Source organism: Ambystoma mexicanum, chromosome 3p (assembly GCF_040938575.1).
Source record: "Ambystoma mexicanum isolate Mex_15411 chromosome 3p, UKY_AmexF1_1, whole genome shotgun sequence".
In the NCBI taxonomy this organism is placed as follows: Eukaryota; Metazoa; Chordata; class Amphibia; order Caudata; family Ambystomatidae; genus Ambystoma; species Ambystoma mexicanum.
Genome location: NC_090925.1, coordinates 455,272,902 through 455,561,259, shown reverse-complemented (window position 1 = coordinate 455,561,259; position 288,358 = coordinate 455,272,902).

Sequence of the window (288,358 nt, the reverse complement as noted above, 5' to 3'; positions counted from 1 at the left end):
GGTCTCGTGCAGAAGGGATGTGACCTAGCAGTTCGGGCTGGACTGCCCCTTTTGGGGTAGGACCAAGCCTGATTTGCATTTGGTTTTTCCCCTTCTGTAATGGCTTGGCAGACTGAAAAACGATGGTCTGGAAGGTTGCCCAGAGCTTTGCCTGTGGTTATGATTAATTCAAAACCTTCCAGCCATCACCTTTCTGTTTTGCTATAGTCACCCCGAGTGGGACGGGTATGCCCAGACGTGGGTCCCGAGTCTGCCAGGCCTAGAGACCCAAGCTACTCCTCACTGATGACGCCCAACAAGGCTGAAACATGTCTGGGGATGCTTGTGGTCTCGTGCAGAAGGGATGTGACCTTGCAGTTCGGACTGGAAGGCCCCTTTTGGGGTAGGACCAAGCCTGATTTGCATATGGTTTTTCCCCTTCTGTAATAGCTTGGCAGGCTGAAAAACGATGGTCTGGAAGGTTGCCCAGAGCTTTGCCTGTGGTTATGATTAATTCAAAACCTTCCAGCCATCACCTTTCTGTTTTGCTAAAGTCACCCCGAGTGGGACGGATATGCCCAGACGTGGGTCCAGAGTCTGCCGGGCCTAGAGTCCCAAGCTATTCCTCACTGATGACGCCCAACAAGGCTGAAACATGTCTGGGGATGCTTGTGGTCTCGTGCAGAAGGGATGTGACCTAGCAGTTTAGGCTGGACTTCCCCTTTTGGGGTAGGACCGAGCCTCATTTGCATATGGTTTTTCCCCTTCTGTAATGGCTTGGCAGACTGAAAAACGATGGTCTGGAAGGTTGCCCAGAGCTTTGCCTGTGGTTATGATTAATTCAAAACCTTCCAGCCATCACCTTTCTGTTTTGCTAAAGTCACCCCGAGTGGGACGGTTATGCCCAGACGTGGGTCCCGAGTCTGCCGGGCCTAGAGACCCAAGCTACTCCTCACTGATGACGCCCAACAAGGCTAAAACATGTCTGGGGATGCTTGTGGTCTCGTGCAGAAGGGATGTGACCCAGCAGTTCGGGATGGACTGCCCCTTTTGGGGTAGGACCAAGCCTGATTTGCACATGCTTTTTCCCCTTCTGTAATGGCTCGACAGGCTGAAAAATGATGGTCTGGAAGGTTGCCCAGAGCTCTGCCTGTGGTTATGATTAATTCAAAACCTACCAGCCATCACCTTTCTGTCTTGCTAAAGTCACTCCGAGTGGGACGGGTATGCCCAGACGTGGGTCCCGAGTCATCCGGGCCGAGAGACCCACGCTACTCCTCACTGATGACACCCAACAAGGCTGAAACATGTCTGGGGATGCTTGTGGACTGGTGCAGAAGGGATGTCACCTAGCAGTTCGGGCTGGACTGCCCCTTTTGGGGTAGGACCAAGCCTCATTTGCATATGGTTTTTCCCCTTCTGTAACAGCTTGGCAGGCTGAAAAACAATGGTCTGGAAGGTTGCCCAGAGCTTTGCCTGTGGTTATGATTAATTCAAAACCTTCCAGCCATCACCTTTCTGTTTTGCTAAAGTCACCCCGAGTGGGACGGGTATGCCCAGACGTGGGTCCCGAGTCTGCCGGGCCTAGAGACCCAAGCTACTCCTCACTGATGACGCCCAACAAGGCTGAAACATGTCTGGGGATGCTTGTGGTCTCGTGCAGAAGGGATGTGACCTAGCAGTTCGGGCTGGACTGCCCCTTTTGGGGTAGGACCAAGCCTGATTTGCATATGGTTTTTCCCCTTCTGTAATGGCTTGGCAGGCTGAAAAACGATGGTCTGGAAGGTTGCCCAGAGCTTTGCCTGTGGTTATGATTAATTCAAAACCTTCCAGCCATCACCTTTCTGTTTTTCTAAAGTCACCCCGAGTGAAACGGGTATGCCCAGACGTGGGTCCCGAGTCTGCCGGGCCTAGAGACCCAAGCTACTCCTCACTGATGACGCCCAACAAGGCTGAAACATGTCTGGGGATGATTGTGGTCTCATGCAGAAGGGATGTGACCTAGCAGTTCGGGCTGGACTGCCCCTTTTGGGGTAGGACCAAGCCTGATTTGCATATGGTTTTTCCCCTTCTGTAATGGCTTGGCAGGCTGAAAAACGATGGTCTGGAAGGTTGCCCAGAGCTTTGCCTGTGGTTATGATTAATTCAAAACCTTCCAGCCATCACCTTTCTGTTTTGCTAAAGTCACCCCGAGTGGGACGGGTATGCCCAGACATGGGTCCAGAGTCTGCCGGGCCAAGAGACCTAAGCTACTCCTCACTGATGATGCCCAACAAGGCTGAAACATGTCTGGGGATTCTTGTGGTCTCGTGCAGAAAGTATGTGATCTAGCAGTTCGGGCTGGACAGCCCCTTATGGGGTAGGACCAAGCCTGATTTGCATATGGTTTTTCCCATTCTGTTATGGCTTGGCAGGCTGAAAAACGATGGTCTGGAGAGTTGCCCAGAGCTTTGCATGTGGTTATGATTAATTCAAAACCTACCATCCATCACCTTTCTGTCTTGCTAAAGTCACCCCGAGTGGGACCGGTATGCCCAGACGTGGGTCCCGAGTCTCCCGGGCCGAGAGACCCAAGCTATTCCTCACTGATGACGCCCAACAAGGCTGAAACATGTCTGGGGATGCTTGTGGTCTCGTGCAGAAGGGATGTGACCTAGCAGTTTAGGCTGGACTTCCCCTTTTGGGGTAGGACCGAGCCTCATTTGCATATGGTTTTTCCCCTTCTGTAATGGCTTGGCAGACTGAAAAACGATTGTCTGGAAGGTTGCCCAGAGCTTTGCCTGTGGTTATGATTAATTCAAAACCTTCCAGCCATCACCTTTCTGTTTTGCTAAAGTCACCCCGAGCGGGACGGTTATGCCCAGACGTGGGTCCCGAGTCTGCCAGGCCTAGAGACCCAAGCTACTCCTCACTGATGACGCCCAACAAGGCTGAAAAATGTCTGGGGATGCTTGTGGTCACGTGCAGAAGGGACGTGACCTAGCAGTTCGGCCTGGACTGCCCCTTTTGGGGTAGGACCAAGCCTGAATTGCATATGGTTGTTCCCCTTCTGGAATGGCTTGGCAGGCTGAAAAACGATGGTCTGGAAGGTTGCCCAGAGCTTTGCCTGTGGTTATGATTAATTCAAAACCTTCCAGCCATCACCTTTCTGTTTTGCTAAAGTCACCCCGAGTGGGACGGTTATGCCCAGACGTGGGTCCCGAGTCTGCCGGGCCTAGAGACCCAAGCTACTCCTCACTGATGACGCCCAACAAGGCTAAAACATGTCTGGGGATGCTTGTGGTCTCGTGCAGAAGGGATGTGACCCAGCAGTTCGGGATGGACTGCCCCTTTTGGGGTAGGACCAAGCCTGATTTGCATATGCTTTTTCCCCTTCTGTAATGGCTCGACAGGCTGAAAAACGATGGTCTGGAAGGTTGCCCAGAGCTCTGCCTGTGGTTATGATTAATTCAAAACCTACCAGCCATCACCTTTCTGTCTTGCTAAAGTCACTCCGAGTAGGACGGGTATGCCCAGACGTGGGTCCCGAGTCATCCGGGCCGAGAGACCCACGCTACTCCTCACTGATGACACCCAACAAGGCTGAAACATGTCTGGGGATGCTTGTGGACTGGTGCAGAAGGGATGTGACCTAGCAGTTCGGGCTGGACTGCCCCTTTTGGGGTAGGACTAAGCCTCATTTGCATATGGTTTTTCCCCTTCTGTAACGGCTTGGCAGGCTGAAAAACGATGGTCTGGAAGGTTGCCCAGAGCTTTGCCTGTGGTTATGATTAATTCAAAACCTTCCAGCCATCACCTTTCTGTTTTGCTAAAGTCACCCCGAGTGGGACGGGTATGCCCAGACGTGGGTCCCGAGTCTGCCGGGCCTAGAGACCCAAGCTACTCCTCACTGATGACGCCCAACAAGGCTGAAACATGTCTGGGGATGCTTGTGGTCTCGTGCAGAAGGGATGTGACCTAGCAGTTCGGGCTGGACTGCCCCTTTTGGGGTAGGACCAAGCCTGATTTGCATATGGTTTTTCCCCTTCTGTAACGGCTTGGCAGGCTGAAAAACGATGGTCTAGAAGGTTGCCCAGAGCTCTGCCTGTGGTTATGATTAATTCAAAACCTACCAGCCATCACCTTTCTGTTTTGCTAAAGTCACCCCGAGTGGGACGGTTATGCCCAGACGTGGGTCTCGAGTCTGCCGGGCCTAGAGACCCAAGCTACTCCTCACTGATGACGCCCAACAAGGCTAAAACATGTCTGGGGATGCTTATGGTCTCGTGCAGAAGGGATGTGACCCAGCAGTTCAGGATGGACTGCCCCTTTTGGGGTAGGACCAAGCCTGATTTGCATATGCTTTTTCCCCTTCTGTAATGGCTCGACAGGCTGAAAAACGATGGTCTGGAAGGTTGCCCAGAGCTCTGCCTGTGGTTATGATTAATTCAAAACCTACCAGCCATCACCTTTCTGTCTTGCTAAAGTCACTCCGAGTAGGACGGGTATGCCCAGACGTGGGTCCCGAGTCATCCGGGCCGAGAGACCCACGCTACTCCTCACTGATGACACCCAACAAGGCTGAAACATGTCTGGGGATGCTTGTGGACTGGTGCAGAAGGGATGTGACCTAGCAGTTCGGGCTGGACTGCCCCTTTTGGGGTAGGACCAAGCCTCATTTGCATATGGTTTTTCCCCTTCTGTAACGGCTTGGCAGGCTGAAAAACGATGGTCTGGAAGGTTGCCCAGAGCTTTGCCTGTGGTTATGATTAATTCAAAACCTTCCAGCCATCACCTTTCTGTTTTGCTAAAGTCACCCCGAGTGGGACGGGTATGCCCAGACGTGGGTCCCGAGTCTTCCGGGCCTAGAGACCCAAGCTACTCCTCACTGATGACGCCCAACAAGGCTGAAACATGTCTGGGGATGCTTGTGGTCTCGTGCAGAAGGGATGTGACCTAGCAGTTCGGGCTGGACTGCCCCTTTTGGGGTAGGACCAAGCCTGATTTGCATATGGTTTTTCCCCTTCTGTAACGGCTTGGCAGGCTGAAAAACGATGGTCTAGAAGGTTGCCCAGAGCTCTGCCTGTGGTTATGATTAATTCAAAACCTACCAGCCATCACCTTTCTGTCTTGCTAAAGTCACTCCGAGTGGGACGGGTATGCCCAGACGTGGGTCCCGAGTCATCCGGGCCGAGAGACCCACGCTACTCCTCACTGATGACACCCAACAAGGCTGAAACTTGTCTGGGGATGCTTGTGGTCTCGTGCAGAAGGGATGTGACCTAGCAGTTCGGGCTGGACTGCCCCTTATGGGGTAGGACCAAGCCTGATTTGCATATGGTTTTTCCCATTCTGTAATGGCTTGGCAGGCTGAAAAACAATGGTCTGGAGAGTTGCCCAGAGCTTTGCATGTGGTTATGATTAATTCAAAACCTACCATCCATCACCTTTCTGTCTTGCTAAAGTCACCCCGAGTGGGACCGGTATGCCCAGACGTGGGTCCCGAGTCTCCCGGGCCGAGAGACCCAAGCTATTCCTCACTGATGACGCCCAACAAGGCTGAAACATGTCTGGGGATGCTTGTGGTCTCGTGCAGAAGGGATGTGACCTAGCAGTTTAGGCTGGACTTCCCCTTTTGGGGTAGGACCGAGCCTCATTTGCATATGGTTTTTCCCCTTCTGTAATGGCTTGGCAGACTGAAAAACGATTGTCTGGAAGGTTGCCCAGAGCTTTGCCTGTGGTTATGATTAATTCAAAACCTTCCAGCCATCACCTTTCTGTTTTGCTAAAGTCACCCCGAGTGGGACGGTTATGCCCAGACGTGGGTCTCGAGTCTGCCGGGCCTAGAGACCCAAGCTACTCCTCACTGATGACGCCCAACAAGGCTAAAACATGTCTGGGGATGCTTATGGTCTCGTGCAGAAGGGATGTGACCCAGCAGTTCAGGATGGACTGCCCCTTTTGGGGTAGGACCAAGCCTGATTTGCATATGCTTTTTCCCCTTCTGTAATGGCTCGACAGGCTGAAAAACGATGGTCTGGAAGGTTGCCCAGAGCTCTGCCTGTGGTTATGATTAATTCAAAACCTACCAGCCATCACCTTTCTGTCTTGCTAAAGTCACTCCGAGTAGGACGGGTATGCCCAGACGTGGGTCCCGAGTCATCCGGGCCGAGAGACCCACGCTACTCCTCACTGATGACACCCAACAAGGCTGAAACATGTCTGGGGATGCTTGTGGACTGGTGCAGAAGGGATGTGACCTAGCAGTTCGGGCTGGACTGCCCCTTTTGGGGTAGGACCAAGCCTCATTTGCATATGGTTTTTCCCCTTCTGTAACGGCTTGGCAGGCTGAAAAACGATGGTCTGGAAGGTTGCCCAGAGCTTTGCCTGTGGTTATGATTAATTCAAAACCTTCCAGCCATCACCTTTCTGTTTTGCTAAAGTCACCCCGAGTGGGACGGGTATGCCCAGACGTGGGTCCCGAGTCTTCCGGGCCTAGAGACCCAAGCTACTCCTCACTGATGACGCCCAACAAGGCTGAAACATGTCTGGGGATGCTTGTGGTCTCGTGCAGAAGGGATGTGACCTAGCAGTTCGGGCTGGACTGCCCCTTTTGGGGTAGGACCAAGCCTGATTTGCATATGGTTTTTCCCCTTCTGTAACGGCTTGGCAGGCTGAAAAACGATGGTCTAGAAGGTTGCCCAGAGCTCTGCCTGTGGTTATGATTAATTCAAAACCTACCAGCCATCACCTTTCTGTCTTGCTAAAGTCACTCCGAGTGGGACGGGTATGCCCAGACGTGGGTCCCGAGTCATCCGGGCCGAGAGACCCACGCTACTCCTCACTGATGACACCCAACAAGGCTGAAACTTGTCTGGGGATGCTTGTGGTCTCGTGCAGAAGGGATGTGACCTAGCAGTTCGGGCTGGACTGCCCCTTATGGGGTAGGACCAAGCCTGATTTGCATATGGTTTTTCCCATTCTGTAATGGCTTGGCAGGCTGAAAAACAATGGTCTGGAGAGTTGCCCAGAGCTTTGCATGTGGTTATGATTAATTCAAAACCTACCATCCATCACCTTTCTGTCTTGCTAAAGTCACCCCGAGTGGGACCGGTATGCCCAGACGTGGGTCCCGAGTCTCCCGGGCCGAGAGACCCAAGCTATTCCTCACTGATGACGCCCAACAAGGCTGAAACATGTCTGGGGATGCTTGTGGTCTCGTGCAGAAGGGATGTGACCTAGCAGTTTAGGCTGGACTTCCCCTTTTGGGGTAGGACCGAGCCTCATTTGCATATGGTTTTTCCCCTTCTGTAATGGCTTGGCAGACTGAAAAACGATTGTCTGGAAGGTTGCCCAGAGCTTTGCCTGTGGTTATGATTAATTCAAAACCTTCCAGCCATCACCTTTCTGTTTTGCTAAAGTCACCCCGAGTGGGACGGTTATGCCCAGACGTGGGTCCCGAGTCTGCCAGGCCTAGAGACCCAAGCTACTCCTCACTGATGACGCCCAACAAGGCTGAAAAATGTCTGTGGATGCTTCTGGTCACGTGCAGAAGGGACGTGACCTAGCAGTTCGGGCTGGATTGCCCCTGTTGGGGTAGGACCAAGCCTGAATTGCATATGGTTGTTCCCCTTCTGGAATGGCTTGGCAGGCTGAAAAACGATGGTCTGGAAGGTTGCCCAGAGCTTTGCCTGTGGTTATGATTAATTCAAAACCTTCCAGCCATCACCTTTCTGTTTTGCTAAAGTCACCCCGAGTGGGACGGGTATGCCCAGACGTGGGTCCCGAGTCTGCCGGGCCTAGAGACCCAAGCTACTCCTCACTGATGACGCCCAACAAGGCTGAAACATGTCTGGGGATGCTTGTGGACTGGTGCAGAAGGGATGTGACCTAGCAGTTCGGGCTGGACTGCCCCTTTTGGGGTAGGACCAAGCCTCATTTGCATATGGTTTTTCCCCTTCTGTAACGGCTTGGCAGGCTGAAAAACGATGGTCTGGAAGGTTGCCCAGAGCTTTGCCTGTGGTTATGATTAATTCAAAACCTTCCAGCCATCACCTTTCTGTTTTGCTAAAGTCACCCCGAGTGGGACGGGTATGCCCAGACGTGGGTCCCGAGTCTGCCGGGCCTAGAGACCCAAGCTACTCCTCACTGATGACGCCCAACAAGGCTGAAACATGTCTGGGGATGCTTGTGGTCTCGTGCAGAAGGGATGTGACCTAGCAGTTCAGGCTGGACTGCCCCTTTTGGGGTAGGACCAAGCCTGATTTGCATATGGTTTTTCCCCTTCTGTAATGGCTTGGCAGGCTGAAAAACGATGGTCTGGAAGGTTGCCCAGAGCTTTGCCTGTGGTTATGATTAATTCAAAACCTTCCAGCCATCACCTTTCTGTTTTGCTAAAGTCACCCCGAGTGGGACGGGTATGCCGGGCCAAGAGACCTAAGCTACTCCTCACTGATGATGCCCAACAAGGCTGAAACATGTCTGGGGATTCTTGTAGTCTCGTGCAGAAAGTATGTGATCTAGCAGTTCGGGCTGGACAGCCCCTTTTGGGGTAGGACCAAGCCTGATTTGCATATGGTTTTTCCCCTTCTGTAATGGCTTGGCAGGCTGAAAAACAATGGTCTGGAAGGTTGCCCAGAGCTTTGCCTGTGGTTATGATTAATTTAAAATCTTCCAGCCATCACCTTTCTGTTTTGCTAAAGTCACCCCGAGTGGGAGGGTTATGCCCAGATGTGGGTCCCGAGTCTGCCGGGCCTAAAGACCCAAACTACTCCTCACTGATGACGCCCAACAAGGCTGAAACATGTCTGGGGATGCTTGTGGTCTCGTGCAGAAGGGATGTGACCTAGCAGTTCGGGCTGGACTGCCCCTTATGGGGTAGGACCAAGCCTGATTTGCATATGGTTTTTCCCCTTCTGTAATGGCTTGGCAGGCTGAAAAACAATGGTCTGGAGAGTTGCCCAGAGCTTTGCATGTGGTTATGATTAATTCAAAACCTACCATCCATCACCTTTCTGTCTTGCTAAAGTCACCCCGAGTGGGACCGGTATGCCCAGACGTGGGTCCCGAGTCTGCCGGGCCTAGAGACCCAAGCTACTCCTCACTGATGACGCCCAACAAGGCTGAAACATGTCTGGGGATGCTTGTGGTCTCATGCAGAAGGGATGTGACCTAGCAGTTCGGGCTGGACTGCCCCTTTTGGGGTAGGACCAAGCCTGATTTGCATATGGTTTTTCCCCTTCTGTAATGGCTTGGCAGGCTGAAAAACGATGGTCTGGAAGGTTGCCCAGAGCTTTGCCTGTGGTTATGATTAATTCAAAACCTTCCAGCCATCACCTTTCTGTTTTGCTAAAGTCACCCCGAGTGGGACGGGTATGCCCAGACATGGGTCCAGAGTCTGCCGGGCCAAGAGACCTAAGCTACTCCTCACTGATGATGCCCAACAAGGCTGAAACATGTCTGGGGATTCTTGTGGTCTCGTGCAGAAAGTATGTGATCTAGCAGTTCGGGCTGGACAGCCCCTTTTGGGGTAGGACCAAGCCTGATTTGCATATGGTTTTTCCCCTTCTGTAATGGCTTGGCAGGCTGAAAAACAATGGTCTGGAAGGTTGCCCAGAGCTTTGCCTGTGGTTATGATTAATTTAAAATCTTCCAGCCATCACCTTTCTGTTTTGCTAAAGTCACCCCGAGTGGGACGGTTATGCCCAGATGTGGGTCCCGAGTCTGCCGGGCCTAAAGACCCAAACTACTCCTCACTGATGATGCCCAACAAGGCTGAAACATGTCTGGGGATGCTTGTGGTCTCGTGCAGAAGGGATGTGACCTAGCAGTTCGGGCTGGACTGCCCCTTATGGGGTAGGACCAAGCCTGATTTGCATATGGTTTTTCCCCTTCTGTAATGGCTTGGCAGGCTGAAAAACAATGGTCTGGAGAGTTGCCCAGAGCTTTGCATGTGGTTATGATTAATTCAAAACCTACCATCCATCACCTTTCTGTCTTGCTAAAGTCACCCCGAGTGGGACCGGCATGCCCAGACGTGGGTCCCGAGTCTCCCGGGCCGAGAGACCCAAGCTATTCCTCACTGATGACGCCCAACAAGGCTGAAAAATGTCTGGGGATGCTTGTGGTCACGTGCAGAAGGGACTTGACCTAGCAGTTCGGGCTGGACTCCCCCTTTTGGGGTAGGACCAAGCCTCATTTGCATATGGTTTTTCCCCTTCTGTAATGGCTTGGCAGACTGAAAAACGATTGTCTGGAAGGTTGCCCAGAGCTTTGCCTGTGGTTATGATTAATTCAAAACCTTCCAGCCATCACCTTTCTGTTTTGCTAAAGTCACCCCGAGTGGGACGGTTATGCCCAGACGTGGGTCCCGAGTCTGCCAGGCCTAGAGACCCAAGCTACTCCTCACTGATGACGCCCAACAAGGCTGAAAAATGTCTGGGGATGCTTGTGGTCACGTACAGAAGGGACGTGACCTAGCAGTTCGGGCTGGACTGCCCCTTTTGGGGTAGGACCAAGCCTGAATTGCATATGGTTCTTCCCCTTCTGGAATGGCTTGGCAGGCTGAAAAACGATGGTCTGGAAGGTTGCCCAGAGCTTTGCCTGTGGTTATGATTAATTCAAAACCTTCCAGCCATCACCTTTCTGTTTTGCTAAAGTCACCCCGAGGGGGACGGGTATGCCCAGACGTGGGTCCCGAGTCTGCCGGGCCTAGAGACCCAAGCTACTCCTCACTGATGACGCCCAACAAGGCTGAAACATGTCTGGGGATGCTTGTGGTCTCGTGCAGAAGGGATGTGACCTAGCAGTTCGTGCTGGACTGCCCCTTTTGGGGTAGGACCAAGCCTGATTTGCATATGGTTTTTCCCCTTCTGTAACGGCTTGGCAGGCTGAAAAACGATGGTCTAGAAGGTTGCCCAGAGCTCTGCCTGTGGTTATGATTAATTCAAAACCTACCAGCCATCACCTTTCTGTCTTGCTAAAGTCACTCCGAGTGGGACGGGTATGCCCAGACGTGGGTCCCGAGTCATCCGGGCCGAGAGACCCAAGCTACTCCTCACTGATGACACCCAACAAGGCTGAAACTTGTCTGGGGATGCTTGTGGTCTCGTGCAGAAGGGATGTGACCTAGCAGTTCGGGCTGGACTGCCCCTTATGGGGTAGGACCAAGCCTGATTTGCATATGGTTTTTCCCATTCTGTAATGGCTTGGCAGGCTGAAAAACAATGGTCTGGAGAGTTGCCCAGAGCTTTGCATGTGGTTATGATTAATTCAAAACCTACCATCCATCAACTTTCTGTCTTGCTAAAGTCACCCCGAGTGGGACCGGTATGCCCAGACGTGGGTCCCGAGTCTCCCGGGCCGAGAGACCCAAGCTATTCCTCACTGATGACGCCCAACAAGGCTGAAACATGTCTGGGGATGCTTGTGGTCTCGTGCAGAAGGGATGTGACCTAGCAGTTTAGGCTGGACTTCCCCTTTTGGGGTAGGACCGAGCCTCATTTGCATATGGTTTTTCCCCTTCTGTAATGGCTTGGCAGACTGAAAAACGATTGTCTGGAAGGTTGCCCAGAGCTTTGCCTGTGGTTATGATTAATTCAAAACCTTCCAGCCATCACCTTTCTGTTTTGCTAAAGTCACCCCGAGTGGGACGGTTATGCCCAGACGTGGGTCCCGAGTCTGCCAGGCCTAGAGACCCAAGCTACTCCTCACTGATGACGCCCAACAAGGCTGAAAAATGTCTGGGGATGCTTCTGGTCACGTGCAGAAGGGACGTGACCTAGCAGTTCGGGCTGGACTGCCCCTTTTGGGGTAGGACCAAGCCTGAATTGCATATGGTTGTTCCCCTTCAGGAATGGCTTGGCAGGCTGAAAAACGATGGTCTGGAAGGTTGCCCAGAGCTTTGCCTGTGGTTATGATTAATTCAAAACCTTCCAGCCATCACCTTTCTGTTTTGCTAAAGTCACCCCGAGTGGGACGGTTATGCCCAGACGTGGGTCCCGAGTCTGCCGGGCCTAGAGACCCAAGCTACTCCTCACTGATGACGCCCAACAAGGCTAAAACATGTCTGGGGATGCTTGTGGTCTCGTGCAGAAGGGATGTGACCCAGCAGTTCGGGATGGACTGCCCCTTTTGGGGTAGGACCAAGCCTGATTTGCATATGCTTTTTCCCCTTCTGTAATGGCTCGACAGGCTGAAAAACGATGGTCTGGAAGGTTGCCCAGAGCTCTGCCTGTGGTTATGATTAATTCAAAACCTACCAGCCATCACCTTTCTGTCTTGCTAAAGTCACTCCGAGTAGGACGGGTATGCCCAGACGTGGGTCCCGAGTCATCCGGGCCGAGAGACCCACGCTACTCCTCACTGATGACACCCAACAAGGCTGAAACATGTCTGGGGATGCTTGTGGACTGGTGCAGAAGGGATGTGACCTAGCAGTTCGGGCTGGACTGCCCCTTTTGGGGTAGGACCAAGCCTCATTTGCATATGGTTTTTCCCCTTCTGTAACGGCTTGGCAGGCTGAAAAACGATGGTCTGGAAGGTTGCCCAGAGCTTTGCCTGTGGTTATGATTAATTCAAAACCTTCCAGCCATCACCTTTCTGTTTTGCTAAAGTCACCCCGAGTGGGACGGGTATGCCCAGACGTGGGTCCCGAGTCTGCCGGGCCTAGAGACCCAAGCTACTCCTCACTGATGACGCCCAACAAGGCTGAAACATGTCTGGGGATGCTTGTGGTCTCGTGCAGAAGGGATGTGACCTAGCAGTTCAGGCTGGACTGCCCCTTTTGGGGTAGGACCAAGCCTGATTTGCATATGGTTTTTCCCCTTCTGTAATGGCTTGGCAGGCTGAAAAACGATGGTCTGGAAGGTTGCCCAGAGCTTTGCCTGTGGTTATGATTAATTCAAAACCTTCCAGCCATCACCTTTCTGTTTTGCTAAAGTCACCCCGAGTGGGACGGGTATGCCCAGACATGGGTCCAGAGTCTGCCGGGCCAAGAGACCTAAGCTACTCCTCACTGATGATGCCCAACAAGGCTGAAACATGTCTGGGGATTCTTGTGGTCTCGTGCAGAAAGTATGTGATCTAGCAGTTCGGGCTGGACAGCCCCTTTTGGGGTAGGACCAAGCCTGATTTGCATATGGTTTTTCCCCTTCTGTAATGGCTTGGCAGGCTGAAAAACAATGGTCTGGAAGGTTGCCCAGAGCTTTGCCTGTGGTTATGATTAATTTAAAATCTTCCAGCCATCACCTTTCTGTTTTGCTAAAGTCACCCCGAGTGGGACGGTTATGCCCAGATGTGGGTCCCGAGTCTGCCGGGCCTAAAGACCCAAACTACTCCTCACTGATGACGCCCAACAAGGCTGAAACATGTCTGGGGATGCTTGTGGTCTCGTGCAGAAGGGATGTGACCTAGCAGTTCGGGCTGGACTGCCCCTTATGGGGTAGGACCAAGCCTGATTTGCATATGGTTTTTCCCCTTCTGTAATGGCTTGGCAGGCTGAAAAACAATGGTCTGGAGAGTTGCCCAGAGCTTTGCATGTGGTTATGATTAATTCAAAACCTACCATCCATCACCTTTCTGTCTTGCTAAAGTCACCCCGAGTGGGACCGGTATGCCCAGACGTGGGTCCCGAGTCTGCCGGGCCTAGAGACCCAAGCTACTCCTCACTGATGACGCCCAACAAGGCTGAAACATGTCTGGGGATGCTTGTGGTCTCATGCAGAAGGGATGTGACCTAGCAGTTCGGGCTGGACTGCCCCTTTTGGGGTAGGACCAAGCCTGATTTGCATATGGTTTTTCCCCTTCTGTAATGGCTTGGCAGGCTGAAAAACGATGGTCTGGAAGGTTGCCCAGAGCTTTGCCTGTGGTTATGATTAATTCAAAACCTTCCAGCCATCACCTTTCTGTTTTGCTAAAGTCACCCCGAGTGGGACGGGTATGCCCAGACATGGGTCCAGAGTCTGCCGGGCCAAGAGACCTAAGCTACTCCTCACTGATGATGCCCAACAAGGCTGAAACATGTCTGGGGATTCTTGTGGTCTCGTGCAGAAAGTATGTGATCTAGCAGTTCGGGCTGGACAGCCCCTTTTGGGGTAGGACCAAGCCTGATTTGCATATGGTTTTTCCCCTTCTGTAATGGCTTGGCAGGCTGAAAAACAATGGTCTGGAAGGTTGCCCAGAGCTTTGCCTGTGGTTATGATTAATTTAAAATCTTCCAGCCATCACCTTTCTGTTTTGCTAAAGTCACCCCGAGTGGGACGGTTATGCCCAGATGTGGGTCCCGAGTCTGCCGGGCCTAAAGACCCAAACTACTCCTCACTGATGACGCCCAACAAGGCTGAAACATGTCTGGGGATGCTTGTGGTCTCGTGCAGAAGGGATGTGACCTAGCAGTTCGGGCTGGACTGCCCCTTATGGGGTAGGACCAAGCCTGATTTGCATATGGTTTTTCCCCTTCTGTAATGGCTTGGCAGGCTGAAAAACAATGGTCTGGAGAGTTGCCCAGAGCTTTGCATGTGGTTATGATTAATTCAAAACCTACCATCCATCACCTTTATGTCTTGCTAAAGTCACCCCGAGTGGGACCGGCATGCCCAGACGTGGGTCCCGAGTCTCCCGGGCCGAGAGACCCAAGCTATTCCTCACTGATGACGCCCAACAAGGCTGAAACATGTCTGGGGATGCTTGTGGTCTCATGCAGAAGGGATGTGACCTAGCAGTTTAGGCTGGACTTCCCCTTTTGGGGTAGGACCGAGCCTCATTTGCATATGGTTTTTCCCCTTCTGTAATGGCTTGGCAGACTGAAAAACGATTGTCTGGAAGGTTGCCCAGAGCTTTGCCTGTGGTTATGATTAATTCAAAACCTTCCAGCCATCACCTTTCTGTTTTGCTAAAGTCACCCCGAGTGGGACGGTTATGCCCAGACGTGGGTCCCGAGTCTGCCAGGCCTAGAGACCCAAGCTACTCCTCACTGATGACGCCCAACAAGGCTGAAAAATGTCTGGGGATGCTTGTGGTCACGTGCAGAAGGGACGTGACCTAGCAGTTCGGGCTGGACTGCCCCTTTTGGGGTAGGACCAAGCCTGAATTGCATATGGTTCTTCCCCTTCTGGAATGGGTTGGCAGGCTGAAAAACGATGGTCTGGAAGGTTGCCCAGAGCTTTGCCAGTGGTTATGATTAATTCAAAACCTTCCAGCCATCACCATCTGTTTTGCTAAAGTCACCCCGAGTGGGACTGGTATGCCCAGACGTGGGTCCCGAGTCTGCCAGGCCTAGAGACCCAAGCTACTCCTCACTGATGACGCCCAACAAGGCTGAAACATGACTGGGGATGCTTGTGGTCTCGTGCAGAAGGGATGTGACCTTGCAGTTCGGACTGGAAGGCCCCTTTTGAGGTAGGACCAAGCCTGATTTGCATATGGTTTTTCCCCTTCTGTAATAGCTTGGCAGGCTGAAAAACGATGGTCTGGAGAGTTGCCCAGAGCTTTGCATGTGGTTATGATTAATTCAAAACCTACCAGCCATCACCTTTCTGTCTTGCTAAAGTCACTCCGAGTGGGACGGGTATGCCCAGACGTGGGTCCCGAGTCATCCGGGCCGAGAGACCCAAGCTACTCCTCACTGATGACACCCAACAAGGCTGAAACTTGTCTGGGGATGCTTGTGGTCTCGTGCAGAAGGGATGTGACCTAGCAGTTCGGGCTGGACTGCCCCTTATGGGGTAGGACCAAGCCTGATTTGCATATGGTTTTTCCCATTCTGTAATGGCTTGGCAGGATGAAAAACAATGGTCTGGAGAGTTGCCCAGAGCTTTGCATGTGGTTATGATTAATTCAAAACCTACCATCCATCAACTTTCTGTCTTGCTAAAGTCACCCCGAGTGGGACCGGTATGCCCAGACGTGGGTCCCGAGTCTCCCGGGCCGAGAGACCCAAGCTATTCCTCACTGATGACGCCCAACAAGGCTGAAACATGTCTGGGGATGCTTGTGGTCTCGTGCAGAAGGGATGTTACCTAGCAGTTTAGGCTGGACTTCCCCTTTTGGGGTAGGACCGAGCCTCATTTGCATATGGTTTTTCCCCTTCTGTAATGGCTTGGCAGACTGAAAAACGATTGTCTGGAAGGTTGCCCAGAGCTTTGCCTGTGGTTATGATTAATTCAAAACCTTCCAGCCATCACCTTTCTGTTTTGCTAAAGTCACCCCGAGTGGAACGGTTATGCCCAGACGTGGGTCCCGAGTCTGCCAGGCCTAGAGACCCAAGCTACTCCTCACTGATGACGCCCAACAAGGCTGAAAAATGTCTGGGGATGCTTCTGGTCACGTGCAGAAGGGACGTGACCTAGCAGTTCGGGCTGGACTGCCCCTTTTGGGGTAGGACCAAGCCTGAATTGCATATGGTTGTTCCCCTTCAGGAATGGCTTGGCAGGCTGAAAAACGATGGTCTGGAAGGTTGCCCAGAGCTTTGCCTGTGGTTATGATTAATTCAAAACCTTCCAGCCATCACCTTTCTGTTTTGCTAAAGTCACCCCGAGTGGGACGGTTATGCCCAGACGTGGGTCCCGAGTCTGCCGGGCCTAGAGACCCAAGCTACTCCTCACTGATGACGCCCAACAAGGCTAAAACATGTCTGGGGATGCTTGTGGTCTCGTGCAGAAGGGATGTGACCCAGCAGTTCGGGATGGACTGCCCCTTTTGGGGTAGGACCAAGCCTGATTTGCATATGCTTTTTCCCCTTCTGTAATGGCTCGACAGGCTGAAAAACGATGGTCTGGAAGGTTGCCCAGAGCTCTGCCTGTGGTTATGATTAATTCAAAACCTACCAGCCATCACCTTTCTGTCTTGCTAAAGTCACTCCGAGTAGGACGGGTATGCCCAGACGTGGGTCCCGAGTCATCCGGGCCGAGAGACCCACGCTACTCCTCACTGATGACACCCAACAAGGCTGAAACATGTCTGGGGATGCTTGTGGACTGGTGCAGAAGGGATGTGACCTAGCAGTTCGGGCTGGACTGCCCCTTTTGGGGTAGGACCAAGCCTCATTTGCATATGGTTTTTCCCCTTCTGTAACGGCTTGGCAGGCTGAAAAACGATGGTCTGGAAGGTTGCCCAGAGCTTTGCCTGTGGTTATGATTAATTCAAAACCTTCCAGCCATCACCTTTCTGTTTTGCTAAAGTCACCCCGAGTGGGACGGGTATGCCCAGACGTGGGTCCCGAGTCTGCCGGGCCTAGAGACCCAAGCTACTCCTCACTGATGATGCCCAACAAGGCTGAAACATGTCTGGGGATGCTTGTGGTCTCGTGCAGAAGGGATGTGACCTAGCAGTTCAGGCTGGACTGCCCCTTTTGGGGTAGGACCAAGCCTGATTTGCATATGGTTTTTCCCCTTCTGTAATGGCTTGGCAGGCTGAAAAACGATGGTCTGGAAGGTTGCCCAGAGCTTTGCCTGTGGTTATGATTAATTCAAAACCTTCCAGCCATCACCTTTCTGTTTTGCTAAAGTCACCCCGAGTGGGACGGGTATGCCCAGACATGGGTCCAGAGTCTGCCGGGCCAAGAGACCTAAGCTACTCCTCACTGATGATGCCCAACAAGGCTGAAACATGTCTGGGGATTCTTGTGGTCTCGTGCAGAAAGTATGTGATCTAGCAGTTCGGGCTGGACAGCCCCTTTTGGGGTAGGACCAAGCCTGATTTGCATATGGTTTTTCCCCTTCTGTAATGGCTTGGCAGGCTGAAAAACAATGGTCTGGAAGGTTGCCCAGAGCTTTGCCTGTGGTTATGATTAATTTAAAATCTTCCAGCCATCACCTTTCTGTTTTGCTAAAGTCACCCCGAGTGGGACGGTTATGCCCAGATGTGGGTCCCGAGTCTGCCGGGCCTAAAGACCCAAACTACTCCTCACTGATGACGCCCAACAAGGCTGAAACATGTCTGGGGATGCTTGTGGTCTTGTGCAGAAGGGATGTGACCTAGCAGTTCGGGCTGGACTGCCCCTTATGGGGTAGGACCAAGCCTGATTTGCATATGGTTTTTCCCCTTCTGTAATGGCTTGGCAGGCTGAAAAACAATGGTCTGGAGAGTTGCCCAGAGCTTTGCACGTGGTTATGATTAATTCAAAACCTACCATCCATCACCTTTCTGTCTTGCTAAAGTCACCCCGAGTGGGACCGGTATGCCCAGACGTGGGTCCCGAGTCTGCCGGGCCTAGAGACCCAAGCTACTCCTCACTGATGACGCCCAACAAGGCTGAAACATGTCTGGGGATGCTTGTGGTCTCATGCAGAAGGGATGTGACCTAGCAGTTCGGGCTGGACTGCCCCTTTTGGGGTAGGACCAAGCCTGATTTGCATATGGTTTTTCCCCTTCTGTAATGGCTTGGCAGGCTGAAAAACGATGGTCTGGAAGGTTGCCCAGAGCTTTGCCTGTGGTTATGATTAATTCAAAACCTTCCAGCCATCACCTTTCTGTTTTGCTAAAGTCACCCCGAGTGGGACGGGTATGCCCAGACATGGGTCCAGAGTCTGCCGGGCCAAGAGACCTAAGCTACTCCTCACTGATGATGCCCAACAAGGCTGAAACATGTCTGGGGATTCTTGTGGTCTCGTGCAGAAAGTATGTGATCTAGCAGTTCGGGCTGGACAGCCCCTTTTGGGGTAGGACCAAGCCTGATTTGCATATGGTTTTTCCCCTTCTGTAATGGCTTGGCAGGCTGAAAAACAATGGTCTGGAAGGTTGCCCAGAGCTTTGCCTGTGGTTATGATTAATTTAAAATCTTCCAGCCATCACCTTTCTGTTTTGCTAAAGTCACCCCGAGTGGGACGGTTATGCCCAGATGTGGGTCCCGAGTCTGCCGGGCCTAAAGACCCAAACTACTCCTCACTGATGATGCCCAACAAGGCTGAAACATGTCTGGGGATGCTTGTGGTCTCGTGCAGAAGGGATGTGACCTAGCAGTTCGGGCTGGACTGCCCCTTATGGGGTAGGACCAAGCCTGATTTGCATATGGTTTTTCCCCTTCTGTAATGGCTTGGCAGGCTGAAAAACAATGGTCTGGAGAGTTGCCCAGAGCTTTGCATGTGGTTATGATTAATTCAAAACCTACCATCCATCACCTTTATGTCTTGCTAAAGTCACCCCGAGTGGGACCGGCATGCCCAGACGTGGGTCCCGAGTCTCCCGGGCCGAGAGACCCAAGCTATTCCTCACTGATGACGCCCAACAAGGCTGAAACATGTCTGGGGATGCTTGTGGTCTCGTGCAGAAGGGATGTGACCTAGCAGTTTAGGCTGGACTTCCCCTTTTGGGGTAGGACCGAGCCTCATTTGCATATGGTTTTTCCCCTTCTGTAATGGCTTGGCAGACTGAAAAACGATTGTCTGGAAGGTTGCCCAGAGCTTTGCCTGTGGTTATGATTAATTCAAAACCTTCCAGCCATCACCTTTCTGTTTTGCTAAAGTCACCCCGAGTGGGACGGTTATGCCCAGACGTGGGTCCCGAGTCTGCCAGGCCTAGAGACCCAAGCTACTCCTCACTGATGACGCCCAACAAGGCTGAAAAATGTCTGGGGATGCTTGTGGTCACGTGCAGAAGGGACGTGACCTAGCAGTTCGGGCTGGACTGCCCCTTTTGGGGTAGGACCAAGCCTGAATTGCATATGGTTCTTCCCCTTCTGGAATGGGTTGGCAGGCTGAAAAACGATGGTCTGGAAGGTTGCCCAGAGCTTTGCCAGTGGTTATGATTAATTCAAAACCTTCCAGCCATCACCATCTGTTTTGCTAAAGTCACCCCGAGTGGGACTGGTATGCCCAGACGTGGGTCCCGAGTCTGCCAGGCCTAGAGACCCAAGCTACTCCTCACTGATGACGCCCAACAAGGCTGAAACATGACTGGGGATGCTTGTGGTCTCGTGCAGAAGGGATGTGACCTTGCAGTTCGGACTGGAAGGCCCCTTTTGGGGTAGGACCAAGCCTGATTTGCATATGGTTTTTCCCCTTCTGTAATAGCTTGGCAGGCTGAAAAACGATGGTCTGGAAGGTTGCCCAGAGCTTTGCCTGTGGTTATGATTAATTCAAAACCTTCCAGCCATCACCTTTCTGTTTTGCTAAAGTCACCCCGAGTGGGACGGGTATGCCCAGACGTGGGTCCCGAGTCTGCCGGGCCTAGAGACCCAAGCTATTCCTCACTGATGACGCCCAACAAGGCTGAAACATGTCTGGGGATGCTTGTGGTCTCGTGCAGAAGGGATGTGACCTAGCAGTTTGGGCTGGACTGCCCCTTTTGGGGTAGGACCAAGCCTGATTTGCATATGGTTTTTCCCCTTCTTTAATGGCTTGGCAGGCTGAAAAACAATGGTCTGGAAGGTTGCCCAGAGCTTTGCCTGTGGTTATGATTAATTTAAAACCTTCCAGCCATCACCTTTCTGTTTTGCTAAAGTTACCCCGAGTGGGACGGGTATGCCCAGATGTGGGTCCCGAGTGTGCCGGGCCTAGAGACCTAAGGTACTCCTGACTGATGACATCCAACAAGGCTGAAACATGTCTGGGGATGCTTGTGGTCTCGTGCAGAAGGGATGTGACCTAGCAGTTCGGGCTGGACTGCCCTTTTTGGGGTAGCACCAAGCCTGATTTGCATTGGTTTTTCCCCTTCTGTAATGGCTTGGCAGACTGAAAAACGATGGTCTGGAAGGTTGCCCAGAGCTTTGCCTGTGGTTATGATTAATTCAAAACCTTCCAGCCATCACCTTTCTGTTTTGCTAAAGTCACCCCGAGTGGGACGGGTATGCCCAGAAGTGGGTCCCGAGTCTGCCAGGCCTAGAGACCCAAGCTACTCCTCACTGATGACGCCCAACAAGGCTGAAACATGTCTGGGGATGCTTGTGGTCTCGTGCAGAAGGGATGTGACCTTGCAGTTCGGACTGGAAGGCCCCTTTTGGGGTAGGACCAATCCTGATTTGCATATGGTTTTTCCCATTCTGTAATAGCTTGGCAGGCTGAAAAACGATGGTCTGGAAGGTTGCCCAGAGCTTTGCCTGTGGTTATGATTAATTCAAAACCTTCCAGCCATCACCTTTCTGTTTTGCTAAAGTCACCCTGAGTGGGACGGGTATGCCCAGACGTGGGTCCCGAGTCTGCCAGGCCTAGAGACCCAAGCTACTCCTCACTGATGACACCCAACAAGGCTGAAACATGTCTGGGGATGCTTGTGGACTCGTGCAGAAGGGATGTGACCTAGCAGTTCGGGCTGGACTGCACCTTTTGGGGTAGGACCAAGCCTCATTTGCATATGGTTTTTCCCCTTCTGTAATGGCTTGGCAGACTGAAAAACGATGGTCTGGAAGGTTGCCCAGAGCTGTGCCTGTGGTTATGATTAATTCAAAACCTTCCAGCCATCACCTTTCTGTTTTGCTAAAGTCACCCCGAATGGGACAGGTATGCCCAGACGTGGGTCCCGAGTCTGCCAGGCCTAGAGACCCAAGCTACTCCTCACTGATGACGCCCAACAAGGCTGAAAAATGTCTGGGGATGCTTGTGGTCTCGTGCAGAAGGGACGTGACCTAGCAGTTTGGGCTGGACTGCCCATTTTGGGGTAGGACCAAGCCTGATTTGCATATGTTTTTTCCCCTTCTGTAATGGCTCGGCAGGCTGAAAAACGATGGTCTGGAAGGTTGCCCAGAGCTTTGCCTGTGGTTATGATTAATTCAAAACCTTCCAGCCATCACCTTTCTGTTTTGCTAAAGTCACCCCGAGTGGGACGGGTATGCCCAGACGTGGGTCCCGAGTCTTCTGGGCCTAGAGACCCAAGCTACTCCTGACTGATGACGCCCAACAAGGCTGAAACATGTCTGGTGATGCTTGTGGTCTCGTACAGAAGGGATGTGACCTAGCAGTTCGGGCCGGGCTGCCCCTTTTGGGGTAGGACCAAGCCTGATTTGCATATGGTATTTCCCCTTCTGTAATGGGTTGGCAGGCTGAAAAACAATGGTCTGGAAGGTTGCCCAGAGCTTTGCCTGTGGTTATGATTATTTCAAAACCTTCCAGCCATCACCTTTCTGTTTTGCTAAAGTTACCCCGAGTGGGACGGGTATGACCAGACGTGGGTCCCAAGTCTGCCGGGCCTGGAGACCCAAGATACTCCTCAGTGATGATGCCCAACAAGGCTGAAACATGTCTGGGGATGCTTGTGGTCTCGTGCAGAAGGGATGTGACCTAGCAGTTCGGGCTGGACTGCCCCTTTTGGGGTAGGACCAAGCCTGATTTGCATATGGTTTTTCCCCTTCTGTAATGGCTCGACAGGCTGAAAAACGATGGTCTGGAAGGTTGCCCAGAGCTCTGCCTGTGGTTATGATTAATTCAAAACCTTCCAGCCATCACCTTTCTGTTTTGCTAAAGTTACCCCGAGTGGGACGGGTATGCCCAGACGTGGGTCCCGAGTCTTCTGGGCCTAGAGACCCAAGCTAATCCTCACTGATGACGCCCAACAAGGCTGAAACATGTCAGGGGATGCTTATGGTCTCGTGCAGAAGGGATGTTACCTAGCATTTCGGGCTGGACTGCCCCTTTTGGGGTAGGACCAAGCCTGATTTGCATATGGTTTTTCCCCTTCTTTAATGGCTTTGCAGGCTGAAAAACAATGGTCTGGAAGGTTGCCCAGAGCTTTGCCTGTGGTTATGATTAATTCAAAACCTTCCAGCCATCACCTTTCTGTTTTGCTAAAGTTACCCCGAGTGGGACGGGTATGCCCAGACGTGGGTCCCGAGTCTGCCGGGCCTAGAGACCCAAGCTACTCCTCACTGATGACGCCCAACAAGGCTGAAACATGTCTGGGGATGCTTGTGGTCTCGTGCAGAAGGGATGTGACCTAGCAGTTCGGGCTGGACTGCCCCTTTTGGGGAAGGACCAAGCCTGATTTGCATATGGTTTTTCCCCTTCTGTAATGGCTCGACAGGCTGAAAAACGATGGTCTGGAAGGTTGCCCAGAGCTCTGCCTGTGGTTATGATTAATTCAAATCCTACCATCCATCACCTTTCTGTCTTGCTAAAGTCACCCGAGTGGGACGGGTATGCCCAGACGTGGGTCCCGAGTCTCCCGGGCCGAGAGCCCCAAGCTACTCCTGACTGATGACACCCAACAAGGCTGAAACATGTCTGGGGATGCTTGTGGTCTCGTGCAGAAGGGATGTGACCTAGCAGTTCGGGCTGGACTGCCCCTTTTGGGGCAGGACCAAGCCTGATTTGCATTTGGTTTTTCCCCTTCTGTAATGGCTTGGCAGACTGAAAAACGATGGTCTGGAAGGTTGCCCAGAGCTTTCCCTGTGGTTATGATTAATTCAAAACCTTCCAGCCATCACCTTTCTGTTTTGCAAAAGTCACCCGAGTGGGACGGGTATGCCCAGACGTGGGTCCCGAGTCTGCCGGGCCTAGAGACCCAAGCTATTCCTCACTGATGACGCCCAACAAGGCTGAAACATGTCCGGGGATGCTTATGGTCTCGTGCAGAAGGGATGTTACCTAGCAGTTCGGGCTGGACTGCCCCTTTTGGGGTAGGACCAAGCCTGATTTGCATATGGTTTTTCCCCTTCTTTAATGACTTGGCAGGCTGAAAAACAATGGTCTGGAAGGTTGCCCAGAGCTTTGCCTGTGGTTATGATTAATTCAAAACCTTCCAGCCATCACCTTTCTGTTTTGCTAAAGTCACCACGAGTGGGACGGTTATGCCCAGATGTGGGTCCCGAGTCTGCCGGGCCTAGAGACCCAAGCTACTCCTCCCTGATGACGCCCAACAAGGCTGAAACATGCCTGGGGATGCTTGTGGTCTCCTGCAGAAGGGATGTGACCTAGCAGTTCGGGCTGGACTGCCCCTTTTGGGGTAGGACCAAGCCTGATTTGCATATGGTTTTTCCCCTTCTGTAATGGCTTGGCAGGCTGAAAAACAATGGTCTGGAGAGTTGCCCAGAGCTTTGCCTGTGGTTATGATTAATTCAAAACCTTCCAGCCATCACCTTTCTGTTTTGCTAAAGTCACCAGGAGTGGGATGGGTATGCCCAGACATGGGTCCCGAGTCTGCCGGGCCTAGAGACCCAAGCTACTCCTCACTGATGACGCCCAACAAGGCTGAAACATGTCTGGGGATGCTTGTGGTCTCGTGCAGAAGGGATGTGACCTAGCAGTTCGGGCTGGACTGCCCCTTTTGGGGTAGGACCAAGCCTGATTTGCATATGGTTTTTCCCCTTCTGTAATGGCTTGGCAGGCTGAAAAACAATGGTCTGGAGAGTTGCCCAGAGCTTTGCATGTGGTTATGATTAATTCAAAACCTACCATCCATCACCTTTATGTCTTGCTAAAGTCACCCCGAGTGGGACCGGCATGCCCAGACGTGGGTCCCGAGTCTCCCGGGCCGAGAGACCCAAGCTATTCCTCACTGATGACGCCCAACAAGGCTGAAACATGTCTGGGGATGCTTGTGGTCTCGTGCAGAAGGGATGTGACCTAGCAGTTTAGGCTGGACTTCCCCTTTTGGGGTAGGACCGAGCCTCATTTGCATATGGTTTTTCCCCTTCTGTAATGGCTTGGCAGACTGAAAAACGATTGTCTGGAAGGTTGCCCAGAGCTTTGCCTGTGGTTATGATTAATTCAAAACCTTCCAGCCATCACCTTTCTGTTTTGCTAAAGTCACCCCGAGTGGGACGGTTATGCCCAGACGTGGGTCCCGAGTCTGCCAGGCCTAGAGACCCAAGCTACTCCTCACTGATGACGCCCAACAAGGCTGAAAAATGTCTGGGGATGCTTGTGGTCACGTGCAGAAGGGACGTGACCTAGCAGTTCGGGCTGGACTGCCCCTTTTGGGGTAGGACCAAGCCTGAATTGCATATGGTTCTTCCCCTTCTGGAATGGGTTGGCAGGCTGAAAAACGATGGTCTGGAAGGTTGCCCAGAGCTTTGCCAGTGGTTATGATTAATTCAAAACCTTCCAGCCATCACCATCTGTTTTGCTAAAGTCACCCCGAGTGGGACTGGTATGCCCAGACGTGGGTCCCGAGTCTGCCAGGCCTAGAGACCCAAGCTACTCCTCACTGATGACGCCCAACAAGGCTGAAACATGACTGGGGATGCTTGTGGTCTCGTGCAGAAGGGATGTGACCTTGCAGTTCGGACTGGAAGGCCCCTTTTGGGGTAGGACCAAGCCTGATTTGCATATGGTTTTTCCCCTTCTGTAATAGCTTGGCAGGCTGAAAAACGATGGTCTGGAAGGTTGCCCAGAGCTTTGCCTGTGGTTATGATTAATTCAAAACCTTCCAGCCATCACCTTTCTGTTTTGCTAAAGTCACCCCGAGTGGGACGGGTATGCCCAGACGTGGGTCCCGAGTCTGCCGGGCCTAGAGACCCAAGCTATTCCTCACTGATGACGCCCAACAAGGCTGAAACATGTCTGGGGATGCTTGTGGTCTCGTGCAGAAGGGATGTGACCTAGCAGTTTGGGCTGGACTGCCCCTTTTGGGGTAGGACCAAGCCTGATTTGCATATGGTTTTTCCCCTTCTTTAATGGCTTGGCAGGCTGAAAAACAATGGTCTGGAAGGTTGCCCAGAGCTTTGCCTGTGGTTATGATTAATTTAAAACCTTCCAGCCATCACCTTTCTGTTTTGCTAAAGTTACCCCGAGTGGGACGGGTATGCCCAGATGTGGGTCCCGAGTGTGCCGGGCCTAGAGACCTAAGGTACTCCTGACTGATGACATCCAACAAGGCTGAAACATGTCTGGGGATGCTTGTGGTCTCGTGCAGAAGGGATGTGACCTAGCAGTTCGGGCTGGACTGCCCTTTTTGGGGTAGCACCAAGCCTGATTTGCATTGGTTTTTCCCCTTCTGTAATGGCTTGGCAGACTGAAAAACGATGGTCTGGAAGGTTGCCCAGAGCTTTGCCTGTGGTTATGATTAATTCAAAACCTTCCAGCCATCACCTTTCTGTTTTGCTAAAGTCACCCCGAGTGGGACGGGTATGCCCAGACGTGGGTCCCGAGTCTGCCAGGCCTAGAGACCCAAGCTACTCCTCACTGATGACGCCCAACAAGGCTGAAACATGTCTGGGGATGCTTGTGGTCTCGTGCAGAAGGGATGTGACCTTGCAGTTCGGACTGGAAGGCCCCTTTTGGGGTAGGACCAATCCTGATTTGCATCTGGTTTTTCCCATTCTGTAATAGCTTGGCAGGCTGAAAAACGATGGTCTGGAAGGTTGCCCAGAGCTTTGCCTGTGGTTATGATTAATTCAAAACCTTCCAGCCATCACCTTTCTGTTTTGCTAAAGTCACCCTGAGTGGGACGGGTATGCCCAGACGTGGGTCCCGAGTCTGCCAGGCCTAGAGACCCAAGCTACTCCTCACTGATGACACCCAACAAGGCTGAAACATGTCTGGGGATGCTTGTGGACTCGTGCAGAAGGGATGTGACCTAGCAGTTCGGGCTGGACTGCACCTTTTGGGGTAGGACCAAGCCTCATTTGCATATGGTTTTTCCCCTTCTGTAATGGCTTGGCAGACTGAAAAACGATGGTCTGGAAGGTTGCCCAGAGCTGTGCCTGTGGTTATGATTAATTCAAAACCTTCCAGCCATCACCTTTCTGTTTTGCTAAAGTCACCCCGAATGGGACAGGTATGCCCAGACGTGGGTCCCGAGTCTGCCAGGCCTAGAGACCCAAGCTACTCCTCACTGATGACGCCCAACAAGGCTGAAAAATGTCTGGGGATGCTTGTGGTCTCGTGCAGAAGGGACGTGACCTAGCAGTTTGGGCTGGACTGCCCATTTTGGGGTAGGACCAAGCCTGATTTGCATATGTTTTTTCCCCTTCTGTAATGGCTCGGCAGGCTGAAAAACGATGGTCTGGAAGGTTGCCCAGAGCTTTGCCTGTGGTTATGATTAATTCAAAACCTTCCAGCCATCACCTTTCTGTTTTGCTAAAGTCACCCCGAGTGGGACGGGTATGCCCAGACGTGGGTCCCGAGTCTTCTGGGCCTAGAGACCCAAGCTACTCCTGACTGATGACGCCCAACAAGGCTGAAACATGTCTGGTGATGCTTGTGGTCTCGTACAGAAGGGATGTGACCTAGCAGTTCGGGCCGGGCTGCCCCTTTTGGGGTAGGACCAAGCCTGATTTGCATATGGTATTTCCCCTTCTGTAATGGGTTGGCAGGCTGAAAAACAATGGTCTGGAAGGTTGCCCAGAGCTTTGCCTGTGGTTATGATTATTTCAAAAGCTTCCAGCCATCACCTTTCTGTTTTGCTAAAGTTACCCCGAGTGGGACGGGTATGACCAGACGTGGGTCCCAAGTCTGCCGGGCCTGGAGACCCAAGATACTCCTCAGTGATGATGCCCAACAAGGCTGAAACATGTCTGGGGATGCTTGTGGTCTCGTGCAGAAGGGATGTGACCTAGCAGTTCGGGCTGGACTGCCCCTTTTGGGGTAGGACCAAGCCTGATTTGCATATGGTTTTTCCCCTTCTGTAATGGCTCGACAGGCTGAAAAACGATGGTCTGGAAGGTTGCCCAGAGCTCTGCCTGTGGTTATGATTAATTCAAAACCTTCCAGCCATCACCTTTCTGTTTTGCTAAAGTTACCCCGAGTGGGACGGGTATGCCCAGACGTGGGTCCCGAGTCTTCTGGGCCTAGAGACCCAAGCTAATCCTCACTGATGACGCCCAACAAGGCTGAAACATGTCAGGGGATGCTTATGGTCTCGTGCAGAAGGGATGTTACCTAGCATTTCGGGCTGGACTGCCCCTTTTGGGGTAGGACCAAGCCTGATTTGCATATGGTTTTTCCCCTTCTTTAATGGCTTTGCAGGCTGAAAAACAATGGTCTGGAAGGTTGCCCAGAGCTTTGCCTGTGGTTATGATTAATTCAAAACCTTCCAGCCATCACCTTTCTGTTTTGCTAAAGTTACCCCGAGTGGGACGGGTATGCCCAGACGTGGGTCCCGAGTCTGCCGGGCCTAGAGACCCAAGCTACTCCTCACTGATGACGCCCAACAAGGCTGAAACATGTCTGGGGATGCTTGTGGTCTCGTGCAGAAGGGATGTGACCTAGCAGTTCGGGCTGGACTGCCCCTTTTGGGGAAGGACCAAGCCTGATTTGCATATGGTTTTTCCCCTTCTGTAATGGCTCGACAGGCTGAAAAACGATGGTCTGGAAGGTTGCCCAGAGCTCTGCCTGTGGTTATGATTAATTCAAATCCTACCATCCATCACCTTTCTGTCTTGCTAAAGTCACCCGAGTGGGACGGGTATGCCCAGACGTGGGTCCCGAGTCTCCCGGGCCGAGAGCCCCAAGCTACTCCTGACTGATGACACCCAACAAGGCTGAAACATGTCTGGGGATGCTTGTGGTCTCGTGCAGAAGGGATGTGACCTAGCAGTTCGGGCTGGACTGCCCCTTTTGGGGCAGGACCAAGCCTGATTTGCATTTGGTTTTTCCCCTTCTGTAATGGCTTGGCAGACTGAAAAACGATGGTCTGGAAGGTTGCCCAGAGCTTTCCCTGTGGTTATGATTAATTCAAAACCTTCCAGCCATCACCTTTCTGTTTTGCAAAAGTCACCCGAGTGGGACGGGTATGCCCAGACGTGGGTCCCGTTCTGCCGGGCCTAGAGACCCAAGCTATTCCTCACTGATGACGCCCAACAAGGCTGAAACATGTCCGGGGATGCTTATGGTCTCGTGCAGAAGGGATGTTACCTAGCAGTTCGGGCTGGACTGCCCCTTTTGGGGTAGGACCAAGCCTGATTTGCATATGGTTTTTCCCCTTCTTTAATGACTTGGCAGGCTGAAAAACAATGGTCTGGAAGGTTGCCCAGAGCTTTGCCTGTGGTTATGATTAATTCAAAACCTTCCAGCCATCACCTTTCTGTTTTGCTAAAGTCACCACGAGTGGGACGGTTATGCCCAGATGTGGGTCCCGAGTCTGCCGGGCCTAGAGACCCAAGCTACTCCTCCCTGATGACGCCCAACAAGGCTGAAACATGCCTGGGGATGCTTGTGGTCTCCTGCAGAAGGGATGTGACCTAGCAGTTCGGGCTGGACTGCCCCTTTTGGGGTAGGACCAAGCCTGATTTGCATATGGTTTTTCCCCTTCTGTAATGGCTTGGCAGGCTGAAAAACAATGGTCTGGAGAGTTGCCCAGAGCTTTGCCTGTGGTTATGATTAATTCAAAACCTTCCAGCCATCACCTTTCTGTTTTGCTAAAGTCACCAGGAGTGGGATGGGTATGCCCAGACATGGGTCCCGAGTCTGCCGGGCCTAGAGACCCAAGCTACTCCTCACTGATGACGCCCAACAAGGCTGAAACATGTCTGGGGATGCTTGTGGTCTCGTGCAGAAGGGATGTGACCTAGCAGTTCGGGCTGGACTGCCCCTTTTGGGGTAGGACCAAGCCTGATTTGCATATGGTTTTTCCCCTTCTGTAATGGCTTGGCAGGCTGAAAAACGATGGTCTGGAAGGTTGCCCAGAGCTTTGCCTGTGGTTATGATTAATTCAAAACCTTCCAGCCATCACCTGTCTGTTTTGCTAAAGTCACCCCGAGTGGGACGGGTATGCCTAGACGTGGGTCCCGAGTCTGCCTGGCCTAGAGACCCAAGCTACTCCTCACTGATGACGCCCAACAAGGCTGAAACATGTCTGGGGATGCTTGTGTTCTTGTGCAGAAGGGTTGTGACCTAGCAGTTCGGGCTGGACTGCCCCTTTTGGGGTAGGACCAAGCCTGATTTGCATATGGTTTTTCCCCTTCTGTAATGGCTCGACAGGCTGAAAAACGATGGTCTGGAAGGTTGCCCAGAGCTCTGCCTGTGGTTATGATTAATTCAAAACCTACCATCCATCACCTTTCTGTCTTGCTAAAGTCACCCCGAGTGGGACGGGTATGCCCAGACGTGGGTCCCGAGTCTCCCGGGCCGAGAGACCCAAGCTACTCCTGACTAATGACACCCAACAAGGCTGAAACATGTCTGGGGATGCTTGTGGTTTCGTGCAGAAGGGATGTGACCTAACAGTTTGGGCTGGACTGCCCCTTTTGGGGTAGGACCAAGCCTGATTTGCATTTGGTTTTTCCCCTTCTGTAATGGCTTGGCAGACTGAAAAACGATGGTCTGGAAGGTTGCCCAGAGCTTTGCCTGTGGTTATGATTAATTCAAAACCTTCCAGCCATCACCTTTCTGTTTTGCTAAAGTCACCCCGAGTGGGACGGGTATGCCCAGACGTGGGTCCCGAGTCTGCCGGGCCGAGAGACCCAAGCTTCTACTCACTGATGACACCTAACAAGGCTGAAACATGTCTGGGGATGCTTGTGGTCTCGTGCAGAAGGGATGTGACCTTGCAGTTCAGACTGGACTGCCCCTTTTGGGGTAGGACCAAGCCTGATTTGCATATGGTTTTTCCCCTTCTTTAATGGCTTGGCAGGCTGAAAAACAATGGTCTGGAAGGTTGCCCAGAGCTTTGCCTGTGGTTATGATTAATTCAAAACCTTCCAGCCATCACCTTTCTGTTTTGCTAAAGTTACCCCGAGTGGGACGGGTATGTCCAGACGTGGGTCCCGAGTGTGCCGGGCCTAGAGACCTAAGCTACTCCTCACTGATGATGCCCAACAAGGCTGAAACATGTCTGGGGATTCTTGTGGTCTCGTGCAGAAGGGATGTGATCTAGCAGTTCGGGCTGGACTGCCCCTTTTGGGGTAGGACCAAGCCTGATTTGCATATGGTTTTTCCTCTTCTGTAATGGCTTGGCAGGCTGAAAAACAATGGTCTGGAAGGTTGCCCAGAGCTTTGCCTGTGGTTATGATTAATTCAAAACCTTCCAGCCATCACCTTTCTGTTTTGCTAAAATCACCCCGAGTGGGACGGGTATGCCCAGACGTGGGTCCCGAGTCCGCCGGGCCTAGAGACCCAAGCTACTCCTCACTGATGACGCCCAACAAGGCTGAAACATGTCTGGGGATGCTTGTGGTCTCGTGCAGAGGGATGTGACCTAGCAGTTCGGGATGGACTACTCCTTTTGGTGTAGGACCAAGCCTGATTTACATATGGTTTTTCCCCTTCTGTAATGGCTCGACAGGCTGAAAAACAATGGTCTGGAAGGTTGCCCAGAGCTCTGCCTGTGGTTATGATTAATTCAAAACCTACCAGCCATCACCTTTCTGTCTTGCTAAAGTCACCCCAAGTGGGACGGGTATGCCCAGACGTGGGTCCCAAGTCTCCCGGGCCGAGAGACCCAAGCTACTCCTCACTGATGACACCCAACAAGGCTGAAACATGTCTGGGGATGCTTGTGGACTCGTGCAGAAGGGATGTGACCTAGCAGTTCGGGCTGGACTGCCCCTTTTGGGGTAGGACCAAGCCTCATTTGCATATGGTTTTTCCCCTTCTGTAATGGCTTGGCAGACTGAAAAACGATGGTCTGGAAGGTTGCCCAGAGCTTTGCCTGTGGTTATGATTAATTCAAAACCTTCCAGCCATCACCTTTCTGTTTTGCTAAAGTCACCCCGAGTGGGACAGGTATGCCCAGACGTGGGTCCCGAGTCTGCCAGGCCTAGAGACCCAAGCTACTCCTCACTGATGACACCCAACAAGGCTGAAACATGTCTGGGGATGCCTGTGGTCTCGTGCAGAAGGGATGTCACCTAGCAGTTCGGGCTGGACTGCCCCTTTTGGGGTAGGACCAAGCCTGATTTGCATATGTTTTTTCCCGTTCTGTAATGGCTCGGCAGGCTGAAAAACATGGTCTGGAAGGTTGCCCAGAGCTTTGCCTGTGGTTATGATTAATTCAAAACCTTCCAGCCATCACCTTTCTGTTTTGCTAAAGTCACCCCGAGTGGGACGGGTATGCCCAGACGTGGGTCCCGAGTCTTCTGGGCCTAGAGACCCAAGCTATTCCTCACTGATGATGCCCAACAAGGCTGACACATGTCTGGGGATGCTTATGGTCTCGTGCAGAAGGGATGTTACCTAGCAGTTCGGGCTGGACTGCCCCTTTTGGGGTAGGAACAAGCCTGATTTGCATATGGTATTTCCTCTTCTATAATGGCTTGGCAGGCTGAAAAACAATGGTCTGGAAGGTTGCCCAGAGCTTTGCCTGTGGTTATGATTAATTCAAAACCTTCCAGCCATCAACTTTCTGTATTGCTAAAGTCACCCCGAGTGGGACGGGTATGACGAGACGTGGGTCCCGAGTCTGCCGGGCCTAGAGACCCAAGATACTCCTCACTGATGATGCCCAACAAGGCTGAAACATGTCTGGGGATGCTTGTGGTCTCGTGCAGAAGGGATGTGACCTAGCAGTTCGGGCTGGACTGCCCCTTTTGGGGTAGGACCAAGCCTGATTTGCATATGTTTTTTCCCCTTCTCTAATGGCTCGACAGGCTGAAAAACGATGGTCTGGAAGGTTGCCCAGAGCTCTGCCTGTGGTTATGATTAATTCAAAACCTTCCAGCCATCACCTTTCTGTTTTGCTTAAGTCACCCCGAGTGGGACGGGTATGCCCAGACGTAGGTCCCGAGTCTTCTGGGCCTAGAGACCCAAGCTACTCCTGACTGATGACGCCCAACAAGGCTGAAACATGTCTGGTGATGCTTGTGGTCTCGTGCAGAAGGGATGTGACCTAGCAGTTCGGGCCGGGCTGCCCCTTTTGGGGTAGGACCAAGCCTGATTTGCATATGGTGTTTCCCCTTCTGTAATGGGTTGGCAGGCTGAAAAACGATGGTCTGGAAGGTTGCCCAGAGCTTTGCCTGTGGTTATGATTAATTCAAAACCTTCCAGCCATCACCTTTCTGTTTTGCTAAAGTCACCCCGAGAGGGACGGGTATGCCCAGACGTGGGTCCCGAGTCTGCCAGGCCTAGAGACCCAAGCTACTCCTCACTGATGACGCCCAACAAGGCTGAAACATGTCTGGGGATGCTTGTGGTCTCGTGCAGAAGGGATGTGACCTTGCAGTTCGGACTGGAAGGCCCCTTTTGGGGTAGGACCAATCCTGATTTGCATATGGTTTTTCCCATTCTGTAATAGCTTGGCAGGCTGAAAAACGATGGTCTGGAAGGTTGCCCAGAGCTTTGCCTGTGGTTATGATTAATTCAAAACCTTCCAGCCATCACCTTTCTGTTTTGCTAAAGTCACCCTGAGTGGGACGGGTATGCCCAGACGTGGGTCCCGAGTCTGCCAGGCCTAGAGACCCAAGCTACTCCTCACTGATGACACCCAACAAGGCTGAAACATGTCTGGGGATGCTTGTGGACTCGTGCAGAAGGGATGTGACCTAGCAGTTCGGGCTGGACTGCACCTTTTGGGGTAGGACCAAGCCTCATTTGCATATGGTTTTTCCCCTTCTGTAATGGCTTGGCAGACTGAAAAACGATGGTCTGGAAGGTTGCCCAGAGCTGTGCCTGTGGTTATGATTAATTCAAAACCTTCCAGCCATCACCTTTCTGTTTTGCTAAAGTCACCCCGAATGGGACAAGTATGCCCAGACGTGGGTCCCGAGTCTGCCAGGCCTAGAGACCCAAGCTACTCCTCACTGATGACGCCCAACAAGGCTGAAAAATGTCTGGGGATGCTTGTGGTCTCGTGCAGAAGGGATGTGACCTAGCAGTTTGGGCTGGACTGCCCATTTTGGGGTAGGACCAAGCCTGATTTGCATATGGTATTTCCCCTTCTGTAATGGGTTGGCAGGCTGAAAAACAATGGTCTGGAAGGTTGCCCAGAGCTTTGCCTGTGGTTATGATTAATTCAAAACCTTCCAGCCATCACCTTTCTGTTTTGCTAAAGTTACCCCGAGTGGGACGGGTATGACCAGACGTGGGTCCCAAGTCTGCCGGGCCTGGAGACCTAAGATACTCCTCAGTGATGATGCCCAACAAGGCTGAAACATGTCTGGGGATGCTTGTGGTCTTGTGCAGAAGGGATGTGACCTAGCAGTTCGGGCTGGACTGCCCCTTTTGGGGTAGGACCAAGCCTGATTTGCATATGGTTTTTCCCCTTCTTTAATGGCTTGGCAGGCTGAAAAACAATGGTCTGGAAGGTTGCCCAGAGCTTTGCCTGTGGTTATGATTAATTCAAAACCTTCCAGCCATCACCTTTCTGTTTTGCTAAAGTTACCCCGAGTGGGACGGGTATGCCCAGATGTGGGTCCCGAGTCTGCCGGGCCTTGAGACCCAAGCTACTCCTCACTGATGACGCCCAACAAGGCTGAAACATGTCTGGGGATGCTTGTGGTCTCGTGCAGAAGGGATGTGACCTAGCAGTTCGGGCTGGACTGCCCCTTTTGGGGTAGGACCAAGCCTGATTTGCATATGGTTTTTCCCCTTCTGTAATGGCTCGACAGGCTGAAAAACGATGGTCTGGAAGGTTGCCCAGAGCTCTGCCTGTGGTTATGATTAATTCAAATCCTACCATCCATCATCTTTCTGTCTTGCTAAAGTCACCCGAGTGGGACGGGTATGCCCAGACGTGGGTCCCGAGTCTCCCGGGCCGAGAGCCCCAAGCTACTCCTGACTGATGACACCCAACAAGGCTGAAACATGTCTGGGGATGCTTTTGGTCTCATGCAGAAGGGATGTTACCTAGCAGTTCGGGCTGGACTGCCCATTTTGGGGCAGGACCAAGCCTGATTTGCATATGGTTTTTCCCCTTCTGTAATGGCTTGGCAGACTGAAAAACGATGGTCTGGAAGGTTGCCCAGAGCTTTCCCTGTGGTTATGATTAATTCAAAACCTTCCAGCCATCACCTTTCTGTTTTGCTAAAGTCACCCCGAGTGGGACGGGTATGCCCAAACGTGGGTCCCAAGTCTGCCGGGCCTAGAGACCCAAGCTATTCCTCACTGATGACGCCCAACAAGGCTGAAACATGTCCGGGGATGCTTATGGTCTCGTGCAGAAGGGATTTTACCTAGCAGTTCGGGCTGGACTGCCCCTTTTGGGGTAGGACCAAGCCTGATTTGCATATGGTTTTTCCCCTTCTTTAATGGCTTGGCAGGCTGAAAAACAATGGTCTGGAAGGTTGCCCAGAGCTTTGCCTGTGGTTATGATTAATTCAAAACCTTCCAGCCATCACCTTTCTGTTTTGCTAAAGTCACCACGAGTGGGACGGTTATGCCCAGATGTGGGTCCCGAGTCTGCCGGGCCTAGAGACCCAAGCTACTCCTCCCTGATGACGCCCAACAAGGCTGAAACATGCCTGGGGATGCTTGTGGTCTCGTGCAGAAGGGATGTGACCTAGCAGTTCGGGCTGGACTGCCCCTTTTGGGGTAGGACCAAGCCTGATTTGCATATGGTTTTTCCCCTTCTGTAATGGCTTGGCAGGCTGAAAAACAATGGTCTGGAGAGTTGCCCAGAGCTTTGCCTGTGGTTATGATTAATTCAAAACCTTCCAGCCATCACCTTTCTGTTTTGCTAAAGCCACCAGGAGTGGGATGGGTATGCCCAGACATGGGTCCCGAGTCTGCCGGGCCTAGAGACCCAAGCTACTCCTCACTGATGACGCCCAACAAGGCTGAAACATGTCTGGGGATGCTTGTGGTCTCGTGCAGAAGGGATGTGACCTAGCAGTTCGGGATGGACTGCCCCTTTTGGGGTAGGACCAAGCCTGATTTGCATATGGTTTTTCCCCTTCTGTAATGGCTTGGCAGGCTGAAAAACGATGGTCTGTAAGGTTGCCCAGAGCTTTGCCTGTGGTTATGATTAATTCAAAACCTTCCAGCCATCACCTGTCTGTTTTGCTAAAGTCACCCCGAGTGGGACGGGTATGCCTAGACGTGGGTCCCGAGTCTGCCTGGCCTAGAGACCCAAGCTACTCCTCACTGATGACGCCCAACAAGGCTGAAACATGTCTGGGGATGCTTGTGTTCTTGTGCAGAAGGGTTGTGACCTAGCAGTTGGGGCTGGACTGCCCCTTTTGGGGTAGGACCAAGCCTGATTTGCATATGGTTTTTCCCCTTCTGTAATGGCTCGACAGGCTGAAAAACGATGGTCTGGAAGGTTGCCCAGAGCTCTGCCTGTGGTTATGATTAATTCAAAACCTACCATCCATCACCTTTCTGTCTTGCTAAAGTCACCCCGAGTGGGACGGGTATGCCCAGACGTGGGTCCCGAGTCTCCCGTGCCGAGGGACCCAAGCTACTCCTGACTAATGACACCCAACAAGGCTGAAACATGTCTGGGGATGCTTGTGGTTTCGTGCAGAAGGGATGTGACCTAACAGTTTGGGCTGGACTGCCCCTTTTGGGGTAGGACCAAGCCTGATTTGCATTTGGTTTTTCCCCTTCTGTAATGGCTTGGCAGACTGAAAAACGATGGTCTGGAAGGTTGCCCAGAGCTTTGCCTGTGGTTATGATTAATTCAAAACCTTCCAGCCATCACCTTTCTGTTTTGCTAAAGTCACCCCGAGTGGGACGGGTATGCCCAGACGTGGATCCCGAGTCTGCCGGGCCGAGAGACCCAAGCTACTCCTCACTGATGACACCTAACAAGGCTGAAACATGTCTGGGGATGCTTGTGGTCTCGTGCAGAAGGGATGTGACCTTGCAGTTGGGACTGGACTGCCCCTTTTGGGGTAGGACCAAGCCTGATTTGCATATGGTTTTTCCCCTACTGTAATAGCTTGGCAGGCTGAAAAACGATGGTCTGGAAGGGTGCCCAGAGCTTTGCCTGTGGTTATGATTAATTCAAAACCTTCCAGCCATCACCTTTCTGTTTTGCTAAAGTCACCCCGAGTGGGACGGGTATGCCCAGACGTGGGTCCCGAGTCTGCCGGGCCTAGAGACCCAAGCTATTCCTCACTGATGACTCCCAACAAGGCTGAAACATGTCTGGGGATGCTTGTGGTCTCGTGCAGAAGGGATGTCACCTAGTAGTTCAGGCTGGACTGCCCCTTTTGGGGTAGGACCAAGCCTGATTTGCATATGGTTTTTCCCCTTCTTTAATGGCTTGGCAGGCTGAAAAACAATGGTCTGGAAGGTTGCCCAGAGCTTTGCCTGTGGTTATGATTAATTCAAAACCTTCCAGCCATCACCTTTCTGTTTTGCTAAAGTTACCCCGAGTGGGACGGGTATGCCCAGACGTGGGTCCCGAGTGTGCCGGGCCTAGAGACCTAAGCTACTCCTCAATGATGATGCCCAACAAGGCTGAAACATGTCTGGGGATTCTTGTGGTCTCGTGCAGAAGGGATGTGATCTAGCAGTTCGGGCTGGACTGCCGCTTTTGGGGTAGGACCAAGCCTGATTTGCATATGGTTTTTCCTCTTCTGTAATAGCTTGGCAGGCTGAAAAACAATGGTATGGAAGGTTGCCCAGAGCTTTGCCTGTGGTTATGATTAATTCAAAACCTTCCAGCCATCACCTTCCTGTTTTGCTAAAATCACCCTGAGTGGGACGGGTATGCCCAGACGTGGGTCCTGAGTCCGCCGGGCCTAGAGACCCAAGCTACTCCTCACTGATGACGCCCAACAAGGCTGAAACATGTCTGGGGATGCTTGTGGTCTCGTGCAGAGGGATGTGACCTAGCAGTTCGGGATGGACTACCCCTTTTGGTGTAGGACCAAGGCTGATTTGCATATGGTTTTTCCCCTTCTGTAATGGCTCGACAGGCTGAAAAACAATGGTCTGGAAGGTTGCCCAGAGCTCTGCCTGTGGTTATGATTAATTCAAAACCTACCAGCCATCACCTTTCTGTCTTGCTAAAGTCACCCCAAGTGGGACGGGTATGCCCAGACGTGGGTCCCGAGTCTCCCGGGCCGAGAGACCCAAGCTACTCCTCACTGATGACACCCAACAAGGCTGAAACATGTCTGGGGATGCTTGTGGTCTCGTGCAGAAGGGATGTCACCTAGCAGTGCGGGCTGGACTGCCCCTTTTGGGGTAGGACCAAGCCTGATTTGCATATGTTTTTTCCCCTTCTGTAATGGCTCGGCAGGCTGAAAAACGATGGTCTGGAAGGTTGCCCAGAGCTTTGCCTGTGGTTATGATTAATTCAAAACCTTCCAGCCATCACCTTTCTGTTTTGCTAAAGTTAACCCGAGTGGGACGGGAATGCCCAGACGTGGGTCCCGAGTCTGCCGGGCCTAGAGACCCAAGCTACTCCTCACTGATGACGCCCAACAAGGCTGAAACATGTCTGGGGATGCTTGTGGTCTCGTGCAGAAGGGATGTGACCTAGCAGTTCGGGCTGGACTGCCCCTTTTGGGGTAGGACCAAGCCTGATTTGCATATGGTTTTTCCCCTTCTGTAATGGCTTGGCAGGCTGAAAAACAATGGTCTGGAAGGTTGCCCAGAGCTTTGCCTTTGGTTATGATTAATTCAAAACCTTCCAGCCATCAACTTTCTGTATTGCTAAAGTCACCCCGAGTGGGACGGGTATGACGAGACGTGGGTCCCGAGTCTGCCGGGCCTAGAGACCCAAGATACTCCTCACTGATGATGCCCAACAAGGCTGAAACATGTCTGGGGATGCTTGTGGTCTCGTGCAGAAGGGATGTGACCTAGCAGTTCGGGCTGGACTGCCCCTTTTGGGGTAGGACCAAGCCTGATTTGCATATGTTTTTTCCCCTTCTCTAATGGCTCGACAGGCTGAAAAACGATGGTCTGGAAGGTTGCCCAGAGCTCTGCCTGTGGTTTTGATTAATTCAAAACCTTCCAGCCATCACCTTTCTGTTTTGCTTAAGTCACCCCGAGTGGGACGGGTATGCCCAGACATGGGTCCCGAGTCTTCTGGGCCTAGAGACCCAAGCTACTCCTGACTGATGACGCCCAACAAGGCTGAAACATGTCTGGTGATGCTTGTGGTCTCGTGCAGAAGGGATGTGACCTAGCAGTTCGGGCCGGGCTGCCCCTTTTGGGGTAGGACCAAGCCTGATTTGCATATGGTATTTCCCCTTCTGTAATGGGTTGGCAGGCTGAAAAACGATGGTCTGGAAGGTTGCCCAGAGCTTTGCCTGTGGTTATGATTAATTCAAAACCTTCCAGCCATCAACTTTCTGTTTTGCTAAAGTCACCCCGAGTGGGACGGGAATGCCCAGACATGGATCCCGAGTCTGCAGGGCCTAAAGACCCAAGCTATTCCTCACTGATGATGCCCAACAAGGCTGACACATGTCTGGGGATGCTTATGGTCTCGTGCAGAAGGGATGTTACCTAGCAGTTCGGGCTGGACTGCCCCTTTTGGGGTAGGAACAAGCCTGATTTGCATATGGTTTTTCCTCTTCTATAATGGCTTGGCAGGCTGAAAAACAATGGTCTGGAAGGTTGCCCAGAGCTTTGCCTGTGGTTATGATTAATTCAAAACCTTCCAGCCATCACCTTTCTGTTTTGCTAAAGTTACCCCGAGTGGGACGGGAATGCCCAGACGTGGGTCCCGAGTCTGCCGGGCCTAGAGACCCAAGCTACTCCTCACTGATGACGCCCAACAAGGCTGAAACATGTCTGGGGATGCTTGTGGTCTCGTGCAGAAGGGATGTGACCTAGCAGTTCGGGCTGGACTGCCCCTTTTGGGGTAGGACCAAGCCTGATTTGCATATGGTTTTTCCCCTTCTGTAATGGCTTGGCAGGCTGAAAAACAATGGTCTGGAAGGTTGCCCAGAGCTTTGCCTTTGTTTATGATTAATTCAAAACCTTCCAGCCATCAACTTTCTGTATTGCTAAAGTCACCCCGAGTGGGACGGGTATGACGAGACGTGGGTCCCGAGTCTGCCGGGCCTAGAGACCCAAGATACTCCTCACTGATGATGCCCAACAAGGCTGAAACATGTCTGGGGATGCTTGTGGTCTCGTGCAGAAGGGATGTGACCTAGCAGTTCGGGCTGGACTGCCCCTTTTGGGGTAGGACCAAGCCTGATTTGCATATGGTTTTTCCCCTTCTCTAATGGCTCGACAGGCTGAAAAACGATGGTCTGGAAGGTTGCCCAGAGCACTGCCTGTGGTTATGATTAATTCAAAACCTACCAGCCATCACCTTTCTGTCTTGCTAAAGTCACCCTGAGTGGGACGGGTATGCCCAGACGTGGGTCCCGAGTCTGCCAGGCCTAGAGACCCAAGCTACTCCTCACTGATGACGCCCAACAAGGCTGAAACATGTCTGGGGATGCTTGTGGTCTCGTGCAGAAGGGACGTGACCTAGCAGTTTGGGCTGGACTGCCCCTTTTGGGGTAGGACCAAGCCTGATTTGCATATGGTTGTTCCCCTTCTGGAATGGCTTGGCAGGCTGAAAAACGATGGTCTGGAAGGTTGCCCACAGCTTTGCCTGTGGTTATGATTAATTCAAAACCTTCCAGCCATCACCTTTCTGTTTTGCTAAAGTCACCCCGAGGGGGACGGGTATGCCCAGACGTGGGCCCCGAGTCTGCCGGGCCTAGAGACCCAAGCTACTCCTCACTGATGACGCCCAACAAGGCTGAAACATGTCTGGGGATGCTTGTGGTCTCGTGCAGAAGGGATGTCACCTAGTAGTTCGGGCTGGACTGCCCCTTTTGGGGTAGGACCAAGCCTGATTTGCATATGTTTTTCCCCTTCTGTAATGGCTCGGCAGGCTGAAAAACGATGGTCTGGAAGGTTGCCCAGAGCTTTGCCTGTGGTTATGATTAATTCAAAACCTTCCAGCCATCACCTTTCTGTTTTGCTTAAGTCACCCCGTGTGGGACGGGTATGCCCAGACGTGGGTCCCGAGTCTTCTGGGCCTAGAGACCCAAGCTACTCCTGACTGATGACGCCCAACAAGGCTGAAACATGTCTGGTGATGCTTGTGGTCTCGTGCAGAAGGGATGTGACCTAGCAGTTCGGGCCGGGCTGCCCCTTTTGGGGTAGGACCAAGCCTGATTTGCATATGGTATTTCCCCTTCTGTAATGGGTTGGCAGGCTGAAAAACGATGGTCTGGAAGGTTGCCCAGAGCTTTGCCTGTGGTTATGATTAATTCAAAACCTTCCAGCCATCACCTTTCTGTTTTGCTAAAGTCACCCCGAGTGGGACGGGTATGCCCAGACGTGGGTCCCGAGTCTGCCGGGCCTAAAGACCCAAGCTATTCCTCACTGATGACGCCCAACAAGGCTGAAACATGTCTGGGGATGCTTATGGTCTCGTCCAGAGGGGATTTTACCTAGCAGTTCGGGCTGGACTGCCCCTTTTGGGGTAGGACCAAGCCTGATTTGCATATGGTTTTTCCCCTTCTTCAATGGCTTGCCAGGCTGAAAAACAATAGTCTGGAAGGTTGCCCAGAGCTTTGCCTGTGGTTATGATTAATTCAAAACCTTCCAGCCATCACCTTTCTGTTTTGCTAAAGTTACCCCGAGTGGGACGGGTATGCCCAGACGTGGGTCCCGAGTCTGCCAGGCCTAGAGACCCAAGCTACTCCTCACTGATGACGCCCAACAAGGCTGAAACATGTCTGGGGATGCTTGTGGTCTCGTGCAGAAGGGACGTGACCTAGCAGTTTGGGCTGGACTGCCCCTTTTGTGGTAGGACCAAGCCTGATTTGCATATGGTTGTTCCCCTTCTGCACTGGCTTGGCAGGCTGAAAAACGATGGTCTGGAAGGTTGCCCAGAGCTTTGCCTGTGGTTATGATTCATTCAAAACCTTCCAGCCATCACCTTTCTGTTTTGCTAAAGTCACCCCGAGGGGGACAGGTATGCCCAGACGTGGGTCCCGAGTCTGCCGGGCCTAGAGACCCAAGCTACTCCTCACTGATGACGCCCAACAAGGCTGAAACATGTCTGGGGATGCTTGTGGTCTCGTGCAGAAGGGATGTGACCTCGCAGTTCGGGCTGGACTGCCCCTTTTGGGGTAGGACCAAGCCTGATTTGCATATGGTTTTTCCCCTTCTGTAATGGCTTGGCAGGCTGAAAAACGATGGTCTGGAAGGTTGCCCAGAGCTTTGCCTGTGGTTATGATTAATTCAAAACCTTCCAGCCATCACCTTTATGTTTTGCTAAAGTCACCCTGAGTGGGACGGGTATGCCCAGATGTCGGTCCCGAGTCTGCCGGGCCTAGAGACCTAAGCTACTCCTCACTGATGACGCCCAGCAAGGCTGAAACATGTCTGGGGATGCTTGTGGTCTCGTGCAGAAGGGATGTGACCTAGCAGTTCGGGCTGGACTGCCCCTTTTGAGGTCGGACCAAGCCTGATTTGCATATGGTTTTTCCCTTTCTGTAATGGCTTGGCAGGCTGAAAAACAATGGTCTGGAAGGTTGCTCAGAGCCTGTGGTTATAATTAATTCAAAACCTTCCAGCCATCACCTTTCTGTTTTGCTAAAGTCACCCCGAGTGGGACGGGTATGCCCAGACGTGGGTCCCGAGTCTGCCGGGCCGAGAGACCCAAGCTACTCCTCACTGATGACACCTAACAAGGCTGAAACATGGCTGGGGATGCTCGTGGTCTCGTGCAGAAGGGATGTGACCTAGCAGTTCGGGCTGGACTGCCCCTTTTGGGGTAGGACCAAGCCTGATTTGCATATGATTTTTCCCCTTCTGTAATGGCTTGGCAGGCTGAAAAACGATGGTTTGGAAGGTTGCCCAGAGCTTTGCCTGTGGTTATGATTAATTCAAAACCTTCCAGCCATCACCTTTCTGTTTTGCTAAAGTCACCCCGAGTGGGACGGCTATGCCCAGACTTGGTTCCGGAGTCTGCCGGGCCTAGAGACCCAAGCTACTCCTCACTGATGACACCCAACAAGGCTGAAACATGTCTGGGGATGCTTGTGTTCTCGTGCAGAAGGGATGTGACCTAGCAGTTCGGGCTGGACTGCCCCTTTTTGGGTAGGACCAAGCCTGATTTGCATATGGTTTTTCCCCTTCTGTAATGGCTTGGCAGGCTGAAAAACGATGGTCTGGAAGGTTGCCCAGAGCTTTGCCTGTGGTTATGATTAATTCAAAACCTTCCAGCCATCACCTTTCTGTTTTGCGAACAATGATTAGCAACACGAAGAACTCCAGGCCCAACTAGATGTGGACACTCCTGACAGTAGTCAACCTACTGTAACAGGAAGCCACAAACCACTTGGACAGCCACTAATAGCAAATGAAGTAGAATTAGCCATGGCAGAAGTAGATAATACCATGTGTCAGTATTAGAAATCTACAGATGACTATGCTGTACTGAAATCACAACTAAACACTGAGCAGAGTAGCATTTTCCAAGAAGTAACAAAACACATTGAACATGGTGTGCACCATGAAAATCAAAATGGTAACTTCCAAGATTACAAACCTATAATGCTATACTTGAGTGGTCAAGCTGGTTCAGGCAAACATTCTTAATCAAAATCATCAGCAAGTTCCTCTAACAATTGACAAACATCAAACTGTCAGCTGTTGTAACTGCCCCCACAGGTTTAGCTGCCTACAACATAGGCGGTATCACTTTACACTGATTGCTACTCCTTCCAGTAGAACACCAAAACAAATGAGACTATTACAAACTTTCTACAGAAGCTGCAATGGAGCTACACAGAGTTCTCAAACAAATACAAATGCTGCTAATAGATGAGGTGAGCATGGTCTCCACCCTAAGTTTGGCTTTAATTCACCTCAGACTACAAGAGGTCCTCAAAATGAAGATCTCTTTGGAGGAAAACACATTATTGTTTAATTAACACCGGTGAAAGCTGAACCTGTTTTTAAAACCTTAGGGCACAAACTGTGCCGTAAAACTCTTAGCAGCATAGGAAATGTCAACCTTTGTCAACATTTCCAATACAGAGAATTAACTGAAAATATGCGTCAGTCTGCAGACCTGACATACAACAACATTTTAAAAAGTATTAGAGTTGGTGTACTATCTCAAGAAGCACAAACTATGTTAAAAACCAGACACATCCATGCACTCTATGGCCATACATCATGTGCTACTGATTTAAATGGAAAAATTAGCACGCAAAAGTTTCAATTGTATGTCCTTGATGCCAACTCTTGCAAGCTGTTCAAAATTTAATGAAACAATGTTAGAAAAAGAAATGCAACCAATAGTTCAAATTACTTCCACAGACAAACTGGACGTACATGGTATGACACTACAAATGTGTCAACAAGCCACAACAGGGCTAAACACCTTGGAAAACTCTAACACAGCTGGTTTGGAGAAAATATTAAAATTATCTTTAAACTGTAGAGTAATGTTCAAAGGTAACCTTGACATGGAGCAAGGACTAGTTAATGGGGCACTTGGTACAGTTGTTGGCTTTCAAACATACCCACGTGACAACAACATTCAGTTTGTCAATATTCTCTTTGACAAACTATCCGAAGGTGAAAGGAAAGGACGCTCAACAGCCCGCTTCCTTCTTATCTAAGACATGTATGTACGCAGAGAACAATTTTCTCTAATTCTAGCATACGCAGTCACCATTCACAAATCACAAGGTTTACCGTAGATAAAGCATGATAGATATTGGTAGCACAGTCTTTAAAGAAGGCATGTGCTATGTAGAACTATCACGCTTACATACACTTGACAGACTATTTATAATCAACTTTGATGCAAGTAAAGTAAATGCTGATATTTCTTGCATTCTAGAATACAATAGACTGCGTTCACTTTACACCCCATCTAAAAACCTATCCTGTTCCGCAAAAGCAGAATGCTGTAAAAGAAAACTACTTCAGAGTCAATCTATGCAGGATCTCACAGCAATTCCTTCAAAGAAAGTAAAAAGAAGGTAATGCCTCATCAAGGACCACAACCAAAGAAGAATCTACTACTCAAAGTAACTCAAGTACCTCTTCAAAGATGCAACGCACACTCCCAACAAATGACTTGGACACAGAACTGTCAGGCCCATTCAAATTTTCAAATACAACTGGTGTAAATTGTCACGGAAATGTAGCAATAAATATTCTATTCCAAGTGCCAAAAATGATTGACATTTACTTACACGATACAGACCAATTGTGTTTGCAAATGTTAGTCCTTCATAGAAATACAACCAACAATCCTGACAACACTTACAGTGTTCATGGAATAAGGCAGTAATTGGACTACTTTGCTGGAATGGTAAAATTCAATATAAACTCACAAGAGGATCCACAATAATGTCCGCTGTACTTGAAACAGGTACTAGAAAACAAAAACATACCTATAAATGAAATGTTACAGATTTCATACATGTGGAAACATACATGCACTCTTTGCAGGCATGTAGTACAAGAAGAAGTTCCTAATGAATGCTTCATGTATGTATTCATCCCTAATTGTGAATTCATTCCATTTCAGCAACTTGTACAAAATGCAAACCATGGCAGATTATGTACTACCTGCAATTCTGTAATCATTCCACCTTACAAATACAGACACATAGTAAATACATAATAGCAATGCTTTTATATTACAATGCAGATGGTACTAAAAACAACTGCAAGCTGACTGGATTGACACATGGTCAAGTATCACTTGGTAAGAAAACCTTCACAACAATAGGTATAATCTACCACGCAGGAGCCACAATCAATGCAGGTCACTACACTTCATATATAAAAAAGAATTGTTAATGGTTCGAATGTAATGATAGTACCATTACTCTAAAGCAGGGATTACCAGCAAATCTTGTAAATGCTTACTTAATACGCTTAAAACCAAAATGCAATAACTAATCTGTGTATGAACAGAAACAGAACTTGAACTTCAAAACTATACCAGTTAGAATTCGCCAACAGGTATCTAACTGCCACAAGAATCTGCAACAAAGAAACAGATAAATGAATACCACTAACATTAAACAAGAAATAAACAGTTAGAATATGCCAACAGGTATCTAACTGAGCCAAAAATCCGCAACAAGCCAACAGATAGATGAATACCACTAAAATGAAAAAAAGAAATAAACAAATAGAATACATCAACTGCTATCTAATTGCAACAATACTACCACCACTTCCAAGTGAAAAAACATACACCTATTCAATTCCTCCTATTGAAATCAATGATAGCAATATATTGTACAACAACGTAGAAAGTTTTTTTTTTATCCAGCATGGATTTCTTTTTCCACAGACCCAATGGTTTAATCAACAAAAACAGGAACTGAGCAAATTGCACAGTACACTGGTTTGAACTGTAGTACTTATAAAGTACTAACTATGAGGGTCGACAAAATACAGACATGTCTACTATTCAATGCAATACTCATTAGAAACTACCTACACTAACATATTGATTTATTCTTTTATCACAGTGATTGAAATAAAATGTGTGCTCCAACTACCCATGTCATGAAAAAACTGCATACATCCACAAAAAGCCAAACAGTAAGTATATAACGATTGGACAAACACCTCAGCATAACACACCCATTGAAGCAAACACCTGACCATAAACCACAATCCAAAATGTTTGCTTCCATGGGTATCTTATGCTGCAGCGCTTGTTGCCAAACACTACAAGCTTGACTGCATGGCCTGGCCAAAACTCTTCACGCAGCCTCAACAAAGGAATGAGTAAGTATATAATAATTAAACTCACAAACACTGCAACATAACACAGCCATACAAACACTTTACCAATAAATACAACCCAAAATGCCTAGAATCTTCAATACCAACAATCTGAACACAATCCAACAAACATACAAACACATCATTTCACTATCCTATAAACACTATTACAGTACTACCAATCAGTACTCACATTATTGAAAACATATCCCCTAAGCAGCCCACATACCACAATCAAAATGTTTGGTAGCATTGTAGAGATATGCTGCAGTGGTTGTGGCCGGGGCCTAGAGTCTTGGGTGCATGGCTAACGGCCAACCAAAGCAACATAACACACCCATAGAAACAAACACCTACCAAATGATCACAACACAAAAACTTAATACATCCACCGCAAAACTATGCACTTCAATTAACATTCTAAAAAATAATTACAACCAACGTACAAACTCTTCAATACATACCCTCTTCATCCTCTTCTAATGACCCAATACCTACATCATAGTAAACTAAAATAGCCAGTAGTGCGCCCAGTCTTTAGTATGTCCGCGGACAACCGCGGTGGCTGCCACAAACACATCACAGCCTTCTCCCACCTAAACAAATACAGCATTTCTCCCTGACCCTCTTCAAGCACTTATACACACCAACACACTCCCCAAAATTGGATTTATGCTCACTTCCAGGGCATGTCCGCGCATCCAATATGGTGGGCGCATCGAAACAATTTGACGCACTTCACGCCTCATCCCAGCCAATCAGAGAATACATTGTGTGTCCGCGGACATGACACAAGCCGATTATCCAATCGGTGTCCTGCCCGCGGAGCCAACAGGGAAGGGTGTAGATATCACTAATGTTTTTGCCTTACGTTTTGGTTGTTTAAAAAAAACCTACTAGACGAATTGACACCAAATTAACAAAAGCACGCTTTCGGGACCAAACCGCTGCTCCTGCTGCGAATTTGGTGAAAATCCATCCAACAGTTTGGGCTGTAGGCGGGACAGAAATTATTTCCCAATATGTCTATGGGAAAAGGGAAAAAAGAAATGTTGGGACCCCACCTATAACTTTGCCCCCCCTGGACCAAACCTCACTTTGCAAAATATTTCAGAGTGGGCCAGATACTTTTTTTGCAAAGATTGGTGAAGATTCGTCCAGGGGGAGTTAAGTTATAAGCCGCCCAAAAAGTGTTCTTCCTATGGGTTTAGCAACTTAACCATAACTACACGGCCACTACTGTGGGCCGTTTAATATATATATATATGCCCAAAGATAACAACTTACAAATGAATGTGGAAAAAACTAAAATCCTGATGTTTGGGGAATAAAAAGGAAGAAGGAAAATAAGAAATGTAACTGGAAAATTGATACGGAAATGGTAGAAGTGGTATATATATACCCCTACCTAGGCATGTTAATTATGAATAATCCTCCCCGAAATTTCTACCAGGATAAGATAGAAACTAAGGTAACAAAAAACGGTATGTGATAAGAACAATAATGGCTAAAAAGGGGAGATATTCCATATAGGCTTTTTCGAAAAGTATAACAGATAAATGCCCTGGGAAAGGTAGAGGGGAAATTATGGAGGCCACTTTTGAAGCTGGCCAGATCAACACCTTTGGAGGCAACTAGGTGTGAGTTGGGACTTACCTCCTTAATCACTCTGTGGAAAATCAAATGTTTCAAGCTATATGTAAAAAGTCTGGTAGCAGACAACATTGAGGAGGGTATTATGAGTGTGATTGGGAGAAATATGGCCAACAGGGAGAATATGAAAGATTGTATTAAGGACTTGGAAAATACTGCCCTGTCCCTCCAAAAGGAATTAAATCTGGACCTGCTGAGGGAATCAGGCGAGATTATACATTGGTATAAGCACCTGAAATCAAAAGCCTAAGATTGGCATGTAATTGAACACCTAGCCATCCTGTCCAAAAGGAAATGATATGTGATGTATTGCCAACAGGGAAATTTAGCCACCTATCTCCGCAGTAACCTATGGAAGATCAAAAATAGGGACTTCTCTAGATTTATAACAATGTTGCAATTCAACATATTGCCATGCAAGGAGTATATAGGTGTCTCGACGGGAGTACCTAAAGAAAAAAAGCTGTGTAGATTCTGTTCAAAAGAGATTGAATCAATTAGACACCTATTAACTGCTTGCCTAAACTTTCAAGAATGGTATATAAAGAGAAGAAAGCCAAGCGCTTTATCACAGCCAGTGAGTCAATAAGAAACCGAACTGTGTTGAACGAAAAAAAGCCACAGCTAATTTGAACTTCGAAAGATTTAAAGGAACTGTTGATGAAAGAGGGGGACAACCCGCAACAGAGGCGTCTGGCACCATGTGGGTGCTCATGCAGGAAGCTCTGGGTGATTACCCGATGGTAGAGAGTACCATAACCAGAAGGCCTTGTGAAGAGGCGAAGAGAGGTGAAAGTGGTCATACAGGGGTCTTGTAAAATCCTCTGTACCCTTGAAAGTCTTTTACCGACAGATGATTGTGAAGCTAAGGGAAATTAATCCTGCAAGATGAAATCAGTACATTAACTATGTGTTGTAAAAGTTATCAAGAGTGAACCAAGTGGAGGGATGCTAATGAGAAGGGGGAAGTCTAAAGGCCCATAGTGAACTGCTGGGTAAAAGTTGGCAAGAGTGAACCCGGTAGAGGTATGCTAAAGAGAAGGGGTGAAGGCTCAAGTCCCATAGTGAACTGTTTGGTGAAAGTTGGCAAGAGTGATCCTGGCAGAGGGATGCTAACAAGGGGGGATGAAGTGTAAAGTCCCAAAATACATTGAACTGTCTTTAAAAGTTGATGAAAGTGAACCCGGCCTAGGGAAGCCGACAACCAGGGGCAAACCACCAAAGAACTGTTTAAAAATACAATGAGTTTTGTGAATGCGAGAAGTATTGGAAGATCAGGGGAAGTGCATTGTCCCCCTTGTCAGGGTCAGAGCCTGGCCGAGGGAGATCCAGGGGTGAAAAGTCATCACCCGATGTTCTTTGAGAAAAGGAACTGTTTGAGGGGTGTGGGTGCAGTTAGAGATAATCAGAGTAGGGTGGGTGGGGACAGAGCACATCTAGATAGGGTGGATGGGCTAGAAAGAGTGGAGAAAGGATGAGTGGGCGGGGGTAGAGAGAGTGGATGCATTATAAAGAGAGTGGAGGTAGGATGGTTGGGGTTGAGAGATTAGATGTTGAGTCAGTTGGTGGGGTAGAGAGAGTGGTGGTATGGTGGGTGAGTTGTGGTAGAAAGAGTGGGGTTAGGGTGGGTAGGTGGGGGTAGAGGGAGTGTAGGTTGGATGGGTGGGGTTATTGAGAGTGGCAGTAGGGTGGGTGGGTCCAGGTAGATAGTTTAGGTTGGGTGAGGGTGCTATAGAGAATGGGTTTTTGTGGGTGAGTGTAGGGAGACGGGGGTATAGAGAGTGGAGTTTCAGTGGGTGGGGTAGAGAGAGTGAAGGTAGGGTTGGTGGGTCAGGGTAAAGAGAGTGGAGGTAGAGTGAGTGGGAGGGGTTAGAGATAGTGGAGGGTGGGTGGGTTTGCGGAAGGATGTAGAAAGTAGGGGTAGGGTGGTTTGGTGGGGGTATAGTGAGTAGATGCATTGTAGAGAGAATGGAGGTAGGGTGGGTGGGTGAGGGTAGAAATGGTGGTGGGTGGATGGTTGGGTATAGAGTGGGGTAGGGTGTCTGGGTGGAGGTAGGGAGAGTGAAGTTAGGGTAATTTGGTGGGGTAGGGAGAGTGGTTGGGTATGTGGGTTAGAGAGAGTGGGCTGGGTAGATAGTGCAGGGGTAGGATGTGTTGGGCGAGAGAGTGCATAGTTAGGATATGTGGGTTGTGGTAGAGCTAGTGGGCATAGGGTGTATGAGTTGGGGTAGACAGGGTGAGTTGTTGTGTAGGAGATTGGGTTGGTGATGGCTGAGTGGGTGGGGTTTGGGTGGGTGGGGGTCTGTAGAGAGAATGCAGTAAGGTGAGTGGGTTTGTGTAGAGTGAGTACATGGTGTAGAGAAAGTGGAGTAAAGGTGGTTGGGGTAGAAAGTGGGGCAACAGTCAGGTGTGGAGATAGAGAGTGAAGTTAGGGTGGATGTGCAGGGGTAGAGAGACTTGAGGTTGGTAGAGAAGTGGAGGTAGTCTAGGTGGGGATATTGAGAGTGGAGGTAGGGTGGGTGGGTTAGGATAGAGAGAGTAGGAGTAGGGTGACTGGGTACATGTATAGAGAGTGGGGCAAGGTCAGTTGGAGGGGGTAGAGAGAGTGGAGGTAGAGTGGGTGGTTGGGGTAGAGACAGTAGAGGGTGCATGGGCGTGTGAGTGGATGTACAGAGTGGGAGAACAGTGGTTTGGTCAGGGTACATAGATTGGATGTATTGTAAAGAGAATGGAGGTAGGGTGAGTTTAAAGAGAGTGGAGGTTGGGTGTGTGGAGGTAGAGACAATGGAGCTTGGATGGATGGTTGGGTGTAGAGAGAGTGGGAGTTGGATGGGTTGGAGGGGTAGAGGAAGTGGGGGTAGGGTGGCTGGGTAAAGGTAGAGAGAGCGGGGGTAGGCTCAGTTGGTAGGTTGAGAGAGTGGGGTAGGGTGGGTGGTCTGGTTTAGAGAATGGAGGTAGGGTGGTTAAAGAGAGGGTTCAGGTACGGTGGGTGGGGTTAGAGAGATTGGAGGATGGTGGGTTGGGGTAGATAGAGTGGAAGTAGGTTGAGTTGGTGTTGGTAGATAGGGTGGGGGTAGAGTGGGTGGGTGGGGCTAGAGAAAGTGGGGATTGGATGGGTGAGGCTGTAGAGTGGGTGGGAATTATTTGGGTTTAGGGTGGGTGAGGGAGACAGATGGGGTGAGGTGAGTGGGTTTGCGTAGAGAGAGTGGAAGTATGGTGGGTGGATGGGGTAGAGAGAGTGAGGGTAAGGTATTTGGGGTACAGGGTTGTGTACAGTGGGTGGGTGGGGTTAGAGAGTGGAGTTAGGGTGGATGGGTAGGGGTAGAGAGAGTGATGGTTGGTAGAGAGAGCAGAGGTAAGGAAGATGGGGATGTTGAGAATGGAGGTAATGTGGGTGTGTTCAGGTAGAGAGAGTGGGGGTAGGGTGGCTGGTTGGGGGTAGAGACAGTCAAGGATGTGTGGATTTTGGGGGTGGATATAGAGAGTGGGGTAGGGTGGGTTGATGGATGAGAGAGATTAAATGATTTGTAGAGAGAGTGGGGGTAGGGTAGGTGTAAAGAGAGTGGAGGTAGAGTGGGTGGGTGAGTGTAGAGGCAGTGGAGGGTGGGTGGATGGTTGGGACTTGAGGGAGTGTGGGTATGATGGTGTTATGCTAACCTTGTCTCTTCAGGGGTGTCCGGAGCCTCGATACTGGGTGCTGGGATGTATGCTTGACCTGTCCTCACTCCTCCCTGCCTTGCTTTTGTGGCACAAACCCTACAGCAAGGAAATAGGTATTAGAATGTAGCGGGACCCCTCTCAGCCTCTTCTCCCGGTAACTTCACCCCCTCCTTCTACTTATCCCCGTTAACTGCTGCTCACCTGATTGTATTAGTAGGTGGGCTCTCCGTTCTGCTCTTCGACAGGGGTGCAATGTCCGTGCTTGTCTGTTGTCCAAGTCCAGTTACTTCACTGACGTGTGTGGAGAGAAGACGTGTGTGTGAGAAGACGTGTGTGGCGAGAGGACGTGTTGTGGCGAGAGAACGCGTTGTGACGAGAGGACGTGTGTAGCGAGAAGACGTGTGTGGCGAGAGGACGTGTGTGGCGAGAGGACGGGGGTGGCGAGAGGACGTGGGTGGCGAGAGGACGTGGGTGGCGAGAGGACGTGGGTGGCAAAAGGACATGTGGTGGCAAAAGGACGTGTTGTGGCGAGAGGAGGTGTTGTGGCGAGAAGACGTGTTGTGGCGAGAGGGCGTGTGTGGCGTGAGGACGTGTGTGGCGAAACGACATGTGTAGCGAGAGGACGTGTGTGGCGAGAAGACGGGTGGAGGGCCGACGAATGTGCAGAACGGACGAATCGCTTAACTGCATGAAGTCCATATTATACCTAGAATGCATGGATCCTTTAAAAGATCATACCTCGTATCACACCCCACGCTTACTCTCTCCTTACACCACCACCCAACTAGAACACAGAGATACTATGACACCATTCGGTATAACTGTTCTCATATCAACATCTGACGCCGCTCACTCCACATCACTCTATGTAATCACTGCTGGTTTCGCACCCCCAGCCAGTCGTTCTCCTCAGGCCTTACGCTGCCACTCTCGGTCTGGATAATTCCTGCCAGATTCGAACACATACTCCTGACCTCTCAGCCACCACACCTACCGCTATGAAGCAGCTTCCACAGGAAATTTCGCACCAGCTGCACACATACCAGATGCGCACTCGCACCTATTGGACCCTCTCTCCTCCCTCTACTGACTAGAACTTCGGTTCCCAAGGGCGTTCAACCTACCAGCGCCTTCAGACCATACCAATGGTATATAAGGCGCTATATAAGTGCAAAATAACATAACATAACATAACTTGGAAATGAGAGCCAGACCCAGTCCAGCTGTGGTGCTGGCGTGTTGAATGTTGCAGTTCTAGTCGTGCTTGTGTCATAACCTTTGTTTCGCCTTGGTGCAGTGTTGTTGTCCTCTATCTTAGTTCACTCTCTGCTTTCTTGTCTTTTTTGCAGGTTCGGCCTTGTTGGGATGGAATGCCATAGATCACACTGTTGTGGCAATGCAGATGTAAATATTTCCCTTATGCTGCGAATTATGCTGTGCGCGTATGGAATTGCACTGTTTGAATAAATGTCTCTACCTTTCCTTCTGTAGGTTTTTGTTCGCATGGATGGGCATTCAAACAGCTGAAGTAAGTTTGCTAGTGCTACTTTCTCTGTGTGGTATGGTGCGTATGCTTACTTTGATGTTTAATGTCTCTTTCTCTTCTACCTTCCACTTGCTTCTAGTTGCGCTGATGCGGGCTGCAGTTTTCCAGATGTGTATGTTCGCGCTGCTCTTGATGCACGATTCAGCCCTCGATTCCTTAGTCATGATGGTTCACCGCCGGATGGGTGTTCAGGATGCTGTGGACTCGGTAACAGATTGTGGATGCTGAATGCTTGATGATTGTTCGAGTATGCTGAAGACGTGGTGCAGGTAAGCCACATGCTCTTGATGTTTCTTCCCACCGGTCACAGTGAGCATCACGCTGCTGCTGCAGAAGGACACGAAACAAGGCTCCAGATGCAGGAAGTGGCTTATATACAGCCACACTCAAACACCTCTAAACATTAGAGAGCATGGATTGAAATGCAGGAACTAGGGAGTCAGCCATGTTAGGAGAACAGGAAATAGCTCATTTAACAGTCCAACCATGAGCTTGGTGCCAAAGGCGCCAAGACAGTGTTCATACCCCCTTCTGTTTCTTCTTGGTGGTCTCTCTTGGCCCTGCACTATTCAAAGCCTTCCTATGTGATGGCTCCATAGAGGAATGGGAGCAGCATGCCAATGAATGCTCCGGTTGTTGTGGGGTTGGCCTAGTGGTCATGGCAGCACTCCCCCCTAGGGCCCCTCTCAAGGACGGGTTCCCTCTTGTTCCGGGTTTGTCTGGGTTATTGCGATGGAATTTTTTTTATCAAACTGGTAGCATAGATGTGGTCACTAGTTTCCCATGTCCTTTCCTGGGGTCCATATCCTTTCCAGTCAATCAAGTAATATAATCTGGACCTGATTTTCTTGGAATGTCCTTGACTTTGTATTCCGGTTCCCCATCTATAAAAGCGGGAGGTGGTGTGCCTATGATTCGAGCACCAGGCTGGACGGTGTTTCAGTAGCGAAACGTGGAATACCGGATGGAGTTTCATGTTTGGAGGTAAGGTCAGCTTCATGCCAACCGGACTGATTATTGCTTCAATGGTGTAAGGACCCAGGTATTTGGAGTGGAATTTCCAGGTTCCTTTTAGAGGAATATGTTTCGAGGCTAACCAAACTGCGTCCCCAACTTGGTACGTTGGTGCCATATCCCGATGTTGGTCTGCAGATTTCTTGTGTCTCTCTTTTGCTTTTGTGAGATGTTCCATTTCATCTTTAAATACCTGAGTAATAGTGGTGTACAAGGTCTTCACTGCATGCATTTCCAATACCTCAGGTGGATCAAAAATAGAACGTAGAACAGACTTTGTTCAGTGCTGGTATGTTTGGAATTATTGTAGGCATATTCTGCTATCCATAACATGTCCTTCCAAGTGCTTTCCGACTGATGTAACATACACCTCAGATTTTGCTCAAGTGTTTGGTTGGTGGGTTCGGTCTGGCCGTCTGTCTGGGGATGGCGACTCGTAGACAGTCGAACGGCGATCTGTTCAAGCTCACAACTCAGTTTCCAGCCAGAATTTTGAAATAAATTGACTGCCTCGGTCAGAGATCAGTATCGAAGGGAATACATGTAAACAAACAATGTGTTCTAGGAAGACCTTTGCCAACGTAGTTGCTGTATGTAGGCCCTTGAGTGGTATAAAATGGGCCAGTTTGGAGAATAGGTCTACAACGACTAAGATGGTGTTATACCCATTACAGGTTGGCAGATCTGTAATAAAGTCAAGTGATAATGTGTGACATGGCGAAGGCAGTACTTTTAAGGGGCGAAGTAGGCCTACAGGTCATTTCTTCTGGGATTTGTTTTATGCACAGGTTCCACAGGAAGCTATGAATTGGGTCACATCCTTTTGCCCGGTCGGCCACCATTAGTTCCTTTCAATCTTTGCCAATGTTTTTGATGTCCTTCCACTAGCATGTTGTGGTAGCTCGAGATGATTTGTTCCTGCAGGTTCTTTATTGGAAGATTCAAACGTCCATGATAATATGGCAAACCATCTTCAATAGTGTGTTGTGAGTCTTTGGCGGTCCAATTTTTTTGTTCCTTCTTACTCATGTGTCGACGAACTTCGGTCTTCAGGTTTTCAACGGGAGAGGTTGTGGGGAGTAAAACCAAAATCTTCTCTTCTGGAATGATGGCTATAGGATCTGGTGTTTTATACACCTTTTCACCTTCACCAAGGCGAGATTGGGTGTCAGCCTTCCCATTACGCACTCCAGCATGGAATGTGATGATATAATCGTATTCAGCAAAGAATAGGGCCCATCGAAGTTGGTGTGATGACTGGGCCCTGGCTGACTTCAGATATTGTAAGTTAACGATGGTCTGTGATCACAGTAACTGTGTGTCGGGCCCCTAAAAGGCAATGCCTCCATACCTTGAATGCCGACTTGATCGTAAGGAGTTCCTTATCTGTGATTGCAAAGTTTAACTCAGGTTCTGTGAATATACAAGACCAAAATGCTGCAGGATGTAATTGGCCGGTTTCTGGGTTGCTTTGCGAGAGGACTGCTCCCATGGCTATACTGGAAGCATTGGTTTGACCTACTTATGGAAGATTGGGTTTCGGGTGTTGTAGAATCGGAGCTGAAGTGAACTTCTGCTTTAGGACTTGAAAGGCTTCCTCTGCCACAGTAGACCAATGAAAAGGTTTATTTTTTAGAAGTAAGGACGTAATTGGGTGAACTATCTGTGAAAAGCAGGGATGAAATGGCGATAAAAAATCGTGAAACCAAAAAAGCTCTGGACTCCTTTCACAGATGATGGCGGGGGCCAATGGAGGATAGATTCCACTTTCTGGTTATCCATTCTAATTTGTTAAGGGGTGAGGATGAATCCTAAAAACTCGACCTCTGAAACATGGAACGAACATTTTTCCAACTTGGCAAAGAGATGATATTGTCAGAGTTTTTGAAGGACAGCTTGTACGTGGGTGACATGGTCTTGCTCAGTTGAGGAGTATATCAAGATGTCATTGATATAAACCAATGCACAGATATCAAGCAATTCCCACAGCACGTCATTCATAAAATATTGAAATGCGGCTGGGGCGTTGCAGAGCCCAAAGGGCATAACCTGGTACTCGTAGAGACCATACTTAGTAGGAAAGGCAGTTTTCCACTTGTCCCCTTCGTTAACGCGTACTAAGTGCAACGCCCCTCTATGATCCAGTTTGGCATACATTTTTGCATCCTTCACTTGCTCCAGGAGTTCCGGGTTGAGTGGTAGCGGGTTTCGATTCTTTACCGTGACTTAATGACCAATAATCAATGCAGGTCCTTAGGTCCCCCTCCTTCTTGGGTACGAAGAAGAGGGGTTAGGCTGCCAGGGATCTGGACGGTCGAATGAAACCATTTGCAAGATACTGGTCCAGATATTCTGTTAAATGATGGTTCTCTTTTTCAGTTAGTCGTTAATCCGGCTGCAGGGTATCTGTGCACCTGGTACAAAGTCGATCTGGTAGTCGTAAGGGCGATGGGGTGGAAACGTGTTTGCCTGCTCCTTCCTGAAAACATCCTGAAAGTCACTGTATTCAGAAGGCAATGTACCCGTCACACCCAACACTGCTTCCTTCTTTGGGATAGACTCCATCCATGTCCCTGGATATGATCCTTTCACATAGCAGGTAAGTGCACACTCATCGGAGAAGGTAAGAGTCTTTACACACCAGTCAATGCAAGGATTGTGGGCCTCCAACCAGGGCATCCCCAGGATTACCTGGAATTGCAGTGTGCTAATAAGGTTGAAGACAATATCCTCCCTGTGGCCATCCTGGCACAGAACAGTCACTGCTTCAGTACAGTGGGTCACAGGCCGAGATGATAACTGAGTTCCATTGACTGCCGAGACATTTTCTGTTGTTGCCTTCAGCCGAATGGGAAGTCCAATCCTGTTCGCCAGATCCTGGTCTAAGTAATTTCTGACAGTCCCACTGTCCACGTACGCTTCCAGAGCATGCTTCTGAGAGGGCTGTTGGCAGATCAATATTACTGGGATGACCAGATGAGAGGTCTGTACATTCTTCTCCTTGCTCGGCAAATGGACCCCTACACTTGCCAGGCACTGAAGTTTTCCAACATGTGTCCTTCACTTGGCTTGTCAATAGCGCCTACCACCTTTCAAGGTGGTTTAACTGGACATTCACGCAGAAAATGCCCAGCTTTGCTTCAATATAAACATAGCTGTTGTTGTCTCCTTTTTTATCTTTCAGCCTTTTTAAGGGGGCTGCGTACCCCACCTATCTGCATTGGTTCTGGATGGTTTTCCGGCTGCATGGCCTGATTTTCTTGGGGTCGTATAAAGACAGCCCCCCCTTATGACCGAGCCCGATCAGTTTTCCTGTCCTGCAGCCTGTAATCCGATTGCACGGTTAGATCGATATATTCAGAACAGCCGTCCGGGGGTTTCACCACTTGGGCTAAAACGTATTTGAGCTCTCCGTGCAAGCCCCGGTAAAATAAGGTGATCCTTTTCTCCTCAGGCCAATTGGCCTCTGCGATCAATCGGTTGAAGATAGCAATGTAGGTTAACAGGTCTTTGTCGCCTTGCTGGAGTAACAGCAGCTCATTGTCCAATGATTGGTCCCTAGTATGACGGGTGAATAGTTTTTCGAGTTCTCGCTGAAAGCCCATGAAGCCCTGTAACAACGGATCATCCCTGTTCCCTAAAGGAATCAACCAATCCGCCGCACTGCCACCCAGGTAAGACAATACAAAGGCAAACTTTGCTTGTTCTGTCGGGAACACTCCTGACCTACATAGAAAGTGTAGGCGACATTGGATCATGAATATGGTGTATTTCCTTGAATCTCCCGTAAACGACTCGGGGGGGGCAGTGGAACGGCTCCCGGAAGAACAACTTGCACTGGTGAGGTGATGGTGCTTGTACCGGTGGGCTACTTCCAGGTAGCTGAGCTTGACCTGCCTGCATCTGAGGCAACTGCCATGCCAATTTGTCTGTGCGATCCTGGTTTAGCACCAGTTCCCTCCTTAGAGCATTGGTCTCTTGTCGTGCCGCATGTACCTCGGCTCGTAAGTCCCCCAGCACTTGGGGTAGTTGGTCTACATCAGAGGTCTCTATGACACGCAGGCAGAGGTTCTAATAAGTCTTCTCGTCCTGTTATGATCACCAAAGGCACCAAGACAGTGTCCATACTCCCTTCCTTTGTTTCTTGCTGGTCTCTCTTGACCCTGCACTACTTATGGCCTTCCTATGTGATGGCCCCATAGTAGAGGAATGGGAGTAGCATGCCAATGAATGCTCCGGTAGTAGTGAGGTTGGCCTAGTCGTCGTGACAGCCGGGTTGGTGGTTGTAGAGAGACTGGGATAGGGTATCTGGCTGGAGGTAGAGAGAGTGGGGGTTGGGTCATTTGGTGGGGGTAGTGAGGGTGGACAGAGGGTGGGATGGTCTGAAGAGAGAGTGCAGGTTGGGTGGGTGGGTGGGCTTAGTAAGATTGGGGAGGGTGGGTTGGGGTCGAGAGTTCAGGGGTAGGGTGTGTTGGTTGGGTAGAGAGTGGGTGTATTGGTAGACAGGGGGAGGATAGAGTGGGTGGGTGGGGCTTGAGGGTGTGGAGATTGGGTGGGGGTAGTTTTGGCGGGGGTAGACAGAATGGGGTAAGGTGAGTGGGTTTGTGTAGAGAGAGTGGGAGTAGGGTGGGTGTGTGTGTTAGCAACAGTGATGGTAAGGTCTTTCAGAGTAGAGGGTGGTATACCGTGGGCATGTGGGGTTAGAGAGTGGAGTTAGAAAAGATGGGTAGGGCTAGAGAGAGTGGTGGTTGGTAGAGAGAGTGAGGGTGGGGTAGGTGTGAATGTTGAGAGTGGAGGTAGTGTGGGTTGGTTGAGGTAGAGAGAGTTGGGGTAGGGTAGCTGGGTGGAGGCAGAGAGAGTAGGGACATGGTTAGTTGGTGGGGGTACATTGAGTGGTTGGGGGTGGAGACAGTTGAGGGTGGGTGGGTTTGTGGATGGATGTAGACAGTGGGGGTAGGGTAGGTTGGTGAGCGTAGTGAGATTGGATGTTTTGTTGAGAGAGTGGAAATAGGGTAGGTGCAAAGAGAATGGATTGCATGAGTCGGGTAGAGATAGTGAAGAGTGGGTGGATGGTTGGGTGTAGAGAGAGTGGGGGCAGGGTTAGTTGGTGGGGGTAGAGAGAGTGGGAATGGGGTGACTGGGTGGAGGTAGAGCTGGTAGGGGTAAGGTCAGTTGGTGGGGGTAGTGAGTGTGGGGTAGGGTAGATGCGTGGTTTAGAGAGAGTGCAAGTCGGGTGAGTGGGTGGGAGAGGAGATAGTGCAGGTATGGTGGGTGGGGTTAGATAGATTGGGGGATGGTGGGTTGGGATAGAGAGTGCAGGGGTTGTGTGTGGGCTGGGGAAGAGAGAGTTTCTGTAGGATTGGTTCATGGTGGTGGTATACATGGTGCAGGTAGAGTGGATGGGTGAGGTAGAGAGAGTGGGCCTAAGGTGTTTGGGGGTAGAAGGAGAGGTACAGTGAGTGGATGGGGTTAGAGAGTGGATAGGCAGGGCTGGAGAGAGTTGTGAGTGGCAGAGAATGGAGGTAGGGTAGGTGGGGATGTTGAGAGTGGAGGTAGGGTGGGTGGGTTGGGGTAGAGAGAGTAGGGGTAAGGTGTATGTTTGGAGGTATAGAAAGTGGGGGCAAGGGCAGTTAGTGTGGGTGGAGAGAGTGGAGGTAGAGTGGGTGGTTGGGGGTATTGACAGTGGAGGGTGGGTGGATGGAGAGAGTGGGGGTAGGGTGGGTTGGTGGGATAAGAGGTATTGGATGTGTTGTAAAGAGAGTGGAAGTAGGGTGGGTGTAAAGAGAGTGGACGAAGAGTCGGTGGGTTTGCATAGAGGCAGTGGAGGGTGGGTGAACGGCTGGGTGTAGAGAGAGTGGGGGTAGGTGGGTTGGTGGGGGTAAAGAGAGTGGGTGCACAGTGGCTGGGTGGAGGCAGAGAGAGTGAGGATAGGGTCAGTTGATGTGGGTAGAGAAAGTGGGGGTAGGGTGGATGAGTGGTTTAGAGAGAGTGGAGGTAGGCTAGGCAGGGGAAGAGAGAGTGTAAGTAGTATAGGTGTGGTTAGAGAGATTGGGGATGGGTTAGTTGGGATACAGATTGCAGGGGTATGGTGTGTGGGTTGGAGTAGAGAGGTGTAGATTGTGTGGGTGGTGGTAGACAGGGTGGTGGTAGAGTGGGTAGGTATGGCTAGAGAGAGTGGGGATCGGGTGGGTGAGGGTAGAGTGGGTGCAGAGTGGGTAGGGATTGGGTGGGGTAGAGTGGGTGGGGTAGACATAATGGGGTTTATGTAGGGAGAGTGGAGTTGGGTCAGTGGGCGGGGTATAGAGAGTGGAGGTAAGGTTTTTGGGGGTAGAGGGTGGGGTACAGTGGGTGGGTGGGTTTAGAGAATGAAGTAAGGATGGATAGGTAGGGGTAGAGAGACTGGTGGTTGGTGTGGAGAGTGGAGGTGGAATAGGTGGAGCTGTTGGGTGTGGTGATATGTTGGGTGGGTTGGGGTACAGAGAGTGGGGGGTGGGGTGAGTGGCAGTTGGTAGAGAGAATGGGGTAGGGTGAATGGGTTGGCGAAGAGAAAGTTGTGGTAGCATGGGTGTCTCAGGGTACAGAGAGTGGGGTAGTTTGGGTGGGTATAGTTAGAGAGAATGGGGGTTGGGTGGGTGGGGGTTGAGCAAGTGTAGTGTCACGCTTTCCCCTGCACACCCTCTCCCTGCTCCCTCCGCACGCCCGGCCTCTGCCAAAAACCATCAGGGGATTCCGCATATGCACTCTGGCAGTCGGAGACTGCATCCTCCTACCCGCCAGACCAAGACACTGTTTGGACCAGGGGTATACCGGCCATCCCAGCGCTGGAAATTACAATGGAGACTCCCACTGGCAGCCCGCAGCAATCCACATCGTTTGCGACGATCCTCGCGTCATGTGAGGGGGCCAACACGATCACGCATCACGTAAGGGGGCTAGCACCACCAGGAGTCACATGGCGACAACACTTTCGCATCACGTGACACGCATCACGTGATTTCTTTCAAGGATTCAAAAGCGCCCAGGAACACGGAAGCGTTGCTTCACAGCTGAACTCTTTCAGTACTGTACGGCTCTTGTTCCTTGTTTTGAACCTTGTTCCTACGATCTGTCACGACCTCGGATTTTGTCTACTGGATTGCGTTGTCTAACCCATGGCATTTTGAACTTTGGATTGATCTCTGTCACAACCTCCGAATTGTCTACTGGATTGCTTTGTCTAAACCCCTGGCACTTTTGAACCTTGGCTTGCATTGTTTTACGACCTCGGATTTGGATTTGGACTGCCTCCCGGATTTCGTTTTGTTTTGGTACTTTGGCCACCGGCCTCTAGAAGGCGTTCGCCTGGCTGCATAACCTGGATTGCCTCGAACCACGGTGTGCACCCATCCAGAGTATTGCACACCAACCCCTAACCCTCTGCTATTGGAAGTTCACGCCCCGTCCAGGGTCCCATTATCCTTCAGGGTGACACTTCCTATACACTAGGTAAGCGGTGCTCTTTTTCCTTACTGGGTATTCATTGTACAACACGCACATTGTTTGATAATCACTTATTGCCTTACAGTGCTCCAGGGGTCCTTCTGGCTTTTCCCGGTTCCAGACCTGACGGCTCACAAAACAACCTGTGGCCTCAAAGACTGCACAGGCACTGCATATCTCGTTGTCTGTGTGGTACTTGGGGACGGAAGCATTACTAATCTACACGACCATCAAGATCAAGTCCAATACAGACTGTGAAGCATCTTGGTCGCGCTGCTTATGGATGCCTCCGCCGGGGACCCTGTGACCACTCTAATGCAGGCTGTTGCGGCCCTTAGTACCGACATGGCCACCGCCACCACTACCATTCACCATCGTCTCAACGCCTTACAAAGCGCGTGCCAACCTTTGCCTGTTGACGCCGAGTTTGGGGATCCCAACCCTCCACTCCAGCCTGCCCCAACTCTGCCTCCTACTCGCACTCCTGTTCTACTCCCAACTCCTCTTCCCCTGGCGGCTCCAGAACGCTACCAAGGCGATCCCCGGAAATACCGCACATTCATCAACCAATGTAAACTACACTTTCTGTGCAGACCCCAGGCCTTCCCCGACTCCGTTACCAAGGCCGCTTTCCTTCTGTCCCACTTATCCGGTGTAGCCGCTACTTCGGCAAATCCATTACTAGAGAACGACCATCCAGTTTTGTATGATTTCGAACTACTAGTGTCTGAAATGGCGAAAGTGTTCGATACCCGTTATAAGGCCCAATCACGAGACCTGGAACTCCTTGAACTATCACAGGGCAAACATTCTCTGATTGAGTATATCACTTGTTTTAACCAGCTTGCAGCAGAAACGTCCTGGCCAGAGCAGAAAAAGGCGATTGTCTATTACCGAGGGTTATGCAACCCCATGAAAGACGCCCTCGCGGTGGTTCCATCCCTTCCTTCTGTTTTCTCTGATCTAGTTGATCTCACTCTCCAGGTGGACGCTCGCAGAACCGAGCATAAAACAGAGGCGTCTTTTTCTGGCCAGCTCTCTCCTGCTTCGACTGCCTCTGGTGGTGAACCGGTGCAAATTGGTGGCATCAATAGTCCTATAACCCCAGTTGAGCGGGAACGAAGGAGAACCAGTAATGCCTGCTTTTACTGTGGGATTAGTGGGCATTATGTAAGAGAATGTCCCCGTCGGCCAAAAGACAAAACTCCGGGTTTTCCGAAGGCTCGCCCTTGAGATCGGGGGTACCGGTGAGCCCTTCATTGACCCCCACTGGACCCGTATTTGGCCCTATCAGACCCATAGTAGTCCATGCACTGCTGAAACCCTCTAGGGAGGTCATGCATACCGTACGCATTGTGATTGACTCAGGGGCCACTGGCTGTTTTATTGACATCACTTTAGCCCAGCATCTCGATCTGCCCCTAATTCAAAAAGAACATCCTGAGCCTGTACAAGCGGTTGACGGCACCTCCCTTTCATCTGGTCCGATTAAACAGCAGACTGCCCCTCTAGAAGTGGTGATTCAGGATACCCATAAAGAAACCATGTCTTTCGACCTTATCACCACGCCCGAGTTTGGTATCATACTCGGTATTCCCTGGTTAAGACATCACAACCCCTTGATCAATTGGGGCACTGGGCAGGTAACATTTGAATCAGATGTATGTCAGCATTTCTGCTTAACAGAACCTGAGAGACTCACCTCTCCCGCCGCTATTCTTGGCGCCATGGCCTCTTCCCGAATTGAGGATGTTGATCCACCCGCACCTATACATACCGTGGGGGCTGTTACAGCTGGTATTCCTGCTGACTACCACGATTATCTGCAGGTTTTTGTCAAAGCCACGGCAGAGGGTCTCCCTCCGCATAGGCCTTATGACTGCCCCATTGACTTGAATCCCGATGCACCAATACCAAAGGGTAGGATTTATTCACCATCCCATTCCGAAGAAGCAGCTTTGAAGGATTATATACAACAAGCCCTACGGTTAGGTCACATCCGTCCATCTTGTTCCCCAGCAACCAGCCCTATCTTTTTTGTGCCCAAAGAGGAGGGTGACCTACGACCATGCATAGACTACAGACGGTTGAATGCCATCACTATCAAGAACAGGTATCCCATCCCGCTCATCTCCACATTGCTTGATAGACTGACACATGCGTCCCTCTTTACTAAGCTGTATCTAAGGGGGGCATACAACTTGATCCGAATGCGCCAGGGAGACGAATGGAAGACAGCGTTCTGCTCCCGACAAGGGTTCTATGAGTATACAGTGATGCCTTTCGGGCTGTGTAACGCCCCTGCCACCTTCCAGCGTTTCATCAATGAAGTCTTCTCTGACATTCTCGATGTATATGTTGTTGTCTATCTGGATGACATACTGATATGTTCGTCCTCCTTGGAAGAACATGTCATGCATGTCAGAGAAGTCCTATCCCGTCTCAAGAACAATGCTTTATTTGCTAAACCAGAGAAGTGCTTGTTTCACTCGAAGGAGGTGGATTTCCTGGGTTTTCACATCACCCCTGGGGGCCTCTCCATGAATTTGTCAAAGGTTCGAGCCATCACGGAATGGCCTGCCCCGGTCAATGTTAAACGGCTTCAGTCTTTCCTTGGCTTCGCCAATGTTTACCGACGCTTTATCACTGGTTTCTCTGCCATTGTTTCTCCCCTCACCGTCTTGACCAGCCCTCTTGTTCCGTTTATTTGGACTCCCGATCACCAGAAGGCATTTGAGGCACTTAAATCTAGGTTTGTCTCGGCTTCGGTCTTACAACACCCAGACCCAGAACTCCCGTTCATCCTAGAAGCAGACGCCTCCTCTTTTGCATTAGGGGCAGTCCTTTCCCAGCCTTGTCCAACTACAGGCCGTCTCCATCCGGTAGCCTATCATTCCCGGAAATTCACACCGGCCGAATCCCATTATACAGTCACTGAAAAGGAACTGTTAACCATCAAAGACGCCCTCCAGACATGGCGGCACCACCTCATCGGGGCAAAACACCAGACGGTGATATATACTGATCATAAGAACCTGCAAGATCTAGCAACACTGAAGTGTATGAACAGCAGACATGTCCGCTGGCATCTCTTTCTTGCAGCATTCGATTTTGTGGTGAAACATAGGCCTGGTCTCTCCCATGGCAAGGCGGATGCACTTTCCCGGTCTCCTGGGGGGGAATCATTACCTTTATTTCCCGACACATTGTTAGAAAAGGGCCACGTCATCTGTATGTGTACACCATCCCCTCCTATGCTTGCCATCATCAGACACTGGGTTTCCCAACATCCACATGCCTTAGCAGAGTGGGACGTTCAACTACAAGAGGGGTTGCCTTTTATTCAAGGAAAACTATTTCTCCCAACCAGCGATGTACGCAATCAGGCATTCGCTTGGTCTCATGATGCTGCAATCAATGGGCACCCGGGGCAGAAACGCACTCTAAAACTCCTACAGCGGTGGTGCTGGTGGCCTTCAATGAGGAGGGACATAGAGAATTACGTCAACACCTGTTCAATTTGCGCTCAGTGCAAGTCGTCTAGGGGACGGCCTCTGGGGTTGCTCCAACCGCTACCAGTCCCGCCCAGGCCCTGGCACACGGTCTCTATGGACCTTATCACAGACCTAACCCGCAGACGAGGCTACGACACGATCTGGGTTATCGTTGACCCTTACACAAAAATGGCCCGCTTTATACCTTGTACGGGAATACCCTCAGCACCCACATTGGCCCGTTTGTTCTTTCAGTCCATTTTCTGTCTGTCTGGTCTCCCACAGGTCATTGTTTCGGAACCGAGGGTCCCAGTTCACGTCTTGTTTCTGGCGTGCCCTCACTGGCCTCTTAGGTATCGACTCCCGCTTCTCCTCTGCCTATCAACCAGAAAGTGACGGGCAGACCGTGAGAGTGAACCAGGCCCTGGAGCAGTATCTGTGCTTTCTTACCCTCCAGTACCAGGATTCTTGGTTTAACCTGCTCCACCTAGCTGAGTTTGCCTACAACAATTCCTGGCACTCGTCTACTGGTTTCTCCCCATTCTATTCCTTGTACGGCCAGCATCCTCGTGCCCTTCCTCTTCCTGATTTTCCCTCCGCCACTCCTGCTGCTGATGCCTGCGCTCGTGACTTGGTCGCGAACCATGCCCAAACCCTGACCCACTTGCGCGAGGCCCAGGTGGTAATGAAAGCAAAGGTGGACAGGAGGCGGCTGGCAGCTCCTGAGTATTCTGTGGGTGAATGGGTTTGGCTCTCGACCCGCCATTTGCATATTCCTGGCTGTCGCAAGCTGCTGCCCCGCTTTGTTGGTCCCTACAAAATCACTAAGGTCCTGAACCCTGTGGCCTTGCGCCTTTCCGTTCCACCTACCTGGCAGATTCACCCTGTTTTCCACACCTCCCTCCTCAAACCTTGTCCTGCTCCTACCCGACTCAGTGCCCCTCCTGCTCCTGTTTCTGTGTCCTCTCCTGACGAGTATGAGGTCAGTGCCATTTTGGGTTCTCGTTTCCTTAGGGGTCGGCTTCAGTATCTTGTGGACTGGGTGGGTTATGGCCCTGAAGACCGCTCCTTGGTCCCTTCCCGCGATGTGCACGCCCCGACCCTGGTTGCCCGTTTTCATATGGACTACCCCTCTAGCCCACGGGGTCGTGGGCCTTTGAGGGGGTGCTCTGTCACGCTTTCCCCTGCACACCCTCTACCTGCTCCCTCCGCAAAAACCATCAGGGGATTCGTATATGCACTCTGGCAGTCGGAGACTGCATCCTCCTACCCGCCAGACCAAGACACTGTTTGGACCAGGGGTATACCGGCCATCCCAGCGCTGGAAATTACAATGGAGACTCCCACTGGCAGCCCGCAACAATCCACATCGTTTGCGACGATCCTCGCGTCACGTGAGGGGCCAACACGATCACGCATCACGTGAGGGGGCTAGCACCACCAGGAGTCACGTGGCGACAACGCTTCCACATCACGTGACACGCATCACGTGATTTCTTTCAAGGATTCAAAAGCGCCTAGGAACACGGAAGCGTTGCTTCAAAGCTGAACTCTTTCATTACTGTACGGCTCTTGTTCCATGTTTTGAACCTTGTTCCGATGATCTGTCACGACCTCGGATTTTGTCTACTGGATTGCGTTGTCTAACCCATGGCATTTTGAACTTTGGATTGATCTCTGTCACAACCTCGGAATTGTCTACTGGATTGCTTTGTCTAAACCCCTGGCACTTTTGAACCTTGGCTTGCATTGTTTTACGACCTCGGATTTGTATTTGGATTGCCTCCCCGAGTTTGTTTTGTTTTGGTACTTTGGCCACCGGCCTCTGCAAGGCGTTCGCCTGGCTGCACAACCTGGATTGCCTCGAACCACGGTGTGCACCCATCCAGAGTATTGCACACCAACCCCTAACATTCTGCTATTGGAAGTTCACGCCCCGTCCAGGACCCCATTATCCTTCAGGGTGACACTTCCACTAGGTAAGCAGTGCTCTTTTTCCTTACTGGGTATTCATTGTACAACACGCACATTGTTTGATAATCACTTATTGCCTTACAGTGCTCCAGGGGTCCTTCTGGCTGTTCCCGGTTCCAGACATGACAGCTCACAAAACAACCTGTGGCCTCAAAGACTGCACAGGCACTGCATATCTCGTTGTCTGTGTGGTACTTGGGGACGGAGGCATTACTAATCTACACGACCATCAAGATCAAGTCCATAACATGTAGGCAGCATGGGTGGGATAGAGAGAGCAAAGGAAGGTTAGGTTGGAGTGGAGATAGTGGATGCATTATAGAGAGAGTAGAGGTAGGGTGGGTGGGGTGGGGGGGTAGATGGAATGGCATTTTGGTGGTGTAGGGTAAAGAGATTGTAGAGAGAGTGGGGGTGGCATGGGTTGGTGGAGGTAGAGAGAGTGGTGGCTGTCTGGGTGTGTGGAGGTAGAATGAGTCGGGGGATTTTGGGTTGGTTAGACAGAGTGGAGGTAAGGTGGACGGGTGGGGGTATAGAGAGTTGATGTATTTTGAAGAGACTGGAGGTCGAGTAGGTGAGTGGGGTAAGAGAGAGCAGAGGTAGAGTGGAGCAGGGGTAGAGTGGGTGGGTAGGGTTAGAGAGATTGGGGTAGGGTGGGTTGCTGGAGTTAGAGAGAGTGGGGGTAGAGTAGGTGTCGGTAGAGAGAGTAGAGGAGGCATGGGCGGGTGGGGTTTGAGAGAGTGAAGATAGGGTGGGTGGGATTAGAGAGAGTATGGTAGGGTGGGGGTAGAGAGTGTGGGCATAGGGTGTGTGGGTTGGGGTGGAGAGAGTGGGAGAGGGTATGTGGAGGTGAATAGACTGAGGGTAGGGTTGGTGGGTGTTAGGCAGAATACTGTGCAGTTCCCTTAGGGAGCACTACAGAAGATTAAGACTACAGGTATGAGCAATAAATTCCCATTGGTATCAGTCTGTACCACAAAGATTTAGTTGGTAGATGTGGCTAAGCAGTCAGACTTATCTCAAGAGGGAGGATTCAGGGTTTACACAATAGGACTACAACACTAGGGTACAAGGAAACACTCGCCAAAGCTTTGTATTAAAAAGAATATATATATATATATATATATATATATATATATATATATATATATATATATATATATATATATATATATATATATATATATATATATATATATTACATGGCCATGTAGTTATGGTTAAGTTGCTGTTTCCATAGGAAGAGCACTTTTTGGGTGGCTTAAACCTTCGCTCTCCCTGGACGGATCCTCACCAAACTTTGCAAAAAAAGTAGTTGGGTCACTCTGAATTTTTTGCAAAGTTTGGTGAGGATTCGTCCAGGGGGGGCAAAGTTATAGGGGGGGTCCCAAAACTTTTTTTTTTCCCCATAGACATAATGGGAAAAAACTTTGCTCACGCCACAGCCCAAACCGCTAGACGGATTTACACCAAATGTGTGGCAGGAGCGGCGGCTTGGTCCCGAAAGCGTGCTTTGCTTTATTTGGTGTAAATCCGTCCAGTAGTTTTTAAAAAAATGACAAAAATGTAAGTGAAAAAAATTAGTGATATCTGTGTTCGCTTCGCGGACACACTTCCCTGTTCGCTCCGCGGACAGGACGGTGATTGGGCAAGCAGCTTGCGTGGTGTCCGCGGACATCTGACGTGCTCTCTCATTGGATGCGTGGAAGCGTGCAGTGCGTCTGGCTTCAGAGACGCCCGCCATCTTTGTTCCTCGCATGAGAGGCTTGGTATCCCGCCTGCACAGTAAGTCCCCCACCCCCGCTCATGCCCGTGTCTGTCTCCTGTTCCTCCCACCCCCCCACTCATGCTAAGTGTCTTCCCTTTTCCTCCAGCCCCCCGCTCACGCCATCAGCACACGGTGGCCAGCGGAGGGCCGAGGAGCGGGATCTGCCGCCTGCACACGAACGCTGTGTGTCTTTCTCCCTCCCGCCCACCCCCCGCTCGTGCCCCGCTCGTCTCTCCCAACCAACCACCCCCCGCTCTTGCCCCGCGTGTCTCTCCCACCCCCGTGTGTCTTTACCACCCCCCGCTCATGTCCGTGTGTCTCTCCCCACCTGCCGCCCACCCCCGCTCATGTCCGTGTGTCTCTTCCCACCCGCCGCCCACCCCCCACTCATGTCCTGTGTGTCTCTCTCCCTCCCCCAACCCCCGCTCATGCCCCGTGTGTCTCTCCCCCTCCCGCCCACCCCCCGCTCATGCCCCATGTGTCTCTCTCTCCTTCCTCCCACCCCGCCGCTCATGCCCCACGTGTCTCTCCCCCTCCCGCCCACCCCCCGCTCATGCCCCGTGTGTCTCTCCCCCTCCCGCCCACCCCCCGCTCATGCCCCATGTGTCTCTCTCTCCTTCCTCCCACCCCGCCGCTCATGCCCCCTGTGTCTTTCCCCCTCCCGCCCACCCCCACTCTTGCCCCAGTGTCTTTCCCCCTCCTGCCCACCCCCACTCTTGCCCACCCCCGCTCTTGCCCCGTGTCTCTTTCCCCCTCCCGCCCACCCCCGCTCTTGCCCCGTGTCTCTTTCAGCCTCCAGCACTCCCCCGCTCTTGCCCCGTGTCTCTTTCCCCCTCCCGCCCACCCCCCCTCTTGCCCCGTGTCTTTCCCCCTCCCGCCCACCCCCGCTCTTGCCCCGCTCTTGCCCCGCGTGTTTCACCCTCCCGCCCACCCTGCTCTTGCCCCGCTCTTGCCCCGCGTGTTTCACCCTCCCGCCCACCCCCGCTCTTGCCCAGCGTGTTTCACCCTCCCGCCCACCCCCGCTCTTGCCCCGCGTGTCTTTCACCCTCCCGTCCACCCCCGCTCTTGCCCAGCACCCCCGCTCTTGCCCCGTGTCTTTCATACACCCGCCCACCCCCGCTCTTGCCCTGTGTCTTTCCCCATCCAGCCCACCCCCGCTCTTGCCCTGTGTCTTTCCCCCTTCCGCCCACCCCCGCTCTTGCCCCGTGTCTTTCCCCCTCCCGCCCACCCCCGCGTGTGTTTCACCCTCCCGCCCACCCCCGCTCTTGCCCCACGTGTCTTTCAGCCCTCCCGCCCACCCCCGCTCTTGCCCCGCACCCCCGCTCTTGCCCCGTGTCTTTCCCCCTCCCGCCCACCCCGCTCTTGCCCCGCTCTTGCCCCGCGTGTTTCACCCTCCCGCCCACCCCCGCTCTTGCCCCGCGTGTTTCACCCTCCCGCCCACCCCCGCTCTTGCCCCGTGTGTCTTTCACCCTCCCGCCCACCCCCGCTCTTGCCCCGCGTGTCTTTCACCCTCCCGCCCACCCCCGCTCTTGCCCCGCATGTCTTTCACCCTCCCGCCCACCCCCGCTCTTGCCCAGCACCCCCGCTCTTGCCCCGTGTCTTTCATACACCCGCCCACCCCCGCTCTTGCCCTGTGTCTTTCCCCATCCCGCCCACCCCCGCTCTTGCCCCGTGTCTTTCCCCCTCCCGCCCACCCCCGCTCTTGCCCCGTGTCTTTCCCCCTCCCGCCCACCCCTGCTCTTGCCCCGCGTGTGTTTCACCCTCCCGCCCACCCCCGCTCTTGCCCCACGTGTCTTTCAGCCCTCCCGCCCACCCCCGCTCTTGCCCCGTGTCTTTCCCCCTCCCGCCCACCCCCGCTCTTGCCCCGCGTGTGTTTCACCCTCCCGCCCACCCCCGCTCTTGCCCCGCGTGTGTTTCACCCTCCCGCCCACCCCCGCTCTTGCCCCGTGCGTGTTTCACCCTCCCGCCCACCCCTGCTCTTGCCCCATGTCTCTTTCCCCCTCCCGCCCACCCTTGCTCTTGCCCCGTGTCTCTTTCCCCCTCCCGCCCACCCCCGCTCTTGCCCCGTATCTCTTTCCCCCTCCCGCCCACCCCCGCTCTTGCCCCATGTCTCTTTCCCCCTCTCGCCCACCCCCCGCTCTTGCCCCACGTGTCTTTCTCCCTCCCGCATACCCCCGCTCTTGCCCCGCACCCCTGCTCTTGCCCCGTGTCTTCCCCCTCCCGCCCACCCCCGCTCTTGCCCCGCGTGTGTTTCACCCTCCCGCCCACCCCCTCTTTTGCCCCGCGTGTGTTTCACCGTCCCGCCCACCCCTGCTCTTGCCCCCTCCCGCCCACCCCTGCTCTTGCCCCCTCCCACCCCAGCTCTTTCCCCCTCCCACCCACCCCCGCGGACAGGACGGTGATTGGGCAAGCAGCTTGCGTGGTGTCCGCGGACATCTGACGTGCTCTCTCATTGGATGCGTGGAAGCGTGCAGTGCGTCTGGCTTCAGAGACGCCCGCCATCTTTGTTCCTCGCATGAGAGGCTTGGTATCCCGCCTGCACAGTAAGTCCCCCACCCCCGCTCATGCCCGTGTCTGTCTCCTGTTCCTCCCACCCCCCCACTCATGCTAAGTGTCTTCCCTTTTCCTCCAGCCCCCCGCTCACGCCATCAGCACACGGTGGCCAGCGGAGGGCCGAGGAGCGGGATCTGCCGCCTGCACACGAACGCTGTGTGTCTTTCTCCCTCCCGCCCACCCCCCGCTCGTGCCCCGCTCGTCTCTCCCAACCAACCACCCCCCGCTCTTGCCCCGCGTGTCTCTCCCACCCCCGTGTGTCTTTACCACCCCCCGCTCATGTCCGTGTGTCTCTCCCCACCTGCCGCCCACCCCCGCTCATGTCCGTGTGTCTCTTCCCACCCGCCGCCCACCCCCCACTCATGTCCTGTGTGTCTCTCTCCCTCCCCCAACCCCCGCTCATGCCCCGTGTGTCTCTCCCCCTCCCGCCCACCCCCCGCTCATGCCCCATGTGTCTCTCTCTCCTTCCTCCCACCCCGCCGCTCATGCCCCACGTGTCTCTCCCCCTCCCGCCCACCCCCCGCTCATGCCCCGTGTGTCTCTCCCCCTCCCGCCCACCCCCCGCTCATGCCCCATGTGTCTCTCTCTCCTTCCTCCCACCCCGCCGCTCATGCCCCGTGTGTCTTTCCCCCTCCCGCCCACCCCCACTCTTGCCCCAGTGTCTTTCCCCCTCCTGCCCACCCCCACTCTTGCCCACCCCCGCTCTTGCCCCGTGTCTCTTTCCCCCTCCCGCCCACCCCCGCTCTTGCCCCGTGTCTCTTTCAGCCTCCAGCACTCCCCCGCTCTTGCCCCGTGTCTCTTTCCCCCTCCCGCCCACCCCCCCTCTTGCCCCGTGTCTTTCCCCCTCCCGCCCACCCCCGCTCTTGCCCCGCTCTTGCCCCGCGTGTTTCACCCTCCCGCCCACCCTGCTCTTGCCCCGCTCTTGCCCCGCGTGTTTCACCCTCCCGCCCACCCCCGCTCTTGCCCAGCGTGTTTCACCCTCCCGCCCACCCCCGCTCTTGCCCCGCGTGTCTTTCACCCTCCCGCCCACCCCCGCTCTTGCCCAGCACCCCCGCTCTTGCCCCGTGTCTTTCATACACCCGCCCACCCCCGCTCTTGCCCTGTGTCTTTCCCCATCCCGCCCACCCCCGCTCTTGCCCTGTGTCTTTCCCCCTTCCGCCCACCCCCGCTCTTGCCCCGTGTCTTTCCCCCTCCCGCCCACCCCCGCGTGTGTTTCACCCTCCCGCCCACCCCCGCTCTTGCCCCACGTGTCTTTCAGCCCTCCTGCCCACCCCCGCTCTTGCCCCGCACCCCCGCTCTTGCCCCGTGTCTTTCCCCCTCCCGCCCACCCCGCTCTTGCCCCGCGTGTTTCACCCTCCCACCCACCCCCGCTCTTGCCCCGCGTGTTTCACCCTCCCGCCCACCCCCGCTCTTGCCCCGTGTGTCTTTCACCCTCCCGCCCACCCCCGCTCTTGCCCCGCGTGTCTTTCACCCTCCCGCCCACCCCCGCTCTTGCCCCGCATGTCTTTCACCCTCCCGCCCACCCCCGCTCTTGCCCAGCACCCCCGCTCTTGCCCCGTGTCTTTCATACACCCGCCCACCCCCGCTCTTGCCCTGTGTCTTTCCCCATCCCGCCCACCCCCGCTCTTGCCCCGTGTCTTTCCCCCTCCCGCCCACCCCCGCTCTTGCCCCGTGTCTTTCCCCCTCCCGCCCACCCCTGCTCTTGCCCCGCGTGTGTTTCACCCTCCCGCCCACCCCCGCTCTTGCCCCACGTGTCTTTCAGCCCTCCCGCCCACCCCCGCTCTTGCCCCGTGTCTTTCCCCCTCCCGCCCACCCCCGCTCTTGCCCCGCGTGTGTTTCACCCTCCCGCCCACCCCCGCTCTTGCCCCGCGTGTGTTTCACCCTCCCGCCCACCCCCGCTCTTGCCCCGTGCGTGTTTCACCCTCCCGCCCACCCCTGCTCTTGCCCCGTGTCTCTTTCCCCCTCCCGCCCACCCTTGCTCTTGCCCCGTGTCTCTTTCCCCCTCCCGCCCACCCCCGCTCTTGCCCCGTATCTCTTTCCCCCTCCCGCCCACCCCCGCTCTTGCCCCATGTCTCTTTCCCCCTCTCGCCCACCCCCCGCTCTTGCCCCACGTGTCTTTCTCCCTCCCGCATACCCCCGCTCTTGCCCCGCACCCCTGCTCTTGCCCCGTGTCTTCCCCCTCCCGCCCACCCCCGCTCTTGCCCCGCGTGTGTTTCACCCTCCCGCCCACCCCCTCTTTTGCCCCGCGTGTGTTTCACCGTCCCGCCCACCCCTGCTCTTGCCCCCTCCCGCCCACCCCTGCTCTTGCCCCCTCCCACCCCAGCTCTTTCCCCCTCCCACCCACCCCCGCTCTTGCTCCGTGTCTCTTTCCCCCTCCCGCCCACCCCCGCTCTTGCCCCGTGTCTCTTTCCCCCTCCCGCCCACCCCCGCTCTTGCCCCGTGTCTTTCCCCCCTCCCGCCCACCCCCGCTCTTGCCCCGTGTCTCTCCCCCTCCCGCCCACCCCTCGCTCATGCCCCGCGTGTCTCTCCCCTTCCCCCACCCCCCGCTCATGCCCCGAGTGTCTTTCCCCCTCCCGCCCACCCCCGCTCTTGCCCCATGTGTCTTTCCCCCTCCCGCCCACCCCTGCTCTTGCCCATCCCCACTCTTGCCCTGTGTGTCTTTCCCCCTCCCGCCCCCACCCCTGCTCTTGCCCCGTGTCTCTTTCCCCCTCCCGCCCACCCCCGCTCTTGCCCCGCGTGTTTCACCTTCCCGCCCACCCCCGCTCTTGCCCCACGTGTTTCACCCTCACGCCCACCCCCGCTCTTGCCCCGCGTGTTTCACCCTCCCGCCCACCCCCGCTCTTGCCCCGCGTGCCTTTCACCCTCCCGCCCACCCCCGCTCTTGCCCCGCGTGTCTTTCACCCTCCCGTCCACCCCCGCTCTTGCCTCGCGTGTCTTTCACCCTCCAGCCCACCCCCGCTCTTGCCCCACACCCCCGCTCTTGCCCCGTCTCTTTCCCCCTCCCGCCCACCCCCGCTCTGCCCTGTGTCTTTCCCCCTCCCGCCCACCCCCGCTCTTGCCCCGTGTCTTTCCCCCTCCCGCCCACTCCCGCTCTTGCCCCGTGTCTTTCCCCCTCCCACCCACCCCCGCTCTTGCCGCGTGTCTTTCCCCCTCCCGCCCACCCCGCTCTTGCCCGTGTTTTCCCCCTCCCGCCCACCCCGCTCTTGCCCCGTGTCTTTCCCCCTCCCGCCCACCCCGGCTCTTGCCCCGTGTCTTTCCCCCTCGGCCCACCCCCGCTCTTGCCCCGTGTCTTTCACCCTCCCGCCCACCCCCACTCTTGCCCCGTGTCTTTCCCCCTTCCGCCCACCCCCGCTCTTGCCCCATGTCTTTCGCCCCTCCCGCCCACCCCCGCTCTTGCCCCGTGTCTTTCCCCCTCCCGCCCACCCCCGCTCTTGCCCCGTGTCTTTCCCCCTCCCGCCCACCCCCGCTCTTGCCCCGTGTCTTTCCCCCTCCCGCCCACCCCCGCTCTTGCCCCGTGTCTTTCCCCTTCCCACCCACCCCCGCTCTTGCCCCGTCTCTTCCCCCTCCCTCCCACCCCCGCTCTTGCCCCGTGTCTCTTTCCCCCTCCCGCCCACCCCCGCTCTTGCCCCGTGTCTCTTTCCCCTCCCGCCCACCCCCGCTCTTGCCCCGTGTCTCTTTGCCCCTCCCGCTCACCCCCTGCTCTTGCCCCGTGTCTCTTTCCACCTCTCGCCCACCCCCCGCTCTTGCCCGGCGTGTCTTTCACCCTCCCGCCCACCCCTGCTCTTGCCCCGCACCCCCGCTCTTGCCCCGTGTCTTTCCCCCTCCCGCCCACCCCCGCTCTTGCCCCGCATGTGTTTCACCCTCCCGCCCCCCCGCTCTTGCCCCGCGTGTGTTTCACCCTCCCGCCCACCCCCGCTCTTGCCCCGCGTGTGTTTCACCCTCCTGCCCACCCCCGCTCTTGCCCCCTCCCGCCCACCCCCGCTCTTTCCCCCTCCCGCCCACCCCCGCTCTTGCCCCGTGTCTCTTTCCCCCTCCCACCCACCCCCGCTCTTGCCCCGTGTCTCTTTCCGCCTGCTGCCCACCCCCGCTCTTGCCCCGTGTCTTTCCCCCTCCTGCCCACCTCCGCTCTTGCCCCGTGTCTCTCCCCCTTCGCCCACCCCCCGCTCATGCCCCGCGTGTCTCTCCCCTTCCCCCACCCCCCGCTCATGCCCCGTGTGTCTTTCCCCCTCCCGCCCACCCCTGCTCTTGCCCCGTGTGTCTTTCCCCCTCCCGCCCACCCCCGCTCTTGCCCACCCCCGCTCTTGCCCCGTGTGTTTTTCCCCCTCCCGCCTACCCCTGCTCTTTCCCCCTCCCGCCCACCCCCGCTCTTGCCCCGTGTCTCTTTCCCCCTCCCGCCCACCCCCGCTCTTGCCCTGTGTGTCTTTCCCCCTCCCGCCCACCCCCACTCTTGCCCCATGTCTCTTTCCCCCACCCGCCCACCCCCGCTCTTGCCCCATGTCTCTTCCCCCTCCCGCCCACCCCCGCTCTTGCCCCGTGTCTCTTTCCCCCTCCCGCCCACCCCCACTCTTGCCCCGCTCTTGCCCCGCCTGTTTCACCCTTCCGCCCACCCCCGCTCTTGCCCCGCTCTTGCCCCGCGTGTTTCACCCTCCCGCCTACCCCCGCTCTTGCCCCGCATGTTTCACCCTCCCGCCCACCCCCGCTCTTGCCCCGCGTGTCTTTCAATCTCCCACCCACCGCCGCTCTTGCCCCGCGTGTCTTTCACCCTCCCGCCCAACCCTGCTCTTGCCCCGCGTGTCTTTCACCCTCCCGCCCATCCCCACTCTTGCCCCCCACCCCCGCTCTTGCCCCGTGTCTCTTTCCCCCTCCCACCCACCCCCGCTCTTGCCCCGTGTCTCTTTCCCCCTGCTGCCCACCCCCGCTCTTGCCCCGTGTCTTTCCCCCCTCCCGCCCACCTCCGCTCTTGCCCCGTGTCTCTCCCCCTTCGCCCACCCCCCGCTCATGCCCCGCGTGTCTCTCCCCTTCCCCCACCCCCCGCTCATGCCCCGTGTGTCTTTCCCCCTCCCGCCCACCCCTGCTCTTGCCCCGTGTGTCTTTCCCCCTCCCGCCCACCCCCGCTCTTGCCCACCCCCGCTCTTGCCCCATGTGTTTTTCCCCCTCCCGCCTACCCCTGCTCTTTCTCCCTCCCGCCCAACCCCGCTCTTGCCCCGTGTCTCTTTCCCCCTCCCGCCCACCCCCGCTCTTGCCCTGTGTGTCTTTCCCCCTCCCGCCCGCCCCCGCTCTTGCCCCATGTCTCTTTCCCCCACCCGCCCACCCCCGCTCTTGCCCCATGTCTCTTTCCCCCTCCCGCCCACCCCCGCTCTTCCCCATGTCTCTTTCCCCCTCCCGCCCACCCCCACTCTTGCCCCGCTCTTGCCCTGCCTGTTTCACCCTTCCGCCCACCCCCGCTCTTGCCCCGCTCTTGCCCCGCGTGTTTCACCCTCCCGCCTACCCCCGCTCTTGCCCCGCATGTTTCACCCTCCCGCCCACCCCCGCTCTTGCCCCGCGTGTCTTTCAATCTCCCACCCACCGCCGCTCTTGCCCCGCATGTCTTTCACCCTCCCGCCCAACCCTGCTCTTGCCCCGCGTGTCTTTCACCCTCCCGCCCACCCCCGCTCTTGCCCCACACCCCCGCTCTTGCCCCGTGTCTTTCCCCCTCCCACCCACCCCCGCTCTTGCCCCGTGTCTTTCCCCCTCCTGCCCACCCCCGCTCTTGCCCCGTGTCTTTCCCCCTCCCACCCACCCCCGCTCTTGGCCCGTGTCTTTCCCCCTCCCGCCCACCCCCGCTATTGCCCCGTGTCTTTCCCCCTCCCGCCCACCCCCGCTCTTGCCCCATGTCTTTCCCCCTCCCGCCCACCGCCTTTCTTGCCCCGTGACTTTCCCCCTATCGCCCACCCCCGCTCTTGCCCCGTGTCTTTCCCCCTCCTGCCCACCCCCGCTCTTTCCCCATGTCTTTCCCCCTCCCGCCCACCCCCGCTCTTGCCCCGTGTCTTTCCCCCTCCCGCCCACCCCCGCTCTTGCCCCGTGTCTTTCCCCCTCCTGCCCACCCCCGCTCTTGCCCTGTGTCTTTCCTGCTCCCGCCCACCCCCGCTCCTGCCCCGTGTCTTCCCCCTCCCTCCCACCCCCGCTCTTGCCCTGTCTCTTTCCCCCTCCCTCCCACCCCCGCTCTTGCCCCGTGTCTCTTTCCCCCTCCCTCCCACCCCCGCTCTTGCCCCTTGTCTCTTTCCCCCTCCCGCCCACCCCCGCTCTTGCCCCGTGTCTCTTTCCTCCTCCCGCCCACCCCCGCTCTTGCCCCGTGTCTCTTTCCACCTCCCGCCCACCCCCGCTCTTGCCCCGTGTCTCTTTCAGCCTCCCGCCCACCCCCCGCTCTTGCCCGGCGTGTCTTTCACCCTCCCGCCCACCCCCGCTCTTGCCCCGCACCCCCGCTCTTGCCCAGTGTCTTTCCCCCTCCCGCCCACCCCCGCTCTTGCCCCGCGTGTCTTTCACCCTCCCGCCCACCCCTGCTCTTGCCCCGCACCCCCGCTCTTGCCCCGTGTCTTTCATAAACCCGCCCACCCCCGCTCTTGCCCCGTGTCTTTCCTCCTCCCGCCCACCCCCGCTCTTGCCCCGTGTCTTTCCCCCTCCCGCCCACTCCCGCTCTTGCCCCGCGTCTTTCCCCCTCCCGCCCACCCCCGCTCTTGCCCCGTGTCTTTCTGCCTCCCGCCCACCCCCGCTCTTGCCCAGTGTCTTTCCGCCTCCCGCCCAACCCCGCTCTTGCCCCGTGTCTTTCCCCCTCCCGCCCAACCCCGCTCTTGCCCCATGTCTTTCCCCCTCCTGCCCACCCCCGCTCTTGCCCTGTGTCTTTCCCCCCTCCTGCCCACCCCCGCTCTTGCCCCGTGTCTTTCCCGCTCCCGCCCACCCCCGTTCTTGCCCCGTGTCTTCCCCCTCGCTCCCACCCCCGCTCTTGCCCTGTCTCTTTCCCCCTCCCTCCCACCCCCGCTCTTGCCCCGTCTCTTTCCCCCTCCCGCCCACCCCCGCTCTTGCCCCGTGTCTTTCCCCCTCCCGCCCACTCCCGCTCTTGCCCCGCGTCTTTCCCCCTCCCGCCCACCCCCGCTCTTGCCCCGTGTCTTTCTGCCTCCCGCCCACCCCCGCTCTTGCCCAGTGTCTTTCCGCCTCCCGCCCAACCCCGCTCTTGCCCCGTGTCTTTCCCCCTCCCGCCCAACCCCGCTCTTGCCCCATGTCTTTCCCCCTCCTGCCCACCCCCGCTCTTGCCCTGTGTCTTTCCCCCCTCCTGCCCACCCCCGCTCTTGCCCCGTGTCTTTCCCGCTCCCGCCCACCCCCGTTCTTGCCCCGTGTCTTCCCCCTCGCTCCCACCCCCGCTCTTGCCCTGTCTCTTTCCCCCTCCCTCCCACCCCCGCTCTTGCCCCGTGTCTCTTTCCCCCTCCCTCTCACCCCCGCTCTTTCCCCGTGTCTCTTTCCCCCTCCCGCCCACCCCCGCTCTTCCCCCGTGTCTCTTTCCCCCTCCCGCCCACCCCCGCTCTTACCCCGTATCTCTTTCCCCCTCCCGCCCACCCTCGCTCTTGCCCCGTGTCTCTTTCCCCCTCCCGCCCACCCCGCTCTTGCCCCGTGTCTCTTTCCCCCTCTCGCCCACCCGCGCTCTTCCCCCGTGTCTCTTTCCCCCTCCCGCCCACCCCCGCTCTTGCCCCATGTCTCTTTCCCCCTCCCGCCCACCCCCGCTCTTGCCCCGTGTCTTTCCCCCTCCTGCCCACCCCCGCTCTTGCCCCGTGTCTTTCCCCCTCCTGCCCACCCCCGCTCTTGCCCCCGTGTCTTTCCCGCTCCGCCCACCCCCGCTCTTGCCCCGTGTCTTCCCCCTCGCTCCCACCCCCGCTCTTGCCCTGTCTCTTTCCCCCTCCCTCCCACCCCCGCTCTTGCCCCGTGTCTCTTTCCCCCTCCCTCTCACCCCCGCTCTTGCCCCGTGTCTCTTTCCCCCTCCCGCCCACCCCCGCTCTTCCCCGTGTCTCTTTCCCCCTCCCGCCCACCCCGCTCTTACCCCGTATCTCTTTCCCCCTCCCGCCCACCCTCGCTCTTGCCCCGTGTCTCTTTCCCCCTCCCGCCCACCCCGCTCTTGCCCCGCGTGTTTCACCCTCCCGCCTACCCCCGCTCTTGCCCCGTGTCTTTCCCGCTCCCGCCCACCCCCGCTCTTGCCCCGTGTCTTCCCCCTCGCTCCCACCCCCGCTCTTGCCCTGTCTCTTTCCCCCTCCCTCCCACCCCCGCTCTTGCCCCGTGTCTCTTTCCCCCTCCCTCTCACCCCCGCTCTTGCCCCGTGTCTCTTTCCCCCTCCCGCCCACCCCCGCTCTTCCCCGTGTCTCTTTCCCCCCTCCGCCCACCCCCGCTCTTACCCCGTATCTCTTTCCCCCTCCCGCCCACCCTCGCTCTTGCCCCGTGTCTCTTTCCCCTCCCGCCCACCCCGCTCTTGCCCCGCGTGTTTCACCCTCCCGCCCACCCCCGCTCTTGCCCCGCGTGTCTTTCAATCTCCCACCCACCGCCGCTCTTGCCCCGCATGTCTTTCACCCTCCCGCCCAACCCTGCTCTTGCCCCGCGTGTCTTTCACCCTCCCGCCACCGCTCTTGCCCCACACCCCCGCTCTTGCCCCGTGTCTTTCCCCCTCCCACCCACCCCCGCTCTTGCCCCGTGTCTTTCCCCCTCCTGCCCACCCCCGGCTCTTGCCCCGTGTCTTTCCCCCTCCCACCCACCCCCGCTCTTGGCCCGTGTCTTTCCCCCTCCCGCCCACCCCCGCTATTGCCCCGTGTCTTTCCCCCTCCCGCCCACCCCCGCTCTTGCCCCATGTCTTTCCCCCTCCCGCCCACCGCCTTTCTTGCCCGTGACTTTCCCCCTATCGCCCACCGCCGCTCTTGCCCCGTGTCTTTCCCCCTCCTGCCCACCCCCGCTCTTGCCCCATGTCTTTCCCCCTCCCGCCCACCCCCGCTCTTGCCCCGTGTCTTTCCCCCTCCCGCCCACCCCCGCTCTTGCCCCGTGTCTTTCCCCCTCCTGCCCACCCCCGCTCTTGCCCTGTGTCTTTCCTGCTCCCGCCCACCCCCGCTCTTGCCCCGTGTCTTCCCCCTCCCTCCCACCCCCGCTCTTGCCCTGTCTCTTTCCCCCTCCCTCCCACCCCCGCTCTTGCCCCGTGTCTCTTTCCCCCTCCCTCCCACCCCCACTCTTGCCCCTTGTCTCTTTCCCCCTCCCGCCCACCCCCGCTCTTGCCCCGTGTCTCTTTCCCCCTCCCGCCCACCCCCGCTCTTGCCCCGTGTCTCTTTCCACCTCCCGCCCACCCCCGCTCTTGCCCCGTGTCTCTTTCACCCTCCCGCCCACCCCCCGCTCTTGCCCGGCGTGTCTTTCACCCCTCCCGCCCACCCCCGCTCTTGCCCCGCACCCCCGATCTTGCCCCGTGTCTTTCCCTCTCCCGCCCACCCCCGCTCTTGCCCCGCGTGTCTTTCACCCTCCGCCCACCCCTGCTCTTGCCCCGCACCCCCGCTCTTGCCCCGTGTCTTTCATACACCCGCCCACCCCCGCTCTTGCCCCATGTCTTTCCTGCTCCCGCCCACCCCCCGCTCTTGCCCCGTGTCTTTCCCCTCCCGCCCACTCCCGCTCTTGCCCCGCGTCTTTCCCCCTCCCGCCCACCCCCGCTCTTACCCCGTATCTCTTTCCCCCTCCCGCCCACCCTCGCTCTTGCCCCGTGTCTCTTCCCCCTCCCGCCCACCGCTCTTGCCCCGTGTCTCTTTCCCCCTCCCGCCCACCCGCGCTCTTCCCCCGTGTCTCTTTCCCCCTCCCGCCCACCCCCGCTCTTGCCCCCATGTCTCTTTCCCCCTCCCGCCCACCCCCGCTCTTGCCCCGTGTCTTTCCCCCTCCTGCCCACCCCCGCTCTTGCCCCGTGTCTTTCCCGCTCCCGCCCACCCCCGCTCTTGCCCCGTGTCTTCCCCCTCGCTCCCACCCCCGCTCTTGCCCTGTCTCTTTCCCCCTCCCTCCCACCCCCGCTCTTGCCCCGTGTCTCTTTCCCCCTCCCTCTCACCCCCGCTCTTGCCCCGTGTCTCTTTCCCCCTCCCGCCCACCCCCGCTCTTCCCCGTGTCTCTTTCCCCCTCCGCCCACCCCCGCTCTTACCCCGTATCTCTTTCCCCTCCCGCCCACCCTCGCTCTTGCCCCGTGTCTCTTTCCCCCTCCCGCCCACCCCGCTCTTGCCCCCGCGTGTTTCACCCTCCCGCCTACCCCCGCTCTTGCCCCGTGTCTTTCCCGCTCCCGCCCACCCCCGCTCTTGCCCCGTGTCTTCCCCCTCGCTCCCACCCCCGCTCTTGCCCTGTCTCTTTCCCCCCTCCCTCCCACCCCCGCTCTTGCCCCGTGTCTCTTTCCCCCTCCCTCTCACCCCCGCTCTTGCCCCGTGTCTCTTTCCCCCTCCCGCCCACCCCCGCTCTTCCCCGTGTCTCTTTCCCCCTCCCGCCCACCCCCGCTCTTACCCCGTATCTCTTTCCCCCTCCCGCCCACCCTCGCTCTTGCCCCGTGTCTCTTTCCCCCTCCCGCCCACCCCGCTCTTGCCCCGCGTGTTTCACCCTCCCGCCCACCCCCGCTCTTGCCCCGCGTGTCTTTCAATCTCCCACCCACCGCCGCTCTTGCCCCGCATGTCTTTCACCCTCCCGCCCAACCCTGCTCTTGCCCCGCGTGTCTTTCACCCTCCCGCCACCGCTCTTGCCCCACACCCCCGCTCTTGCCCCGTGTCTTTCCCCCTCCCACCCACCCCCGCTCTTGCCCCGTGTCTTTCCCCCTCCTGCCCACCCCCGCTCTTGCCCCGTGTCTTTCCCCCTCCCACCCACCCCCGCTCTTGGCCCGTGTCTTTCCCCCTCCCGCCCACCCCCGCTATTGCCCCGTGTCTTTCCCCCTCCCGCCCACCCCCGCTCTTGCCCCATGTCTTTCCCCCTCCCGCCCACCGCCTTTCTTGCCCCGTGACTTTCCCCCTATCGCCCACCGCCGCTCTTGCCCCGTGTCTTTCCCCCTCCTGCCCACCCCCGCTCTTGCCCCATGTCTTTCCCCCTCCCGCCCACCCCCGCTCTTGCCCCGTGTCTTTCCCCCTCCCGCCCACCCCCGCTCTTGCCCCGTGTCTTTCCCCCTCCTGCCCACCCCCGCTCTTGCCCTGTGTCTTTCCTGCTCCCGCCCACCCCCGCTCTTGCCCCGTGTCTTCCCCCTCCCTCCCACCCCCGCTCTTGCCCTGTCTCTTTCCCCCTCCCTCCCACCCCCGCTCTTGCCCCGTGTCTCTTTCCCCCTCCCTCCCACCCCCACTCTTGCCCCTTGTCTCTTTCCCCCTCCCGCCCACCCCCGCTCTTGCCCCGTGTCTCTTTCCCCCTCCCGCCCACCCCCGCTCTTGCCCCGTGTCTCTTTCCACCTCCCGCCCACCCCCGCTCTTGCCCCGTGTCTCTTTCACCCTCCCGCCCACCCCCCGCTCTTGCCCGGCGTGTCTTTCACCCTCCCGCCCACCCCCGCTCTTGCCCCGCACCCCCGCTCTTGCCCCGTGTCTTTCCCTCTCCCGCCCACCCCCGCTCTTGCCCCGCGTGTCTTTCACCCTCCCGCCCACCCCTGCTCTTGCCCCGCACCCCCGCTCTTGCCCCGTGTCTTTCATACACCCGCCCACCCCCGCTCTTGCCCCATGTCTTTCCTCCTCCCGCCCACCCCCGCTCTTGCCCCGTGTCTTTCCCCCTCCCGCCCACTCCCGCTCTTGCCCCGCGTCTTTCCCCCTCCCGCCCACCCCCGCTCTTGCCCCGTGTCTTTCTGCCTCCCGCCCACCCCCGCTCTTGCCCAGTGTCTTTCCGCCTCCCGCCCAACCCCGCTCTTGCCCCGTGTCTTTCCCCCTCCCGCCCACCCCCGCTCTTGCCCCGTGTCTTTCCCCCTCCTGCCCACCCCCGCTCTTGCCCCGTGTCTTTCCCGCTCCCGCCCACCCCCGCTCTTGCCCCGTGTCTTCCCCCTCGCTCCCACCCCCGCTCTTGCCCTGTCTCTTTCCCCCTCCCTCCCACCCCCGCTCTTGCCCCGTGTCTCTTTCCCCCTCCCTCTCACCCCCGCTCTTGCCCCGTGTCTCTTTCCCCCTCCCGCCCACCCCCGCTCTTCCCCCGTGTCTCTTTCCCCCTCCCGCCCACCCCCGCTCTTACCCCGTATCTCTTTCCCCCTCCCGCCCACCCTCGCTCTTGCCCCATGTCTCTTTCCCCCTCCCGCCCACCCCGCTCTTGCCCCGTGTCTCTTTCCCCCTCCCGCCCACCCGCGCTCTTCCCCCGTGTCTCTTTCCCCCTCTCGCCCACCCCCCGCTCTTGCCCCCCGTGTTTCACCCTCCCGCCTACCCCCGCTCTTGCCCCGCATGTTTCACCCTCCCGCCCACCCCCGCTCTTGCCCCGCGTGTCTTTCAATCTCACACCCACCGCCGCTCTTGCCCCGCATGTCTTTCACCCTCCCGCCCAACCCTGCTCTTGCCCCGCGTGTCTTTCACCCTCCCGCCCCCGCTCTTGCCCCACACCCCCGCTCTTGCCCCGTGTCTTTCCGCCTCCGACCCACCGCCGCTCTTGCCCCGTGTCTTTCCCCCTCCTGCCCACCCCCGCTCTTGCCCCGTGTCTTTCCCCCTCCCACCCACCCCCGCTCTTGGCCCGTGTCTTTCCCCCTTCCGCCCACCCCCGCTATTGCCCCGTGTCTTTCCCCCTCCCGCCCACCCCCGCTCTTGCCCCATGTCTTTCCCCCTCCCGCCCAAAGCCTTTCTTGCCCCGTGACTTTCCCCCTATCGCCCACCCCCGCTCTTGCCCCGTGTCTTTCCCCCTCCTGCCCACCCCCGCTCTTGCCCCATGTCTTTCCCCCTCCCGCCCACCCCCGCTCTTGCCCCGTGTCTTTCCCCCTCCCGCCCACCCCCGCTCTTGCCCCGTGTCTTTCCCCCTCCTGCCCACCCCCGCTCTTGCCCTGTGTCTTTCCTGCTCCCGCTCACCCCCGCTCTTGCCCCGTGTCTTCCCCCTCCCTCCCACCCCCGCTCTTGCCCTGTCTCTTTCCTCCTCCCTCCCACCCCCGCTCTTGCCCCGTGTCTCTTTCCCCCTCCCTCCCACCCCCGCTCTTGCCCCTTGTCTCTTTCCCCCTCCCGGCCACCCCCGCTCTTGCCCCGTGTCTCTTTCCCCCTCCCGCCCACCCCCGCTCTTGCCCCGTGTCTCTTTCCACCTCCCGCCCACCCCCGCTCTTGCCCCGTGTCTCTTTCACCCTCCCGCCCACCCCCCGCTCTTGCCCGGCGTGTCTTTCACCCTCCCGCCCACCCCCGCTCTTGCCCCGCACCCCCGCTCTTGCCCCGTGTCTTTCCCCCTCCCGCCCACCCCCGCTCTTGCCCCGCGTGTATTTCACCCTCCCGCCCACCCCTGCTCTTGCCCCGCACCCCCGCTCTTGCCCCGTGTCTTTCATACACCCGCCCACCCCCGCTCTTGCCCCGTGTCATTCCTCCTCCCGCCCACCCCCGCTCTTGCCCCGTGTCTTTCCCCCTCCCGCCCACTCCCGCTCTTGCCCCGCGTCTTTCCCCCTCCCGCCCACCCCCGCTCTTGCCCCGTGTCTTTCTGCCTCCCGCCCACCCCCGCTCTTGCCCAGTGTCTTTCCGCCTCCCGCCCAACCCCGCTCTTGCCCCGTGTCTTTCCCCCTCCCGCCCACCCGCGCTCTTCCCCCGTGTCTCTTTCCCCCTCTCGCCCACCCCCCGCTCTTGCCCCACGTATATTTCAGCCCTCCCGCCCACCCCCGCTCTTGCCCCGCACCCCCGCTCTTGCCCCGTGTCTTTCCCCCTCCCGCCCTGTGTCTTTCACCCTACCGCCCACCCCCGCTATTGACCCGTGTCTTTCCCCCTCCCGCCCACCCCCGCTCTTGCCCCGTGTCTTTCCCCCTCCTGCCCACCCCCGCTCTTGCCCCGTGTCTTTCCCGCTCCCGCCCACCCCCGCTCTTGCCCCGTGTCTTCGCCCTCGCTCCCACCCCCGCTCTTGCCCTGTCTCTTTCCCCCTCCCTCCCACCCCCGCTCTTGCCCCGTGTCTCTTTCCCCCTCCCTCTCACCACCGCTCTTGCCCCGTGTCTCTTTCCCCCTCCCGCCCACCCCCGCTCTTGCCCCATGTCTCTTTCCCCCTCCCGCCCACCCCCGCTCTTACCCCGTATCTCTTTCCCCCTCCCGCCCACCCTCGCTCTTGCCCCGTGTCTCTTTCCCCCTCCCGCGCACCCCGCTCTTGCCCTGTGTCTCTTTCCCCCTCCCGCCCACCCGTGCTCTTCCCCCGTGTCTCTTTCCCCCTCTCGCCCACCCCCCGCTCTTGCCCCACGTCTCTTTCAGCCCTCCCGCCCACCCCCGCTCTTGCCCCGCACCCCCGCTCTTGCCCCGTGTCTTTCCCCCTCCCGCCCACCCCTGCTCTTGCCCCGCGTGTGTTTCACCCTCCCGCCCACCCCCGCTCTTGCCCCGCGTGTGTTTCACCCTCCCGCCCACCCCCGCTCTTGCCCCGTGTCTCTTTCCCCCTCCCGCCCACCCCTGCTCTTGCCCTGTGTCTCTTTCCCCCTCCCGCCCACCCCCGCTCTTGCCCCGTGTCTCTTTCCCCCTCCCGCCCACCCCCGCTCTTGCCCCGTGTCTCTTTCCCCCTCCCGCCCACCCCCGCTCTTGCCCCATGTCTCTTTCCCCCTCTCGCCCACCCCCCGCTCTTGCCCCACGTGTCTTTCTCCCTCCCGCCCACCCCCGCTCTTGCCCCGATCCCCTGCTCTTGCCCCGTGTCTTCCCCCTCCTGCCCACCCCCGCTCTTGCCCCGTGTCTTTCCCCCTCCCGCCCACCCCCGCTCTTGCCCCGTGTCTCTCCCCCTCTCGCCCACCCCCCGCTCTTGCCCCACGTGTCTTTCTCCCTCCCGCCCACCCCCGCTCTTGCCCCGATCCCCTGCTCTTGCCCCGTGTCTTCCCCCTCCCGCCCACCCGCGCTTTTGCCCCGCGTGTGTTTCACCCTCCCGCTCACCCCCGCTCTTGCCCCCTCCCACCCCAGCTCTTTCCCCCTCCCACCCACCCCCGCTCTTGCCCCGCTCTTGCCCCGTGTCTCTTTCCCCCTCCTGCCCACCCCTGCTCTTGCCCTGTGTCTCTTTCCCCCTCCCGCCCACCCCCGCTCTTGCCCCGTGTCTTTCCCCCCTCCCGCCCACCCCCGCTCTTGCCCCGTGTCTCTCCCCCTCCCGCCCACCCCCCGCTCATGCCCCGTGTGTCTCTCCCCTTCCCCCACGCTCATGCCCCGTGTGTCTTTCCCCCTCCCGCCCACCCCCGCTCTTGCCCCATGAGTCTTTACCCGTCCCGCCCACCCCCGCTCTTGCCCATCCCCTCTCTTGCCCTGTGTGTCTTTCCCCCTCCCGCCCCTGCTCTTGCCCCGTGTCTCTTTCCCCCTTTGCCCACCCCCGCTCTTGCCCCGCGTGTTTCACCTTCCCACCCACCCCCGCTCTTGCCCCGCTCTTGCCCCGCGTGTTTCACCCTCCCGCCCACCCCCGCTCTTGCCCCGCGTGTCTTTCGCCCTCCCGCCCACCCCCGCTCATGCCCCGCGTGTCTTTCACCCTCCCGCCCACCCCCGCTCTTGCCTCGCGTGTCTTTCACCCTCCAGCCCAACCCCCCTCTTGCCACACACCCGCGCTCTATCCCCATGTCTTTCCCCCTCCCGCCCACCCCCGCTCTTGCCCCGTGTCTTTCCCCCTCCCGCCCACCCCCGCTCTTGCCCTGTGTCTTTCCCCCTCCCGCCCACCCCCGCTCTTGCCCCGTGTCTTTCCCCCTCCCGCCCACCCCTCTCTTGCCCCGTGTCTTTCCCCCTCCCGCCCACCCCCGCTCTTGCCCCGTGTCTTTCCCCCTCCCGCCCACCCCTGCTCTTGCCCCATGTCTTTCCCCCTCCCACCCACCCCCACTCTTGCCCGGTGTCTTCCCCCTCCCTCCCACCCCCGCTCTTGCCCCGTGTCTCTTTCCCCCTCCCTCCCACCCCCACTCTTGCCCCGTGTCTCTTTGCCCCTCCCGCCCACCCCCGCTCTTGCCCCGTGTCTCTTTCCCCCTCCTGCCCACCCCCGCTCTTGCCCCGTGTCTCTTTCCCCCTCCCGCCCACCCCCGCTCTTGCCCTGTGTCTCTTTCCCCCTCCCGCCCACCCCCGCTCTTGCCCCGTGTCTCTTTCCCCCTCCCGCCCACCCCCGCTCTTGCCCCGCGTGTCTTTCACCCTCCCGCCCACCCCCGCTCTTGCCCCGTGTCTCTTTCCCCCTCTCGCCCACACCCCGCTCTTGCCCCGCGTGTCTTTCACCCTCCCGCCCACCCCCGCTCTTGCCCCGCACCCCCGCTCTTGCCCAGTGTCTTTCCCCCTCCCGCCCACCCCCGCTCTTGCCCCGCATGTGTTTCACCCTCCCGCCCCCCCGCTCTTGCCCCGCGTGTGTTTCACCCTCCCGCCCACCCCGCGTGTGTTTCACCCTCCCGCCCACCCCCGCTCTTGCCCCCGCCCACCCCCGCTCTTGCCCCCTCCCGCCCACCCCCGCTCTTTCCCCCTCCTGCCCACCCCCACTCTTGCCCCGTGTCACTTTCCCCCTCCCACCCACCCCCGCTCTTGCCCCGTCTCTTTCGCCCTGCTGCCCACCCCTGCTCTTGCCCCGTGTCTTTCCCCCCTCCCGCCCACCCCCGCTCTTGCCCCATGTGTCTTTCCCCCTCCCGCCCACCCCCGCTCTTGCCCATCCCCACTCTTGCCCTGTGTGTCTTTCCCCCTCCCGCCCCCACCCCTGCTCTTGCCCCGTGTCTCTTTCCCCCTTCGCCCACCCCCGCTCTTGCCCCGTGTGTTTCACCTTCCCGCCCACCCCCGCTCTTGCCCCGCGTGTTTCACCCTCCCGCCCACCCCCGCTCTTGCCCTGTGTGTCTTTCACCCTCCCGCCCACCCCCACTCTTGCCCCGCGTGTCTTTCACCCTCCCGCCCGCCCCCGCTCTTGCCCCGCGTGTCTTTCACCCTCCCGCCCACCCCCGCTCTTGCCCCGCGTGTCTTTCACCCTCCCGCCCACCCCCGCTCTTGCCTCGCGTGTCTTTCACCCTCCAGCACACCCCTGCTCTTGCCCCACACCCCCGCTCTTGCCCCATGTCTTTCCCCCTCCCGCCCACCCCCGCTCTTGCCCCGTGTCTTTCCCCCTCCCGCCCACCCCCGCTCTTACCCCGTGTCTTTCCCCCTCCCGCCCACCCCCGCTCTTGCCCCGTGTCTTTCCCCCTCCCGCCCACCCCCGCTCTTGCCCCGTGTCTTTCCCCCTCCCGCCCACTCCCGCTCTTGCCCCGTGTCTTTCCCCCTCCCGCCCACCCCCGCTCTTGCCGCGTGTCTTTCCCCCTCCCGCCCACCCCGCTCTTGCCTGTGTTTTCCCCCTCCCGCCCACCCCGCTCTTGCCCCGTGTCTTTCCCCCTCCCGCCCACCCCCGCTCTTGCCCCGTGTCTTTCCCCCTCGCCCACCCCCGCTCTTGCCCCGTGTCTTTCACCCTCCCGCCCACCCCCACTCTTGCCCCGTGTCTTTCCCCCCTCCCACACACCCCCGCTCTTGCCCCGTGTCTTTCCTCCTCCCGCCCACCCCCGCTCTTGCCACGTGTCTTTCCCCCTCCCGCCCACCCCCGCTCTTGCCCCGTGTCTTTCCCCCTCCCACCCACCCCCGCTCTGGCCCCGTGTCTCTTTCCCCCTCCCTCCCACCCCCGCACTTGCCCCGTGTCTCTTTGCCCCTCCCGCCCACCCCCGCTCTTGCCCCGTGTCTCTTTCCCCCTCCCGCCCACCCCCGCTCTTGCCCCGTGTCTCTTTCCCCCTCTCGCCCACCCCCGCTCTTGCCCCATGTCTCTTTCCCCCTCCCGCCCACCCCCGCTCTTGCCCCGTGTCTCTTTCCCCCTCCCGCCCACCCCCGCTCTTGCCCCGTGTCTCTTTCCCCCTCCCGCCCACCCCCCGCTCTTGCCCCGTGTCTCTTTCCCCCTCTCGCCCACCCCCCGCTCTTGCCCCGCGTGTCTTTCACCCTCCTGCCCACCCCCACTCTTGCCCCGCACCCCCGCTCTTGCCCCGTGTCTTTCCCCCTCCCGCCCACCCCTGCTCTTGCCCCGCATGTGTTTCACCCTCCCGCCCCCCCGCTCTTGCCCCGCGTGTGTTTCAGCCTCCCGCCCACCCCTGCTCTTGCCCCACGTGTGTTTCACCCTCCCGCCCACCCCCGCTCTTGCCCCCTCCCGCCCACCCCCGCTCTTTCCCCCTCCCGCCCACCCCCGCTCTTGCCCCGTGTCTCTTTCCTCCTCCCACCCACCCCCGCTCTTGCCCCGTGTCTCTTTCCCCCTGCTGCCCACCCCCGCTCTTGCCCCGTGTCTTTCCCCCCTCCCGCCCACCCCTGCTCTTGCCCCCGTGTCTCTCCCCCTTCGCCCACCCCCGCTCATGCCCCGCGTGTCTCTCCCCTTCCCCCACCCCCCGCTCATGCCCCGTGTGTCTTTCCCCCTCCCGCCCACCCCTGCTCTTGCCCCGTGTGTCTTTCCCCCTCCTGCCCACCCCCGCTCTTGCCCACCCCCGCTCTTGCCCCGTGTGTCTTTCCCCCTCCCGCCTACCCCCGCTCTTTCCCCCTCCCGCCCACCCCCGCTCTTGCCCCGTGTCTCTTTCCCCCTCCCGCCCACCCCCGCTCTTGCCCTGTGTCTCTTTCCCCCTCCCGCCCACCTCCGCTCTTGCCCCATGTCTCTCTCCCCCTCCCGCCCACCCCCGCTCTTGCCCCGTGTCTCTTTCCCCCTCCCGCCCACCCCAACTCTTGCCCCGCTCTTGCCCTGCGTGTTTCACCCTTCCGCCCACCCCCGCTCTTGCCCCGCGTGTTTCACCCTCCCGCCCACCTCCGCTCTTGCCCCGCGTGTTTCACCCTCCCGCCCACCCCCGCTCTTGCCCCGCGTGTCTTTCAATCTCCCACCCACCGCCGCTCTTGCCCCGCGTGTCTTTCACCCTCACGCCCAACCCTGCTCTTGCCCCGCGTGTCTTTCACCCTCCCGCCCACCCCCGCTCTTGCCCCGCACCCCCGCTCTTGCCCCGTGTCTTTCCCCCTCCCACCCGCCCCCGCTCTTGCCCCGTGTCTTTGCCCCTCCTGCCCACCCCCGCTCTTGCCCCGTGTCTTTCCCCCTCCCACCCACCCCGCTCTTGGCCTGTGTCTTTCCCCCTCCCGCCCACCCCCGCTCTTGCCCCGTGTCTTTCCCAGTCCCGCCCACCCCCGCTCTTGCCCCATGTCTTTCCCCCTCCCGCCCACCGCCTTTCTTGCCCTGTGACTTTCCCCCTCCCGCCCACCCCCGCTCTTGCCCCGTGTCTTTCCCCCTCCTGCCCACCCCCGCTCTTGCCCGGTGTCTTTCCCCCTCCCGCCCACCCCCGCTCTTGCCCCGTGTCTTTCCCCCTCCCGCCCACCCCCGCTCTTGCCCCGTGTCTTTCCCCCTCCTGCCCACCCCCGCTCTTGCCCCGTGTCTTTCCCGCTCCCACCCACCCCCGCTCTTGCCCCGTGTCTTCCCCCTCCCTCCCACCCCCGCTCTTGCCCTGTCTCTTTCCCCCTCCCTCCCACCCCCGCTCTTGCCCCGTGTCTCTTTCCCCCTCCCTCCCACCCCCGCTCTTGCCCCGTGTCTCTTTCCCCCTCCCGCCCACCCCCGCTCTTGCCCCATGTCTCTTTCCCCCTCCCGCCCACCCCCGCTCTTGCCCCGTGTCTCTTTCCACCTCCCGCCCACCCCCGCTCTTGCCCCGTGTCTTTCACCCTCCCGCCCACCCCCACTCTTGCCCCGTGTCTCTTTCCCCCTCCCGCCCACCCCCGCTCTTGCCCCGTGTCTATTTCCCCCTACTGCCCACACCCCGCTCTTGCCCTGTGTCTCTTTCCCCCTCCCGCCCACCCCCCGCTCTTGCCCGGCGTGTCTTTCACCCTCCCGCCCACCCCCGCTCTTGCCCCGCACCCACGCTCTTGCCCCGTGTCTTTCCCCCTCCCGCCCACCCCTGCTCTTGCCCCGCGTGTGTTTCACCCTCCCGCCCACCCCCGCTCTTGCCCCGCGTGTGTTTTACCCTCCCGCCCACCCCCGCTCTTGCCCCCGCCCACCCCCGCTCTTGCCCCCTCCCGCTCACCCCCACTCTTTCCCCCTCCCGCCCACCCCCGCTCTTGCCCCGCTCTTGCCCTGTGTCTCTTTCCCCCTCCCTCCCCCGCTCTTGCCCCGTGTCTCTTTGCCCCTCCCGCCCACCCCCGCTCTTGCCCCGTGTCTTACCCCCCTCCCGCCCACCCCCGCTCTTGCCCTGTGTCTTTCCCCCCTCCCGCCCACCCCCGCTCTTGCCCCGTGTCTTTCCCCCCACCCCCGCTCTTGCCCTGTGTCTTTCCCCCCTCCCGCCCACCCCCGCTCTTGCCCCGTGTCTTTCCCCCCTCCCGCCCAACCCCGCTCTTGCCCCGTGTCTTTCCCCCCTCCCGCCCACCCCCGCTCTTGCCCCGTGTCTTTCCCCCTCCCTCCCACCCCCGCTCTTTCCCCCTCCGACCCAACCCCGCTATTGCCCAGTGTCTCTTTCCCCCTTCCGCCCACCCCCGCTCTTGCCCCTTGTCTCTTTCCCCCTCCCGCCCACCCCCGCTCTTGCCCGGTGTCTCTTTCCCCCTCCCGCCCACCCCCACTCTTGCCCCGCTCTTGCCCCGCGTGTTTCACCCTCCCGCCCACCCCCGCTCTTGCCCCGCGTGTTTCACCCTCCCGCCCACCCCCGCTCTTGCCCCGCGTGTTTCACCCTCCCGCCCACCCCCGCTCTTGCCCCGCGTGTCTTTCAATCTCCCACCCACCGCCGCTCTTGCCCCGCGTGTCTTTCACCCTCCCACCCAACCCTGCTCTTGCCCCGCGTGTCTTTCACCCTCCCGCCCACCCCCGCTCTTGCCCCGCGTGTCTTTCAATCTCCCACCCACCGCCGCTCTTGCCCCGCGTGTCTTTCACCCTCCCACCCAACCCTGCTCTTGCCCCGCGTGTCTTTCACCCTCACCGCCCACCCCAGCTCTTGCCCCGCACCCCCGCTCTTGCCCCGTGTCTTTCCCCCTCCTGCCCACCCCCGCTCTTGCCCCGTGTCTTTCCCCCTCCCGCCCACCCCCGCTTTTGCCCCGTGTCTTTCCCCCTCCTGCCCAACCCCGCTCTTGCCCCGTGTCTTTCCCGCTCCCGCCCACCCCCACTCTTGCCCCGTGTCTTCCCCCTCCCTCCCACCCCCGCTCTTGCCCTGTCTCTTTCCCCCTCCCACCCACCCCCGCTCTTGCCCCGTGTCTCTTTCCCCCTCCAACCCACCCCCGCTCTTGCCCCGTGTCTCTTCCCCCTCCCGCCCACCCCTGCTCTTGCCCCGTGTCTCTTTCCCCCTCCCGCCCACCCCCGCTCTTGCCCAGTGTCTCTTTCCACCTCCCGCCCACCCCCGCTCTTGCCCCGTGTCTCTTTCACCCTCCCGCCCACCCCCACTCTTGCCCCGTGTCTCTTTCCCCCTCCCGCCCACCCCCGCTCTTGCCCCGTGTCTATTTCCCCCTCTCGCCCACCCCCCGCTCTTGCCCCGCGTGTCTTTCACCCTCCTGCCCACCCCCACTCTTGCCCCGCACCCCCGCTCTTGCCCCGTGTCTTTCCCCCTCCCGCCCACCCCCGCTCTTGCCCCGCATGTGTTTCACCCTCCCGCCCCCCCGCTCTTGCCCCGTGTGTGTTTCAGCCTCCCGCCCACCCCTGCTCTTGCCCCACGTGTGTTTCACCCTCCCGCCCACCCCCGCTCTTGCCCCCTCCCGCCCACCCCCGCTCTTTCCCCCTCCCGCCCACCCCCGCTCTTGCCCCGTGTCTCTTTCCTCCTCCCACCCACCCCCGCTCTTGCCCCGTGTCTCTTTCCCCCTGCTGCCCACCCCCGCTCTTGCCCCGTGTCTTTCCCCCCTCCCGCCCACCCCTGCTCTTGCCCCCGTGTCTCTCCCCCTTCGCCCACCCCCGCTCATGCCCCGCGTGTCTCTCCCCTTCCCCCACCCCCCGCTCATGCCCCGTGTGTCTTTCCCCCTCCCGCCCACCCCTGCTCTTGCCCCGTGTGTCTTTCCCCCTCCTGCCCACCCCCGCTCTTGCCCACCCCCGCTCTTGCCCCGTGTGTCTTTCCCCCTCCCGCCTACCCCCGCTCTTTCCCCCTCCCGCCCACCCCCGCTCTTGCCCCGTGTCTCTTTCCCCCTCCCGCCCACCCCCGCTCTTGCCCTGTGTCTCTTTCCCCCTCCCGCCCACCTCCGCTCTTGCCCCATGTCTCTCTCCCCCTTCCGCCCACCCCCGCTCTTGCCCCGTGTCTCTTTCCCCCTCCCGCCCACCCCAACTCTTGCCCCGCTCTTGCCCTGCGTGTTTCACCCTTCCGCCCACCCCCGCTCTTGCCCCGCGTGTTTCACCCTCCCGCCCACCTCCGCTCTTGCCCCGCGTGTTTCACCCTCCCGCCCACCCCCGCTCTTGCCCCGCGTGTCTTTCAATCTCCCACCCACCGCCGCTTTTGCCCCGCGTGTCTTTCACCCTCACGCCCAACCCTGCTCTTGCCCCGCGTGTCTTTCACCCTCCCGCCCACCCCCGCTCTTGCCCCGCACCCCCGCTCTTGCCCCGTGTCTTTCCCCCTCCCACCCGCCCCCGCTCTTGCCCTGTGTCTTTGCCCCTCCTGCCCACCCCCGCTCTTGCCCCGTGTCTTTCCCCCTCCCACCCACCCCCGCTCTTGGCCTGTGTCTTTCCCCCTCCCGCCCACCCCCGCTCTTGCCCCGTGTCTTTCCCAGTCCCGCCCACCCCCGCTCTTGCCCCATGTCTTTCCCCCTCCCGCCCACCGCCTTTCTTGCCCCGTGACTTTCCCCCTCCCGCCCACCCCCGCTCTTGCCCCGTGTCTTTCCCCCTCCTGCCCACCCCCGCTCTTGCCCGGTGTCTTTCCCCCTCCCGCCCACCCCCGCTCTTGCCCCGTGTCTTTCCCCCTCCCGCCCACCCCCGCTCTTGCCCCGTGTCTTTCCCCCTCCTGCCCACCCCCGCTCTTGCCCCGTGTCTTTCCCGCTCCCACCCACCCCCGCTCTTGCCCCGTGTCTTCCCCCTCCCTCCCACCCCCGCTCTTGCCCTGTCTCTTTCCCCCTCCCTCCCACCCCCGCTCTTGCCCCGTGTCTCTTTCCCCCTCCCTCCCACCCCCGCTCTTGCCCCGTGTCTCTTTCCCCCTCCCGCCCACCCCCGCTCTTGCCCCATGTCTCTTTCCCCCTCCCGCCCACCCCCGCTCTTGCCCCGTGTCTCTTTCCACCTCCCGCCCACCCCCGCTCTTGCCCCGTGTCTTTCACCCTCCCGCCCACCCCCACTCTTGCCCCGTGTCTCTTTCCCCCTCCCGCCCACCCCCGCTCTTGCCCCGTGTCTATTTCCCCCTACTGCCCACACCCCGCTCTTGCCCTGTGTCTCTTTCCCCCTCCCGCCCACCCCCCGCTCTTGCCCGGCGTGTCTTTCACCCTCCCGCCCACCCCCGCTCTTGCCCCGCACCCACGCTCTTGCCCCGTGTCTTTCCCCCTCCCGCCCACCCCTGCTCTTGCCCCGCGTGTGTTTCACCCTCCCGCCCACCCCCGCTCTTGCCCCGCGTGTGTTTTACCCTCCCGCCCACCCCCGCTCTTGCCCCCGCCCACCCCCGCTCTTGCCCCCTCCCGCTCACCCCCACTCTTTCCCCCTCCCGCCCACCCCCGCTCTTGCCCCGCTCTTGCCCTGTGTCTCTTTCCCCCTCCCTCCCCCGCTCTTGCCCCGTGTCTCTTTGCCCCTCCCGCCCACCCCCGCTCTTGCCCCGTGTCTTACCCCCCTCCCGCCCACCCCCGCTCTTGCCCTGTGTCTTTCCCCCCTCCCGCCCACCCCCGCTCTTGCCCCGTGTCTTTCCCCCCACCCCCGCTCTTGCCCTGTGTCTTTCCCCCCTCCCGCCCACCCCCGCTCTTGCCCCGTGTCTTTCCCCCCTCCCGCCCACCCCCGCTCTTGCCCCGTGTCTTTCCCCCCTCCCGCCCACCCCCGCTCTTGCCCCGTGTCTTTCCCCCTCCCTCCCACCCCCGCTCTTTCCCCCTCCGACCCAACCCCGCTATTGCCCAGTGTCTCTTTCCCCCTTCCGCCCACCCCCGCTCTTGCCCCTTGTCTCTTTCCCCCTCCCGCCCACCCCCGCTCTTGCCCGGTGTCTCTTTCCCCCTCCCGCCCACCCCCACTCTTGCCCCGCTCTTGCCCCGCGTGTTTCACCCACCCCCGCTCTTGCCCCGCTCTTGCCCCGCGTGTTTCACCCTCCCGCCCACCCCCGCTCTTGCCCCGCGTGTTTCACCCTCCCGCCCACCCCCGCTCTTGCCCCGCGTGTCTTTCAATCTCCCACCCACCGCCGCTCTTGCCCCGCGTGTCTTTCACCCTCCCGCCCAACCCTGCTCTTGCCCCGCGTGTCTTTCACCCTCACCGCCCACCCCAGCTCTTGCCCCGCACCCCCGCTCTTGCCCCGTGTCTTTCCCCCTCCCACCCACCCCCGCTCTTGCCCCGTGTCTTTCCCCCTCCTGCCCACCCCCGCTCTTGCCCCGCGTGTCTTTCAATCTCCCACCCACCGCCGCTCTTGCCCCGCGTGTCTTTCACCCTCCCGCCCAACCCTGCTCTTGCCCCGCGTGTCTTTCACCCTCACCGCCCACCCCAGCTCTTGCCCCGCACCCCCGCTCTTGCCCCGTGTCTTTCCCCCTCCCACCCACCCCCGCTCTTGCCCCGTGTCTTTCCCCCTCCTGCCCAACCCCGCTCTTGCCCCGTGTCTTTCCCGCTCCCGCCCACCCCCACTCTTGCCCCGTGTCTTCCCCCTCCCTCCCACCCCCGCTCTTGCCCTGTCTCTTTCCCCCTCCCACCCACCCCCGCTCTTGCCCCGTGTCTCTTTCCCCCTCCAACCCACCCCCGCTCTTGCCCCGTGTCTCTTCCCCCTCCCGCCCACCCCTGCTCTTGCCCCGTGTCTCTTTCCCCCTCCCGCCCACCCCCGCTCTTGCCCCGTGTCTCTTTCCACCTCCCGCCCACCCCCGCTCTTGCCCCGTGTCTCTTTCACCCTCCCGCCCACCCCCACTCTTGCCCCATGTCTCTTTCCCCCTCCCGCCCACCCCCGCTCTTGCCCCGTGTCTATTTCCCCCTACTGCCCACCCCCCGCTCTTGCCCTGTGTCTCTTTCCCCCTCCCGCCCACCCCCCGCTCTTGCCCGGCGTGTCTTTCACCCTCCCGCCCACCCCCGCTCTTGCCCCGCACCCCCGCTCTTGCCCCGTGTCTTTCCCCCTCCCGCCCACCCCTGCTCTTGCCCCGCGTGTGTTTCACCCTCCCGCCCACCCCCGCTCTTGCCCCGCGTGTGTTTCACCCTCCCGCCCACCCCCGCTCACCCCTGCTCTTGCCCCATTCCGCCCACCCCCACTCTTTCCCCCTCCCGCCCACCCCCGCTCTTGCCCCGCTCTTGCCCTGTGTCTCTTTCCCCCTCCCTCCCACCCCTGCTCTTGCCCCGTGTCTCTTTGCCCCTCCCGCCCACCCCCGCTCTTGCCCCGTGTCTTTCCCCCCTCCCGCCCACCCCCGCTCTTGCCCTGTGTCTTTCCCCCCTCCCGCCCACCCCCGCTCTTGCCCCGTGTCTTTCCCCCCACCCCCACTCTTGCCCTGTGTCATACCCCCCTCCCGCCCACCCCCGCTCTTGCCCCATGTCTTTCCCCCCTCCCGCCCACCCCCGCTCTTGCCCCGTGTCTCTTTCCCCCTCCCGCCCATCCCCACTCTTGCCCCGCTCTTGCCCAGCGTGTTTCCCCCTCCCGCACACCCCCGCTCTTGCCCCGCTCTTGCCCCGCGTGTTTCATCCTCCCGCCCACCCCTGCTCTTGCCCCGCGTGTTTCACCCTCCCACCCACCCCCGGTCTTGCCCCGCGTGTCTTTCAATCTCCCACCCACCGCCGCTCTTGCCCCGCGTGTCTTTCACCCTCCTGCCCAACCCTGCTCTTGCCCCACGTGTCTTTCACCCTCACCGCCCACCCCAGCTCTTGCCCCGCACCCCCGCTCTTGCCCCGTGTCTTTCCCCCTCCTACCCACCCCCACTCTTGCCCCGTGTCTTTCCCCCTCCCGCCCACCCCCGCTCTTGCCCCGTGTCTTTCCCCCTCCCGCCCACCCCCGCTCTTGCCCCGTGTCTTTCCCCCTCCCGCCCACCCCCGCTCTTGCCCCGTGTCTTTCCCCCTCCCGCCCACCGCCTTTCTTGCCCCGTGACTTTCCCCCTCCCGCCCAGCCCCGCTCCTGCCCCGTGTCTTTCCCCCTCCTGCCCACCCCCGCTCTTGCCCCGTGTCTTTCCCCCTCCCGCCCACCCCCGCTCTTGCCCCGCATCTTTCCCCCTCCCGCCCACCCCCTCTCTTGCCCCGTGTCTTTCCCCCTCCTGCCCACCCCCGCTCTTGCCCCGTGACTTCCCCCTCCTTCCCACCCCCGCTCTTGCCCTGTCTCTTTCCCCCTCCCTCCCACCCCCGCTCTTGCCACGTGTCTCTTTCCCCCTCCCTCCCACCCCGCTCTTGCCTCGTGTCTCTTTCCCCCTCCCGCCCACCCCCGCTCTTGCCCCATGTCTCTTTCCCCCTCCCGCCCACCCCCGCTCTTGCCATGTGTCTCTTTCCACCTCCCGCCCACCCCCGCTCTTGCCCCGTGTCTCTTTCACCCTCCCGCCCACCCCCGCTCTTGCCCCGTGTCTCTTTCCCCCTCCCGCCCACCCCCGCTCTTGCCCCGTGTCTATTTCCCCCTACTGCCCACCCCCCGCTCTTGCCCCGTGTCTCTTTCCCCCTCCCACCCACCCCCTGCTCTTGCCCGGCGTGTCTTTCACCCTCCCGCCCAACCCCGCTCTTGCCCCGTGTCTTTCCCCCTCCCGCCCACCCCTGCTCTTGCCCCACGTGTGTTTCACCCTCCCGCCCACCCCTGCTCTTGCCCCGCGTGTGTTTCACCCTCCCACCCACCCCCGCTCTTGCCCCCACCCACCCCCGCTCTTGCCCCCTCCCGCCCACCCCCACTCTTTCCCCCTCCCGCCCACCCCCGCTCTTGCCCCGCTCTTGCCCTGTGTCTCTTTCCCTCTCCCTCCCACCCCCGCTCTTGCCCCGTGTCTCTTTGCCCCTCCCGCCCACCCCCGCTCTTGCCCCGTGTCTCTTTGCCCCTCCCGCCCACCCCCGCTCTTGCCCCGTGTCTTTCCCCCCTCCCGCCCACCCACGCTCTTGCCCGGTGTCTTTCCCCCCTCCCGCCCACCCCCGCTCTTGCCCCGTGTCTTTCCCCCTCCCGCCCACCCCTGCTCTTGCCCCGTGTCTTTCCCCCCTCCCGCCCACCCCCGCTCTTGCCCCGTGTCTTTCCCCCTCCCTCCCACCCCCGCTCTTTCCCCCTCCCACCCAACCCCGCTCTTGCCCCGTGTCTCTTTCCCCCTCCCGCCCACCCCAGCTCTTGCCCCATGTCTCTTTCCCTCTTCCCCCTCCCGCCCACCCCCGCTCTTGCCCCTTGTCTCTTTCTCCCTCCCGCCCACCCCCGCTCTTGCCCCTTGTGTCTTTCTCCCTCCCGCCCACCCCCGCTCTTGCCCCTTGTGTCTTTCTCCCTCCCGCCCACCCCCGCTCTTGCCCCTTGTGTCTTTCTCCCTCCCGCCCACCCCCGCTCTTGCCCCGTGTCTTTCCCCCCTCCCGCCCACCCCCGCTCTTGCCCCGTGTCTTTCCCCCCTCCCGCCCACCCCCGCTCTTGCCCCGTGTCTGTCTCCTGTTCTCTCCACACCCCGCTCATGCCCCATGTCTGTGTCCTGTTCCCACCACCCCCCGCTCATGCCCCGTGTCTATCTCCTGTTGCCCCCACCCCTCCCGCTCATGCCCCGTGTCTGTCTCCTGTTCCCCCCACCCGCTCATGCCCCGTGTCTGTCTCCTGTTCCCCCCACACGCTCATGCCCCGTGTCTGTCTCCTGTTCCCCCCACACGCTCATGCCCCGTGTCTCTCTCTTGTTGCCCCCCACCCCTCCGCTCATGCCCCGTGTTTGTCTCCTGTTCTTCCCACCCCCTGCTCATGCCCCGTGTCTTTTTCCTGTTCCTCCCACCCCCTGCTCATGCCCCGTGTCTGTCTCCTGTTGCCCCCCACCGCCCCGCTCATGCCCCGTGTCTGTTCTCCCCACCCCCCGCTCATGACCCGTGTCTGTCTCCTGTTCCCCCCACCCCTCGCTCATGCCCCGTGTCTGTCTCCTGTTCCTCCCACCCCCTGCTCATGCCCCGTGTCTGTCTCCTGTTGCCCCCCTCCGCCCCGCTCATGCCCCGTGTCTGTTCTCCCCACCCCCCGCTCATGCCCCGTGTCTGTCTCCTGTTCCCCCACCCCTCGCTCATTCCCTGTGTCTGTCTCCTGTTCCCCCCACCCCCCGCTCATGCCCCGTGTCTGTCTCCTGTTGCCAACCCACCCCCCACTCATGCCCCGTGTCTGTCTCCTGTTGCCCCCCACCCCCCGCTCCTGCCCCGTGTCTGTCTCCTGTTGCCCTCCACCCCTCGCTCCTGCCCTGTGTCTGTCTCTGTTGTTCCCCCCACCCCCCTCTCATGCCCCTTGTCTGTCTCCTGTTCTCCCCACCCCCGCTCATGCTCCGTGTCTCTCTCCTGTTGCCCCCCAACCCCCGCTCATGCCCGTGTCTCTCTCCTGTTGCCCCCCACATCCCCGCTCATGCCCCGTGTCTGTCTCCTGTTGCCCCCCACCCCCTCGCTCATGCCCTGTGTCTGTCCCCTGTTCTCCCCACCCCCCGCTCATGCCCCGTGTCTGTCTCCTGTTGCCCCCCACCCCCCGCTCATGCCCCGTGTCTGTCTCCTGTTCTCCCCACCCCCCGCTCATGCTCCGTGTCTGTCTCCTGTTCCCCCCACATGCTCATGCCCCGTGTCTGTCTCCTGTACCCCCCCACCCCCCCGCTCATGCCCTGTGTCTCTCTTCTGTTGCCCCCCCACCCCCTGCTCATGCCCCATGTCTGTCTCCTGTACCCCCCCACCCCCCGCTCATGCCCCATGTCTCTCTCCTGTTGCCCCCCACTACCCCGCTCATGCCCCGTGTCTGTCTTCTGTACCCCCGCTCATGCCCCGTGTCTCTCTCTTGTTGCCCCCCACCCCCCGCTCATGCCCTGTGTTTGTCTCCTGTTCTCCCCACCCCCTGCTCATGCCCCGTGTCTTTTTCCTGTTCCTCCCACCCCCCACTCATGCCCCGTGTCTGTCTCCTGTTGCCCCCCACCGCGCCGCTCATGCCCCGTGTCTGTTCTCCCCACCCCCCGCTCATGCCCGTGTCTGTTGTTCCCCCCACCCCCCGCTCATGCCCCGTGTCTGTCTCCTGTTCCCCCCACCCCTCGCTCATGCCCCGTGTCTGTCTCCTGTTGCCCCCCACCCCCCGCTCATGCCCCGTGTCTGTCTCCTGTTGCCCCCCACCCCCCACTCATGCCCCGTGTCTGTCTCCTGTTGCCCCTCACCCCCCGCTCATGCCCTGTTTGTGTCTCCTGTTGCCCCCCACCTCCCGCTCCTGCCCCGTGTCTGTCTCCTGTTGCCCTCCACCCCCCGCTCCTGCCCCATGTCTGTCTCTGTTGTTCCCCCCACCCCCCGCTCATGCCCTGTGTCTGTCTCCTGTACCGCCCACCGCCCGCTCATGCCCTGTGTCTGTCTCCTGTTGCCCCCCCCGCTCATGCCCCGTGTCTGTCTCCGGTTCCCCCCACCCGCTCATGTCCCATGTCTCTCTCCTGTTGCCCCCCACCCCCCGCTCATGCCCCGTGTCTGTCTCCTGTTGCCCCCCACCCCCCTCTCATGCCCATGCCCCGTGTCTGTCTCATGTTCTCCCCACCCCCCGCTCATGCTCCGTGTCTGTCTCCTGTTCCCCCCACCCCCTGTTCATGCCCCGTGTCTGTCTCCTGTTGCCCTCACCCCCCGCTCATGCCCCGTGTCTGTCTCCTGTTGCCCCCCACCCCCTGCTCATGCCCCGTGTCTCTCTCCTGTTGCCCCCCACCCCCCGCTCATGCCCCGTGTCTGTCTCTTTGTTCCCCCCAACCCCTGCTCATGCCCCGTGTCTGTCTCCTGTTCCCCCCACCCGCTCATGTCCCGTGTCTCTCTCCTGTACCCCCCCACCCCCCGCTCATGCCCTGTGTCTCTCTTCTGTTGCCCCCCACCCCCTGCTCATGCCCCGTCTCTGTCTCCTGTACCCCCCCACCCCCGCTCATGCCCCGTGTCTCTCTCCTGTTGACCCCACCCCCTGCTCATGCCCCGTGTCTGTCTCCTGTTGCCCCCCACCCCCCGCTCATGCTCCGTGTCTCCCTCGTGTTCCCCCCACCCCCCGCTCATGCCCCGTGTTTCCCTCGTGTTACCCCCCGCCCCCGCTCATGCTCTGTGTCTCCCTCGTGTTCCCCCCACCCCCTGCTCATGCCCCTTGTCTCTCTCCTTTCCTCCCCACCCCCACTCATGTCCCGCATGTGCCCTCTACCCCCCCGCTCATGCCCTGTGTCTCCCTCGTGTTCCTCCCCACCCCCTGCTCATACCCCGTGTCTCCCTCATGTTCCTCCCCACCCGCTGCTCATGCCCCGTGTCTCTCTCGTGTTCCCCCCACCACCGCTCATGCCCTGTGTTTCCTTCCTTTCCCCCCCCAGCCCTGCTCATGCCCCGTTTGTACCCTGTTCCCTCTCATGCCCATGTGTCTCCCCTGTGCCCCCCCAAACCCGCTCATGTGCCGTTGTGTTCTTTATACACCCCGCCTTCCCTTTCCATGGTGGCCATCTTGGTAAAAGATTTTCCTTCCTACATTGAGACGCTGCAGGCGTCCCGGCGTAGGAAGGAAAATCTTTTTGTTTTTTTTACCACCCGGCATACCCACTTTGAGGACATAAGATGTTAGTGGTCTTCATCTATTGAAAAGGATGTTATGGTCACGTTGTACTAATAAAAACCTTTAAAATTTAGTAAAATAAAATGTTACAGGGACGTTATGGTTAAGTTGCACTAATAAAAAACCTATGAAATTCAATGAAAAAACTTTGTTAAAGGGACGTTATGGTTAAGTTGCGCTACTAAAAACCTATGAAATTCAGTGAAAAAACTTTGTTAAAGGGACGCTATGGTAAAGTTGTGCTACTAAAAACCTATGAAATTCAGTGAAAAAACTTTGTCAAAGGAACGTTATGGTTCCAAGTAAAACCGAAAAACCCTTGAAATTCGCCAGTTATGGTAAGCTAAGCAACCATAACTCGCGCCACCACCGTGCACTGGTAAGACTAACACCCAGGACATCAAAGATGACATCACAAATGTCATTGATGACATCACTGATGACATCACATGTGTATGTACTTTTCATGAACTATGTGTACAAGGGATTCTTATTATAATGTTGCAAAACAAGTGTCAAGGATCATTGCAATAAATATCATACCCTAATTAGTGCATTGAACGATGAATTGATATAAATAGCATTCTATTATGGGGTTCTATCTAGTATACTAAGCTACTGATACAGAAACATAACATGGTGTGCAGTGTACAAGATGAAGGTATAATATTCGTAATGTTAATATGTTGAATAATGAAATGATAATTGTTTTCTTAATAGATTTTTGTGTACTGTGAAATATGTAATACGTAGCTAATAAAACATTACTATAGACAAAACACAAAGACACAAGAACACATACCAATATGGGTATATACAGGGAAAGTGAAGTTAGCAAAAAAGCACAAGTAGTAGCAGAAACAATTCATAACTTAACTGATTATTTTCATGCAAATAAATGATTGCTCTGTTTCAAAGCTGCTATTCACCCTATGCATATGTATCACTTGATGTGATTGGACCCACAGGGAAAGTACAGCCATAAAAAAAAAAAACAACAGAACTATCAGAAAGTGCTCATAAGTCTATTGATTATCTTTATGCACAAAAAGGATTGCTGTCTTTCAAGCTTGTGTCTTCCCGTATGTATATGTTTCATATGATGTGACTGGACTCTAACAGAATTACTGTAAGAACCTACTTGAAGGATAAGTCTACAAATAAAATAAAATGTTTAGTTTCTGACTGTTACTGAAGAAAACCATGTGGCCTAGATATGTCAGCAAAAGAAAAAAGAGTGAGCCAGACATGTGATGTCATCAGTGATGTCCTGGGTGTTAGTCTTAGCAGTGCACGGTGGTGGCGCGGGTTATGGTTGCTTAGCTTACCATAACTGGCGAATTTCAAGGGTTTTTCGGTTTTACTTGGAACCATAACGTTCCTTTGACAACGTTTTTTCACTGAATTTCATAGGTTTTTAGTAGTGCAACTTTACCATAACGTCCCTTTAACAAAGTTTTTTCACTGAATATATATATATATATGTATACACAACTCTCTAGTTAAATTGTAGACAAATTTGAGCAAGAGTGAAAACTGAGCAAAACGGCACAGTGAAAACCAAACACAAATGGCACTCTATCAATTTCTCACAAGGGAGGGAAAACACAAGTTATACAGAAATATCTTCTTGCACACCCTAACAACACTTCCCATAGGTTTGTGAACAAGTTTAGGCAAGGCAGCACTTTAGTTTGTATAATACTTAAATGAAAACCGAGCAAAATGGCACTTCACAAGTTTTAAAAGATGGGAAGGAAAAGGTGGTTATAAGAATTAGGTGCATCAACACAGTTCTAGTTGAGAAGCAATTTAGAGAAGGCAGTTCTAACAAATTCAGCCAGAGTCAATAGCCCTGTGCCAGAGTCAGTGGTACAAGGCAAAGGGCCCAAGAGTAAAATGTTCTTGTAGCTGCAGTCAAGTCTTTGTTAAATGATTCGAAAAGGTGGATGCAGAAGGTGAAAGACTATGTTAGAATATAGGGGAGACAACCCCACAGGTAGGTAAAGGATTTTAAACACCTTTAGTGCTACCAACGAAAAAGGGTGGCCTGACGGAACAAAGTAATTTAAAATGAAGAAGAGGCTCCTGTGGTGGCGGTTATTCCTGGCAGTTCCTGCAGTTCGGGAGATCCAGCAGAGGAAGAGAGGCTCTTGTCGTGGAGGAAAGTTCGAGTTACTGCACTGCCCAGGGATGAACCAGCCACGGTGCTGCCCAACGAATAAAAGGTACGCCCCTTTAAATCGCGGTCCGGGTGGACGGGTGCTTGGCTATCCGGTCTCCGAGTACAGAGTACTGGCGATTTGACCAAGGCAGGTCCAGAAAGGTGATTGGCAAACTGGTTGGCCCCACCGGCTAAAGGGAAGAAGGCTCTTGCCGATGAAGATCTTCTCTCGTCGTGTGGAGAAAAGTGGTGAGACGCTGCAGCAGGGCTTCACCAGTGGTTCGGTTGTTGTAGATGTCTTTGGCTTCTCTCCTCTTCGGCTTTTTAGTTCCAGTGGCAAAGTCTTGCTCTTCCAGTCCTCAGGACCCTGCTTTTATGCAAAAAGATCCCCATTCATACAGCCTAGCTGTCACTCACACAGTGGAATGGTCATCATGGCGGGAGACCCTCCAGCCTATCAGGGCAGAATCCTACTCCCCCTCCCACAAAATGGATCCACCCCAGACTTAGTGGCGCCGAAAGGAGGGCTTCTTGGCAGAAGCCCGCCATAAAAGCGAACAAGGGATCCCCGGCCTGGGTTAGGAGTTTAGAGAAAGACACGAGAAAGAATTTATATAAAAGTTCTGGCAAATAAAACCTACTGGAGTAAAGTTAATATAAATATAAACCGGAGGTATGTTAGAGGCTGTCAGTAAATGTGGTAGCCTCGAACAATGGGAAAATCCCATAGGGAAATATTTGTGGTCGAATATTTTTGGTAGTAACCACTTCCACCAGCCAGAAACTTTTGAGAGAGGGACTCTACGGTACCCTCTCGTAAATGAACATAAGGGAAAAACTATTAACCCTTGCCAGTACCTCCATAGTCATCTGGTCATCTTTAACCCATCTGGGTTGTACTGGTTTTGTTCCTAAAGATTGACTAGTAAAGTCAATGGGGACTTTAAATGCCCTGGGAGACAGTAATCAGTCCCAGGGTATGGAGTCTATGTTTGGGGGTCGCTACGACACCCCTGTGTCACTGCACGGAGGGTGCTGTGTAACACATGTGGATAAAGATGGCTCCTATGGGGGTGAGATAAACCCCATAGACATTAAACACAAACAAATAGCCTAGAACCCACATAGCAACTATGCCTAAGAGTGGGAAAAAGAGTCAAACTCTTAGCAGGAGAAGAAAACAAACCCTTCAAATCCAGCAAATCTGCTGGGGGACTCTATAGGTAAGGGAAATTAGCCATGGAATGATAATTCTCCCTAACAGTGGGGGAAGAGTGGGTGAGTGGAGGTAGAGAGAGGGTCGGTAGGGTGGGTAGGGTTAGAGAGAGTGGGGTATTGATTGATGGATAGCTTTTTTTATGTAGCGTCTATATATAATGTGTTTCAAAGCGCTTCAAGGTAAGGGAGTGAACAGGCGAAAATACTGTGACATTCTTACAAGTCCTTGACACATTCCAAGTGGAGCCTGCCTGAATCCAAAGTAGTCAGCAGTCCCCTGTGAACGAGTGCAGCCTCATGGTGTGATTGCAGGTCCTAGGAGGATAAAAGACGAAGCAGGTCCGATGCAGGGTGAGGGAGAAGCGAGGAAACAGAGAACAAACAGCGGCCTTAGAAGGTGGGCCTTGCGGAGGGGGGCCGGCATCCACCTATCGGCATTGGATTGGCCCTTAACTGCAAACCAAAGACCAATCACGCAACAGCATCAGCTGTGGCAGGAGGAAACAAAGGGGAGGATTTTACGGGCCACCGTCTTGGAAGGTGATAAGAAGCACACAGCGAAGGTATGGCCATGCAACAAAACAGATGAACCATGAAATCCAAGGTGCACGCTCACCATGCAGGGTGAAGATTGCAGGTAGCAGATGACGAGTGAGTACAGTGTTAATTAGTACAGTTTTGTCGGCAAACAGGCAGCGAGCTACAAGTGGAGGCTGCCTGGATCCAAAGTAGGCAGCAGTCCCCAGTGAGCGAGTGCAGCCTCGTGGTGTGATTGCAGGTCCCAGGAGGATGAAAGGTGAAGCACGTCCGATGCAGGATGAGGAAGCAGTGAAGTATTGTAGGATGGGTGGGGTTAGAGAAGGTGGGGGAATAGTGGATTGTGGTAGATAGGGTGGGGGTAGAGTGGGTGGAGGGGGACAGAGATAAAGTGAGGATTGGGTGGGTGAGGCTGGAGAGGGTGAGGGTTGGGTGGTTGGGGTTAGAGAGGGTTGGGACAGGCTGTGTTGGGGTAGAAAGATTGGGGCAGCATGAGTGGGATCAGAAAGAACGAGTAGGGGTAGAACAATTGTGGTTTGGGCAAATCTAGGTGGAGAGAACAGGGGTAGGTTGGGAGGGCTGGGGTAGAGAGAGCAGGTATAGTGTGGGTGGGGGTATATATAGTGAGGGCAGGGTGGGCGGGTGGGGTAGAGTGAGTGGAGGCAGGGTGGGTGGGTTGGGTGGGGTATAGAGAATGCAGGAAGGGTGAGTGGGGGTAGAGAGGTTCGGATCGGGTTGTGTTTTGGTGGTAGACAGGGTGGGGTTGGTGTGAGTGGGGGTAGAGAGAGTGGGAATGGGTGGGTGAGGGTAGAGAGGATAGGGATTGGTATGGTGGGGATAGAGAAGAGGGGTTTGGATGAGTTGGTGGGGTAGTGGTGGATAAGTGGGTGCATTTAGAGAGAGGTGGGGTGGGTTATGGCATTTGGTTTGGGCAAAAAAAACAGGAAGAAAAAGCAGCCTCGGGAAGACTTGTCAAAAGTAGCCCAAAATAACCCAAACTAAACCCAACCAGCATATGTAATGGGGGTGGGGTGGGTGGGGGTAGAGAGTTTGGGAGTGGGGAGGGTAAGGGTAGAGAGAGTTAGGGAGGGGACAGAGAGAGTGGACATCAGGTGTGCAGGTGAATGGAGAAATGCAGCCTCAGGAGGACAAAAATACAGATCTGCTGTCAAAAGTGGTCCAACAGAGCCCAAAATGTATTGGAACAAATATTGTTAGGGAACTTCACTTTGACTAGTAGGTGGAGGAGTTTCATAAAAGAGATATTAGTGATTTAGAAGCTTCATGCCATGGCATTGCCTGTTGCTATGCCAACCATATATTGTCAGTTCAGGACCCCTCCTTCTCTCTCTCTCTCTCTCTCTCGTCTCTCTCGTCTCTCTCGTCTCTCTCGTCTCTCTCGTCTCTCTCTTCTGTAACAATGATTTTGGTAATTTTGTGCCACACAAAAATTCTTCAAAATCAAAAAGGCAGTTTTCTTTGGAATGGCAAATGAACGATAATCCAATGTTCTTACTTTTTAATTGAGATGTCATATACCACATCTTGTAGAATCACACACAAATATATTTCAACAGAGGATACAAATGTTTAGTTTGAAAGAATTAGTTGGACATTTCTTTGAAAGTGTCCATCGACATTTTGCAATTGACCTTGCAGTTTGTCGATATTTACATAGAATGTAAACAAACATGTTTTATGTGTTTGCTGAAATATTATTTACCATGGAAAATATGTTTTTTCTTTACATTTAATTAGCATGCCCCCCAAAAGAGCCATGGACTGTTGCATAGAAATGACCTGTGAATGCAGAAATATTGTAAATTCCACATACAGGAGACATTTCCTGTGACTCGAATGTCATTACTTCCAGAAAGTGTCACATTTCAGTTCACCTCTTTGTGGACAGGACCCACTACCCTCCACCATGCTTTGAAAAGTGGAACGCATGTCTGCTGCGAGTTTCCCTCGCATTCTCGTGTTCTGTAGTGAAAGACACTTTCACGGATGGTTTGCAAATCCCTAAGTGTACAAGTGAGCCATAAAACCAAGGCATCAGCGGTGTAGTCTCACTTTTACACTCGATGGGATTTTCATTTGACTTGACAGAATAGAATATATATTTCGGCATGGGCATCTACTGGCAATCAAATTCCACATGGTTTAACACCAGCGTGTACATTCGTGCTGGCAATAAATTGACAGATTCCAATGGCATCTGCCTGGTTTTAGAAAGGCTTAAATTAAGAATCATTACATGGGAATTAGCTGTAAATGCTGTCTGCTAATCATACATGGCACGTGGTATTTCCACTTTTACCAAGACCCAGTGCAAAAGCAAGTAGCAATAGCGATGTTGACTGTTTTTACTCTTTATTATGCCCCCTGTTTTGCAAATAATTAAAACTGCATAGAGGGTACTCAAGGGCACGCATGTGATATTGTTTTGCTCCCTTCCGTTCATTAGCATTTAATATAAAGGACACCGATTGCCTGTTCCATAATTCCACTTTCTCGGGATGTTATGAATCAGTGGCAAGGCCGAGGGTAAAAATACCGAGGGGTTCTTTCAGGATTTAATGATGGAGAGTTGAAACTGTTTATGAAAACAGATGGCACTGTCTCATTAGTAATCACACTGGCACTTGAGTAGGATTTGGGCATAGTGCCAAATGTAGAGATAATGTCACATTGGTGATCTCAACCCAGTGTGTCTATGGTATTCTCTCAAGCAAGTGTTACAACTAGCTGTGAACCGAAGTACAACTTTCGAAGGGAAATGACGATCCAATGCTCCTTGAGCCATGATTAAGTTTAATAATTCTTGGCTAGGATTTGCAATGTGTGTTTATATAATTTCATTGAATGAGAAAAAAGGACAAGGGTGACTGCTACATTGCGTCGAACATGCATTGCATTTGAGCTTTGTGAATTAGGAGATATCAGAGCTGAAAATGATTTCGTTTAATGTCTATTGTTTACATTTATACGACAAGTCCCTCCCTTCTGTTGGCACCATCACATAAAATGAGTGATGTGCCAACCCGTAGCACGTGATGGTTTTATTTTGCATGCTTTACTCATAAGTAGTTAGTACACCCCACTTTCACAACTGCTAGCACGTATGTGTGTCTGTACTGCACTTAATTGTGCACTTTCTGGTCTGAATGGTACAACAGGGTGAAGATCAGACTACAAACCCCTGTTCTCTACCTACCTTTTGCTTGAGGCACTACAAAGTGGATCTGTTCACCCATGGCACACCAATAAATAATTTGGCTGCAAACATTTCTCAGCCTTAAGGGCAGTGATTGGCGCTAATTGTTCTAGAAGTAAGCAGCGCACAAGGAAGGCTGCGTCCTAGAGTCTCTCATAGGCCGACCTGAGTATTGATAAGTATAAAAAGAACGTTTGAGTGATTAGAGCGTTGTGAACAAGGAGAAATCAGAGCTGAACATTATTTCGTTTAATGTCTATTGTTTACATTTATGTGGCAAGTCCCTCCCTTCTATTGGCACCATCACATAAAATGAGTGGTGTGCCAACCCGTAGCACGTGATGGTTTTATTTTGCATGCTTTACTCATAAGTAGTTAGTACACCCCACTTTCACAATTGCTAGCACCCATTTGTGTCTGTACTGCACTTAGTTTTGCACTTTCTGGCCTGAATGGTACAACAGTGTGAAGATCAGAATCCAAACCCCTGTTTTCTACCCACCTTTTGCTTGAGGCACTGCAAAGTGGATCTGTTCACCCATGGCACACCAATAAATACTTTGCCCCACTGTGGGGAGAAGGATAATGATCTGGTCCGTGCAGCGTGAACCATTGGCTTAGAGGATCCATTTAGATCTGCAATTGTTACCTTCGAATGAAGAGAACGCCATGTGATGTATAGCATTAATGTATACTGCTTCACAAGCTACTACTATAGACTCCTGGTGCAGAGGCGTGTCTGGAAAGTGTATGATACACACACACAGGGACAAGCAAACATTGACTGGCAGAGATAAGGCAACTAGGGATGTGGAAGAAGAAGGAAGCAGACAGCATGACAAGATAGCTTTGAGGGTTTGACATTAGGAAGAACAGAAAGATGGGGAAAGGCTTTCTTCTGCTTTGATGTGTGGGATCTCATGGATATTGTTTGGAGCAATAAGTGTTGGAAAAGAAATAGGGAGGCAGCCATAGAACACCATTTTTCTTGGTTCTTTTGGCAGCTATATGTATTCCATGCATGTAGCAGGCAAATGTGGGTGCTTGTTTGGCGGGCTTTAGATATGCCTAAGCACAACCTTGAAGCTTGGAATATGTTAAACTGTGGATATATTGAATTATGCCAGACTATAGTTCAGGCTATTATATCCTGCCTGCAGTGACATATGCTGCAAATCACAGCCGAGTCAAGTGTCGACAGTGTGCAAAGATGATTGGGGGGCACAGATAGAAGCTAAAAAAAGGAGATCAAGGGCCATGACCCCAGAAGACAAATCTGTAAGGCTTTTTGTGGGGGTAACATGACTCATCAAAGGAAGTCTGTATTATAAAACTGATACATGCACAGGACTAAGTGTTGTATTGGAGACAAACTACAAAACGCCAGAGGACCTAATTTCATGGAATTTATAGCGCATTGAAAAAAGACTTTTGCACCAGTGCAAAGTCACTTTGCACTGCAAAAATACGCTCTGCACAGCTCTGTGAATGAGGGTGTTTGTTGGCAGTGCAAAATCACTTTGCACCGCGCTAAAAGGTCAATAAATTAGGCCCAGAGCGTGATAGTGTAACTGCACATTAGTTTTACAATTGTAATGCTTCCCTCCCCTGCAGTTTCCTAGGCAACAAAATGTATGACATCATTTAGCTTGCTTTTTGAATTTTACCAATAATCTGATTTTTTTGTAGAGAAGGAGCCAAGTACCTCCACCAGAAGTTCCACCCCTATTTTGCCTATATGTTGGCAGCCAGAGATTGCGACAAGTGCAATACCAGTAAGAGTGCCAATACTCGAAAAGTCCTTGAAACAATATATATACTGAGAAAACCCTATATGTATCCACAAAGAAATTGTGATCTTCTGAAGGAATTTCTGGAAGAAGTATTAAACTTGGACACCATGAATGGAAGAATTGGAAGTGTGGCGCAGCAGAATAATAGCTGGCGGTGAAGGAAATTTCAGGAACAGCTTGTCTGGCCTAGAGTCAAGTGTCGGGCCACACAGAGCCTTGCCATGTACTCGAGAAGATACAAAAACATGAGAAGCAAGCTCAGCTTCCATTTGAGGTGTAATGAAACCGTTGAGGGTGCCAAGATTTCTTCATTTAATGGTATTAAAATATAACAAACAGCTCAAAAATATGGTCTCTAGTCACATGATCGGATTGGAATAGACTTTGGGTCGAGCTACACCGAGACCAGAAGATAAGACCATGCTTCACTCCCTTTTATTCTCAGGCGCAGAGAGCTGCTGCAAGGCCAAGTTCAAAGGTATTAATTGAACGGTGACGCAGGAGTGATGATGGATGTTGGGATAATTGGGTGGGGAGGCATGACCAGGCCAAACCCCCAACACCTAGATTCCCAGTAGCATGCTGCTCGCATGTGGAAGCTTTCAGAATGGTACAGAGGCATGCCAACCAATTGTAGAGGGCCACGCATTAAGGAGCCCTATAGTTTGAATAGCCAATCGTATGTCATATATTTTCATGACATGGAAGATGACTTGCACTTGGGATGGGCTTCGTTGCCCTTCTGACCTTAGAGATCCAATCACATCCTTGTATCCCATAGAAAGTATATGTAGATGTTCCCTGTTCAACAACCACAAAGATCTGCATCCCCATCCATCTCAGATACTGTTACCTTGTCTAAAAGGACCCGTTGTCCGGGTACATTATTAGAGCAATAGAACCAGAGGAGGGGGCATTACTGGTCTGGTAATGCCCCCGGGGGGAGAGTTAACATACCCCTGGGTGCATTGGCCGACTGGTAATGCCTCCCCCCCCGAGGGTTCTATTTTTATTAGTACCCTGGTACATTGTACCGGGGCACTAATAGTATTTTTTCTCAAGTTGGAAAGCATTTCGCGACTCAAGAAAACAATAAAACAAAATAATGGCCGCCATGGATCGGGGAGAAGTTACAACACATAGTTCCTTCTCCCTATCGATGGCAGACATAGAAAAGATATTTAAAAAAGTAAACAATGAAAATGGCCCCCATGGAATGGAGTGAGAGCTGCACATAGTGTATTCTCCTTTTCCATGGCAGGCAGTTGCAGATTGGGAATGATCAGCGATGCACGAAATCACAGCAGGTAACACTTTGTGGGGCTGGTTACGACTCAGCACGTGCACATCAAATCAATAGTAAAAATCTAATTGTCCCACGCTGGGTACTAATAAGGTACAGACTGGAAGGATGTGAGTGAGTGGGTCAGTAAACAACTATTCAGGTTTCTTTTTATCAGCTGCATTATGCTTGCCTTCCCTGGGTAATTGGAATACTGCATTTGTTCAACAGGCCATAAACTTCTGAGTTTATGTTTGCTGCCATGTCAGGCTGCCAAGATGCTTCAAAAGAAAACCGGTGCAGGCATACGCTGTGACGTTAGAGGTGTCCTCATACAGTATGAGCAACTCAGATTGTATTACTCAGCTGGGGGAAGTAAATGATTAGGCTAACTTCATTTCTAATTGTTACTATCCAGCCAGGGTCTTCAGCTACAATAAAGTAAAATATATTACCATTAAAGAATTAATTTCTATGGACTCCTTTTTGATTTTAAGGTCGAGGAGACAAGGGGAATCGGCATGGGCATAATTTGAAATAGACAATTGAGGAGTGCTTTTAGTAATGACTTTGGAAACCTTCTTAACACATTTCACAATAAGTGACAAGAAAACTCAAGCTTTATGTGTAGAATAGACTTAAGGTTTGTAAACCCGTTGAGACGTAGAATCGGATCAATTTTTCAGGACATTCAAAATAGTGTTTGCATATAATGAATTTCAGTGGAGTGTTTTTTCATGTTTCCTGCACATTCTGAAAAAAAACGGTTATACCTTAATATACTGTGGCCGACAAACCAAGAGTATTTTTTTATTCATTAATTTTTGAACAGGTGAAAAACAGATACAACAAACATAACCCCCACTCTACCCCCTCCCCCTGTTCCCATTTTCCCCCTCCCTATTACCCCCCCTTTCAGGGCCGATATAAATGTAAATCTAACAGAAGGCATAGCTTGGGTGCTCCAACTAGTGTAAGTCCAACAGTAGTAGGCACTGGGGGCACCACTGGGCTCTGTAATCGTCCTTTAGGAATGCCAGCACCTCCATCCAATCTCCCGCAAACTGCTGTACATTATCGTTCATTGCATATGATGCACTTTCCAGGGCCCCCAGGTCCCAATCCTTACTGATGAGGGCCAACCAGACCGAAACACGTGTCTGGGGTTCCCTTTTGGTACTCTTGTTCAGAGGAGAATTGCCTAGCATTTCGGTGCTGGACTGCCCCAGAGCAGGACAAAGACTGATATGTTTGGGATATTTCATAGTGAGCTAAAGACTCTTGGTAAGTATCTCCTAACCAGGACTAATGTCTGGCAGAGGGACTCCCAGGACCCCCTTGTTAATTCCCAATCCTTACTGCGCCATCCTTGAATAGTGGGGATGGCTGCTCCCTTCCATAGCTGTGTGATTAGCAGCATTGCCACAATTGTTAAGATTGTTTGTGCCTTCCTTCGCTCTCTGAGCTCGCCCTCTGTGTACCCCCAAACCCAGTAGTATTTCCTCCCGAGACGCCTTTCCCCCAAAAAACCTGATCCTTGAACTCCTGTATCTCGCGCCAAAATGGTTCAATTTTCGGGCATTTCCACCAAATGTGGACCAAGTGCCCTCCTCCATACGCCCTCTCCAGAATTTCTGCAAAGTCACAGTATAAATCTTGTGAAAGCGGGCCGGGTGTAATGCCATCAGAATAGTCATTATTCCTGCAATTGGGATGCCCTTGCCACCTTTAGGATCAGCCTCCACAGGCTCTCCCAGTTTCTCCTGTTCAACACTCTCACAATTGTTTTCTCCTAGTTTTCCATATAGGGCCCTGTTTTACAGTGTGTGGCCTCATCCAAGATCTTACAGAGGTTCCAAATAAGCCCCTTTGCCCTGTCGTGTAAGGCATTAAGTCCAGACTTAAATGATGACAACAGGTGGCTTGGGTTCCAATCACTTTCCTTTGGCCATTCCTTTGTGTGACCCTTAACCTGCATTGTGCTTTACATACCTTAACCTCCATTTGTATCATTTCCTGTTACCAAATGTTTTTAATGTTTTACGAAGACACAATGCGCAGATTCATGGAATGGGGTGCAGAAATGGCGCAAGGTCTGTGCTCCGAGAAGTACCCTACTCAAGCCGTGGCGTAGAAAAAATAATGCATGCCATGCGTATTCATGGATTTAGAAATGAATTACTAGCTTTTGGGCAAATAATAAGCAGAGTGAGGAATGCCCATAACACACCACCAAGCACAGCAATAAAGCAAGCAAAAGAACTAACACGGCGCAAACCATGGCACTACATTCAGTACCCTTGTGAGAAGGCATACGTCGCCCTGCAAGCCCAGGCTGCAACCCAACAAAATTGTGTGCATCAACTCGCAAGCCAAGGCTGCACCATTGTGAAAATGCAGGCCCTCCATTGTAAGGCCACGCAGCCCCCTTCGTACTGTACACCCCCTGAGGCATCCCACTACAGATTGGACACACCCTCCAGACTGGACACCCCCCAGGCAACCCACTCAAGACTGGACACATTGTCCAGAATGGACACCCCCAGGCATCCCACTGCAGTCTGGACCCCCCCCCTCCAGACCAGACAGCCCCCCACGGATCCCACTCCAGATTGGACACCCCCTACAGACTGGACACCCCCAGGCATCCCACTCCAGACTGGACACCCCCTCCAGTCTGGAAGGCTTCCAAGACATCCCACTCCAGACTGAACATGCCCTCCAGACTGGACACCCCCCAGGCATCCCCCTCCAGACTGGTTCCCCCCAGGGATCCCACTCCAGACTGGACACCACCCCAAGGCATCCCACTCAAGACTGGATACCCCGTGCAGAATGGACACCACCCCAGGTGGGGCTGCTCCAGACTGAACACCCCCCAGGCATCCCACATCACACCAGACACCCCTGTCAGGCATCCCACTACAGACTGGACACCCCCAGGCATCCCACTCCAGACTGGACACTCCCTCCAGACTGGAAACCCCCCAAGGCATCCCACTCCAGACTGAACACACCCTCCAGACTGGACACTCCCCCAGGCATCCCACAGCGGTCTGGACCCCCCCCCCCAAACTGGACACCCCCATGCATCCCACTCCAGACTGGACACCCCCTCCAGACTGGACCCCGCTCACAGGCATCTCACTCCAGACTGGACACCCCCTACTGACTGGACACCCCCCAGGAATCCCACTCCAGACTGGGCACCCCCTCCAGACTGGAACCCCCCCCCCCAAAGGCATCCCACTCCTGACTGAACATGCCCTCCAGACTGGACACCCCCCTCCCCCAGGCATCCCTCCCACTCCAGACTGGGAACCACCCAGGCTTCCCAGTTAAGACTGGACACACCCCTCACACTGGACACCCCCCAGGCATCCAATTCCAGTCTGCACCCCCCAGGCATCCAACTCAAGACTGGATACTCCCTCCAGACTGGACCCCCCTGCCCCATAGGGATCCCACTTCAACCTGGACACCCCCCCCCCCCAGGCGTCACCCTCTCCAGACTGGACACCATCTGCAGGCATCCCACTCCAGACTGGGCACCCCCCCCCCAGGCATCCCACTCAAGACTGGACACCCCGTGCAGACTGGACACCACCCCAGGTGGCCCGCTCCAGACTGGACACCCCCCAGGCATCCCACACCAGACCGGACACCCCCATCAGGCATCCCACTCCAGACTGAACACCCTGTCCAGACTGGACACCTGCCCCAGGCATCCCACTCCAGACTAAACACCACCTCCAGACTGGACACCCCCCCCCAGGCATCCCAATCCAGACTGGACACCCCCCAGGCAACCCACTCCAGACTGGACACACCCTCCAGACTGGACACTCCCCCAGGCATCCCACAGCGGTCTGGACCCCCCCCCAAACTGGACACCCCCCATGCATCCCACTCCAGACTGGACACCCCCTCCAGACTGGACCCCGCTCACAGGCATCTCACTCCAGACTGGACACCCCCTACTGACTGGACACCCCCCAGGAATCCCACTCCAGACTGGGCACCCCCTCCAGACTGGAACCCCCCCCCCCCAAAGGCATCCCACTCCTGACTGAACATGCCCTCCAGACTGGACACCCCCCTCCCCAGGCATCCCTCCCACTCCAGACTGGGAACCACCCAGGCTTCCCAGTTAAGACTGGACACACCCCTCACACTGGACACCCCCCAGGCATCCAACTCAAGACTGGATACTCCCTCCAGACTGGACCCCCCTGCCCCATAGGGATCCCACTTCAACCTGGACACCCCCCCCCCCCAGGCGTCACCCTCTCCAGACTGGACACCATCTGCAGGCATCCCACTCCAGACTGGGCACCCCCCCAGGCATCCCACTCAGACTGGACACCCCGTGCAGACTGGACACCACCCCAGGTGGCCCGCTCCAGACTGGACACCCCCCAGGCATCCCACACCAGACCGGACACCCCCATCAGGCATCCCACTCCAGACTGAACACCCTGTCCAGACTGGACACCTGCCCCAGGCATCCCACTCCAGACTAAACACCACTTCCAGACTGGACACCCCCCCCAGGCATCCCAATCCAGACTGGACACCCCCCAGGCAACCCACTCCAGACTGGACACACCCTCCAGACTGGACACTCCCCCAGGCATCCCACAGCGGTCTGGACCCCCCCCCCCAAACTGGACACCCCCCATGCATCCCACTCCAGACTGGACACCCCCTCCAGACTGGACCCCGCTCACAGGCATCTCACTCCAGACTGGACACCCCCTACTGACTGGAGACCCCCCAGGAATCCCACTCCAGACTGGGCACCCCCTCCAGACTGGAACCCCCCCACCCCCCCAAAGGCATCCCACTCCTGACTGAACATGCCCTCCAGACTGGACACCCCCCTCCCCCAGGCATCCCTCCCACTCCAGACTGGGAACCACCCAGGCTTCCCAGTTAAGACTGGACACACCCCTCACACTGGACACCCCCCAGGCATCCAATTCCAGTCTGCACCCCCCAGGCATCCAACTCAAGACTGGATACTCCCTCCAGACTGGACCCCCCTGCCCCATAGGGATCCCACTTCAACCTGGACACCCCCCCCCCCCAGGCGTCACCCTCTCCAGACTGGACACCATCTGCAGGCATCCCACTCCAGACTGGGCACCCCCCCCCCAGGCATCCCACTCAAGACTGGACACCCCGTGCAGACTGGACACCACCCCAGGTGGCCCGCTCCAGACTGGACACCCCCCAGGCATCCCACACCAGACCGGACACCCCCATCAGGCATCCCACTCCAGACTGAACACCCTGTCCAGACTGGACACCTGCCCCAGGCATCCCACTCCAGACTAAACACCACCTCCAGACTGGACACCCCCCCCCAGGCATCCCAATCCAGACTGGACACCCCCCAGGCAACCCACTCCAGACTGGACACACCCTCCAGACTGGACACTCCCCCAGGCATCCCACAGCGGTCTGGACCCCCCCCCAAACTGGACACCCCCCATGCATCCCACTCCAGACTGGACACCCCCTCCAGACTGGACCCCGCTCACAGGCATCTCACTCCAGACTGGACACCCCCTACTGACTGGACACCCCCCAGGAATCCCACTCCAGACTGGGCACCCCCTCCAGACTGGAACCCCCCCCCCCCAAAGGCATCCCACTCCTGACTGAACATGCCCTCCAGACTGGACACCCCCCTCCCCAGGCATCCCTCCCACTCCAGACTGGGAACCACCCAGGCTTCCCAGTTAAGACTGGACACACCCCTCACACTGGACACCCCCCAGGCATCCAACTCAAGACTGGATACTCCCTCCAGACTGGACCCCCCTGCCCCATAGGGATCCCACTTCAACCTGGACACCCCCCCCCCCCAGGCGTCACCCTCTCCAGACTGGACACCATCTGCAGGCATCCCACTCCAGACTGGGCACCCCCCCAGGCATCCCACTCAGACTGGACACCCCGTGCAGACTGGACACCACCCCAGGTGGCCCGCTCCAGACTGGACACCCCCCAGGCATCCCACACCAGACCGGACACCCCCATCAGGCATCCCACTCCAGACTGAACACCCTGTCCAGACTGGACACCTGCCCCAGGCATCCCACTCCAGACTAAACACCACTTCCAGACTGGACACCCCCCCCCAGGCATCCCAATCCAGACTGGACACCCCCCAGGCAACCCACTCCAGACTGGACACACCCTCCAGACTGGACACTCCCCCAGGCATCCCACAGCGGTCTGGACCCCCCCCCCCCAAACTGGACACCCCCCATGCATCCCACTCCAGACTGGACACCCCCTCCAGACTGGACCCCGCTCACAGGCATCTCACTCCAGACTGGACACCCCCTACTGACTGGAGACCCCCCAGGAATCCCACTCCAGACTGGGCACCCCCTCCAGACTGGAACCCCCCCACCCCCCCAAAGGCATCCCACTCCTGACTGAACATGCCCTCCAGACTGGACACCCCCCTCCCCCAGGCATCCCTCCCACTCCAGACTGGGAACCACCCAGGCTTCCCAGTTAAGACTGGACACACCCCTCACACTGGACACCCCCCAGGCATCCAATTCCAGTCTGCACCCCCCAGGCATCCAACTCAAGACTGGATACTCCCTCCAGACTGGACCCCCCTGCCCCATAGGGATCCCACTTCAACCTGGACACCCCCCCCCCCCAGGCGTCACCCTCTCCAGACTGGACACCATCTGCAGGCATCCCACTCCAGACTGGGCACCCCCCCCCCAGGCATCCCACTCAAGACTGGACACCCCGTGCAGACTGGACACCACCCCAGGTGGCCCGCTCCAGACTGGACACCCCCCAGGCATCCCACACCAGACCGGACACCCCCATCAGGCATCCCACTCCAGACTGAACACCCTGTCCAGACTGGACACCTGCCCCAGGCATCCCACTCCAGACTAAACACCACCTCCAGACTGGACACCCCCCCCAGGCATCCCAATCCAGACTGGACACCCCCCAGGCAACCCACTCCAGACTGGACACACCCTCCGAATTGGACACCCCCCCAGCCATCCAACTTCAGACTGCACTCCCCCTCCAGACTGGACACCCACCAGGCATCCCACTCAAGACTGGACACCACCTCCAGTATGGACCCCCCAGGCAGCCCCTGCAGACTGTACACCCCCCTCCAGGCTGGACCCCCCCAGGGATCCCACTCCAGACTGGACACACCCCCCAGGCAACCCATTCAAGACGGGACACCCTCTCCAGACTGGACACCATCTGCAGGCATTCCACTCCAGACTGGGCACCCCCCAGGCATCCAACTCAAGACAGGACCCCCCTTGCAGACTGGACACCATCCCCAGGCATCCCACTGGAGACTGAACACCCCCCAGGCATCCCACTGAAGACAGGACACCCCTTGCAGACTGAACACCATCCGCAGGCATCCCACTCCAGACTGAACACCCCCCAGGCATCCCACACCAGACCGGACACCCCCGTCCGGCATCCCACTCCAGACTGAACACCCTGTGCAGACTGGACAACCGCCCCAGGCATCCCACTCCAGAATGAACACACCCTCCAGACTCGATGCCCCCCCCCCCCCAGGCATCCCACAGTGGTCTGGACAGCCCCACCAGACTGGACACCCCCGATGCATCCCATGCCAGTCGGAACACCCCCTCCAGACTGGACACCCCCCAGCCATCCCACTCCAGACTGGACATCCCCTACAGACTGGACACCCAGCCTAAGCATCCCACTCCAGACTGAACACCCACTCCAGACTGGACACCCCCCCAGGCATCCCATTCAAGACTGGACACCCCCTCCAGACTGGACCCCTCCCCAGGGATCCCACTCCAGACTGTATACCCCCCTAGGCATCCCATTCAAGACGGGACACCCTCTCCAGACTGGACACCATCCGCAGGCACCCCACTCCAGACTGAACACCCCCTAGGCATCCCACACCAGACCGGAACCACCCGTCCGGCATCCCACTCCAGACTGAACACCCTGTGCAGACTGGACAACCGCCCCAGACATCCCACTCCAGAATGAACACACCCTCCAGACTCGACACCCCTCCAGGCATCCCATTCAAGATTGGATACCCCCTCCAGGCTGGACCCCCCAGGGATTGCACTCCAGACTGGACACCCCCTTAGGAATCTCATTCAAGACGGGACACCCCCTCCAGACTGGACAACCCCAGGCATCCCACTCCAGATGGAACACCCCCTCCAGACTGGACACCCCCAGGCATCCCACAGTGGTCTGGACAGCCTCACCAGACTGGACACCCCCGATGCATCCCACGCCAGACAGAACACCCCCTCCAGACTGGACACCCCCAGGCATCCCACAGTGGTCTGGACAGCCTCACCAGACTGGACACCCCCGATGCATCCCACGCCAGACAGAACACCCCCTCCAGACTGGACACCCCCCAGGCATCCCACTCCAGACTGGACACCCCCTATAGACTGGACATCCCAGGCATCCCACTCCAGACGGGACACCCCGTCCAGACTGGACACCCAGCCCAGGCATCCCACTCGACTGAACACCCCCTCCAGACTGGACACCCCCCAGGCATCCCACTCCAGATGGAACACCCCCTCCAGATTGGACACCCCCCACGCATCCCACAGTGGTCTGGACAGCCCCACCAGACTGGACACCCCCGATGCATCCCACGCCAGACAGAACAACCCCTCCAGACTGGACACCCCCCAGGCATCCCACTACAGACTGGACTCCCCCTATAGGCTGGACATCCCAGGCATCCCACTCCAGACTGGACACCCCGTCCAGACTGGACACCCAGCCCAGGCATCCCACTCCAACTGAACACCCACTCCAGACTGGACACCCTCCCAGGCAACCCATTCAAGATGGGACACCCTCTCCAGATTGAACAGCATCCGCAGGCATCCCACTCCCGACTGAACACCCCCCCAGGCATCCCACACCAGACTGGACACCCCTGTCAGGCATCCCACTCCAGACTAAACACCCTGTGCAGACTGGAAAACCACCCCAGACATCCCACTCCAGACTGAACACACCCTCCAGACTGAACACCCCCACTAGGCATCCCACAGCAGTCTGGACACCCCCACCAGACTGGACCCCCAGATGCATCCCACTCCAGATGGAACACCCCCTCCAGACTGGACACCCCACAGGCATCCCACTCCAGACTGGACACCCCCTACAGATGGACACCCCCAGGCATCCCACTCCAGACTGGACACCCTGTCCAGACTGGACACCCTCCCCAGACATCCCACTCCAGACTGAACACCCCCTCCAGACTCAACACCCCCCCAGGCATCCCCCTCCAAACTGGACACCCCCCAGGCATCCAAATTCAGACTGGACTCCCTCTCCAGACTGGACACCCCCACCCCCTAGCATCCCACTCCAGACTGGACACCCCACAGGCATCCCACTCAAGACTGGGCACCCCCTCCAGTATGGACCCCCCAGGCAGCCTCCTACAGACTGGACACACCCAGGCAGCCCCCTCCAGTTGGACACCCACCATGCATCCCACTCCAGACTGGTCACCCCCCAGTAGTCCCAGTCAAGACTGGACACACCCCTCACACTGGACACCCCCCAGTCATCCAACTCCAGTCTGCACCCCACAGCGATCTGACTCAAGACTGGACACCCCTTCCAGTATGGACCCTCCAGGCAGCCCCCTGCAGACTGGGCACCCCCATGTAGCCCCCTCCAGATTGGACATCCCCCAGACATCCCACTCCAGACTGGGCACCCACCAGGCATCCCACTCCAGACTGGACACACCCCTCACACTGGAAACCCCACAGCCATCCAACTTCAGACTGCACTCCCCCTCCAGATTGACACCCACCAGGCATTCCACTCAAGACTGGACACCCACTCCAGTATGGACCCCCCAGGCAGCCCCTGCAGACTGGACACCCCCCTCAAACTGGACACCCCAGAGGCATCCAACTCCAGTCTGCACTCCCCAGGCATCCAACTCAAGACTGGATACCCCCTCCAGACTGGAACCCCCCAGGCATCCCATTCAAGACAGGACACCCTCTCCAGACTGGACACCATCTGCAGGCATCCCACTCCAGACTGGGCACCCCCAGGCATCCCAATGAAGACAGGACACCGCCTGCAGACTGGACACCATCTGCAGGCATCCCACTCCAGACTGAACACCCCCCAGGCATCCCACACCAGACCGGATTCCCCCATCCGGCATCCCACTCCAGACTGAACACCCTGTGCAGACTGGACAACCACCCCAGGCATCCCACTCCAGAATGAACACACCCTACAGACTGGACGCCCCCCCAGGCATCCCACAGTGGTCTGGACAGCCCCACCAGACTGGGCACCCCCAATGCATCCCACACCAGACGGAACACCCCCTCCAAACTGGACACCCCCCAGGCATCCCACTCCAGACTGGACACCCCTACAGACTGGACACCCAGCCCAGGCATTCCACTCCAGACTGAACACCCACTCCAGACTGGACACCCCCCTAGGCATCCCATTCAAGATGGGACACCCTCTCCAGACTGGACACCATCTGCAGGCATCCCACTCCCGACTGAACACCCCCCCAGGCATCCCACACCAGACCGGACACCCCCGACAGGCTTCCCACTTCAGACTAAACACCTTGTGCAGACTGGACAACGCCCCAGACATCCCACTCCAGACTGAACACCCACTCCAGACTGGACACCCCCCCAGGCATCTCATTCAAGACTGGATACCCCCTCCAGACTGGACCCCTCCCCAGGGATCACACTCCAGACTGGACACCCCCCTAGGCACCCCATTCAAGATGGGACACCCTCTCCAGACTGGACACCATCCGCAGGCATCCCACTCCCGACTGAACACCCCCCCAGGCATCCCACACCAGACCGGACACCCACGTCAGGCTTCCCACTTCAGACTAAACACCTTGTGCAGACTGGACAACCGCCCCAGACATCCCACTCCAGTCTGGACACCCCCACCAGACTGGACACCCCAGATGCATCCCACTCCAGATGGAACACCCCCTACAGACAGGACACCCCCCAGGCATCCCACTCCAGACTGGACACCCCCTACAGACTGGAGACCACCAGGCATCCCACTCCAGACTGAACACCCCCTCCAGACTCGACACCCCCCCCCCCAGACATCCCAATCCAGACTGGATACCCCCTCCAATCTGGACACCCCCCAGGCATCCAAATTCAGACTGGACTACCTCTTTAGACTGGACATCCCCCACCCCCATGCATTCCACTCCAGACTGGACACCCCGCAGGCATCCCACTCAAGACTGGGCACCCCCTCCAGTATGGACCCCCCAGGCAGCCTCCTACAGACTGGACACCCCCCAGGCAGCCCCCTCCAGTTGGACACCCACCATGTATCCCACTCCAGACTGGTCACCCCCCAGGAGTCCCAGTCAAGACTGGACACACTTCTCACACTGGACACCCCCAGTCATCCAACTCCAGTCTGCACCCCTCAGGGATCCGACTCAAGACTGGACACCCCCTCCAGTATGGACCCTCCATGAAGCCCCCTGCAGACTGGGCACCCCCAGGTAGCCCACTCCAAATTGGACATCCCCCAGACATCCCACTCCAGACTGGGCACCCACCAGGCATCCCAGTCAAGACTGGACACACCCCTCACAGTGGACACCCCCCAGTCATCCAACTCCAGTCTGCAGCCCCCCAGGCATCCCACTCAAGACTGGACACCACCTCCAGACTGGACAAACCCCCGGGCATCCAACTCCAGACTGGACACCCCCCAGGCATCGTAATCACGACTGGACCCCCCTCCAGTGTCTGGACCCCCCCAGGTAGCCCCACCAGACTGGACACCCCCCAGGCATCCCACTCCAGACTTGACGGCCCCTCTAGACTGAGCACCCCCCCGGGCATCACACTCCAGACTGCATTCACCTCCAAACTGGATACACCCCGAGGCATCCCACTCCAGATTGGACACCACTTCCAGACTGGACACCCCCCATGCATCACACTCAAGACTGGACACCCCCTCCATACTGGACAAACCCCTAGGCATCACACTCCAGACTGGACACCCTCCCAGGCATCTCACCCAAGACTGAACACCCCCTCCAGGTTGGACCCCCCCTCATCCCAATCCATTCTGGACACTCTCAGGCTTCATACTCAAGACTGGACACCCCCTTCAGACTGGACAACCCACCGCAAGGCAGCCCCCTGACAGTCTTCCACAATACCAGTGCAATGCATGTCTGCAGCATAACTGAACCTTCATGGTCTGCCAGGTACATGAAGTGTAACACCAATATGTCATCCACGGACATGATCAACTGCAAGCACCAGATATCCATACATGATTGGAGCATCTGCTGAACCACCTTCCAAGACTTTAACATTACATTCACTTGTCACATTCACATGTGACAAGTGAATGTAATGACAAGTGGCATGTGCATTTTGGCCATGGATAATGTGCTACCCCTGATGGCAGGCTTGACAAGGCGGACAGGTGTCATTCGTGAAGATTTGCAGGCTACTCATAGTCTATTTTCACATCATTACGGTAAGCTATGCCGCCTCGTGTCATGGCCCGCAACATGGCTATGGGGTGTCGCTCTGGGTGGACACTCCAGCTGCCAACAGGGGATGGGTCTGGATAAAGGCATCCAAGCAAGTGCACATTGCTGCATTCAATTGCCCTGGGAGATTTTGCACAGGCACCTTCTCGGTGGCCTGCACAGCCTCATTGCCCTGGGCCAGGACTGCAGTATGCAGGCCCACGTCAACATCCCCACCTGCCCCCATCGGCTGTGCTTAAATGGCCACTTCCTCCACCTCCCATCCACCAACCTGGATAACTCTGGGGCATCTTCGCCATAGATTGCCCCTGTGTGGCTCCCACCTTCACCTTCACCTTCATTGACTTACCCCCAACAGCCATACCCAATGTCACTGGAGCTGCCACAGCCACATTGATCCCCAAAGATGAGCTGCCAAGGGTGTGTGGCTGTGGCCTGCACCTCTGCCTGGTGGAGACATCCCTGCATTCCTGTTCCACAGCATTGCTTCCGCCCTCTTCATCAGATGCAACTGTGGAAAAGGAGACACAGAAGTGCAACATCAGTATACTGGACCAAAGCCAGCGTGGCATCATCAACATTCACAGGAACATCACTTGTCAAGGTAACAACCTCCACACCCAAACACTAGGACATGCAATCCAGATCCATGCAGACACCTGCCTGAAGATCACTCCACACAATCACATCAAACTACATGCAACTTTCACAAACAATCGATTGCCTATGCCATACACACATGCATCAATTGCACATACACATGAGCACGATGCATGCACATGACGTGGGCAACACTACCTCAACTGATGTACTTGCCATCCTGGAACATGGCAGACACAAGTAACATTGCATGTGCATGGTGTGCAAGACAGCACTACAACACACAATGCAAGTAAGAGCACATTTGAATACAAGAGATGTCTCAATGCACACATGGAGAGCGATGTCGGGGGCATGCATGCAGCTATTCATCTCAGAAGCATACTTGCTGCAAGCCTAAGGGGGTCACTGCCATCATGCGGGCAAATGCTCAACACACATGCACCGTACAGCAGTGCAACCCATGGCTACTCAGCAGTTAACTCCAGACGTTCCCCTAATTCGCAGTCCTGGTTGTGCAGCGCCGGGTAAAATCTCCCCAGAACCTGCATGTTGTTCCACAACATCCGGCACCTGCGCGCATGGTGCACCTACACAGTAGCACCAGCCGGGATGAATCGCAGTGCCGTGCTGAGGGTCCCAGATTTGATATCCTCTTAGCACTTGTGCACGGTCTTGAAGGAGTGTCTTATACCCACTGCACGTTGATGGCATCTGTGATTCCGTCCCAGATCTGCTGATGTCCTTCCTTGCCATATTGCATCACAGGGTTGACGAGGGCATCATAATGCTCCAGGACCTTCACCACAAGAATGTAAGCTTCCCTGTCACTGAAGTTGACAGCCTTCTGCCTCGCTGCCAATAGCTGCTACTGACACCCTTGCACCTTCCTTCATACATGACTGCCTCTCTGCCATCCTGGCCTGGTGTGAAAGATTAAAGAATATCGAGGCTTAATAATACATAATAGAAATACACCAGTCACAAGTCCAAAGGTACCATGTACATGTATTAATAGGCAGCTGTCTGGCTCTCAAAACCCTGCAGTGTGTGCAAGCAGACACCGTGAGATGAGAGAGTGTGGGACATTTCAAAAACAGAAGTATTTATACAGACTTTCCACAATCCCGGACACGTCATCCAGCCCCTCTTCGTGCAATACATTTACCTAGGGTTTTGTCTATCTAGATACTAAGTCATGCTTAAACATCTTTGAATAGTTTGTTGTTTTCCTTTAAACATTTCACATGTTTTCCAAATATAAGGCACAAAGGTAGCATTCCTTATTTTACTCACTTATATCCATCTACCGTTTGTTCTTGAGTTTAAAGTCAGCTTAGATTCAAGGAGATAAACAAAGATTTCTGCAAAAGCACATGTTCAGCTATTCATCATTATACTTTGCTATTTGAACGGGGAAGACACTGTTGGTTCAGATGGCATCTAAATTACTCATTTGTATGCTTTTGTTTAGCTCCAAGGTTCCTTCAGTGTAGTACAAACAATCCACCTTAGCAGCTTCAACATGCTTATCTACGTTGACATCATGGAAACAGTACACAGTTCATTTTGGTCTGCTGCAGCCAAAAACACAATTCTAAACAAAGGACAGAAAGCAAGAGGCAATCAAAATGCCGGATAACTCAAAATGGCGGCAAAGTCAGCCTGATTCAGGTTGGACACTAGAAGGACCTTTCCAAAAGAAACGCCCAAAAACATTGACCGGAGTCTGCTTTTACAGATAGGTCTTGGGTGCCATATTGGAAAACATGGCTGACCCGATTTTTAGCTACCGGTGTTCACGGTCGGGATAAATCATGTTAGTTTGTTTAAAACCACTGCCACCAGCCATTTCAAGTTGGAAAGGGTAACCTCTGACTGTTACATGAGTCTGAAGACTCAGGGGATGCTAGGCAACCCCTCCAGCACTCTATAAGAAGATAGTGTGTGCTGGGTCTGTACATTTAAAAAGACTAGTAAAGTCAATTTAACTTTACCTGCTCTGGAAGACAGTAGTCAGTCCCAGAGAAGGTATTTAAACCTTGGGGAGTCTGATAGACACCCCTGTGCCACTGCACTGAAGGTGCTGTGTGACGCACAAGAAAAAGATGATGCCTATGGAGTTGTTTAAAAACTCCATAACCAAAGAACACAAAAGTAAAACACACATCAAAATACATGGAAGAGTGGGAAAAAAGGCTCACATTCTTTCCAGGCAAAAATTTCAATCCTAGAAATCCAGCAAAGTTGCTGGGGGTCTCAAAAGGTAAGGGAAATTAGCACATTCTTCAGAATTATCCCTAACATTAATTTACCGCGGGATGTGTTCGCAGCTGCAGTAAAGCACCCAATGGGTGTCATTTTTGTCAAAATGGCCCTGGTATTCTTTTGTCACCATTTCATTGTGGAAAGGTCCTTCTTGATATTTACTCTGCGTGCCAAACCAGGTTGGGTCCCTTTGTTCACCTTGCCTTTGGTGGGATTCACAAGTGAAGCCCGCCTCTGGCTCCAGGGTGTCTGGAGAGCGCAGGAAGTGAGGGATTTCCCCAAAACGTCCTGTGCTTATCTCCTAGGAGACCCAAATGCACTCTCTAGTGATTGCTGGCTGACTGTCCGGCAAGGACAACCAGCTTCAGGGGTGACTGACAGCTAGGCTGAAATGAATGGGAGAGAACTTAATAAAAGGCAGGGCTTTTGGCTTGGAAGGCAGAGTTGACCACTGGACGAAGGAACCGAAGAAGGATTTGAAGAGGATGCCCGCTGAAACTCCTGGACTGCTGGTTTGCCCAGTGAAGCCCTGCTGCTGTGCTGAAACTCCAAATTCACATTGACAGAGAAGCCCCTGCATGGGCGACTTCTCCCCTTGAGCTGGTGGTACTAATCAACTCCAAAGTAAGCCAGCTGGACATTCTCTCGGAGCTGGTTGATTTTCCACAGAGTTGCTGCTGGAAACCGAATAGCCAGCGAGAGGAACACCAGATTGTATGAGTTGCTTTTAAGTTGGCCAAGAGCTCCAAGAAGATCCTTCGGACTCACAGGAAACAGGACTGACTGAGCCAGAGCCCCCTCATCAGAGTGCAGGACCCCAGAAGTAAGGAAAGTCCATCTCGACAGCCAGGAACCGCATGTTGCTATTTGCAGTAGTAGTGAGGAGCTGAAACACTGAAGTGCCACTTGTTGGAAAGATTGCTGGTTGTGAGTGGTGACCATCCCATTGCAGTGCAGGAGTCCTCAGAAGGCCTCCCTCTTGTCCACACGACTGAGGCCCTGGAACGTGGAGCTCTGCAGAGATGCTCAGGAACAGAAGTCATCTGCTGCACTTTTTCTTCAATACAAGGGTACTGTAAACATCTGAGAGAACTTACCTCTTGTTGTACAGTTGCCTGCATCTTCTACTACTCACAAGTCTAAACAGCTTGTGGCCCTACATTGATTCTTCTTTTCTTCAAAGACTTCGAAAAACATTGTGCAAAGACTTTTCCTACTGACCTACCAGAAGTGCTTCAGCCCATATAAGATTTTTGCCCATTGACTTTGGCTTAACCTGTTATAACTGAATGACTCTGCTTAGTGGATCAAAAAGTATTTGCCTGCTTAAGAATATTTGTGATCTCTTGTTTGTTCTAATTACCCTTTCCTTTAACCAATGTCTAAAAGTATTCTAAATGCAACAGTAAGACATTAATGTCCCCATCATCCTAGCTATTGAAGTCACCTGAGGGTGTAGGTTGTGACTGTGGGCCATCCCAAAAGGATCTTCACTGATTTTAGAATATTAAGAGTGTGTTTTGAAGTGTATTTGCGTGTTACTTTTATATTGCTCCCTTCTAAAGAAGGCTTACTCTGACTGATAAATAAATGAATAATTGTTTATTCACGAAACCTTGTGTAAAAGTGTTTATTTGAATATGTGTCACTGTGAATTTCTGTGTAACTCCCCTATAGCTCACATTGACCCCTCTTGAGATAAGCCTGGCTGCTCAACACGCTACCAACCTGTGTAGTACAGACTTATACCAAAGGTTGGGTTCTTATTACCAGGAGGTCAGGGTTGTTGTAGTGCACCCAAAGGGTACTGCATACAATCTTGCCTAACAGTGTGCATTTGTTAAGGTGATGGCTTTGCATTTTGAATATATTCACCACAGTGGTCTATAGGTTGCTTTATAACACATGATATATTTCATGGGTTGTGTTACGTTGTTTGTGGTAGGCTTAATCAATATTCTGTATGCATTAGAGAAATGTGATTATACAGTAGAAAGGCAACTGGCATTACTGATCATTTAAAAAACCTTTTTTAAAGATATTCCAATTTTACCTTGCAATGGAAACATAAAGGGGCTGATTCATGGAATTTTTGTGCCGAAAAACGGCAATTTGTGCGCCATTCTGCCCGCAAATCCCCATTTGTTAAACAGGGATGTGCAGGCAGAATGGTGCACAAATCTGAGTTTTCTGGTGCAAATAATTCCATGAATCAGCCCCTATATGTTGGCTTTAAAATCCTACATACACATTTCATTTAACTACATTTCTTAGGGTCACTGTAATTGGCAAATATGTTACATTCTTAATAAATGTGGACATAGAACCAAAAATGTTTCAAACACAACCGGTGCATTAGATATGACATTAAACACTATAGTCAGCAAGATTAACGTAGGAGCAGCCACTAAAACGAGTTGGGCCTGTTTCTCGAGTTTGCTGAAACAATGTTATTTCATAGTCTTTCGGATTCTGCTGGAATTATTCATCAAGAGGCAGCCAATTTAGATTGCATTTCATTTCCAATGTTGAGTGATATCATCAAAACCACAGCCTCAAACAGCGGGAGGTGATATTGTGGACGGGAGATGGCTGTCATCCAGAAATGCGCAAGTCATCAAAACGTAATGTTTGACGCTTTACTTTCATTACTTTGATATTAACACACGACTAACAAACTAAACAATACTGTGCCTGATCGAAAACGTATACATTATATGATTTCTTAGATGAGAGATTGTTTTGAAAAAGGGGAATCCTTGAATAAACGTATCCGAATCATACTGCACATCAGCTTAACTTTATCTTACAATGCTATCATTTTCCGATTCAATAATACATGTTTGAAATGTTGCATTCTTTGTGATGCAACCATTTTCCTTTTTTGTTTTTATGCTTCATCACGAGCAAAGACTATCAGGTCATGGGAGAGATGGATCTGCCAGACCCAGCAAGTGAAGTATTTCCAGAGCAGTAAATGACTCATTCTACAACAAAGCACCACATAACAATGTCATTACTGGTTATCTTCATACATTTCTCATGATCAAGACTTTCAGATGTAAACTATTCTGTGCTTCGGAGCCTTTCTCAATGTTTTGCCAAAATGAATGATAGACTTAACATTATTTCACATATTGGTTAATAAAGTAAAACTATGATTGATTCGTTATAGGTCAATGAATGGAAATGTCTGTAGAAGTACAAGAAGAGAAAATAAATTAAATAAATAAAAGGCGAAAGTGTAGGTATTGGACAGGATGACCAGATTCCCCCAAGAAATAAATTGGGGCAATTGTGTAAATGTTATATAATAGACATAGAAAAGGGTCATTCATGTTCACCACTGAAACATTCACCTTCCAGACCCGAATGGCTCGGTCCACAAGCTAAAATGACCATTATATCAGCATTGATTAATTCCATCTTAAGGTGCGGTATCTTTACACCCTTTCATTGCCATTCAGAGCGCCTGGAGACCATGAAAATAGCAGTGGGGAATGGTAATACATCATATTAACATAACATAACACAGGAAGGTATACCCTTGAAATATGAAATGGCTTACAATGACATTCCTGCAATTATAAAGGGCCTAACATTTTCAATAGCCCCCGGTCCCGACGGGATCGCCAATATCGTTTGGAAGCAACAACTGAGTAGCGGGAAAACAAAAATGTCTGTTTATATATTATGGTTATTCAGACAAGCACTATACCGGTCTCCTGGAAAGTGTCACATTTGATACTTATACCTAAAAAGGGGATCAGGAAAGATCTGTATACTTATAGGTTTGTAAAAGGGTATTGACTTAGGAGGGCCGGTCAATCAAGGTGACACAAATATGTTGAACATATAGAATTGTTTAGCTCAGGTATATAAAACCAAATGTCGCGTCTTACTGAGTGGTGGTTAAAAAGCCAATAATTATATTTAAAGAAATACTCAGATAACAGACTGCGCCAAACTAGTGTTGCAAAGTATATTTAATCATGAATGCCCTTGGTGACAACACGTGTTTCGGCTTAAAAAAGCCTTTATCAAATCAAATCAGGGCTTGATTCTTGATACAAGTCAATCTTCTTGTGTGAGTCTCAGGTATATTTTTAAGTTGCTGCTTTCAAAATAACTGGGTTAAATCCCATTTGTGCTTATCCAATCCTAGAATCCTCGAATCTGCACGTGTCGGCTGGTGTCTGGGCCCTCACAAAGCCCTGATTTGATCAAGGCTTTTTTAAGCAGAAACACGTGTCTGAGTATTTCTTTAAATATACTGTATAATTATAGGTTACACTTGCTGATTGACATGGTATTTCCAGCATTATTGCGGAAGGATCCGGTCAGCTATACTGAGTCAATTTCACCAGTGCTTTCCACGCAGTTTAATATTCTTATTTTGAATCTAATGGTTGATTTGACTGCTGCATTCGATCTGATTAATTGTGAAAAAATCTGGTCTCAATTAAGATTGCTTGGTATCCTAAACATGTTCCTGCAATTCGTTTCATGACTACAGTTAGGGTTAGGTTGAACAGCATGGGCGCCTTTTCCAGACACATTGATATACAAAAAGGAGTAAAGCAGGTGTGTGTTTTACCACCCATGCTTTACAACCTTTATCTTGCAGATTTGAGGATGACATTAGAAACGATGAATAATGGTCCCCCAAAGATTGGAAGACATCATCTGCTTTGTTTGGTCTATGCCGACAATGTGGTCATATTTGACCACACGTTGTTTGGCCTGAGATGAAGCTTTGAAGCCTTGGTGGTGTATGCAAGAGAAAATGACATGAGGATAAATGTGTCTAAAACTAAATATATGTCTTTCGGCTCTAAGAAAGATAATGCCAAGAGTAAAACATTTAAAAAAAAAAAAAACAAGTATTGGAGAGATAGGAAAGGTTAGTGCATACACTTCCTTGGGGGTGCCAATAATGGAAAATCAGCACTGGTCCGATTTAGAGGACAAGAAAAGAAAAACTGCTACGTCTACTACGATGCAAATACAAAAATACACAATGCAAACTGCTGCACTCAGTCTGCTGGGAGTAAGAAAGGCTTATCATTTGAAATTGGAAGCTGGTTTAGTTTACATTTTGGAAGTAACATTGTGCATGAGGCTTGGTTAAAAGAAGGAGGGTATTGTCTGGAGGAAGATTATGGGAGTCACTGGAGCGACGCCCGTTGAGGCAGTAAGAACATAATTGGGTTAGTCATCATTGGCCTCGAGAGTAAAGCTAAACAGAGGGAAGATGTTGATTAAAATACTGACAGCCTTCGATAATTCTATTTTAAGCATCTTAAAACAAGCTATGTTAGAAGACACTAATTCACCCTTACAGCCGTTTAAATGCATTAATTAAATGTTTTCTTTTTAATACATAGTATGGAGGCCTCACTGGGAATATGGATCGGCAATTCTTTTAACAGAATGTTTTTTTGTTTTGTTTTAAAAGTGAATATTTGGTACTGGGCTAACAGCCACACTCATCTGGCGAAGTTGCAAACTTTTGAAAACTATACCAGACTTCTGTTTACGTTTTTACAGACAAAAAAAAGCGTATGCCAAATTCCAAGCCCTACCTGTAGGCGCATGTTCATGCAAATGCGCTTTAACCAACTGACAGTGTGAGCGGTAGTTGGGGCCTGGGGAGGCATGCCAGTGGAGGAAAGAATTGGCAGTTTCTGTAAAGTGAGTGGCAAATTAGAGACATAAGACGTTTGTTAATCCATTCCCCAGAGCTTTGCGCTGTCTATGTTACAAATGATGCGTCCCTGGTGTACAATCGGAATACAAAAAAATTGTAATGAATTTTGGTGGTCCTGCTCAGTGGGAGAAAGAGTGTCTTTCGCTTTAACAGTTATACGGGTTCGGTTACATGTGGATAAAACCCTGAGTCTACGTTTGTAGGAGTCTGGATACATTATTTATTATCTATGTATTTATTTACTGTTTTATTGTAAATTTTATATTTCTTTTTTCTTTTCTTTTAATGATTTAGAACCGTTAATAATTAACCCGCGTGAGCAAATTCATGGGCAAACTCACACATCTTGCTCAAAGTTGGCACCTTCACAAGTATCTATCAATAAGTGTTTTCGAGACTTCCAGAGTACTGTACTGAATGGTCTCTCAGGAAACCGGGGCTTTGAGTTCGATCTAACAGAGGCCAGAGAGGCTTTGACAGGTAGAAGTATGCATGAGAGCTGTGCAATTCCTACAGGAAGCTGCTTTACATTGTCTCAATGCTTCTCTCCACAATTGCTCTCAACTTCCCACGCAAATCTCAACATATTCTCTCCCTGAGCATACACCATGACCCCTATTACTGCGGCCCCCAAAACAAGAAACATGATATCAGGACAATCCTTTATTTTTAACGAGAATAATCACAACACTCTTACATGGGCAGCATTTAAAATAACTATGGATCATTCTTACAATCATAGTCGCCTTGCCAGTTGATCTGAAACCATACCATGAATATTATTATTGTGTTCATCTGGGGCCCTATTTGCAAACGCATTTTCAAATGGGAAAACAAACGCTTTGTACATCAGGCCCATACTTTTTTTAGGTGCCTCCATATATATTAAAATGTGCTGTCCAACATGGTGCCCTGCGGTTTTGGAAAGGTGACAAAACGGATAGAAAGGTGTGATTTGGGATGTTGGGAAGAACGAGAGAAAGTGGATGAGGGTGAGGAAAACCTGGATGAAATATAGATGATGTTGATGAATGAACAGAGACGAAACGGGATGACAATCGGAAGGTAGAATTGGAGAGAAATGAAGAAAACAAGGAAGGGAAAGGAGAATGAGAACTTGATGAAGGGGGGATGGGCACAGTTTTAGCAATATAAAGAATGGGAGGGAAAGGGGAGGCTTGAAAGAAAAGTGGAGGAGGAGAAATTGGGAGAACTAGGAATGTGGCAGACAAACATGTACAATAGAATAAAAACAAAAGAGAAAAAAAAGAGACAAACAGTAACAGCGAATGTGAAAAATATGGGAACATGTGGGAACAGGGAGAAGAGGGAGAATGGGAGAGGAACAGATGTGAAAGAGTTTAGAGCTATCCAGTTATGTGGTCTACAATGGATTAATAATAATCACAGGCACTGAACAAGTTGGGAACTAGTATTAATCCACTCATACATTTCACACCAACCTGCTTTATCAAAAAAGAAACAATCTCATTGTGATTTCATTGTGGAAAAGGAGTGTAATCTGGGGGGCGTTTGAAGGTGACATCAGGACCATTTTAAGAATGTTTGGGGCCTGGGTCAAGAATACCTTTTGGGCACCCTCCACTGATTTAAATGAATGAAGGGAATCAGAGTATCTGGTCACACCCCACCTTGTTGCAATCATAACATGTGGGATGTATTTACCCATGCATCCGAGCCCTACCTCAAAACTGTGCAGTACTGACATGAAAACATCATGATGGCCAGAGCTTCCCAGAAAATGCACAGGGAAATGCAGGAAGAATAGGCTGCCACCCATTTTTGCCGATGTTATGGGCACAGAAGGACACTGCCTAAAACCACCATTGGACTACCCGCACAGTAGTCTGAAACCATTGGGAATGGCAATGCTGATTGCCAAATGCAACCTAGAATTGTGGGGAATTCATTCTTCAATCCCAAAAATGGGTGCAGTACCAGTACTCACCACTATCCAAAAGCCGGCGTTTTAAAACCACCCTGTGTTCCTCTGAAGGCAAGCCAAAGTGTCTATTTTAAACATTGCAACATGTGCAAAATATTCACTGAACACCAGCAGACATTTGGCAGAATGAGGTTTTGTGTGCTTACAAAATCTGGGAAATGAAGAGCCCAAAACAGTGCTTATAACAAAACTGCTATGGAGTCAGCAGTTTAAGTTGCACTGGATTTAAAGACACTAAAATCGAAAATGTTTAGATGAAATGAGTGACCTATGTTTGGTGTCACATGCCTTTGTAACTGTTGAAATGCCATAGTTTTGCACTTAGAATCAGCATTCTAGCTGCATATGTAAAAATGTTTAGTTTTATTTGAATGCAGGAACTGGGGAACAAAAAGTGACATTTTATCTGAAACTGGCTTAAAGAGATTCCAATTCTGCCTGGCAACTACCCCCATCAGGAGTGAAACTTGAGTCACAACTGTGTTCCCAGGCCTAGCTGCCCTTTTGCTGCTCACACTAAGGATATGCCATCTATCTGATAATTGAATTACCTGTGCTCTGCAGGAAAGTGAACAAAGCCATGTCCTGGCTCAGGCAAAGGTTTTATTGGCAGGAGTCGTAAATGGTCGTAAAAAGTGGCTTCCTCCTGAGGAAAGGGGAGGAGCACTGCCTGTGAGAGCAAGCTGGCTTGGCAGAACTGGATAAACCAGTATTTCTACCTTGTGCTGAGAGGAAACCACACCCCTTTGGAGCCAGAACATAACTCTAAAAAGATGAATAACTCATAGAGCGGACATGTGAAAATTTTATAAATGATACCATAATTCTTGTGATTTTTCTGCCCACAGTTTAAGAGGTTTTTAGAACCGGTGGTATGTTCAGGGGGGTGTTAGCGGAAAAGTGGATATTACTCTAAATGTATGCATGTTAAAAATCTGAAACTTCATCAGTTAATGTCCATACTCCCTGCGCACATGTATGTAAAGTTGGGTCAATGTCAGAAATTGAAAAATCAGTTAAAAAGTCAATTATGTGCCATTTCTGAATGCAAGCTCTTAGAAACAGCAGATTTGGACAGAGACATGGCTAAATTCAGCCACACCATGTATATGTAATTTCAAGCAACTGTGTAACTGTGAAATATGTCTTTTATTATCAAATATAGAATGTGTGCAATCTGACAGAGGAGTGTCCTATCTGCAAGCCATAAAATGACATCCCTCTGACTCACAGTTCATTCCCCAATCAAATGATAAATGGAAGTTTGACCAATTAGAAGCGGAGAGAGAGGTAGGGTCAGTGATGCTAGAACACACCCACATTCTAAACACATAAAAGCAGACAGACAGGACAGATAGGGACCTTCAATTCCATCTGCAGCGGGACGCTCTGCCGGAAAAATCCATACTTACCTCCATCAACCTCCAGAAAGCCAAACTAGAGACTTCAATCTATCCAGAACTAAGAGACCAGACCAGAGAGAAAGCAGTGCTGTACCCAGAGAGACCCAGATCACTGTGAAGTGCAGAGACCAGAGGCGAGTTTAAAACCTGACCAGATCCATGGCGAGGCCCATTTCACTCAAGAATATAGTGTGAGTACCCAGCAGAACTGTGTAGAACCAATCTCTTAGTTTAAATTCATCTAATTCAATCTATTTAACCTAAGTAGAACTGCCTGATAGATCCAAAACTGTCACCTGTCATTTGCATAGCTGTCACTTGTCATTTTCTAGTTGCAAGCTGCACTTGTCTTTTTGAACTTTAAAATTTCAAATCTGAAAAACGACCTTTATTAAATCGCTCATATCTCCGCGACCGTTTGTGCTAGAGACTTGCAGTAACTTTCATTTGGAAGATGAGATCCTAGGCTTTCCTAGGACCCCAAAACGATAGAGATAGTCCTTGTGGTTCCTCTGTAATAGCGCTCGGCGCATCCGCGAATTTTGCCGCGATTTGCAAATTTCTTCACATGTAAAAACTGCTGCTGCTTGCCTTCCATTTGCCAGAAATTTGTTTAACCTGCTAACTATCCCTGCATCATTGCTAGTGTGAACCTGGACTAATATTAACTAGATACCACTCACCCTGAACCTCTGAAAGGGAATTAAAAGCATTTCCAGCATATTTCTCATCCATTGCTAGCACATATCAAAGCATTTTGCCTGTGTTTTCAAAACTCCTATCTGTTTTCTGTAGTGTAAGCTTGCTGGGGTGAACTGATTTACATTGATTGCATTTCTGAGAACTGTGTGTTTTCCTTCCATTTCCTTGCCTTGCATCAAGGGGGGGAGGGGATTGCCAGAGAAAAGTGATTACATTGTTTGGTTGAAATCATATTGAGTATTTTCTGTACTGCATTCATTGAATATTGCATCCACCTGAGCTTACATAAAGCATCCTCTACCACATTATACTTTTGTTCCTATTTACCAGTGTGCTACCTTATCCATTTCATGTCAACTCATTAGTGATTATAAGAAGTGTGCTAGTGCCAGATTCTCCGTTGTTGATCTTTATCATATCAGATTAAGTGTGCTATTCAATTATTAATTTATTATAAAGTGTGATATATATATATTTTAAATTATCAAATAAACCTTTTAAACTTGCAAAACAGAACTACTTCTTGGCTCAGTGGGGTCAGGGGGATTCCAAGAGAGGGGTGTTATATAGGGGTAGTCATCCAGAACGCATGAACTGGACATAAAGATATATCAATAAGGGTTTTCATTCAGTATTATAGACTAGGCGTTGACTTAGCTGTAGTGTTGAATTGAATCCTCTTACAAACACATCGCTTGAAATGATACCTAACAGCTACCAAAATAAGAATGGGTACTCCCTTACAGTCCCTTTGTCATCTTCATTCTTGCTGTAATCAGAATGATAAATAAGTAGCATTTCATGGCCGACAGTAGCAGTTTGCGGCTTGTGCTCTAACATAGGTAGTGGACTCTTTCCATCAGTAGGAGCCAAGAGGAAGCTATAGCGGTCATAGTTTAAATGCAGGACACAGATAACATGAAAAAGGTGCATGCAATTCAGAATAGTCAGATAACTCAGATTAGCAGTGGCAAGTAATGCAAATATACCCAATCGTCGATACAGAAGACCAATTGGAAACAAGGGGTAAAACTACACATACCATAGCATAGATAGTGGATGAAGATTAGACAATGCCTAGCGAATATTACAAACATCTCTCCTTTAGCCTGGACTGACCACCATCTGATTTCATTCATGCTTTCCACTGATAGACCAACACCCCCGCCTATCATTAAGGCCCCACCCACCCTTACCAGAAACAAGAAAAACATTACAGTAGTAAGACTTATCCCTAATCTACTTCCCACTCTCAACACATTGCCAGACGACCTGAACCCTGAGTCCTTGGTCGAAGAATGAATATAACAAGGTTATGGCCACCGCGATGGACCACATCGCCCCACTCAAACTCCGATCAAGCAAACCAAAAACACACCTCAACAAATGGTATACACCATTCCTCAAAAACTTAAGGCAGCAAAAAAGAAGTTGTGAGGCCATTTGGAAAAAAAAACCTTCAGACTCAAACAAACTCAAACTCTCCAAATTAGCAGCACTGTACAAGAAAGAAATCTACCATGCCAAACGAACCTCATTTGACTCCCGTATATCCAAAGCCAAATCGAACATGAAAGAACTCTTTACAATCCTAAAGAAATAGAAACCCCCATAGCACCCCCTGACACCTGTATCAAAGATAAAAACTGGTGCTCAGATATTCAAAATGCCCTAGCTAATAAGATTGTGACTCTTCAAAGTAAAATTTCCAGCAAAAGAGCCTCCCTGAATAACACACTCAACTTAAAAACTCACGACAAACCTATGCTTACCGACCTAGCCCGCTTCCAGTTCGCCAAAGTCAATACTCTGGAAGTGGAAAAAATCATCCTATCTTTGAAACCGTCCAACTGCGAGGGAGACCTGTGCCCTGCTCAGCTCATCAAAGATGCTGCCCGGGACCTCTCCCCTTTCATCACTAAATTGATCAATGCCTCCTTCGCCACTGGATCTATCCCCACTAATTTAAAACAATCTTGGGTACTCCCATTACGGAAAAAACCTACTCTCGACCCTGCCATACCCACCAACTACCGACCCATAACGACCGTTCCCTTTCTCCTAAAAATTCTGGACAAGGTGGCCTATGTTCAAATACAGAAGCACCTGGAAGAACACAACCTCCTAGGATCTAGACAGTCTGGGTTCCGGCCCCAACACGGGACGGAAACCGCTCTCATTGACCTAAAGGGCCAGATTGATTCGATCAGAGACAACGGGCAAGCTGCCTTACTCCTTCTCCTTGACCTATCTGCAGCTTTTGACCTGGTCGATCATTCTGTCCTATGTTCACATCTCCATACTGCAGCTCACTTCTCAACAGAGGCCATCACTTGGATCACATCCTTCCTCAACGGTAGGACCATGAGGGTCTTCTCTCCCACGGCCGCAGCAGACCCCATTCCTATCACCTGCGGTGTTCCCCACGGCTCGTGTGTCTCCCCCACACTGTACAACATATTTACCAAGCCCCTTTTCGATGATTTGGATCATCTCGGTGTCACTTACACTAATTATGCAGATGATACCCAGATCCTCCTTCCGCTTTCTGGAGATTATGGAAAGGATTCGGCCTTGTTAAATAGGGTGTACATCATCATCCAGGCATGGATGGCCACTCATGGACTATGCCTGAAAGATGATAAAACAGAATTCATTATCCTAGGTACTACACTTAATATAAAGAAACTTGGCCCAGCCTACAATTCCTTCATGATTGACGGAAACAACATCAAAGTTGGACAGGAGGTCAAAACACTGGGATTCTACCTAGATTCCAATTTTTCCTTCAAAAGACAACTGAGCTCCCTTGCATCCTCCACGCCCTACACATGCAAATTAATCCGCGCAGCCAAACCCTTCCTGTCGGATTCTAGTTGCCTGACACTCGCCAGAGCTCTTATTTTGTCTCGTCTTGACTACTGTAATGCCCTTTATCTGGGATCCACCAAGGCTACCACCAGAAAACTGCAAACCCTTCAGAACAATGCTTTAAGAGCAGCTCTGGGCATTTCCAGAAGGGAACACATTACAAATCTCAGCCAACAGAACAATTGGCTAGCCACTAAAGATAAAATCCTTTTAGAAACGGCATCACTCATTCATAAGTCCTTGAACAATGCCGCCCCAACTTACCTGATCAACAGATTCAACCGACAGTCTTCTTTAAGACCCACCAGAAACGCATACAGAAATTGTCTATCTGTTCCCTATTACAAACGGGCCACCATAGGGGGCAACAGCTTGCATATGGAAAACTGCATATGGAAACCACTTGTGCCCTCTTGCTTACCTGCCCGTGTGCCTCCTATTTACCTGTATATAACCACCTGTATCTAACAGCCTGCTGGCCTACTACTGACTTGTATATAACATTGATGTACTTTATTCTTGTATTATGTATTTTCTGTGTACTGTAACTACGTTTCGAATATTCTTGTAAAGGCTGCGCCTTGATACCCCCGGGTACGCTTGTGCATTATAAATAATAAAAACAAACAAACAAAACAAACAAACAAACAAAACAAACAAACAAACGATCCCAGGAAAATGTCTAACCCAGCCTGAGATTAGAAAAGGGACTTGATTTTCAAGTAGTGTTGCTGTTAGAGAGCAAAGAAACAAGTGAATGTGGTGTGCAATCTATCAATGCTCACTATTATTATAGATGATGCAACACCATAGCCAGTGAAACAATCAGTGATTATTTTTGAAGACCATACCCTGAGAAAGAAATCACTCTGAAGGGTGACAATTTTGAAAGGTTTAGTGACTGGCAGTTTTCACATGTTAGGCAACATAAGATTAAATGAGATGCCCAGGATCACAAACAGATGAGCAGTGAAGCTGGGTTGTGTGTCCATTATGCAATGTATGCACTTTACCACTTTCTTTTCCAGTTGTTACCATGTTCTTGAATAATTATTTTTTATAGAACTGACTTGGAAAGTACACAAATCACATAACCTAACATGATCATTTTTTTTAATACAAAACATAATCGAAATATGGGAATTATTCTAGCTTCATTGTCTCCATCATCAAGGAAAGTAAGTATATAAGTGACAGCATACAGATTGGTGTGATCTGAAATGCATATGGGTTTCTCTTTTGTATTTTACAGCCTACAATATGCCCAAAATGCAGGCTTGTGAATTGTTATTTATAAACATGCAAATAAATGTTTGAATTGCTCAAAAAAGATGCACGTTTTGTATCAAATGTGTAGAAATTAAAATATGATTCCCTAGTCTGCTTTTTTCTGACTAGATCCGCTTCCACTCAAATGGCCTACATAAAAAAGAAAGACCGGGTAATGGGCTAAACAATTCCACCAGCATGAAAGATGGGAAAAAACATTACACAGAAGACAGCAAAGTAATGTCAGTGATACAAGATGATTTGTACAGGATCACTGTATTGTCCTCTGGCAAAGCCATGATGCAAGCATGAACGCTTTGGTTCCACAGTCTTGAATTTGGATACATAATCATCTCTCGGAATAACACTTCATCACTGGAGGTAAATGCCTAGGTTTTACAACTCCCTATCTGAATTGACCAATTTTTAGACCTTCACCGTACACATGCAATGTTTGATTTTTATAGCAACCACTACCTGGCGCAGGAACTTTGCTAATAATAGCACCTGTTGTGCTACAAAATAAAGTACATATACATGCAGAACTATCAACTTCAGATATAGGAAAGGCTGAGTTGACCTTGTCAGCATTTGGTATTGTAATCCTGCATATGAACACAGATCTCTGCATTCATTGAGTGCCAAGCACGCTGAGTTATATTCTGAACCATTTTGGCACCCACATTTCAAAATATTTGTTTTTTCGATTTTATTACATGTTTATGGGTTTAATACAATCTTTACAACATAATAAGATTACATTCATTAATACATCAAATGTTATAGTGCATTAAATAAAGTATACAGTCATTTTCAAAACATTCATTAAATGCTTCATCAATTAAAAGTAATAATAAAATGTATATATTTTTTAAATTTGTTAAAATTCATTACATTGCAGGTATAACGTCTAAGGTTATTATTCTTAAAAACATGACTGTTACTGAGCAATAACAAAAAGAGTAACAGGTTATGATAAACCACACATTTTCAAAAATTGCACAACAGATATAAACATGGAGACACCTGTACCCCCCATCCTTTCATTGCCAGTTATTGCAACGCCTGGCTTTTAAACGTGTATAAGATTACGAAAATGGTAAACAAAATGTTTAGGCAGGGTGGAAAAGGGCAGATACGGGGTTGGGGATAGGGAATAGGTAAAACTAGGTGGGGGTGGGGCTGGGGTGTAAACCCTGGCAAAAAAAAATCGATGACCCATTTCATGAATCTGTACATGTTTAAAAGCCAGGCATTGTAATTGCTGGTGATGAACGAACATAGAACCCCCCCCCCCCCCGCCCCAGTTTATGTACACAAAGATTCTCTCTATCAACCGCAGCTTGATTAGGAACAACATTACTACATAGCTGGGTACAAAACGAGATTAAACCCGGACAGTGTATCAAAAGATGTTTTAGGTCCTCCACAATTGTAACGTCTTTGCAGAATCTGCAAAAGGCCATACATTTCTGCAAAACACTTTGAATGCAGGCAATTTCATTAGTATCAATAACGTTCATACAAAATCTCATACACATATTTTGGGAATCATGATCAGGGAATTTATTAACATATCTCTCTTACCCCATACTTTTTATGTGCCAATCGTTATCTCGAATACAGAGGATGCTCTCCAATTTAGTATCCAATCGTTCGGCATTAGTCTTAATTTTACATACATTGGATTTTGGATTAACAGATCTGCATTTAATGCAAGTTCCTGCACACAATTCTGTAAACTTCTTCCCAACGAGATCTATTGCTTTTCTCAAAAACAATCCCCATCCTCAAAACGTCCATACACTTACCTTTAACCCCTTATCTGCTGAGGGTTTTCCATGCCAGTGCTGAGCCCTTTTTTGGAGATTTCGGTATGTCGGCATTCAATCCCTTGTAACTGTCTTGTTATAAGAGATATCTCACCAAAATCTGGGCCCTTTTCTTCCCACATGTAGGTGGTCCTATTGCCGCCAAAGAATCCTTGTTTGCTTTAGGGGGTGAGAGAAAATAACAAGAAAGAGAGCAAATGTGTTTTTTTCAGAAAATGGCAATAAAATGGTGTACAAATAAGCCAGTGATTTTTTTCTTGTAAGAGCTAGAAACAAAAGGTTTGCAGTTCTGAATTTGCCATTTTTCAAGATTTCAATAACAGGTTGGGTGGAAACAATAACACATTATTTTATAAGGTTACCATCAGCTTTGTGGGAGGTGGGCGATTTTTCATTTTTTTTTTAAATGGAAGGGCTGGGTAGGAAAGCTCAATGGAATGGGAACCCAGAAAGGCATACATTTCTGAAAAGAAGACAACATTCTAAGTTCAGGAAGGGGTGATTTGTGCAGATCAGGCAACATGTACCTAAAATTTGTATAATTTGGTTAAAAATTGGAAAATTGAGAGATGTACATGGTTGGACTGCTAAAGTAATGGCTTCTGTCAATATTGAGAAAAGCAGTGGACGGCTACATTCCCATGACTTATCTAGTTAGAAACTCACACATGTTTGGTAATGTTTCACAAAACAAGAATTACCACAAGCCAAAAACTGAGCCATGGCACAAAGGATTTTTATGCTGACAGATTAAACAGACATTTGAAAATAAGGGAAACGTATGTGGTGAACAATAGCAAGCATACATTTTTGAAAGAGAACAGGCAGACCTTTTGAAGGATAGTTGACTTGTGCAGTTTAAAAAAGTGAAGTGTGCCTAAAGCAGTGACTAAATGTAGGTCATATTTGGGAAATGAAAGGGCTGTGTAGTGCAATAGGAAAAGTTTGAAAACGTTCTGAAAACCAAGAGAAAACAAATGTCCTACCTTCCCATGTTCCCTCAAGTGTCCAAATTAAAATGGTACCTCACACATGTCGGTGTGCTGACCAGGGCACAAAGGCAGTAGGCTAAACATCTGGTACATAAGAGGCACTGTGGAATACTGGTTTTGGCTGACTAGACAACCCACGAATTTGGGCCTGTGGTGTCACAGTCACCAAGGAAAACAGAGAACCCCATACATTTCTGAAAAGAGACCACCGAGGGAATAAGAAGCGGTCTGACTTGCCTGAATCGCCCTAGAATATATTACCCACACAGACCGGCAAAACCATACATTTAGTGGAAAAATACAATTTTCAGATTTTTGAAACTAGGAAAACAAAAACACACCAGCAACAAAACATGTCCTACCGTCCCACATTCCCACAGGTATCCTGATGAAAATGGCACCTCACATGTGTGGGTGTACTCACCTGAACACAAAGAAAAAAGGCTAAACCACGTGTATACCATTTTTAGGATTTTGGTCTTGTGGACAACCCACAGATTTGTCCCTGGGGTGTCACAGTCACTAAGGAAAACAGAGATCCCCATTCATTTCTGGAAAGAAAACAACTGTGGAAATCCAAAAAGGTCTGACTTTTGCAAATCACCCTAGAATCTATTACAGACAAGGCCGGGGAAAGTCCAAATTGTAAGGCCAAAAACACAATTTCCAGACATTTGCCACCAGGAAACCACCAAAACACACTGGAAACAACACATGTCCTACCATCAAACGTGCCATCAAGTGTCTCTACAAAAACTGTACCTCACATGTGTGGGTGCACTTACATGGGCACAAAGGGAAAAGGCTAAACAACTGGTATACCAAAATGCCTAGGAAGAGGAAATTCTGATGGCATTTGGAGTTGTGGAATATCCTCAGATTTGGGCCTATGGTGTCGACGCCACTAAAGAAAACAGGGAACACCATACATTTCTGAAAACAAGACACCCATGGGAATGCAAAGAGGTTGGATGTTTGCCAATCTAACTAGAATGTAATACCCACAAGGCCTGCCAAACTCCAAAAAGTGGCAATCTTTTTTTTTTTAGACATTTGCACCAGGAAACCACTGAAACATGCCAACAACCACGCCTTCTCACGTTCCCACAGGTGTCCCGATGAAAACGGTACCTCAAATGTGTGGACGCGCTTACCTGGGTACAAAGCGAAAAGGCTAAACCACTGTTACACCAAAGGGCCTAGGAAGAGGACATTCTTGTGGTATCCATTTTTTGTGGACAACCCACAGATTTGGATTTGAGATGTCACAGTCGCCATGGAAAATGAGGAACCCCATACATTTCAGAAAAGCAGACACCCACGAAATCCAAAGAGGTCAGACCTCCACTAATTGCCCTGGAATGTATTACCCACAAGGCCCAGCAAAGTCCAATAATTTGAAAAAAAAAATTCAGACATTTGCCACCAGTAAACCACCGAAACACACTGGCAACAACACATGTCCTACATTCCCATATGCCCATAGGTGTCCCGACAAAAATAGTACCTCACATGTGTCAGTGCATTTACCTGGGCACAAAGGGAAAAGGCTGAACCACTGGTACATGAAACATCTTTGGGAATGTCTGGGGGGGGGCTAGTCCACAGACTCAGAGACCAGATCTAAATTCATTCCCCAAATACAACAAACAAATCTGATAGGTACTTTTCATCAGGTTCTCATTAAAGACATTCATAAACTCGTTGATAAAAAGGGCAGGAAGTCTAAACAAGGTGGTTCCAATTTGAATCATCAAGAAAGGTTAGCACTTCCGAGAGTGCAGACTTATGATGATGTGATTATCAAGGAGACAGATACAGCGGGCAACAGCGTCATTTTAAATCATATGAATTACATCAAAATGGCTGAGGAACACATTTGACAACCCAACTGTTATGTGAACATCAGTTACGATTTTGTCAGAAGGACACTTTTGGAACTTAATGAATTAGTTGGTATATGGTATAAAACACAAATGATTACTGATGATAAGTTAGACATTTTATTGTGCAAGAAACCTAGGATTCCAACTATCTATTTCATTCTAAAGGTGCATAAACCATATGTAAGTTTGCCAGAGATTCACCCAATTGTTAGTGGCAACAGTTGGATTACAGAGAACATTTGCACATTTTTTGATGCATCTTGAGACCTGAGGTACTACAATTGAATTTGTATGTTAAAGATACCATGCATGTATTGGATGCTTAGAAAGACATTGTTTGGAATTAATAATTGGTTTGTCAACATTGGATTTGAAGGTGCTTTCTATGTCTATAGATCATCAATTGGCATTACATACGATTGACTATTTCTACAAAAATAAGTCAGCTTCTTTCTTAAAACAAGTCACCCTGATTAAAGAATGTATGGCCTTCACCTTGTACCACAATATGTTTCTCTTTCATAATACTTTGTACAAATAGGGGTGGTGATGGGAGCATACCTAGAGAATCTCTTCATGGAGGAATTTGAGTATGAACACATGCTGAGGTATCCTAATATTACCAATAAGATACGAATGTGGATTAGATATATTGATGACATACTACTTATTTGGAATGATACTGAGGGAGAGCTAGCAACATTTAATCATTATTTGAATAATAATCATTTTGGTATTGAGCTTAGTTTGGAGAGTGGCACATCCCATATAACATTTCTGGATTTACATATTGATATTGAAGATGGTGAATTATGTACAATGACATTTAGAAAAGATTCAGAAGTCAATTCAGTATTACACTTATCAAGCAGTCACAAAAAAAGTGTTAAAACGAACATTCCAGTAGACAAATTCCTAAGAGCCAAACGCAACTGCATCAAACCCAGTAGTTATGCTATTGAGAAACATAAAATTGAGAATAGGCTTCTAGAAAGAGGTTGCTCTAGTCAAATCATCAATGATGTCAAGAAAAGAACGAGTAATGTTAATAGAAATTCTATGTTAACTCCACACACTAAAACCAAGCAGGATGATAACAAAACTAGGATGATTACTCAATATTCCAAGAACAACAAGTGTATCTATAAAATGTTCAGGAAACATTGGCCCATCCCATTAGTGGATGACAATTTGAGTGCATACTTCTCAGAAAAAAAAAAGATTTTGTTTATACTAGAGTAGCAACATTAAAAACGCTTCCATGTCTGAGCTTCACAAATTATAAAACACACTTGTTACAAAGAAGTCAATATGTGGTTCGCCTATTAGGGGTTTCTATAAATGTAAGAATTGATGAATTGTACCCTATAGAAATATTTGTTAAATAATATGCACACATTTGTAACCAGAGACAATCAAAATATCCAAATGCAGGATTTGATCCATTGCAGAAGCTTAAATTGTGATTTGTGTCTGTAACAAACAGTATGTTGGATCCACTATACGTGAATTGAGATTTCGTACCAGGGAACATCTCAATATGTCAATAATACCTGATAAAAGACTGCCCCTACAAGAGCACTGGCCGTTGGAACATCAGATGGACAATAAGGATCAAATCAAGTTTATTGGAGTAAAGCATATCCATGTGAGTGACAGGTGGGGATATTGTCAACTCAGTCTGCAACAGGAGGAGGCAAAACTTATTTTCATTCAGGAGCACCACTCTATGCCCCAACAACGATAACAAACTGCAGATATTCCTGTAATTTTACAGAGGGATGGCCCACTGTGGATGGATATAGTAACTATTGATTGAGGTTTATTCTGTATAAGATACTAGATGCATGACTTTGGTGCAACACATATTGTGGGTAAATAATTATGTTCCTTGTCTTATTACAAATGTGCCTGTTCTTGGATAACAATATTGATTTCGTAATTAATTATCAGTGCTATGATTAGGTAACTGGTTATGAAGGGTCAATAAACGTTCTGCAAACTGTACTTTTATTTCTAAACAGGGACTCTACCTCAAAGTGCTACACATAAGATTTTGAGGTGGGAGTATTTTACTTCCTATTTTTAAACTTTGAGAATAAATGTGATTTTAAGAGAGTAAAAATGACTTTTCTCCTTTGCAAGAGAGTAAAATGTATCTGACATCCAGCCGACGTGTGTAAAAACTCCATAGAAATCATTATTATACGGCAGATTTCTGCACTGTGACAGAATACACCTTTCATTATTTCTCTAAGGTCTGACCATTTGATCTATCCTGTATATATTTAAATGTTGAAAACACAAAAACCTAGCCAATGACATGGTAAAGCAAACACAAATTTTATAGTGTGTTTTGAAGTTCGATAGCAGAATTGTCTTTTGACGTTTAATAAACGTCCTCATTTCCTGGAGCTATTATTACCTAATGGTGTACCAATGTTGTGATACAACAGTGCAGGGAGGCAAGAACTCCACGCTAAATTATATATCTAATCTCCTGGTCAAATAGTTATTAATATAGCACTTTTGGCAAAGCGTTGTAGAACAAATATATCACAATTAACACCAAACCGAAGTCGGTACTCCTTTCTTTATCGACCTCTAAAGGATGAAAGCCTAAGTTGGCCTTGCCGGGATTCAAACCTGCAACCTAAAGATCACGCACAGATTGCAGCAACCACTGCTCATCTGGCTTAGCCATGTATTGGCTAACATCCTTCTAAGGTCGGTCAACTGAGTATCGACTGAGGTATAATAATCAGAGTGCCTAGATGTTATTATGGTGTTATTATGTTTTTCATACCTTTGTCTACTGCTATCTATGGCAATTGGGCTTGTTTGCTTTTGTTTAAATGCTTCTTCATGAAAATATGTGTCTGTGGTCATGGTGTGACTCCATTCACCTCCACAGATGTTTAAGGAGTTATTTGTGTTGATATTCAGTTTTTTTGTAATTTAGTAGTTAGTTTTGTTAGTGGTTTCATTCTGTTTAACACTAAAATAAATAACTTTCTTTTGAGAAGGATTGCACTGTCTATCAAAGCTTCTAAGATTCATTTTCCATGGTAGGTTTTAAGGCTTGTCCATGATTTCTATCCTGTTTTCATAAGGTTCTGAAGGAGTCTGTGGCAGAAAATGTTTTGTAAAATATTTTTTTGTTATGGTTAGTTGCTACTATATAAAGATTTATAGGTGCAGCGTTAGTAGTAGTAGTAAGTGAAGTCGTGTTAATCACTTTTTGTTTTGTTTTACATTTTGATGGAGGAGGGAAAGTTTGTGTAGTGGAAGCTTGTTTTGTTTCCTGTAATGACTCTATTAGCTGTTTTGTTTGAGATTTTTGTACAAAATCTGGTAGAGATGAATGATTATTTTGGACACTTTTATTTTGATTTGCTCTAATTCTGCAATGCTTTCTACAGAGTTGCTTTTTGGTAGGCATTCTTTGGGGTTTGTTCGAGAAAAAGTGTGGGTTGTGCTGTTGTGCAGTGTATGCGTGCTTTGTGCATGAGTGTCTGAGTATGATGGTAAGGATGATTGTGGAGGTGTGTGATTGTGCAAGGGGTGCTATATTAAGTTGGGAAAGTTATTATTGTATTTGTGTGTTAGTATACTGGGCTTGAGATGACAATATACAGTATGCAACTGGTAAGGGGAAGCGGTAATAATACATCTAATGGGAAAGGGTTAATACACTTTTTTGTTCTCCAACAGTAAAATGCTAGTGTAGAGTAACAGTTAGAAAATTATGTAAGTATTGTAGTTACTTTTTTGTATGGAAAGAGTAGGTTTCTTCGAAGTTGTTCATAATTTAGACACTTCTGCTTTTCAGGACAGTGGTCTTCACTGCAATTGTAAAAGAAAGAAATTAGTGAATATGTGTGTTTATATCACTTTTGTTAATGTAGACATTGGGGGTCATTGCGAGGTTGGAGGTAAGTAACTGCCCTTACCGGCATGGAGTAAATACCGTGTCTGTGTAGGTCAGAGCCTGCTAATAGAAGGCTATTACGAACTCGCGGGCACAAGCTTTGCGCCATGCCGGTAACAACATTACCGGCATGCTGCTAAAGTCCCTCAAAAGGCATTTAGCACCATCAAGTAAAGCGCAGATTGCACTACCGGCATGAAGCAAGACGGCATTAGCGGTAACCACTATTAGTGGTGACCGCTAATAACGGTGACTGTAAATACGCGGAACCAGAAGTAGCGTCATCGCACAGCAACGGGAAAGATCAGGGCGGCCATCTTTACAAACACAATCCATTACTATCCTCAGCAGCCAGGACCTGTAGGATATTGCTGTATGTGAAATCCAATCCACAACAACACTACAATGTCCAAGGCTGTTAAAAAGGGTACCTCCCGCCAGTGCAAGGAGTGCTTTAATGAAGATGAGAAGACTATGCTCGCGGAGACCCTGGAAGAACATGCAGATGTCGTGTTTGCCCAGTGCCTCAAGAGGGAGGTGATTATCAGAAAGAAGGAGATCTGGGCACTAGTGGTGCAAAAAGTAAGCGCGGTTGGCAACACCCCCCGCACAACCAAGGACTGCAGGAAGAGGTGGGATGACTTGCGCCTGTGAGTCCGCAGCATCCTCTCGGCCAACAGGAGCTAGGCCGTGTCAACTTGCGGAGGAGCAAGCTCTCCCATAAAGCTGACCCGGTGGGAGGACATATGCACAAGCCTGATCGGCATGGAGGCCATTGAAGGCGTGGGAGACATGGAGTGTGGGGCCACGTCATCTGCGGACAGAGGTGAGTGTCCTAAGAAAACACTGTAATGCAGAGTTTGATGATAGTCCACCAATAAGTCTGTCTAAAGAGGCAAGCCATGGCCCAATGCACACATATCCCCAGCGAGCAGCGTGATCATCCAAACTCAACTGCCTATTGCCCTCTACTGTGTAGATGAGCACTTATACAATTGTATGCATTATGCTTGTCAAACCATCACTCATGCCGTCCCTATCTTCGACCCCCACAGGTTCAGACCATGACAGCGAGGCACAGGACTCACCCCCACAGCCAACCACACCCCAAAGCCCAACACAAGGCTCGCCATGCACCACAGAGGAAACCACCTTCGGATGCCACGGTACTGGTGCCACCAAGGGCCGTCGAGAACCCGAAACACAGTCACACTGGCACAGGACACAGCTGAAGCAACACACTCAGCAGAGTCCAGTTCAGTGGGGAGGTGGCAGCCACAGCACCCCTGGCTGAGGGGGAGGCGTGGGTGCCCATGGAGGACGAGCCATCCAAACTGCCCTGCACACCAAGTCCGGCACCATCCCCACAGCTCACATCGTTGGACTCCGACCACGCCACCACCCCAGTGCAGTCTGGGAGGGGGAGTTCAACCAAGGGGCCATGAGTTCCATATGGGAGCCGATAGAAATTGTACATGACACCCAAGCACCCTCCACCTCCACAGGTGTACCGGCGGGGCAGCAGCGGCAGGAGGAGCTAACTGCCCTGGTGTGACAATTTGTAAGTGACAATGCCCAGGTAAGGCAGGAGTGGCGCGAAAGCACCACTTCTCTGGGCAAGATAATTTCTGATAACACCGCCTCCCTGGGCAAGATCTTTGCTGAAAACACAAGTAGATGGTGCAAGAAGGTATCAGCCCTGCGGCAGGTCCTTGGCCGTATTGCTGATGCATTGGAGGCTGAGCGTCCGGCCACCCAAATGGAGCAGGCGGTTCCCATCGTCCTCCAACTCAACACAGACAAGCCCACTCCGCAGGTCGTCGCGCACCCTGCGCCATCCGGACATGCTATCACCAGGTGCAGGGAGTGGCAGGAAGTAGACTGGCCAGCCTGATGAAGGCAATAGACACTTGTTGGGACATGTGTGGGGGAGTTGTGGGGGGAGGGGGTTGAGGGTCTGTGGGGGAGCTGTGGGGGCAGGGGGAGGGGGTTGAGGGTGTATGGGGGAGAGGAAGGGGGTTGAGGGTGTGTGGGGGAGTTGTGCGGGGAGGGGGAGGGGAGAGGGTGAGGGTGGTGGAGGGTTAGTACAGTTTCATTTTCATTGTAATTTTCAATACACGCGTTGTGTTAAAAAATTTCTTGCGTGGACATTCATCATTGCGCATGTGTCATTTATTCATATGTAGTGCATAGTATACATGTACCTCCACACCCAGTGCCCTCCATCCAACTATCATGTCACCCTCTGCAGCCATGTGTGACAGAAATATTGTGCAATCACTGACTGACACACAGCATGTCCCTCCTGTGCATCAGCACTGTGATGATGTGCAGCACATTTTCTTCATCCCCTTCATCATTACCAGGTGGTAGCAGTTCAATGTCAGGGGGCAGGGGCATGTTCCATCGGATACACATGTTGTGCAGAACGACACATGCCATGATGATCTTGGCCACCTTCTCCTGCCTGTAGAGGAGTGCCCCACGTGACCGGCTAGGGCAGTGAAACCATGCCTTCAACAGGCCAAAGGTCTGCTCAATGACCACACGGGTACGGGTGTGGGATCAATTGTAGTCCTCCTCATGCCTGTTCTGAGGGTTTCGGACAGGGGTGAGGAGCCACGGCTTCAAGTGATAGCCACTGTCACCTGAATAGGAGGCAATAAAAGGTATATGTCAGTGGATTCATGATGGACAGCTGTACTAGACACACATGCCTGCAGATTATTGTTGCTAACATGCACATGTCCCTGGTTGTATGCACGCCATTTTTAGGTCCTCTATGTGTCCTGTGCCATGGAATAATGGTGTAGGTTGCATCTTCAAGATGATACATGATGTGCACTGATGTATTGTTGGTCATGCATTGTGTACGCATACAGCTGTGTTCGTGTCAAATTTGTGATGTGTTGTGTTCTGTATGAATTTATGACTGGGAGTGTTGGCAGTAGGCTCTGCGATATTAGGCTTTCAGCGCTGATTTTTTCCATGGTGACATGCAGAATTCCTGTGGTTGTGGCGGCCCTTTTACAGACAGTGGATTCCCTTGGTGGTTCTGTTCAATGTACTCCCATGGATGCTTGTCCTGTGTGGTGATTTGCTGGAGACAGCAACATAGTGCATATACACTGCATGTTGCTGGATGGTGTTACGGAGGGTGAGGTCAGCTGATGAGTGGTGCACGTGTTGTGGGATGTGGGGTGGTTTACTGTTTGTCATGTTGTAATAGGTGTCGACCTTACTTCATTCCTATGGGATTTAGGTGTCATGTTCTGTTTGGGATGCTTTGGGGCACAGTGTTTAGTGATGTACACATTGTGCTGTCTCATCAACATTGACACCATGGTGGTGTGTACATCTCTCCCCCATTTCAGTGTCATGTCCCTGTCATGCAACTTACCAAGCAGCCAGGCACGTCGCTCCATGTAGCGTGGTAGCGTGGAGTTCCGCAGGACCATAGAGTCATGAGTTGATCCGGTATATCGGGCACAACAATGTGTGATGATCTTGCTTGCGCCGCATACCATCTGCACATTGATGGAGTGGTATTGCTTGCGGTTGCAGTACACCACCTCCCTGGCATGTGGGACCACCAACTCCACGTGCAGTCGAGGGCACATATGAAATTTGGCATGCCTGCCAGTGCATGGAAGCCAACTTTTGTATCAAAAATCTCCTGGTGAGTCTGTTCTAGGGATATGTAGTCCCTTGTGTGCTTGAGGAGGGCATCCAGCACTTGGTTCAGAATGTGAGAAAATAAGGGTTGTGATATGCCATGCATGTGCCCCACTGTGTGCTGGTAGGTGCCTGTGGCAAGGAAGTGGAGCACCAACACTACCTTCAGTAGAGGGGGGATGGCGGTGCATATTTCAATGATGCTGACAATGTTGTTGTGTATCATGTCCACGATGGTGGTGATGCTCTCCCGGTCCAGACGGTACAGGGTGTGGATCTGCTCCGGGGTTAGGTTGAAAGGTGTGGCTCTGATGCGTTGGATTGGGGGCTGCCTGCGTGGTACCACTGGCTGCACTGGTAGGGCATTGCTGGGCCTGTCTCACCCTCCTTCTCCTCGTGTGTCACTGTTGCTGTTGTTGTTGTTGCTGGTGTTGCAATGCAAGCATGTCCTCCAGCTCAAGTATTGCTACTACTATTGGAATCATCTTGGTGTGGGAAGGGGTGTGGTGTGTGGGTGTTCTCCTTTTGTACTGGCCAAGACTCCACTGCCTCCACCTGTGCTGATTGTGTGCACATTTGGCAGTTGGGAACACTGCACATAGCATGTTACGGTTGGTTTGCGATTCAGGTATTACTTGCATGCCGGTATCCCCTATTAGCACCTTCATGATGCCGATATTTGCTTGTCCACTTGACTTGTGATTTCCTTCCATTAGCGGCATGCTGGTATTGCCAGTATGATGGGCCGCGTGCCCGCCCCCATGCCACTATTAGAGCAGGGTCTTAGGTCGGAATAGCCCGGAGCGGTATGCAATGCCGGTAATCCTTTACCAGCATCGTTTTTCCATTACCTCCAACCTCGGATTGACTCCCATTGTTTTTTCACAAGTGAGCATAGTATGCATGTGCACTTTCCTTTGTCTATGTGCTTTTTGTAGATTTTATTTAGAATTTGTTAGTTGAATATGTTTTACAATTGAGTATCATAGTTAACATATAGAGCACACTTGTTTTTTAATGTTATGTTATTTGATGGTAAGAGGTGGAATAATCATATGCATGTTTTGCTATTTTTACAGGGTAAATGGCAGAGATTGTACAGAGAAGCATGCAATGTATGCTTTTGAGAAGGTGTGGGACATAAAGGAGTAGGATTTCATATAGAGGCAGTGGTGTTGTTTGAGCTGGAAGCCTTTGTAATTATATTGTCTTTGTTTGTGCTTGAATGAACAGGCATGTACTCATCCTGGCTGCGTGTAATTTTATAATACACTGGACAGTCTTTTTCATAATTATACTGTTATTTCTCCCATCTTTTAATATGAAATACAATTTTTTTCGATAGCTCTGTGAGTAAACAAAAATTTGGAGAGGAGACAGGTTTGCAATTGATACTTCATTATACCAGATGGGATAAATGAAGTAAGGTCATTTTAAAGTTTATACAGGGTAAGTGGAAGATTCTCTGTTTACATGTATTCTTAGAAGAGATGTACATGTACTGTGTTGAAAATATTCATGCATGTAGCCTGTGTTCATGCATGTGGATGTGCGTGAATCTGCAAGTAGAAAAATTGGCCAGTTTTATAGTAGTTGTTGCTGTAGGTCTGTTGCAGTGACAGCGGAATTGTACTGAGAGTGATCAATAGTACATCTGAAGTGCTGATGTGTGATGGTAGAGTTAGATGTTGAGTTCTTGGATGTGATTGGTGTATGATTGTGTTACTGTTTAACATCATGGGTGTCCATGGGCAGAGTGTACTACATCTGGGGTTTCTCAGCAAACGCAGCATGTAAAGAGGACTGTAGGGATGAGCCAATCAGATGTTGAGGTTGTGGTTTGTGTTGAAAGAGGCTGTGTGTAGTGAAGATGGTAGAGGTTGAAGTGGGAGAATGGGAGAACAAGCTCCCCCCAATCTCATCACGACCATGGCCTAGAGGATTGCGGCCCAGGCACCCCCCACGGGACGAGTTTGTCTATCTACCAGATGCCAAAATACCCTGGTTCAGGAACATAAAGATATGCCCCCAGCTTGTCCGACTCAAGCCGACACCTGCGGCATGGATGAACTCGACTAAGACAACAGCCACCCGCATCGTTGGAGATGCCACAATGACCTAGCCAACTGCCAAGAACACACGTGCCACCATGCACACTGGTCACTCACACACCAACCTACACGAACAACATATTCAGTGCTATGACGTAGGTGACTGACACACCCACTGACGTGCATCGTTGTTATTTTTCACATAGGCCCTTTTATAGTAATGCAGAAAAGCAAGCCGCTTGAAGAACTCATGTATACGCTTACTGACGCTTCTCCCACCACCTGCCCTGTGGTGACGCCATCATGTAGACCTAACATTGCTTGTGACGCCATGCCAAAGCGCGACCTCCGTACAATGGATTATGCAGCACCACCCCTGAACTAGGCCCGAGTAGGCCGCAAGCAAGAGCCTCATCATGAAAACTCTCTCAGAGCAAGAATACAAGTGCTGATCATGCAGAATGAGCCCCGGCGAGAGCTCATAGCCAAGGCCACGATGTTGCAACTCGTATGCTACCAGCCCGGCGCCAAGGTCACACCTGTAAAAAAGAAAAGCCAAGCAACTGAAACGAAATACAACTCTAATGTGCAGAATTCTGCTCCAGCTACGGTCTCTCCACACGTGTCTAAGCCGATCTGACAAGGTGCCAGACCCACGAGACAGAAGTCGCCTGGGTCCCACATCTGGGACACAGGTTGCAACAGCAAAGCGGCAAGATGGACACCTACGGCGATGGGAACGACCTGCTCACAAGTCTATGAGCAGACCTGTACATTGTCTGCACAAACACATAGTTACACATTGTTGCTAGTGACAGGTACACCGTAAGCTGGGAACGGCGATGGTCCCAGGCTTGGGGGCTTGCGAGAGAACCAATCAGAACACGGGGAACTCATCACTGATGCCACTAACATTAGCCAATCATCAGGGGTCTTCTTGTAACGATGTTCAAGTATCTAATAGTAGGGACAGCCCAAGTATACCACCTGACTCATCCTTAACCACTAATATCCTTCTCTATATGTATCCTATACTAACCCTACCACTCAGGGAACCAATCCGAAGGGGCAATAGGTTTTTTGCTAACCTTCCCAGGTGACGCAAGTAGCGCGTCATACTGCTGTAAAAAGGGCCTGCGAGCCCCACTAAGGGTAAGAGTCTGGACGGATGCGTACGATCCAAGACCCATCCCTGCCGTTGTTATAATAAACAGCAGAACCACCTTGCTCCTTGTGTGTGTCTCATACTCATTCAGGAAGCACGGGAGGAGTTGGGGCCTCCCAGCCCGGAGGTCCGCGGATGGCTCAGCTGACCCCGGGATAATCACCCCAACAAGTTGGAGGCACTGCTGAGATTTGTTTAAGGTCTACCTTTTCAGTTTTTATTTTCCAAGGCATTTGTTGCGAGGAGGCCCGGCGGCGCGGCCCCCTCTGCCGCTGCCCCCTTTTTGAGGACTACAGGACCATCGCGGAACTGCGAGAAGACTGGACAGCACAATCCGGATATTGGCCCTCGGGAGCCGGTTGAGAGGTATCCCGCCCCGCGGTTGGCGAGTGTCCAGACGTGGTCCAGATGAGGGGAGGTGGTGAGCCGCTTGGAGGGGAGCACGCAGTCGAGCGGCCCCGCATCAAGAGAACTTGGTGAGTATGACACACCCAAAAAGCAATGTGAGATTGTGAGGGAGGGGGGAGGAGTTGTAATAAGGGTGGCGGGAGTTGTTATTACAGTGTGTGGTGAAGATTTGATCAATTAGTGTTGATAGACAAGTGAGAGGCAACGGGACAGGCACGAGGGCCGTCCTCTACCACGTCACGGAAGCAGGGTGGGTAGAGCCAGAAGGCACCACGTGCGGTTGCTCGTAGACACTGATTGGTCTAGATCGTGGCCACCTGTAGAGGGGTGTGTGTGGCTTTCCTACGAATTGGCGTTTTCGATCAATGAGTAGATGAGGATCCCTATTGATCGAGCAGTGAAACTCGATAGATAGATGACGTTTTCCTGTAGGAGGTAGCTAAATTGTTGCCAAGTACGGAAGATAATTGGCTGGTTAAGCCCTCCCGGCGAGGGGTGTGTCACATGCGAGGCGACGCAGTGTGCACAGTCCGATTATAAGAGTGTATTGTTGTTTACCTTGTTCCGGGCGTAACAAGAGGACAGCTGTGGGGTTAACGGGGTCAAGAAGTTAAAACTTATTGCGCTCTCTCTTGAAGTGTAAAGATCTTACCGGTAGTAGTTGAAAGAGGTTGGTGACGTCACCCGTAGGGCCTTCATAGGACACCTTGACCACATTGCGCTGTCGAAGGGTGGTGGGGGAGTAAACTGAGGACAAGGGCAGTAAAAAGGAGGTTGGGAGGGTGAGCACGGAGACCGCCGGCCACCCCAAAATACGGGAAGGGTGGAAAGGGGGAAGTGACCGTGCACAGAGAATGCCGGCCACGCTGAGTGAGGTGGAAAAAGGAGGGGAATGGAAAAGGTGGGGCAGCTGTTTAAGCACGTCACACAGGGCACGCAGCCGCAGGGGGCTTTGTGTGCCGTGGCCGCAGGGGGCCGTACCAACGGTATCGAGGAGGAAACAAATAGAGGAAAAGGACTGTATATTTGTAAATGTTATACGTCGTTGTTTTACTTTTAGCAGACCGTCGAAAGTCCCCAATATATGGGGCCAGGTAACAGCGGCTGTGCTGAGGGGTGCTAAAAACACAGTGTAACCATGTCATATGGGTTGGGATCGGGAGGGTGGGGGAACATCCTGACTACCCCCCTCCAGCATATTTGTAAAACGTTGTCACCCCATAGGGAAAAACTCATCAAATATAGCATAGAATGGACACAAGGAACAGACAACAAGAAGACGACACCATGGCCGCCTAACGGCAGTTTTGACCCGTACGTCCAACACTCACTACTGACACACATACACAACACGTACAAAGGGAAGAAGTTGGCACATCACGTGGAGGTGTTTAAGTTGTGGAGGATGTTCCAGGGTTCCCGGCCAGGGTCAACCGGAATGTTCACTGTGGAAGGGACAACAGAAGGGAAGGGGAGCGAGGAAACAAAGGAGGGGGAGGAGATTAAGGAGGAAGAAGGAAACGGGGAAAGGGCGACCAGTAGAGCACAGTGTGTGGGAAAAGACAGGAAGGGGGGTGAAAAGCCTGATACTGTACATGAAGTAGAAGTAAAAAAGGAAGGGACAGAAGACATGCCCCTAGTGAAGGTTGTGAAGAAGGAGGAAGGTGGGTTATAACCTGTGACGGAGCTACGAGAGGCAGCAAGGCAACAACTGACGGCATCTGAGGGGTACTCGAACCCCACGTACAGCCCTCCACCATATACAGCTACAGGTAGCTACCAGAGGGGGAGGAGGTGACAAGCACGGTAGGCCCGAATTGCACGCAGGTACGCACAAAGGGAGGGAAGAACAGCAAAGAGCCCATTTCAAACATAGGACAAGACGAGTGGATAGCAGCACAGGTGCTCTTAAAGCTGCGGGGGACATTAACAGGAGAAGAAAAAGAGGTGGTGGGGAGAATGAATAAGGATGACGCGGGCAGCACTGGAATAAGGAGCGAGGAGAACAACACAAGAGAAGGAGAGGTGTCACAACAAGAAGAGGAGATGTTGGAGCAACGATTGGCTGAATTAAGGGATGAGCGGAGCGCACTGATTAAGAAGCTCAAGAAAGAGGAACGAGGAAGGAGGAGGGAAAGGAAGGAAAGCAGAGATGAGTTAGAGAGGATGAAGGAGCGAACTGAAGAAAGGAAGAGGGAAGCGGAGAGGATGAAGGCAATAGCAGAAAGGGTATCTCGAGCAGCACAGCGTGACAGGAAGAGAGAGGAAGAAGAGAAAGAAAAGGAAATGGAACAATGGAAGAAAAAAATACTGTCTGAGAGCACCAGGAAATACGAAGAAGGTAAAGTAATAGAAAGCATATTAGAAAGGGAGAAAGAGAAATGGGAAAGAAGGAGAGAGGAAGAAAGGATATTAGAGAAGGTAAGTAGTGAGGTGATGGAGGGATTGAAAAAGAAAAGAGAGGAAATAGGTGGTGAAATAATGGAGAAGAAGGAAGAGGAGAGAAGAGAGGAAAGGGGGGAGTGGGGTAAGAACATATGTGTGTCGGGATGCGAAAGTAGCTACAACATCAGCGCAAAGGGGAGTAACTGGTAAAGAAGAACAGGAAGGAACAGATTTAATAGACTTAAAAACTGTGAAAATCAGGGGGAAAAGGACAGATTGGGGGTTGTCGCTCCTGGATGAATTTTGTAGCGAAGAAGAAGAGGGAGTGGGGGAGAAGGAAGAAGCGGTGGTAGGGAGAGCTTAGATAAATTGTACATTAGACGCACTAACGGGGAATCACCATGGGCATGTAAAAAGAAGGAAGAAGCGAGGGGAAGTGAGGAGCAGTTAAGAGAAGTGGCAGGAGGACCAACACGTGCAGTTACACCCACATCATTACACCCAACACGCCCACCCACACCCGCACCTGAACACACCCCACACGTCGGCAGGCTCAGAGACCTCCCAGGACGCAGGCAGGAAGAACGGCCATGCACACCTGCAGTAAACCAAGGGAGCAATAGGAGAAGGGGGAGAAATGAAGGAGAAGACATGACAAGCAGCGGTACTATAGATATGGCAGCAGAATTGCTTGACACAGAGGAAGAGGAGGAGTACACGGATTCTACCCTGCGACAACTAGGGGGACAGACGGGGTATTATTTAATGCCACTATTGGAGAGGGGAGGGGTTAGACCACAATACGTCCCTTGGAAGCATGCTGATAAGGAGAATATAAAGTGCAGGCTCCCATCACTAAGCGGAGGAGCGGGGATATGGATATACGAGATGGAAAAACACACCGCAGCACAGAAACTAGCAGTGGGAGACGTTAAGGGTCTATTAATATCGATATTGGGAGACGCGGCAGACTACATTTGGAAGAGGGCAGGATTCCCCGGAGTTACAATAACAAACACATAACATGACGGGGTGCCATTTGCGAACTGCAGGCATGCATTATGGCAAGCCCTGAGGGTGCAGTACCCAGACACATCAGATATAGGAGCAATTACGTCACGCAAGATGCGTGAGAATGAAGATCCTGTTGATTATACCCAGGAGATTCAGGAGAAGTGGCGCTTGGAAAATAGAGAGCAATGGGACAAGACACCAGCAATGTTTTACCACATACTAGTACAAAGGCTTCCGGAAGCTGTACAAAGACAACTGAAGAAGATAGTGGGAATGGAAGCAAAGGCCTGGCCGGAAATACAACTAACAATCGTACACCACTGTAGGAAGTGGCAAGAAAAAATGAAACAAAAGGAAGAAGATAGGAAAGCAGAAAAGGCAAAATTAGTGCAGAAAAAAACTAACTAAGTACACCATGGAAGGAGCACTAATAACTACACCAACAACAATGACACCAAACCCCATGCAAGTAGTGGCTGCACAAGATCCCACACAGCTACAAATAGCACCATTACCACAACCACCACAATTTATAACACAACAGATGCCACCACCCCCACCATACACGGCTCCCACAGGAGGAGGGTACATGCTACCATGAAATGGATATTATAACAACGCCAGGGGAAGGGGCGGGATGATGAGAGGAAGGGGATATGGCCAACCTGCACAACAGCAAGGGGGAGGATTTCAGAGTTACTACCCCAATGGGCAACAAGGGTACCAAGACAATGCGGGGAGTTTCCCATGGCAGGCCAGAGAACCACCTGTATGTTGGGTTTGTGAAATGTTGGGACACATATCACGCACGTGTAGAATGCGACCCACCCCACCAGCCTGGGGGAATAGGGACCACAAGGGCCTATGAGGGAGCAGCAGGGTTACCAGCAACTGCAGGGAACACAACAGAGCAACCCACAGCAGCAAGTATCACCACAACAACAGTTGCAGACATACTCACCACCGCAGCAGCAGGTGGCAATAACACAACAACACCAAGTGCAACCAGTACAACAGCTCACTCAAATACAGACCCATATATTGACCCCCATCGATACACCGCTACAACAAACACAGTTAGGGATGGTGACTATCTTGGGACACAACCCTTACACAGGAAGCGGTCAGTCAATGTACCCACAATAGGACAGCCCACAGACGTCCTTAGTGTGTCCCATCCTGTCGATAACACCTAACAGTGCGGAGGAACCATGCATTGAGGTGATAGGTGACAAAAAATTCTCCTTCCTTGTTGACACTGGGGTAACCAGGTCTTGCATAAGAGAGGGTAGATTTAAAATGTCAGGCGAGGCCATGCACACCCAAGGATTCTCTGGGGCTAGAGGGTTGGTTCCCTTTACTGATAAAATCTCCTTGTCGATAGGAGATTATGACATGTCTGTCCCACTCCTGTATTCGAAGGAAGTCACCAGTGAACATACTTGGAGGGGACATAATGAGCAGGTTAAATATGACAATCTCCTTCACGGAGAATGGCCTAATTTGCTCCACACCAGGAATAAACATGCTTACTGCACGACAAATACAGCAAGCTTACTGTGGCCAGACAGTAGCTCGAGCTGAGCCTGTGGATGGCGAGCTGTTCCAATATGGAAAAGACATGGCGTTTGCATGGACGCCAGGAATAGAAGGAAAGATTTGAAGAAGGACAGCAGCATATTTGTTCAGGCCTGAGATGCCAGCTAGTGAACCAGAGGGGAAGGTGATTTCGGTAAGCATCGAGAGCATTATAGCGACTGCAGATTACATCACAGTACATGCCCAAGACAGGGAAGGGAGAGCATGGAGAGCAGTGATAGCCCTGGCTGAGGGACGCAGGCTCACACAGGTGTCTGATGAAGAGCTGTTTTCAGAAAACAAGGGAGAAGGAGAGATGGTATTAATGATGAGTGTCGACATCTGGTTAAAAGTAACATACAAGCAAGTAGCAATGAAAATGGCTATGGCACGGAAGGCACCTGCATCTACCCCAGTACTATTTTACAAGGAAGACATGGCTAAGGTTCCAGCATCACTGTGGACCACCAGTCCCTATGACGTGGGCTGCATAAAGAGTATTGGAGGAGTAAAAATAAAGTTGAAAAAGTACGCAATACTACCTAGAGTGAAGCAATACCCACTATCAAAAAAGGCAGATGAGGGCATATACGAAACAATAACAGCCCTGATAAATAATGGCATATTGGTACCATCAGAGTCAGCAAGTAACATGGCTGTGTACCCAGTACGCAAGGCTATTGGAGGGTCTTGGCATTTTATCCAGGACCTTAGGCCCTTGAATTACATTGTAGAGGCAGAATACCCCATAGCAGCAAACCCAGCCACAATACTATGTGGAATACCAGCAGACGCATCATGGTTCACTGTGATTGACCTCAAAAATGCCTTTTTCTCAATACCTCTGCACCCAGATTCACAAGATTTGACAAGCTTCACATACAGGAATACAAAATGGAAACACACAAGGTTACCCCAAGGGTACTGTGAGTCACCCTCAATTTTCAACAGAATAATACAGATGGATTTGGGGAAAATTGAAATGGAAAGTACAGTGCTGCAATATGTTGATGATATAATAATTTGCAGCACAACTGAGGAAAGGTACAGGGAAGACTCAGTAAAAATGCTGACAGTGTTGGCTGAAAAGGAGTACAAGGTAGACACGGAAAAGTTACAGTACTGTCAGGAATAGGTACTATACATTGGTCAATATCCCAGCACGGAAGAAACATTGCACCACAAAGAGCACAAGCCATATCCAACATGCCACAACCACAAACTGTGAGGGAACTGCAGCAGTTCCTGGGCCTATGCAACTACTGTAGAGCATGGGTTTTCGACTACAGCTCATACATAGGATCCCTGCTCGAGGCATTGAGAGAGGCTCAAAAAGGTGACAAGAAATTGGGGTGGACAAGAGAAATGAAGGAGGCGTTCGATGAGTTGAAACACTCCATATCCACAGCTCCTGTCTAGCCACTCCAAATTACGAACATCAATTTTTCATCTTTTCACATTGCGACTCAGCAGTAATGAAAGCAGTATTGACTCAGAAAACTAGCATGGGACACAAGCCAATAGCATTCTACAGTGGTCACTTGGACCCTGTTATGCTGGGACATTTCCCTTGCGAACAGGGTCTCGCTGCAGCTGCATTTGCGGTGGAGAAATCATCATCGATAACAATGGGGTGCCCCACCACATTATTTGTGGAGCATGCGCTGTTTGCAATTTTGAACAAGCCGAAATCCACACTGACCACACAGAGGGTGTCAGGTTATGAGATCATCTTATCTAGACCCAAATTGACAATTGTCAGATGCAGTACCGTAAACCCAGCCAGATTCATAGCAGAAGTTGTTGAGGAAGGTGATTATGCTCACGATTGCACACAGACTATTGAAATGTACTCCAGCACAAGGAAAGTTGAGGAGGATGCCCTTAAAGGGGGAAACATTTTGTACATTGATGGATCGTCAACAATTGACCAAAGAGATGGGATAACGAGAACTGGGGCAGCAGTAGTAAAAATGACAGAAGATTTGATGTATGTCCGAGTAAAATGCATGCAATTACTGCAGCATTATTCGGCCCAGGCAGCAGAATTGGTTGCTCTGATTTTGGCACTAAAGGAAAGTGTTGACAAAAGAATTATTATATATTCTGACAGCACATATGTCACATCAACAGTGCACTCGGGGTTGATAAAATGGCAGAGAAGGGGATTTAGAAGAGCTGATGGCACCCCAGTACAACATGCCCTCTTGCTAGCAGAATTTATTGAAGTAATTAATGACCCCCCAAGAGATAGCTTTGGTTAAATGCCCAGCACACACTAATGGAGATGACTATATCTCGAAAGAAAATGAAACAGCAGATGCACATGCCAAGCATGCAGCATATTTTGGTGAATTATGGACCCCCCCAGAATCAGAGAGAGGGAGGGGGAGGGCAATGGCAAGACGGATGATGAAGGAAGGGTACACTCATCTCCCTGCAACACAGATAATGGAATTACAGGCAGCCGCACCAATGACAGAAAAGGAACTATGGGTAAAAAGAGGATGTACGATGTCCCCAACAGACGCCCTGTGGCGTCAAAATAATACTGGAAAAGTGGTCATGCCATTGGCACTGTTGAACACCGCCCTGGCCCAGCTCCATCATCCAGCACATACAGGAAAGGAAGTGATTGCAGCACGAATTAGGGAGGCTTGGTTCTGCCCGAGTTAAATTCTCATGTCACTACTTTCATCAGCAACTGCCTCACATGCCAACAGTTTACGGCTGGTCACACGCTGCAAGTGATAAAAGGTACTATAACCCGGCCCGAAGGACCCTTCCTACACCTTCATATTGGCTACGTTGATATGATCAATGTATGTCAAGGGCATAGGTACATGATTGTAGTGGTATGTCCATTCTCCAGGTGGATCGAGGCTGGACCCTGCTCACACGCGGATGCGTTTAGAGCAGCTAAATTTCTAGTGAGAGAGGTGTTCCCCAGGTGGGGTGTTTGCGAAGTGCTGCGGTCAGACAACGGCCCACACTTTGCTAATGAATTGTTTCAACACATCACTTCTTTGCTGGGTATTAAACATAAATTTGCATGTGCATACCATCTGCAGGCCAACGGTATCTGTGAATGCCTGAATGGCCTATTGAAAGAGGAGATCATAAAAATTTAGCAGACAACTAAAAAGATCTGGTTGTACTGCCTTCCGCTGGCTCTATTTGAGCTGAGGAACAGGCCAGGGTCTGATCACCACCTCACTCCCCACGAGGTCGTGACAGGACGTCAAATGCGCCATCCTTTAAGGCCAACATCAAGAGCATTTACTAACCATGAAAACACTGCAACTGTTCTTGGTGACGAAATGTATCAATATGTGTCTTCCTTGATTATTAGTGTCGCCTTTGTATCTCCACAGCTCGAGCGCACGCAGGGTGGGTCGAAGAATTCTCAACAAGAAGACACCAACAAGGAACAAGAAAAGGAAGGACTAAGAACTATTGCGAAGGGCGACCATGTGCTTCTCCGCAATTTCAATAGGAAGTGGAACAGCCCACGCTTTACCGGACCCAACTTGGTAGAGGAAGTGGCTCCCAGAGCAGTGAAACTGCATGATAAGTGCGCCTGGAATCACCTACAAGGCGTAAAGCCCTACAAACTTCAGACCTGCCCTAGCATTGACGACAGGGCCATTGTAAGACCAACAACAACAACATCAGCTACAGGGAAGGATACATCAACCACCACTGAGGACAATTGTGTCACTACACTTGACCACCCCCCAGATTCCCCAGACACAACCACATAGACGTTGGACACTTGCCCATAGCCCACGCCATGGTCACGAGATCACAAAGTTAACAAACCTCTGCCCAATCCAGCCCCAGCACCCCCCTCCAAGGCCACCACCGATTGAAGGACATTGTATAACAAACTTGGATGTTACACACACACATAAAACACTTGTATGTTTTTCTCTATTTTTCTCTCGCACATGCAGGTACCGCATATAATTGTATTGTTTAGAAAGTAAAGTAACTAATAGTGTGTTCTGCCCAGGAGTAGATGCTGCTAACGGATGATAACACTCCTGAGGCCCTATCACACTAATTTGTATATCACATAAGAAGGTCGAAGTACCTAAAAAGAAGAAGGGTATGCGTATATTACACCGCATTTGTTTTGGCCATAGAACAATCATTTCCCCATCTTCACGAGCACTTACCGGCTCTAAGAGATAGGTCACTAAGATTAGCGTGTGAACAGCTCTTCGCCTGGGCACTGAACGATTACTTGATAGGTAGAGCTTAATTAACAAATACTATCGGTAATAACCAGCAAATTGAGGATTTTCAGGCAGGCACCTTTAGCGTCGCAAGAATAAGCTGCCGGACTGCAGCAAGGTAAGAACAAAATGTCGGTGAGACTAGCTCTTGTAATAAAACTATTAGGGGTGTTGGTCATCACTGGTCTCTTGGGTGCCTCTGTATGGCAGAAAGGTTATGGCTTCACCCAAAACTAACATGCCCCCTCCCACGGCTGCAACAAGTATGATATCAGGTGGTACTAGCAACCCTAAGGGTAAGGGAGGAAGAGTTAAATGCAGCACATATACTGACAATAAAGATATCAATAATTACATAACAGAATCAGCACATGTCTCAAACAACATGTGGTACCAGCACATGACCCAAATTGGTAAGCAGACAACGGAGGATAACTGCTATGTGTGCTCATTGATCCCATACACCATGAGCGCATCAAGAACATTCATTGCCACGGAAATACAGGAGAAGACAGCACAATGTATAGTATGTCTGACACTATTCCAAATGAGGGGACGATTCCAAGGAACGGTGGTGAGAATGCAGTGGGAAACAAGGGACACATACCCATATGAAAACAACTTCCTCAAGTCATACTTGAGCTACCATAAGAGCAGCTTACACGCTGAGGCATTCAGATACATGACGAGTTGCCCCGATAAAGGAGAAATGAAGAAAGTAACACTAGAATACCTGCCATGTGATTGGTACGCCACTGAAGTTCCTGGTGTGCAGGGATGTTGGGAAAGGCCACTGATAACAATAACAGGGAAGATATACATGAACAATGAATGGGAAATAGGAGTGGTTGGGAGCAACATGATAACAAGAGAAAATGTTACCACCATACAGGAACACAACAACAGATGCTGGACGACATGGGGTAAATATGTAACCATGCTGACATGGATGGAGAAAGATGAAGCCCCAATAAGCATACTACCGCTGACCACACCCAAACTATGCTACCAACACAAAGGAGATGTGGATGTGGGATACAACACCAACTGCGGAAGCGTATTAGAACTACCAGAGGGGGGTGCTGGAACGGCAGTAATAATGGACCACTATTGGGCCTGCGGAGATAAGGCATACCACACCTTGCCTCTGTTGTGGAATGGAATATGCACCATGGTACACATCAATGTACCATCACTAGTAGTGCCCCAAAATGGGTATACTGCAAACCAGGGGGCAGCTGTGTTTATATCTACTGGTCATTCGAACACCATGTCAACCACTATGGACACTTGGGTGGAATAACTAAAGTATGGAGAGTAAGAGGAGATAAAGAAAAGGATATGTTTGTGGTCAACAAGTCGACCAGATGGGGGACTGAAGTGGGAGAATGGGAGAACAAGCTTCCCCCAATCTCATCACGACCATGGCCTAGAGGATCGCAGCCCAGGCACCCCCCACGGGACGAGTTTGTCCATCTACCAGATGACAAAATACCCTGGTTCAGAAACATAAAGATTTGCCCACCAGCTTGTCCGACTTAAGCTGACACCTGCGGCATGGAAGAACTCGACTAAGACAACAGCCACCCGCATCGTTAGAGATGCCACAACAACCTAGCCAACTGCCAAGAAAACACGTGCCACCATGCACACTGGTCACTCACACACCAACCTACACAAAGAACATATTCAGTGCTATGACGTAGGTGACTGACACACCCACTGACGTGCATTGTTGTTATTTTTCACATAGGCCCTTTTATAGTAATGCAGAAACGCAAGGCGCTTGAAGAACTCATGTATACGCTTACTGACACTTCTCCCACCACCTGCCCTGTGGTTACGCCATCATGCAGACCTAACATTGCTTGTGACGCCATGCCAAAGCACGACTTCCGTACAATGGATTATGCAGCACCACCCCTGAACTAGGCCCAAGTAGGCCGCAAGCAAGAGCCTCATCATGAAAACTCTCTCAGAGCAAGTATACAAGTGCTGATCATGCAGAACGAGCCCCGGCGAGAGCTCATAGCCAAGGCCACGATGTTGCAACTCGTATGCTACCAGCCCAGCGCCAAGGTCACACCTGTAAAAAAGAAAAGCAGAGCCACTGAAACGAAATACAACTCTAATGTGCAGAATTCTGCTCCAGCTACGGTCTCTCCACACGTGACCAAGCAGATCTGACAAGGTGCCAGACCCACGAGACAGAAGTCGCCTGGATCCCACGTCTGGGACACAGGTTGCAACAGAGAAGCGGCAAGATGGACACCTACGGCGATGGGAACAACCTGCTCACAAGTCTATGAGCAGACCCATACGTTGTCTGCACAAACACATAGTTACACATTGTTGCTAGTGACAGGTACACCGTGAGCTGGGAACGGCGATGGTCCCAGGCTTGGGGGCTCGCGAGAGGACCAATCAGAACATGGGGAACTCATCAATGACGCCACTAACATTAGCCAATCATCAGGGGTCTTCTTGTAACGATTTTCAAGTATCTAATAGTAGGGACAGTCCAAGTATACCACCTGACTCATCCTTAACCACTAATATCCTTCTCTATATGTATCCTATACTAACCCTACCACTCGGGGAACCAATCCAAAGTGGCAATAGGTTTTTTGCTAACCTTCCCAGGTGACGCAAGTAGCGCGTCATACTGCTGTAAAAAGGGCCTGCGAGCCCCACTAAGGGTGAGAGTCTGGACCGACACGTACGATCCAAGACCCATCCCTGCTGTTGTTATAATAAACACCAGAACCACCTTGCTCCTTGTGTGTGTCTCATACTCATTCAGGGAAGCACAGGAGGAGTTGGGGCCTCCCAGCCCGGAGGTCCGCAGACGGCTCAGCCGATCCCGGGATAATCACCCCGACAAGGTGGAGAAAAGCAGGGTGTTGGTGGTTGGAGACATGTTTGTGCATCGTTTGGAGTGGTATGCTAAAAAATGTGGCAAACAATGTTAATGTTAAAGGAATGGAGGTGGTGTGGAGCACTATGCCTGTTTTTAAAGTGCAGGGAATTGGTCAAGTTTGTGGAGATATTGGCAGGGTAAACATTGCAAATGTAGTTGTTTTGCACTGTGGTGCATTGTATTTGGGGTATGTCAGTGCCCCTGCTTTGTTGTCAGATTTTGAATATTTGGTTCAGAGAGCAATGAAAATAATTCCAAATGTCAAGGTTATTTTTTCTGGTTTAGTATTTAGGGCAATATGGGACAATAGTTTTGTTTTGTGTGCTCAGCATGTGGAAAGAAGAAGATGTAGGGTGCGGTTTATTGAGGTAGGTGGCAGAACTTTTTATTCTCTGTTTTACAGTAATGTTGGTATCATTATATTTGACCCATCTACAATTCTTTTCTATATATGCAGTGTAGTGACGTGCATTGGATGTGGGTGGTGAGTGGTAGAATATACCTAATGGTGTGAAGGATTTTTTTACAAAGGGATAGTTTACTATTCGTAAATGCAGTTAGCTTGCAGTTCTTTTTGGTACCATTTGCATTCTAATGTGAAAGCATTACTATTATGTATTTACTAAGTGTCTGTATTTGTAAGGTGGTAAGTCACCCACACCATTCATTTTGCTAGTGACCGAAAGTGGGATAGTACAAACACATGTGTGCAAATTATAGGCCACTAATATTTAAGTGCGGTCATTGGAGTCAGGGTCGGTGGCGCGGGTGGAGCGGGTTGTAACAGGGTTTGTTCGGACATTCTGATACGACCACTTTTTGTCAGGGCTCGAGACTTGCTTCTTTCAAAAATGTTTACATGAGTTGCCGTGTGAAGAGGAGATGCGATGAGGTGACAGGTGGTGTGGCCTGACTGTGGGAGTTGCTGGGAGAGTGCCAAGCTCTCCGGAGGAACAAAATAAATCGGTACAAATGTTGTCCATTGTAGCAAACAATTTATATGTTTTTCAAAAATATTTGTAATGCCACTGTGGTGTGAAGCGCTATCGGTTCCCATTCTGAGTGAAGGTCAGCACCGTTGAATTTTTGTTTCCTAGCTGAGCAAACCAACGCATGGTACACAGTATAAGGTTTAATTGTTTTTTGAGCTTGAAACAAAGGGAGGATTGCAAACGGAATGCATGAAGAGAGGGATGTAAGACTTTCAAATATGATAATGTTGACCATTCAAAAATTACACAAAGGAACATGTAATTTAATTTTACGAAAATTCATTGAAGTGAATGGAGTGTGTTTTTTACGCCAATAGAATGGACATGCCGACTATTATGTACATTTTTCTTTGGACGATTTTATACACAAACTAGTCAAATTATCATTCAGTGACATTATTGGTGGGGTACATTGTATTCTTTGTTGTGTGTGGTATATTTCAATGACACGCGATTACAGCTTTTGTGTGTAGGTTGTTTTGTTGTGGGCACATGGGCAGTGCAGCATCGAGATGGGTGTAGTTAAGTAGTGGGTTCCTCCAGGATCACAAACGCGTAATTGAATGCTGATATTTAATTAAAATGTTGTGTATGTGTTGTTCTTGGTTTTATTTAGCTCTCTGATTTCAGTGTCAGCTTTAGCATCCCATTTCGAGCTGACCATACTCCATAGCAGTAATTTGTACAGCAAACTGAAGAGTACTGTGCACATTGTTTTGTTTGAGTTATCATTGTTTGATGTCCGTGTTTATCAATAGTTGTAACAGGGCCCAAATTAATGGTTAAAATGATAAACTGAAATAAGATACCAACTGACTTCTTTTTAACCGTCAGCTACAGATTAATGTCAGTGGGTGGATCACAGTGACTCTTTTTTGGGATGATCGACACAGGCCCATATGCCCGTACGCCATACTAGCGGTAAGGAGCAACTTGATGTCATTTATGATGTGCGCTTAGTGCGAAGATCATGGCAAAGTATTGCGATTCACAGTGCGCCCAATGCGTTCTTATATCAAGAAGGAACACAGCGTGGCTCACTATAAACATTTGTGGATCGAGAACGAAGAAAACAATTACCTATTTGCTTGCATATGTTAGTCTTCAGATGTTCTCGGAGCATTTATTGTTAATTAAAAATAGTTTACAAATTGTGCAGTTTTGCTATTTCCTTTAAAAGTATGGTTTCATATTCAAAATTGGGATGAGCTGTGTTGTGAGATGATGCGTGTTGATATTTGTGGTTCTGCGTCAAGTATCGTTATGACGTAGGTGATGAATGGGTGCATTTTACTATGTTGTATAGTAATGTTCTGGAGATAAGTGGAGCATATCACAAGGTTTGGTGATGGTAGCCTCAGGGGCGAGGCATATGAATTAGTGCCGCCAGGGCAGTCCACCTTGGGCAATGCGGGAACGGATAAGATTATCACAAGATGGCCGTGTCCTGCTGCTTGATTTCCCATGTGTAAAAAAGAGGACATTTTAATGTATGTATGGTGTGTTTAAAAAAAAATAGGAAAGTACACATAAAGTAATGGGTAATAATTTGTTTATATAGAGAAGTGTGGTGTCTTCTATTATGAGGTCTTACACCTGATTGTACCCCAGGCAGGAAGCATCATTGGCGCTCCTTACCCGTAGCAAAAAATGACAACAACATAACTTGGGTGCAGATGAGCACAGACCCTCTTACTATAGTATTTTTGGGGCGTGATTCGGGGTGGGCTATGTTTAGAATTAATAAACTAATTACAACTGCATGATCCTCCCTGCAGAATATTCCCACTATACAATGCATTATTCACCAATATAAATATGTTATCCATTCTCTTGAAAACTGGTTATAAAAAGAGGCATGTTAGTATGACTTCAATTCTACAGTTCACTATACAAATGTGGATCTTCCATGAACTAAATGTAAGGTTAGTAAGATGGAGAGAGGTAAAAGGTATGGGTAAATGATATTGCTTGGCAATACTGTGATACAAGCGTCATCGCAGGTGTTTGATGGGTCCAATGTCCACATACCTTTACAATGTGCATGCATTTACAAAAGGAATGCCACCGAGTTGTCGGTTGAGGGGGTGCACACTGTGAGCCTACTTAGCAGACTTCTGGTTGTATACAACTGAGTATGCTGGAATTTTCAAACACGACGAAGGAGGATTTCTGTGCTATAAAGCAAGTTGTTTCAATGCATACATGCACACATGCTTCCAATCACTGTATCAGTAACTAGTCTGCCAAACATTGGTTTCAGTCCAATATGCTCCACGCTACATTTGATGATCCTCTTCGTATCCTGCTGTTCAGTCAGTGCACTTTTGAGCCTTGCTTGCATTTCTAAACTCCCTGCCACTACTTGATGTGCAAGTGCATACCTGCCATGTGAGCCACTAAGAGTCATTCCTGGCTTTTCTCGTTGAATGATTGGATTTGTAGTTTCATGTTTCCCTTGCTAAGTTTGGGCCTAAAAATTCCAGCATGTAAAGTCAAAAGCAAGGACAGGCTTGTGTTATCGGGCATGATATGGGATACACTGGACAGCTATGCAAGTGTCCATCAAAAACTCATACTCCCGGCAGGTTTTGCGACTGCTCTTCACACTCTGCTATACCCAGTCGTGTGCTTTTAAATGCTTCTGTAGCAGATGTTTTACCACGTGTGGGTTTTTAGGTAAACTAAAGCATGTGTGTGCCCTATATTTTTAAGAGGACTGTCCCTTATTTCTGAGACCACCTCATGGTGCCCACAGTAGTGAGACGTTCAGCAAATGTTTTTTTTTTTCTTAAGTCCTATCAGTGTAAATTCAGGTTCTTATGGTTTTCAATTCTGGTTATAAATGCATGATAGTACATATTCTAGAAGGCACAGATATCTAAGTTAAGTGCTATGAGATGAGTGACTAGGCAGGTTCAACCTGATAGGGACCCAGTCCTGCTCCTCAGAAACACGTGTGGTCTCGTGCTACATCCCAAGTCTCCCCACAGCATTTTCGTCCTATGCCACAGGCGTCCCTGGGTGTCTGAAGGTTTAGCAGAGGCGTCAAGTGCACGTTTGTCTGAGAGTGTGTGTGTCTATTGTGCGTGTGTGTGGGCAATGCCGGTCTTTGCATCAGGCCATGTATTTTTGAAATGTCAAAACTAACTTGCAGGATTAAAATCACTTCTTTTAATCCTGCGTGTTAATTTTGCTTCCCATGTACACCGCATTCACACTCCCAGTCCCACCTACTGGTGGTGGCGCCCCCTGGAGGCTGGCACATCATGCATGGCCTGATGCAAAGACCGGCCCTACTATAATTGTTTTTACTTATTTCATCACGAGGAAATTTTTCTTCCAGCCATTCCAAAGTAGTAGACATTTCTGTGTAAAAAGAAATATATACATATTATTTTTACTGTACCTAATAAAGAAAGTTTATAAATATTTAAAATCGGTGAAAAAACTTTGTTAAAGGGACGTTATGGTTAAGTTGCGCTACTAAAAACCTATGAAAATCAGTAAAAAAACATTGTTAAAGGGACATTGTGGTTCAAAGTAAAACTGAAAAACCCCTGAAATTTGAAAGTTATGGTGAGCTAAGCAACCATAACTCGCGCCACCACCGTGCACTGCAAAGACTAACACCAAGGACATCCAAGATGACATCACAACTGTCATGTATGACATCACTGATGACATCACATATGCATTTCCTTTTCATGAAAAGTCTGTACAAGGGATTCGTATTATAATGTTGACAAAAAAGTGTCAAGGATCTTTGGAATAAATACCATGAGCTACGTAGTGCATTAAGCAATGCATTGATATAAATAGCATTCTATTATGAAGGTCTTTCCAGTATAGTAAGCTATTCATGTATAAACATAAGCATTGTGTGCAGCATACATGATGGAGGTGCAATATTCATAATCTTACCATGATGAATAGTGAAATGATAAATGCTTTCTAATAGAGTTTTGCATTCTGTGCAACATGTAATAAGTACCTAATAAAACCCACTTACTACATAATTTCATTATTACATACAAAACAGAAAGACACAACAACACATATAAATATGAGTATATACAGGGAAAGTGAAGTAAGCAAAAAAGCAGCAGTAGTACCAGAAAGTGTTCATAACCTAACTAATTATCTTTATGCAGAGAAATGATTGCTCTGTTTCAAAGCTGCTACTTCCCCTATGTATATGTATCACATTATGTGACTGGACCCTAAGGAAAGTAGTGTGAGTACAATGTATACAAATATGAGCATATACAGGGAAAGCACAGTAATACAAAAACAACAGAACTATCAGAAAGTGCTGATAACCCTACTGATTATTTTCATGCACAGAAAGGATTGCTGCCTTTCAAGCCTGTGTCTTGTATATGTTTCATATGATGTGACTGGACCCTAAGGGAATTACTGTAAGAACATACTTGAAGGATAAGTCTACAAATATAGTACATTTTGAATGTTTAGTTCCTGACTGTTACTGAAGAAAACCATGTGGCCTAGATATGTCAGTAAATGAAAAAAAGAGGGAGCCAGGCATGTGATGTCATCAGTGATGTCATCAATGGCATTTGTGATGTCATCTTTGATGTCATGGGTGTTAGTCTTAGCAGTGCACTGTGGTGGCGAGAGTTATGGTTGCCTAGCTTACCATAACTTGCGAATTTCAGGGGGTTTTCGGTTTTACTTCGAACCATAACATCCCTTTAACAAAGTTTATTTTACTGATTTTCATAGGTTTTTAGTAGCCCAACTTAAACATAACATTGCTTGAACTACGTTTTTTTCACTGATATGCATATAGACAAGTAAAGGATGGATGTTTCCACTAGGAATTATAAGCAGTGCTGGACATTAGCAACAAGGCCTCATTTCAGTGTGTCACTGTTAAAAAGCAAATTGAATTACAAAATGAATCTCAGCAGAATGAGTTGGATGAGCCAAAGAAGCCAACGTCTCATCAAACTGGAATGAACCGACATTGGATACAATTCATGTGAAGGAACAGAAACTCCTGTCCAGAAGGCTTGAGCAAAACAAAAGACGTCAGAGGACTATTAGGAAATAATTTTAAATACATCAAAAGGCTTGAATCCATGGTTCCAGTCACGTTAAAGGAGGAAGTTGGAAGATCGAGGTGGTCGCACCAACGCACAAGGACAGGATGTGCCCACAATCCTTAACATTTCTCAGAACACAGTACAAACTCAAGGTCAGGCTTCAAAGCCCTAATTGACACTGGACCATTGAGGTGATGACTGATTGATTAGCTATTTGGTGGGAAGCTAGTGTTAAGGCAACCTCACCCGCAACTGTATGTTCAGCCTGCAAGCTGCTAGACGTAAGCGGAAAAGTACTGACAGGGGTCAGAAGCCAACCAATTGTAGAGCACCGCATAATTAAGGGTCCTATAGTTTGTGTAGCCAATGGGACGTTGTGTATTTAATGACGTTCATAGTGGCAATTTTAAGGGGAGGGCTTAATAAAACCTCTGTTTTTTTGTAAGATTCGGGGATTAAGAGGATTGAGAGAGTGCTGATGTTCGTTGTACTCCCTGTTTTAGATACTTCACATTAAAACAGACTTCCTTTATGCCAACTACCTGAGTCGTTTCGATTATTGATGTATGAATAACATCTTCATCCCCATCCATATCAAGGGTAATTGCTACCCATCAAAGGGGCTGGGATATCCAGTTCACTTCGTAGCAGAGAGAGGATGGTTTATTAAAAAATCCATCAACATAAGTAAACTTTAGAGTCCCAGAAATATGACAAGACTTTTGCCATTCGGCTGTCAAGCCATGAAGCTCCCCGTAGATAGTGGTTAGTGTGATTACCAAGACCTTGCAAGACGGTTGTGATGGGTCCCCTGGTTTCCACAGAATCCCCTCCCATGTCTACAAGAAGCTTATTGGATGAGAGTTTGAAGAGGCAGTAAAAGTGGCGTGCGATTCAGAGAATCATAAGATCAACATGCGAATGGTGAGTAGAAACTGATGAGGCATGCGTAGTAAATAAAGGAAAGTAATGGAGGGAGCTCTGATAAAAATAATGTGAGAGTAGTTAAAATATATTTATGGGGAATGAGATACTGACTTGAGTGTGGCCAAGCAATACGAATCATGAGAGAGGCCACGATAAAGAGGATATGCCCTATATCTAAGTTGTACAGAACATTAGAAGAAATTTGAACCCTGTGTCCTGTAGTAGGAACACATAGAAAACGAATTTGATTAAAGGCAAATTTAAAGGGTAATTTACACATCATTTGAAGTATTTTTAGAGGGAAAGACGAGACTTACAGAAAAGACCGTAGGAGATTGTTTGTACCCAGTCAAGTTTGTCTGTTTGCTTTATTTGGTTTTGAAAAAATGATGACTTCATAGCTAAATAAAAATTTATGATAAATAGAGAAGTTGAAAAAGAAATTGATTGTTTTAAATTGCACTTGATGGCTGTTTTTTAGCAAGATTAAAGTAAAAATTGTGGTTAAAGGGATTGAAGCTTGCAACGGTTGGTGCTCGCTCATATTGTATTGTTTTCCTGAAACATACCTTTAAATTTGTGATTAAAGCAAGCAAGCGTTAAAAAGTTAAGAGTGAGGGGTTAAGGATGGAGGATGTTACTCCACTTGTGCATCTCTGCAAGCAGTTGCCGAAACATTCACCCAAACTTAGACAGTACATTGCAGAATGGCTTAAAGGAACCGCAGACAAAATGTTTATGCCGTGGCCACAAGGAGGGTCACTATCGAAAGCAGTCCTACAACATATGATGACATATTTGCATGCAGCATATACTGTAAAGAAGCTAGACAAGCGGCTTGCAAGCTTAGAGCTCTGGAAAATGTACCAGGAGGAGCGAGATGAGCCACCTCCTTTATATTGGATACTTAATGTATCCAAAGAGGGGGGTGAAGAGCCCTCAGCTCCACCTGCCCCATCTGAAATAAAAGACGAGAATAAGAAAAATGATGGGTTATAACCATTGAGGGAGCTTAACACAGCAGCAGGGTATAGCAACCCGGCATATGAGTAACCAACGCAAAGTAGTGACGAGGGCCCATAGAAAAATACTGAGAAAGATGTAATCTCTAAGGTCCTGAGGGATAAGGAGAGATGCGATAAGGAAAGAAGCGATCGAGCAAGTATGTCTCTAGATATAGGAAGAGAAATAAAGAGATGGAAAGGAGAAAGAGATAAAGCTAGCTGATGAGATAGCGCTCTTACAGAACGAATGGTTGGATGGTCATATTTTGCTTAAACTTGATGGTAAAAGCAATCAAGGACATAAACAAAGAGAAGATCCAGATGAACAAGATAAAAAGATAAAGAAAGGGAGGAACAATTGAAAGATGAAGGGGCAACAAGAAAAGATAGACAAAACGAGAGCAGTTATATCAAGATGAGCAGACAAAAAAACAAGAGAGAGCAGAGGAGCAAAGGAAACGTGACAATAGACAAAGAATGATTGATGAGCAGGAAAGGCTAGAACGAAGAAGAATAGAAGAAGAGGAACAGAAATTAAGGGATAAAAGAATACAAAGACGAAGGGCTGAGGAGATACAAAGGGCAAATTAGAGAAGGGATATGAAGAAAAAGGAGGAAGACAGTGAGAGAGGAAGCAAGAAAGCAAAGATAATTTGACAATGATATTGAACGCAAAAGAAGGCAGAGAACACCTGATCTTGATTGCCTGGAAAAGGAAGTAAGAGATCCTAATCCACAAGTAGCATGCAAGGATATAGAGGAATTCTTTGCAGAATTTGAGTCTTTGCCAGGCCCATCTAGAGCAAATCTAGAAGACGAGTTTGACTTTAGGAGCATTGGGGAAGCGATCGATAAAGTTTACCATGAAAAGAAAGCTCAGAAAGAACTAAGTGGGAAGGGAAAAAGCGATCGACTGGAGAGCACTCAGCTGTATGACACAGAGGAAGACTTGTGTAGTATGAAGAATAAGGAGCTGTCTCTGGATAGACTAACTCTAAATAGAGATAATGAAGAGGGAAGTTGCATGGGTTGTGCCCAAGAAATGTCAGATGAAGATAGGCAAAGCGTCCATGGGGAAGAGAGAGATGATGCATGTGGTCCTGAGGGATGCTTACCTATGGATAAGGAAGCAAGATGGTTGGATTGAAATACAAGTATATCTAGGGCCTCAGAACTATTGAAACAGTCAGACCAACCTAAAAGGCAACTCCACAGTGAGTGGGGGGAGTCGCCCCCTTATGTAAGCAGATTAAGATCATTGCCAGGAAGAAGGCGATTGATGTATCTTGGTGTGGCAATAACACAGGCAGGAATACTCAGGAACCACACCAGAGCCAGTATTGTAGGAAAGGTAAGTCTTTTTTAATGTTACAGTTACAGTGGGAAAGTAAGACAGGAGATGAGGTAATGTGCTTCTGCTTCCCTTGGCTCTCTCCCTGCCAGTCCCCAACCGTCCACTCTGGAAGAGTGTCACCTTAGGCATAACATTTTACATTTGAAACAATCCCATATTTGTAAAAGCATACATAAATAATGCATTTTTCTTTCTGTAATTGCACAACCATAAATCGATTAATAGAACTCCTGATAGAAATACATTTCAAATGAAAGCACCCCACAACATTGTGGACTTCTCAATACTTAAAACAAAATTCATAATTATACCCCTTGAGGAAAGAAAAACATTTCATCATTTAAAACGCAGTGCAGACTTCTTTAGAATTTCGTCATTTGAAAATTAAACCCGTGCAAATTTCATTTAAGGTGCTGTGCACATTACCCAGCTGCATCTTTCATCCGTGCTCTCAACGCACTTGCCAGACACCATTTTTTATACAATAACTCACATTGTTTCATGTGCAGTACTCAAATACCTCTGTGCATAACGTTCCACCCTAAATGCCCACTAATTGCACCCAAACTCGTGCTGCCCAAATGTATATTATGCATAAAGAAAACTTCATCAAACACTACAATATCTTCCAATAGAAACGCTTCTGCACCGTTTAACATTCTAATTATCCATGTCCGAATACATGGAATGAAATGTCATTGCACACAACATTATTGCAAATGGCTCCATTGTTTCTCTTAGGTTTGCAAAACAAAATACATCAAAAGCCTCAAATATTATTACTTTAACTGTTTCAAAGGCGTTGACATCCGTTACTGAAATAAAAGTACCTCATCTGCTCATAAACCTCCCAGAAACCGGCATTGAAAATCCCAACACAAATCATTGTAAATAAACATTGTCAGCCACGAACATTTCATCCCATACAATGCCGTTGATGTTGTAACTCCAATTACAAGGCAGCGTGGAAAACAGTGCCCAATAGCTCACCGGCATAATTCCAATGCCCTCCTGGTGATATCGTCACTTCAATCTTCACGTTCCACCACATTTTTCAGATCATCCGACTCAGCTTTGCATGGAATAAGGTCACTACAGCCGCACAAGTCACTAAACGCTTTACTGATGCTGAAACGTTCATTTCTCCATTTCGTTTCGCTTTCAGCACAGTTCCAAAAAAAGAAAAACAGCAGCGTATGTTTCCTCCTTTGATACCGGATCACGTACGAATCACGCACACCCACGTCTACAGGGCCATTCTTCTAATGATTTCCATAGAGGCTCCGGGGAGGGGAACGTGCGCACGTTCACAGGGCCTTTCCTCCGATATTTTCTCCGTACACGGAGATGAAGAACAATGGCGCCGGGCCTCTCTCCCTGCGTTCCAGCCCAATGGACATGCTGGAACGCAACCAAGGGAGGGCCCGCTCAGCGCGCGCATCACCCTCAGCCCTCATGGACGCTTTAACGGCCCAATAACTTCCAGAAGCGCGCATCTGTTGCCACAGTACCTTTTGTGTTGCTCCTACCCAGCGTGGATCAGGCACTTCAAACACCTGCCTTATTCTGCATTCTACTCTCTGCTGCAACATCGTGCTCTCAGGCGTCGCTGCAGCCATCTTCCAGTCTTCATGGCAGCATACTGCTTCATATGGCTGCCTGCAAGGATGTACTGCCATGTTTCTCAGTGCCCTGCAGGACTTACACTGCTCGAAGTCTTCCCAAGAATCCCAAGTAGCATGGACTCCTCTGCTTCCAATATGCTACGGCCTCCGCCTCAACTTGTATGGACTCTGCTTCCCCATAATCCGACATCACCTCTGAGGCCTCTCTTCTCCGTCTCACTGGATCTCCTTCTCCAGTTTTCTACAGCTTCCCCACCGTCCTTCAGGTTCTTAAGATCCTCGTCGCCAAATGATGTATCTTGGTGTGGCAATAACACAGGCAGGAATACTCAGGAACCACACCAGAGCCAGTATTGTAGGAAAGGTAAGTATTCTTTAATGTTACAGTTACAATGGGAAAGTAAGACAGGAGATGAGGTGATGTGCTTTTGCTTCCCTTGGCTCTCTCCCTGCCAGTCCCCAACCGTCCTCTGTGGAATCCTGACACCATTCCAGGCCTTGCACCAACACTCCGAGCTCCACTACTCAATCACATAGTCACACAGCACAACATAGCATACATGATGCTAGGATACTACAGCGATGTGGTAATATTGTCCCGGCGGTGGATAGACAGATGATGAGAGATGAGAATGTGTTTGGGGCTTCACAGTTTCCCTTGCTAGAGAAAAGAGGAACGAGACCACAGTATATACCGTGGCCTCAAATGGATAGAGATAATCTAAGGCGTAAACCCCTGAGTTGAGCTTCTGGCGCTGGGAAACGGATACATGAGTTCGAGGAAATGACGGGAGGAAACACGTTGGCTATAGGGAACATTAAGGGTCTCCCAATCGACATACTGATGACGTGTGGACAAGGGCAGGATATGCTGGTGTGACTACAGTCGACACTGCTCACAATGCAGCACCATTCAATAACTGTACGGCATCAGTCTGGAAAGCACTTAGAGTACTGTATCCGGACACGTATAATATGGGAGCTATAATGACAAAAAAGATGCAGGACGGGGATGACCCGCTTGTTTACATTCAAAATTTTCAGGAGGCATGGAGTTTGGAAACGCATGAATCTTGGGGAAAATCTATACCGGTATTCTATCATACATTATGTCAAGGGCTGCCAGAGCCAGTACAAAAGCAGCTCAAGAAATTAGTGGGTATAGAAGCAAAACCGTGGTCGGAAATTCAGCTGACCATTGTGCATTATTGCAGACTCTTGCAGGAAAAGTATCGCAAAAAAGACGATATTAGAAAGGGTGAGGAGGCAAAGTTAGTGAAGAAAAAACTATCCAAGGATGCCATTGAGGGGGCAATGTTGATGAGTGTAGATGGATCGAATACACAGCAGACAGTGAACATGCCGCAGGAGAATAATTAAAGGCAGTTCGATCAAAACAGTAGTGGATTTACTCCATGGGGAGAGGATTCTCTGGACGAAGTTGGCAAGGTAATCAAGGGAATTGGCAGAATAATCAGAGAAACTTTCACAGTAACCAAGGTGGGTTTCATAATATGCAGGATGGTAATCAGAATGTGCAAAATGGGCAGGTTGGAAGATCACCACCTATATGTTGGACTTGTGGGATTACAGGGCACTTTGCTGGCATGTGTAGAAGTTAAGGGTTAGTGAAAAATGGCCAGTTTTTGAGAGGGGGGATGTCAAATCCTCCTGCATATTCACAGCAGAATGCATATGAATTTGCTCAGAATCAGACGATGCAGCAGCAAGCGCCAAGAGTGCAACAAGGCTTGCAAACACAGCAAGTAGCAGTTAATCCACCACAATGGCAGTCACAGCAGTCACCTATGCAGCTTCAGCAAAATACAAGCACAGGACAGTTAATAACTTCTAAAGTAGGTGGTGTCACTGTCGATTTTGGGAATCCTTTTACAGGTAATGAAATGAGGCTGTACCCTCAATAGGGCAGCTCACAGGGAGACCTGATGTTTTCAATACTATCCGTGATGCCGAATCTAACGAGGAACAGAGGGTAGACATCAGCATAGGTGGCAAATCTTTTTTGTTTTTTAGTAGACACGGGTCCAACACGCTCATGTATACGAAAGGGAAAATGTTCAATGTCTGGCAATGCCATGATGAATACTCAGGAGTTCACAGGAGCTACAAGCAGAGTTCCTTTCATTGAAGAATTACCAGTCTCTATAGGAGAATGTGACATGAAGGTGCCATTGCTATATTCGAGGCAAACACCTGTTACTATATTGCGACAACATTTGATGACAAAGTTACATATGACAATCTTGTTTACTGATGAAGGCATAGTGTGTTCAATGCCAGTAATGCATTATTTAAATGTGTGTGAAATTATCATGGAGTTTTCAGGGCAGATAGCTGCTAGAGCAATACCATTAGAATCAGACGCTTTCCATAATGGAGTATGCATTCTGTTGTCATGGCTACCAGGGCTAGCAGGCAGAACAATGAGAACACCCGATGAATTTTTGTTCAGACCAAGAATACCTATGCTTGAAGAGGAGGGACAAGTCTTTCCCTTAAAGTTACAAGCAGCCATAGTGCGAGGAGAAATGGTTTTGCTTGATGGAAATGATGATGAAGGCAGACAATTGTGCACAGTAATCGCCATTGGGGAGGGTTACAGATTGACTGACGTCACTGATGACCATCTGTTTGGAGATTATCCATGTGATGACGAAGCCATATTTGAGATGAGCATTACTTACTGGGTGAGAGCAATTAAAAGAGACGTTCCTCAGAAAATGACGCTAGCACAAAAACATCCTGAATATTTTGATGAATACATGGCGAAAGTGCCAGTTTCATTATGGACTACAGTTCCCTATGACGTAGGCCTGTTGAAGGGGGTTGGTGAAGTGAAGATTAAATTGAAACCAGGAGCAATTTTACCTCGAGCACAACAGTATCCGCTGTCTCGAGAGGCAGACAAAGGTATTTTTAAGATGATTTCCGCCATGATGGACCAGGGTATCTTAGTGACGTCAGAGTCCCGTGTAATACTGTGGTGTACCCTATCAAGAAATCTAAGGTGGGATCTTGGATACTAATTCAAGATCTTAGGCCGATAAACCAGATTGTAGAAGCCGAGTTCCCTCTAGTTCCTCACCCGTCTACAATCCTATGTAAATATGCCTGTTGAAGCAGGATGTTTCACGGTGTTTGACTTGAAAAACACGTTTTTCTCAATCCCGTTGCACAAAGACTTGCAGGATCTGATGTCATTCACCTTTAGACAAACACGTCTGAAAAGTACTCGTTTACCCCAGGGGTACTGTGAGTCCCCATCGGTTTTTAATAAGAGTCCTTCAGATGGACTTAAGCAATATTGCTTCAGAAAGTGTTGTGTTGCAATACATAGACGACATTTTAGTTTGCAGCACCTCAGAGGAAGAGTGCAGATGTGATTCTATTCAGCTGATGATTAGGATATAAAGTTGACAGAGGAAAGTTACAATATTGTCAACAAGAAGTGCACATAGGCCAACTGATTTCGCATGAAGGAAAGAAAGTTACTCCTGAGAGAGCTGAGGCTATTCTGAAAACTGCAAAGTCACACACACGAAAAAACACATGAGAGATTTTTTGGATTATGCAATTACGTCAGGGCATGGGTCTTTGACTGCAGTTTGTATATAAGGCCTTTGTTGCAGGCCATAAAGAAAGCACAGACAATGCAGGTAAAAATTGTGTGGACTGAGGAAATGGAGGAAGGGTTTGATGAGTTGAAAAAAGCAATTTGCACAGCTCCCGATTAGGTATTCCTAATTATACTGAGGAATTATTTTTGTTCTCGCATACAGATGGCATTGGTAGACAGCAGTACTCACGCAGAGAATCACATTGGGTATAAGTCCCTTGCATATTACAGTGGAAAGTACAAAGTTTAGCAGCCGCCGTGTTCACCATAGAAAAGGCTGCAAGCATTGTGATGGGATGTTCTATGACGTTATTTGTTGAGCACGCATTATTTGCCATTGTCGAGAAACCAAAGGGCACATTGACATCTCAAAGGGCTTCTGCCTATGAGGTAAACATATTAAATCCAGTGATTAAAATAGTCTGATGTAAAATAGTGAATCCTGCCATGTTTATAGCTGAGCCAATGCCAGAAGGAGAGCCTGAACATGATTGTGCAAACTATGAAGAGTTCTATGATGAAATCCCTAGAATAAAAGAGAACACATTAGCAGGAGGAGAGATTGTTTTCATTGACAGTTCTTCAAGGATCGATCTAAATGATGGACAGAGATATACAGGTGCTGCTGTGATAAAGCACACGGCTAATGGGGAATTTCGGGTGCTTGAAAGTACTCAATTGCCATCTCATTGTTCAGTACAGGCTGCAGAATTATTGGCATTGATACTCGTGCTCGAAGATCACGCAGACCAGGAAGTAACAGTGTACAGTGACTCCACCTATGTGACATTGACGGTGCACGCAGGGTTAGCATGTTGGAAAAGGAGGAGCTACCTCCGAGAGGACGGTATGCCAGTGCAGCAGGCCACCTTATTGGATAGGCTTATTAAAGCACTACAACTCCCAGTAAGCATCGCAGTCGTCAAGTCACACTAAAAGGGCAGATTTTATCTCACGTGGAAATCAAGCCGCAGACCTTGAGGCCAAGCGCGTAGCAAATACAGATAAAGAAATGATGAATGTTGAAACTCCTAATGTAAATGAAGAAATGGTTGTTATAATGACTGTATCTGAAAGTTATAATAACCTGACAAAGATGCAGTTGGTAGAGATCCATGGGGAGGCACCTCAAGTGGTGACAAGACAGCACGGGTAAACCAGTGATGCATTTAGCCTAATTAAGGGTTGCTCTGGAACAGCCACACCACCCCGCACACACAACAAGGGAGAATCTTACTGCAACTATTTCTGAGGATTGGTTTGTACAACATCTATTAGAGCATGTTGCATTTTATGTAGTGAATTGTATAGTTTGCCAAAAATTCATGGCTGGGCATACACTGCGCACAGTTAAGGGAGACCTAATGGCCCTTTTCAGCATTTACATATCGACTATGTGGACATGATACATGTATGTAATGGATATAGATACCTGATCGTTGTAGTATGTCCCTTTTCAAGGTGGATTGGAACAGGTCTGTGTACACACCCAGACTCCACCTGTGCAGCAAAATTCTTAATGTGGGAAGTATTTCCTAGATGGGGAGTATGTGAGGTAATGAGGTCAGACAATGGCCCACATTTTATAATAAAACATTTGAACAGATCAGCTTGTTGCTTGGTATAAAGCACACATTTTCTTTGGCTTATCATCCACAAGGAAATATATTCTGTGAGAGGCTCAACGGCCTGCTCAAGGAAAGAATAGCCAAATTGAAGCTTGCCTTGAAGAAAGGGTGGTTGCATTGCCTACCACTGGCATTATATGCTTTAAGGAACCAACCGGGTTCTGACCACCATCTCATGCTCCACGAAATAGTGGTGGGAAGGCAAATGAGGACACCCCTAATGCCTCCATCTAGAGTTAGAAGTGATGCACAGCCTACTGCAGATTTGCTCGGAACGGAATTGCATGACTATTTGAACTGTGTGACTTCAAGTATCTCTGTCATTAGCAACAATGGTGTAGGGCAGTAAGAACATGGAAGGAGATGCCTTTACAAGTGAATCTCAAGAATTACGTGTTCCCCAACTATTCCCCGGAGATGCTGTCTTAATCCACAATCATGCCACGAAGAAGTGGGACAAACCCTGTTTCAACGGTCCATTCATCGTGGAAGACGTCACGCCGTCTGCCATCAAAGTGCAGGGCAGGCATGCTTGGACTTTCTTAGGCGATGTAAAGATCTTTGCTGGAGAAACCCCTCTGCCCGCACCCCTACAGGAAGCAAGTACAAGCATCGGGGCAGAACCACAGCACGTGCAGACAAGGTCTATGACGAGGAAGAAGGATGCAAAAGGTGTTGACTAAAGAAAAGATTTCATTAGACTGTGGCTTGGTTCGGGACACTCTTTTAGCAATCTCTGAAAGGGTTAATGGGAAGCTAATGTAAACACTCTGTGCTGTCATTTCAGGGTTAAGGGAAGATCTTGTGGTTCTTAAATCCACAGGAGCATTGATAACTTTGGACTGAGGCATGCTTAAGCCTTGATAAGAAGAAAAGTATGCCAGATTCTGATCGTGGTTACAGCAATTGGAAGAGGTTCAAGTACCCTGATTCATTTCACACTGAATTCCTGTTTGGATTTGCCTATGGTGTTACCCAGTGATGACCTTTCTCAGCTGATTCTTGCTTTTTTCGAGTTGGTGTTGCGCTCTTACCCTTTGCTTGTGGGGAGAACTACTCGCATTCCAGCTTTTTTGCGAGATCCTAGAAATAGGCCAGTAATAAGAAGATTGCTTATAGTTATTGCTGAACAGATTTTGCAATTGCCTGAGTACAGTGAGGAGAGCACAAATGCCCCTATCAACGGATGCAGCTCACAGACAGGTCAGTGTGGTGTTCCTTTATCTGATTGAGGAATACCCACTTCTTGTTGGAAGGCACACTGATGTGCTCACCTTTCTAAGGGATCAGAGAAACACTGCACATTGAATGTGATCTTAGAAGGCATTATAATCCAAGTGAGCATATATTCCAAGCGAAATCAAAGATTGGTGTGAAACTTTCCTTCAAGGGACAGATCGTGAGGTTGCTGATAGTAAATGACTGTTGGTTCATTCTGAAAGAAATTTGACATGTCGTCTGGGCTGAACCTGATTCGAGGAATTGACTGGGAGTTTTCTATGTCATTGAGATCATTTAGACTTACTGAGGTTGTTTTTTCATACTGGAGAGGCTTCTACATTTCGGCTGGTAAAAGACTGGTTCCAGAAATACACTAAAATAATTTGTTCTGATCATCCAGTAAGCGGATAGCTGATTGAGGACGAATTGCTGAGTCAAGACAGCAGCTTCCAGAGGCAGTTCACAATGCTGATGTATTCAAGTTTGAGTTTTTCCTTCCTTAGGCAATAAAGATGTGTACTATAAACAATAGCATCATCATGCCTAACACAGAGAGACGTCCACAGTTTCCAAGAAGTAGATGTTGTAAAGTAACTTACTTATGTGTAATTTACACTTGCATTGTGTTCATAATTGTACTCTTTTCACTGACTGTGCGTACAGCTTTCTACAGTGGTGCAAATGGAGCTAAGACTCCTGTGCATGCTCCTGAGCAGAAGGAAAATGTAAACGTGGCAACTACTAGGATGCCTAGACCATTCGTAGTCATTCCTGTTCCAAAGAAAGATGACAAAATGCCTGAACCTGAGATAAGGGCTATTATTAATTGCCCACATACAAAAGGTGTCGTAGAACTTCTTTTTGGACACCAGAGGCAGGCTTGGCAAGACAAGCAAGACAAAGGGTTGTTAGAGGGTGGTCCTACAATAGTAATGCATGCAAATACACCTGGTCCTGTATTAAATGACTCAAACATAATCCCCAAAAGACAGTCACACATAAAGATTTAACAAGACATTTTTATGCCTAAAGGGTATGTTGAGAAGATGAAACTTGCTGGAACTTCTCCTACACAGGGAGCACTGATGGATGTTGCTGTAATCGGGCCAGCTGGAAGAGGCTATCCTGGTACATTTTATGATATGATTATAGAAGCTCACATGAAAAGAAGGAAGCCTAAAGGTAGCACCCATGAAGATAATTATGAATTAAATGATTACCTGGACAGCACGGCACACTTGGGAAATAACATATGGTACCAACATGTGAAGGAAGTTGGGAAAAGGACTTCAAAGGAGGAATGCTTTGTATGTGTACTCATGCAATACAGCATGGAGAAGTCTACAATCTCCATAGCCATTGAAATAAATGTCCTAACTGCACACTGGATAGTGCATTTAACATTTTGTAGTACAAGAGGCCAATTCATGGGCCGAACAGCCTCTCTCAAATGGGCAACTGAATGGACAGATCCAGATGAAGATGACTATATCCAAGACATAAAGACAAGGAACAAAGCCCAGACTAGGAATCTTGTGATCGGATATGAGAAACCTGGAGTAAAAGGAACTGGGATCAGACGAGAAGTGAATAAAAGGCTTACAGTTCCAGGAAAGTCTGCAGAAGACATTTGTAGGTGGAAGAACAGAAGCCAGATGCAGATTTGGGGAACTGTCCTATCACCAGATGGCTGGGGAGAAAGTGTGGTAATCTGCAGAGACTGGGTAATAATGGGTCACTACCAGGCAACGATTGGACATGCACAAATGTTGGGTAAACCTTTATGGCCGAAACTTGCAAGGCTACTTACATAGGTCAAAGATAAAGGAGGAAGATTACAGATAGTGCCTCTAGAGAATTCACAACTGTGTTTCTGAAATAATGGAACAAGAAAAATGGGAAAGAACCAGAAATGTGGTAGAATATTTGCAGCGCCAGGAATGAACATTGGGACAGCAGTAATTATGGAGCACTATTGGGCTTGTGAATCCAAGGCATACATGAAGTTAACTAAAGACTGAGGAGCAATATGCACACGGGTGAATGTCCATGTTCTAGCATTAGTGATTCCAAAGAGCGAACTGAGTCTTGACAGCTTTCCAAAATCAGATGATCAGCGGAGGAATAAGAGATCTGTGGAGCAGATAAAGAGAATGAAGAGAGAGAACTATTTCTCAGCCAAATCAATAGAAGCTTTTGACTCTATCTCGTATGAATACAGACTCTTTAGCCAGACTTCTTCAGTGTTCTCGTTGATCTTCATGCCAAGAATCCAGGTTGGAGCAAACACCAAGTCATTAGAGATAACCAGGTGGGAATTGCTGCAGACAACTAACACTACAATAAAGGGATTCAACACAATCAGAGAAGAGATGAAACCCATAAGACTGATGACTCTCCGTACTAGATACGTCTTGTACATGATCACAGCAATGGGTGGAGGTGTTTGTGCAAAAATTGGAGAATCATTTAACACATTTATACCTTCTCATGATGACGACAATGGAATCTTGACAGAGGCCATAGACATGCTGACGAAACTCCATGGCCAGATGATAGACGAAGTGGAAGACATTGCTGATGATAGCTGGTTTAGATCGCTCTTAACTTGGGTTCCACAATGGATTCAGATAAGTTCAAGTTTCTGGGAGCCCTGATAGTGTTGGTGTTGCTTGGATTCTGTGTGATCAAGATAATAATCTCACAGTGCAAGAAGACAGCAAAGAAAGCCATAGGGATGAAGATCATGATTGATGTTGAGCCAGGATGGAAAGCCAGAGAACTGACAGATGAAGAAATCAGAGAATCTGTGAAGTTCAGTATTCATGCTCCTGAGGGAACAAAGTTCCTCTATCCAAAGAACCATAAGAAGTCTGTGGGAAGATGGATCTATTGCAGTCCCAGTGGACAAGGCATGATCATGACATGGAACAAAGATGAGCATGTGAAGTCAGCAGGATGCCTGAAGGTAGTCATAAAGATATGGGTGCCTAAAAAGCTCTTCATCCGAAATGTATGCCTAGATGTAAAGGATGATGAGAAAGTGGTCGATGAATCGCCCCGGGTGGGGGAGTGTAGAGTTGGAGCCAAGTACCCATACTCCAACCACACCACCCATATTAAAAGTCTGTTGGAAACCAGGGTATGAGACATACACAGAGCAGTTGAGCATACAAAGAGCAGAGCAATGCCAGTAAGAGTACCAATACCTAAGAAGATTTGGGAGGCAAGATACCCATTGAGAAACCCATACCTGCATACAAAACAATATGATGACCATTTAAATGAGATTCCTGAACAAGCAGGGCAGATAAATGGCAAAGATGAATGGTGATGTCACACATAATCGAGCTGGCATCTGTAATAGGTATGCAGAGACCAGAGAATGCAGATATTGTATAAGGCATCAAGAAAGTATCGAGGATAAGTGACATCTTGGGATCAAGGTGAAAAAGCTTATGCCACAGAAACAGATGAAGATATTAAGCTAGTTTACACGTGTCACACATGTACAGATGCAACAGAAACTCAAGCAGACAAAGTAATCTTGAGGCTAGCTTTATAGTAAATAGATTGGGGCAAGCGCCAATATATATATATATGCATTTGGACAAGTAAAGGATGGATGTTTCCACTACGCATTATAAGCAGTGCTCGACATTAGCAAGAAGGCCTCATTTCAGTGTGTTGCAGCTAAAAAGCAAATTGAATTACAAAATGAATATCAGCAGAATGAGTTGGATGAGCCAAAGAAGCCAAGGTCTTATCAAACTGGAATGAACTGATATTGGATACAATTTGTGTGAAGGAACAGAAACTCCTGTCCAGAAGGCTTGAGCAAAACAAAAGACATCAGAGGACTATTAGAAAATAATATGAAATACACGAAAAGGCTTGATTCCATGGTATCCAGTCACATGGAAGGATGAAGTTGGAAGAACGAGGTGGCCACACCTATGCACGAGGGCAGGATGTGCCCACACTCCTTAACATTTCTCAGAGCACAGTACAAATTCAAGGTCAGCCATTAAAGCTCTAATTGACACTGGACCCTTCAGGTGATGATGGATTGTTTAGCTAATTGGTGGGAAGCTAGTGTTAAGGAGAGCTCACCCACACCTGGATGTTCCGCCTGCAGGCTGCTAGACGTAGGTGGAAAAGTACTGACGGGGGTTAGAAGCCAACCAATTGTAGAGGACTGCGTAATTAAGGGCCCTATAGTTTGTGTAGCCAATGGGACGTTGTGCCCCACCTGATGTCAAGTACCCTCTCACTTTCCTTCACTGTTCTATACTGATATGGAACTTATACTTAGATACTCACTTGGAGCCTATTACTTCCCTTAATAGGTTTTTGTAGTTTGCCACGTAGGATGACGTTGGGAATGACGCGGGACAATACGTCACTCATGACGATTTTGCTTAATAAAACCTCAGTTTTTTTGTAAGATTCGGGGAGTAAGAGGATCTAGCGAGTGCTGATGTTCGTTGTACTTCCTGGATTAGATACTTGACATTAAAACAGACTGCCTTTTTGCAAAACTACCTGAGTTGTTTTGATTATTGATGTATGAATACAATCTGCATCCCAATGATTCCCCATCCATCTCAAGGGTAATTGCTACTCATAAAAGGGGCTGGGATATCCAGTTCAAAGGATACCTTTGTGCTGTCCGTGGGAAAGGCTGCGGGGCTACACATAAAATGCAACCAGCACTGGTTCATGAATACAGGGAACATTTGTGGGTGCCGTAAAAAGTGTTCTGGGGTGCTAATGGGACTGGTGGTGATGTATTCACATGTATGGGGAAAGGACCCTCTCCTGCACCTTGAAGGTCCTAAACCCTATGCACGACTTGGTGTGGCATTGCCTCTAATCTGGGTAATGGAGTAGCTGCACCTGTAGCACATTAGCCTACTGAGCTAAAGCCACTGTTTCTTCCCGGCTGGCCTGTAAACCAGCACGTATGTTTTGGATCGGAGAGGCTAAGTCTGCGATAGACATGGTGGTCTCCAGTGTGCTCAAGTGGGAATGATTCTTGGGCTTGGTGTTCTGTCATGCCCTTACTTATGGTCTTCTGAGGGAATGCTGTGAACCCACCACTTCCTCCACCAGGTCCCCCAACACTTGAATGATAGACAATTCTAGGTGGCCTAATGAAGGGGATGGGAAATGTTGGATCAATGTTGTCCCTTTACTGTTATTCTGTCTCCCTTGATCATGCGTGAAGTGAAGAACACTGACATGACAATAAAGGAACCAAATAGAGAGGTACTTCTCTATCGTCCACCCTGTCTTCTCTACAATTCCCCTTCAGTATTAACTTGTACCTCAGAGCGATTGATTGCCGCGTAGCTGAAGAGAATGCTGTTGAGTAAGCACATCAAAACAGTTTCACTCTATGTGCCAAGCGTAGTCCAGCTACCTTGGGCTTGCTAGGGCTTGAGTCTTGATGTGATCTGTAACACGCAATGTCTCTTGGGTTTGCTGCAGAGTTGTCTTTGTTAGGTAACTTGATCACAGATTCTAAATGTCTCTCAAAGTCTATAAACCTCCTGTGATTTTGTGTCTCTAACAATGTATTTTCTTGATTCCTTATGTACTGCGATTAGGAGGCCATGTGAAGAGGACGACGAAGAAAAGTGGTGTCTTTGTATGTGAGTTAACGTTTAAGAGTTTGTAGTTGTATATATTTTTTCAAGCAGTCGAAAATGAGTTAATGGAGCAGGAAGCAGCGCTGGGTGACTCAGTGTGGCTACATCCTTTGATCTCAGGGCGCTTTGATTGGTGCGAGTAACAATGGATTATAGGAGCTAGGAGGGGAACGTGCCATAGCAGGAAGTAGCACAATATGAAATATTAGATGTTCCTGATTGAAGAACACTGCACACAAAGCTCTTAACCTTACTTTCAGTTTAACAGAGCACCGTGTGTGACCTGGTGTGCGGTGCCCTTCTTGCTCTTCATTCTTCTTTCAGTGTGCACAGCGTGCGAGTGAAACGAGTACTGAAGAATTATCTTGATGATCTTTCTTTAATAGAATGTGAGATAGCAGGAGAGTTCAAGTGGATCTGAACTGACCGTAAAACCGACAAGGCAACTGAGGGTTGCAGAGCTCTTCTTAACTGACTAACTAACGCCAAGCATGGACTTCAGTCTGGGTGTGGTTTTTACACTCATTGAGTCCAAAATGGTTTCTCTCAATATATGGTGAGGTATGCTGGGAGTTGTAGTTCTGAGACTCCTGCATACCTCCTTGCCCCTCTTCCTCGTCCCAGTTCTAGGACTCTAGCATGCCTCATTGCTCCTTTCCTCGTTGCAGTCTTTGGGCCTTCAGTAGGTAGGGCCAACAGTAAATGTCCCTGACAGTACCCCAGGAGTATTTCATTGGTAGAGAAGAATAGCAAAGCACGAATAACCACAGCTACATTTAATAGGCATGTGAGAAATTCAAAGAACTGCGAACCTTAGGTCCATTTTCAATGCAAAGGAGAAGACAAACGCATGGAGAACAGTAGGAGCATTTAGAGGATACGTGAGAATGAACATACACTGAGAACTCCAGGTACATTTAGGAGATGCAGGAGTAAGTCAAAGCGCCAATACCTCATATGTATTTTGAAGGTCTAGTAGTCAGGCAAAACAATGAGAACTTAAGTGGAATACAGCAGCCACAGGAGAAGTAAAAAGCACTGAGAACCCAAGATTCCTGTAGTAGATGGGGTAGATGGGCAAAGCATGGAAAACCCCAGTTGCAAATAAAAGTGCAATTTAATAGGCATGCTGAAAGGCAGACCCTGAGAACATCAGGTAGATTTATGGCCTGATTCATGGAATTTTTTGCATGGTGCAAAGAGACTTGGCACTGCTGAAAAGTGCCAACACAAACCCTGATTCCTGAACTGTGCAAAATCAGTGCAAAGTCAGTACAAAGTCATGTTTGCAGTACAAAATTACATTGCACTGCAAAAATACACTTTGCACAGTTCCATGAATCAGGTTTTTTGTCAGCAGTTTAAAGTGCAGTGCAAAGTCACTTTTCAGCAGTGCAAAGTCACTTTGAACTGTGCAAGCAATTGTTTGAGTTTTGTTGAGCGTTTCGTTGAGAGTGCCGAATGCATCATTGTGGGCCATTTGCAGTTCAAACCATTTGAACATGGTCATCTTGGCTCAAAGGTCTGTTTGAAGAGTTGGAAAATAGGAGGCCAGCTGCCTTGTGTTCCTTTTAGTGTTGTGAATCTCACTGCAGGGGCTAAGGGACACAGTGAGTCTTTTTTCTCTTCACTCCCAGTTTGGGGATCTTGGATAGAGCCTGCAGGGGGTCCTTCATCTCCAGTGAGGAGCCTTTTCCCAGTGCAGCTGCCAGAGTGAGGCCTTGGTCCAAACAGCAGATCACCCTCAATGTTCCATGTGCATGGCTGGAGGACATTGCTCGCCTCTGCCTTGGAAGCACTCTATCTTCACCTCATATCTGGAGGACTTTGGAATGGACTGCATGCCCAATAAAGTCCAAATAAGTCTTCTTGTTTTGATATAATTTTAAGGAGTCGGAGAAGTCAAAGGCCCTTTGGTATGCAACACCCTTTTGTCAGGCTAGGTTTTGATATGAGGGTCCCTCTTTGCAATATAGTTACCAGGAGATCACCAGGTGAGAGTTTCTGTGCTTAATGTAATGTGATACAAATTGTCCTAGAGAATCAAAGGAGAACAACATCCTACCTTTGGACTCACTTGCAGAAGTGTAGACATGCAGGCTAGCCATACATCTGCATGACCTACCCACAGCAGAATTGAGCTCACATGGTTGATAGTTGTATGATAGCAATTTAATGTGGATTTAATAACTGTATGGACCATTTATGGCTTGCTTGCCATGCCGCCAGACTGCTAGGATCACAGATAAGATGTTTTGGATAAGAAATGCATAAGTTAAAGGCAATCTCTCTCCAGCAGTAACACGGTATCCCAGGCAGCTGTCTCAAGGTACATGCATCCTCTGGACCTGCCCTGTGTAATTGGAGAACAAGTGCTGCAGACGTCAGAAAACCGATGCAGCAGGGCACATGTAGTTCTATGTTTTTGTCATGGAGCTTTAGGAAAACGCGATCTGATTAGCAGACTACGTTTTCTGCGATAATAACACAAATAATTGTATTGTTTAAAACATTTAAACATACTCCGGCTATATCACCCTGTCAAGATGGTAAATCATCACATAAATGCTACTGGGGTTATTGTAATTTTCCACTTCTCATCTACCTACTAAATGCACCTGTGGTTGTCTGTAATTTGCCCTTCCCTCCAACCTACTTAATGCACCTGGCATTGTTGGTCATTTCCATTACTAATACACCTATTAAATGAATATAGGGAGTTCAGCCCTTTTCCATTATATTCTGCCTACTAAAGAGTTGACCGATTTTCAGTTCTTGGCATTCGTATATGCCAACAAAATGCATACTCACCCACACACCCACACAGGTGCCCAAACCCACCCCCCCAGAACAAATGCTAACCCTAATTCCCTAACTCTACCTAGGCCTCATTGCCTATTAAATTCTATTCTACGTTCAGTATCCTAGCTACGATTACGTTGCCTAATAGTCCTAAATCACTTCTGCTTCTTATAATGGCAAGCATTGAAAGTCGTTATTTGTCTTTGTAGAGAGAAAAACTCAAACCAGTATAACCTTCTATTTAGAACCAAGAGAATAACAGGCAGTGTTCGAGCAGTACGCCCTCAGGAAATTCCAAGATTTCGAATTGTGCACAAACAGTGCTGCCCATGATCAAAATGGATCTACATGACTGATTGGCGATGGCTTGGGAACAGTGGCGCCCCCCTCAATTTAGTACGAACTGTCTTTTAAGAAACACATTTCTCATATGAAATCGCAGCATAATGTTATTTTTTTATATATGAAACTGGGCTTGTTTTCAAATATAAATTCAAGGTTAGTTTCTTCTTTATTGACTTCTGATGTTAAGAGAGGAGCAATGGTTGCTGTAGCGCGGCACTGCTCTCTTGCATCAAGCTCAGTGAATCATATTCCCATGGAAACAGCTTTAGAACAATTGCTGAAGTATCTCAGAAATAGACTGCGAACGCAGACTGCAATAATGAAATCGCGCACTTTAAATCCAAGCTCGCTACTTTTGTTTAGCTGGTTGCAGTGTCGAAATCCGACGCTGATGGAAAGTATGAAAGCACGACTACAGGCATGAGCATTCTAAGCGCAAACAGTTAATACCTCGAATAGTTGAGAAGTCTAAAAAGGTCTTTTTTTTTTATAATTCCCACTCTCCTTTCCTCACGTACATTCTAGATGGAACGACAACATCCCTCATGCAATTTTCCTCTTAAATCAAACAATTTGATTGAGAGAAATTGCTTTTCGTTAGGCATCGTCGTCTGAATTTCCTCTACTGTTAAATCATTAATTGCTCATTGCTTTGATGAGCTTGACTTGCGTTCGCGTGCCCTCATGATGCCATTTGTGGTCATGCTTAATCCAACATTTTCTAACGGCAATGCAGTGTATCATCAGCCTTAGAATAGCTCTGCAACATTTAATTTCGACATCTCACTCTTAAAATATTTTCTCAAACCCGAAGTTTGATCAGGCTGTCGTGCACCATTGGGGCGTAGTGGCGGGTCTGATAGTCTGCCCTATGAGTGTGCTTCACCTAGCCCATTCAACATTATATCATGTGTGCCCGCTAACTTTTCATGGGCGTTACCTAAGAGGAGGTGGAGGGGCTACCTTAACTGCCTGCCTCATGCAACTCAGGGAATCACTATAAAAAAGCATGCACATGGAGATTCAGCCCAGGAGCTGCACTCTATGGGAAGTAGCACTCATTCCAGGAACCTTTGCTAAGGGGGACATATTGGGATATCACTCGTTTAGCCTGTCTGGGGCGAGATACCAGCTGTAGAAGAACTTTTTCGCTAAGATGTATGCAATATGAAAACTTAGGTTCACTGTGCCAGATCTGTTCTCACACTATTTCAGCAATTTCCATAACCAATTCGGCCTCCCATCACTCCATATAAAGGGGTAATTCATAGAATTTAGCGTTAGCCAGCCTCGTGCGCCAAAACCCATTTTCACGCATAGCGTATTCATGGATACTAGCATCCATACCCAGCCGTGGTGCAGAGTGGCGCACCGACCCTGCAGCAGCACCAGTTATGTCCCCAAACCCGCCCGTGCACCAAAAACATTGCACAAATCCCGTACATGGCACAAAGGCCAGTGGACCAGCATACAGCCCCCCAACCACGAAAATGCGCTAAACACGCCACACAGCCTTCATGCACACCCCTCGGAATACGTATACCCCGCACGTGCCAGGGAAATCACGTGGAAAACACCCTGCGCACCCCTCGGAATACACGTACCCCGCTCGCGCCAGCGAAATTGCATGGAAAACTCCCTGCACAGCCCTCGGATTATACGTACCCCGTTCGCGCCAGCGAAATCGCGTGGAAAACTCCCTGCGCACCCCTCAGAATACACGTACCCCGCTTGCACCAGCAAAATCGCATGGAAAACTCGTAGCGCACCCCTAGGAATATGTGTACCCCGCTCACGCCATCAAAATCGCATGGAAAACTCCTTGTGCACCCCTCGGAATACGCGTAACCCAGTCGCTCCAGCGAAATCGCATGGAAAATGTCCCCCCTGTGGTGTGGGCTGCCTGTGGGGCATGGACTGGGGTGATGGGCTGCCTGCGAGCAATGGGGAGGGGTGATGGGCTGCCTGCGGGGCATGCCCAGGGGTGATGGGCTGCCTGCGGGCCATGGGGATGGTGGATGGGCTGCTTGCGGGTATTCTGGGGGTGCGCAGGGAATTTTACACGTGATCGGCCTTGTGCGAGCGGGGTACGCGTATTCTGGGGGTGTGTGGGGAGTTTTACACGTAATTGGCCTAGCACGAGTGGGGTACGCGTATACTGGGGGTGCGTGGGGAGTTTAACACGCGATTGTCCTTGCGTGAGCGGGATACGCGTATTATGGGGTGCGGGGGGAGTTTTACAAGCGATTTCACTGGCACGAGCGGGGAAAGCATATTCCGAGGGGTGCGCAGGAATTTTACACACGATTTGGCAGTGTGGGCCCTCCCAGGTGTGGCCATCACCCCCTCCCCATGGCCTGCATGTAGCCCATCACCCCTGGGCATGCCCTGCAGGCAGCCCATCGCCACTGGGCATGCCCCGCAGGCAGCCTATCACACCTGGGCAGGCCCTGCAGGCAGCCCATCACCCCTGGGCATGCCTCGCAGGCAGGCCACATGTCACCATGCACTTGGGAGCCCTAACACATGTCCTCCACCGCACCCCCATTGACGGCAACCTGCCAGCAGACCCTGACTCATATCCCCTACCCGACCCCCATTGACGGCAACCTGCCAGCAGGCCCCAACTGATTTCCCCCACCCCCATTGACAGCAACCTGCCAGCAGGCCCTGACTCATGTCCCCCACCAAAACCCCCAGTGATGGGCAACTGCCAGCAGACCCCGACTCATGTACCCCACCCCTCCCCCATTGATGGCAACCTGCCAGCAGGCTCCGACTCATGTCCCCTACCCCCATTGACGGCAACCTGCCAGCAGGACCAGACTCCTGTCCCCCACCCCACCCCCATTGATGGCAACCGGCCAGCAGGCCCCGACTCATCTCCCCCACTGCTCCCCCATTGACGGCAACCTGCCAGCAGGCCCTGACTCAGGTCCCCCACCCCACCCCCAGTGATGGGCACCTGCCAGCAGGCCCCGACTCATCTCCCCCACCACACCCCCATTGACTGCAACCTGCCAGCAGGCCCCCGACTCATGTCCCCCACCCCACCCCCATTGATGGCAACCTGCCAGCAGGCCCCGACTCATATCCCCCACCCCACCCCCATTGACAGCAACCTGCCAGCTGGCCCGACGCATGTCCTCCACCCCATCCCCATTGACAGCAACCTCCCAGCAGGCCCGGACTCATGTCCCCCACCCCACCCCCATTGACAGCAACCTGCCAGCAGGCCCTGACTCATGCCCTTCACCCCAGCCCCAGTGATGGGCACCTGCCAGCAGGCCCGACTCATGTCCCCCACCCTACTCCCAGTGATGGGCACCTGCCAGCAGGCCCCAACTCATGTCCCCCACCACACCCCATTGACGGCAACCTGCCAGCAGGCCCGACTCATGTCCCCACCCCACACCCAGTTGTGGGCAACTGCCAGCAGGCCCTGACTCATGTCCCCCACCCCACCTCCATTGACGGCAACCTGCCAACAGGCCCGACTCATGTACCCCACCCCACCCCCAGTGATGGGCACCTGCCAGCAGGACCAAACTCATGTACCCCACCCCACCCCCAGTGATGGGCACCTGCCAGCAAGCCCTGACTCATGTCCCCTACCCCACCCCCAGTGATGGGCACCTGCCAGCAGGCTCTGACTCATGTTCCCCCACCCCATCTACACAATCCAGAGCCATGGCCCTTATGGCCACCCAAATCCCACCCCTCGCCACCCCAGTCCAAACACCCAACCAAGCACTCTATCCACTCCACATTGAATTCCCCATGTCATGATAGAAAACAAATAACCAGCATGCCCATGAATGCATGTCCCTCAGACCCACACAATGGCGACACATGATTGAGAAAACCCACATTGTGACATGCACAAAACGAAGGAGAGAAGACCACACAAGTAAAGTAGAGAAAAAAAATGTATTAAATCGTAAATTAAATGAATAAAACAAAAGCACACAATAAGAAAATAAAATAATCCAAGTCCGGAACTCCCAAAATGATAAAAAAATGAATGCTGTAACCAATAAAATCCAAAGTAAAATGGCTCCAATGGGTCCATCCATTAAACAAAATCCAAAGTTCAAAAAAAGCAAATGAATCCACCATGGGTAAAACAAAAAAAGTAAATCCAGGTCCATAACTATATACAAAAGAATATCGAAGGGTCCATGAGCCCAACAATCCAAAGGAAACCTAACCAAAATCCTACCTAATAAATAACTATATACAAAAAGGTGGGGAATAGTCCATGCGCCCCAAAGAAAAAAAGAAAACAAAAAGGAAACCTACACCTACGTAACTATTTACAAAGGCGGCGGGCTAGTCCGACGGCTCACTCATTGATGTTCCGGGCCAGGGCATCATCGAACTCCACTTCAATGTCCCGGAGGCGGGCCTCTTCCCTAGCCTTGAGGTCTCGCAGGGATGCAGCCATGGCCTCCTCCAACTCCCTGCGAGTTGCCTCGAAGCACGTAGCCCGACTCAATGCCCAGCGCATGAAGTTCTCCGCCCTGACCATTGTGAGCTGTGCCCTCTATGCCCGCCTCCTCTCTGCATCTATTTGCCAGCCCAACCGTTGCCACACCGAAGACACTCCCAATCCTGGGTCCTCTTGCCCAATGGGCGATGCCTGCCCCTGGGATCTTGATGGCCCGAACCATGATCGCTCCCACCCTGAGCCTGCTGCTGCGATGCATGTGCTCTGCCTGTTAATGCCTGCACGTCCTCCTCTTGCTGGGGTCCAGGTGGTGGGGTGGCCACCCCTGCTGGACCTCAGACTCCCGACTGTGGCAGGGATGTGTCCTCCACCAGCCTGACCGCTGGCTCAGGGGCAGCTCCACAGGGAGCCCAGGTGATACTTGGGCTGGAAGATGGCACAGGGTACGACTGGCGCATAGGGGGCTCAGTTAAGGAGGTGTTCGTAATTGCCAGCACACGGATGAACCCAGTGCCGACGACCTATCTTAGTAGGTCGACGAGGCCAAAGAGGTATTTTTAAATGACGTGCATTGTCCAGACAATTGAACCCTGCATGTCATCCCCAATACCACGTTGGCGGAATGCCATCCCAGCTAGGAAAGGCTCAATACCGTCACGGATTGCAACGTCCGCAGGGAGAGGAAGGCCAGTTGTTGTATGCGCATCCCCTCCCTGAAAACGGGTCTGGACAAAGTCATCCCTGCTGGTGCCAGAGGATGCAGTCACAGGATCGGGGACAGGATTACACACAGGCTCCTCTGCAGCAGCCTGTGCTGCCTCTTGTCCCTGCCCCTGGACTGCACCACTAGCACCAGTGGAAACCCCCCCGCCAGGCCCCGTGCATGGGCCTTCCACAGCCTCCTCCTCAACCGAATCCCCCACCAACCTGGATGACTCTGTGCCATCTTCCTCCATAGGCCCCTGTGGGGGCTCAGCTGCACTACTGCTGCCGAGGAGTCCACCTCCAAACTCCGCCTCTTGGACCTTCCCTCGGCAGCTGCGGCCATGGAAGTGGCACCAGACTCCTCACTCCCCGAAGAGATGCCTACAACGGGAGAGGAGCTTGGCCTGTGTCTTCGGCTGGCAGTGGGATCCCTGCCGCTGTGCTCCAAAGTACCGTCTCCGCTCTCTTCATCAGTCAACGCTGCAGACAGGGAGAGACAGAACACAGGCATCAGGGCACTGTACATTGGTCTGATACACACATGACAGCTTTGCATGAGTGGCAGTGTCAAACTTCACCGATGGCATCACACTCCCCAACACACATATCATTTGAACCCACATACATGAACAAATTAACAGGAATGGTGCAGCAGGCAGCAGCATCCATACACACACAACAGCATGAACATCCGAAGGTTAGCCTGATGTCACAAGAAACATGGGGAGTGCCGAACACATGCACACACACCACCAGACAGACATGCGTCTGTATATCTCCACCACCTGTCACAGTGCAATCATCTGCAACTATTTCACACCTGCCAATCGGCTTCCTACATTTCTGTGTCACATGCATCCATGGCGTATCACAGTCACACACATGTGACACCCAAACAAACGCACATGTACACCGTGCACTTACATGAAAGTGGAACCAGCATCCATGTGTCACAGCACAATCATGGCATAGTACATACACAGAAATGCTAACATGTGTGTGTCTCCACATGCATTTGTGCATCATGCTTTGGAACACATACACCATTGATGTGCATCACACATGACTGGACTGACATGCAGCAGGCTCATGTCCCTGCACATACACATCCATACATGGGCCTTTCCAGACATACGTCCAAGCTCCACACTCCTGGCACACCTCAACATGCACTTCGTCCAATCAGTACACATGGAGATGTACTGCTTGACTCTGGATGGGTCTGCCTCTCGAGGACCTGGAGGTGAAGCACTGGGCGTATGTGTTCCAGGACCCCCATCTGGTCATTAGTAAGGTGGACCCGGCACCCAACTGCATCCGCTGCGTCCAAGACGAACCGGGCCTTCCTGAGGGTCCTGTACCTGGAGTCCTCCCATTGCTTATGGATGTTTGGTAGGTCGCGGGTTGCCACCCCCTCCGTGTTGATGGCAACCATGATGTCTTCCAGATCCTCCTCCGTCCATCCTTGTTGGCTCGTGTTCTTCCGAAGAGGGCATCATAATGCAGCATGACTTGCTCCACCAGGATGCCAACCTCTGCTGCAGTGAAGCTAGCAGCCCTCTGCCTCTCTGGCTGGGGCTTGCAAGTGGTCTCAGATGGTGTTTCCCCCGACATGGCAACCCCCAAGGCAGGTGTGGGTGGGCAAATGGATTCTGGTACTGGACTGTGAAGCGATGGAACTGCAGTTGGGAGTCTTCTGTTCCAGCAGGGGTGGTCACAGCAACTGGACCCCTGCAGATGGCTGACGTGCAGGAAACAAATAGTAGGGCATGTGGTCAGCAGGCAGGCAGGCAGCAGCAGATGGCTGGTGGGAGTTGGCTCGGGGCTCTGGGGGGCAGGAAAATAGCCTTCTGTGCAGGAGTGTGGTCTTCCATGTGTTGTGGCAGAGCCAGCTTGATACGGAGTGATTTGAGGAAAGGTCCTTAGCGCGTAAGCGTGTATGTGAGGTGACACACACATGCGATTCCCTCGGCACGGGTGCATAGTGAATCCGCACATGCAAAAACAGCATGTCCGCGTGTTAATGTGTGTAATTCGAGGAAAGGGCCTAAGTGTGTAAGTGGTGTGACACGCGCAGGCATTTCCCGGCACAGGTTAAAGGTGAGTGGGGCCAGCAGTTTGCTGTACGTGTTTATCATGGAGACCAACGCGTGTTGCTACTTCTAGTTGTTTCACACGCCATTACTACTTCACAGCGGTTCAAGGATGTATCTCTTCATTTGGCAGGGGTATTGGCTATGCGAGTCAGATGGTGAGTCGTGCATGCTATTTTTCCCACTGCGGGTCCCCCTGTGTATCGCGTACCCGTTTTCAAGGTCATAGTAGCCTGTCCCACGCATATGTGTTTTTCGTGTCCCTGGGTGCCACCGTGTACTGCGGGAGGTTAATTCCACACCCGTGGGCTACCGGGGGTTGTGTGCACAGTTTTACTGAGGTCACATTCAGCCTTGCAGGCTCACAGGGGTGCTGTTTACATCTAGTATCCCACCCCCTTCGCCCCAATTGCCAAAGACAGTTGTCGTGTACACCTCCCATTGGCACTACTACATCTGTGCCATGGTTGGGAGGCCACAAAAGGTGAGGGGTGCCTCAGCTGGGCGTCCTTCATGTGCATGTGGTGGGCATGGTCAGGGATGTGCCCGGGTGACCAGGAAGTAGGGGGACTCCAGGGTGTTCAGGGTGGCTGCAGAGGGGGAAGAGGCAGGATGTTCTGCCACATGTTGGTGCAGTCATGCCACAACCCCCTGTGCTTCCGGGAGATGCAGCTTGTGCATCTGACACTGGCGCCCATGTGACCCAGCAGTCAGTTTCATCTACTGCCACGGGCCCAAGGGTAGTGGTAGCTGCAAGTGCAGCTGTGGCCACCACCACCTAGGCTCAGGGTTGGCCAGCGCATGCTGTGTTGGTACCTGAAGAGTCCCTGGATGATTTCCAGGTGGTCAGGATGCATGTGGTAAGTGCACGCAGGGCTGTTCTGACTGAAGCACATGTCCCTGGGGCAGTGTGGTCATCTGCTGCCCCAAGCAGCCGGGTGTTGGCAACTGCATGGGCAGATGTAGCCGACACCACCCCGGCTGTGAGTCTGCCAGCCAAGACATTCTCGGTCAATGACCATGGCACAGCGGCTGTTGCTGCACTGGATCCTGTCAAGAGCACCCAGCAGCCACTGTCGTAAGTCAGGGCTTCCGTCCTAGTTCCACCTGCCACTCCCTTGGTTCAATCCACCAGTGCCTACTGATCAGGGTGGCATTTGCCAGTCAGGGTCCGGATCACTGCCCAAGAGGAGGAAGGTTGTACCTGCACAAGAGGCTGGGACCCCAGACATGCTCCGGCCTCCAGCACGTCGAGGAAGAAGCATTTTGGAAAGCAGGAACTGGACTTCCTTGTGGACTACGTGTCGGAACACGACCATGATATGCTAGTGGGCCCAAATTGTCACACTACGGCTGCGCACCGTTGGGACCACTGGAAGCATGTTGCGGAGGGTGTTAGTGCATTCGGACTTGAGGTGCGCACATCTCAGGAGTGCAAAAAGCATTGGGATGACCGCCGACGTTGTGCTAAGCTAAAGCGTGCCTCCAATTATGCCATGACTCGGGTGACTGGCATTGGGCCACCACCTGAGGAGGAAGAATTCACTCCGCACGAGGTGATCATGTGGAGTTTATCCCAGCAGAGTTGGTCGAAGCAGTGGGAGAGATGCTGGATTTTGATTCCACATCCAGTGTGTGTTGTTGCGTGTTTGTCCAGGCCATGTGTGGTTTGCTTGTGTGATGTGTTGTGCTTGGCTGGCAATACATGCTATGTGTACATGGTTCTCATGTGTGAATCATGCAATGCTTCACTAATGCATGCCTGCTGTGCAGCATACTGGACATGTAGTGCAGACAGGGACTGTCCTCATCACCACACTTGCACCCTACTCACATGCTAGTCACCCGGCTGCCCCTCCAGTCCATGTTGCAGATCACTGGCCCTTCTGCATGTAGCCTGGGGTGTCTTTCCACTTAGCACTCGGACTATGTCATTGCATGACTGACGTGCATGTGTGTTCTGCCTGCAATGTTCCTGTGCTCATGCACACTTCCCCCTGACAACCTGCCAGACACATATTGTGGGGTACATCCTTTGTCCTTTATGCAGGGTGTCTCACTTGAACTGTTCAGATTGTAGATGCTCCGCAGGGACATGAGTGTCCATTCATGCTCCATGTGCATTCCATGCATGCCCCTATATGTCCTTGGCAGGATGATCATTGTAGTACGTGTCCAGCATGACATACATTTAATGGCATTTGATCATCCATTCCATGCTCACTCTGGCTCAGTCCTGCATCACACACTTATTTAGGGTGTCATAGTCTGTGTGGGGTACAGGCCTCCCCCTGTGTCATGCCCCCTGACTCTGTTCAACTGGTTTGTGTCTTCCACACAAATGGGTGTACTACAGAGGGTTCATCATGTGTCCCATTCTCCTCTGCTGTGTTGTCAGTTGAATCAGATGATGCAATTGACGCTACTCAACACTGTCTGCCAATACACAGTTATCTGGTCAACCTTTCACTGCCATGCAATGCCTCCCTGCATTTTCACTAAGGGGGGGGGTTGCCTGTAGCCTTGCAACCCATTGCATGCACATTGCACGTGATGCCTGCCCTTGCCCTTACACTGCCTTTTTGTTTATTGATTGATGTCATAATGTACTTGTTGATGTAGATAGTCGGTAACGTACACATGTTCTGCACTGCACCAACCCACTTCTGAGCCATGTTACACCATTCTACATGCCTACTCACTGCTGCAATGTCAAAGTGACCTGGCATGTGTGGTCAGATTGTCATCCCTTCACTGTCATGAAAGGCACGGGCACCGGTGCATCCTCAGTATTGTAACACCCTAGCGGGTGTTTAGCAAAGTTGATAGGTCCATCTGCGACCTATACTAACTGGTATAGGCCGCAGATTGACTATAGCCTGCCAATCGGGTTGTAATGACTGTGGAGCGGCCTGCACGTGTTTATGTGTATACTTTCACATACATCAAAGCAAGCAGCGTTTTGCTGCTTGCTTTGCTGTATAGGATGCTGTTCATGATCACAATATGGGTATATATGGACATTGGTGTTTTGAACACTTTTACATGTACATATGAAAGCAGCTTCAACGCATTGTAGTGCAACATTGCAGCTACTCACTTATGTGTGTGTGAAAGTGTTCATTTACACATGTGTCCTCTGCAGCTTTTTGTTGAATGACTAATATGTAGTTGATTAACGTTAATCCTGGTGCGATTTGAGCATTGTGCCCGTTATGTTCAACTGGCACAATCCTGAAGGTGCACTGTCGTGCAGTATGTGTACACCCAGGCCCACGTAGCTAATCTGGTGGGGCCTGGCCATGATGATTTGACACACTGAATTATGGGTTAGGGAACAATCATAGCACAATGTGCTCAAGCAGGCCCTAAGGGGTGTTCTGGAGGCTTCATGGCCGGCAGCTTGGACTGTACTGGACGTTATGGTCCCTCATGCCTGGTTGCAGGCCCTCGCTTTGCTCGGGACATTCACTATGTCTACATGGCCCATGACGCTCGGTACGTGCCGAACTGCAAATGGTTGAAGCTATATTGGTGATGATGATTTAGTGATGCATGTGTACAGCTGCGGCCATTTGGCAGTTGAAACATGCTTATGGTATGTGCCATCTTTTTGTTTCCATCTGTCATTTCTGCCTGTGGCATGTGCCTTGCAGAGGTGGTGTGCGATGGAGGTGATGTACTACATTCAGTACATGTGTAGGCTTGGTTATTTGCACACATCCATTTCTGATTTTGGGATGTTTTTGCATATCAATGCCACTGGATGCATGCTGGATTTTCATTTGTGTGTGACATGTCTGCTTCATGTGTTGGCTGTCGATGTGATGTCTATGTGTGTGGGTTATGTGCATCTGACATGTGTACTCATGTTTGTTTTTTCCACATTACAGATGATGATGCAATGGACCCAGAGGATGGTGATGTCAATCCGACCCAGGGTTGCTATTACATCAGCAACCCTGCACAAGTGGGGGTTGTGGGGTGGTAGGCTACGATAACCCACTTGTGCTCCAGACCATTGTGCCCAGGGCTGTTGATCAGTCTAGCTCGGATGATCACTCTGACAACAATGTTGAGTTGGATGCACGTCATGTCCATTCATCGACGGTGAGTGATTCTGATGTTGACGATCTTCTGTCCGCAACACCTGCACTGAGGGCAAGACGGTGTTGGAACCTCCGCCTGTGGTGGATCGGGACGCACAGTAACACTCCTCACCAGTTGCTGATGTGCCTGGGGCATCACGTCAATGGAGGGATGTAGTCCTGCAGCCATGGGCGGTGCCAATCCAGCGAGGACCACAGCTTCTTGGGCCCCGCGGGTGTCAAGTCCGGCAATGTGGCAGCTGTGCGCCACCGGACTATACTGAGTGGGAGCAATCCATGTATGCCAATTCAGAACAACAGGGGGCAGCTATTGATAAGATCACCCAGAGCATGGAACGTGTGGCCAAATCCGTGCTCCCCCCTGCTAGGTAGGTGGATCTCCAGCAGCGGGCAGCACAGTCCACGGCCCTCTCACTCAGGCTGGGCATGGCGGCCTCAGATAGGGGACACCAGGCTGAAATTGTGTCTCCGCGTCAAGCACTTGTTGCTCATGCAGAGGCACACAGGAAGGCCCTGAGGGATGACCATCAATCGCTCATATCTACTCTGGATGTGCTCAACATGTCCGAGAGGAAGCGGTCAGAGGAGAGGTTGGAGCAGCTTGAGAATACCATCTCGGTTGAGCTACGTGCATGCCGGAAGGTGCTCCAGATGTCATTCGAGGCCATGCAGGCAAAACTCTGTGTTACACGTGCTACCTTGCTAGAGGAAGCACGCGTATCATGTGAGGTGCTGCATGCTGACCTACGTGTCGTCGCCGCACAGGACCAGGCTTACCAGTCCTGCAGACCTGCTGCCGACAAGGGGCAAGCTGCACATAGGCGTGGTCAGGGTACTGTGCCACGTCCACCTTCTGCTTTCCATCCAGAGGGTGAGCAGGACGACAGCTTATCTCCCACACAGGTTGGGCCGTGAAGGCGTTGAGCCCATGGTGTTTTTTTTTATCTCAACATCATTGCATGTGGGTGTTGAGGTGCACCCTGTACCTCCCCTCTTCTGGGTGCCTTCCCCCCCAGGTAGTATGTGGTATGTGGCCATTTTTTTTATTTTGTTTGTTTAATTAGTTAATATAGTTTAAAATTGTTTGTCTATTGTGCATTCATGTGACAATGTGGTGCTTTGTGGCTTTTGAAAGCATCCACTGTCTGTTCCAGTTGGGCCCATTCAAGCTTGTCTCATGTATGTGTTTGTGGCTTGGGGTCCTGACAGATATGCCACTCCTGCTTCCCCTTTCCATGGGCTTGCATGGATGGTTCGGTGTGACAACCATTTACATAAGGGCATTGGACTTTTGTCATGTCTGTGGCCTGTCTGCTGCTGTACTAATTGTGTTTACACCCCAAGTGGAGATTATGGATCTTTTCTCCACGGCATGTCGGCAATCAATTTTGGTGAGTACATTTTTAACTGTCCATTTATTTATGTTGATTGTTGTATATGTTCATTTCTTGCCTGTATAGGTGCTTGATGCACTTCATGCTGTAGACGGTAGCCTGCACGCTTTAGCTGTTAAAGTCACACTGATGGTGGGAGGGGGCTGGGTGTTGACAATGTCAAGTTGGTATGTGTTGAGGTCAGCCCCTGCGGATTATGTCAAAGGAGGATGCATTAGGAATGTGACCCAAGAGGCACAACTCACAGTCCAGTCCTCACCTGAGATGTCTGCATATACTACTACTATGCTGTGTTCCGTTTGGACGGCACGTTGTATCTGTCTTCCCTCTTGGAATTTGATGCTGCCTGATGGCGCAGTTTTCCTACTGAACTACAGCTCTTTCACTTGTTTTTCACACTCTGGTGCCTTTAGTCCCTGTTTTTCTTCCTGCTAATGTCCTTTTTGCAGATCTGTCCGCCCGTCTCTCGGGCAGTTATTTCCATGTACTCTTACATTGCCTCAGTTTTCCTCCGTACACTTCTGTTCAACAGTATCTCTCTGTCGCTCCTCCTGTCTTTCATCTATTACATCCATGCCTTTATGTTGACTTTTGGCTTTACCAAAGCTATTCAACTGTTGTGGCTCTTAACTTGCTGCAAGCTGTTTCCAGCTATCTCGCATTCCAGACTTATGCTGTTTCTGCCTTTCTTTGTTCACGCTATCAAAGATTGATTGGGTTTCAGCTCAACATCCAGTTGTGCCAGCCTCCTTGGTTATTTTCTACTCAATTTCCAGCTCTACCTGTCAGGGTACAGACCCTGGGGTTGTATGGGAGGAAGTCAGATGTAGGTCTCAGACACGGCTCATTAACAAGAAGCATTAAGACACACACACGGAAAAGATTCCAGCCTTATAAAGGCTTGTATGCACTTTCTGAAGGAAAAGGATACTCCAGACTACCTTTGCCAGCAGACACCGGGCCAAGACCTACAAAACCCTGGCCACGTTGGGTGGGGCACAAGTGCGAATGCGCGCGCGAGCAGAAGCACAGGGCTTGTGCATAGATGTCCAACAGAAGCAGATGTGTTTCCAGGAGCTCCAAGCAAGGTGAGCAGCACGAAGGGCCACGCCCCAGCAGACCTTCCTCCATGCCCCTCGCACATGCAAGCTAAGTAGCACCAGTGCTGGGGAGCTTAGCCAAGCGCTGGGGAAGACGTGCACAGTACAGTTAAGCCGCGCTGAGGAGCAAATGCCAAGAAGCTTTCCAAGTTGTCAGGGGCACATGCACGGGGCGTCGCTCATATCCTCGAGTCCCCCCTGCTCCAGAGAAGCTGAGTTGTTAGCACAGTAGCGTTCATAGCCACAAACTAATACAGTGCAAAGGGGGGCACCCAGCGACGAACAAACTCAAGCGCAGTGTATATCATTGGCATATGCAATTTGCCACGTGCGCTGCCTATAGAAAGCCGCGGCTGGCAGAACGCGACTTGTACTGAAGTCGCACCTCAACACACGAGGCTAGCAGCCCATCGAAAGCCCATTCTATCATGTGTGATTCTTAACACATGGCCTTCTGTTTAGTGCGGGCCACGTGCGGCTACCTTACCGCATTAACAGTGTATAAACCATCACGGGGGCAAGCAAAAATATATGAACGAAGCAGCAGACAAGAGTGCTTGTTTTGGGAGGAGTCACTAAGTTTGAGGCATGAATGGTGTTATGTGTGTGTGGGGAAAACACACACAGAATAGTAACTCACGCTCTCTTTGCAGCATTGAATTGCTCCTGTTACTGGAGCTGAGAGTGTGCATGCAGGAGGCCAGCACTCACCCCAGAGATAAGTCTCTCTTTGGCTCACCTTTGCACCATTTTGTACAATGTGCATGAAGAACATGGTTTCTCTGATTGAGTATGTGTAATTGTCAATTGTTGTATTTTGTATTTTGACTACTTTCCCTTGCCCATCCACCTCCCCTCTCCTGACCCTTTTTCCGGTTATCATAAATACTGATACCTATCCAACCAATGGATTCCTAACCCTCTTTCCCCGCCGGGGTCTCTGAGGCCTGTGTAAGTTTTACCTTGCAGGCGCCCAGACCGCAAAGGGGGTGGTTGGTTTGTGCCACTCCTGCACCTGGAGACCAGAGCTGTGACACTACCCATCAGCTGTGGCATCCTCATCGATTATTGTGTACTGAAATTGCTACCCATCCTGCTGAACCATTGTTCAAGTGTGCCACCTTGGTTGTTATTTTATCATTGTGCTTGGCCATATTCAGCGATTTCAAGTCATCTACTGGAGACTCTTCCAGGTTTTTTTTGTATCTACAAGCTTTTTCCCTGGTTTTGGGGGTTTGACTCCTTGGAGTTCTCTGCAATTTGATATTTTTACCAGTCAAGGTACACAAAAGGAAGAGCAAGGAAACCAAGGGGAAGGGGGATCCTGAAGCCAGGTAGACTAGAAGGAAGAAGTCAACGGACCCCAGACACAGTTCTTCTGAAGGTCATGGTGATGAGTAAATGAGGGAGGGGCTTTTGTTGTCGGACAGTATGCTTGGGCTACAGTGTTTGGGCACTCTCTGACATTCTCATTGTGGGGTACTATGTACATGATGTGTCCTGCTGGTCAATGTGTTGGGTTTACTTTTCAGATGTCAGGGGATTGTTGTGGTTTGACAAACTGGGGTGTACACATGGGCAATGTTCACATGTGATGTGTACAGGACACTGAGGGTCACTTGATTTCACATGCATGTATTGAGTTCATGTCCCTACTGACACACACCCTTACACAATGCTCCACCACACATACAACCACCCTTTCATGCCCACACATGCACACAGATTGCCTTCTCTGGCATGCTGTGTCCTGCAGCGCATGATCACTTACCATTTGGGGATCGTGTACATGCGTCACTGGGTTATTTTTGTTGCTTGTCCTTTTTATATGATGCTCAATGTGTATCCCCAACACAATGGCTTCTCACTCTGCTGTGCGCTGAGCGGTGTGTTGCAGAAGACACACAGCACACACGTTTGGGATTTGCAGATTTGGATTGGCCAATGTGCATGCCAACAGGCATTCTGTCTTTTGTTGATGGTACCGCTGGTGGCATTCATTTGTGTATGACTTTGTATGTGTGGGAGGTTGTTGGTCAGTCATTTCATCTGATTCCATGCCAGGTGTGATTGTCTCAGGCCTCTTTCCATTTATCACGTGTCACTTCATATCTAATCGGTCATGTGTTGTGCTTTTGGTTTGCTCTTTTGCTGTTGCATGCCATGGTGTGACCGACAAGGGTGATGTGGGTTGGGAAGGTTTGGGTGACATACCAGTGATTGTCATGGCCTGTTTAGCAGGGGGGTGGTGTGATATGCACCTTGCATGTGTTCCTTTTGGTCACACAGGATTGGTTATGTTTAAGTAGCTAGGGATGCAAACAATGTAGCACTTCTGTGGCAACATTCTCAGGGTGGTAAGGTTGTGACATTTGACTGTCTCTTTGTCACCATCGATTGTCACCTGGTATGTGCCAGGCCTGTGTGCACTCCGCAGGGGTGGGAGTTTAAGTTAAATATGTGGCCACAAGCTGGGTCTGGTCTGCCTCGCCACGTGCCCTTTCCCCTCCCATGAGCAGCACCTGTGCCCGTGGTTGGGGATGTGGTGGCACCATTATGTCCACTGGTACGCCCTGCCGTGTTGCAACATTGTGCAGGACACATGCTGCCACAATGATTCTGCACACTACTGGGGGTGCATATAGTAGCTTCCCGCCAGAGCCGTCAAGGGAGCGGAAGCGTGACTTCAGCACTCTGAATGTGCACTCCACTATGCCTCTGGTTGCAATATGGGCAGCGTTGCATCTTACCTGGGGTGGTGTGGTGGGGTTCTGTATTGGCTTCATCATGTGGTTGCTCAGAGGGTAGGCACTGTCCCCTGGGGAGGTGAGGATGTTTGTCATTAGTTGGGTTTGTGTATTTGTCTGTGTGTGACATGTATGCATGTGCACAGACATTTGTACTCACCAATGAGTCATGTGTCGCCATGCTTCCCAGCTTCCAGGTCCCCGCTCAGGGCAAACATTCTGTATATGAAACTGTCATGGGTAGACCCAAGGTAGTTTGCATAGACAGAGGTGATGATTCCATGGGCATCGCATAGAACCTGTACGTTGATGGAATGCCAGTGCTTGCGGTTGCGGTAGATGTGCTCAGGGGCCCTAGCTAGATGTGGGGCCACATAGGTGCAATCTATGGCATTGAGCACTTTGGGGAAGCGTGCCACCTGTAAAAGTCCTGGACCACGGCCTGCCTTTCTGCGGGTGTTCTGGGCATGTATATGTGCCTGCGGACTAAGGAGCTTGAAGTCATGATTGCCAAAACCTGATGTAGGCAGCGTGACTGCATGGGCTGTGAGACACCCGCAACTATGCCAGTTGTCCGCTGAAATGACCCAGTGGCCAAAAAATGCAGAACATTGAGCAACTTTTCCAAGAGGCTCAGTGCTTGGGAGCACAAGGTGGGTAATGTGAGGTCATACTCCCACTCAGTGACCAGGTCTAGGATTATATGAGGTGGAAACCTATACCTGCCATAGTGTAACGCTCACCTGACTCCCACGGAGGCGCTGGCCTGGTTCGCGCTACTGTGACCTCTTCTAAGGTGATGCGCAGGGTTCGGAAGACGGACTGGACCGGGCCCCCAAATCTGGCTTGTCTGGCTCGCAGAAGTATCCTTCTGTAGGCGAAAATAGGGGATTAACTGTCTGCGGGGTAATGCAATCGGCCTCCCACTTTCCCCTCTCACCCTCCTCGAAACCTTTCTGTGATTCCCTGTAGCGTCTCACCTTAGGGTCTGGAAGGACGAGCTCTCCATCCTGCTTCTGATGCAGGGGCGCGTTGGTATCCAGTTACTTCACTGGATTTTCGGATTGGTGAGAACCAAACTTGCTTGGCTTCCAGGTAAGTTTTTTGATAAGAGGTTCCCCTTGTGTCCATGCATTAATGTACTAATGCTAGTGTCTTTTTCCCCATAGGGGCTGGGATACGGAATGCCGGGGAACAGGCACCGACCCGAGATGAGAGATGAAATCCTTGTAGAAATCAGGTAAGTCTTTAATGATCGTTTTTTGGTAATGTCTTTTCATTCGCTCATTAACGCTGATGTCTCTTTTTCCCCTTAGGGGCCGGGGTCCGGAAATGCCAGGATGCGGCACGGACCCGAAATGAAGAGGGAATGAATCAACTGGTAAGTCTTAACATGGAGGTTTAGCTTTCCTTATTCCCTTCTCTCTCTCACCTTTTGTTCTTGTCTTTTTCTCCCTAGGCGCTGGGGCGTGACTGCGAATCCGGATGATCACTGCTGAACATGGAGGCGCCCTGTAAAGGTGAGTGGAATGCGGCGCTGCAGCGATCGACGCAATGAGCTTTTAAATAAAAGTCTTCCTTTTCAGGATTGTCGGCGAGATGCCTCCGGGATGCGGATTTGCAGGTAAGGACTTTTCCTTCTTCTGTTCTCTTCTTCTCTTCCTTTGCAGGTGATCCAGGATGCTGGCAGGCGTGGCAGAAGTTAGGATGCAGGAGCAGACACGGTGAGCGTCCAGCTGCTAGATGCAGAACAACGCAAAGCACGTGTGGCTGTTCGGGTGGGGTTTAAATAGCCTTGGAAAAAGTTCCAGGTATGTTTCCTTCCTCCAATCAGGTATGTATGCTTCCCCGACCACGCCCGGATGGTAAATTAGTCCCACAGGTAAAGTAGTTCCTTTCAGGCCTCAAGGAGGCCGGGATCCTGCAGCATGGTCTGCATCAGGTAAGTGCACCCAAGCACTCCCATAATGAGCCTGGCGCCTATGGCGTCAGGACTGATGTCTTTTATGAGCCTGGCGCCATAGGCGCCAGGACACTGTCCAAAGGGCCCTTATATGGGGTTGCTGGGTCCTTCCTTGGGGACTGGATGTCCGCTTTCGGGGACGCAGGGCTTGAACCGGCTCCCCAGGAGCGGGCATCATGACAGCACTCCCCCCCAAGGCCCCTCCCAAGGTTGTTCCCTCCGGGGGTTTTGGTTTGTCTGGGAAGAGTCGGTGGAATATTCTGATTAATCGAGGTGCATGCACATGGTCGCTGGGTTCCCACGTCCTCTCCTGAGGTCTGTACCCCTTCAAATCAATTAGGTAGAACAGTTTTGACCTAAACATTTTTGAGTCTAAAATGTTCTTTACTTCGAATTCGGGCTCCCCATCTATTAGAATAGGTTCTGGAGGTTTGAGTAGTCGGGTTCCGGGTACTACTGGTTTTAGAAGTGACACATGAAAAACAGGGTGAATTCGCATACTAGCTGGTAAATCAAGTTTAACAGCCACTGGGCCTCATTAGGACCCAGGCGGTAAGGGGTTTACGGCGGCGTAAACAGCGCCGACCCTTACCGCCTGATTCCGAGGTCCCTTAGCGCCATGGAGGATTTAACACCTGCTTTTAGCAGGTGTTAAAATCCATGGCGCTAAGGGACCTTGTTGTTAATTACGCCACCGTAATTTACGGTGGCGTAATTAACGCCTTCCCAACTCCCATTATGCCCTATGGGGCAAAAATGGGAATGGGGAAGAGAAAAATGGGGATTGGGGACTTACCGCCCCGCCAACCTCGGAATGGGGCGGTAAGTCTGCCAACCACCATGGCGTAAATATAGTTTACGCCATGGTGGTAAAGGTACGACCCAGGCGGTAACTTACCGCCTGGGTCGTAATGAGGCCCACTGGGTTAATTATTGCCGTAATAGAACAAGGTCCCAGATATTTAGGGTTAAAAGTTCGAGGCCCTTTGAGTGGTAAATGTCTGGTAGCTAACCACACTTGATCCCCAATCTGATACGGAGGTGCTTCACTCCGATGTAGATCAGCATTCTCCTTGTATTTTCTCTTGGCTTGTTGTAAATGCGTAGTTGCCTCTTTGAAGGCTTGGGTAATTGTAGAATGCACATTTTCTACTGCAGGCATTCCGAGGTTCTGAGGTGAGTCAAGGTTTGAGGTTCGAGGGTGATGCCCAAACAAAGTATAAAAAGGACTGTGGCCAGTTCCAGAGTGTACCGAATTATTATATGCGTATTCGGCTATCCAAAGAATGTCTTTCCAGTTGCTTTCAGATTGCTGTAACATACACCGTAAGTACTGCTCAAGGGTCTGATTTGTCCTCTCGGTCTGACCATCGGTCTGAGGGTGGTGACTGGTCGATAATCTTACGTCGATCTGCGCCATTTGACAACATTTGCGCCAGAAGTGGGAAATGAATTGGCTTCCCCGGTCAGAGATTAGTATAGATGGGAATCCATGTAGCCGAACAATATTTTCGAGGAATTCTTTGGCTAGGACAGAAGCTGAAGGTAAACCTTTCAAAGGAATAAAGTGGGCCATTTTGGAAAACAAATCCACAATTACCAGAATAGTATTGTACTCCGAACAAGGAGGCAGGTCTGTAATAAAATCCATTGATAGGGTGTGCCAGGGTGCTGGCGGTATGTCTAGAGGTTGAAGGAGACCGGCTGGTCTTTTCTTTTGACTTTTATTTTGGGCGCAAACACCACAGGACATCACAAAAGATTTAAAATCTTTTCGCCAAGAGGGCCACCAAAATTGTCGTTTCACCTTTTCCTCTGTCTTGGCAATACCGGGATGTCCCTCTATTATTGTATCATGATAACCGGAAATAACTAGTTTGTGTAATTCCTTATGTGGCAGAAATAAGCGTCCTTGGAAATAAGGTAGACCATTATCTATGGTAAAGTCTGATCCCTTTTGTATCCAATCCTGTAAGGTTGTAGGGTCCAGGAGTTGTTTCACTCTGGCTTGAATGTCTTCAAGCGTCTGTAACAAAGTCATGCCTAGAATCCTCTGTTCGGGAATTATTGGTACTGGTTCTGAGTTTGTATCAGATTCTCCCATTCCAATTCGGGATAAGGCGTCTGCTTTGCCATTCTTGCAGCCAGGTCGATAGGTAACCATGAAATCAAATTCAGCGAAAAACAAAGCCCATCGGAGCTGCCGTGATGACTGAGCCTTGGCGGTTTTCAAATACTGTAAATTCCGGTGATCAGTGATCACTGTGATGGTATGTCGAGCGCCAAGCAGATAATGCCACCAGGCTTTAAAAGCGGACTTAATGGCTAACAGTTCTTTGTCAGTGATTGCATAATTAACCTCGGGTGCCGAGAATTTTCTGGACCAAAATGCTACGGGATGCAGTTGGTTGGTTTCGGGATCTCTTTGGGACAGGAAAGCTCCCATGGCTAGGCTGGATGCGTCAGTCTCGACGACATAAGGGAGATCTGGACGAGGGTGTTTCAATATAGGTGCAGAGGTAAACTTAGCTTTTAAATCCTGAAAGGCCTGCTCGGCTTCTTCAGACCATTCAAAACGTTTATTTTTCCTCAAGAGTGCAGTAATGGGTTGTACCACGCGTGAAAATTCCAGGATAAACCTGCGATAGAAATTGGCAAAGCCGAGCATGCTTTGAACCCCTTTTACAGAGCTAGGTGATGGCCATTTGAGGATGGCATCCACTTTTCTTGAGTCCATTCGGACTCCTTTGGGTGTCAGGATGAAACCTAGAAACTCGACTTCTGTGGTATGGAAAACACATTTCTCCAATTTAGCAAATAGTTTGTGTTGGCGCAGTTTTTCAAGTACTGCCCTGACGTGTTTTCTGTGATCAGATTCCGAATAGGAGTACACCAGAATGTCATCGATATATACGACCACACACGTCGATGAGTTCCCGAAGGACATCATTCATGAAGTATTGGAAGGCAGCCGGCGCATTACACAATCCGAAAGGCATCACCTGGTACTCGAATAATCCGTATTTAGTACGGAAGGCAGTTTTTCATTCGTCGCCTTCTTTAACTCGTACCAGATGATAAGCCCCCCGGAGATCTAACTTGGTGTATATGCAAGCGTCCTTCACCTGGTCAAGGAGTTCAGGGATCAGAGGCAGAGGATAACGGTTTTTAACAGTTATCTGGTTCAATGCGCGGTAATCGATACAAGTTCTAAGGTCGCCTTCTTTTTTGGGCACAAAGAACAAAGCCGAGGATGCCGGGGACTTTGACGGGCGAATAAAACCATTAGCTAGCTATTGATCCAAATATTGTCTCAAATGCAGGTTCTCAGGTTCGGTAAGGGCATAAATCCTGCTACAAGGGGGTTGTGCACCGGGCACCAGATCAATTTGGCAATCGTACGATCTGTGAGGAGGTAACGTGTTGGCCTGTTCCTTTTGGAAGACGTCCTGAAAGTCTTGGTATTCCGGAGGTAGTTTCATGGAGGCAGAGGTTACAGATGCTAGATTAATCTTCAGGTTTTCTAGGTAGCAGGTTTGTGTACAATCCAGGAAGGTTATTCTCTTAGCTCGCCAATCAATTCGAGGATTATGTGTCTCTAACCAAGGGATTCCAAGAATAACCTGAAACTGTGGAGCCTTGATTACATCAAACACAACACCCTCCCGATGGCCGTCGGGACCAATAAGAGTCACCTCAGTAGTGGAATGTGTTACCGGTCCAGAGGCAATTTCAGTTCCATCGACTGTGGTGATGACATGTTTGCTGGTTTTAGGATGGAGAGGGAGGTTAATCCTCGAGACCAATTCACGATCCACATAGTTTCCAATAGCCCCACTATCGATGTATGCCTTTATTGCAGGCAACCGCTTAGGCTGTTCTGGATCTACGAGAACCATTGGCACAATGAAATGCAAAGTCTGAGAGTTAGTTTTCAAGCTCGGCAAGCCGACCCCTACGCTTGTCGGGCGGAGTCGTTTCCCGAAACAGAGTCTTCATGGTTTTTATCAGCAGCTCCTACCGCCTTTCGGGTGGTTTTGCCGGGCAATCTCGTAGAAAGTGTCCAGAATTCCCACAATAAAGACATAATTTTAACTGCCACCTCCTTTAACGTTCCTTTTGAGTTAAGGGTCCTTTAACTCCTCCAATTTGCATAGGCTCAGACACATCAACTCCCTTGGGGTTAGCATGGGTCTTGACCAACACCCGGGTCTCAAACCTGGACCGATCTGCTTTTCTGTTTTGAAGTCTGTGATCCAATTGAACCGCTAAGTCTATATACTCAGTGCATTCTTGGGGCGGATTTACAACTTGGGCCAAGACATCTTTAAGTTCTCCGCGTAGGCTTCGATAAAACAACGTGACTCTTTTATCCTCTGGCCATCCCGTTTCCACTATTTGTCTATTAAAGGTTGCAATATAGGATAGGAGGTCCTGATTGCCCTGTCGCAGCGATAGAAGTTCGTCATCCAGAGCCTGCCCCTGAGAGTGTCGAGCAAATAACATTTCCATGCTTGCTTGAAACCCTTGAAAATCACGGAGAATCGGGTCATCTTGAGTAACCAGTGGAACTGACCAATCGGCAGCGCAGCCGCTGAGATATGACAATACAAAGGCTACCTTGGTCTGATCATTAGGGAAGGCCCCAGGTCTGCATAGGAAGTGCAAACGACACTGATTCATGAATACAGCGAATCGTTTGGGGTCCCCAGCAAAGCGTTCAGGTGGGGCCAGCAGCATGTTTCCAGGTAGATTAATCTGCACAGGGCTACTGGAAACCACTGGAGCGGGGTTCCCTCTGGAACCGGGTAGAGGAGTTTGCCCAGCTTGACCTTGCAAAAGCTGTCTGGCCAGGTCATCAGTTCTTTCCTTTGATATTATTAATTCCCTCCTGAGGGCATTCGTCTCTTGACGAGCGGCATGTACTTCGGCCCGTAATTCCCCCAGTAATTGGGCCAACTGATCAGTCTCAGAACTTTCCATAGCGCCTGGGTGGGAATTTGTAGGAAGGCTTCGCGTTCTGTAATGCTCACCTGACTCCCACGGAGGCGCTGGCCTGGTTCGCGCTGCTGTGGCCTCTTCTAAGGTGATGCGCAGGGTTCGGAAGACGGACTGGACCGGGCCCCCAAATCTGGCTTGTCTGGCTCGCAGAAGTATCCTTCTGTAGGCGAAAATAGGGGATTAACTGTCTGCGGGGTAATGCAATCGGCCTCCCACTTTCCCCTCTCACCCTCCTCGAAACCTTTCTGTGATTCCCCATAGCGTCTCACCTTAGGGTCTGGAAGGACGAGCTCTCCATCCTGCTTCTGATGCAGGGGCGCGTTGGTATCCAGTTACTTCACTGGATTTTCAGATTGGTGAGAACCAAACTTGCTTGGCTTCCAGGTAAGTTTTTTGATAAGAGGTTCCCCTTGTGTCCATGCATTAATGTACTAATGCTAGTGTCTTTTTCCCCATAGAGGCCGGGGTACGGAATGCCGGTGAACAGGCACCGACCCGAGAGGAGAGGTGAAATCCTTGTAGAAATCAGGTAAGTCTTTAATGAGCGTTTTTTGGTAATGTCTTTTTATTCGCTCATTAACGCTGATGTCTCTTTTTCCCCTTAGGGGCCGGGGTCCGGAAATGCCAGGATGCGGCCCGGACCCAAAATGAAGAGGAAATGAATCAACTGGTAAGTCTTAACATGGAGGTTTAGCTTTCCTTATTCCCTTCTCTCTCTCACCTTTTGTTCTTGTCTTTTTCTCCCTAGGCGCTGGGGCGTGACTGCGAATCCAGATGATCACTGCTGAACATGGAGGCGCCCTGTAAAGGTGAGTGGAATGTGGCGCTGCAGCGATCGACGCGATGAGCTTTTAAATAAAAGTCTTCCTTTTCAGGATTGTCGGCGAGATGCCTCCGGGATGCGGATTTGCAGGTAAGGACTTTTCCTTCTTCTGTTCTCTTCTTCTCTTCCTTTGCAGGTGATCCAGGATGCTGGCAGGCGTGGCAGAAGTCAGGATGCAGGAGCAGACAGGGTGAGCGTCCAGCTGCTAGATGCAGAACAACGCGAAGCACGTGTGGCTGTTCGGGTGGGGTTTAAATAGCCTTGGAAGAAGTTCCAGGTATGTATCCTTCCTCCAATCAGGTATGTGTCCTTCCCCGACCACGCCCGAATGGTAAATTAGTCCCACAGGTAAAGTAGCTAGTTTCAGGCCTCAAGGAGGCCGGGATCCTGCAGCATGGTCTGCATCAGGTAAGTGCACCCAAGCACTCCCATAATGAGCCTGGCTCCTATGGCGCCAGGATTGATGTCTTTTATGAGCCTGGTGCCATAGGCGCCAGGACACTGTCCAAAGGGCCCCTATATGGGGTTGCTGGGTCCTTCCTTGGGGACTGGATGTCTGCTTTCGGGGACGCAGGGCTTGAACCGGCTCCCCGGGAGCGGGCATCATGACACATAGACCTCGTCATCAGGCATCCCAAAAAGGCTGATCCTGGGCAAAAAATGCAGGGCCTGGCTATTCTCCTCCTCCTGTGGTGTCCCACGATCAGTGCTGCGAGAAATGGGACATTCATCATAGCTGTATATGCGTGTTTGTTGTTTGCGCGCACTTTTATACTGCGCAGGGACGCTTGCACCTTCCTTCGGTGGCGGACGTGTTTATGCCTGTGCGCATCTTTTGGCATGCGCGGGTTTCCCGTATTCGATTCCATGACTATGTGTTCTTTGCGTGCATGTGGGCATTTTGTGTATTTCCCAGCATTGCTTCCCCAGTTACGCCCTCATTTTCACGTGTTGTTCCCCATTCCGCATGTTCTGCCCCCTTTTTGGTGTGTGCGCTACATGTTGTGCGCTTTCGTGGAGCGTGCCGCGCACATTTTTTGGGATGTCGCTGTGACATGTGCGCCCGTGTGCGCCACCCGCGGATTTGGCGCACATCCTGGGAAAAACGCGCACTGTGCCTTCCATGAATCGCACGCATGCATGTGCGCTTGCTTTTTCACGCTTGCGCCAGCTTGCACCACTAATTTTGGCAGACATTTGTTCCATGAATCAGCCTCAAAGGCCAATGAGAGTAGGCTGCAAATGGCCAGCCACTTATGAAACAACAGGCTTGCAATTTTAAAAGAAGTCAGTGTGACAAAAATACTGCCAAAATGCAGTGGGATGAAGAAATATCATTTAACAGTATGATCATTGTAACATGTGTGACTTACCATCTTCCAATTGAACAGTTGTGTCTTCGCTCATAGTGTGCTTTTTGCAAGCAAGCCATTTAAAGAACAATCTAGAAACATTCATGAAGACAACAATTTAGGCCCTTTTATAATCAAACAATCATGATTTATCCAAATGCAGCAATCTGATTCTTTCATGGGGACACACTATTTCAAGAAGGCACTCTGAAGCCAGCACATTAAATGCATCCTTATGTGCCTGCTTCTGCTGCTCTTAGTTCAACCTGCACTCATTCTCCACTACAGAGCTATATTATAAGACAAAAGAAATAATGAGTTTGTGTTCTAAAAAATAGAATACAGAGAACACATCACCTGACACAGTCAGGTGATGTGTAGGATGGAGTGTAGCCCCTGGGAATGTGCAGCAGGCTGGAGGTTCTTTCTGTTTGGACTTCCTTGTGGGCAGCGATGGGTCACTCTGATAGACAACAGGATCTTGAATTACATGTTAGACTGATTAGTGAGAGCCCGCGCGAGTAGAGGGCGCCGGTATCTCTGCTGTTTGGCTGTTTGCTGGGTGTTGGTGTCAAAGACTGGCACCCCGTTCCAGAAAGAGGAGTGAGGGCCCTGTGTCCCTGTGATGACGATGAGAAGGTCAGTCCCGCAGACTCGAGCACAGCTTAGGCGAGCCGAACGGGACGAAATCATGGCTGAGAGAAGAACGCTACAACTCCCGGAGAATGCGGTAAGTCCGCCTACCCCCAGTTCCCTTTGCTCCCCTACTGCCTCCCCTACTGCCTCTAGCCATAAAAGGAGCAGTATACCACAGATCCAGCATCCCCTCAATATGATAGAGCATGCTGAGGAGGAGCGGCTGCTGCCGCAAGAATGTGAGACGAGCACGAGTGACAATCCTTCAGAACGCTACAGAGAGCGAGCACTCACTGGTGGATTAGAGAGTACAGAGCCGAGTAGAGGAGTGACAAGGTGGCAAAGCGCTGAGGACACTGAGGAGCGGATATCAGCTCCGGAGCACCAAAAAAAGCAGCCCAGCCCCTGGAATCAGATAGGAACTGTGGTGCAGAATCCCACCAACAACGAGCCAATCCCCACCCCAACGATCATCCAAGCAATGAGTAAGCTACGAAAAAACAAAAAGCTGTGTGATGAGACCACCCCGAGCGTGCTGAGGCAGGAACAGTGGCAGCCGATAGGTGAGTGGTGTAATGTGGATGGGGAGGCGTTACTCAAGAATAGCGAGGTAAGGACCCTTCAAAAGTCAGTCGAAGAGTCGGAGGACGAGGGCTCAGAACAAAGACTCAAACCTAACGTAAGAACTAAGGAGGACCCCCGGCACAGAGGAGACTCGCCTGATAAAACAAACATGCAAAGACCGACTGTTGTGACAAGCCGTAGCTCGAATGGTGAGGAGTCCTTAGGCTCCAATGAAGCAACAGAAACCTTCAATAAACCTGAGTACCAGCAAAGTAACATTTGTACACTAAAATTATTAGCGTGGAAGAACGTAGAAGACCTAATTAAAAATGATATGGGAAAGACAAATTCAATTATACCAAAAGGCACCCAGACTAGATGCCACCCTATGCCTCGAAACAACCAAGATAATTCCTATAAAGGGCCTGTATTCCCTAGTGACACGATTCCAAGCGGGCAAAAGAGTATGGAAGCAATTGAAGATCGATCAGAAATGACACAAACACAGGCTAATGGCGAAATGCCAAACCACATGAACACTGCATGGGCTCCATGGAAACGAAATAAGTTGCAATGGAGACGGAATCAAGCTCACCCGCTAACAGATGAACAAGAAGGGCCATGCTCACTAGAAGAGGGTGACTCCATAGCACATGAACAAGAACCTACAGCTTCTGGGCCTGATCAGCCGGAAGATGAAATTTGGAACCCAGCTCCTGAAGCCTCTTTTACCCGTGAATTGGAGAAAAATCTCCATCAGCCTCCGCGAAGAGACTCTATTGCCATAGCAGATCAGCTAATTAGGGACCTTGCACATCTAAACGCTAAATTGGCAGTGCCAGGACAGGCCGTACCGCAAAACAGCAAGCATGATGGGAGGGTGCCTGATCAAATGGGTCCCACTGAGAACAATGCTACCTCAGCATCCGGTGAAGTCGCAAGACCCCAAATGTGGGAAAGGAAAGCGACAAGGAAGGAAGTGCAGCTTAAAAATATCCCTCAAGCAATCAGCTCTGAGTCGGAATTCTACCACTCTCAAAAACGTTTAAAAAATAAAAGGCTTGAGATAAACAGCGAGCCTGCTTCCTGTAGCAATGTGCTAAGTAAAGCTAGAGCGCCCGAGCAGAAGACCCTCGAGTACTCACCAGGATCTACGGAGAGTGACACAGAAACAGAATGCGAAGCCCAGATAATAAACAAAAAACTTAAACCACCTCAGAGGAAAGCAAGAGAGGGAATTCTGACTTCAAAAGTGGCAATTGAAAAAGTGGTGAACGAACTCAGACCTATCTTGATGTCGGCTACAACTATAGCCGTAACACCACTTACAAAGCTCTATGAGCAATTAAATGACACGTGCAAAGATCAGAACACATTGATTGCACTTCTAAATACAAAAGTGATCAAAATGGAAAGCGACATGCTCGAAATGACTCTCCAAAACAAGATGACATGTCACGGATACGAACATGCAACCACTTTGCTGAAAGAAGCATTAAAAAATAACGCTGAGGATAAGCGGCTGCTAGCAGAAGTTGCCAAACATGCTCTAATAACCTTAAAAAAAGAACAAGATAGAAGACATGCGAATACTAAAACACAAGTACTATCATCAGAACCAGGTAAAGCGGCGCAAGTAGAGCAGGAGCGCCTAACTCAGCCAGAACAAACAAAGGAACTAATGTTACCAACCCAAAGCAGAACAGCTAATTCCGATAATACAAGATCCGACAAAGAGTTCAGTATTAAAAACACTGAAATTAAGAAGCCAGAGCGAGAAGGAAAAAGACCGGGCACCCAAGCAAAGGAAGTGCAGCAGATGCGAGAGGACAAGAATCCTGATAACGCTGAGAACAAAGTGCAAGGGTCTCCTAAAGGACGACCTAAAGCAGAAGATAAGAACAAAGGTCTAGGAAAATAGGGGATCCCCGCAGCAGCCGACACTGTAACCCCCGTGATAAACATCGCCGAGTGTGAGGACAACATGGCAAGTGGTTCGCAAACAAAGCCGATCAAAGCCAAGGACAGGAGCCCCGACCAAGAGTGGTTTGAGATATTTGATCCCAAGAATAGTGAAAACACCAAAAAAAAATGTAACATCAAACAAGGGAAATGCAAAAAAAAAACAAAAAACATGGCCGCTCCAAAAAACAAAAATGGCAAAAGTTCTGCAAATTTTTTCAGAAACATTAAAGCCCTAAATCTGACAATAAACAACACCGAGGTGCCCAAGGAAGGTAAAAAACAAACGGGACCCAGTGAGATAAGCGATAAGCAAGGAATATCTAACACAAAAGGGAAAGAGCAAAAGAATAACCAGCCGACAAACGAACAGATTAATGAGTGCGACGAAGATGAACTGATGAACATGTCAGTATACAGCATCCAGGATGACAATGAAGAGGAGACGTCAAGTGTCGTCGAGACGCCTACAACGAAAAGAGTTGAGGGATTGAAAGAATTTACACCAAAGGCAGTACAGAAGGAGGGCCGGAAGGTGGACTTGACAAACAAGCGAGTCATCCGCCTAATTAGATCTCAGGAGAAGCAAATCAATGACCAAGCAAGTCCGAGCGAAGAAGACACAGCGCAGATTAAACCCTTCTATACCATAGAAGAAAAACTGAAAATCAGCCTGATGAAAAATCAATTGGAGCAAGAGAAGAGTCGAAAAGGGATGCACAGGGAAGTTACACCAAGACTGAATCGACCAGAGTGCAAATCCCCAATGTTAAGAGGGTGCAAAAACACAACAATGATGGAAGAAACAAAAGTAAAAAATAAGATTATGGATAACAGCCCAAAAAAAAAAAACTGGACAAAGCCAGAACAATGAGAAGGAGTCCATAACACACTTCAGACTACTGATTGAAAGGATTGAACCAAAAAAGGGCGACAAGACGCTTAACCGAAACATCGTATTAAATCTCTTTCAATCGATCGCGATTCTTCGAGCAATTAGAAGCGCGGAAGTAAGTCGTGTGGAACTGATAAATGAACATGGTCGATCAAGCGCATTGCTACACATTGAATCGATAAAGATAATTCAACTGATCATGAGGTGTGAAAGACAAATAATGGAAGCGGGTTTTCAGATCTATGAAGTAGATAATCTACTCGCAACAAAGGAGAGCCAACAGATGAATAACCCTCTGCCTTCCATCCACCCTCCCAAAATAAACGTGAGGCAGGAAAAATCAACGGTGGTAGACGAAACCTGGAGATACCCACAATCGAGAAAGGACGAGCCAAAAGGAGCAAAAATTGAAATCACAGTATCTAACATACAAACAAAAGCAGGCCCAAGCAAGCGGGACTCCAATGAAAACAGTGAAAGTTGTGTGGAAGAAGACCTGAAATGTCCATCTAGAAGCTAACGCCAAGAAGGACGAAATAAAATAATATGGGCAACATGGAATACCAGAGGTTTCGCCCACCTTGCAAACGGATAAAATGAAATGCTAAGAAATTGTGACATCCTGTGTCTGCAAGAAACCTGGCTGTCGACTTGCCCGTGCATTGATGGATTCGAGGTGGCTATGAACCCGGCGATAGTCAAGAAAAAAGGTAGACCCATGTCAGGCCAGTCAATTCTGGTGAATCGTAGGAGTGGTTTTGAAATCCGAGAGACGAGAAATCACTCAAGCAACATACAATACACAAAAATAGAGTCAAAAATAGCAAATAGAACACAGAATAAAAGAGTACACATATTCAATATCTACTGGAACCACCAAGACCCAAAACAAGAACACTTAATGGACGACCTGCTGGATGCGGTAGACAACGTGATGTCGACCGAGAGGGAACTGAACATGGTGATATGTGGAGATCTCAATCTAAAAATACTAGAACTAGACGGAAACAAAACTGGGAAAACAAAAACATCAATAAATGAAGCAAAAAAAAAAAGAACATGGCTGGAAGAGATGGAGGACCGTGCCCTGAATATGATGAATGGGAATAAAACGGGAGACATTCCAGCAGTGGAGACATGGGAGAGAGGGCAGCAAAAGTCAATCCTTGATTACTTTTTTGTAACCGAGGGAATGGCAGATGATATATCGTCAATGAAGGTGATAAAAACCACTCATAGTGACCACAATTTAGTCTCTCTCACTTGGAATCAACCCACTCTCAAGAAACTGGCACAACCGAATCAACCTTTTGAATTGGAGCCGGGCAGAACACGGCTGAGAATGTTAGCCAAAGATATAAAGTCACTGACAGATGGCATAAAATACCACCCTGGTACCCCGAATGGCCATCCAACTGAATATAGAGAATTCATGGAAATTTACAGGCTGAAAATTAATTGCCAGGGGAAATCGTTCTACAAGAAACATATGTATGATATAGAAATAGCTCGAAAAAAAAGAGCTCTAAGGAAAAACTGTACAAAGATAGGAAACGTAAACGAAGAAGATCAGAAGCGAAAGTTGAGAACACTGAAGAATAACTACAGGAACTGGGTGAAAAGCCATAGAGCAGTGCTAGACCAAAAGGACGCGGAAGCCATGCTGAAGACCCTAGGACAACGAAATACCAGAGGTTTTTGGTCATTAATAAATGAGGTAAACAATCCGCAAAAGGCAATGACCAAAAACATGGTTACAGAAAGTCAATGGGAAACACATTACAGCTCCTTATTTGAGAAGAAGATGGCATCCAAATCACCTGAGTTTCCCAAAATCCAACCATGGGATTTAAACTTTGAATACAAAGAAATATACGATTGTATAAAGAAATGCAGTGAGTCAAGGGCCGCAGGACCCGACGGTCTATCAAATCAGATGTTGAAAGAAAATATTGAGGAATGGTCCTCATTCTGTGACAGACTTTTTCAAAACATTACGCAAGAAGCTAAAATACCACTAACATGGAAAGAAGGCATAATAGTACCGATCTTTAAAAAAGGATGCCGACTAACACCAACGAATTACCGGCCAATCGCCCTGCTGGACGTAGTGGGGAAGATCTTTGCTACAATGTTACTACAAAAGTTAAACACCTGGCTGAAGGAAAGTAACTCAATTGACATCAGACAGTCAGGCTTTGTTAAGGGGGTAGGGTGCAGTTTAAATCTGCTAATACTAAACCTGCTCAAAATGGAAGCGATTAGATCGGGTCAGAAGGTGTACTTAGCCTTTATAGACCTGGCTCACGCGTTTGACGGAGTAGATCGTGAAATTCTTTGGCTGAATCTGAAAGAGCGAGGATGTCCTATGAGTCTCATCCTGGCAATAAGAGAATTGTATTCGGAAACGACAGTTAAAATCCGACTAGACACACAAGGCAACTACTCAAACGCAATACCAACTGCCAGGGGAATAAAGCAAGGCTGTCCCCTAGGCGCAACACTATTTAACTTCTACATATCTGAGGTGGGGAAAGCATTTGAAGAAGTGAAAAGTACCCCCCCCACATTGAATGGAATTAAAGTCAGCTGGCTCCTATACGCAGATGATATTGTGATATTAGACCTTACTCCAATAGGACTGCAACGCAAGCTATCGGCTCTGAAAGAATACACGGCGAAGATGGGCCTGGAAGTCAACACAACAAAATCAGAGATCCTGACCTTTGAAAATCTAAAAGGGGCAGCGCCAAGAAAACATCAATTCCAGTGGTCAATGGGGAAAGAAAAAATTCAAAAAGTAAAGAGCAGCAGATACCTGGGAGTACACATTAATTCCAGTCTACGTGATGATCCAATGGTAGCTCAAACGATAAGCAAATGCAAACAACTAACGGCCCAAGCATGGGCAGTCCATAATAAGTATGGGAAATTCTCTTTCAAGCCCGTGATAAACTTCTACAAAAGCCAGGTAATCCCAGCCCTTATATTTGGAGCGGAATGCATGTTTGGATGCTCAAGCGAAATATGGTCAAGGTGCGAGGGGTCTTTTTGGAAAAAGATCCTCCAAATTCCAACTAGCTACCCAACGGCATGTGTACTTTATGAAGTAGGAGTACCAACCCTGGATGCAAAAATCACTTGGAACATGCTAACTCTATACAACAAAACAATTGAGGCCTCAGTTCCACAGTTCAAAATACTGGCAGAGCACGAAAAAGAGCAGTCAAAGCCGATACTCCAACAATGGAGATTAAATTGTAAAAAGATACTACAAGATCTAGGAGCGGAGGAGAACCAACTGACCACTAATCCAAACGCTGTGAAAAAGAAAGTAATGGAACACGACTGGATCAAAACAATTGAGAAAAGAAACTCCCATAAATGTATGATAAACCATCCAGGTGAAGCAAAGGGAAGAGCGCAGACACTACAATATCTGGAAATGTTTCCATGCAAAATCCTAAGAAGATCTTACCTGAGATTCAGGTTAAATTTGTGCGAAACAAGAGAAATGGAAATGCACAGAAAGAAACTGCTGTTCAAGGACTTAAAATGTCGTTTCTGCCAAACAGAGAATGAATCACTGAAACACTTGATCCTGTTCTGCAGTGAACTCAAAGCTCTGAGAATGAAATATTTGGCCACTCAAAGAGATTTAGTCCCAACATACAGCGAGGAAGAGTGGTAGAGCCGCTTACACTGTAGTGCACACAAACAATTGTCGCTGGCACTCACATTGTTTTTACAACAGATGGAAATCATGATGCAAGAAATGGAGTAAGAAATGTAAGAAATCGCACGTTGCCACAAGAAAAAAGTTGAAGCAGGCGTGTTCCCCAAACGGGCAAGGCAGCCCAAGACAGACTCTGATGGAATAGAGTGACAGAATGCTGCTTCCGATGAATTTGTAAATGTTTTAGAAGAAATACATACTAAAAATTAGAAATTAAGTATGCTAGGGTCGAGCATGGCAACGATAATGTAAGAAAGTTTTCAAAAAGTTTTCTAAAGTTTGTATAAACTAAATGAAAAAAATAAAAAAAAGAAAAAAAAAAAAAGAGGATTCTTGATGAGCTCTCATGTTGTGTAGTTTAAAATGAACATTCCATCCTTAAAATCACAAACGTTGCAATGATCAGCTCCTGCCTCATATTAATAAGGTCATTCTCAGGAAAGTCTACAACCACATTTCAGCTCACTGTACCCTTCACAGAGGAGTAATCCGTTTGCATATCAGTCTTGTCCCACCCACCTGGGCCGTCCATAACTGAAATGCTAGGCAGTTCTGCTCCGAATAACAGTATCAACAACAACTCCAGAAACGTGTTTCAGCCTTGTTGGGCTTCCTCATCTTCGAATCCTCACTTTCCTTCCTCCCTCACATTCAGGACCTTGCCAAGAAGTCTGACTTTCAACTCCACCTCCTCAACGGAATTGTGACTTTTCTCACTTTCCCCCATAAGATCAATGTCTCTAGAGTTCTGGTTCTCTCTAGGCTAGACTACTGAAATAGCCTATTCCTTAATCTACACTCTTCTTCGCTACAACCCCCCGCACCCACTGCAGCTAATCCAGAATAGGGCTGCCAGACTTATCAACTTCAAGCCAAGGGACTGCATCCCTCCAGCCCTAATAACTCTCCACTGGCTCCCGTTTGCTGTAAGGATCAAATTCAAATTCCTCTGCATGATCCACAAGGCAGTCTGGGGCTGAGGACCACACTATCTACAACTTGATTTCACTAAATACTCTTCCTCCATATCTTTACTTTCCCCCAGCACCAACTCTCTGTGTGTTAAGCGCTTCGATAAACATCAAGCTGGGGGCCAATCTCTTTTGTCAGCAGGCTCTCTCCTATGGATCAGCCTCCCTCTTCCTCTTGAGCTGGATCTCCTCAAATTCCAGAAAGCGCCCCAAGACTCTAATTTTCACCTCCTCCTTACCTTCCTCTGCCAAATCCCACAGTTTCTGAAATTGGTGACCAGGGTCCTTATGTGTCCTCCTGGGTCCTGGCCTGCCATACCCAATAGCCTACAGCTTCCACCCCCACCCCCAGAACTTTGCCTTGGCACCCACTGGCCTATGTCACCACAGGCCTGCACTTGCTTAATTATTGACAGCTGACCACTCCACCTATGAATCTAAGTCCCTATCATTTCCATCTTGATACACCCAGCACTTACCGCCTACTCCTTCTTCCCCTCTCTCTGCACTCGCATGTTCTGAATTCTAGTAGCCTAGTAGTCCACCTCTATATTTTATTGTTATATTTGTTTCCCCTTCCCTGCTGTCCTGTGGGCACTTTGAAACACAATTTAATCGATGTATAAGCGCCTTACAAATACACAATAAATACATAAATACATACATACAGTGTGCATGGTAAACCTTGAGGAGATTGCACATCAGATAACACTTGTACAACTACTTACAAATTAAGGCCTCCGCTTGGGACTCCTGCATGGCAGGTTTAACACAAATCACCACATTATTGGAGCCTCAGAGGAATAATAAATCGCAAAAAACTGGTCCCGCCGCACCGCCGCTGCATCTGGGAATAAAATGGCTTACATAGAAAGCACTCTCAGTATACCGGCAGCATGTTGGCAGCAATGAATAATTTGCTGAACTTAGGTCTTTGCTTTTTATGCATCTTCCAGTTTGGGGCTCTATGCTGGTTACAAAAAATGTTTATTGTGGGTCCTGCTGAGATATGCAGGAGATTATTAATGTATTTCTTTCTGTAGTTGCCCTTCAAATTAAAGGCATGTGAACTGTTTAGTTTGAATTATTTCAATTCAATAATATTATAAGTAATATTGGCTATCAAAATTAGTTTTCAATAAATTACTTTTATATTTTTGTTTGCTATGCATAAGAAGGCGTGTACATCATCCCATGCGTATTCTACACAACTTAAAGTAACAAACCATGTGGGTGTACATAGGTTCCTTAGCAAACAATGTACATCAGCGTGACGTCAGGACCAGTATTCTTTTGTACCATGCACGTTTGCCAAGAAATGTGTGACACTTGACTGCAAAACATCATCTTTGTCTTTCATCTTTTGAAGCTGTTAGGTAGCGGACATGTTTAAAAAATGAGAGCCTGTTTTTCATGTGTGTGCAACTCCATGGCATAGAGTTGCTAGTTCAATTTCGAACAGGAGATGGAAAATGTATTCTACATTTTGTCTGAATCTGGGGTCTCCAAAATACATTTGTAAAGAGTGATATTTTGATGCAGTTATTTGTGAGGATCTTTCATCATATCGTCCTCCTTTTCCTGTAGGATAGAGTAGAGTAAAGGATTGTGCTTCTACACATTTCTCTCTTATGCTCATTGACGATCCTTTGGCTTGATGCATTTGATAAGTAATGCATCTTCTATGGTGTCTTTGGAGTGTAGTGGGTGAATTGAATACTGGTACAACATGTTGGCTGCAGTAATAGGATCTACAAGTTCAAATCGCCAGTTGGTGGTGTATCCTGAACTATTTGGGTGGTTTGTCCAAGGTTCTCCTCTATGTTTATATATTTGAAGTTTTCATTGTTTTCTTTTAGATGTTGTAGGGCTTGTCTAAATGTGTTTAACTCGACTGGTTGTTGCCCCATTTGTTTGTCTTTTGTTAGTACACCATTAACTAGTACAATCAGAGATTGATCTATTGGCCATTATACTCCTAGAGTTTCTTCATTTTCTTTGAGATCTAATGGCAAATATGCTACTTTGTCACAAAGGCGTTTTAGAAACTCTGAAGAATGCAATTTGGCTATTTTAGGTTGAAGGCATATTATAGCTTGAAATTGGTCTACTGTTTGGATTATAGTTATTAGTGACAACACGTGATGGCATTTGGTTATTGTCAAGATTTCTATTGCAATATGTGTAAACAATTGAGGGGTCCGTTATTATGTATTTATTTTCTGTTGTTAGATATAAAGCTGTAGGTCATATCTACTATTTTTGTGCTGTTTTATAAAAATGTCTGCAACAACAGACACATACTTGGTCTGGTATTTCAGCAGATGTGTTTTGAAACTTTGCTATTTCTTTTTTGTATGTGTTTGTTACGAGGTTGGTGTTTGTAAGGGTTTCACTAATGTTTTCGGTTCCAAAGAATTTACTTTGAATGTGTTCTATTTCTTGAAGGAGTTGTTTAGCTGTTCCATGTAGAAGAATGTTATTTAAATGTTGCAGTTTCAGAGCAGGAATGTGTGCATAGTACAATCTATGCACAAGATTCTGTATAGTGCAATGGCGTGTTGCTAACATTTTGATGTTTTGGAATGTGCTTTTTCTAGCAGTTTCCAAAATACAGGCTAATGAATGTCCGTGCAGTGTGGCTGCACACTGGACAGGAGTCCATGGTTTGTAACTTTTGTCTTTTAGTTTCACATAGTGATTGAGGAATTATCATACAGATTTGAAGGATTGTTGGCGCACATTGCACATTGAGCTGCATGTCCATTTGTATACTGGACGGTTTGCTTGGGCAAAAGGAACACTTGGTTCAATGTTTGTTGGGGATGTTTTTTTCTGTAAGGGTTTCTTTTGCCATAATGGTGTGTACTACCATTTCATACCCTCAGCAAGTACTGTTTATGCAATTGGATTGTTTTGTTCTTGTTTTTAAGCCTCTTCATTGAAATATGGTTCTGTGCTGCTTGTGTGGATATATTCACCTTCATTGAAGTTTGAAAAGGTATCTGCATGACGTTGCGCATGTTTAGAAGTATTTTTTGTAATTTACCTATTTATTTAGTTAGAGATTTCATTTTGTTTAAAATTAATATAAACAACTTTATTTTCAGTCGAAATGTGCTGTCAATTGGTACTTTGAGGATTAGTCTTCTGTAGTAGTTTCTAACGGTAGATTGTGACTTTTCAGCCATCTGCATAAGATTGTGAAGCACTCTATCTTGCAATATTTTTGGTAAAATTATTTTAGTTCGATTAAACACATTAGGGGAACTATCCAGGAATATTCTGTTGAAAAAACAAGTGTGTCAGGGGTGGATGCTGGTCCCCACTCTAATCAACTTGTACTTAGCTGACTTGTGGGAAGCCAGCAAGGAGTGGGGAGGGTTCATGTTTATGTTTATATTTAGTGCTCATAACGCGCTATAGCCCCCAGGCATCAGTTGGCACATGTACCATAAAGACAGACCCCTAATGATATTGACAGACATATACATATATATAGAATAGAGAGGTTACTGGGTCAAGAGATAGTCATTGTTGAAACAGATCTACTAGTAGAATATTATACTCTTGACCCTTTTTTGGAACATTGAGAGGCTCTTCTCTGTACGCATCTCAACTGGGAGGTCATTCCAGGAAAGAATGACTGTAACCGGAAAGGATCGACTTCTACCCTGGCTTCTATTAATCTTTGGGCAGATGAGACGTTAGGCGTTATTTGATCTTGTTTGGCTCCCCGGTGTTTGTGGGGTAAGGCAGTGTTTCAAGTAGCTTGAAGTATGCCCATGTAAGCATGTATGTGTCAGGGTCAGAATCTTAAAAGTATTCCTAGAAGTGACAGGGAGCCAATAAAGTTCCATCCTCGCCAAGGTTATGTGTTCCCTGTTTGAGACATTTATTATAATTTGTGCCACATCATTTTGAAAAACGTGGAGCTTCCATATACAGTTCTTGCTAGCTCCCACAAGTTGGATATTACATTAGTGAATGCAGGGCATTACTATGGCTCTAACCAAGGTTTCACAATTCGTGCTGGTAACAAATGGTTTAACCAATCTGAGTAAAATTGAGGTTTATTGCATTTGCAGATGACATCTTGCAAGTGGATTACACCCCGGCCGGCCTTCAACAGCAACTTGATGCGGTAGACAAATATTTAAAAGAAACCTCCTTGCAAATAAGCACTGCAAAATCTTATGTAATGGTCAGCAGTACTAAGAGGAAGGACAAGGAGTACTCGTGGACCTGAATAACACCACAATACAGCAAGCAGATTCAATTAATTACCAAGATTATGAGATTTCAGATAAGAACCAACGCAAAAAAGAAATAGCTAGAATGGAAGAAAAGATTGTGTCATGTTAGTCATTGTTGAAGATGATAAAAAGCAAATTGTGTTTAAACTCCTTGGTTCCGCTAATAGAGTTCTACAGAGTGAAAGCTTTGCCTATTACTCTCTATGGGTGTGAATTGATGAACATCTCTGGCAGGACTTTTGCGATGTACTGGAGGGTAAAATCATTTAAACAGGTGTTGGGGGTTCCAATTTCAGTCCCAATAAGTGTAATCAGACTTGAATCGGGCCTCATGTCCGGGTGGTCCCAATACATCAGTAGGAGTATATCTTTGATTTACACTTTTGAAAGAGCAGGTGTGAACTCTGTTGGGTTCTACTTAAAGGCCTTACTATTGCAAAACATGGATCAATTTTTGAAAAAGGAAAAGAAAAGATGTGACAACTTTAGCACTATGATTGATTTAGATGGTTCAGCATCTGAAACAGTTCTTTAACTGACCTGTCAGATCTGAGTTGCTTAAACTCTATGTGGATGAGGAACTTGTCTACTTACCCCCAACTCACTTGAGATCCTATTTGGCAAAATTCACAAGCTCCAAATATTGAGATTGGTACTTAAAATTCTGGCTCAATTGTCTTCCTACACTAGAGCTTTTGGGCCACAGGGGGAGTCCCACAAGAACTGAGAACATGTAGAATGTGCAAATCAAACTCTATTGAGTCTTTATTTCATTTGGTGATTCTGTTTCCTGCATTTCTTAATCACAGGATATGTCACATTGAACGGTTTATTCACTCAACATCCGCAGTGTATACCAATGACTTATGGCATAGGTTTATAATGACCTCCCAATTGTCATTATTGATAGCTCTGGTAAAAATATAATTTGATATATTTCTGGAAATTAATAAAGTTAAAGAGCAAGGAATCCTTGATCTAACCAAAGTATGTCAATTTTAATGGGTGACTATGAATGATAATGGTGGAACAGTACCATAAAGTATTAACATAGTGCACAATAGGAATTATCTTATTTTCTTTTTTTCTTTTTTGTTGCTAAATTGGTCTATAAATTATTTATGTATAGTGTGACAATAAGTGCAATGATGCCATATGTATAAATACAAATTGTATAAATGTACAATGCATACAAATAACATAATAAAAAAAAGATCTAATTTTGGAATGATTCATTGTGGCTATGTTAACATTGGAAGATATAGTGTTAGGTTCATTAGTAGGTTTTGTTTATACACTTTTTTTAGTTTTACTCTTTGGAAGAGGGGCCTCAGTTTTTTAGTGCCCGCTGGTACAGTTTTGTTGAGTGACATTAATAGCAGTTTTGTTTTAATGTTTTCTATAAATTGTTTTAGAAGTAGATTAATATGGCTTGCTTTAATTCTCATATGCTCTATTTTTCACTTTTTTCTACAGAGTTGCTTTAGTAGGTATTATGTCATGTCTGTTGGAAAAAAGAAAGTTTGAGTGTGAAAGTTGTGAAAGTATATGGATGTATTGTGATTGGGTGTGTGCATTTGAATGTAGAGATGACTAGAGTGCTATGTGATTTTGCAGTGGGATGAGTGTTATGGGTGGGAAGGTTGTGATAATAAGAGTATGTAGAGGTGTGAAGGGTTTGGGTTAGTCAGTAAAGGAGTGCTGGTGTGAATGAATAAGTAGGAACATCATGATGTTTTCAGTGGAACAGTGGCTTTGTAATGGTTCTGTTTAGATGAGAATAGAAAGATTGTGCATGTTGAACTATAATGAGTAGAGTGAAATAAATGAAAGCAATACTACAGGCTTATATACAGCAAAACAATACAATTACAATAACAGACAGATTAATAATATAGTAATGTACTTACCTTGTAGGATGTGAAGAATATTCCTCTTCTGTTTGGTGTCTTCAGGAATGTTCATCTTTTCTGTAAATGTAAAAGAAAATGAGTGGCTATATATGGTAATGGTGAAGTACTTTTAGCAAGAGGAGTTGATATTTATGAATTTAAATTGAGAAAAAGAGTTAATCAAGTTGTGTGATGGATAGACCTACTTAGGTATGTTAACTATGTTGTTACAACAATTGGAATATGAGTAGTGCTTTGGGAAATTAGAAGGAACAGGGCACATATGTGTGTAAGAAAAAAGTGCATTTGTAGGTTACTTTAGTGCTGCTGATTATAATGAAGTGCTGTGTTTCTGGTGCAATTTATTTGTGATTTGTTGCACTGTTTTTAAACAATAGTGAAACTTTTGCCTATTAGTAATGCAATGGAGGATTGTTGTTGCATTAGAGTGTGGTGTTTTATAGTAGAGGTTTGGAAAGAAGAGTACTTTATCTGTAAGGGGAAGTGTTGGATATTTATACTTTAGTGGTATACATGTATGTGTGAAGAATGGTGGCAGTGTAAGGGATTTAATGAGTGGGGTTGGAAAGTGTGACATCTATAAGGAATTAAAAATGGAAAATGCAGAGCGTTTAAAAAGGTTTCCGTTTACGAGCATTTTCATAAAAGTAAAAAAATGGATACGCAAATGTATAGCAGTACTGTGCATAACATTTTTGTTAAAGAAAATAAAAGCAGATGGACAAGATGTATAGAACATATTTAAGTGGCACGTGTGTTGAAGTTTAATATGTTTGGGGTACATGTATACTTGCCAATATGTTGCAATCTAATATGCAAGTGCTAGCTAGGTGTTGTTTTTTGTCTTTGTACTGTGGGAGTTGTAGTTGTATATTTTTCTATTAGAAAAGTTGGACTAAAAGTCTGGGAATACAGAGAAAAAGTAAGACTGGATAAGCACCTACTGATTGGAATGGGTTATATTAGCAAGTATGCATGTGTGCCCAAGTAATTAAACTTGTACACACTGAATGGCACTTAAAAATAGTGTGCACATCATTTGTATTTGCTTTCGTTTAAAAAAAGAAGGTACACACTGTGTATACATGCATTTGTTAGCTTTATTGAAAATGCTGCTAAAAAGAAATACTGTTTAATGCACAGCATTTTCCCTTTTTCATTCAGTGTACATGTCATACTTTGCAAACTTCCATGTAGTCCTGGTTTTGACTTTGCATTCTGGGAGTTGTAGTCTGGGATTTATAATGGGAGGAGTGGTATTAGAAGAGACAAAATGCAAAGAAAAAAGAAGAGCGGTTAAAAAGAGAATATGCTTATTGAGAAGCTTATCACAGGGTAATTAGCAGGAAGCCTATATATATATATTTGTGAAGGAGTTGCAGAAAATACTTAAAAAAATATAAGCATACCTGTACTATGTATTGTTATATGTAGATGTTGAATCTGGAAATAGAAATGTTGGAGAGTCTCACAGTAGTTTTTGATGCAGGTGGCTGTGAGATATGTACTCTCAAGTTCAAGTGTACATCTTAAGTGTTGAACTGAGAGGACAGGTTTAGGTGTAGAGTTTTTGGATGTGATTGGTGGATGAATGTGTGACTCTTTGGAAAGCAGCCAATGAGGCAGTGTTGAGAACATGAAAGTGGAAAGGGTAGAAGGGCTGCCCCTGTGTTGCAGGGGCCGATGACAAGTGACAGTGTGTGGATGGCACATGTCACATCCAGGTCTTTCAAGGATGGCTGGCAAGGAAAGGGGACTGTGGGGATTAGCCAATGTAGTGTTCTGGTTGTGGTTTACAGGAAGAGAGGGTACTAGCTGTTTTGATTGTTGTGTGCAGTGAGGATGGCTATCGCTAGGGAGCATAGTGTGTGGATGTTGGGAGGTTCTACAATTCATTCATTGAAGGGTTATGCTGAAAATAATGACATCCTTGGAAGTTTCGGATTGGCAGAAGTGGACATTTTGTGGTATGCAGTTTGTGGCCTAAACTGGGCAAGCTTGTTCTAATCTGCAAAGGTATTGCTCACTTTAAATGTTCAGACATTGTAACTGTGCATTGTGGAGGGGACAGATTGGGGTATGTGAATTCAATGTATTTGTAGGTTGCCCTGAAGGATTTCTTGAAATGCCCACTAGAACCGTTTCCTGCTGCAAAGATAGTTTATTCTGAAATGAATCAGAGACAAACATGGAGATGTCCAAACTTTGTTAGTACACACATGGAATAATTGAGGTAGCTTGTCAATAAAGGTGTATCTGCTTTTTATATGCTGCAGGAATATCATCTTTTGAGAATGACGCTTTAAGGTCTGATGGTGTGAATTTTTTTTGTGATGATGGAGTTAATTTTACAGATGTTGGAAACGTGATCTGGGTGTGGTGTACAGGAAGAGGGGTTAGCAGGAGGGTTGTTTGCCGAATTTTTGAGACCAGTGAAAATGGCTATGGCTATGTCCTTGAGGAGGCAGCGTGTATGGATTTTTGGGGACTCTTGGATCCATTGGCTGAAGGTGTGTGCTGAGCACTGTGGAGTTGCTGACAATCCTGGTTTTCATGATTTTGAAGTGTCATGCTATGGAGTGCAAGAAATGAAGGGGCCTGACTAACTCCTGTTTTGTAAGAATATGGTTCACATAAAACATCCAGACATTTGGGGTTTGTTTCCGGGATTTCATTGCAATGAAGGATACATTTGTAAAGTTGATGGAAAGGTTTCCAAATTCAAAAATTATGTTTTCTCGCATTGCTCAGAGACAAATGTGAATGCGCTCAAATTTATTTTGTCTGCAAATTAATAAAGCTGTGTGTGCTTTTTTACGAGATGTTGGCATGACGTCTTTTCATAATGAGAACATTAATTTTGACATTGCCAACATTTTGTGGAGAGATTGAGTCCTTCTAACTGATGTGGGTAATCAGATTTGTCTGGAAAACATTAGAAATGCTTTGTGGCAGTTTTTGTGAACATTTAAAGTATGCATTTAAGTATTCTTTAGTAGTTGAAATAAAGAAAATTAAAGAAATGTACAATAAAAACACACTTTTTGTGAAAGTTCGAATAATTAAGTTAATTAAGTAAAATGTTCCTTTTTTCAGTTTATAAAATCAACAATTAAAAAACATATGTAAAAGTCAAAAGCCTCGCCGCAGCTGAAATTTTTTCAGATGTCCACAGACTACCACACTGTCTGTGGCCTATTCGCGCTGCACATGGGCCTGTGATAATTTTTTTCTCACTTCTATTTTTTTACTGTGAAAGGTGGCTACTGAAGGAACCATTTCTTTTGTATTTTTGTGTTTTGTATTTTTGTGTGGCTTTTTTGTGTTTTTTTTCCAGGAGAGGTAAGGTAATATGGGGGAGGGAAGGGAGAGAAGGGGCACCAACTGCAGAGATGGAGGAGCAGGTGGACATAGGAAGATGTTGGGTGGGCCTTACATTTAAGGTAAGGGGCAGTATTTCTCATGCTACTTGATCGCGGCCTTCAAAGCACTCCGAAAGAGTACATACATAGTACTGTTACCCTCGAAAGGTAATGGTCAATAGTATTCTGTATGACCTGTGAGGTGGCCACTGGGTTCCTTTACCCCAAAGAAGTAGACTATGTGGTAACATGAGCAGTTGAAGAAGGATGGGGTAGAGGGTGTCAGCCAACTTTTCACTGAGAAAGGTACAGCCTTCCTCAGAGCACTTGGGGGGTTAGGTTTGGTGTGGTGCCTAATGGAAGCTTTCCCATAGGAGTATAACGCAGCTTTAATGTGACTGAGTCGGTGCATCTGACATTGGCTGCACAAGCCTTCAAGACATCCCCAACGGTCATGAAAATTTGTCATACCCAGGACTCACTTCGGGCTCTGGAGAAAGGGACTTCTTCCATCTCATTTTAATCTTTCTCTTCATCCTGATCTGTATCACTGCACCTGTTCCCGTGTCCAGGCACTCCAGATGGTGATGGTGGTGGGGGAGGAGAATTGGCCATAGCAGATGCCATTGATGCAGTTTTGCAGATAATCTCCAAAGCAGGTGCTGCAAGATGCTGTCTCCTGGAAATCCAGATTGAGAATGAGGAAAAGTAGTGTGTAGGTCGCTTCAAAGGAACCGTTCGCAGACAGTCCAGCTGTCTGCAGACAATTGAGTCGCAAATAGGCATTGAAAAGTTGTTCACATTTGCCAGATCTATCATGAATGGGTCAAGGAACAGTTGAAGGGTAAAGTATATGCTCGAAACACTGTAGACTGACTGAAAATGAACTTTTAAACTTTCTGCAGAGTGCAGACACAGTCCGCGAACAGGCCATCGTGCTGCACGGGTGCGGTCACATGATGATGGCCATCTGCGGACACCCATCAGGTGGCAATCACAAGGCGCATGCACTTCGGTGTCCGTAGAACAAGCACGCTGTCTGCGGACTAATTAAAAGTGCATCATGCGAGAACAGACATGTCCGGACACTGCGCCTGCCCTGGGCACATCCCTTTTCAGTGCGGATACCCTGGACAGCTGAATTGTCTGCCAACTCATAATTGGGGTTTGAAAAAAAAGAAATATCACACAATCATATATTTATAGTATACAAAATACATGTATTCATGAAAGGGATGGGGTATCGGAATGGGAAACATAAATAGCAGAATTAGGAATTTCTGTGCAATAATGGTGAGGGGAGGGAGTGAGGAATCATCAAAGTGTCTTTGATTTAAAAAAAAAAACAGAATTTGATGGGGATGATTGCTGGGGAGAAGGGGGACAGGTACAAGAAGGACAGTGATAGGGAACATTTTTAATGACATGATTTTTAACATTCTTTAAGTTCTTTACCTGGTCAAGTGGCGCAGCGAGTAGAGCGCTCACTTTGACATCCGTGCAGAGCCTGCTAACGCAGGTTCGAATCCTGGCGGGGCCAAACTCAGCCTTTCATCCTTCCGAGGTCGATAAATGAGCACCACACACCGTGGGTAATAATAAGCAGCGCTCAGATACCTGATGGTTCGTAGCGCTATATTAGTGCCAAATTATTATTATTATTATTATTATTATTATTATTATTATTATTATTATTATTACTATTATTATTATTAACATCATTACTTAGTTCATCCAATTTTGTTGACAATTCCATGGTTTGATTATGTACAGTTGGGTATAAGGCTTCTCTGGGATTGTGCATAATTAAACTGGGGCATGGTTTCTTCATGAAACCTACGTACTGTAAAAAGAAAGAAATTATTATTTTGTGAGGTCTATACAAATAACATTATTTGATTAGATTAAAACATGTATTGTATACCATTAGAGATGTTATCATCACTAATTTCTTCTTGTGGGAAGGTCTCCTCTAACCATTGAAGTGTGTTTGCCATGTCTGTCAAAATGAAAAAATGCTTTTTGTTTATAATACATGTTCATATGAATGCTAACAATAATGAAATAAAACACTGTGTTTACTGTTTGGTGAGGGATTGAGTAAGAGCTTGGTGTACGCCAGTATCTATGAACAGTTGTATTAAAGTGATAATATGAGGTGTGTAATTATGTTTTATGCTTGGTGCATTACATTATATTGTGTGTTATAAATAATAAATAATTTGTACATTTTCAAGTTATCATTTGAATGAATGAATGAAATTCAGTGCAAAAACTTTGTTAAAGGGACGTTATAATTAAGTTGCACTAATAAAAACCCATAAAATTCAGTGAAAAAACTTTCTTAAAGTCACGTTATGGTTTCAAGTAAAACTGAAAAAACCCAGAAATTTGCCAATTATGGTAAACTAAGCAACCATAACTCGTACCATCACCATGCACTGCTAAGACTAATACCCAGGACATCAAAAATGACATCACAAATATCATTGATGACATCCCTGATGACATTGCATATCTGGGCCACTTGTTTTTGTTTACTGACATATCTGTACCAGGCGGTTTTGTACACTGATACTCCATCTTGTATGTTCTTAAAGTACTTTCTTTAACATTTGGTCTCAGCTCATGGTGCACACATATGGGGCAATAAGTAGGTCTCAAACACGCAATTAATTTGTATACATGAGAATGAACTTTAATGTTATTGACATTTTCTGATGATTTTTTTTCTTTTCTTCCTTACTTTAGTTTCACTGTATGTGCCTCTGATTTGTATGCATTGTGGGTCTTTAAATGTATTGTTTGTACTAACACAAGTATGTAGTACATCTTGAATTATTAGCTATTTATTCCATTTTTAATATTACTCAAAACTCTGATAAGGTAGCATTCATTATGTTCCTATCCAAAATGACCAGGTTAAAAACATTGTACTTCTATGGTGCATGCTGCAGGCACAGCCTATGTGTATGTATGATTAGGTTCCTGTATTAATAACAACACTCCAATATAATGTTTGTTTAGATGAGTAAAATCTTTAATACAAGTAGTTCATGATAGGTCTCCCTATTACCCTGACATTGTATTACCAGCATTATAAACACAACCCCTTATAGGGACTTTAAATCAAAATTAATTTCATATGTGATGCCATTAATGATGTCATATATTACATTTGTGATTTCATGTTTGATGTACTCCATGTTGATCTTAGCAGTGCACGTGGGTGGCACGAGTTATGGTTGCTTAGCTTACCATAACTATTGAATTTCTGGGGGTTTTCGGTTTTACTAGTAACCATAACGTCCCTTTAAGAACATTTTTCACTGAATTCCATAGGTTTGTATTAGTGGATCTTAACCTTAACATCCCTTTAACAGTGTTTTTTCACTGAATTTCATAGGTTTTTATTAGTGCAACTTAACCATAATGTTCCTTTAGCAAAGTATTTTCACTGAATATATATATTCAGTGAAAAAACCTTGTTAAAGGGACGCTATGGTTAAGCTGCACTAACAAAAACCCATGAATTTCAATGAAAAATCTTTGTTAAAGGGATGATATGGTTACAGGAAAAAACAAAAAACCCTTGAAAGTCGCCAGTTATGGTAAGCTATGCAACCATAACTAGCACCACCATCGTACACTGCTAAGACTAACACCCATGTCATAAAAGATGACATCACAAATGCCATTGATGACATCACTGATGACATCACATATCAAATACATCAACGTATCATGGATGATCGAGGACCTCTCATGAACTATTTAATGTTAAAGAAAATGTTGTTGTTAATAAAACAACCTAATAATACATAAACATAGCAAATGGGTGCTGCGTGCAAAACAGAAGTACAGTGTGTGTAATCTCTTAATATCGTTAAGTAAAATAATGGATGAAAGGCAATCAGAATTGTGTCTAATATTAAACCTGAAATTAATAGCTAACAATACAAGACTTACTACAGACTTGTGTTAGTACAAACAAAACATATAAAGAGATACAATGCATTGGAATCTAAGGCACATACATTGAAACTCCAGTAAGAAGCAAAGTGAGAGTATCACTAGAAAATGACAATAAGATTACAGTTTATTATCACAAAGTGTGTATTTGAGGCGTGCTTATTTCCCTGTGTATGTGCTTCATGACCTGTGGCCAAACCGTAAGGAAAGTACTTTAACAATATAGGGCAGGTTTAAAGTCTAGACATAAAGCATCTTTTCACTTTTTTAATTTTTTTAATTTTTATTGAATTAATTGTTTTATTTGACTTAACAACTTTTTCAATTTTTTTACAATCACATTTCATTTCACGATTGTACATTGGTTATTTGAATTACATTTAAGCACAGCAAATGATATTCAACAACAACTGTAAACATTAAGATAAAATATTCACTAATTAACACCATTTTCACACAGACTTTCCTTACAAAAACACATGCGATTTGATAACCATTGAATGTAAAAACATTTAAAATGTGCTTTTAAAATGAGCATAAATAGTTGTTTATAATGTTTTGTCATTGTGACAATAATTAAGGAGAGAAGACAGTTTTATTGTACCTAAATGTTACAACCATTCAATTGTGATATCTTGTAACAAAATGACATAAGACAGATTCACGACTAATAGTCATCATTAGCCAAATGATAACAGATTAAGATCTTTCAGAAATTGTATGTTATCTATAATAAGTGAGGTTTTGGAAGTGTTAACTATTGCATCCCATAGTTCATTCTTGGTTAGTGACGATCTGTGTTTAAAATGTTTATAAAGGTAACGAGTTCTTATATCTAGCAAAGATGGACAGTCAACTAGAAGATGTCTTGTTTTCTCGATAGATTCAGCTTCTATACAATAAGTGCAAGTTCTGGGTAAATTTGCTAAATGGTTGTAAGAAGCTAACTTGTCTTTTGTAGGTAGTAAATTAAACCGAAACCGAAAGAATGCATCAGCGTACTTCCTATCAGGAAATTTAATTAAATATTGTGTTAAAACGTTAACAGCTCGCAAGTGAAAGGTACCTTTTTTTAAATGCTTGGTATGCCTTAATTTGCTCAATAGTATTAATCCAGTCACTTCTCCATAGTTTCAGTTTGGCCTTGTCAGGAAATTCTAATAGTTGATCTAACGAGATGTCAGTATCCTGAAGTATTGACAGACAACAGTTTTTCCATTCTAAGAGTAGCTTGAACATAGGTTTTTCAAGAGCTTTTTTAAGTACAGGAAATAAATTCACGTTTGTGTCAGTAGCAATTAGACATTTTCTATATAAGGCTAACCTAAACCAGGAGACTGAAGCATTTAGTGAAGTGAGACCCAGTTCAAATCTGATGAGGGCAATCTGAGTGCAATAAAACATTTCGGGCGAACCATCCCTTTAAACAAAAACTGAAGCAAATGGACAACCTTGTTCTGGGCCAGAGTTTGTTCTGATTGGCTCCGATTGCAGTCCATTTGATGAAAGTTACATTCTTATAGTAGTTTCAGAGTAAATTTAAGAATTAAGAACCTGATGTACCCAGGGCATTCAGTATCTCTGAGTTTCTGCCATAAAACTTGTCTCGACACGGAATCAAATGCTTGTTTAAAATCTATAAAAGCAATAAAAACCGGCTGTTTAGTTAAAATTGCTTGGTGTTTTATAACTGACACAATAAATAGATTTAATTAGGTGCCAATTCCTGCAACAAACCCTGATTGGTTGATATAAAAAAGATGTTGTTTGTTCAGCCATTTAGAAAGGACCCTGAGTACCAGTTTTGCAAAATTTTTCCCAGGAACATCAAGGAGCGCTATGGGTCTGTAATAAGTCGGGTCAGATCTATTTCCTTTTTTAAATATAGGAATAATTATGGCTTGTTGCCAGGATGGTGGAATTTGATCTGTTTCTATATCTCTCATAAATATTGATTTTAACACGTTTGCCCACAGCTCAGGATTTCTGTTTAGTATTGTATTGGTGAGCAAGTCAGGACCCGGGGCTCTGAATGTACTTAATTTTTTAATAATTAGTAAAATATCTAGTACATCGAATACAAAATCTGCTAGGACCGGATTGCTTGTGAGATCTGGATTGTGGATTTGATCTGCTTTTTGTAATAACAATTGAAAGTGACTAGACCATACTTGGATTCTGCTATAGGATTCAGCAAAATAGTTCTATGTGCATTACGAGGCACATTGTTGATTACTTTCCACATCTCACCAGTAGATTTGGTAAAAAATGCTTTTAGCATTCAGCTCCTTCTTGATTGTAACCGAACAAGAGTTGTTTAATTTTGTATTTGTATTAGCTTTTTATTTGATTTCTACATGCCTTGCATACCTTAGCTGCTGGCGTTCTTAACTCCTGCCTCATGTCTTTCTTCAAATTCGAAACTTGCAATAAACGTGGGTATGTATGTATATGGGTTATGCAAGGCAGTGTACTTGCTTCTTGGTTTAGAATTTGAATGCAGTCACTATAAAAAACATTAGGTGCTGTAAAATCATGTTGGTGTGTTTCCAGATTTTTTTGGGGAGTTTTGCTATTTAGGCAGGATACCATTTAAGATGGTTGCCTTCCTTATTTATATCTAGAGGGAAGGTGCAGTGATCACGATTTTCGGCATCATGAGGCAACCAAGATACTTCCAGGATGTTATGATCACTGAGTTCGGTGGGTCTCACCTGGAATGACGCTATCAATGACTTTGTTTCCGTTGAAATGTAAACATAATCTAATATAGATACGCTATTATTTCGCTTCCCCGTCGGCTTTGGTGGCAAGTCTGTTGGCGTTGATCCATTTAACATAGAAAGATTCCTTCTAGCTGCCAATTTAGACCATTTATAAGCTCTTGGGTTGTATTTCATGTTAGTGAGCATACAATTAAGGTTAAAGTCCCCTGCAATAATTACCATTTTGATATTGGGATTCATTAGCGATTGATTTAAAAGGTTTTCAATTTCATCCATAAATCGTGGTTCTGAAGGGCAGAGAGGATTCCAATAAATATTTAACAGCAGACAAGATGGATAAAATGGGTGATAAATGTTAGTGGTGGATAATTCAACAGTGTGAATCCCAATATCAGGTGACAGCCAAGGTTTAAGGGCCAATTGGCAGTCATTATGGACTGCAACACGAAGACCAGCAGCAAGACGCCCTCTCGTAGGTTTAGAGGCCACAACAATGTTGAGTTGATGGTCTATCCAACATGGGGTGGCTTGAAGCCAGGTTTCTTGTAAAAGGACTATGTCATAGTTATTTAAGTTTGATGCATTAGTGAAAAGAAGGTGAGCAAACCCTCTAGTGTTCCACGACATTAAGGAGCAGCTGTGTAATAATTTTGTAGATTTAATCTAGTGGTTTAGTGGACCTAAACAATTCTTTCTCTTGTTTTTTTAGCCACTCCCATTTCGATGGAGGGGGGCCCTTTACTTGCACATCTATCGGATTTACACGTGCAACAAGTTGTTTCCTTGTCATGTGCTTGTTTCACATTAGTGTTTGGATTCTTGGGCCCAGATTTGTCAATCATAGGAGGTGGAGAAAAAGCTTCTATAGGTAAGCCTTTGTTGTATAGTTCTTGCCTTTCTTTCCATATTACATTTTTGACAATTATCAAACTTACATTAATCGCACTAACATCTTGCTGAGCTGGAGTAGGATACCATAGTGCAGCTATATCATTTTAATTTATTTCCAATAAAGCTGGAATTGAGTTTAATATTAGCAAAATTGTGGTGTGATTTGGGAATGGGTCCGAATGGACTCTATCCAGCATAGTTACTTTTAGACATTCATCTTTTAAAGTTGGAGGATTTAGTAAATAGCTGTCAGGTCTGTATTCTTCATGAATAACATCTTCCGCAAGATTAGGCAAGGTTTTTGGTATAGATCTCAGCAACAAGGAAGATGTTGGTTTAGATCTATTGGCTAAATGGGAATCCAAGGTTATATATTGTTGCACGACATTTACATGAGCACTTTGATTGGTTAAGAGAGAAGAAACCACACAATCAGATTTTTTTTTCAATCAGACTATGAGCATTAAACTGTAAGGCTTTCCACTTTTGATCCAGAGTCTTAAAAGTTGTGGAATCTGCACCAAAGTTTACACGAAAAGTTGGCATCATCTGTTGTTTGTTTATTGTAATATTGTGCAAACCGTGGTGTACCACCTCTGTAATTAAATCATTTGGATAAACTGAAAGATTCATAGGTTCCTCTTGAGTACCATTCATATCAACTTGATTTATTGTTTCATTATCAATGCATGTCGGTTGAGTGCGAATAGGCTTCTTACCTTTGGAGATGTGCAAGTCCGATGGAAGAGTGGAGGGGGCAACTCTTGCTGGAGAAGGACAAATTGTCAGATGATCCAATATTTGTACGGATAATTCGTGAGACAATTTGTCGCCAGAAACCAGATTAGCAATAAACTTTTTGCTTTTTGCTTGTTTTTGTTTTTTGGAGATTTTTTAGGAGGTCTTTGTTCAATCACTGAATTATGACCCGAATAATTCAGATTTTGGGACGTACGTTTCTTATTTCCTCTCCTCCTTCTTTTGGAGATTTGCACTGGTTTCAAAAACACCTCATATAGAGGTCTTTCTACAATGTGTACGTCAGGGGAGTTAGGAATTGTTTTGCTAAAGTTGGTAACCAGGGGTGAATGAAGGTTAGGCTGCACATCTCCAATCGCTTCATTGCTTGGAGGAATCTCCAAAGGTATTACAGGATGAAGTTCCACACGTTTCACGGGTGAAACTAGATTATTTTTAGGGGCCACAACCCAGTCCATTTTTTTATGCAAAAGAAGCAAAGAGTCCTGTTGAGAAGCTGATCTCAGATCCAATACTTCGAATAGTTTAACTAATGAGAATATGCTTGTATTAATGGCTGTTAACGCAGCATCAAGTGCAGGGTTAGTAATTGACAGAAATCTAAATGATGGATGAGCCATTGGTTTAGAAAGGAGGCAACTAAAGATGATTGGGACTCATTCAGCGAGATAGTATCCTCCGTGGCATCAGTAGTGTATAGTTCAGGGGTTTTAGAGAGAGTAGAAGTGTTGGGAGCATTAGCAGCAGCACTCAGTGTTGTTAATGATTCAGTACAATTTGGGACAGGTGTTTGCATAGAGGAATGAAGAGGTAGTGGGGGTGGGAAAGAGGCATTGTATGTATCAGAAGAATTTGCTACAACCTGTTTCAAAGACAATGATTTTTTTGACGCGGGATTTACTACATCAGAATATAGAACCTTTGATTAGGAACACTGAGGGGGTTGCACAGAATTAATTTGCTGCAGTTCCATACAGAACTCCGGAAAGTAAGTAGGAGTATGAAAATGGACATTATCTGATTGGCTAGAGAGAGAGAGATATGCAACGTTGCATTGTCCTATCTGACAAATGAGTCATTTGTTTATCTACGTTTGCAAACGGTTGTTCAAGAAGCGCTATATTAGCCCGAATTTTGTTTAAAGGTTGGGTGTAAGCCGTTTGTAACTCAGATTGATCCGAGTTCACCATAAAAGGGCAGATATCAGGTGAAAATCCAAAGTTTTTCTTTGAAGGTATTCCTGATTTCACGTTGCCTATATTCATTGGGGATTTATTTATACTTCTATGCATTGTTAACAAACTCGGAACGCGAGGCATGCCCGCAGTCAGGTGGTTCATGATCACGCAAATGAGTTGTAGCTATATTGCTTGCGTGATGAATACAGGCAGAAAGGGCTTTCAATTTGGTAAAACACAACCAGAACAAAAGCAAATAGAGTTTAGAAGCTAGAATGTTTTGGGGAAAAAAGAAGAAACGGACAAAGAAAGAAGAAAGGCCGGTTAGGGGCTTACCGGCAGAGTCTCTCGCTGACTCACTGTGCCGTGGTGCAGCGGTCAGCAGTCAGTACTCTGCAGGGTACTCAGCTGGGTGCACACACGCAGGTGAGCGCACGTCCTTGTTTTTGTAAGGCAGATGCCAAAAAGGGGGCGTAGCTTGTTTTCAAGGCCTCAAACAAAGTCCACACGATGAAAATCCAATAAAGGCGCTGGATCACGAGGAGTAGAGCGGGGTGCAGATGGTGCAGTCAGTACTTTGCAGGGTACTCAGCTGGGTGTGTGGGCACAGGTGCGCGCACATCTTGGTTTTTGTGAGGCAGACGCCAAAAAGGGCGTGTAGCTTGTTTTCAAGGCAGTAAACAAAGTCCACACAATAAAAATCCAGTAAAGGTGCTGAAGCACGAGGAGTAGAGCGGGGTGCAGATGGTGCAGTCCTTACTCTGCAGGGTACTCAGCAGGGTGCTGAGTACTTTTAAAAATCTTACTGTCAGTGAAGAAAACCACCATGTCCTGATATGTCAGTGAACAAAAACAAGTGGTCTAGATATGTGATGTCAACAGTGATATTTGTGATGGGTGTTAGTGTTATCAGTGGACGGTGGTGACACGAATTATGGTTGCTTATCTTACCATAACTGGTGAATTTCAAGGGCTTTTCGGTTTTACTTGTAACCGTAACTTTCCTTTAACAATGTTTTTCAGTGAATTTCATAGTTTTTTTTAATTGCAACACCCCTTTGTTAGAACTTACTACTATAATACTTACCACCAATATAGCAGCATTTTAAACCAATGAACACAGTTTTAGATTAAAACTGTGGCATTACCCACCTCCTAGCAACATTGTTAACACATCTGCACAGTTTTTGCAACTTTTTCCACTGTTTTTGTGTTCGCCAATGTCCACGAACCTCTGACATCACCGCAGACGTTCTGGACAGTGTCACGTGACCACTCACGCATGCGGCATGACAATGTGTCTGCGAGCACATCCACTCTGTGTGAATGAGTCCATGCTTTGTGAACAGTTCGGAACTGTATTTCTAGTTGAACTGGGGAGAATTAAAGTGAAAGTTTATCCTTGCACAGCTCCTAGAATTTTCTTCTCCATCTGCAATCCAGGAGAAAGCACATCCTTCGAAGAATTTTAGCAGAATGACTATTATCTTAAAAAATGGAATCAGCTATTGCCATCCCTTCACCCCAGGAGCCTTCATAACCACCATCACCAGCTGGAGGGCCTACACAACGGAAGAAGCACAATCATTCAGAAAACAATCCAGAGGACCAGGAAGATGAAGTAAAGGAAATGGCTACCTCTAGCACACAGAAACATTCATCGGTGTGGCAGTTCTTTACCACCATTGGGGGATTACCAAAGGCTAAGGCTAACAAGATGAAATGCATTGAGTGCAATGCTGTACTCATCATGGACAACCTGGCCACCTAGCCAGTACTCCTACGGGACCAACCCCATGCGCTGCCACACACAATCCAACCACTGGGATGCTCTGAGAAACAATGTTACTTCCTCAGGAAGTTGTAGGCTGTCTTCCTCTATCTCATCTTCCTCAACTGATACTACCACCACACAGACTACTCCTGTGGGGCAGAAACTCCCACCAGCTACCTTACAAGCCATTAAAGAAGCTGTTGATCCATATCTTTCCAAAACAACACTACTGTGTATATATTGCAACACACCACTCAGCAGAGCGGAGCAATTTCACACACTCAAAGTGCTTTTGAGGCTTTATTCAATGCCACCTACCATAAAATTAACACACACCCAACATCTTCCCCTGTCCACTTGCCTCTTATAATCTGTTGTCAGTGTCCTTTTCCTTATTTCCCTACTCCACCTTACTTTTTAACCTCTCCTTCAAAAAATAAAATCAGGTTCCTTTAGGAACTCCCTTCTACAGTTCAAAAATAGAAGTACAATAAAATAAGCTTATAGAGTCCACCTACTTAAATGTTTTCAATAAAGTAGTTTCACTCAATAGGATTCTCCAAAATTGCCATTAGCATACATTAATGGAAGTAATGGACAATTGTATAGTAGAGAAAAACAAAAAAGCACAAAAACTGTATTCTGTCCGAAATACTTTTATCTAACGTACAGCAACGACCATAATCAATGGACCTTTATAACTACCCATGGACTCTGCAGTCCCCTTTCCAGACCAGGCATCATTGAAACACCTGGATAGTATGCGCACACCATTACAAAAGACAGCCCTTCTACCATTTTCACTTTAATGTTTGCAACACTCCCTCAATGCCTGCTTTCGAACAGTCACAAATCAATCCACCAATGACTTCCAAAAACTCTACATTTAACCCTATTACCATATTAAACTTCCACACATCAACTGTCACTTAACTATGTTCTACAAATATTTTCCACCTGCATTTCCTTTACTTATAGAAAACAATTCTACAGAGTACTGCTTTAAATGCACGCATGCATTGTGCAGTAAGAGAGGTGTATTAATGAAAGGGTGAGTAGGGATGAGCAAGTACTCATGGAAGGCCAGGAAGGAAGCGCCAATGGGTGGCAATGTGGGAGGCCACTATCTAACTGCTTGGCCAGAAAAGCCCCAAGGGTGGGTTGCACAGCCTCCAGACAGTTCACCCACAAGGGTAGGTCTGAAGGGGGCCTCTAAGGGAGGAAGTACTGTTCTCAACTAGGTATAGTGCCTTATACATTTGCAGAGAAATGAGGAAAGGAAGGGCAAACACAGAAGCAGAGTTTTGAAAAGTTTACGGGACTTAAGAAAGTCTAGCTCAAAATATAAAACAGGCAGGAACACTGTTCCAAAGAAAGGGGCCGGCTAAACAGAGAGATCTATCTCCCCTCGCTGTCTGGAGAACCGTTTCACAAACTGAAAATTGGATTTAAACCAGCAGAAGGCTATAGCAGGAGAGAATTTAGGGACAGAAAGTTGGAAAAAGAGCGGTCCCAGACCCCAAGAAGCCTTCTGGATGATGTACATGGTATTCAATTGTATACTTACAGCCACCAAAAGCCAGTGTAGAACTTGTAGGGCTGCTGAGATATTATCCGTAGCCTTCAGCCCAAGCATAACCCTTGTAGCTGTATTTTAGATTAGCTAAAGGGTCCAGACAGAACAAAAAGGGAGGTTGACGAAGAGGCTGTTACAGTAGTGCACTCTGTAACGGAATGTAAAGAAATGTAGAATTCCTGAAAAAAGGTGAAGCTCAAAATGGACCTTCTTCAAAAGGTCCAACATATGAGTAGTCAAGAGCATTCAAAGATAACCCCAAAGCTTTTGGCCTCATAGAATGGTGAGGATATAGAGCCCAAGATCAGCGGCCAGAAAGTCAGAGGAAACAGGGGACAAGTGTCCCAATAACAAAAATTTCCATCTGACTGGCTTTCACACAGAGATTGTTAGCTGCACGCCATGCCTGGACAGGGATAGACAATCAGGGATCAGAGAGGCATACAAGAAAGTAGTAGAGGAACGTTTCAAGCTAAGTTGTGTATCATCACCATAAAACTGCAAATTAGGAGAGAAGGAGCACATGAGGTGAGCCAGAGTGACGACATACATATTAATAAAGAGCCACACTGATAGGATAGAACCATGGGAAACGCTGCAGGTAGAAATTGAGATGGTGCAGGACAAACGGACCAGTTGCAGTTGGAAAGGGCAATTAGTCAAGAAAGAGGGCAGCCATTCCAGTGGCCAGTCTGTGATCCAAAAGGTATCATGGAGGCATTCAAGAAAGATCGAATAGTTAACCGTGTCAAAGGCGGAGGACAGACCAATACACACTATCCTCAATTGTATTACACTATAAAATACAGTATACACTTCAATTACATAATTACACCATATTACAAATACAGTATACTCCCCTTTTACTAACTATAATAACTGTACACATAATGCTATAGTGCATGTGGCCACTGGCCACAACCATCACAATACAACTAAACCATATAACAAGCATGTACAATACACCTTCGAATAACAAAACTCACACAGATCCGCCACCCAAACCCCAATCCCAATCCCAATAATATACATGGACACACAATTTCACAGCATGCAAGCCATCAATTACATAGTTTTTTTCACCTATAGAAAGTTCCCTATATTAACTTGTATTCACTCCCCCCACCCTTTACAAGCCCACTTTCATCCACAAAATAACCCCAAATATATTTCCTTTCGTCATGCCCCAATAAGTAAATCAAAGTAGGCTTTTGTCCTTGCAGAGAGTCAAGCCCACTGTCCATGCACTAAAGACATATCATTCTTTTTTATACTTATATTTAAACACTTTGGAAAAATAAAACACAAATGTGCAAAAGCATGCTTTCAGGTCCTTGCTATGACTCTTCATGCAACAACACAACAGCATTTCAAGCTGTAGCCAAACGCAGAATGTTCTTTCCCATTCCAATCTAGGGCTTTGGCCATGCCTCATGCCCCAGTAAGCAAATCAGAGTGCACATGTGTCCTTGCTCTGGGCCAGGCCCATTGCCTAGGCACCAAAGGTATATCACCATTGTCTGTACTTATATTTGAACCATTTAGAAAAAAAAATACTGGGCAGATTTCAAAAGCCATGCTTTGAGGTCCTTGCTGATGTACTTCAGGCTGCATCTGAAAGCATAATTTCTTTTCACATTGCAACCTATCCCGATTTCATTTTTTTTAACACATAGCCATGGTGCCCATGCCCACTTAAACCCTGTTTGTTGCCAGTCCCTCATGGCCATGGCCAGTAGCCTGATTGTCCAAGTCTTTGCCTTTGGCCATACCTCAGACAATCTGCCCACTGCCCATGTCCACAGGCTATAGCTCAGTCAACAAAGGTATATAACTATATTTGGTAACTCTACATTATAATGCTTCAGGTCCTTGCCAATACTGCTTGCACAAGTTTGTTACAAATCCAGCCATGTTTTATTTTTTCAAAAGTGTCAAAATATACATACCTAAAATAGTCATGTAAGTAAGACCCCACTTAACAACATTAATTCAGACATTCCACAAACATTCAAGGTTGGGTGGTCATAACTACACGTCTGCTACCGCAGGCCATGTAATATCATCTGTGGATTAGTTCAAAGTACACAATTCTGCACACAGCTTATGGCTGGCATAGACTTATTTTTGTAATAATCATTTCAGTTCTAAACTTTTGGCCTCTTTATGAGTATGATAATTATGTTACAACATATGCTTTTTAAATACCACTATATTTTATATTTACCAAATTATTATGAGGTGAGTTATGATTGAACGGGCTATAAGTATTGCCTGAGGAACAACGACAGCATTGCATGGTGTACATATGGTCTAAACATTTTCTGAACCGTATTGCATGTGATGCCAACTCAATATTGAGTTGTATTTTATAAACAGGAGGTATTTAAAACCCAAGTGGGTTTATTGTTAACGCCATTCTCAATAGGCATGTTGTCATGTCGTGTCTTTGTTTCTTACAGTGGAACCATAGCGCCCGTTCAACATCATCTGAAATATGTCCCAGTTATATTGGCTGCCTGGCTATTGGAGGCGAACCAAATCAGAACTAATCATACAAAGTGAATAGAAAACATTATGTGGTGCTTTTAATAGGTCGTTACATGATATGTTGTGAAGGTTATTGGCCCTGCAACTATCCTATACTCTGCGCAATACGACTCAAGTAAGAATGGTGCAAAGGCATGCATTATGACCTGCGAGTTAAAATCACATCCCAGGAGTTGATGATTTACTGCAAGATTGATCAAATAAAGGAAACAATATAGCAGCAGTGACAGCGGAAGACCCAAATTGAAAGTTATTGTATGATTCACTGCATTCACTCTGCTGCTGCCAATGGCTAACATTCTTCAACATGTCTTCATTATGGACAAAGAAAAGACGAGAGTTGTCGAATCTGATAAGGCAACACCTAGAATTAAAAAAGGTTGAACCAAGCAGAGTGTGTTTCATTTTTTTGGTGTGTGTTATTGCAATATCATTTAATTTAATCTGCCAATACTACAGCCTCTGCAGTCTCCCAGAGGTAGGCAGGATGGCGGAACATTGAAAAAAATTAAATTGCAAAACAGCATTTCTCTAAATGTCATTTTTGGAAACTAATATTCATAGCTTTTATTCCATAAAAACACTGCTTTTACTTGCCAAAGAAACACGTCAGACTCTCCAGGATATTATGGCATGAAATATTTTTTACCTGGTTCAGAGGCCTCACAAAAATGTGTTGCGATACATGCAATTTTGTGCTGTAAGACGTACATTTTTATGCCGCAAAATATTTCATGGCGAAATATCCTCAAAGGTCTGAGCAGTATTCTGTAAAGTGATGCACAAAATTTACATAATACCATGAAAAGAAAAAAAACCATGGCATTCTTTCATCAAAGTGTATTTTATTGTATTTGAGCATTTGTTCAGCGCTGGCCCTATTCAGAGTTTCACACAGCGCCTTAGCCAATGTTTTCAGGCTAGGATAGAAAGATTTGGAATTACAAGTGGTAGCAGGGGAGATAAAAGGGCATGGTTATGTGTGGGGGAAAGCTGTGTTTTGAGGCTCTTTCTAGAAGTGGTGATGGAGGGTGCAGTGCAGATATAGGGTTCCTCATGCCCTGGGTGCTCAGTGTGTAAATGATTGTTTTTGCGTGCATGTTATTTTGCAGTAAGGAATATGTAGGGGATGCTAGCTTGGTTTTCAGGTATTTATGTTGGTGATGGGTTTGAGTTTGTTGTGAAGGTAAGATAGGGTTTTGTAGTGATTGTGTCTAAATGCAATGGATTGCCATTTGAAGGCAAGAGCTGGAATAATGTGTGAATGTTTTGATAGGTGAAGGATGAGCCTGGTTGTGTTTTGTATAGCTTGTCAGTGGTCAAGCCTGCCTCTGGCAAGTCCAATGAGGAGTTCATTGCCATAGTCTAATTTGGACTGAATGAGTGCTTGGACTGCAGTGCCGAAGTCTGCAGGATGAAGGATGTGTCTGATCTTTCATAGGAGATGTAGCTGTAGATTGCATTGCGTGTAAAGGAAAGGTTGGGATCGATGGTGAAACCAAGGCTTTTGAGAGGTGCCAAGGCTTTCATTAGGCTTCCATGTGGTTTCTGGACACTAGCCAGTCCCCGAAAATGACTCCAGGCAGGTTACCTTTTTTTCAACCCCCTGAGCCCTACATTTCAGCAGGCCATAATAGCTTTAAATAACTCACCCTCCAGCCACACCTGAAGCTATGGGCCCATAAACATTGTTAAACACTGTCATTATGCTAAGGCCTTAAATGCAGTCTTTAGGGCCCATAACTCCTGACATGGCCCTTGGGCAAGGTCTATAAAGCTAAATGATGTACAGTTACTGTGTCTTGTAGGCCTAAAGTGGCCTAGTTATGTTGTTTGTAAACATGTTCCACTGGCAAAAGTACGTGCAGATAAACGTTTTTTTTTTAACAAAAAAACAATACTAATCATCACTGCACCATTTGTCACATCCCTTCAAGTAAAGCATAACATTTTTGAATATGTATATATATATATTCAGTGAAAACAGTTTGTTAAAGGGACGTTACGGGTATGTTGCGCTACTAAAAACATATGAAATTCAGCGAAAAGACTTTGTTAAAGGGACGTTATGGTTCCAAGTAAACCCGAAAAACCCCTGAAATTTGCCAGTTATGGTAAGCTAAGCAACCATAACTCGCGCCACCACCGTGCACTGCTAACACCCACGGCATCAAAGATGACATCACACATAACTGGCGAATTTCAGGGGTTTTTTGGTTTTACTTGGAACCATAACGTCCCTTTAGTTTTTTCACTGAATTTCATAGGTTTTTAGTAGCGCAACTTAACCATAACGTCCCTTTAACAAAGTTTTTTACTGAATTTCATAGGTTTTTAGTAGCACAACTTAACAATAATAACTCTGACTTTATGTACATGTAATATGGAACATACTGAACCCCCTCTACTGAATCTGATGTCTGCAAACTCTTCTAATGTCCGCGAACATGTTCGGACACCAGCACCACTAGCATAAAAAGTCTAGGGGGTATGTTTAATTGTTATATCATAACATATGAATATTTTACAAATTCACAAACCAGCACACAAACACATTATATGCAGTAATAAATAAGAATTGTAACCCATATATATAAAACACACTAACCATTCATTTAAATACAATATTTTCTAAAATGGAATATACCAAAAGAAGAAAGATAGGCTTCCAACATGATTACCTCACAGAAACTCCACAACTAAGAGCAACAGCAGATCTACAGACCACTCAGAACACACCTTACCTGAAATAGTACGTGTACTGCATGTTACTCATATATTTGTAAACTTTCTGTATTAGATACAAAAAAAATGATATTATGTTTTTTTTTCTCACACAAATGTCTAGTACTCTGGAGTGGCTAGAGGGGCATTTCCAACGTGAGGAAATGTCAGAAGATAGTGAATCTAATGGTTGACACTTTACTATGTAAACCAATTAATTAATATTATTTTATATACATTTAACATATATATATATACAGGGTAATTCATAGAATTTCGCAGAAAAGTGTCGCAAGCGGCTGGCGCAGAGTGTCCGCGTGCGATTGACTGCGCCAGGCACGTGCGCTAAAACCGATTTCCGCGCACAGCGTATTCATGGATTTTAGGCTCCCAAACCAGCCGTGGTGCAGAGTATCGCAGCGACCCTGCAGCAGCGCCAGTAACGCCCCCAAGAACGCCCTCGCGCAAGGAAAAGCCATCAAAATCGCTAAATCATCGCAAAGGGCTGCGCTAACCCTGGACCAGTTTACAGGGCTGCCAAACAAGGAACGCAAAGCGGGTAACGTGCATATCAGGGGTACGCGTGAAGTTATACACGCGATTAGCCAGGGTACGTGTATTACAGGGGTACGCGGGAAGTTTAACACGCGATTGGCCAGGGTACGTGTATTACAGGGGTATGCGGGAAGTTTAACATGCGATTAGCCAGGGTACGTGTATTACAGGGGTACGCGGGAAGTTTAACACGCGATTAGCCAGGGTACGTGTATTACAGGGGTACGCGGGAAGTTTAACACGCGATTGGCCAGGGTACGTGTATTACAGGGGTATGCGGGAAGTTTTACATGCGATTAGCCAGGGTACGTGTATTACAGGGGTACGCGGGAAGTTGAACACGAGATTGCCCAGGGTACGTGTATTACAGGGGTAGGCGGGAAGTTTCACACGTGATTAGCCAGGGCACGTGTATCACAGGGGTACGCGGGAATTATCACATGCGATTTGGCTGTGTACGTGTATTACAGGGGTACACAGGAAGTTTTACACGCGATTCGGCTGGGTACGTGTATTACAGGGATGCGATTTGGCCAGGTACGTGTATTACAGGGGTGCGCAGGAATTATCACACGCGATTTGGCTGGGTACGTGTATTACAGGGGTGCGTGGGAATCATCACACGCGATTTGGCTGGGTACGTGTATTACAGGGGTGCGTGGGAAGTCACACGCGATTAGGCTGGGTGGGTCCTCACAGGTGTTCCCTGTACACCCTCCACGGCCCCTGCAGGCAGCCTACAAAACAGGGGACTACCCTGCACACCTGCTCATGTCCCCCTGCACCCCCACCCCCCCAGCAGTGCAGGGGCAGCCTCCACCAGGCCCCCACCCATGCCTCCCACCACCCCCAACCCCCAGCAGTCCAGGGGCAGCCTCCACCAGGCCCCCACCCATGTCTCCCACCACCCCCACCCTCCCGCCACCAGGGGCAGCCTCCACCAGGCCCCCACCCATGTCTCCCACCACCCCCACCCCCCCGCCACCAGGGGCAGCCTCCACCAGGCCCCCACCCATGCCTCCCACCACCCCCAACCCCCAGCAGTGCAGGGGCAGCCTCCACCAGGCCCCCACTCATGTCTCCCACCACCCCCACCCTCCCGCCACCAGGGGCAGCCTCCACCAGGCCCCCACCCATGTCTCCCACCACCCCCACCAGTGCAGGGGCACCCTCCACCAGGCCCCCACCCATGTCTCCCAACACCCCACCCACCAGCACTGTGGGGCACGTGGCCAGCAGGCAGTCAGGCACCAGCAGGTGGGAGCGTGCTCAGGGCTCTGGGGGGCAGTAATTTGGCCTCCTGGCCAGGAGCGTGGTCTCTCGTGTGTGAACGCGTGGACAGCCTGATAGGGAGTGAAATCCCACACGTCAGCAAAGGCCCTTAGCGCGTAAACCCGTCAACAGCATATGCGCGCCTATAGTCACCTGCACGTGCAGGAAATTGTTGCGTGACACGTCCCAGTGTCAAAGCGTGTGAGTGGTGAAAATGGATCTACACGCAGAAGTGACAAAGCGTGTGATTGGTGAAAATGGATCTACACGCAGAAGTGACAAAGCGTGTGATTGGTGAAAATGGATCTACACGCAGAAGTGACAAAGCATGTGATTGGTGAAAATGGATCTACACGCAGGAGTGACAAAGCGTGTGATTGGTGAACGTACACGCCGCGTAAGTGACGCTGTACGTGTGGGCCAGTATATAAGGTACATGTAGAACACCATTTCCTTGTACGTGCTTTTCGTGGAGAGCGAGTGGGTGAATTCTGTACTTCTTGTCGTTTCACACGCGATTTACTTCACGGCGTTTCCAGTTCGTATTCCCTGTTACCTCTGACAGCTTTTTCTCTTTTTTCTCTTTTACTGGTTTACCTGGGCCTGTTCCCTCAAACAGTGTCCCCTTCTACTGTTGTCCTGTCTTCTCAGACAGCGTACACATCTTCCTTTGGCGGGGGTTTAGCCAGCCAAACGCGCTCATTTTCACGCTCTTTTACCTGGCAGACGGTGAGTCACGCACGTATCCAACTTCTGTGCTTGCCCCGTGTGTAGCCTACCCCTTCAGAGGTCATTCTAGGCTGCGTGTGACACGCATACGTTCATTCTTGTGTTACTGGGTGCCACAGCGTAGTGCAGGTTTTTCTTTCTGCACACGTGGTCTAGGAGGGGTTGCGTGCACGTCATCTCCCTTTTTTGGGCCTCCTGTGCGTTGCGTGACCCGTCATCTTTCCCCAGGGGTTACAATCAGCCGTGCTAGAGCACTAGGGTACAATTACCATCTGGTACCCAACCCCTTTGACCCGCAATTGCCCAGGACAATTGTCTACAGCCACTCCCATACGCACATTAATATCAGTGCCATGGCTGGGAGGCGAGGATTCCGTAAGGGTGGCAAAGGTGGAAGAGCCACAAGTGGTGGCCGTGGTGGATCCGGTAGGGGACGTGGTCGTAACTTGCAGGGTGAGCCTGTCCCCCCATGTGTGGAGGACCAGTCAAGGGCACCCATCATCCCCCCCCTCCTCCCCCCTCCCGTTGAGGCTGAAGTGGCTGACACCATCCATGCTCAGCCCTTGTTGGACCAGCCCATTGTGGCACCAGACCTGGCTGACTCCATGGCTGACTTCCAGGTCAGCAGGGCTACGACACGTGCGCTGGTGCACGTTGATGCCATCATGCCACGTGGATCTGGGGCAGCAAGGTCATCTGCTGCACCAAGGAGGCAGGGCGGAGAGGCTGCAGGGGCAGCTGCGGCTCCATCCACCCCAGCCCTCACACACCCAGCCAGGACAGTGTCGGTCCTAGTCCATGCTGCTGACATTCCCCCTGACACCATCACACTAGAGCCAATGCCTGCACCAACTCCCATGCTGAGTGTGCAATCCCACACTCCTGATACAGAGTCCACCAGGGCTCCTGCCCCTAGTGTCCAGAGCGGCGCAGGACACTCAGGATCACCACCACCTTCCAAGCGGAAGAGGAAGAGTGCTCGTCCGGCACAGGCTGATGCCCCAGACACGGCTACACAGTCCGGCCCGTCCAGGAAGCCCAGCTTCACGGATGACGAACTGAATGCACTTGTCGAGTATGTGTCCGGACATGACAACGAGATGGTCATTGTTGCAGGATCCAAGACCACACCTGCACAACGCCAGGCACACTGGCAGACCGTTGCGGACATCGTAAGTGCCCTTGGAATCGTGAGGCGCACAGCCAATGATTGCTATAAGCGCTGGAATGACCTAAAGCGCAGGGCAAAGAGTAAGCTGGCCTCAAGTCATGCCGCAACTCTAGTGACTGGAGGTGGGTCTCCAGTAGTAGACATGGAACTCACTCCACATGAGTCAGTCGCTGGGACCTACATCACGGAGGAACAGATCCAAGGCGTGGGAGATCTGGCTGATTACGAGGCATTGTCCGGTGAGTGCACATGCATGTGTGTGTCATCCATGTGCATGGTGTGTGTGTGAGGGCTTCTGTTCGGGTGCCAGGTGAGAGTGTGTGCGCCTGAGTCGTATGGGTCAGCCATGTGCTTCATGCAATCCTTCCTGCGCAGCTGCATTTGGCCATAGCAGTATCCCTTCTGCCAACAGTAGACATCTAGCACAACTGCACGCCAGTTGCCCTTGAAGTGTCACCTTGACACAACATATTTGCTTCTTTTTCACTGTTCATTCAGTCAGTTTGTTTGCATTCCACCACTTTCACTAGGCATCTCGCTGTCCACTAGTCACATGTCTGACATGGGTATGGTAAAGTGGAGTGACTTTGTTACCTGGATATCATTTGTACACACATGTCCCTGTGCAATTTGACCATTTCAGACTGGCAGCTCCAGGTGAAAAATCTGACCTGTTAGAATTAGAAAAGCTATTACATGCGGGAACTGGACTGAATGAATAGGTGCTGCCCTCCTCTCCATCTTCACTCAATAGCAATGGTACATGCCATCTGTGTGATGGCATGTGTGTTTCACCTGCCAATCACAGGCCAATGTGTGATGCCACTGCCAGGCAGCATGCAGAAAATGTGTTCATCTTCCATCTTGGTGTCATCAGTGTGTGCCATTTGCCTGCACTTCATACGCAGTGAGGGTGCATGCATGGGAGGGTTTTAGTCATGTGGGACATGTGTCAATCAAGTACTGGTTCTCTTGCTTCTCAGCCCTCAATGTGTGCCATGGTGCTAATGCCTGTTTCCATTTCTTTGTTTACATGTCTTTGCAGGGGAAGATGCACATGATACTGCTGGGGTTGTGGAGATGGCGCAGACCCAGGAGGTGTCCCAGGGCCGACCAACCACCAGTGAGGGACGTGGTGTGGTGGTGGGGGAGAACCCACAAGTGCTGCAGGTCGTGCTCTCAAGGGGTGTCTCTGGCTGCACCTCCCCCGAGCTGTACTCAGGTGTTGATTCGGATGAGACCTACGTGCCGTCGCAGGTGAGTGTTCCAGGGAGGGATTCTGTTCTGTCTCACCCACCTGCACCAGGGTCAGTACCCTCCATGGGGATGTCAGTGTTGGCAGCTACGCCTTCGGTGGTTACGGATGCAGGGTCACACTCCGCGACATCTGATCCTGTTCCTGGGCCAGCAGATCAGAGGGGGAATGCAATCCTGCAGCCTCAGGCAGTGCCGGCACAGCAAGGCGCAGTTCGCCTTGCCCCAGACAGGTGTGGTGCCCGCCGACGTGGTGGCCGTACGCCACCCGGCAATACCGCATGGGAGCAATCCATTTACGGTATGGCTACCCAACAGGCTGCATCATCCGAGATGATGGCTCAGGCCATGGATAGGGTGGCCACTTCCATTGTCCCCCCAGAAAGGCTGATGGAGCGACTAGAGCAGGCAACCGACTCCATCTGCCAGTCACACAGGGAGGACATGTTGGGGTCCAACAGGGACAGGCGGGCGGCACTGGCGACTCTGCAGGAGGCCATCTCCATTGAGTCCCAGGGCCACAGGGAAGCCCTGAGGCAGGAGCTCCTACACCTCAGGACGACTCTTGTTGAGCTTGAGGCTTCAACACACCAAAGGACAGAACAGCAGCTGGAGCGTCTCACCCGTACGCTCTCAGCTGAGATGCAGGCAACGAGGGCGGAGGTCCGGGCATCCCGTGAGTTGTTGCATGGGGACCTCCGCACACTCATCCTCCAGAACCAGACCTACCACACCCGCATGCTTGCAGCCATGGAGGAGCAGACTAGGGCCTTGCGTGGGCTGCCTCCCATAGTGCAACCACCTCCGGATGCAGCTGCACAGGGTGATAATAGCGACAGCAGTGATACTCCCACAATAGGGTAGCCGTGTGGGCCATGAGCCCATGGAGGTGTTTTATCTTCCCAGGATCCACGCAGGTGGGTTCTGGTGTGCATCCTGTCCTCGGACCTCCTGGGTGGCCTCCCCAACCCCCCCCGGGCCCATCAATGGCCATTTTTGATTGTTTCTTATTTTTATTTTTATTTTGATTTCTTTTATTCCCAATTTTTTTGGGACGATCTGTTGGCTTCGATCTGTTGGCTTCCGTGGTTCCTGTGGGCATACGCTGCATTGTGGCTGGGCACATGCAGGCTTGTAATGTATTTGGTTCAGATGCTTGGGTTTGAGTCACACACACCCCTCCTGCTTCCCGTTTCCATGGGCTTGCAAAGGGTGTGCCCAAGTGACAGTGAATTACACAGTGACGTTGGACTCCCATGAGCTGTGTGGCCAGTCTGTAGTCAATACTGTGTATACATTCATAGTGCATATTGCTGTTGTGTTGTACACTGCATGTTGCATTGATGTGTAACTCTTCTTCTGTGTCTACCTCCCAATTTTCAGGTCCCTTCCTCAAGTCCACATAAGGACCTCTAGTCTGGAGATGGGGACCATGTTGGCAGCAGTGCACCTACAACTCTACATGGCGACAACACTGCACAGTTGGTAGTGGTGGGAGTGCAGGCATTTCCAGGTGGTGAGACTACTAATATGTAACATTTGTGATGTCATGTTAATGGTAGTACGTGCTCAAGTATGTTGTTGGTCCGGCATTGCTGTGAGCATTTCAGGTGTTGCAGGTTTCTAATAGTGCCACTGTACATAGTGAGAGTGATGTCATGTTGTGGGATTACTTTGTTTACCTGCAATTAGCATGACATGGCACGGTGTGTCGTGTGGCAGTGCTGGGGTTGGGTTGGCTGACATGGCACTGTCCTCTTGTTGCATTTTGCAAGTGGGTATTCATTTTAGCTGCTTCAATGTGTAACTTCACAAAACTGCATTGGTGGTGTCTGTGTGGGTAGGGATGCACACATTGTGACACTTCCAGGTGAACATTCTCAGGCTGACATGGTATTCCCGGTTCATTCTCCAGACATTCAGGATCAGTGTCAGGTTGAGTCATCATTGATTGTCAGATGGAATGTGCCAGGGCAGTGTGCACTCCACAGGGGTGTGATTTCTATGTGAAGTAATTAGCCACTAGCTGTGTAGGGGCTGCCTCCCCCGTGCCCTTTCCCCTCCCATGCGCAGCAGCTGTGCATGTGGTTGGGGATGTGGGGCCACCACCATGTCCACGGCCAGGCCCCGGCGTGTTGCAACGTTGTGCAGGACACATGCTGCCACAATGATCCTGCACACTACTGGGGGAGCGTATAACAGCTGCCCGCCAGAACGGTCAAGGGAGCGAAAGCGTGACTTTAGCACTCCGAATGTGCGCTCCACTATGCCCCTGGTTGTAATGTGGGCTGTGTTATATCTTACCTGGGGTGGCGTGGTGGGGTTCCGAATTGGCGTCATCATGTGGGGGCTGAGAGGGTAGGCACTGTCCCCTGTGGAGGTGGGGATTGGTATCATTGGTGAGGTTGTGACCTTGCTCAGTATCCAACATGCATGCATGTGCAGTGGCATACATACTCACCAAGCAGCCATGTATCGCCATGCCGCCCAGCTTCTAGGTCCCGGCTTAGGGTGGACATTCGGTAAATGAAGCTGTCGTGGGTGGAGCCGGGATAGTTGGCATATACTGAGGTGATGATTCCCTTGGCATTACATGCTACCTGCACGTTGATGGAATGCCAGTGCTTGTGGTTCCTATAGATGTGCTCAGATGCCCTGGGGGGACGTAGAGCCACATGGGTGCAGTCGATGGCACCTAGCACTTTGGGGAATCGTGCCACTGCGTAAAAATCCAGGGCGGCAGCATGCCTTTCTGCAGGTGTTCTGGGCAGGTATATGTGCCTGCGGACTGATGGGCGTGCAGTCATGATGTTCAAGACCTGGTGTAGGCAGCGTGACTGGGTGGCCTGTGACACCCCACCCACTATGGCACTTGTCCGCTGAAATGATCCAGTGGCTAAGAAGTGCAGTACATTGAGGACCTTCTCCAGGGGGCTGAGTGCTTGGGAGCCCAGGGTGGGTGATGTGAGGTCATCCTCCCACTCAGTCACCAGGTCCAGTATGATGTGTGGTGGAAACCTGTACCTCCCATACACCTGGTCATCAGGCATCCCGAAAAGGCTGGTTCTGGGTGTGAATATTCTGGCCCTGACTATCCTCCTCCTCCTCCTTTGGTAGCCCACTGCCACTGCTGCTAGGAACGGTATGTTCATCCTGGCGTCTGAGCTTGTTATTGTTAAAGTCCGCAATTTTATGCTTTGCGCGTGTTCTAGGCGAGCGTGTGACCCGCGCACCCCTGGAATCCAGTTCCCAGTCCAATAGCGTGTGGAAATTCACACGCACCACGGGATACAGCGTGTGACCCGCGCACCCCTGGAATCCAGTTCCCAGTCCAATAGCGTGTGGAAATTCACACGCACCACGGGATACAGCGTGTGACCCGCGCACCCCTGGAATCCAGTTCCCAGTCCAATAGCGTGTGGAAATTCACACGCACCACGGGATACAGCGTGTGACCCGCGCACCCCTGGAATCCAGTTCCCAGTCCAATAGCGTGTGGAAATTCACACGCACCACGGGATACAGGTTCGCTGACGTACTTGCGTGTGTAAGTGGCCGCGCACCCATTAAATACACGTACATAGGCCAATCGCGTGTACGCGCACTTTTGTCCAATTACACGCGATGACACTCTGATGTGCAGTATCTCCACGTGTGCCCCGTCATCACGTGCTGAGTGGGGAACACCCGTGCGGGTCACGTCACAGACGCGCTTACGCGCTGAGGGACTCTGGTCCAATAGAATCGCGTATGCGTGCTGACGCGCTTACGCGCTAAGGGCCTTTCCTCGGATTTCACGCTGACGTGCAGGATATTCACGTGCCAAATCACTCCGTATCAAGCTGGCCACGCGAAAACACACGGAAGCCCACGCTCCTGCCCAGAAAGCCGAGTTACTGCCCCCCAGTGCCCCGAGCAGCCTCCCACGTGCCATCTGCTGCTGCCTGCCTGCCTGCCTGCTGCCACCGTGCCCTGCAATTTGGCGCCTGCACATCAGCCATCTGCAGGGGTCCAGTTGCTGTGTCCACCCCTGCTGGAACTGAAGACTCCCGACTGGGATTACATCGCTCCACAGCCCAGCCCCAGGACCCAGTTGCCCACCCACACCTGCCTCTGGGGTTGCCATGTCGGGCACTTCCACATCTGGCACCAGTGGCAACCCCAGGCCAGAGGGGCAGAGGGGCACCAGCTTCACTGTCACCGAAGTTGGTGTCCTGGTGGAGCATGTCCTGGGGCAGTATGATGCCCTCTTTGGATCGTCCCGCGCCAGCAAGGAAGGACGGCAGAGGATCTGGGCCGACTGTGTGGTTGCCATCAACGCGGAGGGGGTGGCAACCCGCGACGTCCTGAAGATCAAGAAGCGCTGGGAGGACTTGAGGTCCAGGACCCTTGTGAAGGCCCGGCGCCTCGTGGAGGTGGGCCGGGGCCGCATGAGTTCCATCCAGATGAGGGTCCTGGAACGCGTACGCCCAGCGCTCCACGCCCAGATCCTTGAGAGGGAGGCCAGTCTGGAGTTGAGCGGTGAGTGTCCATGCATTACTGTGTGAGACAGGGCATGTTGCGGTGTGCTGGTTCTATGATACTTGCCTGTATGTGTGCCATAGGCCATGTATGCATGTATGTGTGCAGGGACATCATGGTAATGCATGTGCGACCAGTGATGTGTGATGCACATGGTTGTTGCATGTGTTGAAATGCCGCATGGGGAGCCCTATTCAGATTTTGAACATGAGAGCATGCCAGTCTCTGTACCTGGACATGGGTGGGGGTGAGGGATGGGTGCTGATGCCAGGTACATATATGGTAGCCATGTCTGTGTGCCTGACCTGCGTGTCTGTGACTTGTGCATGCCATGGATGCATGCCACATGTGTGTGACAATGCAGAGATTCAGTAAAGCAGCCAAATTACCCTTGTATCCGCTGTGTTTGGTGTGTTTGGGGCCAGATGGATGTGACTGAGGTGAAGTGTGTGCATGTGATGGGCATGAGCCATGATGCATGTGAGTTACATATCATTGAATGTTTCAAGAGTCCATTGGACATGCATGGAAATGTCCATGGCATGCACCATGCCTGTTACTGTGTGTGTTTGCCTGGGCTGACCCATGTGTTGTGGAGGGACATGATGGAAGTGTACTTTGACAGTGGTGCTCATCTGCCATTGCTTCCTGTCTAGGGGACCATTGTACAGTGCCCTGATGCTTGTGTTCTTTGTCTCCCTCTACGCAGCGGCTAGTGAAGAAGAGGGCGGAGACGGCGCTGTGGAGCAAGGCGGCGGGGATGCCCCCACGGCTGCAGCGGAAGGGGTGGGTGAGCCCCCACAGGGGCCTGCTACGGTGGGAGACGGTGAGGAGCCATCCAGGTTGGTGGTTTGCACAGAGGAGGAGGAGGCCGCCACTGGGGCACACATGGGGCCTGGTGGGGGCATCCCTGCTGGTGCAAGTGGTGCAGTCCAGGGCCAGGGGCAGGAGGCAGCACAGGTCACCGTGGAGGGGCCTGTGCATGTCGCTGTCCCTGACCCTGTGAGTGCACCACCATGCACCAGCAGGGATGCCCCGTCCCAGGCCTGTCCGCAGGTAGAGGGGATGTCCATGTCACCTGACTCCCCTCCACCTGCGGACGTGGGAACCCCTGGCCGTGCGGAGAAGGTCCTGATTGGGGTCGCGATGCGCACGGCTGTGATTCGTGATGCCGTGCGTGCTTCCCGGGAGGAGCACGCACGTCATCACGAAGTGCACCGTGCCGACGTGGCCCAATTGGGATCGGCCATGTTCGGGGGTTTCCTGCATGTGTTGGCCAATGTGGCGGCCCTCTCCTCCTCTGTGCAGGCTATCCACCAGTCGTTCTCCTTGCCGTCTTCCAGCCCAGATGCCACCGGGGCCCCCTGTGGACCTGCCCCGACCAATGCAGCCAGCTCGGTGGGGATCCCATCCCTGCCACAGTCGGGAGTCAGAGATCCAGCAGGGGTGGACACCAGAGCAACTGGACCCCAGCAGATGGAGGATGTGACGGCATCATCGGGCAGGGCACGTGCACGACGGCGTCGGTGGTTTCCATCAGCCTGGATGCCGTCGTGCTGGCACAGGCAGTTGCATCGGAGGCAGCAGCAGGCTCAACGTGGGAGGCATCATGGCTCGGGGCCATCAACATCAGGGGTGCAGGCATCGGCCGGAGGGCAGGAGAACCCTGGAATGGGAGTGGCTTCCGTGTGGGAGAGGTTGTGCCAGCGGATAGGTGCGGAGCGGCAGCGGGCAGAGGAGGAACGGCTCACGATGGTCAGGGCGGAGGACTCCATGCGGAGGGCGCTGAGGCGGGCTGAGTGCCTCGAGGGTCTTCGCAGGGAGTTTGAGCTTGACACTGCGTTATCCCTGCGGGACCTCGGGGCCAGGGAACATGCCCGCCTCCAAGCCATTGACCAGGAGTTCGATGATGCCCTGGCCCATGACAACAACCAGTGAGCCGTCCGAATAGCCCGCTGCCTTTGTATATAGTTGTATAGTTAGGGTTAGTATTCCTTTGTTTTTTTGATTTTTTTTTGGTTGCGATTGGACAATGCACCACTTTTTTGTATATAGTTCACTTTTTAGTTAGTAGTCAGTTAGGTTTAATTTGGTAGGGCTCATGGACCCAGGATGATCTTCTTCATTGGCTTATTTTAATTTTTCAGATTATTTTCTTGGACATTCATCTTGTTTTGTTTGATTTGCTTTGTGTTTTTTCTTATTTCATTTCCATTCTACTTGCTGTTAAATACATATTATTTTTTTAATCTTCAATGTGTCGTATCATCTCATTGCTTTCAGGCATGTCATGTTGGGTGTTTTGTCATTCACTTGCAGCCATTGTGTGTGACAGACATGTGTTAAATTGCATTATTTAAATTGGGGGTGTAACATGTAATTGCCTTTGATATGTGGGTGGGTGTGATAGTTGGTTGGGCCTTTTGGCAGGGGAGGATGGGCATTACGGACATGATTGGGGAATGTTGGGACCCAGGTGCAGGGGGGCATGGATTGGACATGGGTGGGGGCCTGCTGGCAGGTGCCCCACAGTGCTGGGGGGGTGGGGGTGGTGGTAGACATGGGTGGGGGCCTGGTGGAGGATGACCCTGCACTGCTGGGGTGTGGGGGTGGTGGGTGACATGAGTGGGGGCCTGGTGGAGGGTGACCCTGCACTGCTGGGGTGTGGGGGTGGTGGGTGACATGAGTGGGGGCCTGGTGGAGGGTGACCCTGCACTGCTGGGGTGTGGGGGTGGTGGGTGACATGAGTGGGGGCCTGGTGGAGGCTGACCCTGGTGGCTGGGGGGTGGGGGTGGTGGTAGACATGAGTGGGGGCCTGGTGGAGGGTGACCCTGCACTGCTGGGGTGTGGGGGTGGTGGGTGACATGAGTGGGGGCCTGGTGGAGGGTGACCCTGCACTGCTGGGGTGTGGGGGTGGTGGGAGACATGAGTGGGGGCCTGGTGGAGGCTGACCCTGGTGGCTGGGGGGTGGGGGTGGTGGTAGACATGAGTGGGGGCCTGGTGGAGGGTGCCCCTGGTGGCTGGGGGGTGGGGGTGGTGGGAGACATAAGTGGGGGCCTGGTGGAGGCTGACCCTGGTGGCTGGGGGTGGGGGTGGTGGGAGACATGAGTTGGACATGGGTGAGGGCCTGCTGGCAGGTGCCCCACAGTGCTGGGGGGTGGGGGTGGTGGGGGACATGAGTTGGACATGGGTGGGGGCCTGCTGGCAGGTGCCCCACAGTGCTGGGGGGTGGGGGTGGTGGGAGACATGAGTGGGGGCCTGGTGGAGGGTGCCCCTGGTGGCTGGGGGGTGGGGGTGGTGGGTGACTTGAGTCGGGGCCTGGTGGAGGGTGACCCTGCACTGCTGGGGTGTGGGGGTGGTGGGTGACATGAGTGGGGGCCTGTTGGAGGGTGCCCCTGGTGGCTGGGGGGTGGGGGTGGTGGGAGACATGAGTGGGGGCCTGGTGGAGGCTGACCCTGGTGGCTGGGGGGTGGGGGTGGTGGGAGACATGAGTTGGACATGGGTGGGGGCCTGCTGGCAGGTGCCCCACAGTGCTGGGGGGTGGGGGTGGTGGGGGACATGAGTTGGACATGGGTGGGGGCCTGCTGGCAGGTGCCCCACAGTGCTGGGGGGTGGGGGTGCAAGGGGACATGAGTTGGTGTTCATTAGTTCAAGGAGACATGTGCCTTTGCTGGGGGGCATGCCCATGGTGGGTGGGCTGCCTGCGGGACATGACCAGGGATGCAGGGTAGTCCCCTGTGGTGTGGGCTGCCTGCAGGGGCCGTGGAGGGTGTACAGGGTACACCTGGGAGGACCCACACTGTCAAATCACATGTGGAACTTCCCGCGCACCCCTGATATACACGCGCCCAGGCTATTCGCGTGTGGAACTTCCCGCTCACCCCTGGAATACACGCGCCCAGGCTATTCGCGTGTGGAACTTCCCGCGCACCCCTGAAATACACGCGCCCAGGCTATTCGCGTGTGGAACTTCCCGCGCACCCCTGAAATACACGCGCCCAGGCTATTTGCGTGTGGAACTTCCCGCGCACCCCTGAAATACACGCGCCCCCAGCCTATTCGCGTGTGGAACTTCCCCCGCACCCCTGAAATACACGCGCCTAGGCTATTCGCGTGTGGAACTTCCCGCGCACCCCTGAAATACACGCGCCCAGGCTATTCGCGTGTGGAACTTCCCGCGCACCCCTGAAATACACGCCCCAGGCTATTCGCGTGTGGAACTTCCTGCGCACCCCTGAAATACACGCGCCCCCAGGCTATTCGCGTGTGGAACTTCCCCCGCACCCCTGAAATACACGCGCCCAGGCTATTCGCGTGTGGAACTTCCCGCGCACCCCTGAAATACACGCGCCCAGGCTATTCGCGTGTGGAACTTCCCGCGCACCCCTGAAATACACGCGCCCAGGCTGTTCGCGTGTGGAACTTCCCGCGCACCCCTGAAATACACGCGCCCAGGCTGTTCGCGTGTGGAACTTCCCGCGCACCCCTGAAATACACGCGCCCAGGCTATTCGCGTGTGGAACTTCCCGCGCACCCCTGAAATACACGCGCCCAGGCTATTCGCGTGTGGAACTTCCCGCGCACCCCTGAAATACATGCGCCCAGGCTATTCACGTGTGGAACTTCCCACGCACCCATGAAATACACGCGCCCAGGCTATTCGCGTGTGGAACTTCCCGCGCACCCCTGAAATACACGCGCCCAGGCTATTCGCGTGTGGAACTTCCCGCGCACCCCTGAAATACACGCGCCCAGGCTATTCGCGTGTGGAACTTCCCGCGCACCCCTGTAATACACGCGCCCAGGCTATTCGCGTGTGGAACTTCCCGCGCACCCCTGAAATACACGCGCCCAGGCTATTTGCGTGTGGAACTTCCCGCGCACCCCTGAAATACACGCGCCCCCAGCCTATTCGCGTGTGGAACTTCCCCCGCACCCCTGAAATACACGCGCCTAGGCTATTCGCGTGTGGAACTTCCCGCGCACCCCTGAAATACACGCGTCCAGGCTATTCGCGTGTGGAACTTCCCGCGCACCCCTGAAATACACGCCCCAGGCTATTCGCGTGTGGAACTTCCTGCACACCCCTGAAATACACGCGCCCCCAGGCTATTCGCGTGTGGAACTTCCCCCGCACCCCTGAAATACACGCGCCCAGGCTATTCGCGTGTGGAACTTCCCGCGCACCCCTGAAATACACGCGCCCAGGCTATTCGCGTGTGGAACTTCCCGCGCACCCCTGAAATACACGCGCCCAGGCTATTCGCGTGTGGAACTTCCCGCGCACCCCTGAAATACACGCGCCCAGGCTGTTCGCGTGTGGAACTTCCCGCGCACCCCTGAAATACACGCGCCCAGGCTATTCGCGTGTGGAACTTCCCGCGCACCCCTGAAATACACGCGCCCAGGCTATTCGCGTGTGGAACTTCCCGCGCACCCCTGAAATACACGCGCCCAGGCTATTCACGTGTGGAACTTCCCACGCACCCATGAAATACACGCGCCCAGGCTATTCGCGTGTGGAACTTCCCGCGCACCCCTGAAATACACGCGCCCAGGCTATTCGCGTGTGGAACTTCCCGCGCACCCCTGAAATACACGCGCCCAGGCTATTCGCGTGTGGAACTTCCCGCGCACCCCTGTAATACACGCGCCCAGGCTATTCGCGTGTGGAACCTCCCGCGCACCCCTGAAATACACGCGCCTAGGCTATTCACGTGTGGAACTTCCCGCGCACCCATGAAATACACGCGCCCAGGCTATTCGCGTGTGGAACTTCCCGCGCACCCCTGAAATACACGCGCACAGGTTATTCGCGTGTGGAACTTCCCGCGCACCCCTGTAATACACGCGCCCAGGCTATTCGCGTGTGGAACTTCCCGCGCACCCCTGAAATACACGCGCCCAGGCTATTCGCGTGTGGAACTTCCCGCGCACCCCTGAAATACACGCGCACAGGCTATTCGCGTGTGGAACTTCCCGCGCACCCCTGTAATACACGCGCCCCCAGGCTATTCGCGTGTGGAACTTCCCGCGCACCCCTGGATCTTCCCGCGCACCCCTGTAATACACATAGCCCGCTCCCCCAGGCCCGATCGCGTGAGGAACTTCACGCGAACCCCTGTAATACACGTAGCCCGCTCCCCCAGGCCCGATCGCGTGAGGAACTTCACGCGAACCCCTGTAATACACGTAGCCCGCTCCCCCATCACGCGAACCCCTGTAATACACGTAGCCCGCTCCCCCAGGCCCGATCGCGTGAGGAACTTCACGCGAACCCCTGATATACACGTAGCCCGCTCCCCCAGGCCCGATCGCGTGTGAAACTTCACGCGAACCCCTGTGATGCACGTACCCTGCTGAAATCGCGTGTTAGACTTCCTGCGCACCCCGGTATACACGCACACGTATTTTTTGTCAGTGGGTGTCCGTGTTTGTGGGTACCCCTTTGCACGTCATTTTTCCTGGAGGGCCACAGTATGGGACATTCATCATGGCAGTATATAGGTGCGATTTGTTGGCGCACCTTTTGGCGCACATTTCTTACAGCCGCAGAGACGCTACCGCCTGCTTTCTTGTGGCGGTCGTGTTTGTGCCTGTGCGCTGGTTTGAGCGTGCGCTTTTTTCCCCTATTCTATTCCATGAATACGTGTTGTAGGCGAGCGTGTGGGCGTTCCGCGCACTTGTGCCCTGTACTTCCCCCGTGACGCCCACGTTTTGGCAAGTTGTTCCCCATTCCGAGTGTTACGCCCGTGTTCCGCCTACTTTTGTTGCGTGCGCCGCGCTATGTGCGAATTTCGCTGTGGCCTGTGCGATTTCCGCTGTGACCTGGCGCACGCTGTTAGATGGCCTGTGCGCCAACGTGCGCCACGCACTTTTTTATCGCACATCCGCTGGTTTTCTCACGCACGGCCTTCCATGAATCGACGTGCGCTGCTTTTCGTACGATTTTCGCAATTGCACTGCGATTTTCGCTATTCCACTGCGAATCGCACGTTTTTGCCCACTTGCGCCGCGCTAATTATTCCATGAATCGGCCTCATAGTTTTGTACAGACCATACAAAAATACTAAAGAAAAAGCTGTATTGGATAAGACTCTTCAGCACATAGAAGAAAAATGGACCTACTCTTGGCAAATGTTAATATTTAAAAAACTTTGTGGAGGATCACTTCAAACAACTACATACCATTGTCCCACATGTATGTACCTGTCCCCCCTCACCATATCCCAGTCAATTATCCCCAAACCCTCTCCATGAACCAAAACGTTTTGATGAGACTTCCATCCCTTCTTTACCTCATATAAATCCTATTGAAACCCCCAATTCTCCTGTTTTTGTTTCAGTTTCTGCCTCACCTTCTCTGTCATAAATTTAACATACATGTAAAATAAAGTAAAATTATTATATTGTGTCTTATTCATTTCTTGTTTTTTTTTTTAAAAATAGCAGTTGACGTGTCCGCGGACAGCGTGGGTGTCTGGAATGTCCGTAAAGAAACAAAAATGGAGGTTTCCTAAGAACACTATACTTGTCCGTACTGTTCGCTAGCAAGTTGAAACAGTGTCCTGAAATGTTCGCCAATGGACGAAATATGGGTGTCCTGAGGATGCTGTCCGTATTGTTCGCTGGCAAGATGAAAGTGTTCTTAGAACACATTATGTGTCCTGGGATGTTCGTAAATAAACAAAACGGGGGAGTCCTGAGGACGCTATGCTTGTCCGTATTGTTCGCAGGCAAGTTGAAACTATTCTAAGAACACAGGCTGTGTCCTAAAATGTTCGTAAAGAAACAAAATGGGAGTGTCCTGAGGACGCTATGCTTGTCCGTATTGTTCGCAGGCAAGTTGAAACTGTTCTAAGAACACAGGCTGTGTCCTAAAATGTTTGTAAATAAATCAAATGGGGGTGTCCTGAGGACGCTATGCCTGTCCATACTGTTTGTAGGCAGGTTGAAACTGTTCTAAGAACACATCAAGTGTCCCGGGATGTTCATAAATAAACAAAATAGGGGTGTCCTGAGGACGCTATGCCTGTCTGTATTGTTCACAGACAAGTTGAAACTGTTCTAAGAACAAACGCATGTCCGTAACTGTTCGTTTCATTTGTGACTCACTTTTAATCACTTCAGGACCCGAACAGTGACCATAGAACACCAACGCGCATGTGCAAAATAGTTTCAGTGCTTTTGGTCTCCTGCGGACACCAGCTCCCTTCGTGAACGTGTTCGCAAACCTATCATGTGACCGCGCCCACGATCAGCGTGTCCCCGAACAATTTAAACCTACATTTTCAAGTAATCTACAATATTTTCCAATTAAACTCATGATAGAACAAGTCCCACATAGTAATCCTGAGTTTCTACATACTTTTTGTGACTTTTTGAACCCTTTTTTCTGTTTGATCTTTCCGCGGACAGCGGGCATGTCCATGAACCGCGCACAAGCACCCCTATAAAAGACCACGCCCTAGGGCTCATTCTCATTGTGTTTCTGGCTATCCTACAGACCACAGCGAATTTTGCAGCCAATGTGCAGATTGTCAACACCAAGCTGATGGCTTCCATCGCTCCACTCATGCCACCTGGTGCTGCATCTGCCTCAGCACCAGCACCAGCCCCTCCACCACCACCAGCCCCTCCACCACCACCACCTCCCCAAGGGTCTGAAGAGGCAAACAGGAGTGAGGATGCACAGGAGGATGAAGAGGATGACGAGAATGAGGTAGTGGAAGTCCCTACTACCAGCACTCGGCGTGAGCCTTGGGTGTGGTGGTTGTTTACCATTCGTGGTAATGGTTCGAAGGCGCGTGTGAACCAAGTCACCTGCAACGAGTGCAAAATGGTACTCAGTCGCGGGAGGAATGGTTCATACAGCTTTGGGATGACAAGCATGAAGTGACACCTAAAGTCATTCCACTCGGGGGCCGTTCGCAAGGTTGTACCTTGCGAGGAGCGTAGCAGGTTGACGTCCTCTACTTCATCCTCCATTTCCGATCATGTCACCACAAGGAACACTGCTGTGGGAGAGCGTATTCCTCAAGCTGCCTCACAGGCCATACGCAATGCTGATGACCCTTACCTTTTGAGGGTCACAGATGTGTGCATGTACTGCGATGCAGTACTGTGCAGGGGGAGATAATTTGTAATGCTTTTGAGGATATCGTCTCAGAGCACGAGAAGGTCTGCTCACTACCCAAGTGAAACACACTCTACATCTTCCTCTCTCAGCTCGCCCTTTCTTATCCCTGTGGTTGTTGCCCCCCCTTACCCTCCTTTCCCCTCCTCTCCTAGTGTGTATTGTATAAAAAAACAAAAATAATATAAAACACAAATAAAAAAAGGCTCTTTTCAGAGCCGCCTTTTACAGTAAAAAAATAGAATTGAAAATAAATGGAGCAGGTCCCTGTGTATTTTTTAGAGGTCCGCGGACAGTCCGTGGACATCTAAAATTTTGGGGTGCTACCCTATCATAACCATTGCAGATTTATCTGGGAGTAAGTGTTGGCTCTGAAAATAGCCTTTTGGTGGTGTTTATTTGTGTTTGAAAAATTTGAAATGCTGAACACCTACTATAAAATGGATGCTTTAATTCCAAAAAAGGTCACAATGCATGTTGTACATTTCTCAAAAAAATCTGATTGCCAGCATAAGTAAGATGGATTCCATCTCTGCAAAAAATATATGTGCTACGAAACATAATATTTTCATTGTGAAAACAGGACATGCCGAAATCTCTTAGAAAGGAACAAACAGGCGTATTGACATTGTGCCTTGCTTTCTCCATTTGTGGACCAAATGAAGAAGAACAAAGCCACATTTGTCTCTGTGCAATCTGTGAAAAAATTACTTGAGAATTTGGAAACTTGTCCATGACCTTCCCAAGTCCTTCTTTCATTGGAAATTGCAAATAAATTCCAGACACATGTCCTAAACTGTTCCCTCCACAATGAATTACAAATATGTCTGGATGTTGCTCTGTCTCCAAAGTAGCACAGAGAGGTAGCAAGTCCATCCACTTCATCCGACGTACTCCATGCCAGTGCACTTCCACATGTGGAAATCCAAGATCTAGACTACTGCACAGCTTTCTGCATGCACCTTCAATCAATGTATCCACTAGTCTCCCAAAATCCAAATTTTTTGAAACACACAGCCATAGCTATCTGTTCTTCTCTCAGCAAAAAGAGTATCTGAGAAACTCTCTCCTGGCACAACACACCCACTAAACATTCCTGACCAATCCCTTTCTCTGCTCATTCTCATTTGCATGGCTCCCCAACCCAAAAATCCCCGGATGTAACACCCGATGTCCGCGGACTACTGCCATGTCCACGGACATATCGTAACATGGACAGTCCTTCTACCATTTCCTTTTCACTTTCTGTGCCATTCCCTCATTCGATATAGCTAAGAAGTCACATGAACATCCACCAATCACATCCAAGACCTGTACATCTAACTGCATCATCGCAGATCAGCACTTTAAATGTACTGTTAATCTCTCTGAGTACAAGTGTCATATCATTGGAAAGCACCTTCTACCAGAAATACTGTACAAGTCTCCAAGATTTCTACTTGCAGCTGCATGCATATCCATAGGCATGAACACAAACTACAGGTATGCATATTTTCTATATAGTACATGTACAATTTTTATAGATTCATATAAACAGATGAACTGACTTTTAGCTTATATAATCTATAAAATGAATTTACTGTCATTTTTTCCATCTAAAATCAACTGTCACTTCCAAACCTATCTGATATTTAATTTCTTTTTACACACACATTTTCAAAGCATGTTGAACTAACATATTTAAAGTACAATATGAAAAGTTAACAAACTCAAACAAAATTGCATGCACACAATATGTTCAAAAATCAAACAACAATACTTGTACAAAAATATAAACATTTATTTACTTATATTTATATACTGCGCAAGCAGCCCATGGCATTGAGGCACTGTTACTTACAAGAGCTTAGTTACAGAAATAGTGGTATTCAATTGTACATTATGAATTCCACAATGCATACAAATGATATTTTGGTTGGTACAGTTAGTCATTACAATACAGTTTATGCATTAAGAACATATGATATGTATTCAACTGGTGCGACGCATCTTATGTGAATAAGTTTTCATGATTTTGAGGAAGGCGCTGAGGGTCAATGTCAGTTAAAAGAATCAATGTCTAAATTAAAAACAATGCTATATACAAACAAAATTCCTTATTTGTTTCCTTAACAATTGCAGTGAAGACCATTCTCCTTAAAAGAAGCAGCCCATGGCATTGAGGCACTGTTACTTACAAGAGCTTAGTTACAGAAATAGTGGTATTCAATTGTACATTATGAATTCCACAATGCATACAAATGATATTTTGGTTGGTACAGTTAGTCATTACAATACAGTTTATGCATTAAGAACATATGATATGTATTCAACTGGTGCGACGCATCTTATGTGAATAAGTTTTCATGATTTTGAGGAAGGCGCTGAGGGTCAATGTCAGTTAAAAGAATCAATGTCTAAATTAAAAACAATGCTATATACAAACAAAATTCCTTATTTGTTTCCTTAACAATTGCAGTGAAGACCATTCTCCTTAAAAGAAGCAGCCGAATTTGAAGTACAAAGAACAACTAAGAAGAAACCTGCTCATTTCCGAAAAAAAAGTAAGTTGAATACCACAATAATATTTGTACTATTATTCAAACACACTGTAAGGTTAATTCATGCTATTTCTGTGTCTAAAAATAGAGATTGTGCACCATTCTGGCTACAAATTCCCATTTCTTAAACAGAGATTTACAGGCAGAATGACGCACAATTTCTTATTTTTCGAGACACAAATAACGCAACTCAATCCCTAGAATTTTGATATTATAGAACAAACAACTGTTTTAATTGTATATTGTAATTTAATTGTATACCATTGGATTTACTATTTCTACTTCACCACACCACCAGCTTACTTTCTATTATCATCTGAACCCCAGTTTTGTAGCACATAAATTCAAGAATACCCATCCCAACTAGTTGTAGTTGCCCAATGCACAATCACACACCATTACATACATCTTTATTATCTTACTCACACACTCATGCACACAGCACACATACATTAAGAACACCCCAACCCATACCTTCTTTATTTTTTTCAAAAGACCCTAAAGAATGCCTACCAAAAATCAAGTCCGTAGAAAACAACGCAGAAGCAGAGCAAATGAAAATACAAGTGTCCAAAACAAGCATCCATCTCTAGCAGAATTAGTAAAAAAAGTTTTTAAAAAACAGCTAATACAGTCATTTAGCGAAACAAAACAAACTTCAAGTACAGAAACGTTGCCTCCTCTATCAAAATGTAAATCAAACCACAAAACAATTAACAAAAAATCAGCTACCACTACAGATAAAACTGCTCCTATAAATCTTGATATAGTGCAAACTAAGCATACCATAAAAAGTATTTTAGCAACAATGTTTCGTCACATAGTCCTTCAAAATCTTATAAAAACAGGAGAGAAATCAAACTCAACCCTTAAAACCTATCGTAGGAAATTAATCTTGGAAGTGTTGATAGACAGTGCAATCCTTCTCAAAAGAAAGTTATTTACTTTAGTGCTAAAATGAAACCACTAACAAAACTGATGACTAAATTACAAAAAAGACTTCTCAATAAACAAAATGTCAACAGAAATAACTTCTTAAGTATCCGTGGAGGTGAATGGAGTCACACTACAAGCACAGAACCATTCTTTAATGAAAAAGCATACAAACAAAAGCAAACAACTACAATTGCCATACATAGCAGTGGACGAGGTTATGAAAAAGTTAATAATACCATAATGGAACAAGAAATACTGCTTACAAAAATATCCCCAGAAAACTTAGAATTACCTCTCCATTTTACTGAATCAGAACGTCTAGTATACAAATTTCCATGCACGTCAAAGTGTAACATTCCCAAAGAATCTTTCAAGTCTTTACACCAATTCCTCAATCAAAATGTGAAAGGCAAAGACAAAATCAAAATTAAACTACTTCAAAATATGGATACCTGTCCAGTGCGCAAGTACACAGGACTACAAGAACCTTCATTGGCCTGCATTTCAGGACCTACTTGCAAAACCACCTTCCATTATATCAAAATGATATCAACACATCATTCAACTATAGGAAATCTAGTCTATAAACTGTACTAACACTAGCCAATTTAAATAACATTCTTCTACATGGTACAGCAAAAGACCTACTTGAAGAAATCAACTATATCCAGAAAAACAATTTTTGAAGTGAAAGCCACTTGCAGAACAAAATAGCTTTACAACAAATTAGCAACAATTCTGTGCATGGCAACCTTCTACTACAGACATACAAAAAAGAAATTCTGAAATTTAAAAGTACATCTGCTGAAATACCAAACCATGTGTGTGTATGTTGCAGTAGAACTTTTTATAAAAGTAACACTAAAACTGTAGACCTAACATACAAAAAAGAAGACAATGAAGATTCTAAATGGTTTGAATTAGCTCTCTACCTTATAGCAGAAAACAAATACGAAATAACTGCCCCCTTAATACTTTGCAGTTATGCAATACAAAACTTGACAACAACCAAACTCCTTCACGTGCTATCACAAATAATTTGGAATTATTTCCACTTCCAAAACCCCTACAACAACTGAATTTATGTGAAAGCATCATAATTCAAACAGTGCACCCATTTCAAGCAATAATACGCCTTCAACCAAAAACAGCAAAATTACCTCCCTCTGAATTAGTGAAAGGTATTCGGGGAAAAGTAGGGTATTTACCATTAGATCTAAAAGAAAATGTGCACACTCTAGGAGTGCAACGTCCAATGGAGCAATCTTAAATTATCTTCGTAAATGGTGTACCTACAAAAGACAAAAACATTTGCCAACAACTGGTAGATTTACATAAAGTTAGACAAACCTTGCAATATCTAAAAGACAATAATTAATACTACAAAGAAATTGATATTGAAGGATACCACTGAAATAATTCAAGAGACACAAGAAGTTGGTCAATTTGAGCTCCTAGATCCTGCTACAATATCCAATACTTTAGACCATTATACAATTCACCCATTGCACTCTAATGACACCGTAGAAGATGCACTAGAAATGTTCCAAATGCGTCAAACAAAAGGATCACCGATCAGCATATGGGAAAAAAGTATAGAAGCACATGCTTTTCCTCTACTTTTTCCTACTGACAAAGGAGGAAGGTACGATGATAGACCTATTCAAATAACAGCATCAGAATATCGCTCATTACGGATGTATTCTGAAGATCCCAGATTTAGACAAAATGTGGAATACATGTTCCACCTACTCTTTGAAAGTGAACTAGCAACTTTGTGTACGGAGTTGCACACACATTAAAATCAGGATCCCACTTTCAAAATATGTCAGCTACACAATTATTAGAAAAAGTGCACCAAAAAGATGAGGTTTTAAAATCAAATATTACAAATCTATTAGCAAATATGCGTGGTACTAAAGAATGCTGGTTTCAACATCATGGAGATGTAAGTTGTATGATAAGAAACCTTGGCCCACCCACTTAGTTTGTTACATTAAGTTGTGCAGAATATGCATGGGAAGATTTACATGATTTCCTACACGTATCAAACAAAAACAAAACAAACATAGATATACTAACACCTGGAGAACTTTGTTCTCTAGATCCTGTTAATGTTTCAAGATATTTTCACCATCGCTTCATTGCTATGCTACACTTTATTTGTAATAAAACTGCTCCTCACCTTGGAGAAGTGCAACACTTCTTTTGGATAAAAAATGCCAAGCCAGAGGAGCACCACATATCCACATGCTTTTATGGATTAAAGATGCTCCTAGATTTGGTCAAGACAGTGACGCCACTGTTTTACAGTTTATTGAAAAATATGTCACTTGTCAAATTCCATCAGAAGCAACAAATAGTGATCTTCATGCACAATTTTTACAATTTCAAAGACACAAATGTGGCAAATATTGTCGTCGCAAATACAAAAACAAAGAGAAATACTACACCAAATGCCACTTTGGTTTCCCTAGAACGGTTACAAAAACAGGTCAAGTGAACAACTTCATGTCTTCAGTTAGACATAGTGTTAAAGATAAATCACCTAAAATACATATTACATAAAAAGAACAGAAGAAGAAAAATATATCAATGATTACAATGCAATCATTGCCCACTTATGGAATCCAAACATAGATGTGCAGTACATTGCAGACAATTCCACTCGAGTTGCACAATATGTTACAGCATACTTAACCAAAGCAGAAAAAACAGAGCTACAAGACCTCTGGAATGACCTGTCATCAGACAAAACACTGTCTCAGAAATTATACAGCTTGGGCATAAAAATGCTCTCCCATAAGGAATGTGGCTCCTATGAAGCAGCTGATCGTTTAACTGGTACTGCTTTGTATGGAAAATCTGAAAATATAGTATGGCTAAGTCTTGGTCCTGCTAAATCTAGAAAAAGAGTTCTAAAATCATACAAAGATATAGAAACAATAGCCAAACATGATCCCAACAGCCAAGACATTTTAAAAAACAATTTGCTGAACACATACTACCCAAACAGAAGTACCACTTGGAAACCATGTGTCTATACCACATAGACCAAAACTTCACATACAAAAATACTATAAAATCCGATGAAAAAAAAGGTAGATACAGAGTGACAAATTGTGAAGGCAGCTTAGTAAAACTCACCGAACCAAATTTAATTAATCATATCAAATTGTCATTAAAGATAAACATAAAGAACTGTATTACATGTCCCTGCTACAATTCTTTAAACCATGGAGAAAAGAAGAAGAAATACTAGATAACTATGACTCCTATGAAGATGCTTTCAAAGCAAATGAATGCACTGTAAGTGATGTAAACTTTACACAGTACAAAACAATGTTGCACAATGAACAGCAACATGAAGAAGAACTGGAGGCCCAACTAGATAAGGACACTCCTTACAGTAGTCAACCGTCTGTAACAGGAAGCCAAGAACCACTGGGAGAGCCACTAATAACAAATGAGGCAGAATTAGCTATGACAGAAGTAGAAAACACCATGTGTCAGTATGAAGATAAAGAAGACTTAACTATACTACAATCAAAACTAAACAATGAACAATGTAGGATTTTTGAAGAAGTAACAAAAGAAATTGTACATGGTGTACAACATGAAAACAAAGAATGCACCTGCCAAAATTACAAAACTATACTACTGTACGTCAGCGGTGAAGCTGGTTCTGGCAAAACATTCTTAATCAAAATCATCAGTAAATTCCTTCAACAATTGACAAACAACAAACTGTCAACTGTTGTCACTGCCACCACAGGCGCACTGCCCCCACAGGTTTAGCTGCCTACAACATAGGTGGTGTCACTTTACAGCGATTACTACTCCTGCCATTAGAACACCAAAACAAATTAGACTATTACAAACTTTCTACAGAAGCTGCAATGGAACTATGCAGAGTATTAAAACAAATGAAAATTATACTAATAGATGAAGTGAGCATGGTCTCCAACCTAATGTTGGCCTTGATTCACCTCAGATTACAAGAAGTACTCAAAACAAACTACGAAGAGCTCTTTGGAGGAAAACACATTATTGTTTTTAGAGATCTTCTTCAATTGATACCAGTGAACGGTGAGCCTATTTTTAAAACCTTAGGATACAAACTCTGCCGTAAAACTGTTGGCAGCGTTAGAAATGTCAACCTTTGGCAACATTTCCAATACAGAGAATTAACAGAAAACATGCGGCAATCTGCAGATCTCACTTATGCCAACATTTTAAAAAGTATTAGAGTTGGTATATTATCTCAAGAAGCACAAGCAATATTGACAGCTCAGCACATTCATGCACTGTATGGTGATAATGCATGTGCTACGGATGTAATGGAACAATTAGCTGACAAAAATCTCAATTGTATGGCCTTAATGTCAACTCTTGTAAGCTGTTTCAAATTCAATGAAACAATGTTAAAAAAAGAAATGCAACCAATAATTGATATTAGCGCCACAGACAAACTGGACATACATGGTATGACACTACCCATGTGTGAACAAGCCACAACGGGAATAAATAGTTTAGAAAATGCAATCTCCAACACAGCTGGATTGGAAAAAATATTAAAATTATCCTTAAATTGCAGAGTAATGTTTAAACGTAACCTTGACGTGGACCAAGGACTAGTTAATGGAGCACTGGGTACAGTTGTTGGCTTTCAAACATACCCACGTGACAATAACATTCAGTTTGTCAATATTCTCTTTGACAAACTTTCAGAAGTGAAAAGGATAGGACGCTCAACAGCTCGATTTCTTCTCTTCAAAGACATGTATGTACGAAGAGAACAATTTTCTCTAACTCTTGCATACGCAGTCACCATTCATAAATCACAAGGTTTTACCCTAGACAAAGCATTGATAGACATTGGTAACACAGTCTTTAAAGAAGGCATGAGCTACGTAGCACTATCACGCTTATGTACACTTGACGGTCTATTTCTAATCAACTTTGATGCAAGTAAAGTAAACGCTGATATTCCTTGCATTTCAGAATACAATAGACTTCGTTCACTATACACCCCCATCTAAAAACATATCCTATTCCACAAAACGTTAAATGCTCTAAAAGAAAACTAAATCAAACAGAAATGCAACAGGATGTCACTGCAAATCCTCCAAAGAGATTAAAAGAAACTAATACTTCATCAAGTACCACAATCAAAAAAGAACCTATTAGGGAAAGTAAACCAGGTACTTCTTCAAAGAAGGAAGTCAAACTCCAAAAAAAGCTCTCTGATACATAACTACCTGGTCCATTTAAACTTTCAAATGTAATTGGTGTAAGTTGCTACGCAACTGTAGCAATTAATATTCTATTTCAATTACCACCAATAGTTGACAACATTTACTTACACAGTACAGACCAATTGTGTTTGCAAATGTCAGTACTTCATAGAAACACAACAAACAATCCTGACAACATGTATAGTGTTTATGGAATAAGACAACAGTTGGACTACTGTGCTGGAAAGGTGAAATTCACTTTAAACTCACAGGAAGATCCACAAGAATTTCTGATGTACTTACTACAATTACTGGAAACAAAAACATACCTATAAATGAAATCTTCCAGATTTCATACATGTGGAAACATATATGCACGCTGTGCAACAATGTGACACAAGAACAAATCCCCAATGAGCGCTTTGTGCATTTATCAATACCTAATTGTGAATCCGTTCCATTTCTGCAACTTGTACAAAATGCAAACCATGGTAGATTATGTACTACCTGCAATTCGGCTAATCACTCCACCTTACTAATACAAACACATAGTAAATATGTAATACTAATGCTTCTACGTTACAATGCAGATGGTACCAAAAACAACCGCAAGCTGACTGGATTCACACATGGTCAAGTATCACTTGGTAAAAAAGCCTTCACAACAATAGGTATAATCTACCACACAGGAGCCACAACCAATGCAGGTCACTATACTGCATATATAAAAAAAATATGTGGATGGTTCGAATGTAATGATAGTACCATTACTCTAAAGCAGAGATTACCTGCAAATCGTGCAAACACTTATTTAATCTTCTTAAAATCAAAATGTATTAACTAAACTGTGCTTAAATATTAACTAAACTTCTATTAGAAAACTATAAACTGTTACAATATGCCAACAGCTATATAACTGCCCCATGATTCTACAACAACTAAACAGATAAATGAATACAACTAAATTATATTAAAAAATAAACAGTTGGAATACACCAACTGGTATCTAACTACCCCAAGATTTTCAATAACCAAACAGATAAATCAATACCACTACATTATAACAACAAATACACTTTTAGAATATGTCAACAGGTATCTAACTGCTCCAAAAATCTGCAACAAGCCAATATATAGAGCATTAGACAGAAACAACAAGTGAACACATTTGTAATAAAACTGTTCCTCCCCTCGGAGAAGTGCAACACTTCTTTTGGAGAAAAGAATACCAAGCCAGAGGAGCACCACATATCCACATGCTTTTATGGATCAAAGATGCTCCTAAATTTGGTCAAGACAGTGATGCCACTGTTTTACAGTTTATCGAAAAATATGTCACTTGTGAAATACCATCGGAAGAAACAAATAGTGATCTTCATGCACAATTGTACAATTTCAAAGACACACATGTGGGAAATATTGTCGTTGTGAATACAAAAACAAAGGGAAATACTACACCAAATGCTTCTTTGGTTTCGCTAGACCAGTTACAGAGACAGGTGAAGTGAACAACTTCATGTCTTCAGTTAGGCATAGTGTTAAAGGTAAATCACCTAAGAACACATATTACATAAAAAGAACAGAAGAAGAAACATATATCAATTTTTACAATGCAATCATTGCCCTCTTATGGAATGCAAACATAGATGTGCATTACATTGCAGACAATTCCACTGCAGTTGCACGATATGTTACATATCAGCCTACTTAATCAAAGCAGAAAAAACAGAGCTCCAAGACCTCTGGATTACCTATCATCCGACAAAACACTGTCTCAGAAATTGTACAGTTTACACATAAAAATGCTCTCTCATAGAGAATTTGGCTTCTATGAAGCTGAAGATCCTTTAACCGGTATAATACAATGAAGGGCACCTGTCAGCAGGCCCCCACTCATGTCACTCCACCCACCCATCAGTGAGGGGCACCTGCCAGCAATCCCCCACTCATGTCCCCCACCCACCCAGCAGTGAAGGGCACCTGCCAGCAGCCTCCCACTCATGTCCCTCCACCCACTCAGCAGTGAATGGCACCTGCCAGCATGCCCCCACTCATGTCCCTAGCAGTGAAGAGCACCTGCCAGCATGCTCCCACTCATGTCCCCCCACCCGAAGCAGTGAAGGGCACCTGCAAGCAGGCCCCCACTCATGTCCCCCCACCCACACAGCAGTGAAGGGCACCTGCCAGCATGTCCCCACTCATGTCCCCCCAACATGTCAACATGACCCACAATCATGGCCCTCATGGCCACCAAATCCCACCGCACGCCACCCCTGCCCAAATAACCAACCAAGCATAACATACGCCCCACATTGAAATGGCCATTACATGAAACAACCCAAATGGCATGTATGTACATCAACACATGTCCGTCATACACACACAATGGGTGCCAGTGAATGTGAAAACCCACATCGTGACATGCATGAAACCAATGAGAGAATACCACACATTGAAGTACGGGAAAAAAAGTATTGAACAAAAAATGTGGTGAAAC